Source organism: Anomaloglossus baeobatrachus, chromosome 2 (assembly GCF_048569485.1).
Source record: "Anomaloglossus baeobatrachus isolate aAnoBae1 chromosome 2, aAnoBae1.hap1, whole genome shotgun sequence".
Lineage (NCBI taxonomy): Eukaryota > Metazoa > Chordata > Amphibia > Anura > Aromobatidae > Anomaloglossus > Anomaloglossus baeobatrachus.
In genome coordinates this window covers 480617754-480906111 of record NC_134354.1, presented here as the reverse complement: position 1 = coordinate 480906111, position 288358 = coordinate 480617754, and the positions used below count along the sequence as shown (strand labels likewise).

General features: G+C 44.2%; 1 protein-coding gene and 1 long non-coding RNA gene across 7 annotated transcripts; one reads left to right on the top strand and one right to left on the bottom strand.

The window, feature by feature from the left end:
• Nucleotides 1-74057: 74057 nt before the first annotated feature.
• LOC142291699 (uncharacterized) lies at nucleotides 74058-124701 on the bottom strand. 3 transcript variants are annotated; one of them, XR_012750525.1, is made up of 3 exons: nucleotides 124612-124701; nucleotides 121306-121416; nucleotides 74058-74120 (listed from the first exon to the last, which is right to left on the bottom strand). It is a non-coding gene; the product is annotated as an uncharacterized LOC142291699 (long non-coding RNA). The 3 variants fall into 3 exon arrangements; XR_012750526.1 differs by lacking the exon at nucleotides 74058-74120 and adding an exon at nucleotides 116777-116861; XR_012750527.1 differs by lacking the exon at nucleotides 74058-74120 and adding an exon at nucleotides 116789-116861 and having other exon boundaries at nucleotides 121273-121416.
• GAS6 (growth arrest specific 6) lies at nucleotides 123765-280913 on the top strand. Of its 4 annotated transcripts, none has more exons than XM_075336420.1 (16): nucleotides 123765-123851; nucleotides 124570-124682; nucleotides 129655-129821; nucleotides 155847-155871; nucleotides 158543-158605; nucleotides 184196-184318; nucleotides 190707-190829; nucleotides 221271-221396; nucleotides 224371-224492; nucleotides 224588-224706; nucleotides 228843-229032; nucleotides 250167-250331; nucleotides 250425-250593; nucleotides 254667-254839; nucleotides 280039-280264; nucleotides 280382-280913. In XM_075336420.1, the coding sequence occupies exons 2-16, from the start codon at nucleotides 124613-124615 to the stop codon at nucleotides 280531-280533; spliced, it is 2013 nt and encodes a 670-aa protein (XP_075192535.1). In that variant the 5' UTR covers nucleotides 123765-123851; nucleotides 124570-124612; the 3' UTR covers nucleotides 280534-280913. The 4 variants fall into 4 exon arrangements, with proteins under 4 accessions (XP_075192535.1, XP_075192533.1, XP_075192536.1 ...); XM_075336418.1 differs by having other exon boundaries at nucleotides 123822-123883; XM_075336421.1 differs by lacking the exon at nucleotides 123765-123851 and adding an exon at nucleotides 123940-124057.
• The last annotated feature ends 7445 nt before the right edge of the window (nucleotides 280914-288358 follow it).

The window sequence follows — 288358 nt, the reverse complement described above, 5'->3', positions numbered from 1 at the left end:
TGATGTTGCGGCAGCGTTCATGGTTTCGTGACCCTGGCGGTGTCTTTCAATAATAAAGGGGTGTTGATTGTGATGATGGGAGTTGTAGTTGAGAGTGTGAGTTAGCGACACCTCAAGACGTTCTCAGCTTTAGGCTGTTCTCTCTGCTGCGTCCAAACTGTTCTAAGGTAAAATTTTCTTAAGTGAAACTGTGTGTACCCGCTCACTTACCCAGGCAGACCCCACCTTCCTGATGACTCACCAGTGCTGGGGAAAACCCATTGCTATGGTGCATACCTGCAGTCTGGCGGAAAACCATTTAAGTGTATTGTGTAAGTGAAAACCAATGGTTAAACTCTTCTTACCCGATAAGAGCATTGCACCTTAAGTCAGATGCAATACCCTGTGGCGACTGAGCCTCAGGGGCGCTACATTCCCCCACAGCAAATCGCAGCACTTCCGGGCTGCAACAAAACAAAGTTAGTACACCGCATTTTTTTTGTTATGCATAGAAAAATTTGAACATTTTTCCCTTTATGTGAATTTCACTTTACTGTTTCAAACGTCACAGACTTCACACAACGGAATAGAAAAGAAAGAGAGAAAAGAAAGAGAGTGAGAAGAAAGGAAAAAAAACCCAAACATTCTGCACACTTTATTGTAGCATTATTTAACTATCCACAACACATTTACTTTCACGCTTCTATCTCATCTGCTGCTGGTGGTACCAGAGGACTGGTCCCGGAACCCCTGGTACTGTACACTGTGAGACATCCTCCAGTATAGTCTCCAGTTTTTCCACAGCGACCATAGATCGAGCGTCCAGTCCATTGGTAAAGTCAGTCCGAGTATACCCTCCCCGGTGTTCTGTGACAACCATAATGCTCCCAGAAGGTACGGCATAGCAAACAGCACCACCGGAGCTAGTGATGGTGCTGCAGTGTCAGCTATGGGGGCAGCTTAACGACAAATCCTTGTTTCCAGTAAGTCTCAGGCAGTGGGGCTCTCGTTCGCACTCTTTCTGGGCTCCACCCAAGCTTTCACGCTCTTTTTGGGTTCCGCCCATGATGACACGCCCCTTCTTTTCCTGCGCCGGATGGTTAAGAGCGGGTGTCGGTTCTCAATAAACTTTTGACACAGTCCATGAATGTACAGTCCGTTAGGCGCACAGTACCCGTTGTTAGGGCCATGCGACCCTTCTCGCAGTGCCAAAATTGACATGCCCAGCTCCAGGATCGAGGGGTACTCTTTACCGGGCTGGACTAGTCTAGTGATGTTGCAGCAGCGTGGCCGGTTACGTGACCCTGGCAATGTCTTTCAATAATAAAGGGGTGTTGATTGTGATGATGGGAGTTGTAGTTAAGAGTGTGAGTTTGTGACACCTCAAGACGTTCTCTGCTTCAAGCTGTTCTCTCTCCTGCGTCCAAACAGTTCTGAGGTAAAATTTTCTTAAATGAAACTGTGTATACTCGCTCACTTCCCCAGGCAGACCCCACCTTCCTGATGACTCACCAGTGCTGGAAAAAACCCATTGCTATGGTGCTCACCTGCAGTCCGGCGAGGAACCACCTAAGTGTATTGTGTAAGTGAAAACCAGTGGTTAACCTCTTCTGACCTGAGAAGAGCATTGCACCTTAAGTCAGATGCAATACCCTGTGGTGACTGAGCCTCAGGGGCGCCACATGCCTCCACAGCAAATCGCAGCACTTCCGGGCTGCAATAAAACAAAGTTAGTACACCGCAATTTTTTTGTTATGCATAGAAAAATTTTACCCTTTTTTCCTTTATGGGAATATCACTTTATTGTTTCAAACTTCACAGACTTCACACCACGGAATAGAAAAAAATAGAAAAAAAGAGAGAAAAGAAAGAGAGAGAGAAGAAAGGAAAAAAAAAAAATTCTGCACACTTTACTGTAGCATTATTTAACTATCTACAACACATTTACTTTCACGCTTCTATCTGAGCCGCTGCTGGTGGTACCAGAGGACCGGGCCTGGCTCCCCTGGTTCTGTACAGTATAAGACATCCTCTAGTAAAGTGTCCAGTTTTTCCACAGCGACAATAGATCGAGAGTCCAGTCCATTGGTAAAGTCAGTCCGAGTATACCCTCCCCGGTGTCTTGTGACAACCATAATGCTCCCGGAAGGTACAGCATAGCAATCAGCACCACCGGAGCTAGTGATGGTGCTGCAGTGTCAGCTATGGGGGCAACTTAACGACAAGTCCTTGTTTCCAGTAAGTCTCTGGCACTGGGGCTCTCGTTCGCACTCTTTCTGGGCTCCACACACGCTTTCATGCTTTTTTTGGTTTCCGCTTACGATGACACGCCCCTTCTTTTCCTGCGTCGGATGGTTAATGGCGGGTGTCGGTTCTCAATAAACTTTTGACACAGTCCAGGAATGTACAGTCTGTTAGGTGCACAATACCCGTTGTTAGGGCTACGCGACCCTTCTCGCAGTGCCAAAATTGACACGCCAAGCTCCAGGGTCGAGGGGTACTTGTTACCGGGCTGGACTAGTCTAGTGATGTTGCGGCAGCGTGGACGGTTACGTGACCCTGGCAGTGTCTTTCAATAATAAAGGGGTGTTGATTGTGATGATGGAAGTTGTAGTTAAAAGTGTGAGTTTGTGACACCTCAAGACGTTCTCTGCTTCAAGCTGTTCTCTCTCCTGCGTCCAAACTTTTCTGAGGTAAAATTTTCTTAAGTTAAACTGTGTGTACTCGCTCATTTCCCCAGGCAGACCCCACCTTCCTGATGACTCACCAGTGCTGGGGAAAACCCATTGCTATGGTGCCTACCTGCAGTCTGGCGGGAAACCACCTAAGTGTATTGTGTAAGTGAAAACCAGTGGTTAACCTCTTCTTACCCGAGAAGAGCATTGCACCTTAAGTCAGATGCAATACCCTGTGGGGACTGAGCCTCAGGGGCGCCACATGCCTCCACAGCAAATCGCAGCACTTCCGGGCTGCAACAAAACAAAGTTAGTACACCGCAATTTTTTTGTTATGCATAGAAAAATTTTACCCTTTTTTCCTTTATGGGAATATCACTTTATTGTTTTAAACTTCACAGACTTCACACCACGGAATAGAAAAAAATAGAAAAAAAGAGAGAAAAGAAAGAGAGAGAGAAGAAAGGAAAAAAAACAAACATTCTGCACACTTTACTGTAGCATTATTTAACTATCTAAACACATTTACTTTCACGCTTCTATCTGAGCCGCTGCTGGTGGTACCAGAGGACCAGTCCCGGCCCACCTGGTTCTATACACTATGAGACATCCTCCAGTATAGTGTCCAGTTTTTCCACAGCAACCATAGATCGAGAGTCTAGTCCATTGGTAAAGTCAGTCCGAGTATACCCTCCCCGGTGTTCTGTGACAACCATAATGCTCCCTGAAGGTACGGCATAGCAAACAGCACCACCGGAGCTAGTGATGGTGCTGCAGTGTCAGCTATGGGGGCAACTTAATGATAAGTCCTTGTTTCCAGTAAGTCTCTGGCAGTGGGGCTCTCGTTTGCACTCTTTCCGGATTCCACCCAGGCTTTCACGCTCTTTTTGGGTTACGCCCATGATGACACGCCCCTTCTTTTCCTGCGCCGGATGGTTAATGGTGGGTGTCGGTTCTCAATAAACTTTTGACACAGTCCATGAATGTACAGTCCGTTAGGCACACAGTACCCATTGTTGGGGCCACGCGACCCTTCTCGCTGTGCCAAAATTGACAAGCACAGCTCCAGGGTCGAGGGGTACTTGTTACCGGGCTGGACTAGTCTAGTGATGTTTCTTTCAATAATAAAGGGGTGTTGATTGTGATGATGGGAGTTGTAGTTAAGAGTGTGAGTTTGTGACACCTCAAGACGTTCTCTGCTTCAAGCTGTTCTCTCTCCTGCGTCCAAACTGTTCTGAGGTAAAATTTTCTTGAGTGAAACTGTGTGTACTCGCTCACTTCCCCAGGCAGACCCTACCTTCCTGATGACTCACCAATGCTGGGGAAAACCCATTACTATGGTGCCCACCTGCAGTCTGGCGGGAAACCACCTAAGTGTAATGTTTAAGTGATAACCAGTGGTTAACCTCTTCTTACCCGAGAAGAGCATTGCACCTTAAGTCAGATGCAATACCCTGTGGCGACTGAGCCGCAGGGGCACCACATTCCCCCACTGCAAATCGCAGCACTTCCGGGCTGCAACAAAACAAAGTTAGTACACCGCAATTTTTTTGTTATGCATAGAAAAATTTGAACATTTTTCCCTTTATGGGAATATCACTTTATTGTTTCAAACTTCACAGACTTCACACCATGGAATAGAAAAAAAATAGAGAAAAGAAAGTTAGAGAAAAGAAAGGGAAAAAAAACAAACATGCTGCACACTTTACTGTAGCATTATTTAACTATCTACAACACATTTACTTTCACGCTTCTATCTGAGCCGCTGCTGGTGGTACCAGAGGACCTGTCCCGGCCTCCCTGATTTTCTACACTATGAGACATCCTCCAGTATAGTGTCCAGGTTTTCCACAGCGACCATAGATTGAGAGTCCAGTCCATTGGTAAAGTCAGTCCGAGTATATCCTCCCCGGTGTTCTGTGACAACCATAATGCTCCCGGAAGGTACGGCATAGCAAACAGCACCACCGGAGATAGTGATGGTGCTGCAGTGTCAGCTATGAGGGCAGCTTAACGACAAGTCCTTGTTTCCAGTAGGTCTCTGGCAGTGGGGCTCTCGTTCGCACTCTTTCTGGGCTCCACCCACGCTTTCACGCTTTTTTTGGGTTCCGCCAACAATGACACGCCCCTTCTTTTCCTGCACCGGATGGTAACGGCGGGTGTCGGTTCTCAATAAATTTTTGACACAGTCCATGAATGTACAGTCCGTTAGGCGCACAGTACCCAATGTTAGGGCCACGCGACCCTTCTCGCAGTGCCAAAATTGACACGCCCAGCTCCAGGGTCGAGGGGTACTTGTTACCGGGCTGGACTAGTCTAGTGATGTTGCGGCAGCGTGGACGGTTACATGACCCTAGCAGTGTCTTTCAATAATAAAGGGGTGTTGATTGTGATGATGGGAGTTGTAGTTAAGAGTGTGAGTTTGTGACACCTCAAGACGTTCTCTGCTTCAAGCTGTTCGCTCTCCTGCGTCCAAACTGTTCTGAGGTAAAATTTTCTTAAGTGAAACTGTGTGTACTCGCTCACTTCCCCAGGCTGACCCCGCCTTTCTGATGACTCACCAGTGCTGGGGAAAACCCATTGCTATGGTGCCCACGTGCAGTCTGGCGGGAAACCACCTAAGTGTAATGTGTAATTGAAAACCAGTGGTTAACCTCTTGTTACCTGAGAAGAACATTGCACCTTAAGTCAGATGCAATACCCTGTGGCGACTGAGCCTCAGGGGCGCCACATTCCCCCACAGCAAATCGCAGCACTTCCGGGCTGCAACAAAACAAAAGTTAGTACACCGCAATTTTTTTGTTATGTATAGAAAAATATGAACATTTTTCCCTTTATGGGAATATCACTTTACTGTTTCAAACTTTACAGACTTCACACCACGGAATAGAAAAAAAATGAGAAAAAAGATAAAGAGAAGAAAGGAAAAAAACAAAACCATTCTGCACACTTTACTGTAGCATTATTTAACTATCTACAACACATTTAGTTTCATGCTTCTATCTGAGCCGCTACTGGTGGTACCAGAGGACCGGTGTCTTCCCCCTGGTTCTGTACACTATGAGACATCCTTCAGTATAGTGTCCAGTTTTTCCACAGCGACCACAGATCGAGAGTCCAGTCCAATGGTAATGTCAGTCCGAGTGTACCCTCCACAGTGTTCTGTGACAAACATAATGCTCCCGGAAGGTACGGCATAGCAAACAGCACCACCGGAGCTAGTGATGGTGCTGCAGTGTAAGGTTGCTTCCAGTAAGTCTCTGGCAGTGGCGCTCTCGTTCGCACTCTTTCTGGGCTCCACCCACATTTTCACGCTCTTTTTGGGTTCCGCCCACGATGACACGCCCCTTCTTTTCCTGCTTCGGGTGGTTAATGGCGGGTGTCGGTTCTCAATAAACTTTTGACACAGTCCATGAATGTACAGTCCGTTAGGCGCACAGTACCTGTTGTTAGGGCCACGCGACCCTTCTCGCAGTGCCAAAATTGACATGCCAAGCTCCAGGGTCGAGGGGTACTTGTTACCGGGCTGGACTAGTCTAGTGATGTTGCGGCAGCGTGGAGGCTTACGTGACCCTGGCGGTGTCTTTCAATAATAAAGTAGTGTTGATTGTGATAATGGGAGTTGTAGTTAAGAGTGTGAGTTTGTGACACCTCAAGACGTTCTCTGCTTCAAGCTGTTCTCTCTCCTGCGTCCAAACTGTTCTGAGGTAAAATTTTCTTAAGTGAAACTTTGTGTACTCGCTCACTTCCCCAGGCAGACTCCACCTTCCTGATAACTCACCAGTGCTGGGGAAAACCCTTTGCTATGGTGCCCACCTGCAGTCTGTCAGGAAACCACCTAAGTGTATTGTGTAAGTGATAACCAGTGGTTAACCTCTTCTTACCCGAGAAGAGCATTGCACCTTATGTCAAATGCAATACCCTGTGGCGACTGAGCCTCAGGGGCGCCACATTCCCCCACAGCAAATCGCAGCACTTCCGGGCTGCAACAAAACAAAGTTAGTACACCGCAATTTTTTTGTTATGCATAGAAAAATGTGAACATTTTTCCCTTTATGGGAATATCACTTTATTGTCTCAAACTTCACAGACTTCACACCAAGGAATAGAAAAAAAAGAGAGAAAAGAAAGAGAGAGAGAAGAAAGGAAAAATAAAACAAACATTCTGCACACTTTACTGTAGCATTTTTCAACTATCTACAACACATTTACTTTCATGCGTCTATCTGAGCCGCTGCTGGTGGTACCAGACAACCGGTCCCGGCCCCCCTGGTTCTGTACACTATGAGACATCCTTCAGTGTTGTGTCCAGTTTTTACACAGCGACCATAGATCGAGAGTCCAGTCCATTGGTAAAGTCAGTACGAGTATACCCTTCCCGTTGTTCTGTGACAACCATAATGTTTCCAGAAGGTACGTCATAGCAAACAGCACCACCGGAGCTAGTGATGTTGCTGCAGTGTCAGCTATGGGGGCAGCTTAAAGACAAGTCCTTGTTTCCAGTAAGTCTCTGGCAGTGGGGCTCTCATTTGCACTCTTTCTGGGCTTTACCCACGCTTTCACGCTCTTTTTAGATTCCGCCCACGATGACACGCCCCTTCTTTTCCTGCGCCGGATGGTTAATTGTGACACCTCAAGACGTTCTCTGCTTCAAGCTGTTCTCTCTCCTGCGTCCAAACTGTTCTGAGGTAAAATTTTCTTAAGTGAAACTGTGTGTACTCGCTCACTTCCCCAGGCAGACCCCACCTTCCTGATGACTCACCAATGCTGGGGAAAACCCATTGCTATGGTGCCCACCTTCATTCTGGCGGGAAACCCCTTAAGTGTATTGTGTAAGTGAAAACCAGTGGTTAACTTCTTCTTACCCGGGATGAGCATTGCACCTTAAATCAGATGCAATATCCTGGGGCGACTGAGCCTCAGGGGCGTCACATATACCTAGTAGATTTATATTACTCAAGTGGTATATATAAAAATTTATAATACTGGGGCAATATACAGTAGATATGGCAGATGATATTAAATACAGTTAAATAAAGTGCAAATATATGGTAATATAATAAATTACTGAAAACATTTATGGATTGCATTAATAAATTAATAATATATCCCCACCAAAATATATATCAACATTAATATGTTTATATCTAAATTGTTCCCTATCCTGGTTTTAATATTTTAATTAATTCAATAAAGAATTTTATATATTTGACCTTTCGTCCGTTTTTCTCATTGAATATTTTGAATGGTTGTTCTGATGGTCCCGCCATCATTGTCCAGTTACACCTCTATATATCTACTGTACAGTATAATTGAATAATTTCATGATATTAAATACAGGGTGTTTTTCTCTTATATTTCAAAGTGATGTTACAGAACAGGGGTAATATACACATTTATGTCACAGTACAGGGGTAATACACACAGTCATGTCACATTACAGGGTTAATACACACAGTCATGTCACAGTACAGGGGTAATATACACAGTGATGTCACAGTACAGGGGTAATACACACACAGTGATATCACAGTACAGGGATAATACACAGAGTGATGTCACAGTACAGGGGTAATACACACAGTGATGTCACAGTACAGGGATAATACACACAGTGATGTCTCAGTAAAGGGATAATACACACAGTGATGTCACAGTACAAGGATATATACAAAGGGATGACACAATAGAGGGATATAATACATACAGTGATGTCACAATACAGGGATATAATACACACAGTGATGTCACAGGACAGGGCATATCTTTCTGTAGTGTTACAGACATTTGCACATTATAATACTTACCTGCTCCTGTGCTGTGAGAGATCATGATAGTGGCAGCCTCCGGCCTCCATGCTGCACTTCCTGTGGGTCTGGCTCTGCGCAGATACTGTCCTCTACTTTTTCTTCCTGGTCCTTCTGCTCTCCACTTCTTCTTGTTTTCTTATTTCTGTTTGCTCTGCTTATTCTGCTCCTTCTCCCTCTTTGCACTGTTTTGCTTTCCATATTTTCTTTTTCCCGTGCTGTACTGAACAAGCTCCGTCCCCTCTCCTGATTTTCTGCCATCTCTTACAGGCTCTCCTGACTGGAAGAAGGTGCTGCCCAGCCACTCCCTCCTCTACAGCAGAGTCCGCGCTGTGTGCAGTGTGGGCATGTCTACATCTCTGTGTTGTGGCCGCCTGCAGCTATTCAAACAGTGCGGGCCTCCTCCCCTTAATCAGCTGCTCGGTGACCGTCACGGGGCAGCCCGCCCCACTGGGAATGATGAATGTGAAAACCACACAGCTGGCAGCCATCACAGGCCCCCTCAGGTCACGGGCCCCATAGCAGTGGCGTGACTTGCCACTGAATACATACCATTCAGAAAGGACAGGAAAGCAAAAAATGTGGAGGTGTGTGTATATTTGTTAAATTTAACTTAAGACAGGTGCTCATTGATGATATTGGGAGAGCTGCGACAATGTAAAGTCAGTTAAGGTAAATATACATGGGAATGGCAATAATGGAAAGCTACTAATGTAAGTTTGTTATAAGCCTCCTAACATAGTTGAACTGGTAGAGGAGGCAATGGTGCAACAAATGAAAAGGATGAAAATAATAATTGGGTCCTTATTATGGGGGATTTCAACTATCCAGAAATTCAATGGGACATAGAATCTTTTGGTTGTGCTAAAAGCTGCAAATTCTTATCTATGATTCAAGAAAATTAACTCTCTCAGTTAGTAGATGATTCAACCAAGGGAGATAATTTCCTGGATCTGGTCCTGTGAAATAGAGAGATGGACCAGATACAATTTCAGATCTACAGGTCCGGAAGCACTTGGGCAGCAGAGACCATAATATGGTAAGTTTCAATGTAATATTCCATGGAACATTTCAAAGGGGAAGTGAAAAAACAGGAACTTTAGGAAAGATGATTTCAACAAATTAAGGGAAGAGTTTAATCAAGTAGGCTAGAAATAAGAAAAATCCAGTGCTGTCCTCAAATCATTTAAAAAAATGTTCTTTTTATTTCAATAAACTTGGTAAAAGTCCATCAGCTAAGCAGCAGATAGTATCAAATAATATGATAGAACATCTCATTTCAACGCTATGTCTTATTCATGCTGAGCATGAAGCAGTCACTAGGAAAGAGTTAATAATTTTTCTCATATAGCTCATCTAAACACAGTCAGGAAGTGACTCAGCCAGTTCCTAGCAGACACAGGCACTGGGGGAACTCCAGGTCACCATAACAACGAACTGGATCTTTGCAAAGGTGGGGGGCAGGAGTAGGAGTAAGTTACAAAGCAGACAGTAAAGGGGGCTTTACACGCTGCGATATCGCTAACGATTTATTGTTGGGGTCACGGTGTTTGTGACGCACATCCGGCGTCGTTAGTGACATCGCAGCGTGTGACACGTACGAGCGACCTTAAATGATCGCAAAAGAGACAAAAATCGTTGGTTTTGGAGAGGTTGTCCAAAAACCAAATATCGTTGTCTGCTTAGTAGCGATGTTGTTCCTCGTTCCTGCGGCATCACACATCGCTATGTGTGACACCGCAGGAGCAACGAACATCTCCTTACCTCCGTCCACCGGCAATGCGGAAGGAAGGAGGTGGGCGGCATTTTCCAGCCGCTCATCTCCGCCCCTCCTCTGCTATTGGGCAGCTGCCGTGTGACGTCGCTATGACGCCGCATGAACCGCCCCCTTAAAAAGGAGGCGGATCGCCGGCCAAAGCGACGTTGCTGACCAGGTATGTGCGTGTGACGCTGCTGTAGCTCGGCTCACTACTCCTCTCCCCACTGTGCCTGCCTACGCAACTTAGCAACCAGGCTCTCAACCACACCTCTTGGGTGGAGATGGAGGCTGCGCCCCCTCCTAGATTCCCCATGGGTCCCTTCAAAGGTCATTGTGGGAGACCTGCTTACTATGCGCCTGTGTAACCATACCTCGGTCAGCCTTCTGGATTACCTGTCTTGTACTCACTCAGCATGAGTGCAGTACTCAGTGGTGGCTGACCAGGTCAGGGGTGCCACATTCCCCCTTAGTTATCATTAGCACATCCTCAGGCTGCAAGACAAACATTTTGAAATGCAAAACATTTAAAACATTAAAACATGTAAAAGCATCATAAAACACTGTAAAACATACTAGGCACCATACATCACCACCCTCCACCCACAAGTCTGTTAACCCACCCAAAATCCTCTCAGGAGGCAGGTCATCGGTCCTTTTAGCAACCAGGTCTGGGCCATCAGTTTCCCCAGACCTTTCCTCCAATCTTCCTCTCCTAGGGCTGGTGGTTAGAGGTGAGCCCCTCTCTGCTGCGCCGCGTCTTCGGCCACTTCTGGCAGGATGTAGAGGTGGCTTTCTCTCAGTTGCACCGCGTTTTCGGCCACTTCTGGCAGGCTGTAGAGGTGGTGTTCTTGGTCAGGCTGTTCTTTTGTGGTGGAGAGCCAAGCCCCATCAACAGGCGTGCTCTCTGGTCGCAGACGAGCCAGGCCCCTGAACAGGCTGGCTGTGGTGGTGGTACCATTCAAGGTAACTATCAACACTGCGAGAGTTTGTGGCTATAGCCAGTTCATAGCCTAATGGTCCATATTTAAAATGCACAAAGCCAGGTGCAAAGATAAGATTTTTGTAAACAGGGTTCTCACAACAGTACTTGTGGGCACATCTCTTAAACTTTTCAAACGTTGCAAAACTTCAAACTGGTAACTTCTGACTTTTCTTTTCTTAGCTAACATGGACTCTTCTTCCTCCTTCTTACCAGGGCTTTGGCCTGTAGGGCTGTGGCACCTGCCATTCTCCACATTTCTGTCGTCGTCTGTGTTGTCTGTTTCTGCATTTCCATCTTTATCATCTGTGTCTCTGTCTTGTTCTTGTTCATCTGTTCCTTTCTCTTGTTGCATTCTTTCTTTATCTTCTTGCTCTGTTGTGGACTTTAGGGATTGGGTTGATTGAGTGGAAGCAGCTTGGCTATACTCAGAATTTCTGGGGCATGGTGTTACATCTAAGGAGTACCATCCGCGTTCTCCTTGATGTTTGGTGAACTCCACTAGATCTCTCATATATAGGTTTCTTCCAGGATGTCCTCTGGGCAAATGGCCTCTCACATCTCTTCTGCTCACAAAGATGCCTTCTCTGACACCAGGTGCAACGATGAAGCCATATCCTGATTTTAAATTGAAATCTTCCACTACACCACGACAAAGAGTCCTCTTTCTTGATGGTGAGTCTTTCTTAGGTGCTGTTTGTCTTCAAGATCTTTGGCATTAACATCTTCCTTATACCGTTCTGGAGATTGCTGCATTGCGGCCTGTTTTGCGTGGGCACGGCGCTGTGCTCTGCTTGTGGGACTCTTCTTTGCTACCGCTTCACTGCCTGCAGGCTCCCAAGTATCATACATTCTTGGCATAAAGACGGTCAGCTCCTTGTCTTCAGCTGGGGTTGTCGGTCTCTCTTCCCAGCAAGGTAGCATTTCTGGCTCAGGGCCCCCTTCAATTTCTTATGGCGCTGCGTCCTCCTCCGACAGCTCCGGGGTCGGCTCCTCAGCCTCCAGGCCTCCCCTCCCCCTTAGTTCTTCTGAGCACTCCTCTGGCGGCAGCGCTGGGGTCAGGCGTTCTTCTGCAGGCCAAGGCGGTGGGACCCTTCTCATCTCGGAGGGCGCTGGGGCTACACCGGGTCCAGATGGCCGCTTGGGGACTATGTAGCGGTCCACTATATCTTTTGGAAAGCGGGCACTCAGATCTGCTTTCAGCCGCAGGTATACAGGGTCTTCTCCCGGCGGAGACGCAAGACCTGATTCTCCGGTCGGCGGCTGTGGTGTAGATGGCCTTATGGCCTGGTCGTGGCGAGCCAAGCCTGGCGTGGCTGCGGCCTGGTCTTGGTGGGCCGGGCCTGGCGTGGCGGCGGCCTGGGCTTGACAGGTCGAGCTGGGCGTTGCTGCTGCCGCGTGGTCTTGGCGGGCTGGGCCTGGCATGGCGGCGGCCTGGGCTTGAGGGGCCGAGCAGGGCATCGCTGCTGCGGCCTGGTCTTGGCGGGCCGAGCCTGGCGTGGTTGCGGCTTGGGCTTGAGAGGCTGGACGTCGCTGATTCCGGGGCCTCCGCGGGGACCACGGGCTTCGCAGCAGGGATCAGTGCACTCGTGCGGGCAGGGGCAACATATGACTCACCCATCGGCAGCATCACCGGCGTCTGGGTGGTCACCGCTTGGCGTGTTGCTAGCCTCTTCTTCCACTTCTTGTGGGCCAAGACGACTCCAGCCATCTTTCTGAGCTCTGCGCGTCTTTCCCAGATCTGCTGCATCACCTGAGCCTCCAGCCTTTCACAGCACTGGTCCAGCTCCCAGTCCCACCAGGCAGCAGAGCCCAGCTCTGGATCGCTGCGTGTGAATGCCATTTTCTCTGCGTCGTCGCTGCTCTCCAGGCTCTCTCTGCAGCCTTCCAGCTTCACTTCCTGCAGCTCCGAGTCTTCCCGCCATCTCTCAACAGATCCGCCTCCATCACCTGCGAGGTCAGGACGCTGCAGGGGTTCTCTGGGTAGCCACACCTCGTTGTGGGCGGTAACTTCTTCCAGCGTGGGCTTCTGTTGTTCTTTGGCGTGCTTTTCATGGTGGCAATATGGTGGCGCTTCCAATTTTTCAAACGGACCGCCAAAGCACATGGTCACCTGTCTGAACAGGTCTAGACCTTATCCTGTTCGTGACACCAGAAAAGATGTGTCGCCCCGCATTACCTTCAGGTACAGGTCACCGCGGAGCCTCCACAGTCCTGGGAATCTTCTGGTCACAGGTAGGTTGACTTCAATGGGAATCGTGACGCCACTCTTGGTATTGCGGTCAGTGGGGACCCCCACTGCAGGTTGGGTAGCGCCTGGGGCTGATGGTAGGTGCAGTTAGGTGGTGCAGCCTCCTGAGAGTGAGGCTGGCCCTAGGGTCCAAGTGTGGGTGTGTAGAACCACAGGTCGCAGAATAACTCAGTCTCAGTCCAGAGATGTCTTTCAGGGTTTTTACTCACATCAGGTGGCAGGGTGAGTAACCCGGGCGTAGCTTTGATGCACAAAGTAGGAACCAGGCTCCTTCAGGTTGACTTGTGAGGGTGGCTATTGACTCGCTTCCTAGTCCTCTTGTGTTTGTGGTGACCCAGACTTGAAGTCCTACGGGGTCACCCAGGGAAGTTGCTCTCAGCCTGTTCTCCCCTTTTCTGGCCCGTTTGCTTGTAGCCTGGACCAGGTCACTCCGGCTGCTTGCCTCCTATTAACTATAGGCCCTCTCATTGCTACGTGGCTCCGGACTCTGTGGTGGTTTGGTGAGGGGCATGAAGTGCTCCCCACCAGCAGGTTTAGCAAGGCCTAGTAAATAGGTTTCTGCTCTGGGGACCTGTAACCCCGTGCGGGCAGAGTCTACTAGACAGTCCCCTTACTCCACCACCTCTCAGCCCTCCTGGCCCTAGGTGATGTTTCAGGTGGCCCTATCAGGTAGCCCTTTCTCCTCTGTCAGTAGCCACTGCGCCTGCTGTGTCTGACTAGTGCCTCCTCACGTCTGCACTCTGTGCTCTCCTCTCACTAACTGACTCGGCTCACTACTCCTCTCCCCATTGTGCCTGCCTACGCAACTTAGCAACCAGGCTCTCAACCACACCCCTTGAGTGGAGATGGAGGCCGCGCCCCCTCCTGGATTTCCCAGGGGTCCCTTCAAAGGTCAATGTGGGAGACCTGCTTACTATGCGCCTGTGTAACCACGCCTCAGTCAGCCTTCTGGATTACCTGTCTTGTACTCAGCATGAGTGTAGTACTCAGTGGTGCCTGACCAGGTCAGGGGCGCCACATTAACACTGCACCGACCTCTGCAGTAGTCTGCTGCAGACGGGAGCCAGCCAGACCAGGGCTAGTAACACCTGGAGGGACGGGACCTGGTACAAGTAATCGTGGGCTCAAGGTGTATGGTCGCCAGGCTGAGTATGGTGTGAGTACTCACTGGACTGAGCACAGGCGGGGTGCAGAGCCCTAGTTCAGGAGGACGTTTCAAGCTCACCTGATAAAATCTGCCCGGTGAGTGGACCATCAAGGACCTCACCGACGTTAGTGTCAAGGGCACAGCAGCAGACAGGGAACCCGGGAAACGGGGACAGAGGTCCAGCCCAATAGATGTTTAAGCTGCCTGCCATACGGACCAAGACAGAGAGTGAGAGAGAGAGAGCAGGAGGGGATCCCCAGAACACTTCAGGCCATGGGGAACCACCAAGTACAGAGTTTTGCACGGCGGAGAAAGCCCACCGATTGCCATACCGGACCTCAGACCTGCCCGGGATTGACCGGAGTTTCTGATGGCGAGGACCAGCACCTGGGGAGCGATACCATCTTAACCAGAGAATAAAAGCATCTGGAACCCACACTCAGTGACTCTGTGAGTAAATTCTGTCGCCCTGCGCTCCGGCGCTCCCGTGGACTGCCGCCCCATTCTCGCCAATCTCCCGGGGTCCCACTCCGCCTGTGGGAAGCGATACCATCTTGGCTGCACCAAACACCTGCCCCGGAGAGAGACTCTGCAGTGGCGGGTAATTCCTGGCGCTGCAAAACATCCCCCATTCCCATCCAACACCGCTCCTGGAAGAGGAGAAGTCAGCGGCGGAGAAGGCCGAGACCCAGTCGCCATTGCAACCGGTGACATGCTTCCCAGGGACCCTTCACCCTCATTCCATCCCCCCTCACACTTGTTTGTCTTTTCATGTAGCCGACGGGGCCATGGAACCGGGTCAGGCCACTCACAGCAACCCCAAGAAACTACTGGCCCGGTGACGAGTATCCTAAGGGGTACTTTGCACGCTGCGACATCGCTAGCGATCTCACTAGCGATGTCAAATTCTAGATCGCAAGTGCGATCTAGAATTTCACATCGCTAATGAGATCGCTAGCGATGTCGCAGCGTGCAAAGTAACTCTAAGGCCCCATGGGGCGCTACACCATATCATGGTAGCTGGGGATGCTCAACATTAATTGGCATGTATAAGGATATACAGTTAGGTCCAGAAATATTTGGACAGTGACACAATTTTCGCGAGTTGGGCTCTGCATGCCACCACATTGGATTTGAAATGAAATCTCTACAACAGAATTCAAGTGCAGATTGTAACGTTTAATTTGAAGGTTTGAACAAAAATATCTGATAGAAATTGTAGGAATTGTACACATTTCTTTACAAACACTCCACATTTTAGGTCAAAAGTAATTGGACAAATAAACCAAACCCAAACAAAATATTTTTACTTTCAATATTTTGTTGCGAACCCTTTGGAGGCAATCACTGCCTTAAGTCTGGAACCCATGGACATCACCAAACGCTGGGTTTCCTCCTTCTTAATGCTTTGCCAGGCCTTTACAGCCGCAGCCTTCAGGTCTTGCTTGTTTGTGGGTCTTTCCGTCTTAAGTCTGGATTTGAGCAAGTGAAATGCATGCTCAATTGGGTTAAGATCTGGTGATTGACTTGGCCATTGCAGAATGTTCCACTTTTTTGCACTCATGCACTCCTGGGTAGCTTTGGCTGTATGCTTGGGGTTATTATCCATCTGTACTATGAAGCGCCGTCCGATCAACTTTGCGGCATTTGGCTGAATCTGGGCTGAAAGTATATCCCTGTACACTTCAGAATTCATCCGGCTACTCTTGTCTGCTGTTATGTCATCAATAAACACAAGTGACCCAGTGCCATTGAAAGCCATGCATGCCCATGCCATCACGTTGCCTCCACCATGTTTACAGAGGATGTGGTGTGCCTTGGATCATGTGCCGTTCCCTTTCTTCTCCAAACTTTTTTCTTCCCATCATTCTGGTACAGGTTGATCTTTGTCTCATCTGTCCATAGAATACTTTTCCAGAACTGAGCTGGCTTCATGAGGTGTTTTTCAGCAAATTTAACTCTGGCCTGTCTATTTTTGGAATTGATGAATGGTTTGCATCTAGATGTGAACCCTTTGTATTTACTTTCATGGAGTCTGCTCTTTACTGTTGACTTAGAAACAGATACACCTACTTCACTGAGAGTGTTCTGGACTTCAGTTGATGTTGTGAACGGGTTCTTCTTCACCAAAGAAAGTATGCGGCGATCATCCACCACTGTTGTCATCCGTGGACGCCCAGGCCTTTTTGAGTTCCCAAGCTCACCAGTCAATTCCTTTTTTCTCAGAATGTACCCGACTGTTGATTTTGCTACTCCAAGCATGTCTGCTATCTCTCTGATGGATTTTTTTCTTTTTTTTCAGCCTCAGGATGTTCTGCTTCACCTCAATTGAGAGTTCCTTAGACCGCATGTTGTCTGGTCACAGCAACAGCTTCCAAATGCAAAACCCACACACCTGTAATCAACCCCAGACCTTTTAACTACTTCATTGATTACAGGTTAACGAGGGAGACGCCTTCAGAGTTAATTGCAGCCCTTAGAGTCCCTTGTCCAATTACTTTTGGTCCCTTGAAAAAGAGGAGGCTATGCATTACAGAGCTATGATTCCTAAACCCTTTCTCCGATTTGGATGTGAAAACTCTCATATTGCAGCTGGGAGTGTGCACTTTCAGCCCATATTATATATATAATTGTATTTCTGAACATGTTTTTGTAAACAGCTAAAATAACAAAACTTGTGTCACTGTCCAAATATTTCTGGCCCTGACTGTACTACCAGAGTCCTGTAGAAAACATACACCCTTGGGTAATAAAACTTCCAAGAATAAAAAGAAATAACTATGGATAAATAAGACAGTGCAAAGTATAATAAGACAAAAACAAAGGACATTCGAACTTTTGAAGACTGAGAATACAGAAGTAGCATTTCAGGAGTATAAAGATGTCAATAGGAATTGTAAAAAAGAAATCAAGCAAGCAAAATTAGCTACAGAAACAAAAATTGCCAAAAACATTAAAATAAATCCCTTCAAAAGTGATAAAAATATCAATGACAAAAATAAAGCAAAGGATGGTATCAGTCCCTCAAAATATAATAACTGGATAATTGTAGAGGACAAACAAAAAGCTGATATATTAAACAGGCACTTTGTATTCGTGTTCACCAAGGAACTGACTGTTCCAAGGACCAGATCATTCAACAAGGTAAAAAACAAAGTTTGGCACTTGATATAGCTAATTTAACAGAAGAAGAAGTATGCCTGCGACAGAGCAAATTAAACATTGACAAATCCCCTGGGACCAGATGGCATTCTTCCACCGATATTGAGGGAATTTAGTAATTGACAAACCGCTAAATCTGATCTTAGACTCTCTTGTAACAGGATTGGTGTTTTAGGATTGGAGAATTGCTAATGTGGTACTGATATTTAAGAAAGGTAAGAATGTGGATTCAGGCAACTACCATCCAGTAGGTGTGCAAAGGTTTTGAGGGCATTTTAAGAGATGACATGCAGAAATATATTGCAGAGAATAATATAATAACTGACAACCACCATAGATTCACAAAAGATCAGTCATGTCTAACCAACATGTTGGGTTTCTTTAAGGCGGTAAGTGCAAATTTGTCACATTTGTCACACCGAGAGCGAGGGGACTTCCGGCAAGCGGTGTAACACAATGGGGAAAATCAGGGAAGCCATAGAATGGTATGCTCTGGTTCTAGGGAGAGGCTAGAGGGATCACCTCCTAGCACTCACCTGAGGCTGAACCCTGTACTCCCTAGCATCTCTAGATGGGTGCTTCCCCCGTGCGCCATCACGTGCCAGGCCTTCACTGGCTCTGAACTCACCCTGACTAGTGAAGGGCAGCGAAACACTAGTCTCACCACTGCAAAAGATAACGAGGAAGGTAAAACAAACAGATGGGGAAAGACAAAACAAATAATACTCAATGGCTTTCCCAGCAGAATTTTTTTAGCTGCAACTGAAGAGACACCTCAGCTTCTCCAGAGACAGGCTGCTTCAAAGTGGACAGCATAGATATGAACTATAGCCGGCGTAGGGAGGAATGGGAAGTGGATACTTATAGCAGAAGGGATTACCTGCAGCAGAAATGATCACTACCTATTAGAATGCAGCAGGATAGAAAGGAACCTTAACCCCTTCAGAATTAAATAAGCTCCGTCAGGATTAATGACGAACAGAAACTAAACAGGATCTGTGATCAACTATAAGCTGTGACCTTCTGATCCCCCTCCCCAGATCAAATCAGGCCGTGACACACTTGTGACAGTACCCCCCTTCTATTAGGGGCCTTTGGAGCCTCAGGACTGAGTTTTTCTAGATGAGACATATAAAAGGAATGTACCAATCAATTATCATTAACTTCCGATGGTGGTACCCACATTCTTTCTTCAAGACCATAACTGTTCCAGTGTACCAAATATTGGGGAGTGCGGTGAACAAACCAACAATCCACGATTCTTGCCACCTGAAACTCCAAATTACCTCAACAATAACTAGAGGCAGTTGTAAGGGTTACAGCTCTAAAAATGTGACATATTTCTGGAGCAATGACCTGTGAAAAAGATTATGGATTTTAACTTCTTGATGTAGATCAAGAAAAACCACAGTATTAATAACAGTGATCACCTTATACGGACCATTGAACTTAGGACCTAGTTTTAAACAGGGAATCTTCAACTTAGTATTTCTGGTGGACAGCCATACATAAGCATTCATACATAAGTCCAGACCTTATGAATGTCTTTTATTAGTCATGTGTTTGCATCTGTCCTCCATAACTTTTAGGTTGTTCTGTACCACTAGCTATACAGAAGAGAGTGAAGGAGTGAAGAAGAAAATTGTTCCTCACAAGGAACACTCGAACACTTATTTCTTTTAAAAGCAAAACAACTGAGGGTGAAAGCCCATGTGCACCAAAAAATGGTGACCTACTAGTACACTAAGGGCGGCTTTGCACACTACGACATCGCAGGTGCGATGTCGGTGGGGTCAAATCGAAAGTGACGCACATCCGGCGTCACTTGCGATGTCGTAGTGTGTAAATCCTAGATGATACGATGAACGAGCGCAAAAGCGTCGTTATCGTATCATCGCTGCAGCCTCCGACATTTCTATAATGCCGGTGCAGCGACAGGTGCGATGTTGTTCCTCGCTCCTGCGGCAGCACACATCGGTGTGTGTGAAGCCGCAGGAGCGAGGAACTTCAACTTACCTGCCGCCGGCTGCAATGAGAAGGACGGAGGTGGGCGGGATGTTTATATCCTGCTCATCTCCGCCCCTCCGCTTCAATTGGCCGCCTGCCGTGTGACGTCACTGTGACGCCGCACGACCCGCCCCCTAAGGAAGGAGGCGGGTCGCCGGCCAGAGGGACGTCGCACGGCAGGTATGTGTGTGTAAAGCTGCCGTAGCGATAATAATCGCTACGGCAGCTTTCACTATATATCGAACGTGCGACGGGGGCGGGACTATCGCTGCAGCATCGGTAACACATTGTTACCGATGTTGCAACGTGCAAAGCCCGCCTAATTGCGATGATTGTTTATCTCAAACTCATGCAAACGTAAGTGAGACGCCCAATCTTCCTTATTATCAGACACAAAACACCTAAGGTACATCTCTAGGCTTTGATTCAGACATTCCGTCTGACAATTAGATTGAGGATGGAATGCTGAAGAAAAGGAAAGCTATACTCATAGATGATATCCAAACGCTTTCCAAACTTTAGATACAAACTAAGTCCCCTGATCTGACACCACATCGTAGGGAACACTGTGAAGCTTCACAATCTCAGTAACAAACACTTGAGCTAAAGTTTTAGCATTAGGGAGAGTAGGTAAGGCAATGCAGTGATCAATTTTACTAAACCTATCAACCACTACTAAAATTACAGTTTTTCCAGCAGATGAAGGAAGGTCAGTAATAAAATTCCTGGATATATGTGTCCATGGTCTGTCTTAGCCAACGGTAGGAGATTCCCAGACGAACGAGTATGCGGGGTCTTAGAACGCGCACACAAATTTCAGGAAGAAACAAAAATCAACCACATATTGATGCAACCTTGGCAACCAAGATGACGAGAAAGGAGGTCCAAGGTCACTTAACTACCTGGGTGACCCACAGAAACCAAGTTATGATGCTCCCCTAAAATTTTGAGGTGTAAATGTAGGAGGCACAAATAATTAACCTTAAGGACAAGCAGCAGGACTGTCCCACTGAGCCTTCAACACCTCACCCTCAAGATCAGAGCACACAGTGGAGACGGTAGAGATAAGAGTGTTCAAGCAGTTATTCTTACAGAAATCAATCCACCTAATAATCTCCCTAGACTGCCAATCAACCACTAGATTGTGGCTAACCAGACAGGGAAGGCTCAGTACTATAGGAATAGGAGGGCCTTAAAGAACATGACACAAAAAAGTTAATTGTGAAGGATCCCTATGAAAAGGTTTAAGTTATGCACAATATTCGTTAAACACTACTGTCCTAGAGGCGTTGCATTGATAGCAAATATGGAGATTAAGTTTTGCCAGAATACTTCAAGAGAAACCATGCATCTGGGCAAACCAAGCATCCACCATATGGCCCCCAGCCCACTATCCAAAAGAACAGAAATAATTAAATTTTTTACCTATAACAACCTCTGCAGGTAGGACAAACTGAGATGCACTTGTGGAGGAAATGTTTACTCCAAGGCTGAAATCCTCCACACAGCTTGAGGTCAGAAGTTCTTCAGATGGATTTTTATTTTGTTCAAGTACCAAAGGACAACACCAACAAAATTATCTTTTTGGCCACAAAAGAAACAGACCACCCCCCCACCTTGCGGTGCATCTAAGAGGCCCAGAGCGAGGAGATGCTCCCCCTAACTGCATTGGTTCATCCAGAACCACATGAGAGCTTTCACCTCCTGGGAGATTTATAGAAAATTGTGTCAACACAGGTCTTAAGGGTGCTTTAAACGCTGCAACATCGCTAGTGATCTCGTTAGCGAGCGCCGGTCACATGTGCGATCTCGGCAGATCACATCTGTGATCTGGCGTGTCAATTCGCTAATGAGATCGCTAGCGATGCCGCAGCATATAAAGCACCCTTTAGGCCCTTAGACATCTATCAATCCAGATGGCGAAAGCCATAGCAGCCTGTAAAGATTCAGGTACCTAGTACATGGCCAGGGCATTTTTTAGCCTTTCAGACAGACCCTGACAAAAATGACTATAACATAAAGCACAGACAAACAGCGACTGTGGGTGTATTTAAATATCACCATAATGGATACTAATTATTAATCCCTTAGTATGGAAAGTAATAGAATATGCTTCAACAATTATATAATGTACACTGTGTATATAACACGCAAGGAGACTTAATTCACAAATTTGTACAAACTTTATTGATAAAATTACATATAGACAACCATGCAATGAACACGAAGTCCAATGAATATGTAATACAAATAATGCATAGGTATATGTATAAAAGGAGGGCTCGACCAATCACCCCCACAGTATGGCAGACAGCAAGAACCACAGAAGGTCGCTACATGGCATAATTAATACTAAAATCATCTATCAGATCATTACAAAGCCCCTACTTAGTGTAAGCACACCAAATTGAGTACATATTGGCATGCACTGAGAATGAAATGCACATATTCATAGGTACGACCTACCCATTGTGGAGCAGAGGTGCTTACCGCTGGCTACCAGTGGGAGGATCAGGGTCCCCAGTCCTGAACGCGCGTGTCGCATTAGCTTCTTCAATGGGGCGAGAGAGAGGAGATGTGCCTCTCACCTTCCGCCCCCTTTATATACCTGGATCTCTAATTAGAGATGGGCAACACATTTCCTCCACTGGGTGCGCTCTGAATCAGCGCGCATGCAGCAAGCGGACCACGGATATGACGTCCACACCGGTGGCATTCAAGACAAGTGCTCATGTCAGGGTAAAGAAACTCCGATGACGTCATGGGACACGGGCACCTGCCGAAATTAAGCCGCCGGGTGCAGACACCCAACAGTCAGGCTCACCGCGCATGTGCACCAGCATCCACACACAAAGGGAGCGTGTGTGTAACAAGGAGCAGGTACAGAGCTGAATAACAACAACCGCTGTGAAGACTCAAAGACTAAAAAATGACGTCTAAGGGCGGGATCATTCTAATGACCCATCTGTGAATTCTGAACTATAATTCTCTGCTGACCAAACCCCCTACTGAAACCTATGTAGCTTGTACACAGCAAGGGAGATTCAGTCTAGGTCATCATAAATGAGGCCCAAGACCACAGAAAACTTGTCTAACTACTGAAAGGACTGAGAATCAGTCAGAAGGGAGAAGGCCAAGGACTGGGGATCCCCTTGCAGTTGTGATACAACAATTCCCACTAGCTGTTTCTCACCCCCAGAGAAGCGAGTGTGAAGCTTGAAATAAAGTTTAAAAGCTTCCCTGAAAAACACAAATTTATCCCTCTCCCCAGAAAACATGTCTGGGAGGGCTACCTTGGGTTCTGGTTGAGTCTGTCTGCGAGTTGAGACCAGCAGACTCACAATCTGCTGCAGCTACTTCACAACTTGTGACCGTAGTCCCTTCACTTTCAGAGACAAACTCTGCATCTGTTGTACAAGAGCTGTGACTGGATTCATATTAGAATGCTCCTAGTAAAAATTGGGCCGGTTATAATGTCACGCTGGAAATAAGGGGATACATGTTTTTCTTACTATCTGACATGAAATCAGTCACACTCCTGGAGTGGAAGGGACGTTTGGCGTCACAGCGACGTCACGCGGCAGCCGGCCAATAGAAGCGGAGGGGCGGAGCTGAGCAGGACGTAAACATCCCTCCCACCTTCTTCCTTCCGCATTACCGGCCGGGAGCCGCAGGACGCAGGCAAGATCTGTTCATCGTTCCCGGGGTGTCACACACTGCGATGTGTGCTACCCCGGGTACGATGAACAATCTGACGTTCAATTCATGAGAAATGAACGATGTGTGTGCGATGAACGTTTTACCGTTCAATCGCAATCGCACGTAGCTGTTACACACTGCAATGTAACTTACAATGCCGGATGTGTGTCACTTACGACATGACCCCGCCGACACATTGTAAGATACATTGCAGTGTGTAAAGCGGTCTTAACTGTGCAGTCTGAACAGCGTCAGATGTAGTTGTGACGCGACAGGACTGTGGGGTATTCGGTCCCGGGCTTGTGGGGCGCAGTCGGGTCACAGTCGCAGTCGTGGTCGTGGCCCGGTATCGTGCCACTTGGGGTGCCGTCCCCTCAGGAAACAGAGGGGTTTTTGGTAAAATAAAAGAAAAGGGGAAAATAAAATAATAAAAGAGTTCTCGACTACGCCACTTGCGGTGTGCGGCCAGGTTATTTGGGGCCGCTGCTGCAAGTTTCTTCTGGGGCTGGTGGAGGGATGCAGCCTGGATGTTTGGAGCCCTCCACAAGCAGGGACAGTCCCCAGCAGGGAATGATGGGGATAGTAGTAGGGAATCGTCTGTGTGAGTGCATGGCCGTTAAGGAAACAGTCCACACCAGTATTGCAGTTTCAACTTGCCTTGTTCACTTTGGTACTTGAACCCGCGGGTGCTGATTCCAGGTGTACCCGCTTCCCTTGTTCTCCGTGCCAGCTGTGACCTGGGTTGGCTGTCCTCCCTGCACACTCGTTGTGGTTGGACTCCCATGGCCTGGAGCTACTTGGAAGTCCCTTTTTTTTTTTCTTCGGCCCTAATGCAGGCAACCTGGACTATTTAAGGGGTTCAGTCCCCGGTCCCTCTTTGCTGCTTGTGCTTCGGGCTTGTTTGGTTGGCGATGGACCCTGGAGATCTTCTCGCCTGGCAGAGTTAACAGCTGACCATAAAGGGTCCCACTGTCCTAGGGTTTGCACCCCGCCTTATGCTGAGTCCTGTGAGCCTTGGTTCCAGACTTCCACAGGCCTCCTGTGGTTCCTGGAGTTTTGAACTTCCACAGGTAACCCACGGTGCCTGGAGTCCTAGTTCCGTACTCCACAGTCCCTCACTCCTATTACAGCACTACGGTGGTTCTTCAGGTCAGTTTCTGTACTTTCCACTCTCTCACAACTCCTCTACTTCACTTCTCCCTCCTTCACTTCCTCCCTAGACTGACTACTAACTCTCGACTTCTCTACTCACTACTTCCTGCCAGCTTCCCAACTGACCACTCGCCCCTCCCCCTCGCTGTGTCTCTCCCTATAGGCTTAGTGGCTACCATCCGGTCAGTGCCCTCCCCTTTTACCTGTTACTAGGCAGTAGAGATGAGCGATGTTCAAGGTTTGAGGTTCGCAAATTTCATGTTCGAGTGATTTTGGGGGGGTGTTCGAGTGGTTTGTCGAACTCGAGCTTTTCCTAAAAGTTCGACAGTTCGAGTTACGTTCGAGAACGGTTCGATCACCAAAAGCGTGGATTTTCACAGTAAGGCTATGTGCACACGTTGCTATCTGCATGCATCCTGCGTTCCCAGCACAATCCCTCTCCCTTTCCTACTCACCGATCACAGGCGCCTCGCTGCACGGCTGTCAGAAATCTGCGGCGTCTTTTCCTCTTTTGAAAATGGCTGCCGCTTCATTATTCAATCAGGTATTCTGTGCTTTCCCCACACACCGGCACCCATGATTGGTTGCAGTCAGACACGCCCACATGATGAGTGACAGCTTTCTCACTGCAACAAATCACAGCCGCCGGCGCTCGGGTCTATATCGTGCAGTAAAATAAATAAATAAATAATAAAAAAAATTTAAAAAAAATGCGGTTTCCCTCATAATTGATACTAGCCAGGATAAAGCCACACGGCTGGAGGCTGGTATTGTCAGGATGGAGAGCACCACGTTATTGGGAGCCCACCACCCTAACAATATCACCCAGCAGCCGCCTGAAATTGCCGCATCCATTAGGTGCGGCAGTCCCGGGACTCTACCCAGCTCATCCCGAATTGCCCTGGTGCAGTGGCAATTGAGGTAATGACGGGGCTAATCATGACAGGCGTCTCCCCGAGACACCTTCCATGATTCAACTGAAAGTGAAAGTAAAGAAACATACACAGCGAAAAATCCTTTATTTGGAATAAAAGACAAAAAAACACCCTGTTTCACTATTTTATTAAAATCCCCAAATACCCCTCCAGGTCCGACATAATCCACACGACACTGTCAGCTCTGCTACATGAAGATGCAGCAGCACCTTAGAACACGATTGCGCTGTATCAGCTCCACGTAGCAATGAAGTGAATTGCGCTGTCAGCAGAGACTTCAGCAATGCAGACTTCAAAATTACCAAATCTGCCTATTTTTATCATTAGAGGCAGTAGCTCAATGGATAGAGCGCTCGCCTAAGAAGCTTTAGTTCACGAGTTCTAGTCCCGGCCGTCCCGGTAAAGAATTTATTTTTTTTTTTTTAATTTTTTAATTTTTTATTTTAATTATAATTATTATTTATTTATAATTAGAATTTAATTTAATTATGCACTCTCTCCCTCTCTCTCTCTTTTTCTCTCTCTCTTTCTCTTTCTCTCTCTTTTTCTCTCTCTCTCTCCCTACCCTCTCTCTCTTTTTCTCTCTTTCTCTCTCTATCATTCCCTCCCTCTCTCCTCTCTCTCTCTCTTTTTCCCTCTCTCTCCTCTCTCCTCTCTCTCTTCTCTCTCTCCTCTCTCTTCTCTCTCCTCTCTCTTTTCTCTCTCTTTTCTCTCCTCTTCTCTCTCTTCTCTCTCCACTCTCTCTCTTCTCTCTCTCTCCCTATCTCTTCTCTCCTCTCTCTCTTAGCTCTCCTCTCTCTCTCCTCTCTCTCTCTCCCTCTCTCTTTTCTCTCCTCTCTCTTCTCTCTTCTCTCCTCTTCTTTCCTCTCTTCTCTCCTCTTCTCTCCTCTTCTCTCTCCTCTCTTCTCTCTCTCTCCTCTCTCTTTTTCTCAGTCTCTCTTTTTCCCTCTCTCTCTCCTCTCTCTTCTCTCTCCTCTCTCTCTTCTCTCTCTCTTCTCTCTGCTTCTCTCTCTTCTCTCTCCTCTCTCTCTTCTCTCTCTCCCTCTCTCTTCTCTCTCCTCTCTCTCTTATCTCTCCTCTCTCTTCTCTCTCTCCCTCTCTCTTCTTTCTCCTCTCTCTTCTCTCCTCTTTTTTCCTCTTTTCTCTCTCTTCTCTACTCTTCTCTCCTCTTCTATCTCTCTTCTCTCTCCTCTTTCTCTCTCTCTGTCTCTCTCTCCTCTCTCTTCTCTCTCTTCTTTCCTCTTCTCTCTCTTCTCTCTCCTCTCTCTCTTCTCTCTCTCTCCCTCTCTCTTCTCTCCCATCTCTCTCTTCTCTCTTCTCTCCTCTTCTCTCCTCTTCTTTCTCTCTTCTCTCCTCTTCTCTCTTCTCTCTCTGCCTCTCTCTTCTCTCTCCTCTCTCTCTTCTCTCTTTCTCTCCTCTCTCTTCTCTCTTTTTTCTCTATCTTTTCTCTATCTTCTATCTCTCTCTTCTTTCTCTCTCTCTCTCTCTATCTCTCTCAGACCTGGCGATGATCAGCTGATGCGGTCACCTGAAAGAATCAGCTGACACTATAAGTCGAGCAGTGAGGCCGGCTTTTTACCGCCCGGCTAAACTATCAGCTGATGCTGTCGGACAGGAGTCTGCACTTAAGTGTGTAGTTTGTTTTTTTATTTTTGCACTGATGCATCAGCTGATTGTATAAAAGCCGTTTATACAATCATCTGCTGTGTCATGTGATTCAGGACCTTGAACCTTGACACATCATCTGATCGCTTTGACTTCCAGCAAACCGATCAGATGATATTGGATCCGGATTGGACGGTGCGGGACCCTTGACCCAGGATTACTGCGGAGGGGGGTTGTTTATTTCAATAAAGATGGAGTCACTAATTGTGTTGTGTTTTATTTCTAATAAAAATATTTTTCTATGTGTTGTGTTTTTTTTTATCTGTACTAGAAATTCATGGTGGCCATGTCTAATATTGGTGTGACACCATGAATTTCGGGCTTAGGGCCAGATTATAATATACAGCTAGCCCTAACCCCATTATTACCCAGCGAGCCACCCGTCACCAGGGCAGCTGGAAGAGTTGGATACTGCGCCAGAGGTTGGCGCTTCTATGAAAGCGCCATTTTCTGGGGCGGCTGCGGACTGCAATTTGCAGAAAAGGTGCCCAGAAAGCTTGGGCACCCTGAGCTGCGGATTCCAATCCCCAGCTGCCTAGTTGTACTTGGCTGGACACAAAAATTGGGCGAAGCCCATTTCATTTTTTTTTAATTATTTCATGAAATTCATGAAATAATTTAAAAAAAGGGCTTCCCTACATTTTTGGTTCCCAGCTGGTTACAAATAGGCAGCTGGGGGTTGGGGGCAGCCCGTAGTGTTATGATCCGGAACCATGGAAAACTACCACAAATCATTGGCAAAAAGGTGACAAGAGCATTGGCAACTAATCTGGCCGCCATCCCCTTACTAACCATCACAACTAGAAGTAGCCGAGGGGTGAACTAACATCCTGTGCACCGCGAACCCAGCCGGAGAACTAACTATCCTAAAGGTAGGAAAGATGAATAACTCTCTGCCTCAAAAAATAGACAAGAATAGCAAGCCCCCCACATTCAAAGACTGCGGTGATATAGGAAAAACACAATACACAGGTAGATGACAGGATTTGCAAAAGGTGAGGCCCCCGCTGACTAAAATAGGATAGGAAAGGGACTGATGGTGGCCAGAGAAAAACCCTGCAAAATACCAACTTCCTGATAGTACAAAAAGGCCCTCAGACCGCTCGATCTGAACTCCGTCCTATACCAGGTGCCCTTGTCTCATACCAATGAACAGAAAACAAGAATTATAACAAATTCAACAAGCCACAAACACATGAACCCAAAGGCGCTATACTCCACACAGAACTGCAGGGAGTTCCTCAACAATCCACTGAGGGGGAAAATCCCTTGAAGGAAATAAACTGAAACCAACCACAACAAATGACAAACCCAGATAAGCAAAAGAACCAGACAATAAATAAAGAGCAAGCACTTATCTGGAGTAGATGTGGTGTAGAGCAGGATTAAGCAGACTGGAGATACAAAGAACAACTGACATCCGGCAACAGCCTGCAATCAGACCAGGACTTAAAAAAGCAGAGAGTTAGCAAAGGAAACACCCACTGCACAACACACCTGGTCCAAGTCCAAACCATTCCTGGCCACCAGAGGGAGCCTCCCAGCAGCCAAAACATAACTAACATTCACAACACCGTAGTTGCCTGCTGTACCTGGCTAGCATACAAAAACATGGCGAAGCCCACATAATTTTTTGGGGGGGCAAAAAACTCCTGCATACAGTCCTGGATGGAGTATGCTGAGCCTTGTAGTTCTGCAGCTGCTGTCTATCTGTATGGAGGAGAGCAGACAGCAGCTGCAGAACTACAAGGCTCAGCATGCTCCATTCACTAGTGTATGCAGGAGAGCAGACAGCAGCTGCAGAACTACAAGACTCAGCATACTCCATCCAGGACTGTATGCAGGAGTTTTTTGCCCACCAAAAAAATTACGTGGGCTTCACCATATTTTTGTATGCTAGCCAGGTACAGCAGGCAGGTACGGCTGCCCCCAACCCCCAGCTGCCTATTTGTACCCGTCTGGGAACAAAAAAATTATGGAAGCCCTTTTACTTCATGAATTTCATGAAATAATTAAAAAAAAAAATCGACATGAGCTTTGCCCCATTTTTTGTCCAGCCAGTTACAACTAGGCAGCTGGGGATTGGAATCCGCAGCACAGGTTGGCCCGAGCTTTCTGGGCCCCTCTGCTGCAAATTGCAGTCCGCAGCCGCCCCAGAAAATGGCGCTTTCATAGAAGCGCCATCATCTGGCACTGTATCCAACTCTTCCAGCAGCCCTGAAGCCGGGTGGCTTGCTGGGTAATCATGAATTAATACTAGCTTTGTTTTACTAGTTAGTATTAAGCCATAAATTCTTAATGTCAGGCAAGTTTGAATCTCCAATAAAGGGTTAAAAAAAAGACACCACACAGAGAAAAAATACTTTAAAAGAAATAAATACACAGACACACTTAGAGACTCCATGTTTATTAATCCCTCTCATCCCTCCACCATCCATGGTCTTCTGTATTCTTTCTCCTTCAACCCATGCAGCTCTGCTACATCAGACACGCTGCATGGGAGGAAGGACGCTTCTGTTCCCCGTGCAGTCTATATCACTCAGTGAGTGAGCAGAGGCTGCAGGCTGTAAGCGGTGACGTCACCGCTGACAGGCGGGTTGCTATAGCAATGGGGATCTCCGTTATTGACTGGCTGTGGCAGCCGTGAATAATGGAACGGGGAAGCCGACCATGTGCCAGAGCATTTCGCCGGTACACAGAGATGCTGGAACGATCACCACGTACCGGAGAGATGCAATGACAGAACCTAGCATGACGTCTAGCCATGTGACCAGTCTGTAGCCAATGAGATAATAGACACGTGACTGGTCACATGCTATTTTGACGTCACGATAGGTCCTATCATCAGTGCTAGTTACAGGGAGGATGCAGCGATTATCGGAAGGAAAAGCGTCGAGAGACAGAGTGCAGGACGCATCGCAGGGACCTGTAAGTGTTATGGCAATGTTTATTAACTGTATGTGTACATTTATAATGTGTTTTTATGTGTTTGTGTTTGCCTGCCATTGTTTTCAATGGGGCTCGAGAGGTTCGTCGAACAGTTCGTCGAACGTTCGTCAAACAGAGCCTCCGTTCGACGAACCAAACCGAATTCTAGCCTTCAGAGGTTTGCTCATCTCTACTAGGCAGTCTCCCAGTCTGGTGTTCGGGTTGTGTATGTGGCCTGAAGGTGCTTGTGTACTTGCTAGCACGAGTATTCCGGGGTTTGGGTTTTCCACGGGTTACATTTGTGGCATCTGGTACCGCAGGGGTGCTACATAGTCCTGACACTCGGCGAGTTTTGAGCCAGACACCGTGTGACAGACAGTTAGACTATTAGACACCAAGCCATGGAATTTGATATGCTCAATTGATTGACAGACACAGAAGCCATTTTTAGGCCTCATTTTTGCCATAATAACCATCGATATTTCGCAATCGTGTTGTGTTGGTGCCGATGAACTGATAAAGGATGCAATTTCCCTCTGTCAAACTCCTCACATACTGTTGTCACTGTTAACAGAACCATCTAAAGGGTTAACATTGTGGAATTGGAGCTAGGTCCAGTTCCAGCACACACAGCAGAGGCTTTGCTGCGTGTAACAGTTGCTCCTGCGGTGTATGGCAGGGGCACAAAAACTGAACCCGTACTACCCCTGTGATGTAATTATTAGTGATGAGCGAGTACTAAAAAGCTCGGGTGCTCGAAGCTCGGGCCGAGCCTCCCAAGATACTCGTGTACTCGGCCCGAGCAACGAGCCCAATGTTATCCTATGGGAGACCCGAGTATTTTTGTGAAATGACCACCGGCAGCATGTAGAAACCCTAAAAATGGCACAAAAGTCTCAGAAGAGTGCTCAAATGACATGGCAACAGCATGGGGAAGACCCCTTGAAGCATTTATCACTCAAAAGTCACAGCTGTGAACAATTTTGTCCGCGTTTTACGCCATTTTTACGGACTCACCAGAAAACCTTCCAAAATGACACCAAAATGATTTTTCATGGCGGAAATGTTAAGGGCACATACCCAATAGTGAGATAGAGCTAATGTATGTTACTTTTTGAGATCAATACATGAAAGATTTTATGTAAAACATTGTGTGGCACTCCGATGTCCCTGAGAAGAGACGTACATAAAGGCCTCTGAGTCTAAAGTGCCCATTTTGAGGAACTGAGTCTTTGTAGTATTTTCCTTTGCCAGGGCAGTCCAAAATTGTGAGGTTCACCAATGCCCCTGCATACAGACGTGCATGATGGCCTGTAAACCTGAAGTGCCCATTGTAAGGAAGTGGGTCTATTGTAGTATAGCCCTTAGGCAGGGCAGCCAAAAATTGGGAGGCTCCACGTTGTCCCTGCATAGAGACGTGCATGAGGGCCTCAAAACATTAAGTGTCCATTGTCAGGAAGTGGGTGTATTATAGTATAGCCCTTTGGCAGGGCAGCCAAAAATTGGGAGACTCCATGTTGTCCCTGGATAGAGAGGTGCATGAGGGCCTCAAAACATTAAGTGTCCATTGTCAGGAAGTGGGTGTATTATAGTATAGCCCTTTGGCAGGGCAGCCAAAAATTGGGAGGCTCCACGTTGTCCCTGGATAGAGACGTGCATGAGGGCCTCAAAACATTAAGTGTCCATTGTCAGGAAGTGGGTGTATTATAGTATAGCCCTTAGGCAGGGCAGCCAAAAATTGGGAGGCTCCACGTTGTCCCTGGATAGAGACGTGCATGAGGGCCTCAAAACATTAAGTGTCCATGTCCATTGTCAGGAAGTGGGTGTATTATAGTATAGCCCTTTGGCAGGGCAGCCAAAAATTGGGAGGCTCCACGTTGTCCCTGTATAGAGACGTGCATGAGGGCCTCAAAACATTGTTCCCATTGCAAAGGAGCGGGTCTCCTGTCGTTGTAATGTCCATTCTGCAAAGAATGGGCGAAAAAATTTACCACTGGGGGTATACCTGAAACAAAGGCCTAACTCTTGTAACGGTCATCATGGTGGCGCATGAGGAGAAGGGGGAGCAGTCCAGCGATTATCCAAAGTCCAGAAGTGTGTACCCATGGGTGACTGGAGGTACATGGCAAATTCCCGTTACAAACTTTAAATTCCGCTCTCATTTGCTGGTGGTGTGGTGAAGTCTGGCCCAATCCAACCCTTGTTCATCTTGATCAGAGTCAGCCTATCAGCATTTTCAGTTGACAGGCGGGTGCGTTTATCTGTAATGATTCCACCTGCGGCACTAAAAACACGCTCTGACAAAACGCTAGCGGCAGGGCAGGCCAGGACTTCCAAGGCGTAGAGAGCCAATTCATGCCACGTGTCCACCTTGGATACCCAATAATTGTAAGGCACAGAGGAATGTCGGAGTACAGTTGTTCGATCTGCAAGGTACTCCTTGAGCATCTGGGCAAACTTAGGATTTCTTGTGGCACTACCCCGCACCTCAGGGGCTGTGGTACGTGAGGGGCTGAGAAAACTGTCCCACATCTTAAAGACTGTTCCCCTACCTCTGGCGGATTGGACTTGTGCCTCTCTCGGCTGTACGCCTTGGTTGTCCACTGATTCCTGACCTATGCCGCTAGCGTTTTGTGAGGGGAATGCTTTGCCTACTTCCGTGACTATGGCCTTCCGGAACTGCTGCATTTTGGTTGACCTCTCCGCCTCGGGAATAAGAGACATAAAGTTCTCCTTGTAGCGTGGGTCTAACAGTGTTACCAACCAGTAATGATTGTCGGCCAAGATGTTCTTAACGCGAGGGTCACGAGACAGGCAGCTTACCATAAAGTCAGCCATGTGCGCCAGACTCTTAACAGCCAGGACTTCAGTAGCCTGACCAACACGTTGACTGAACATGCTGTCCTCCTCCTCCTCCTCCTCCTCCTCATCTACCCTGTCCTCTGGCCAGCCACGCTGAACCGAGGATATGACTGGTGTGCATGTCATATCCTCAATTTGGCCGGAGATTTGCTCCATGTCTTCATCCTCCTCCTCGTCATAGTCCTCCACTGCACGTTGTGATGAGACGAGGCTGGGCTGTGTGTTATCACCCACACCCACTACTGTTTCTTGCTGCAACTCATCGCGCTCCGCCTGCAATGCATCATGTTTGGTTTTGAGCAGAGACCGTTTTAGAAGGCAGAGTAGCGGTATGGTGATGCTAATAATGGCGTCATCACCACTCACCATCTTGGTGGAGTCCTCAAAGTTTTGGAGGATGGTACATAGGTCGGACATCCATCTCCACTCCTCAGGTGTTATGTGTGGAGTTTGACCCATTTCCCGACGGCTTAGGTGATGCAGGTACTCAACAACTGCCCTCTTCTGCTCACATATCCTGACCAACATGTGCAGAGTTGAATTCCAACGCGTGGGGACATCACACACCAGTCTGTGAGCCGGAAGATGCAAACTGCGCTGAAAGCCGGCAAGGCCGGCTGAAGCAGTAGGTGACTTTCGAAAATGTGCAGACAGGCGGCGAACTTTTACCAGCAGATCAGACAGCTCTGGGTATGACTTTAGAAACCGCTGAACCACGAGGTTGAGCACATGGGCCACGCATGGAACATGTGTCAGCTGGCCTCGCCTCAAAGCCGCCACCAGGTTCCGGCCATTGTCACACACGACCTTTCCTGGCTTTAGGTTCAGAGGTGTGAGCCAGTGATCTGCCTGCTGTTTCAGAGCTGTCCACAGCTCTTCTGCATTGTGGGGTTTGTCACCTATGCAGATTAGCTTCAGCACAGCCTGTTGCCGCTTCGCCGAGGCAGTGCTGCAGTGCTTCCAGCTTGGGACTGGTGTGGAGGGTACAGTGGATGAGGATGCGCAGGAGGAGGAGGAGGCTGAAGAGCATGACATTCCGGAGCTGTAGAGTGTGGGTGAAACACTAACTGAGGTAGGGCCTGCAAACCTTGGTGTGGGAAGGACGTGTTCCGTCCCTCGCTCAGACTGGGTCCCAGCTTCCACAATATTAACCCAGTGTGCCGTCAACGAGATGTAGCGGCCTTGCCCACAAGCACTTGTCCACGTGTCTGTGGTTAGGTGGACTTTGGGTGAAACAGCGTTGTTCAGGGCACGTGTGATGTTTTGTGACACGTGGTTATGCAACGCGGGGACGGCACACCGGGAGAAATAGTGGCGGCTGGGGACCGAGTAACGTGGGACAGCTGCCGCCATCAGGTCGCGGAATGCTTCTGTCTCCACCAGCCTAAAAGGCAACATTTCCAGCGCAAGCAGTCGCGAAATGTTAGCATTTAGAACTGTGGCATGTGGGGTGTTGGCAGTGTATTTGCGCCTGCGTTCAAAGGTTTGCTGAATGGATAACTGAACGCTGCGCTGGGACAAGGACGTGCTTGATGATGGTGTTATTTCTGCGTAGGCAACTGCAGGTGCAGGACCGGAGGAGGCTTGTTCGCAGGCAGCATGGACAGGGGATTGGCTCGCATGCACAACCAGCGAAGACGTAGCAGTGACATTAGCAAGCACTGCTCCTCGACTCTGTTGTACTTCCCACAAAGTCGGGTGCTTGGCTGACATGTGCCTGATCATGCTGGTGGTGGTCAGGCTGCTAGTTTTGGTACCCCTGCTGATGCTGGCATGGCAGGTGTTGCAAATGGCCTTTTTAGAATCATCTGGAGCCAACTTAAAAAACTGCCAGACTCGGGAAGACCTAACATTTGTACAGGCACCTTGTGTCGTGTTGTTGTTCCGGGGAACGGTTGCCTGACGTCTGCCTGGAGCCACCACCCTGCTTCTTACTGCCTGTTGGGATGCTACGCCTCCCTCCCCCTGTGCACTGCTGTCCTCGCTCTGCATATCCTCCTGCCAGGTTGGGTCAGTTACTGGATCATCCACCACGTCGTCTTCCTCTTCCGCACCCTGCTCCTCCTCCTAACTTCCTGACAATTGTGTCTCACCATCGTCCACCCCTTGTTGAGACACGTTGCCAACTTCGTGAGAACGTGGCTGCTCAAATATTTGGCCATCTGTACATACGATCTCCTCATGACCCACTTCAACATGAGCTGGCGAGAGGCCAGAATGTCCGAATGGAAACGTGAACAGCTCTTCCGAGTGTCCAAGTGTGGGATCATTAATGTCCGAGGACGTGTACTCAGCCTTGTGGTAGGAAGGAGGATCAGGTTCTGAAATGTGCGGTGCAGTATCACGGCTACTGACACTTGACCGTGTGGAAGACAGAGTGTTTGTGGTGGTGCCAATCTGACTGGAAGCATTATCCGCTATCCAACTAACAACCTGTTGACACTGGTCTTGGTTCAAGAGCGGTGTACTGCTGCGGTCCCCAAGAATTTGGGACAGGACGTGCGAGCGACTAGATGTGGCCCTTTGTTGTGGCAAAATTAGAGCTTGCCCACGACCTCGGCCTCTGCCTGCACCACCATCACGTCCACTTCCTTGTTCCTTGCCAACGCCCTTGCGCATTTTGCAATGCTGTGCTGACGTGTATTCACTAGACTTGGGCGTTATATCAAAGTTTGTGCAAATCGTGCACCTGTACGCTGCCACCAACAGGCACACACGTGCGGTTTTTAAATGCAAGCACGGACGCACTAAGAACCTAACAGGTTTTAGGAGCAAAAATTAATGACGAGAACGCTGACACTATCAGCCACTGCTGACTGACGTGTATTATACACTACACTTGTGCGTTATATAATAGTTTGGTAAAAACGCACACAAGTGCACCTGTACGCTGCCACCGACAGGCACACACGTGTGGTTTTTAAATGCAAGCACGGACGCACTAAGAACCTAACAGGTTTTAGGAGCAAAAATTAATGAGAACTCTGACACTATGTGGACTGTTTTAGACTGTGTACACCAGCCCCAGATATGATGAAGGCTGGTATACGGTCACCACTAGGAATGGCTATATACCCTGCCTGCCTGCCTGCCTGCCTGTATACTGCTACAATAGTCCTGACAAGGACTCTTTTGGTCACTAGCCTGTATTCCGACCTGGCTATACCCTGCCTGTATACAGCAACAATAGTCCTGAGAAGGACTCTGCTACTGTACTCCGACCTGGCTATACCCTGCCTGCCTGTATACAACTAGAATAGTCCTGAGAAGGACTTTTGGTCACACTGTTTGCAGCCCTGCTACGGAAATAGCTATAAAGGGCCGCAAACCTTTCCCTGAAGCAGCGACACTCTCCCTGCACTGACTGTCTGGATAGCTGTGAGCAGAGCACAGCGCGCCCGCCGGTATAAAGGCTCGGTCACGCTGTGCAGGCCGGCCAATCACTGCAATTCCACAACTAACAGGGCTGTGGCATTGCAGTGGTCTGCCAGCCAATCCCTGCATGAGGGCTGGCTCTCAAAAGAGCGCCAACATGCAGAAATGAAGACCACGAGTACAGTACGAGTATCGCGAGATTACTCGGTCCCCGCCGAGTAGACCGAGTACAGTGATACTCGTGCGAGTACCGAGTAGTAACAAGCATGCTCGCTCATCACTAGTAATTATACATTGGATTGCAGGAAAGCTCTTGCACACTGGATGTTTAGTTACATCATTTTGCTGGAAGGGATTATATTTTGTATAGAGTGAAGGTCTTTCAAAAATAGTATTGTAATGCTAGGAAATGTCTTGTTGATGTCTTCATTTGATAGTTTACTTGGAGTCTCCGAGAAGTCAGTCTGAATTGCAGGAAAATATGCACAATGCACTGAAAATGTTTCTTCCTGTAAGAGCACATACAGTTCATAAATACCACTTAGTATAAATTCCAGTCTATTCATCACATGGATACTGATAACAGTCTGTACAAATAAGACTGAGAATTAAGCTGTCTGGCTCATACACCGTGTGCAGAATTATTAGGCAACTTAATAAAAACCAAATATATTCCCATCTCACTTGTTTATTTTCACCAGGTAAACCAATATATAGTAACTGCACAAAATTTAGAAATAAACATTTCTGACATGCAAAAACAAAACCCAAAAAAAATAGTGACCAATATAGCCACCTTTCTTTATAATGACACTCAACAGCCTACCATCCATAGATTCTGTCAGTTGCTTGATCTGTTTACAATCAACATTGCATGCAGCAGCCACCACAGCCTCCCAGACACTGTTCTAAGAGGTGTACTGTTTTCCCTCCCTGTAGATCAGGGGTGGGCAATTAATTTTCCAGTGGGGCCGCATGAGAAATTGGGACGGTTTTAGAGGGCCGGACTAATATAATTAACTCAGTTCTACCCAATATACTACATTACTACACCCCCTCCATATACTAAACCTGTAATAAACTACACCACTACGCCCCCTATACAGTGCCTACAAGTAGTATTCAACCCCCTGCAGATTTAGCAGGTTTACACATTCGGAATTAACTTGGCATTGTGACATTTGGACTGTAGATCAGCCTGGAAGTGTGAAATGCACTGCAGCAAAAAAGAATGTTATTTCTTTTTTTTTTTATTTTTTTAAATTGTGAAAAGTTTATTCAGAGGGTCATTTATTATTCAACCCCTCAATCCACCAGAATTCTGTTTGGTTCCCCTAAAGTATTAAGAAGTATTTCAGGCACAAAGAACAATGAGCTTCACATGTTTGGATTAATTATCTCTTTTTCCAGCCTTTTCTGACTAATTAAGACCCTCCCCAAACTTGTGAACAGCATTCATACTTGGTCAACATGGGAAAGACAAAGGAGCATTCCAAGGCCATCAGAGACAAGATCATGGAGGGTCACAAGGCTGGCAAGGGGTACAAAACCCTTTCCAAGGAGTTGGGCCTACCTGTCTCCACTTTTGGGAGCATCATCCGGAAGTGGAAGGCTTATGGAACTACTGTTAGCCTTCCACGGCCTGGACAGCCTTTGAAAGTTTCCACCCGTGCTGAGGCCAGGCTTGTCCGAAGAGTCAAGGCTAACCCAAGGACAACAAGGAAGGAGCTCCGGGAAGATCTCATGGCAGTGGGGACATTGGTTTCAGTCAATACCATAAGTAATGTACTCCATCGCAATGGTCTCCGTTCCAGACGAGCCCGTAAGGTACCTTTACTTTCAAAGCGTCATGTTAAGGCTCGTCTACAGTTTGCTCATGATCACTTGGAGGACTCTGAGACAGACTGGTTCAAGGTTCTCTGGTCTGATGAGACCAAGATCGAGATCTTTGGTGCCAACCACACACGTGACGTTTGGAGACTGGATGGCACTGCATTCGACCTCAAGAATACCATCCCTACAGTCAAGCATGGTGGTGGGAGCATCATGCTGTGGGGCTGTTTCTCAGCCAAGGGGCCTGGCCATCTGGTCCGCATCCATGGGAAGATGGATAGCACGGCCTACCTGGAGATTTTGGCCAAGAACCTCCGCTCCTCCATCAAGGATCTTAAGATGGGTCGTCATTTCATCTTCCAACAAGACAACGACCCAAAGCACACAGCCAAGAAAACCAAGGCCTGGTTCAAGAGGGAAAAAATCAAGGTGTTGCAGTGGCCTAGTCAGTCTCCTGACCTTAACCCAATTGAAAACTTGTGGAAGGAGCTCAAGATTAAAGTCCACATGAGACACCCAAAGAACCTAGATAACTTGGAGAAGATCTGCATGGAGGAGTGGGCCAAGATAACTCCAGAGACCTGTGCCGGCCTGATCAGGTCTTATAAAAGACGATAATTAGCTGTAATTGCAAACAAGGGTTATTCCACAAAATATTAAACCTAGCGGTTGAATAATAATTTACCCACACTTTTATGTTGAAAATTTATTAAAATTTAACTGAGCAACATAACTTGTTGGTTTGTAAGATTTATGCATCTGTTAATAAATCCTGCTCTTGTTTGAAGTTTGCAGGCTCTAACTTATTTGCATCTTATCAAACCTGCTAAATCTGCAGGGGGTTGAATACTACTTGTAGGCACTGTATACTACACCTGTAATATACTACATCACTATACTCCATATACTATACCTGTAAAAAACTACACCACTACACCCCCTCCATATACTACACCTGTAATATACTACATCACTACACCCCATATACTACACCAGTAATATACTACACCCCCATATACTACACCTGTAATATATTACACCTGTAATATACTACATCACTACACCCCCCTATACTACACCTGTAATATACTACACCCCCATATGCTACAGCTGTAATATACTACATCACTACACCCCCATATACTACACCTATAATATACTACATCACTACACCCCCATAAACTACACCTGTAATATACTACAACTGTAATATACTACATCACTACACCCCCATATAATACACCTGTAATATACTACATATACTACACCACTATATACTATACCTGTAATAAAGCTACATCACTACACCCCATGTATTACACCACTATATACTACACCACTATATACACAACACCATATACTACACCTGTAAAACTACACCACTACACCTCCAGTATGAGTCACCAGTCCCCCTCTCCCCCATTGTCCCTCCTCAGCTTATTAGTCACTACTTACCTCTCCCTTCTTATTGTCCCCATCCTCAGGTACCTCCGTACAGGCCCCCCGCTGAGCTGCTCCTTCTCTTGTATGGGCCCTGGCTGTGCCGATGCTCTTCACCGAGGGGCCCACGCCGCTGCTTCTCTCCGTGAAGGCCCCCGCTGTGCTACTTCTTCTCCTGTCAAGAGGGAACTTTTGAAATGACACATGCTGCGCAGTACTGACAACGTCAGAGCGCGCACGTGTGTCACAGAGAAAGTGCCGGCAGGGAACAGAGGAGAGATTCCTGTGTTCCGCTTCCTGCACTGACTAAGCGGAACTGCAGGATCTCTCCCTGCCCGGCACGCACAGCCCGGCTCCACTGCATTGGCTGAAGATGGGCGGGCCGGTCACAGACAGTAGACGGGCCGGATGTGGCCCGCGGGCCGCCCCTTGCCCAGGTCTGCTGTAGATCGTACATTTTATGAAGGACCACAGGTTCTCTATGGGGTTCAGATCAGGTGAACAAGGGGGCCATGTCATTATTTTTTCATCTTTTAGACCTTTACTGGCCAGCCACGCTGTGGAGTAGTTGGATGCATGTGATGGAGCATTGTCCTGCATGAAAATCATGTTTTTATTGAACAATACCAACTTCATCCTGTACCACTGCTTGAAGAAGTTGTCATCCAGAAACTGGCAGTAGGTCTGGGAGTTGAGCTTCACTCTATCCTCAAACTGAAAAGGTCCCACAAGTTCATCTTTGATAATACCAGCCCATACCAGTACCCCACCTCCACCTTGCTGGCGTCTAAGTCGGAGTGGAGCTCTCTGCCCTTTACTGATCCAGCCTCTGGCCCATCCATCTGGCCCATCAAGAGTCACTCTCATTTCATGGCTATTTGCCATGAAACGCTTGATTGTTCGGTACTCACGCTTCAAAAGTTTGGCAATTTCAAGACTGCTGCATCCCTCTGCAAGACATCTCACAATTTTGGACTTTTCAGAGCCCGTCAAATCTCTCTTCTGATCAATTTTGCCAAAGGAAATGAAGTTGCCTAATAGTTAAGCACACCTTATATTGGGTGTTGATGTCATTACACCATACCCCTTCTCATTATAGAGATACACATCACCTGATTTACTTAATTGGTAGTTGGAGCTTGGAGTAGGACAACATGTATAAAAATTATCATGTCATCAAAATACTCATTTGCCTAATAATTCTGCACACAGTGTATGCTATGTATCTTAAGTATACAGAATTCTGAAAGATACAGATGGCTCATTTAAAGACCCTAAAGATAAATACCATTGTTGACAACATGAAATGGGAAGGGGTTTTCTTTAAGTAATGCTCTTTTATAGTCAGCTGTCTGCTGGACACCTTGTTTAATGGATAATTAAATTTACCTGTAGTTGAATTGTTGTTAATTGTAATTCTGTAGTCTAAACTTTAGCCTTGCTCCTAAGACTTTCATTGCATGTACTCATTTTTCAACATAATTTTGAATAATTTGTTAGAAATATAAATTTATGGGGTGTGCAAAATATCAAATTTTGTTTGCAATCAATGGCCCACGTTTGTGTGAGAATTAGGGCCGGTTATCAGTCAGTACTTGCGATCTGATTACAGTTCTCGCTCACAGCTGCAAAGTAGGGTTAATAAGGCCCCTTTCACATTGCGTTTTTACTTACGTTCAGTGGTCCCATGGGGGCATCCGTCCGAACCTCCCTTCTCCCTTGCAAAACGTGTTTCGGACGCATGCGCCAACTGTCCCCATGACTATAATGGAGCAGACTCCGTTAGCGTGTGCTCTATCTTGCACCATTTTTGCACATATACGTTTTCTGCAGGTGGACACCTAAACGTAGCAGACCACGTTTGGGTGTCCGCCTGCAGAAAACGTATATACCTGAAAAAGACAGAGTATACGCTAACGGATTCTGTTTCATTATAGTCAATGACCCCGTCGCCGCATGTGTAGCGCCCCACGGGACCTGCAGAGCTACTTGTCCCCGGGCCAGTGGTATTTAGGGTTGCTGAGAATGGCCTGACCCGGCTTCGTGTCCTGTCGGCTACATAAAAGAGGGTGCAAGGTGACTGGTAGTAGGGGATGGAGGTTTGCTTTGCAGCGCCACCCGTGGTGCACGGCCAAGGATTAGCCGCCGCTGTGAGATGTTGCTTTACTCCGGGGCTGATGTTACCGCAGCTCAGATAGTCCAGCTCCCCACAGGTGGAGTGAGCCCCAGGGAGGACGGTGGTAACAGGGAAAGGACCATTGGCGCCAAAGCACGGGGCAGCACTGGCAATAAGAGGCTGATGCAGCGGTTGCGGTTCCAGGTCTTTTACTCACAGTTCGTGTGCTGCGCCCTCAAAGTATCAGTCATCGCCGTGATGGGTCCCAGCTGATCCCAGATGAATCAGAGGTCACCACCGGTGTTTTGAAGCGTGTGAGACCTTCTTCCATTGCACTCTGTAGTGTGGATCCCCATGCGGTGAAGCTACTTGGGGACCCCAGTGTCCTTGGCGTTAGTTGCCGTCCCGTATGCAGGCAGCACAAAACTTGTTATGGACCCGACCATGGCCGTGGCTCATGTCTCTATATGCTGCTGGTGCCCCGGGACTTTTGGTGGTGGGCAATGGGACGTGAAATCCTCCTTCCCTGCAGATTCTGGTAGTTCAACGTGAAGTACGTTCTACGCTAGGGCCCTGCACCCTGACGGCGCCAGTTCCGAAGGGGCTGATGGGGGCTCACTCTCCAGCTACTGTGTTGCTCCTCTGTCTCACAGCTCCACCTGGTCGTCTTCTGCTTCTCTCTCGGTCTGCCCGGTACCCGGTCGGCCCCTCTGAGGTCAGCCTTTCACCATCCCCTCAGAGGCCTTGCTCTTCTCTGTCTCAAGCTGTTCTCTCTCCTCTGTCCCAAACTATTCTCCAAACTGTTCTGAAGTGAAACTGTGTGTGTTCGCTCACTTCCCCAGGCAGCCACCACCTTTCTGATGACTCACCAGTACTTGGGAAAAACCCGTTGCTATGGAGCCCGCCTGCATCCCAGTCTGGCGGGAAACCACCTAAGTATATTGTGTAACTGCTGACTCATTGTGTTGTGTAAGCTAGAAAACACTAGTGGTTAACCTCTTCTTACCCAGAATAAGTACTGCACCTTAAAGAAGATGCAGTACACTGTGGCAACTGAAGCCTCAGGGGCGCCACACATGCGTCCGAAACACATTTTGCAGGGGGGGAGGGGAGCTTCGGGACCACTGAACGTAAGTAAAAACGCAATGTTAAAGTAGCCTAAGGTTAATTTCCTCCCAGCAATGGGGCTCTCAGTGTGGGCGCCGGACAGTTTCAGAATGCTAGTAACCTGCAGATTAATCTCATTTCTGCAGGTTAACAGCATTTTTTTACATGGTAGGTTCACTTTAATAAAATTGCACAAAGTTTCAGTCTGCAATCTTCCTTCAAATTGCAAATACAATCTTAAGAAAGTAAGCAAACTGGAACTCTAATTCCACCTATTAGAGTAAGCCTCTCACCCAGCCTTATAAGTTTTCCTGCTTTGCACTGATGAGGGCAACCACCCAGTATGTGTCTGGAAATAAAGTTTGGAGTCTCTGGTTTGGTTTTGTATACTATGTTGTGTGGCAAGATCCTTTAAAGGGTCGACATTCACTTTTAGGATTGCTCCTTCCAATAGGTGACACAAGAGTTCCAGTCCTCTTCGTCTTTGAAAATGTCCTTTCATATTTAAATTCCCATGAGAGCATTGCATGGCATAAAAGTTTCACTATGCTGACTTGGACTCTCCACAATGAGAAACCTTACCCCTAGACCTTTATTCATTGTCAGAACCCTATACAGAAAAAAAAATGGTACAAAAGGCACCAGGTTTCAAGATAATAAATACTTGGCATGGACCTTGATTTGTGCAAACATTACAATATTTATTAAATATAAGGTGGCAAAACACTCACATTTAAAATCATTTAAAAACAGACATACACAATAATCACTGTCTCCTGCATAGAACACATTTGTACATGATCCGAGTATATAATCAACAATTTAACAATGATGAAACTCGCCCCCATCAGGGAATTCAATATACTCTTACATATATATCCTATTTTTATTCAAGTTTGCCTGCATTGCACCTAATAGTTATTGGGAGCCATGAGAACTATCACCCATTAGTATATAACAAGGCTGAATAGCCAAAAAAAAGTCTCAATAGCAACTAAAAAGGATTACCAAAGCTGCAATGCAAGATTCAGGAGTCCCAGTGTATGAGCCCGATGCGTTACGCCAGTCAAGCTGGCTTCATCAGGAGAATACCACCCCCCAATACTTGTAGGTCTATATATATCAACCCTATAACATGTTCGCCCTATCAAAACACAGGAAAGATAATTATTTAAGGTTAACCAGGTGTCCTACCAGACAAACGTGAGGCATTTGTTTTATCCATATAAGGATATCTGTTCCACATGGAGTTCCTCCATTATCGATCCACCAGGCCTAAATCCCCTGGTAATAGCCACTCCCCTTTCTTATCATGTGGCCACACGTCATATAGCGATCACGTGTCCAATGCAAAGCGTCACTGTGCTAAGCAACCACACGGTCGCTAGACAGTAGAATGGTGGAATGCAAACAAGCATTTCACCGACCGGAAATGATGTCATTTTGAGCGGAAGTACACCATTACAGTGTGCTCACATGCGGTCCATCATTTTCAAACAGTCCCCCAGGTACACATGCCTCAAACAAAGGTTCCACCTTGCATTCTAATCTCATCATACAGCATTAAATGGTGTACACATACAGTCCATCATTTTTGAATGATCCACCTAATACAAATGTCCTGATTAAAGGTTCCACAATACAAAATTACCCCATTATTTAGATGAACTCATAGTACCACATTCTGTTTGATACCTTTTTATCATCTTTCATGAAAAAAATGTAGCTTTATATAATACTTTAGGCATCATAAGTACAATATTTTAACATATTTACAAATAGATACAAATAATGCTGTTGTGTCCAAAGTACACTAAGCATCATTTATCAGCGCTGATATCACATATTGACTTATTTTTTGTAAAACCCTGTAAATAATAAGTCCTCGTTAATACCACCAGGGTGCACACTGTTCAACTTATAAATCCATCTGGATTCGCTACGCAGGAGAGCCGGTACAGCATCACCACCTCTAATAGACATCTGAATCTGTTCCAAACCCACAACATATGTATTTCTAATTTTACAATTATGATTTTTATGGTAATGCATGGCCACAGTAGAAATTTGTTTGCCTTGCTTGAGATGGGTATTGGCCAGGGATATATTAGATAGGTGCTGCTGTATCCGTTTTCGCAACTCCTGCGTAGTTTGGCCCACATATACCAGTGGACAAGGACACACCAAGGCATACACCACATTCTTAGATTGACAATTGATGTAGTCAGATAATGGATATCTTTTCTGCGTATTTGGGTGTACAAATTCATACAATGCTGGTGTAAAGGGACAGATCGAACAGTTGCCACATGCAAATGATCCTGTTAAAGACAACCCTGTATGTAAACTAGTGGTAGGTCGCACAAAGTGACTATGGCTCAAACAGTCTCTCAGGTTCCGTGCTCTTCTAGCTGTAAGTTTAGGGGTCGCAGAAATAATATCTTTCAATTTGGTCTCTGTATGAAGAATGTTCCAGCTTTTATTGAGTATTTTGTGAAGATCTTGCCACTGATCATTGTACATTGTTACCAAGCGTACCACATTGTCCCTTCTTCTGGATTTTGGAGTCAGCAAACTTGTTTTGTCGGTTTCCATAGAACGTGCAAAAGCCTGACTGATGACCTGTTTAGGATATCCTCTCCTATTCAACCTCTTTCCCAGTATCTCCGCCTGTGAACAAAAATCATGTTCATTACTGCAATTTCTTTTAGTTCTAATAAATTGTCCGTATGGTATGCCTTTTTTAAGGTGCTGAGGGTGAAAGCTGGAGTAATGTAGCAAATTGTTAGTCGCTGTAGGTTTCCAAAACAGCGTAGTTGATATCTTGTTGTCTTCCACAGATATTTTGACATCCAAAAAATCAACAGTCTTGCCCATTGAGTGGGTTAATACTATATTAAACATGTTTATATTTAGTTCTTCCATAAACTGCAACCCCACTTCAATGGGTCCTGACCATATGAACAGGATATCATCTATATATCTGTGCCACCCCCTCACATATTGTGAGAACTTGCTATGGGGATAAACCTGATGTACTTCCCACCACCCCAAACATAGATTGGCATATGATGGGGCACAACGTGCCCCCATCGCGGTGCCTGACACCTGCTTGTAATAGGTGTGGTCAAAAACAAAGAAATTGTGATGGAGAGCAAAATACAGTAAATCCAATAGAAAATTGTTATGTGATACACAAGATCCTTCACTGTCCCCGAGAAAGAATTTAACCGCATTGCAGCCCAAAATGTGTGGGATGCTGGTGTACATCGCTTCCACATCTAATGTAATTAGTGTGGAGTTAGATGGCAGAGTCAGATCTTCAAGTTTTTGTAATAAGTGCATAGTGTCTCTTGTATAGGATTGTAGTCTGTGAACCTTAGGTTGTAAAAAATAATCAATATATTCACATATACGTTCATTCAGACTACCAATACCTGCTACTATCGGCCTTCCTGGAGGGGTGACCAGAGATTTATGCACTTTGGGTATAGATAATAGGTGGGGGTGATGGGTTTAAAGGTAGTTAAAAAATTCCTCTCCCCTTTATCAATGATACCTTGCGTGAACGCTGTTTCAATGATGCGATCAACCTTCTTCTTGAATACATATGTCGGATCTGATGGAAGGGCAACATAAACAAGAGGTTTACATAACTGTCTTTTTGCTTCTGTAAGATACAGACAAACAGGCCAAAGGACGATATTACCTCCTTTATCCACTTCTCTTATAATGAACTCTTTGTTTTCACTGAGTTGTCATATTGCTTCTCTCTGTTCCTTTGAGATGTTGGTGATCTGTCGTGTATTTGAAATCAAATTCTGCACGTCATATATCATCACTCTAAAAAAAGTTTGTATTGCAGGAGATAAGGCAAGGGAAGGTGTAGCTTGTGAAGGCAATAGTCTATCAAAAGGTTTCCTACCTGAAGGGTTCTCATTTTCTTTCAATAAATCAAGAAGATCTCTAAAAACTTGTTCATTATTTGGCAATTGACAGGCCAAGTCAGGTTGATGGTATAACAATTTGAAGGTTAAATTTCTACAAAATAAGTAGACATCTTTAATAAACACAAACTTGTCCAATCTATTCGTAGGTGAAAGTGACACTATGCACTTATTACAAAAACTTGAAGATCTGACTCTGCCATCTAACTCCACACTAATTACATTAGATGTGGAGGCGCTGTACACCAGCATCCCACACATTTTGGGCTGCAATGCAGTTAAATTCTTTTTCGGGGACAGTGAAGGATCTTGCGAATCACATAAGAATTTTCTATTGGATTTACTGTATTTTGCTCTCAATCACAATTTCTTTGTTTTTGACCACACCTATTACAAGCAGGTGTCAGGCACCGCGATGGGGGCATGTTGTGCCCCATCGTATGTCAATCTATTTTTGGGGTGGTGGGAGGTACATCAGGTTTATCCCCATAGCAAGTTCTCACAATATGTGAGGGGGTGGCACAGATATATAGATGATATCCTGTTGATTTGGTCAGGACCCATTGAAGTGGGGTTGCAGTTTATGGAAGAACTAAATATAAACATGTTTAATATAGTATTAACCCACTCAATGGGCAAGACTGTTGATTTTTTGGATGTCAAAATGTCTGTGGAAGACAACAAGATATCAACTACGCTGTTTCGGAAACCTACATCGACTAGCAATTTGCTACATTACTCCATATTTCACCCTCAACACCTTAAAAAAGGCATACCATACGGACAATTTATTAGAACTAAAAGAAATTGCAGTAATGAACATGATTTTTGTTCACAGGCGGAGATACTGGGAAAGAGGTTGAATAGGAGAGGATATATTAAACAGGTCATCAGTCAGGCTTTTGCATGTTCTATGGAAACCGACAAAACAAGTTTGCTGACTCCAAAATCCAGAAGAAGGGACAATGTGGTACGCTTGGTAACAATGTACAATGATCAGTGGCAAGATCTTCACAAAATACTCAATAAAAACTGGAACATTCTTCATACAGAGACCAAATTGAAAGATATTATTTCTGCGACCCCTAAACTTACAGCTAGAAGAGCACGGAACCTGAGAGACTGTTTGAGCCATAGTCACTTTGTGCGACCTACCACTAGTTTACATACAGGGTTGTCTTTAACAGGATCATTTGCATGTGGCAACTGTTCGATCTGTCCCTTTACGCATTGTATGAATTTGTACACCCAAATACGCAGAAAAGGTATCCATTATGTGACTACATCAATTGTCAATCTAAGAATGTGGTGTATGCCTTGGTGTGTCCTTGTCCACTGGTATATGTGGGCCAAACTACGCAGGAGTTGCGAAAACGGATACAGCAGCACCTATCTAATATATCCCTGGCCAATACCCATCTCAAGCAAGGCAAACAAATTTCTACTGTGGCCATGCATTACCATAAAAATCATAATTGTAAAATTAGAAATACATATGTTGTGGGTTTGGAACAGATTCGGATGTCTATTAGAGGTGGTGATGCTGTACGGGCTCTCCTGCGTAGCGAATCCAGATGGATTTATAAGTTGAACAGTGTGCACCCTGGTGGTATTAACGAGGACTTATTATTTACAGGGTTTTACAAAAAATAAGTCAATATGTGATATCAGTGCTGATAAATGATGCTTAGTGTACTTTGGACACAACAGCATTATTTGTATCTATTTGTAAATATGTTAAAATATTTTACTTATAATGCCTAAAGTATTATATAAAGCTACATTTTTTTCATGCAAGATGATAAAAAGGTATCAAACAGAATGTGGTACTATGAGTTCATCTAAATAATGGGGTAATTTTGTATTGTGGAACCTTTAATCAGGACATTTGTATTAGGGGGATCGTTCAAAAATGATGGACTGTATGTGTGCACCATTTAATGCTGTATGATGAGATTAGAATGCAAGGTGGAACCTTTGTTTGAGGCATGTGTACCTGGGGGACTGTTTGAAAATGATGGACCGCATGTGAGCACACTGTAATGGTGTACTTCCGCTCATAATGACGTCATTTCCGGTCAGTGAAACGCTTGTTTGCATTCCACCATTCTACTGTCTAGCGACCGTGTGGTTGCTTAGCACAGTGACGCTTTGCATTGGACACGTGATCGCTATATGACGTGTGGCCACATGATAAGAAAGGGGAGTGGCTATTACCAGGGGATTTAGACCTGGTGGATCGATAATGGAGGAACTCCATGTGGAACAGATATCCTTATATGGATAAAACAAATGCCTCACGTTTGTCTGGTAGGACACCTGGTTAACCTTAAAATAATTATCTTTCCTGTGTTTTGATAGGGCGAACATGTTATAGGGTTGATATATATAGACCCACAAGTATTGGGGGGTGGTATTCTCCTGATGAAGCCAGCTTGACTGGCGTAACGCATCGGGCTCATACACTGGGACTCCTGAATCTTGCATTGCAGCTTTGGTAATCCTTTTTAGTTGCCATTGAGACTTATTTTTGGCTATTCAGCCTTGTTATATACTAATGGGTGATAGTTCTCATGGCTCCCAATAACTATTAGGTGCAATGCAGGCAAACTTGAATATAAATAGGATATATATGTAAGAGTATATTGAATTCCCTGATGGCGGGCGAGTTTCATCATTGTTAAATTGTTGATTATATACTCGGATCATGTACAAATGTGTTCTATTCAGGAGATAGTGATTATTGTGTATGTGTTTTTAAATGATTTTAAATGTGAGTGTTTTGCCACCTTATATTTAATAAATATTGTAATGTTTGCACAAATCAAGGTCCATGCCAAGTATTTATTATCTTGAAACCTGGTGCCTTTTGTACCATTTTTTTGTGTATAGATGTTCTTGTTGGGTACATGGCACATGTGTTTCTAATAACTTATTAGGTGGTGCTGCGGCTTTTTTCCTTTGGTCATTGTCAGACCCCCTCATATGCAATTTGCACCCTGATATGGTGCAAATTGCATATTTCTCTAATATTTGAGTGTTCCTACCTGTAATACATGTTAGATGTAAGCTATTAGTGTATCCATGGCTGCACTTATTTCCTCTTAGTATGATTTGCTCATTTTCTTTGGCCTGCCTTCTTTGCTCTCCATAAAACTTTACATATTCTCCTCTCTCGACTGCAGAGAGATCCATTAGAAACAGGAGTTCTGGTAAATGTATTTAACCCTAGAACGTGCAACCATAGAAATCAACCATAGAAAACAAGTAACCTAGCAGGCCTGCAAGGCCCCAGGTATGCATTCTAGGGTTAATTCTATAGTCTGAAAAACAGTCCTGATCATGTCCCAAATAGCAGTGAACTGACAATTGTCCCTGAATGCAGAACAAATAAAAAAAAAATCTATACTTTCCATCCTTCCAGCGGCACAGAATAGTGAGAGCTGCAACTGATCAATGGCCACTGATTATCAAATATCAACTTGAAAATTATCCTGCTTTGGTTAAACATTTAATTAGCTCACCCCTACTATACTAAATACTATATACTAAAGCATATACTCACATAGGAGATACTGGGACTGCTGTATATACATTACAGGAGATGCTGGGGGCATATATAACAGAAGATGCTGGGGGCATATACATCACAGGAGACGCTGGGGCTGGAAAATATACATCACAGGAGATGCTGAGGCATAAAGGTCCTAAGATAGGCTGGGGCATATGTATCACATGGAGGGCTTGGGGCATATGGAGGGCTGGGGGCATATACATCACTGGGGAGGGTTAGGGGCATTTACAGCAATGAGGAGGGCTAGGGGCATATATAGCACTGGGGAGGGCTGGGGTAACATACAGCACTGGAAAGGGTTGAGGTCATATACAGCACTTGGGAGGGCTTGGGTCATATACAACACTAGGGAGGGTTGGGATCATATACAGCACTTAGGGCATATGCAGCACTGGGGAGGGCTGGGGTCTTATACAATACTGGGACTGGGGATGGCTGGGGTCATATACAGCACTGGGTGGGCTTTGGGTCATATACTGCACTAAGGAAGGCTGGGGTCATATACAGCACTGGGGAGGGCTAGGGTCATATACAGCAATGAGGAGAGATGGAATCATATACAGCACTGGGGTCAGTGAGTTGACACTGCTCAATTTATCTGTGGAACAGGAGCGTGTCGCGCGCTAAGACCGCCCACAAAGTATGTCCTTACACTGGCACTGAGGATGTAATCCTTCAATGCATGCGCATGCAACATTCAGTAGTGAACATTGCGTGCATAAGTTTGCAGTAAAAGTCAGGGTTTAAACAGCCGGCAAAAGGCCCAGGAATCTGCCATTATCCACCTCTGCTGTATACATATGGTAACATAACCATGCTTACTGCATAGATACAGGAGCAGAACCAAGCTTTCTACATACTAGAAAAATTGCCGGCACTTCCTAATCCCATAGTCTGAACTGGTGCATACTGAACATGACATACAATATCTAAAATAACAGTTGCACTTAAGAAAAGAGAAGTTTGTATTATGGAGTCATGTCCTTTGTATGCACACTCCTTCCAGTTATTTCAGGTGTTTTTAATTTTCCTTTTGCAGGTTCTATTCTAGCCCATATAAAAATTCAGTTTGGACAAGAGAGGCATAGCAATTAGAGTAGGACCCATATGAGAGTTACTGTTACGTCACTGCCTGAGTCTGCTCCAGCGACTTCTGCTCCGATCGCCAGGCGACGCCATGTTCCTGCCGTGGATGGTGCTGGTGATGGGAGAGGAGTCGATGCCAGCGGCACCGGAGGGCACAGGCTCCGATCATCCACTCGGCTGGGTTATCTTGGGATCTGCAGTACCGCTGGCTGACTGTGGGTGGCATGTGTCTTCCAGCTGAAGTTGCCAGCGTTCAGCTACAGCCAGTGGGAAGACACCACACCCTTCCTATTCCCCCTCCTGTCACATGACCATTGCCAGAGATAGTACTGTACTCCTGGCTCATGTGCTGTTTGTAGTTTGATTCCTGTGTGCTGACTTCTGCATGTTTTTTGACTACCCTTCTGCCTACTGCTTTTGTACCTCGCTGCCCGACCCGGATCTGACCACTGCTACGTTTTCTGTTTACGTCTTTGCCTGCCGATTCTGTCCCTGTTCTGCTATTCCTGGTTTAACCCTGCCTGACGACTACTCTCATCGGACTGCAGCCTTCCACAGGTAGAAATCTCCAGTGCCCTGTGTAATTCCAAATCCCTGTATAGGGGTTAAAGGGTTTCAGGGTTCTGGGGGTCCTGCTTGGTGAGGGGCTTCCCCCTAGTCTGTCCATTACATCCCACCTGAGTCTGTTGATCCAGGCAGGCGTTACAGTTACACCTTAACGTGGTATCTAGGCACAAGTAAATTTGCCCAGGTTTATTTGCTAAGTAACTCATACATTTCTTGGCAGTAATGCATATTCATATTCCAATGTTCACCATCTACATACTTATTTTTCTCCTTCCCTTTACTTGAGTGCAACTGTTATTTTAGACAAGCTTTCTACATAGTTACAGTACCATAAACCAGCTCACTAAAAGACAGGCTAACAGTGCCAAGTTAACTCCATAGATACGATGCCAGAGCCGAGCTTACTACATAGATACAGGAACAGAAGGCATTGTCAGAATAAAAAGTATGAGGATTGGAAATTGCATGCTGTTCTCATAGCTTAGCTTAATTTATCAAATAGCATGTTGTGTTGACAAAAACTGAACACTACACTGTGTGCAGAATTATTAGGCAAATGAGTATTTTGATCACATAATACTTTTTATACATATTGGTATCAATATTGTGAAAAAATATTTGTCTATAACATTTTTCAAAGAGGAGCACAAACGTCCCAAGTGATAATAAATAATCTTTATTCAATATATTAAAATCTAAACACACAATAAAAGAGATGTATACAGCAAACAACACAAAATAGCAGCATAATAATATTGCACATAAAATCCACAATGGGTTAAAGTGGCATGTACTGTGCAAATATCTGCAAAACCACCTCCTCCCCAATTCAGTATAAATAGGGCTATATAGTCAAAATGTATACTTTACATATAATAAATAGCATAATGCCCATTACAGCGCTAAATAGAAATAAAGGCAGATAATGCTGAAAAATTGCTAGTTATAAAGACTGTTCAGTCACTCATCCTCCTGTGCAAATTACCCCAGCTGTGAGTGAAGGGTGGATCAGTAACTGGGTTATGTCCTGCTATGTCGCTAAACCACGCCTGCATGCGGGACTACGTGTGCAATGTAACTTAAGTATAGATCCACCGGCCACTGCTGACAACTCCCACCGGTGGGAGAAAAAGTATTGCCAACCAGGTGCCGTGTAGATCAAGTACCCAACCCAATCCTCCAACCACTCACAGAATGTTACCTGGGTATATCAAAGTGAAATACTGCTATATGCTTACCCCGATGTACGTTTCGCCAGATCACCTCTATGGGAGGCATGAAGCGATCTGGTGAAACGTACATCGGGGTTAGCATATAGCAGTGCCTCCCATTGAAGCAATCTGGCGAAACGTATGTCGGGGTAAGCGTATAGCAGTATTTCATTTTGATATACCCAGGTAATATTCTGTGAGTGGTTGGAGGATTGGGTTGGGTACTTGATCTACATGGCACCTGGTTGGCAATACTTTTTCTCCCACCGGTGGGAGTTGTCAGCAGTGGCCGGTTAATCTATACTTAAGTTACATTGCACACGTAGTCCCGCATGCAGGCGTGGTTTAGCGCCATAGCAGGACGTAACCCAGTTACTGATCCACCCTTCACTCACAGCTGGGGTAATTTGCACATGAGGATTAGTGACTGAACAGTCTTTATAACTAGCAATTTTTCAGCATTATCTGCCTTCATTTTTTATTTAGCGCTGTAATGGGCATTATGCTATTTATTATATGTAAAGTATAAATTTTGACTATATAGCCCTATTTATACTCAATTGGGGAGGAGGTGGTTTTGCAGATATTTCCACAGTACATGTCACCTTAACCCATTGTGGATTTTATGTGCAATATTATCATGCTGCTATTTTGTGTTGTTTGCTGTATACATCTTTTTTATTGTGTGTTTAGATTTTAATATATTGAATAAAGATTATTTATTATTACTTGGGACGTTTGTGCTCCTCTTTGAAAAAATGTTATAGACAAATATTTTTTCACAATATTGATACTGTTAGGAAATGGGAGTGTCCTCTTATAAAGAGATTGCTTGTGTGTTAATTTTTATACATATTGTCCTACTCCAAGCTGTGTAGGCTTGAGAGCCAACTACCAATTAAGTAAATCAGGTGATGTGCATCTCTGTAATGAGGAGGGGTGTGGTGTAATGACATCAACATTCTATATAAGGTGTGCTTAATTATTAGGCAACTTCCTTTCCTTTGGCAAAATGTGTCAGAAGAGAGATTTGACAGGCTCTGAAAAGTCCAAAATTGTGAGATGTCTTGCAGAGGGATGCAGCAGTCTTGAAATTGCCAAAATTTTGAAGCGTGATCACCAAACAATCAAGCGTTTCTACTAAACTAAATATCTGCCCATGAATTGAGGAAAATCAAGCGTGAAACTGCCAAGATGCCATTTGCCACCAGTTTGGCCACATTTCAGAGCTGCAAAGTTACTGGAGTATCAAAAAGCACACGGTGTGCCATACTCAGGGACATGGCCAAGGTAAGGAAGGCTGACAAACGACCACCTTTGAACAAGAAACATAAGATAAAACATCAAGACTGGGCCAAGAAATATCTTAACACTGATTTTTCAAAGGTTTTATGGACTGATTATTATTATTATTATTATTATTTATTTATAGAGCACCATTGATTCCATGGTGCTGTACATGAGGGGGGGTTACATACAGAATACATATACAAGTTACAATAGACAGACTAGTACAGAGGGAAGAGGGCCCTGTCCTTGCGGGCTTACATTTTAAAGGATTTTGGGGAGGAGACAGTAGGTGGGGTGTAGGTTGGGCAGCAGCTCCGCACGGTGGTGGGGCGGCAGCTCCGCACAGTGGTGGGCGGAAGCTCCGCACAGTGGTGGGCGGAATCTCCGCGCGGTGGTGGTGCAGACTGATGAAATGAGAGTGACTCTTGATGGGCCAGATGGATGGGCCAGAGGCTGGATCAGTAAAGGGCAGAGAGATCCACTCCGACTCAGATGCCAGCAAGGTGGAGGTGGGTACTGGTATGGGCTGGTATCATCAAAGATGTGGGACCTTTTCGGGTTGAGGATAGAGTGAAGCTCAGCTCCCAGACCTGCTGCCAGTTTCTGGAAGACAACTTCTTCAAGCAGTGGTACAGGAAGAAGTCGGTATCGTTCAAGAAATACATGATTTTCATACAGGACAATGCTCCATCACATGCATACAACTACTCCACAGCTACACCGATGATATGATAACGACACTTTTGCGCTCGCTAATCGTATCATAAAGGCTTTACACACTATGATATCGACAGCGACGCCGGATGTGCGTCACTTTCAATTTGACCCCACCGACATCGCACGTGCGATGTCGTAGTGTGCAAAGGGCCCCTTACTAAGACGACCAATGCAAAATCTGAAAATATTTTTGAGGGTGAAAATAAAGTTTACAAAAGGTGTGTGTGCGATAATGTATATGAAAAGGTGGTGTTCAAAAGGACCTCACTAGATAATTTTGTATACACTGTGCAGAATTATTAGGCAAGTTGTATTTTAGCGGATTTTTGTTATAATTAATCAACAACTATGTTCTCAATCAACCCAAAAGACTCATAAATATCAAAGCTTAACATTTTTGGAAGTTGGAGTGTTTTTTTTTTAGATTTGGCTATCTTAGGAGGATATCTGTTTGTGTAGGTAACTATTACTGTGCAGAATTATTAGGCAACTTAATAAAAACCAAATATATTCCCATCTCACTGGTTTATTTTCACCAGGTAAATCAATATAACTGCACAAAATTTAGAAATAAACATTTCTGACATGCAAAAACAAAACCCCCAAAAATTAGTGACCAATATAGCCACCTTTCTTTATGATGACACTCAACAGCCCACCATCCATAGATTCTGTCAGTTGCTTGATCTGTTTACGATCAACACTGCATGCAGCAGCCACCACATCCTCCCAGACACTGTTCAGAGAGGTGTACTGTTTTCCCTCCCTGTAGATCTTACATTTTATGAGGGACCACAGGTTCTCTATGGGGTTCAGATCAGGTGAACAAGGGGAAATGTCATTATTTTTTCATCTTTTAGACCTTTACTGGCCAGCCACGCTGTGGAGTAGTTGGATGCATGTGATGGAGCATTGTCCTGCATGAAAATCATGTTTTTCTTGAACGATATCGACTTTTTCCTGTACCACTGCTTGAAGAAGTTGTCTTCCAGAAACTGGCAGCAGTAGGTCTGGGAGTTGAGCTTCACTCCATCCTCAACCTGAAAAGGTCCCACAAGTTAATCTTTGCTGATACCAGCCCATACCAGTACCCACCTCCACCTTGCTGGCGTATGAGTCGGAGTGGAGCTCTCTGCCCTTTACTGATCCAACCTCTGGCCCATCCATCTGGCCCATCAAGAGTCACTCACATTTCATCAGTCTATAAAACCTTTGAAAATCAGTCTTAAGATATTTCTTGGCCCAGTCTTGATGTTTTGTCTTATGTTTCTTGTTCAAAGGTGGTGGTTTTTAAGCCTTCCTTAACTTGGCCATGTCCCGGAGTATGGCACACCTGTGCTTTTTGTTAGTCCAGTAACGTTGTAGCTCTGAAATATGGCCAAACTGGTGGCAAATGGCATCTTGGCAGCTTCACGCTTGATTTTCCTCAATTTATGGGCAGTTATTTTGCGCCTTTTTTGCCCAACATGCTTCTTGTGACCCTGTTGGCTATTTGCCATGAAACGCTTGATTGTTTGGTGATCACGCTTCAAACGTTTGGTAATTTCAAGACTGCTGCATCCCTCTGCAAGATATCTCACACATTTGGACTTTTCAGAGCCTGTCAAATCACTCTTCTGACCCATTTTGCCAAAGGAAAGGAAGTTGCCTAATAGTTAAGCACACCTTATATTGGGTTTTGATGTCATTACACCACACCCCTCCTCATTATTACAGAGTTGCACATCACCTGATTTACTTAATTGGTAGTTGGCTCTCAAGTCTACACAGCTTGGAGCAGGACATCATGTATAAAATTATCATGTGATCAAAATACTCATTTTTCTAATAGGTCTGCACACAGTGTATTTTTTTACCAGAAAATTTAACCCTGCGCTTTTCAGTTACTCTCCAAAAATCCAGCATCCATGAGAGTCAATGGAGCTGGAAGCCACAGGTTATTTTTAGCAGCTCTTATTGGTTGCTATAGGAACAAAAGGCATTCATAGTATAACAAGCTTATGTGTAAGGTAATATGATTTCAGTGGGGAGACGGATAGAGAGAGACAGAAAAAGACAGACAGACAAGGAAAGAGCCAGGCACAGACAGATATGGAAAGAGAGAGATACAGACAGAGAAACAGACAGAGATAGACAGAGACAGACGGGCAAAGAGACAGACAGGCAAAGAAACAGACCTGGAAAGAGACAGACCTGGAAAGAGACACAGAGATAGAGACAGACAGAGACAGGCAGACAGGCAAAGAGATTGGCAGCAAAAGAGACAGAGAGAGAGGCAGACAAAGACAGATGGGGAAAGAGACAGATGGGGAAAGAGACAGACCTGCAAAGAGACAGACCTGGAAAGAGACAGACGGGGAAAGAGACAGACAGATAGATAGACAGGAAAAGAGATGGGGAAAGAGACAGACCTGGAAAAGAGACAGACCTGGAAAAGAGGCAGACCTGGAAAGAGACAGTTCTGGAAAGAGACAGACAGGGAAAGAGACAGATGGACAAAAAGACAGACAGGGAAAGAGACAGACAGAGAAAAAGACAGATAGTGATAGAGAGACAGACAGACAGAGCTAGAGAGAGACAGCGAGACTGATACAGAGACAAACAGAGAGATAGACACAGAGACATAGACACAGACATACACACAGAGACAGACAGGGAAAGAGACAGAAAGACAGACAGACAGACACTGTTAGAGAGACAGAGACAGTTAATATCCTGGACAACGCCCGGGTAACACAGCTAGTATATGCATAAAATGAAAAAATAAAATAAAAATATAAAGAATGAGCTGCGCACATAAACCTATGATTGAATGACAAAGACAAAATAATAATCAAGGATAGGTTTGTAGCATTAATAAACAGTTCACATGAATCATCCAAAGCAGCATGAAAAAATAGCTGAAATGCTAGATAGGATAGATATATAAGGAGATCGTATAAGTGAATATTGGACGAAATAAATAAGTCAAATAGGTTTATGACATAGTATAGATATATGATATAAACTGGCTAAAATAAAAGAAGTTAAGAAACTAATGGAAGGAAAAGAAATGAAAATACAAGTGCTTCTCAATAAATTAGAATATCATCAAAAAGTTAATTGATTTCAGTAATTCAATACAAAAAGGGAAACACATATATTATATAGGGTCATTACAAACAAACTGATATATTTCAAGTGTTTATTTCTGTCAATGTTGATAATTATGGCTTACAGCCAATGAAAACTCAAAAGTCATTATCTCAGAATATTAGAATATTATATAAGACCAAGTGAAAAAAATATTTTAAACTCAGAAATGTTGGCGCCTACTGAAAAGTCTGTACAGTAAATGCACTCAATACTTGGTCGGGGATCCTTTTGCATGAATTACTGCATCAATGTGGCGTGACATGGAAGCGATCAGCCTGTGGCACTGCTGAGGTGTTATGGAAGCCCAGGTTGCTTTGATAGCAGCCATTAGCTCGTCTGCATTATTGGGTCTGTTGTCTCTCATCTTCCTCTTGACAATACTCCATAGAGGTTTAGGCCAGGCGAGTGTGCTGGCCAATCAAGCACATTGATACTGTGGTTATTAAACCAGGTATTAGCACTTTAGGTAGTGTGGACAGGTGCCAAGTCCTTTAGCCCATTTATATGATATATCTATTCTATGTCATATACCCCTTTGACTCATTTATTTAGTCTAATATACACTTATCAGGGTTTGATCTCCTTATATATCGTATTATGCACTTCAGCCATTTTTTATGAAGCTTTGGATTATTCATGTGAACAGTTTATTAAGAGTATACATCTCTCATTGATTATTATACTGTCTTTGTCTTTCTTTTTCATCATAATCTTATCTGTGCAGTTTATTCTTATTTTAATTTTTTCATTTCACTTTACGCGCTGTATAATTAAGGCTACATTCACACTTCCGTCTTTTTGCATCAGTCACAATCAGTTGTGTGACTGATACAACGGATGCATTGCAGATAGTGGCACAACTGATATGACTGATCGTTCCGGCCGCTGGAACTGAAACTGAATTTACAGTCAATCAATGTTTTTTACTGTGGGCATGCTCTGTAAAAAAACGATCCGCTGCACACAAAAAACGTTGCATTGTGCGTTGCTCCCGCCCGACGGTCAGTCACTCCACATCGGATCCGTCGCGGGATGGATGCAACACAATGCCAAAAGTTGCAATCTGTCAGTAATAAAAGTCTATGGGGGAAAAAACGGATTCCTGCAAAATATATTGCAGGTTATCATATTTCCTCAAGGCAACAGATTGCAACTGATGCAAGGAGACGGAAGTGTAGTCTAACATGTTTTACTTCATTTGCATGTATATATAAATGCATTTATGTAATTTCCATAGGACGTGAACAAGGTGCATTGACTGAAACAGTTTGTTTGCCCAGATCCACTGTTATGAAATAAATATACAATATATCCTGTTACTGGAAGTGCCATGGTATTTTCTTCACATCACATGGAATTCCCTAACACAGATGAGAACGAGCCCAATAGATTTACTAAATGTGCCCTAAACCTACAATGGTGTTTTACACATACATCAAAATACACTATTACATACACAAATCTTACAAAAATCTGTAATTGAAAGCAGTCAGATAAGCTGCCCCTCAGAGTGGTGGTGCGTTTGACTGCAAACAATCACAGACATGGGGAATGCCAGTGGGCGGGGAAAACAGTGAATATGTATGAAGCTAATGAGTGGCACCGGAAATAGAATGAGCAGCCTCGGCCAGTTACAGCTACAGCCGGGCCAGAGACTCGATAAGTATAGCGCGCTTGCTTTATTCTTATTTTCTTTATTTTTCCTTTATGCTTTTTTTCTAATTTCCTCAGTTGCAGGACCCGGATCATTAACCGGAGTTCCTTGAGAACTCCGGACCCAAGTCTGGCTCTCGGGTACATTTGAAACCGTGTGGATCTGGACTTTTATAGCCCGGATCTGCCCATTACTAATGATGTCCCATCATGTGGCAGATGAATGAGGTGCAGTATTTTGGCTAAGAAAATAAGCAATGTTTTTGTAACAGCATCACATCACATCCTAATTTCCCATCTAGCTCTAGACTTGCTCGGAGAACCAAAATAGGTTTAAATAGTTTGTAATGTTTTAAATAAAGCCTATTTAACTGAGCACTACATGTACTCTAGTTTTGTAATATACATTATGTCAGATTTTAAAGTTCAGCACCTTGAGGTTGTGATGTGGCTCTCATATCAAAAAGGTTTGTGTCGATGATGTAAATATATTAAGTATATTTACAGCTTACATTTAGTAATTGGTTAAACAAACAATAAATTTGTAGCATCTGGTTTTCTCTTCAATAATTCAATGGTTTTATTCAGAAATGATATACCAGTATGCCAGTAATGCCACCAGTTGGTCATGATGTCTATTCATTACTGAATCTGCAATTAGTGTAGTTAATGTACAAGCATCTAAGCATTGAGAAAATATTTTTGTGCTGTCTGCAATATTCTAGGCATTTTTCCAGCTCCAGTACGTTTGTGGGTTAATTTAGGACACCTTCTTTAAACTGCACAGTCACCTGCTGGAAACATGAGTACGTAAACTACTATGTTTGAGCAAACATGAAAAACTAATTTTGTTTTCAGTTGTCCTCCTCACCAAGACCCAAAAATAAACTAATAACTTATTTTGTAAGTTGTCAGATTTTCGCTTCTCATTTGATTGTTGTCACGGCAACAGTATTCCTAGATGCAAAAATTATTTGCTATTTTTACCTTCCCAGTATAGTTTAAGCCACAAGCAAAAACAGGTAGAATGTCTGTTTGGAACAGCAGAGGCGAGGTGACATCTAAAACATGCTCACAATGGATTGCAATAGCATAATACAAGTGTATACAAGTAAATAGCAGAATATACAGTATGTAATTGTTTTTTTAATTATTATTATATTCCATCTATTCTAAACTTGACCACAGTCCTCACATCCCAGTTTATTTTCCCATGTCCTCAAGAACGTTTGTAAGCATATGTGACAGTGATGCCAACTCACCTCTGTTATTCCTCACATCATAACACTTTACCCACCAGGTTGTGGGCTGCACAACCCGTCAACTCACGTCACTTGTGGTTTTTTAAGTCAATTGTCCTCTTTTTCTTGTGGTATTCATTGCTATTTATAGCGCCATATTCTACAAAATCGCACACGTTGTTCATGTGTTTTGCAAAAAGTTAAAAATGGAATTTTATTGTCTCATTTTTGTTGTAACTTTTTAGCGCAAAAAGTCACACTTTGCAAAATGATGCTAAATTAGCGCTAATGTATCTAGCATTAAAAAAAAAACCACACATGTAGACATTGGAGTATATTTTACATTTTTAAAAAAAATGTTGCAAATGATGAACTGGGCGAAAACATAAGATAACCCTAAACTTCGCCCACAATGGCGCACATGAAATAACAAATAGACAAACAAATATAAAATAAACTTAGAAAAAAAAGGCACAAATGGAAAGATGAATATGGTGCAAATAAAAAAAAGGCACAAAACACTAAAACTTGACAAAAGGCACAAATGCAATAATGAATCATGAAAGTTGTTTTTATAATTCACCATAAATTAAATTGGCAGACAACAAAGATGCAGAGTAGATGAAGACTGATAGAAAAAAAATCTGCAACAAAAAATATTCTGTGAACCATTTGCCACCTTTAACACCATAAACACCAGGCGATTTGTTTTGTTTTTGTGCTTTTTTGCTTTGCTTCTTTTAAGAGCCATACCACTTTATTTTTTTAATTAACATACAGTCATATGAAAAAGTTTGGGCACCCCTGTAGAGACACGGGGCTCAGTGGGTGCTCTTGTCCGCTGGCCCAGCCGCCTTTAGAAAGACAGCGTGGCTCAGGGCTCATCCCAACTGAACGCACAACCTCCTTAATCGTGGGCGGAACACTACTCAGACAACACAGGGTGAGGGAATCACAATATTAAGACTTTATTGGATCCCCAAAATATTAACGGCACATAACACATAACCAGCAAGACACACAAATGTAACAGGCAACAGAGTCTCACCCTTCCGCTGGCTCACCAGGGATTTAGAATGTCCATGCCTCAGAGGTTCCAGGGCTAAGTACTCCAATCTAGCAGCACCCCGCTTTTGGCGGGCACCCGAGACTGGAATAACACATAACCAGCAAGACACACAAATGTAACAGGCAACAGAGTCTCACCCTTCCGCTGGCTCACCAGGGATTTAGAATGTCCATGCCTCAGAGGTTCCAGGGCTAATTACTCCAATCCAGCAGCACCCCGCTTTTGGTGGGCACCCACCGAGACTGGAATAATGCCAGATTTAGGAAGCTGGCTGAGGTCCGCAAAGTCTGTAGTCAGATGACTGGGTTGTCCCAAGCTGGGTTTCCTCCTTAAGTAGTCTCTGGTATGATGTTATAATCCTGGCAGCCGGAGTCAAAATCCCTAGACTGTGGTTATGATCTCCAATCGGAATCGAAGTCCCTAGATTGAAGCCATGTAGCCAAGTGATCCTCTAGTCGGAGCCAAAGTCCCTAGACCGAGTCCACAAGGCATCCTAGTTATGATCCCCTAGCCAGCTCCTAAGAGCTTAGACTGGATCCATCAGCATCCATCAACTGGTGACTTAAGGAAGTCCCCTTTTTATAGCCATAGCCTTTCCTTTGGCTATACTGTGCCCTTATCGCATTGGTTGTACAAGGTTGCTTCTCTTATTGGATGAATTTCAAGCTGCATGGATAATGTTCATTTAAATGATGTGGATAGAAAGTCACAGACTAGACAATGGCTACTAAGGTAATTTACATTAGATTAGCAATACACAACTACATTACAATGAATGCTCAGAGGGGCTTGGCAGACACAATGGTTTAGCAAACATGAGTTAGCACACAGAAGAACAATATGTCTGGCTGAATTTTAAGAAACTTTAACCCATGCTAGGCATTGGGTGTCCATGTCGTCACAACCCCTATTAATGTTAACCTTTTTTCTTTATAACAATTTGGGTTTTTGCAACAGCTATTTCAGTTTCATATATCTAATAACTGATGGACTGAGTAATATTTCTGGATTGAAATGAGGTTTATTGTACTAACAGAAAATGTTCAATCCGCATTTAAACAAAATTTGACCGGTGCAAAAGTATGGGCACTCTTATCAATTTCTTGATTTGAACACTCCTAACTACTTTCTACTGACTTACTAAAGCACTAAATTGGTTTTTAACCTCATTGAGTTTTGAACTTCATAGGCAGGTGTATCCAATCATGAGAAAAGGTATTTAAGGTGGCCACTTGCAAGTTGTTCTCCTATTTGAATCTCCTATGAAAAGTGGCATCATGGGCTCCTCAAAACAACTCTCAAATGATTTGAAAACAAAGACTATTCAACATAGTTGTTCAGGGGAAGGATACAAAACGTTGTCTCAGAGATTTAAACTGTCAGTTTCCACTGTGAGGAACATAGTAAGGAAATGGAAGAACACAGGTACAGTTCTTGTTAAGCCCAGAAGTGGCAGGCCAAGAAAAATATCAGAAAAGCAGAGAAGAAGAATGGTGAGAATAGTCAAGGACAATCCACAGACCACCTCCAAAGACCTGCAGCTTCATCTTGCTGCAGATGGTGTCAATGTGTATCGGTCAACAATACAGCGCACGTTGCACAAGGAGAAGCTGTATGGGAGCGTGATGCAAAAGAAGCCGTTTCTGCAAGCACGCCACAAACAGAGTCACCTGAGATATGCAAAAGCACATTTGGACAAGCCAGTTACATTTTGGAAGAAGGTCCTGTGGACTGATGAAACAAAGATTGAGTTGTTTGGTCATACAAAAAGGCGTTATGCATGGAGGCAAAAAAACACGGCATTCCAAGAAAAGCACTTGCTACCCACAGTAAAATTTGGTGGAGGTTCCATCATGCTTTGGGGCTGTGTGGCCAATGCCGGCACCGGGAATCTTGTTAAAGTTGAAGGTCACATGGATTCAACTCAGTATCTGCAGATTCTTGACAATAATGTGCAAGAATCAGTGACGAAGTTACGCAGGGGATGGATATTTCAGCAAGACAATTATCCAAAACACCGCTCCAAATCTACTCAGGCATTCATGCAGAGGAACAATTACAATGTTCTAGAATGGCCATCCCAGTCCACATACCTGAATATCATTGAAAATCTGTGGGATGATTTGAAGCGTGCTGTCCATGCTCGGCGACCATCAAACTTAACTGGAATTGTTTTGTAAACAGGAATGGTCAAATATACCTTCATCCAGGATCTAGGAACTCATTAAAAGCTACAGGAAGCGACTAGAGGCTGTTATTTTTGAAAAAGGAGGATATACAAAATATTAATGTCACTTTTATGTTGAGGTGCCCATACTTTTTCACCGGTCAAATTTTGTTTAAATGCGGATTGCACATTTTCTGTTAGTACAATAAACCTCATTTCAACCCAGAAATATTACTCAGTCCCTCAGTTATTAGCTGGATGAAATTGAAATAGCTGTTGCAAAAACCTAAATTGTTATAAAGAAAAAAGGTTACCATTAATAGGGGTGCCCAAACGTTTTCATATGACTGTACATACATCCAGGGGCGGACACTGACAGCTTGAAGCCCCTGTGCAAAAAATTGTAACTGGGCCCCCCCTTCTTCTATGGCAACAAATCTGTGGGGAGGACACTATGAGGGCCAGATAATGAATTGTGGGGGTGGGGAGGATGCTATAAGGGCCATATAATTTGTGGAGTGGAGGATACTATGAGGGTCATTTAATGAATTGTGGGGTGGGGAGGAGGCTATGAGGCCATATAATAAATTGTGGGGAGGAAGCTATGAAGAACTTAGCCCACCATTCATTAATTTTAAAGGGAATCTGTCAGGTCCCCAATGCCCTCCAACCTAGCAGCATTCACATCCCTGCCTAACCTGCCCTGTGTAATGTTAAACTAAAAAATGAATGTTTAAAAAAACATATATAAACTGTGCTGTCACTGTACTAATTACGGCAGTGACTGGTTGATAGGGTGTTAGTTCTCCAGACTAGTTGGCCCTGTGGGTGTGATAACATGATTTCCATGAGCTAACATCACTGCAGCTCCTAGAAACCTTGCGCATGAGTGAGGCTTTGTTTACTCACATTGATTGATTGCTCTTAGTGAAACAAAATTATAATTTTGTAGTTGGGATACCTTTTAATGGCTACCTAAAATAAAATAAAATAAAATAGAATGTTACAAAGCAAGCTTTCGAGACATCTCAGGTCCCTTCATCAGGCATGGTATGACAAAATATCTGAAGAAACACAAATATATACACAAACAGAGCAGAGGGATGGCATAATGAAAGGGCATTTAAATAAACAAGCACTAAGCTTAGAGAGGAAATCCTTAATTAGCTTTCATATGGTTTATGTTGTGTCCTGAAGCACAGAAACAACATAAACCATATGAAAGTTGTCATATTAAAAGCAACTTTAGATCACAGAATCATCGCAGGGTCTGGGAATACAAATTTATTACAATGTTAAACTCTGTTCACACAGGATTCAACCTGTCAGGAGGATTTATGACACACTACAGAATATGAGGGGTCTGCTCCAGAGACTGAGGGCACTAGGCCTCTGATCCTACATGGATATTGGGACAATAAAACTTTCACACCACTAATCAAAGCTATTTAAGGATTCACTCTCTAAGCTTAGTGTTTGTTTATTTAAATGCCCTTTAATTATGCCATACCTCTGCTCTGTTGGTGTATATATTTGTGTTTCTTCAGATATTTTGTCATACCATGCCTGATGAAGGCACCTGAGATGTCCCAAAAGCTTGCTTTGTAACATCCTATTTTATCTTATTTTAGTTAGCCATTAAGAGGTATCACAACTACAAAATTATAATTTTGTTTCTCTCACTGAGAGCAATCAATCATTTTTCAATTGGCTAACACGGTAAAAAAAACTATTTTCTTTTAACACTCATTGAATCTCATCTGAAGTCGGGTGTACACGTCCTAGCTTCAGAGAGGTGCACTGCAAATGATCAGAAATGCAGAACCTGTTTCTACGATCATACGTAGTGCACCTGAGATTCAATGTGCATGAATACAGCCACGCACATGCGCAAGATTTCCAGGAGCTGCAGTGAATCATGTTACCACAGGGGAATGATAGCAAGGAAAGAGGGCCGACTAGTCAAGGCCCTAAGAACAGCACACTTTATAAGTCCTTGCTTTAAACATTCATCCTCAGGCTATTAGTCATCACTCACTTCCCCCTCCTCAGTCTATTAGTTACCACTCACCTCACCCTCCTTATTATGCCTTCCTCAGTCTACATCACCACTTCTTCTGCAGTGAACTTTTCAAATGACACACGCGCACATGCCCTGATGTCGTCAGTACGGCACACGCACGTATGTCACAGAGAAAGTACCGGGCAAGGAGCAGAAGACAGACACATGCGTTATGCTGTCTACACTGTGTGGAGCTGCAGGATTGCTCCCTATGCTGCATGTGATGAGGGCAATCGGGCCAAGGGCCCCCCAGAGCCACAAGCTCCAGACAACAGATCAGATTAGTTTCATTATTAACCGGCCAGCAAGGGACCCCTGAACCTCTTGGCCTGGCTGCACCAGTGGTATGTCCGCCACTGGATATGTCGACAAAATTGTGGGCACCCTTCTGTTAAAGTAAGAAAAGACTACAATGGTCACTGAAATAATTCTAAACTAACAAGACTTTTCAATTTTAATTTACTGAAAAACAACTAATGAAAATCAGACATAACATCTGAATTGTGCTTCAACAGAGGAAAAGCTAGACTGAAAATGTCCTGGACAAAATTATGGTACCCTTAACTCAAAATTTAGTTGCATAACCTTTTTAGTCAATCACTGGAAACAGATGATTTCTGTAACTCTTAATGAGACTTCTGCACCTATTTTGGCCCACTGCTCATGAGCAAATTGCTCTAGCTGTCTCAGGTTTGAAGGGTGCCTTCTCCAGCTTCTTGCCCAGTTCAATTTTAGATCAGGTCTCATAGAAGGCCTCCTCAGAATAGTGCAATGCTTTGAGCTTAGCCATTCTTTGATGATTTTAGCTGTGTGTTTTGGATGATTATCCTGTTGAAGAACTCATGAGTAGTAATGGGTGAACCTGGACTCTAAAGCGGGCTTTACACGCTGCGATCTCGCTAGCGAAATCGCAAGCGATCGTACCCGCCCCCGTCGGTTGTGCGACACGGGCAAATCGCTGCCCGTCGCGCACAACCTCGCTTACCCCCGTCACACGGACTCACCTGTCCTGCGACGTCGCTCTGGCCGGCGATCCGCCTCCTTTCTAAGGGGGCGGGTCGTGCGGTATCACAGCGACATTACACAGCAGGCGTCCAATAGAAGCGGAGGGGCGGAGATGAGCGGGACGTAAATATCCCGCCCACCTCCTTCCTTCCGTATTGGTGGTGAAGGCAGGTAAGGAGATGTTCGTCGCTCCTGCGGTGTCACACATAGCGATGTGTGGTGCCGCAGGAACGACGAACAACATCGCTAATTAGAAGAGAACGTTTTTTTGTTTTAGGACGACCTCTCCGTGGCAAACGATTTTGGATGCTTTTGCGATCGTTTTAGGTCGCACATAAGTGTCAAACGCTGCGATATCGTTAATGATGCTGGATGTGCGTCACAAACAACGTGACCCCGACGATAAATCATTAACGATATCGTAGCGTGTAAAGCCCGCTTATAAGTCCGGATCCACGCGGGATACCAAGTTTCTGTGCATCAATCCCGGGACCAGAGTTCTCAGAGAACTCTGGGTAACTATCCAGATTCTGCTATCCGAATAATTAAAAAAAAATAGGGAAATAGAGAATAAGGAAAATAAATAAAATAGGAAGAAAACAGCACATTATACTTACCAGTCTCCTGTATGGCTGTAGCACTATTTCTGGGGATGCTCATTACCCTCATGCATATGCACTGCTGTCTCCGCCAACCAGCAGTCCCGGTAACTGATTGGTTGCAGTCAGACCGCTCCCCCACCTTGTGTGACATCGTGTCTGACTGCTTTCGTTCACAGACGCTGTGTGCATTTCTATTGTGGTGTAAAAATTAATAAATAAAAAAATTGGAGTAGGGTCCCCCCATATTATGATACTCAGCACAGATACTGCTACAGGCTGCAGCCTCCAGCCATGTGCTTATCTTGGCTGTGTATCAAAAGAAGAGGGACCACATGCAGCTTTTTTAAATAAATAATTTTTAAAAAAGCATGCGGTCCCCTCCAATTTTGATACTAAGCCATGATAAAGCCGACACCTGGGGGCTGGTATTCTCAGGCTGGGGAGGCCCATGGTTATTGGGCCCCCAGCCTAAAAGTAGCAGCCTGCAACCACCTAGAATTGTTGCATCCATTAGATGAGACAACTCAGACACTTTATCCAGCTCATCCTGATTGTCCTGGTGCAGTGGCAATCATGGTAATATCATGGCTTAATGACAACACACAGCTGCCACTAAGCCCCAGATTAGTAATGGGAGGGGTCTATGAGAGGGCTGAAGCCTATAGCCGAATACTTTATGTGTGCTGGGTATCATAATATGAGGGGACCCTACGCAAATTTATTTACTTATTTTTACACCACAATAGAGATGCACACAGCGTCTGTGATTCCAAGCAGTCAGACACACTATGACAAAGGGTGGAGGAGAGGTCTGACTGCAACCAATCACAGATGCTAGGACTGCTGGTGGGCGGGAGGAGCAGTACATATGCATGAAAGGGAATGAACAGCCCTGGAAGTAGTGTTACAGCTGCGCGGAGACTGGTACGTATAATGCGCCTGCTCTAACTCTCATAGCTCTGTCTTCCACCATTTTAAAGAGCATGATTTGGGTCCCCATAGACTTATATGGGGATCACCATCCGGAAAGATATCAGAGATTAAATCCGGCTAGACCCGCCAATCATGGATATCTGAGAGTTTGCCTATCACTACTTATGAGGTTTGACTCAGACCAAGCTTTCTGATACTGAGCAGCACATTTTGCTTTAGAATGCCTTGATAACCTTGACATTTTATTGTACCTTGCACAAATTCAAGACACCCTGTGCCAGATGCAGCAAAGCAGCCTCAAACCTCTACCATGTTTTCAGCAGGTATAATGTTTTTTTCTTTATATACTTCATATTTCTATATTTGAACAAAGAGTTGATGTGACATGCCAAAGAGGCAAAGGGTAAATCTCTCTTTCCTGAAAAATGTAATCTCTTATTGTCCACAAGGTCTCCTCTTTCTCTCTTATAAAGTATAAGGTCTTATGGTCACTGGAACTTCTTCTATAGATTCTAAGCTCTTGTGGTCAGTGGGGACCTATTTTCCCCTGCCTGTAATGTGTAAGCTCTTATAATCGGGGGGGGGGGGGGGGGGTCTTCTCTATCTTGTAGAGTGAATGCTTTTATGGTCACTGAGGACTTCTCTCTCCTATAGTGTAAGCTCTTGTGATAAGCAGGGACCTCTTTCTCCCTTGTTTGTAAAGTGTAAGTTCTCATGGTTAGGGGTGTCTGCTCTCTCTCTTCTCAGCCACGAGATTTGCACAAATTTTTTTGCCACAAATCAAATTTTGGGGGAAAATTTGTCAAATCTGAATCTTAAAACACCTGCTCATCTCTAACCTGTGCAAAAAGTCATAAATTTGTGTTCATTCCACCTTTCTTTTTGCAGCTCCAGCATCAGATAAGTTATTGAATGATATGTTAAATATATCAGCAATGTTTTTCATTAGTAATCCATAGATTTGGCTCCAGTGAGAACAGGTCAGCCAAAATATTTAACTTTTTCCACTTGACCTCAATTCCCACTTGATTTAAAAGCTCAATTTATTTCTCGGAAACACAAAAGAAAGAATGAAAATCATCTGATTTCCTCAGAGAAACAGTTTTCTTTTCAGTAAAAACAAATACATTCCTGTAAGTGGCAGTTTTGTTTTCCATGTGTTTGAGTACAGATTATGGAATTCAGTAGTTTAAATTCCGGTTATGTGGCATGCATTGGGTTTTACAATGGATGGTGTTGATTAATAGACAAATGTCAACATTCCAAATATTACAATAAAACTCGTTGTTTTAGTATTAAAAGTACATTTTATTATTCAAGTTTTTTTTGTTTTTCTGGGGGTTTTTTTGAAACGCATATCAAAAGTAGCACATATTTTTATTAATTGTACTCCATTTTCATATTTCGATGTGGACTGAAAAGTCAAGGATTCAGTATGATACTTTTACCTTCACTGTTACAATCTAGCAGAGAGTTTTTGGCTGATGAAGATGCAAATAACTCACAGAAGATTTTCTGTACACAATTCTAGTAAACTTTTAGTTCAAGGGTTCCTACGTACGGCCATATTATGGATAATAATAGTGTTGCCATAAAGATGCATGGGCCCTATATTACACCTCTGTATGTGCCTAACTTCATTTCATGAAAACTGCTGGCAACTCATGCTACTCCCACTAAGGACAACATCTGCAAGGAGTTTGTATGTTCTCCCCGTGTTTGCGTGGGTTTCCTCCGGGTTCTCCGGTTTCCTCCCACACTCCAAAAACATACTGATAGGGAATATAGATTGTGGGCCCCAATGGGGACAGTGTTGCCAATGTATGTAAAGCGCTGTGCATGCAATGTCAGCAGATGGAGCCCCAGCACCCAAATGGAAACTCAAAGGAGCAAGAAAGGGGCATGACCTGTAGAAAAAATAGCATATCTTATGGGAAAGGGGAAATGTGTAAAATGTTAATTTGTGATTGTAATGTTTAGATAGTTTTGTACTTTGTATATATCTGTAAAAGTGTTTCGGCAATGTATAGCGTTTATGTGTATGCATGTTTGCAATTTAAAAATAGAGCCTATATTTGCACACTGCATGACAATTTTAATTTTGCAGTGTATGGGACTATTATTTTCCCACTTCTGTATTTTTAATTTAGAAGATAAATTTTACAGTGAATATCCAGCAAAATATACAGATTCTGTTGGAAGTCTGGTTCAAATTTGGTGTGAGTTCATGAAGAAATACAAATCTGCCTTGAATAGACTGGCCTTTACAAATTAGCTTACGTGTACTGCCTTTCCATGGTTATACCCCTGCATCTTATGGAGGAAAGCGGTATGCAGACGTCACAAACTTGATGACCAATGGAGCATGGCTGCAGCTATATAGAAAGCGATAGAAACTTAAATAAGGATATTTTAGTAAGTGGTATACAGTATCTTGAAAAAGTTTTCATACCTTGTGAACTTTTCCACATTTTTCCACATTATACTCACAAATGTAAATGTATTTTATTGGGATTTTATGAATATAATGTGCATAGAAAGGTGCAATAGGGTCTTATGTGACTTGCAAGGTATAGTACTAAACTGGATTTGCTCACCTATGAGAGTTGTGTATCACACATCAGTTTGAGCATATATGACGTAGAGCTTCTGCAAATACATGATGTACACTGGGGTACAAAAGGAAAGATGTGCTAACTCTGTGGGGCCTTGAAAGACCACTATCCGAAAAATACAGGACACATCCAAAGAAGGAATCGGTTTATTTCTATGCATTTTAAAGCTTGCTTTTTCTCTGTTGTTAAAATGGCCTGTGATAAGCAGGAAGATCCATCTACTGAAGTGTCCTGAATCCTTTTGATAGGGGTCTTTTACGGCAGTGCAGAGTTAGCTTGTATTTCCTTCAATTGCTGATTGGGATTTTATATGAAATACCAACATAAAGTAGAAAATATTTGTGAAGTGTAAAGGAAATTATACATATTTTTCTAATATTAAAAATATAAATTTTGAAATTGTGACATGCATTTGTATTCAGCCCCCCTGAGTCAATACTTTCTAGGACCACCATTCCCTGCAATTACTGCTAAAAGTCAATTCTTTGCAAAATAACTCCAGTTCAGCAGGATTGGATGGAAAGCATCTATGAACAACAATTTTCAAGACTTGCAACAGATTCTCAATGAGATTTAGGTCTGGACTTTGACTGGGCCATTGAAACGCATGAATATGCCATTCCATTGTAGCTCTGGCAGTATGTTTAGGATTGTTGTCCTGCTGGAAGGTAATCCTATGCCCCAGTCTCAAGTCTTTTGCAGATCCACCAGGTTTTCCCCCAGGATTGCCCTGTCTTTAGCTCCATCCATCTTCTCATCGACTCTTACCAGCTTCCCTGTCCCTGCTGAAGAAAAGCATCTAAACATGTTTCATGGTGGGGATGGTGTTACCAGGATGATATATAGTCGTAATTTTCTGCCACACAGTGTTTTGTGTTAGCTCAAAGAGTTCTAATTTGGTCTCATTTGGCCAGAGCGAGCACCTTCTTCCGCATACTAGCTGTGTCTCCTACAAGACTTTTTGCAAACTGTAAGATTGATTTCTTATAGTTTGCTTTCAAAAATGGCTTTCTTTTTGCCACTTTTCCATAAAGGCCTGATTTCTGGAGTATATGACTAATAATTGCCCTGTAGACAAATTCTCCTACTTGAGCTGTTCAACCAGAAGAAAAATTAGAGGCTTAAGAAGAGGCGCTACAGACCAAATGAATGCAAATTATTTATTCTAAAAAATAAGTGGAAATATAAAACACAACGCGTTTCTGGGACTCACAGTAAAAATGTCCCCTTCCTCAGTTGACACCTGAGGAAATGGACATTTTTTCTGTAGGTCCCAGAAACACGTTGTGTTTTTTATTTCAACTGCCTTTTTAGAATAAATAATATGCATTCATTGGTCTGTAGTGCCTCTTCTTAAGCCTCTAAGTTTTCTTCTAATTGACTTGCTATACCCCTGCGGCTGCAGGTGAGAGGCTCTGAGCGCAGCAACAGTTCGAATTGAATTTTCCCACCGGATCTTGTATCACACGCTACCACAGCAGGTTTCAAACCTGCGTTGTACCTGACCACAACTGTTGGCACCAACGCTGGTCTTCAAGCTCTGTGGAGAGTCCGTTCTTCACTGAGGTTCAGGAGCTTCGGGAGGAATCCTCCGGTCCCCCTTGCATGCTGGATTGTGACATCCCTGCGGTGACATCACCTCTGCTGGACTGGTCTGTAACTATTATCCTCATGTTTATCGGAGTTGTGCAAGGGTGCATAACTACCTAGATGATCTGCTTTCGATTGTTTCTTACAAGTTTGTTTAGCGGATTGACACAGGAGCACTCTTCTTTGTTTGTTTTTACATTGTCTGCAATCCTACCTGAGTTGTGGATCTCTGAAGTTCCTGCAGAGTACTCATGGGTCTCTTGGCTGCTCCTCTAATTACTACTCTCCTTGCTTGGATGTCAGTTTAGGTGAATGGCCCTATCTTGGTAGGCTTGCATGAGATGTTCAAAGCTGGGGTATTTATTTATAACCTAACCTAGGTTTAAACTACACCTCAATTTATCCCTTTGGTTTATCACGTAATTACATAACCCCAATAAAATACATTTAAGTTTGTAAGTGTAATATAAAAAAAAAATCGTGAAAACGTTCATAGGGTCTGAATATTTTTTCAAGCCAGTGTATATTCATCTTAAATGCACATTTGTTAAAAATTACCTATAACATATCAAACCCTTTAAATCTATCTATATAGCTATTAAAAGATGTATTATTGTATTCTACATATCCTCATAAAACCAATAGAATACATTCTAAACAGAAAAACATGTAATTTTGTCATTGTTTTCATTAATGTAATAATAGTAGTAAAATTCCGAAGCCTTTGTCAAATACTTGCCTTTTCTGAGATACTGCCAGTTCTTTCTCAGCCACACATCTGGAAAAAAAAACAAATCCACACCAGATCAGATGTTACCAAAAACTTGCACTACTTGGCTATTAAGTGATACATACTTACAAATTGTAAACAGTACAGTACCCTAACTTCTGGGTGAAAAATTAACAAAATATTAAGTACAGTAAATTAGTACTCTTATAACATTTCTGCCAAGAAGAGATCTTTTCTAAAAGACTGGTTACTGAGCAATAACTGAAGCAATACAAGTAGTGGGGCATATTTATCAAGCTAAATTCACCAAAAAACTGTCTTAAATGACTTGCATCAAATATACAGATGTGGTGGAAAAAAAGACAGAAATGTATTCCAGTCTTTTACAGGAGTATATTTTTGATGCTCATATACAGGCGATGAAATATACAACAAATCCTTTAATAGACTTGTGGCCAGAATTGGCCACATTTCACATACATGAGTCAAATACCATGATGTATAGACTGTCCCTGGGTTTCCTGAGCTGTACTTGACAGCTTCATAAGTGTCTATAAGATCTGCAAACAGTCCATCCATCTTGTTCCCTTCTTGGACTGTAACACACATATGTATTAATGTGGCATTAATGACTTAATGAAAAAGAAATCTGAAAATATAACGGCTACTATTTTACCAACATCATTTTATTCTAAAAATAAATTATGCTAATATAAGAAAAAGGAATGTTTATTTATAAATTTGTGTACTATTAATATGGAAGGAATCTTGAATTGCTAAACTGTAGAAAAGTAAAATTTTCTCACATATAGATAAGTGTTCAGTATGAATTGTTAATATACAGTACAGATCAAAAGTTTGGACACACCTCATTCAAAGAGTTTTCTTTATTTTCATGACTCTGAAAATTGTAGATTCACATTGAAGGCATCAAAACTATGAATTAAAACATGTGGAATGAAATATTTAAAAAAGTGTGAAACAACTGAAAATATGTCTTATATTCTAGGTTCTTCAAAGTAGCCACCTTTTGCTTTCATTACTACTTTGCACACCCTTGCATTCTCTTGATGAGCTTCAAGAGGCAGTCACCGGAAATGGTTTTCCAACAGTCTTGAAGGAGTTCCCAAAGATGTTTAGCACTTGTTAGCTCTTTTGCCTTCACTCTGCGGTCCAGCTCACCCTAAATCATCTCGATTGGGTTCAGGTCTGGTGACTGTGGAGGCCAGGTCATCTGGCGTAGCACCCCATCACTCTCCTTCTTAGTCAAATAGCCCTTATACAGCCTGGAGGTGTGTTGGGGTCATTGTCCTGTTGAAAAATAAATGATGCTCCAACTAGATGCAAACAGGATGGAATAGCACACCGCTGCAAGATGCTGTGGTAGGCATGCTGGTTCTATATGCCTTCAATTTTGAATAAATTCCCAACAGTGTCACCAGCAAAGCACCCCCACACCATCACACCTCCTCCTCCATGCTTCACGGTGGGAACCAGCCATGTAGAGTCCATCCATTCACCTTTTCTACAAAGACACGGTGGTAGGATCCAAAGATCTCAAATCTGGACTCATCAGACCAAAGCACAGATTTCCACTTGTCTTATGTCCATTCCCTGTGTTCTTTAGCCCAAACAAGTCTCTTCTGCTTGTTGCCTGTCCTTAGCAGTAGTTTCCTAGCAGCTATTTTACCATGAAGGTCTGCTGCACAATGTCTCCTCTTAACAGTTGTTCTAGAGATGAGAAGGTGGGTCCAAACATTTGGTCTGGACATACAGATATGTACTCAAAAGGTATCACTATTATATATTTTATGACATATAGATAGTTATTCCAAATGCATCACTTTTTTGTTTTAGGTATATATAGTCATATTAAAAAGTTTTGGCACCCCTATTAATGTTAACCTTTTTTCTTTATAAAAATTTGGGTTTTTGCAACAGCTATTTCAGTTTCATATATCTAATAACTGATGGACTGAGTAATATTTCTGGATTGAAATGAGGTTTATTGTACTAACAGAAAATGTGCAATCCGCATTTAAACAAAATTTGACAGGTGCAAAAGTATGGGCACCCTTATCAATTTCTTGATTTGAACACTTCTAACTACTTTTTACTGACTTACTAAAGCACTAAATTGGTTTTGTAACCTCATTGAGTTTTGAACTTCATAGGCAGGTGTATCCAATCATGATAAAAGGTATTTAAGGTGGCCACTTGCAAGTAGTTCTCCTATTTGTATCTCCTATGAAGAGTGGCATCATGGGCTCCTCAAAACGACTTTCAAATGATCTGAAAACAAAGATTACTCAACATAGTTGTTCAGGGGAAGGATACAAAAAGTTGTCTCAGAGATTTAAACTGTCAGTTTCCACTGTGAGGAACATAGTAAGGAAATGGAAGAACACAGGTACAGTTCTTGTTAAGCCCAGAAGTGGCAGGCCAAGAAAAATATCAGAAAAGCAGAGAAGAAGAATGGTGAGAACAGTCATGGACAATCCACAGACCACCTCCAAAGACCTGCAGCTTCATCTTGCTGCAGATGGTGTCAATGTGCATCGGTCAACAATACAGCACACTTTCCACAAGGAGAAGCTGTATGGGAGAGTGATGCAAAAGAAGCCGTTTCTGCAAGCACGCCACAAACAGAGTCGCCTGAGGTATGCAAAAGCACATTTGGACAAGCCAGTTACATTTTGGAAGAAGGTCCTGTGGACTGATGAAACAAAGATTGAGTTGTTTGGTAATACAAAAAGGCGTTATGCATGGAGGCAAAAAACACGCCATTCCAAGAAAAGCACTTGCTACCCACAGTAAAATTCGGTGGAGGTTCCATCATGCTTTGCCAGCACCAGGAATCTTGTTAAAGTTGAGGGTCGCATGGATTCAACTCAGTATCAGCAGATTCTTGACAATAATGTGCAAGAATCAGTGACGAAGTTGAAGTTACGCAGGGGATGGATATTTCAGCAAGACAATGATCCAAAACACCGCTCCAAATCTACTCAGACATTCATGCAGAGGAACAATTACAATGTTCTGGAATGGCCATCCCAGTCCCCAGACCTGAATATCATTGAACATTTGTGGGATGATTTGAAGCGTGCTGTCCATGCTCGGCGACCATCAAATTTAACTGAACTGGAATTGTTTTGTAAACAGGAAGGATCAGATATACCTTCATCCAGGATCCAGGAACTTATTAAAAGCTACAGGAAGCGACTAGAGGCTGTAATTTTTGCAAAAGGAGGATCTACAAAATATTAATGTCACTTTTATGTTGAGGTGCCCATACTTTTGCACCTGTCAAATTTTGTTTAAATGCGGATTGCATATTTTCTGTTAGTACAATAAACCTCATTTTAATCCAGAAATATTACTCAGTCCATCAGTTATTAGATACCGTATATGAAACTGAAATAGCTGTTGCAAAAACCCAAATTGTTATAAGGAAAAAAGGTTAACATTAATAGGGGTGCCCAAACTTTTTAATATGACTGTAGATAGGTACTCAAAATAAATAAAGTTCCAGCTGGCCTCTTCTGTATAAAAACTTCATATTCTTTATTACGTAATTTTGCACCTTCTAGCTGGCTACTTTGCACTGTTTATAAACTGCAACACGGGGAGGCCAATCTTCAAGACTTGCTTTGATTTTTTAAGTAGATGAGCATACAAAAGTTCTCCTCTTTACTATTTTGCATGTTTTAAATAAAGTTCTCAAAATGAATCACTATATTTTTTGCTTTTGAATCAAGCAAACGACTTTTGTAGCCATTAGAAGCATGTAAGCACATCCCGTGCTTCCTAAGTATCTGACTGCAGTCTGTTGAGTTATTGTGGTTGGATTGGAAACTGTTAAATAAATAACTACAGCGGTCTGTGGGTACTGTGAATTTAAACTATTTCACTAAAATCATGTGAATGCCTGCATCAATGTTATATAATATGTTTCGTTAGAATTTGATGTAAATCTAAAATATGTGCACTAGAGCCACTTTGCAAAAATATACTTTGACTGTTTTTCAAAAAGACCTTCAATATGTTCAGTATATGTACAGTGCCTTGAAAAGTATTTATACCCCATGAACCTTTCCCCCTTTTTTTTCCCACATTACAAGAGTATTTGGAGAGTATTTCTAATATAAAGCAAATTGAAATGTTGCTTGTTTTTTCAAGCACTTTTCAATTTTAACCATTAAAGAACTTGAGAAAAACTCCTTATAAAGATGACTTTAATGTCACTTTAAATCTCTCTAAAATGCAATCATTACATTGTATGCTGTATTAAATGTTAAATGCTGAATATTACTTATAAACTGATTGATACTTCTTTTATATATGAGATATACAGTGCCTTGAAAAAGTATGCAAGCCCAATGAACTGTTCCACATTTTTTCATATTATACCCTCAAACTTAAATGTATGTTATTGGGATTTTATGTAATATACCAACACTGAGTAGCAACTCTTTGTGAAGTGTAACTGAAATGATACATGGTATTCAAAATATTTTAAAAATAGAAATCTGAATATTGTAACATGCAAATTCTCATGCGAAAACAAAACAGCGTTACAAGGAAAAGAGGATGAGACACAGATATAGGCATGGCATGCCCTTCTAAAATCATGTAAAACACCGCAAGGTTACTCCAAGCGGAGTCTCCCTTTTTTCCGAAAATTGGGCCACACACACACACACACCCACCCCTTCAGTGGCAGCACTTGTGCCCCAGTTGTACACTTCACAGGTAGATTTGCATCAAGCACATTCAAAAATATGCCATACTTAACCGTCCCCAGGATGACACCGGGGTAGGTAGCTAAGTCTTTCCTGATCCCAGCTCTGTTCATCTTGGCTCCTTTTTAAAAACAATGTAAGCAAGGGTTACAATGCTGGCAGCTGGACACGACAAAATCTCCAAGGCATAAGTGGAGAGCTCTGGCCATTTTTCAAGATTTGAAGCCCAAAATGAGCAAGGCTCCATTTGCAAAGTAATGGCATCGATGTTCATTTGGAGATACTCCTGTATCATCCTCTCCAGCCGTTGACTATGTGTCAGACTTGTTGTCTCTGGTGGCCTTGCAAAGGATGGTCTAAATAAATTATGAAAAGATTCAATAAAATTGCTGTTACCAGCACCAGATACGGTGCTGCTGGTACGGGTAGACTGTTGAAGATGACGAGACCGTCCCATGTTTGTCAAGTTACAACTGGGAGATTCCCTCCCTGGACCACGGTTGTTTGGTGGAAAAGCCGAGCTAAGATCGAGTAACAGCTTTTGCTGATACTCCTGCATATGTGCGTCCCTTTCTATGGCTGGAATTATGTCACAAAATTTGGACTTGTACTGGGGATCTAATAGTGTGGCAAGCCAGTAGTCATCATCACTTCTAATTTTGACAGTACGAGGGTCATGTTGGAGGTAGTGCAGCAAGAAGGCGCTCATGTGTCTTGCGCAGCCATGCGGACCAAGTCCACGCTGTGTTTGTGGCATAGAGGTGCTAACCGTTCTTTCTTCCTCTGACATCTCCCCCCAACCTCTTTCAACAGAAATTTGACCAAGGTCTCCCTCATCCGCTGAGTCTTCCATGTCCATGGACAGTTCGTCCTCCATTTCTTCATGTTCTCCTGCACCTTCCTCAACATTTCGCCTGCTACCATGCGCCCTTGTTGATACCTGTCCCCCATGGTCCCATGCTTGCCGCGTTGGTGATGATGAACGTCTGGACCTTGGTGATGTTGTTGTCTCTTGCGCATATGAATCGTCCTGTAGTTCCTCCCCTTCCTGTTGTCCCATCCCCTGACTCCGAATAGTGTTTAGCGTGTGCTCCAGCATGGAAATGACTGGAATTGTCATGCTGATAATGGCATTGTTAGCGCTAAACATATTCGTCGCCATGTCGAAACTGTGCAGAAGGGTGCATAGGTCCTTGATCTGAGACCACTCCATCAGGGTGATCTTCCCCATCTCTGTATCTCGTTGGCCCAGGCTATACGTCATGACGTATTGCACCAGGGCTCGGCGGTGCTGCCACAGTCGCTGTAATATGTGGAGAGTCGAATTCTAGCGTGTCGGCACATCGCATTTCAGGCGATGAACTGGCAGGCCGAAAGACTTCTGGAGCGATGCAAGTCGCTCAGCAGCGGTGGTTGAATGGCGGAAGTGAGCAGACAGTTTTCGTGCCCTGTTCAGAGGCCATCTAGGCTGGGATAGTGTGTTAAAAATTGCTGGATAACAAGGTTCAACACGTGAGCTATACAAGGCACGTGTGTCACCTTGCCCAGGCGAAGGGCCACACTTAGGTTTGCAGCATTGTCGCACACGGCCTTACCAGGCTGCAGGTTGAGTGAAGAGAACCATTTATTAAACTCAGTCTCCAGAGCTGCCCACAACTCAGCCGCTGTGTGACTCTTATTTCCAAGACATTTCAAGCTAAAGACCACCTGATGCCGTTGCGCTCTGCTGCCAGCAAAGTAATGAGGGCTGCGTGATTCCTTCTGCGCAGTTAGAACGCTGGTGGCCTGAGCAGGCAGGCTTGGGGCGGAGGTGGAGGACCCAGACGAGGTGGAGGAGGCAGAAGCAGTGGCGGAACTTGGACAGACAGAGGATTGACACACAAGTCATGGGGACGGCAAGACTTGTGCAGCAGACCCTTCACCATCTATCACCATAGTTACCCAGTGCCCAGTCAGCGACATGTAACGTCCCTGTCCATGCTTACTGGTCCAAGTATCGGTGGTGAAAAGCGGTGATGTTGTGTGCGGCATGCTGGTGTAGCGCAGGCACACCTTTCTTAGAGAAGTAGTGGCGACGGGGCATCTGGTACTGGGGCACAGCAACAGACATAAGGTCTCTAAAATCCTGTGTGTCCACCAGGCGGAAAGGCAGCATTTCGGTAGCCAAGAGCTTACAGTGGGACAAAGTCAACCTCTTAGCTTTGTCATGGGTTGCAGGAAATGGCCTTTTATTTGTCCACATCTGAGGGACAGAGATCTGGCTGCTGTGTGTAGACGGTGTTGAGTAGGGTGTCCCTGGAAAAATGCATGTTTGTGAGGAAAGTGCAGGCGTAGACATGATGTTGCCTTCATCCAACGTTGGTGCTATCGATGTCTGAGAGAGCTGTACACACGCACTTGTTTCCCCTTCCAAACTAACTGACGACCTACCAAGCAAACTGCCTGTTGCGGTTACAGTGGTGGAAGTTGTGCGTGGAAAACCAGGTGTGACAGCTGTCCCCACAGTCCTAGAAGATGAAGAGCGCGCGGATGCACTGGAAGGGGCAGACGGTGGATGGTTCGCTCCGCTAGGCCGCATTGCAGCACGGTGAGCTTCCCACTGGGACATATGATATTTATTCATGTGACGATTCATGGAAGAAGTTGTCAAACTCCTGAGGTTTTGCCCTCTACTAACAGAATCACGACAAATTTTACAGATCACATAATTTGGGCAATCTTTTGCTATGTCAAAAAAGGACCAGAATAGGCAAGGCTTAGAGGGCATGCGACCTGCTGAGCCCCCCCGACTAGTGCTCAGAGGCAGAGTGGTGGCTGAGGATGCAGTTGTAGACAAGCTACCAGTACTCCGACTCTGTCCAGGAAGGTGCAAGGTAACTTTGTTGTCAGTAGCATCCTCCTCCACGGCCTCTGTTGACCTCCTCGAGTGCCTGACTGTGGGTTGACAGTAGGTGGGATCTAGAACTTCCTCATCAAGCGTTGTGTTTGCACTTCCCTCACCCTCAGACCGAGCCTCTTCCTGACGTGAACGAATATTTAAGTTGTCATCCCAATCTGGTATCTGCGTCTCATCGTCATCAGTATGTTCCTCATTGTCTATAACAACAGGTGTTACAGTTTGTGAATAAGGGTTAACATTATGCTCAGAAACGTGGTCCTCATGGCCTGAATCAGAGTCACAAAGGTTCTGAGCATCACTGCAGACTATTTCCTGGTCTGTACTCACTGTAGCTTGAGAGCAGACCTTGCAGCGGGGGTCTAGCTTTATTAACAGCAGAATAAACAACAATAACTATCCCTGACAATGCAACTACGGCCCTTAAACTGGCAGCATAGTTTGCTATTAGAATGGCTTAGTAACAATGAGTTTCAGTGTGCAATGCAGAGGTGTCGCAAATATCTTTGCACCAGTGGGACAATAATGAATTCCAACAGCCACTTTTACGTGGATAAAAAACCTGTGGAAAAAGAAGCGCAATAGGGTCTTACCCTGACAAACAGGGAGTGACAGAAAGGGTAATCCTACTCACCAAGGAGGGTTGTGAAATTCACAACACCTGTAACAGCATAAATCCGGATCAACGGCAGCAGTACCCCAGGTGGCTGATAACAGAGAGAGATTGTGGAACAGGGCTTTGTAAACCGCGCCAAAGATCACTGATGAAAACTTGGATTAATGTAAACTTTTTATTCTTGCACAGGTCTACGCGTTTCAGGAGGCTCTGCTCCCTTCCTCAGGACCAACAGGCATAAGCGATTTACGAAGAGATTTGATGTAGCTTATGCCTGTTGGTCCTGAGGAAGGGAGCAGAGCCTCCTGAAACGCATAGACCTGTGCAAGAATAAAAAGTTTACATTAATCCAAGTTTTCATCAGTGATCTTTGGCGCGGTTTACAAAGCCCCGTTCCACAATCTCTCTCTGTTAACAGCCACTTTTAGGATGCCACTAAGTTTCCTCAGTGTTTGCTAGTATAATGGCTTAGTAACAATGAGCTTGAGTGTGCAATGCAGAGGTGCTGCAAATAGATTTGCACTAGTGGGACACTAATGGAAGTCCAACAGCCACTTTTAGGATGCCACTAAGTTTCCTCAGTGTTTGCTAGTATAATAGCTTAGTAAAAAATGAGTTTGAGTGTGCAATGCAGTGGTGCTGCAAATAGCTTTGCACCAGTGAGACAATAATGAAGTCCAATAGCCACTTTTAGGATGCCACTAAGTTTCCTCAGTGTTTGCTAGTATAATGGCTTAGTAACAATGAGTTTGAGTGTGCAATGCAGAGGTGCTGCAAATAGATTTGCACTAGTGGGACAATAATGGAAGTCCAACAGCCACTTTTAGGATGCCACTAAGTTTTCTCAGTGTTTGCTAGTATAATGGCTTAGTAACAATGAGCTTGAGTGTGCAATGCAGAGGTGCTGCAAATAGATTTGCACTAGTGGGACACTAATGGAAGTCCAACAGCCACTTTTAGGATGCCACTAAGTTTCCTCAGTGTTGCTAGTATAATAGCTTAGTAAAAAATGAGTTTGAGTGTGCAATGCAGTGGTGCTGCAAATAGGTTTGCACCAGTGGGACAATAATGAAGTCCAATAGCCACTTTTAGGATGCCACTAAGTTTCCTCAGTGTTTGCTAGTATAATGGCTTAGTAACAATGAGTTTGAGTGTGCAATGCAGAGGTGCTGCAAATAGATTTGCACTAGTGGGACAATAATGGAAGTCCAACAGCCACTTTTAGGATGCCACTAAGTTCTCTCAGTGTTTGCTAGTATAATGGCTTAGTAACAATGAGCTTGAGTGTGCAATGCAGAGGTGCTGCAAATAGATTTGCACTAGTGGGACACTAATGGAAGTCCAACAGCCACTTTTAGGATGCCACTAAGTTTCCTCAGTGTTGCTAGTATAATAGCTTAGTAAAAAATGAGTTTGAGTGTGCAATGCAGTGGTGCTGCAAATAGGTTTGCACCAGTGGGACAATAATGAAGTCCAATAGCCACTTTTAGGATGCCACTAAGTTTCCTCAGTGTTTGCTAGTATAATGGCTTAGTAACAATGAGTTTGAGTGTGCAATGCAGAGGTGCTGCAAATAGATTTGCACTAGTGGGACAATAATGGAAGTCCAACAGCCACTTTTAGGATGCCACTAAGTTCTCTCAGTGTTTGCTAGTATAATGGCTTAGTAACAATGAGCTTGAGTGTGCAATGCAGAGGTGCTGCAAATAGATTTGCACTAGTGGGACACTAATGGAAGTCCAACAGCCGCTTTTAGGATGCCACTAAGTTTCCTCAGTGTTGCTAGTATAATAGCTTAGTAAAAAATGAGTTTGAGTGTGCAATGCAGTGGTGCTGCAAATAGGTTTGCACCAGTGGGACAATAATGAAGTCCAACAGCCACTTTTAGGATGCCACTAAGTTTCCTCAGTGGTTGCTAGTATAATGGCTAGTAACAATGAGCTGGAGTGTGCAAAGGGCAGGAGGGTACAGTGGCAGGGTTGTTTGTCTGTGTAGAGGAAAGGAAGCCTCACTTTATATCCCTTCTAATGGGGACATGCAGCGAGAAAGTCCCTGACCTTAGCTACACAGACGCTGTTATCTTCTGTAGCTGTTAAAATCTGTTTCCACAGACCTGACTGTCACCTATGGCTCTGAGCCTGCCGTTATTAGCCCTTACAAGGGCTAAAAGAAACTTCTATCCCTATTCTGTATAGCGTTGTGTGTAGAGCATACACAGCAGTATCGGAGACAGGAGCTGCACCTGCGGTGACTGACACCCAGACGCAGAAGGCAGATAATGGCGTCCTGACTGGCAGATACGCGTTTTTATAATGCAGGGACATGTGACATGGACATCCTATTACACATGCCGTTGCTTCTCTGGCTAAAAGTCCACTTAATTGTGTGTGTGTCTGGGATTGGCTGACATGCTGGCCCGCCCCACTACACGCGCGCGCTTAGGGAAGGAAGACAAGGAAAAAAAAAAAAATGTCGATCGCCATTATCCCAGCAGCAGTGATCTGAATGCGCTGTTCCCGCACACTATACGCTGAAATTTCATAATAGTGTGAGTCACAGAGTGACTTACACTATTACAGTGGAAAGCCAGCTAGTAATTAGCTTGGCTTTTTGCTGCTAGAACCGCTCTCGAACGTAACTAGAACTATCGAGCTTTAGCAAAAAGCTCGAGTTCTAGTTCGATCTAGAACAGCCCCCAAAATCACTCGAACCGCGAACTGGAGAACCACGAACCATGAACCGCGCTCAACTCTATTAGAGAACATTAGAGATAAGTCAGCCTCAGGATAACCAAGGTACGCATCACACAGGGTTAGGCTATGTGCGCACGCTGCGTTTTTTTGACGCTGCGTTTTTGTGCTAAAAACGCACAAAAACGCACCCGCGTCGAAAAAACGCGTCAATAAACGCATGCGTTTTTGCCGCAATTTGGTGCGTTTTTGGCTGCGTTTTGCTGCGTTTTTGATCTCTGCGTTTTGCTGCGTTTTTCCAATGCATTGCATGGGCGGAAAACGCAGAAAAACGCAGGAAAGAATTGACATGTCCATTTTTTTTTCAAGCTCAAAAACGCAGCTTAAAAAAAAAGTTGTGTGCGGACAGCAAAAATGAAAACTCATAGACTTTGCTGGGGAAGCAAAGTCATGCAGTTTTGAGGCCAAAAACGCACCCGAAAAACGCGCAAAAATGCCGCAAAAAAACGCACTGTGCGCACATAGCCTTAGGTTATAAATAAACAGCCCAAGCTCTGAATATCTAACAGAGCACTGCTTAATCCAACATCCTAAATTGTAAGGAGTATGGCACCACTGAAAACCTACCAACACATGGCCATCCACCTAAACTGACAATCCAAGCAAGGACAGCACTAATTAGAGAAGCAGCGAAGAGGCAAATGATCACTCTGGAAGAGCTGCAGAGATCCATGGCTTAGGCGGGAAACCTGTCCACAGAACAACTATTAGTCTTATATACCACAAATCTGGCCTTTATGGAAGAATAGCAAGAAAGCCATTTTTTTAAAGTAAGCCATAACAAGTCCCATTTGCAGTTTGCAAAATGCCAGAAAGTGTACACAGCTAACATGTTGAAGAACGTGCTCTGGCCAGTTGAGACCAAATTAGTACTTTGTGGGCAAAATGCAAGCACTATTTGTTTTGGAAAACTAACAGTGCACATCACCCTGAAAGCATAATTCCCAGTCTAACATGGTGGTGGATATTATCGAAACTTAAACTCCTACTGGAACCTGATACGGAGACAATAATGATGAGCGAGTTTCGAAATACTCAGATTCGCGATACTCATAACGAGTACTGTCTAATACTCGCGTATGCATTCTGAATAGTGTGTGCAATGCAAGTCAATGGGGAATACTCACAATTTAATGAGTAACCCGAATGCCGCACTATTCGTGCGAGTAACAAATGGTGCGGCATTTGGGGGTTTTGTTACATTGCGAGTATTCCCCATTGACTTGCATTGCACACACTATTCGGAATGCATATGCGAGTATTAGACAGTACTCGTTACGAGTATTGTGAATCCGAGTATTTCAAAACTCGCTCATCATTATGAGACCATTATCACTTGTCACTTATCTACCTATCATTGGGACAATATTTCAATTATGACTGAACCTGAAATTGCAACAGCAATTGGATACTGAGGCAACAACCATTTCACAACTGTCTACCTACCACCGGAATACATTACCAAGTCACTTTGTCTATATATGTGGTATATGGTTTATCTGTCTCCATTCTGGTACAACAATTAGTGAAATTATGTTGTATTTAGTCATCCAATACTGGTTATTTTTGGCCACTATCTGAGCATAGAATTTAGAATTTTTTTGGTTAGTTAATTTAAGGTGGATATTTACTATTCTCTGTAGTAACTATGACTTTGTTATAGTAGCTCCATTTTGTGAAATGTATGTATTTGTTTTTTTTAGCTATCTCAAGTGTATGGCCAGCTTATCTCTATGTGGACTACATAATATGAATTATGAAGCCTTGCAACTGGAATAAACAGGTTACTCCTGAGCCTTAACCACAACGGGCAGATAGGCTTCATGCCAGGTATATCAACTAACTGTAGAGTCCAAAGTTTAATATAACTGAGTACATTTTTATGGTAAAAATTGCTAAGAAGTCTTATGATTTTTACGACATGCCTGCTTATTATGTTTTGTGTTTAGTACAGCGTTTCCTAACTGAATTAATATTCTATAGCACATTCCAATGGAATTGTTGTTAATTCTAGGTTCTCCCTACAGCAGGCTCTGAGGATGGATGCCCATTTTCTTCCACCTCTGTGCTACTTTTTTACTTTTTGTCAATCATTATTGTTGTTTTATATCTTTTTGCACATTTTCTGCACATATCTGAGATAAAAATTATCTAAGCCAAATCTGCCATTTTGCATTTTAATTCTCACACAAATCAGTATATTGCAATGTCTGCTCCCTACATTTTTTGGAGAAATTTTGTTTTTTAATGTAATTTGATCAAGGTTTGACTGTATAAAGACAATGGACCCAATTAATCGTTTGTGATTATTTTGAAGTCACTTTTATATTTATGTCATTAAAATAGAGCATGAAGTTCATGCATGTAGACAAATCCAAAAATTCTCTTTATTTTTAAGCTGTTTTGTGACTTTTTAGTTCAAGCTCTTCTAAAATATTGCACAAATTGCAACAAAATTCCACGCATACATAAAATCACTCCAGGTGGGAGCTGGGATACATTGGCTTAAATTGTATGAAGAGTCTCAAATGATGAAAGAGGAACAAACATCTGGGAACCCTAAACTCAGCTTAGGGTGTAAAGAAAAACAAACAAAAACAGATAAACCACTCCAAAAGTGATTTTTAAAAGAAGGAAATGTAAAAATGAATATGGAGCAAACAAAGAAAAGGTACCAAACACATGGGTGCCATCGGTCCACAGGCTCATTTTCTGCCTGAAGCTCACAGCGGGTGGTCAAGTTCAATGCTTGCGCTCTGTCGATTCAGATGTAGCACAGCTGGAATCGCCGTGGGACCTCGGGTGGATAATCTTGGACCTGGGTGTTATGGGGTTAATAAAGGGGAGAAAGAGGGTGTTTTTTTGTATTTTATTTCAAATAAAGGACTTTCTCGGTGTTTCTGTTTATTTCTTTTCACTTACAGATTAGTAATGGGAGGTGGGGTCTCATAGACGCCCCCTATTGCAAATCTATGGCTTAGAGGCAGCTGTGAGCTGGTATTAACCTCATTATTCCTCGATTGCCACCACACAAGGGCAATTGGGATGAGCTGGGTAAAGTTGCAGGATTATCGTATCTAACAAATTTGACAATCCTGGGCAGCAGCAGGCTGCTATTTTTAGGCTGGGGAGGGGGCCAATAAGAATGTCTTCCCAACCTGAGAATACTAGCCCCTAGCTATTGGGCTTTCTCATGACTGGGTATCAAAACTGGGGGGGACCGCACGCCGGTTTTTAAAATTATTTATTTAAATAATAATAATAATAAATAAAAAATTTGCATGCAGTTTCTCTTATTTTGATACACAGCAAAGATATGTGAACAGCTGGGGTCTGCAGCCTGTAGCCATGTGCTTTACCTGTGATAAGTATCATAATACGGGGGGACCATACGTCAATTTGATTATTTTTTATTTTTTTTACACACCAATTTTATTAAATTTTCTTGACTCAGGGCACAGAAACAAAAAGGGGAAAAGGAGTAAAACATCATCGTTTTAAGAGGGAAGGCCTTTTGTCTTTCATAATTAACCCTTTCTCTCAGTAACAACAAATACCATTACCCTGATACCAACCCTGTAAACTTCCTTATCCCCCCCCAAACCACCTTAAGGGTAAGTTCACACAGTGCGTTTTGCGCGGCTTTTTTGTGCGTTTTTCGGGTGCGTTTTTGCTCAGAAAACTGCATAAATTTGCTTGACCAGCAAAGTCTATGAGTTTTCATTTTTGCTGTCTGCACACAGCGGTTTTTTTATCTGCGTTTTTGTGGGCACCACAAAAACGCAGCATGTCAATTATTTTTGTGTTTTTCACTGCGTTTTCCATCCATTGAGTTCAATGAGATGTTCAAAAACGCAATGAAAACTGCAGATTGCAAATATAGCTGCGTTTTAGTGCGTTTTTATGACTAAAAACGCAGCTATAAACGCAAGGGGTGGGTAGTAAAGTGACATGTACAGGAAAAGGATTCCTTCTGTCAGTAAACACAGAAGCGTGAATCCCCCTGGTACCGCCATCGATGCTTCCATTTCCCATCCGGTGCCATGTCTGCTCCCGTGCAGGTGGTGGAAGCGGCTGCTAAATCAAAAGTGAACAGTAGAAAAATCTCATACTCACCTGTCTGCAGACTTCCGGTGCCATGCTCCCAGCTCCTCTTCCCGATACCGCCACCCTCGCTCTGGCTGTGTGCCGGCTCCCAGGCACGTACGATAGTTGCAGGACCTGGCGGTGATCACCTGATGCGGTCACCTGACGCATCAGCTGATCGTAAGTCTCGCGGTGACGCTGGATTTTATCGCCTGGCCGGCTATCAGCTGATGCCGTCAGGAGACTTCATCACTGATTACCGGCAGCTCCTGCAGCGGTCGGACGGGAGACAGGATGGACGTGTGTAGTTTTTTTTTTTTTTGCACTGATTGTACAGCGAGCGAGCGCCGAGTGACTGATTCCCCGGCGCTTGCAGTCAGTTCATGACAGCTGCAGACAGGCTGGGGTGATCTCCGGAGTTCAGGTGAGAGCACAGGAGATTAACCCGGGATGTCTGCAGCTGTCATGAACTGAACCGCAAGTGCAGGGGAATCAGTCACTCGACGCTCGCTGTACAGTCCAGGCTGCAGTCTGGAGCTCAGGTGAGAGCTCCGGAGTGCAGTGCAGGTACCTGAATCCAGGCCTGGCATTACTGGAGTTTCCTCCGGTAGCCAGTCCGACGCTGCACAGACGTGTGTAATTTGTTTTTTTGTGTTTTTTTTGCACTGATGCATCATCTGATTGTATAAAAGCCATTTAATACAATCAGCTGCTGTGTCATGTGATTCAGGCCTTGAACCTGACACATCATCTCATCGCTTTGCCTTCCAGCAAACCGATCAGATGATATTGGATCCGAATTGGACGGCGCGGGACCCTTGACCCAGGATTACTGCGGAGGGGGGTTGTTTATTTCAATAAAGATGGAGTTACTAATTGTGTTGTGTTTTATTTCTAATAAAAATATTTTTCTGTGTGTTGTGTTTTTTTTTTATCTTTACTAGAAATTCATGGTGGCCATGTCTAATATTGGCATGACACCATGAATTTCGGGCTTAGGACCAGCTGATAATATACAGCTAGCCCTAACCCCATTATTACCCAGTGAGCCACCCGGCATCAGGGCAGCTGGAGGAGTTGGATACAGCGCCAGAAGATGGCGCTTCTATGAAAGCGCCATTTTCTGGGGTGGCTGCGGACTGCAATTCGCAGCGGGGGTGCCCAGAAAGCTTGGGCACTCTGAACTGCGGATTCCAATCCCCAGCTGCCTAGTTGTACCCGGCTGGACTCAAAAATTGGGCGAAGCCCATGTCATTTTTTTTTCATTATTTCATGAAATTCATGAAATAATTAAAAAAAAAAAGGGCTTACCTATATTTTTGGTTCCCAGCCAGGTACAAATAGGCAGCTGGGGGTTGGGGGCAGCCCGTACCTGCCTGCTGTACCTGGCTAGCATACAAAAATATGGCGAAGCCCACGTCATTTTTTTGGGGGGCAAAGAAATCCTGCATACAGTCCTGGAAGGAGGATGCTGAGCCTTGTAGTTCGGCAGCTGCTGTCTGCTCTCCTGCATACACTATTGGATGGGGGATGCTGAGCCTTGTAGTTCTGCAGCTGCTGTCTGCTCTCCTGCATCCACTAGTGGATGGAGTATGCTGAGCCTTGTAGGTCTGCTCCCCCTGACTCTCCCTCCAGCATACAGTCCTGGATGGAGCATGCTGAGCCTTGTAGTTCTGCAGCTGTCTGCTCTCCTACATATACTAGTGGAAAATGAAGAACATATTGAAGAAGGAAATGACATCAGACCTTTTTTCTTTTTTTTTTTCAACAATCTTTAATGGCAATGTTCACTGAAAAAAAGCGCATAAAAACGCAGTAAGCAAAAGCGCAGCAAAACGCAGCAAAAAACGCACCAAACCGCGGTAAAAAGGCATGCGGTTTTTTTTTGCCGCGGGTGCGTTTTTGCGGCAAAAAACGCACAAAAACGCAGCGTCAAAAAACCGCAGTGTGTGAACTTAGCCTAACAGAAGTCTCCCCCATCCCCCCGAACCTTCTTCCATGCTTTTGACAAGAACACTTAAGCTAGCTCCCTCCATCCAGTCTGTATCTTTAGTTTGCCCAGGGAAACTTGTAAATCTTCATTAAGATACCACTCTGTATATCTAAATGGGGAAACACCTGCCTTATCTCTTTATTTATTTTTATACCACAATACAGACCCACAGACAGGGTCTGTGATCACAAGCAGTCAGATGCAGTCAAACAGGCTCAGGGCACATCTGACTGCAACCATCACAGACGCCAGGACTGTCAATGGGCGAGGAAAACAGTGAATATGCATGAAGGTAAATGAGCAGCCCTGGAATAAGAGTGATTGGCCTGGAAGCAGTTACAGCCGAGCAGGAGACTTTGTAAGTATACAGTGCGCTTGCTCTACTCCCCCTATCCATTCTACCATCATTTTTAAGCGCCGGATTCTGGTCCCCATAGACATATTTGGAAACCAGCGTTCGGCCAGACATCCAGGATCAATTCCGGGCGGAATAGGTTTTCTTAAAGTCTGGTTAGTCTCGCCAATCCCAGATATCTGCAAGTTCGCTCATCACTAATAATGAACCCAATGCAATTCAATGGGAAACTCTTATCATTTTCAGGAAGACCCTGGAAGTCAGTCTGTGAGGATGTGGATGTGACAATTCTGGCTCATCTAGATTGCCCTAGTGTGGTGGCAACAGAAGTCATGCAAGGGGTTAATGACAGCAAAACAAGGGAAGAAGAAAGCTCATGCATAATGGACGCGCAATCCAGGGAAATAAACGGTATAGCTGGGGTCCTTAATCATTAACAATTTTTATTAGAAAATCCATAACACACAAAAGTAGTTAAAATCATTTAAAACATGTAATATCAAAACCAACGTCCCCCATAGGTGACAATGGGAGGGAACAACCATGTGCAAAAGTACAAAAGGATGCAAAAAGTGCAATTATTGTCACTCATACAGTTAACAGACTTCTGTGAATATAAACAATTAAATAGATACATATAATGCATATCTGTCAAAACATGAATAGATATCCATATCAGTGAGGTCTATATTATTGAGAAGGGGTCCTGTTACCCATAAGGATGTAAAAACAGAGTAATAGGGGGTTGCCTGATAAACAATGCCACAACAATGCGGGGGTTTCCACAGTCAATGTACTACCTGATTATGGATTACAGGGTACCTGAACAATAAGCAATGTAAACCCAATGTGTGGGAAACCCACACAGCATTCAATAAATCACAGATGATGTGCAACAGGCAAAGCATATAAGGATGTCTCAACAATCCAGCACCCTAATGGCAGGCAGCAATACATCCAACCTGTAAACAGGACAAAGAGCTCATGGTAATACCCATAGGGAAGACGTGGGTGGCCCCACGCGTTTCGCTGAGGACAGCTTCGTCAGGTGAAAGTGTACTCAGGATCCTGCCCTAACAAGTATTTATAGCGAACCACAGCAGCAATTAATAAGGATAAGTGAATAATCAAATAATTAACATACCATTAGTGATGTATGTGAGAGTACAGCATCCGGGTATGGGCATCGCTATGGGCGGAAGTGCAACAGTGAGGAGGGTCCAAGTCCTGAGTGCCCCATATAACAAAGGGTGTTTATTTGTATTTTATTTCAAATAAAGGATTTTTTCAGTGTTTGTGTTTCTTTTCACTTACAGGATTAGTAAAGAAGGGGTCTTAGATGCCTCCCAATACTAATCTAGGGCTTAGTGGCAGTTGTGAACTGTCATTAATCCCTCATATTACCCCAATTGCCACCGTACCTGTAGATCTTACATTTTATGAGGGACAACAAGTTCTCTATGGGGTTCAGATCAGGTGAACAAGGGGGCCATGTTATTATTTTTTCATCTTTTAGACCTTTACTGGCCAGCCATGCTGTTGAGTAGTTGGATGCATGTGATGGAGCATTGTCCTGCATGAAAATCATGTTTTTCTTGAACGAGCCTCACTCCATCCTCAACTCGAAAGGGTCCCACAAGTTCATTTTTGATGATACCAGCCCATACCAGTACCCCACCTCCACCTTGCTGGCATCTGAGTCGGAGTGGAGCTCTCTGCCCTTTACTGATCCAGCCTCTGGCCCATCCATCTGGTCCATCAAGAGTCTCTCTCATTTCATCAGTCCATAAAACCTTTGAAAAATCAGTCTTAAGATATTGCTTGGTCCAGTCTTGACATTTTGTCTTATGTTTCTTGTTCAAAGGTGGTCATTTTTCAGCCTTCCTTACCTTGGCCATGTCCCTGAGTATGGCACACCTTGTGCTTTTTGAAACTCCAGTAACGTTGCATATCTGAAATATGGCCAAACTGGTGGCAAATGGCATCTTGGTAGCTTCACGCTTGGTTCTCCTCAATTCATGGGCAGTTATTTTGCGCCTTTTTTGCCCAATATGCTTCTTGCGACCCTGTTGGCTATTTGCCATGAAACGTTTGATTGTTCGGTGATCACGCTTCAAAAGTTTGGCAATTTCAAGACTGCTGCATCCCTCTGCAACATCTCACAATTTTGGACTTTTCAGAGCCCGTCAAATCTCTCTTCTGACCCATTTTGCCAAAGGAAAGGAAGTTGCCTAATAATTAAGCACACCTTATATAGGGTGTTGATGTCATTTCTCCACACCCCTCCTCATTACAGAGATGCACATCACCTGATTTACTTAATTGGCAGTTGGCTCTCAAGCCTATACAGCTTGGAGTAGGACAATATGTATAAAAAGTATCATGTGATTAAAATACTCATTTGCCTAATAATTCTGCACACAGTGTATATATGTATGTATATATATATATATATATATATATATATATATATATATATATATATATATATATATATTTTAATATTCCTACCTAAGTTATTACTACAAATAATTTTTAGACAATTTCATTTTTGTCACTTTGGTGGTATATGTATATACATATTTTATACAGTAAACATATTTGTAATTTTCTGAGATAATGACTTTTGAGTTTTCATTGGCTGTAAGACATAATCATCAACATTAACAGAAATAAACACTTGAAATAAATCACTCTGGTTGTGATGACTCTATAGTATATGTGTTTCCCTTTTTGTATTGAATTACTGAACTAAATTTTCTTTTTGATTATATTCTAATTTATTGAAATGCACTTGCATTCAGTTCCCCTTCAATGTAAATCTTCAAAAAAAAGACTGGACGGACATCTGTCTGGGATGATATAGTGAATCCTGCTTTGAGCAGGGGGTTGGACTAGGAGACCCTGGAGATCCCTTTCAACTTTACCATTATATGATTCTATAAAAAAAAATCACCTTACCTGCAAGAAATGCTGCAGATAATAAAAATGAACCACAGATGAGTTTACGCTGTGTTAAAAAGAAGTATGTGAGGAGATGGACACAAATTAAAGATTATTGGACTAATGGACATAGAGCGACTTTTTCCAGCACGGAGCGTTGGTTATGTTAATCTTATTGTTGTGCATGATTAGAGATTTGCTTGCTCTCAGTTTAAGATGCTCATGACTGAGTATCTCAGGGACCTCCACTAAGGCTACTTTCACACATCCGGCTGTAGCAGTGCGGCACAATCCGGCGCTCTGCTGAAAAAATGAAACCGTTTTTTTTGCCGCCGGTTTTGTTTTTTCCAGCATTGACTTGCATTGGCGCCGCATTGTGCCGCATGGGCTTGCGTACCGTCCGTTTTTTGCCGCATGCGGCAGATTTAGCCGATGCGGCGGCCGGATGGAACATTCCCTGGCACGTTTTTTGCTCCGGCAAAAAAAACCGCATCGCGACACATCCGGCCGCTGCGGCACATTTTTCAATGCATGCCTACGGACACCGGATGCGGCGCGATGCGGCAAAAAACGCATCCGGCCGCCGCATGTGGTTTCTTCCACTGCGCATGCTCAGTAGCATGCCGCAACCAGAAAAAAACGGACGGGCCGCATGTAAAAACTTATGCAAAGGATGCGGTGTTTTCGCCGCATCCGTTGCATAGGTTTCACAGTCGGATTGAGCCGCAGTGCTCAAACCGGATGTGTGAAAGTAGCCTAAGCCATTGATCTCCCTGTAACAGTGTCAAATCCAGCCTGTCTTCATGGACTCTAACATAATCAGGCCTAGAGTAGGATTCATTGTCCTGCATCTGGTGGAGGCATGTGCTTATTTGTTAATTTCTGAATGGGGCTTCTCCATATACTTTTCAGACTGAGCCTCTGGAACCTTATGCATACTTTGAGCTACATGTAGAAGATGTCTAGGGGGGTGGGTTTGAACACATCTGCAATCCAGGGGGCTGATTCCAGGAGAGGGAGAACAATGAGCCACATGTTTGGTCATTGAGTTGGTGCCATGAAGTGGAGGGGCAAGGATATGCTGTTGCGGCCAGGTCTTGGTGCCCATAGATGGACTATAGAGATTGGCACTGAATACATGTGCTATGATCGTGGCATCTGTCTTCTGGATCTCAGGAACTATCCTAAGGACTGTTGTTGCAGGCTGGAGCTGGATATACGTGCTACGGTCATGGTATGGTACGGTACATCTGGTGGAGTGTAAGGACTTTGGTTGCTGTAAGACCGTGTACGGAAGAAATAAAAATTGTTGCATTGTTAACCTGCCTAGGTGATTAATACAACACACCACCTGAGACCTTCACAAAGCACAATGGACATGAGATTTCTATAGATCCCATCCCTTTGCTTGATTTGTAAAAGGCTACGTTTTTGTCCCAGGTATTTGCAGGTTGTGGCTTTCCTGAAGATGTGAAACTTATAAGGATATGTACACACAGTGTTTTTGAGACGTTTTTTGGAGATTGTTTGCAGTAGAACATACAAGAAACAAAATGTCTAAAAGCCTTTCTCTATTTCTTTCTAAAACCACTTTGCTGTTCATATGTTCCATCTTTGGAAAGTATTTTTCACATGAGGCTTTTAAAAATGCTGATGGAAAAAAAGAAAGTGTATGTCACTTCTTTAAAGTGGCTCCTGAATGAACAGTGTCAAATTTGGAGTGGATTCTATCAGGTGGCAAAAAACACTTCAGGGAATTTTTTTTCTAAGGCTATGTGCATATTGAGTCTTTGTGCTGAGTTTTTAGCGCAGAACCTAAGCTAAGCAGAAAATCAAAGATTTGATGGAGGATTTAGAGAGTTTGTGCTCAATTTCCGTTCTAAAAACACATGGAAAAACTCAGTGTGCACATACCCTTAAACACTTCAAAAACTCTTCAAAACAGCTTCAAGAAATATAAAATTTCCTTTAGAAATTACCCAAAAAGAAACATTTCCTGAAGCAGTTTCCATTGAAAGACTCGTCATGTTTGATCACATCCTAAAAACTTTGCAGGGCTTTGTTTAAACATTTGTGTACAATGTACATAATTTGTCCATGTTTTTCACAGATAACATGAGTACACCTTATAGTCTATGGGGCTCAAAAAACAAGAGACATCTGGTTTTGATCCGAGTCACAGATAAAAATTACAAATATTAGTCATCCTCCTTGTGCCGTCTATGTGCTGTCCATAAGTAATATTGCAATGAAGAGAAGTTTTGTAATTTATTTATACAATAAAATCACTAACGAAACACTGATGAAAATTGGATCCAAAAGACTGATGAAATTCAGACTGTTCATTGCATCGATGAAAAATTACAGATGTCTAAATGAGGCACGAAAAAACACTTTGCAAAACTTTACAAGAAAAAAAGCCACTAAACATGCATTTCAAACACATGATTAAAGGGAATATGTCAGCAGGTTTTTGTTACCTCATCTGAGAATCAGCATGATGTAGGCTAAGCGGCCCTGAATCCAACAATATATCACTTAGATTACTGGGTGCAGTCATTTTGACACCATTCAAGATTTTAGATTTTGCATGTTGCAGAGCCTATACAGCTTTCAGTGTATATTTCTATAGACAGAAGCTGCTTATTTCACAAGGGGGCAGAGTCGGACTAGAGCTCACACGTTCATCAGTCAGACTAATGATAAAGCTAAGAGGCCTTTACTAACATTGCAGGTAAACAAAAATAGACTTTATGATCAGAGATGCAGGGCTGAACTCTCTGTTTTAACTCTTACAGCATGCTGTCTTCAGATTACGTAGCAGAATCCTGCTGACAGAGTCCTTTTAAAAGTGCTTCAAACTCCTACAGTTTTTTTTTTAAATATGCATTTGAAAACAATCTTGTAACACACTTGTATTGAGTGAATATCGTGGGGTATGTTATGATGGAAAAGGGGCTCATAAGCTGATCCTAAGACTGGGGCCCCTGTGCTGTCCCTTATCTCAAAGGTAGGCTCAACGGTAGCCAGGTTCGAGCCCCCAGCGTGACCCTGTCTCCTGTCCAAGTCCTGATACTACTCCTCCCCACCCAGGGAGCGGGCCGGGACCCCACAAATAGGCACAAATTTGGGTAAACTCGTGCACACAAACGAGGGACAGTATGTGAACTGGGGAGTAACACCAAAGGAGTAGGAAATAAAAGCACAACTGGAGAACTCACACACCACGCAGAACCGCAACTTGTAGATCACCATAGAACAGGATAATCACAGGAACCAAGGTAGCAGAAGCTATATCCGGCACTCAGCCCCAGAAACCAGAACCTTTTAAAGGGTGAAGGCGGCTGAGGATGGTAAATCAGCAGACTGAGCTTCCAGAAGATGATCACAAGCCAGCAGGAATGAACTCCTGCAGTTCTGGGGAGCAGTGAAGCCAGAACCAGCCAATGCCCATGAAAGGCGGTGCAGCTCAGGGAACCTAGCCTGTTTGTTGCCAGCTCGGTTTCGCCGTAGGCACTGGAGAGACTTCACAGCATACATTACTCGTGATGTGAGGATTCACAGATCTGCAGTCACATACAGTGACTGAAGACTTTTGTGAAAAGCCTGGAAAACCCCTTTAACGACCGGGTTACTTTTCCTATTTCCACTTTCATTTAAGTCTCAGCTATCCTAGCTCCCTAAAACCGCCACCATATCTTTATTGAATCCCATATCTACTTTATAACAACCCCTTTTCATAACTTATAGATTGTTGAATCACCATAAAATCCTAGACGAAAACCTAAACAAAAATTACCAATATTACTCCCTCATTGAGCAGCACTAAGTGTCCCAGGAAAAAATAGGACTTGCGTTGTCATGCTTCGCAAGCAATGAAGAAGCGAAGCTGCCCAGTGGCCAAATTGGAAACATAGGAGACATGATTCAACACAGATGTTACACTGGCATTATCCATGACTTTAATGAGGTTCACGGAGGCAGTAAACTTCAGGAAAAACACAATGTTGGATCACCATAAAATCCATTTAAAAACAGAGCTTGCAATATTTCATTTAGCAGGTGAATAGCCATGGAGCAGCAATGAAAAGTAAAGTCATGTGTATGGTTCCTGGCTTCATTGGTGCACTGTGCATGCCCAGGAAGTCAGCAGAGTCAAAGGACTCAGCCAGCTCTGGAGGTTCTACTGTGTCCGCATTACATCAGTAGCATGTGGGGATTTGTGGTGCCCTGTGCCTAGTCGCCACAGATAACTACATGCATATAGCCATCTGTATAACATGTATTGTAAGCCTTAACCCCTTCACGACCGGCCTATTTTACGCTTTCCGTTTTTTTTTTTCGCCATTCTTTTTCTGAGAGACGTAACTTTTTTATTTTTCAGTCAATATGGTCATGTGAGGGCTCATTTTTTGCGTAACGAGCTGTACTTTTTTTTAAAATGAAACCATCATTTTTACCATATAGTGTACTGGAAAACGGCAAAAAAATTCCAAATGCAGAAAAATTGCAAAAAAAAGTGCGATAGCACTATGGTTTTTGAGATATTTTATTCACTGTGTTCACTATATGGTAAAACTGATGTGTGGGTGTGATGCCTCAGGTCAGTGCGAGTTCGTAGACACCAAACATGTATAGGTTTACTTTTATATAAGGGGTTAAAAAAAAATCGGAAGTTTGTCCGAAAAAAGTGGCGCACGTTTTACGCCATATTCCGTGACCCGTAGCGTTCTCATTTTTTGGGCTCTATGGCTCAGTGACGGCTTATTTTTTGCGTCTCGAGCTGACGTTTTTAACGGTGCCATTTTTGCGCAGATGCTATGTTTTGATCGCCTCTTATTGCATTTTGCGCAAAAGTTGTGGCGACAAAAAAACTTCGTTTTGGCGTTTGGAATTTTTTTGCCGCTACGCCGTATACTGATCAGATTAATTGATTTTATATTTTGATAGATCGGGCGTTTCTGAACGCTGCGATACCAAATATGTGTATATTTTTTATTTTTTTAACCCTTTAATTTTCAATGGGGCAAATGGGGGGTGATTTGAACTTTTAGGTTTTTTGTTTTTTTTTTAACTTTTTTTTTTAATTTTACTAGTCCCCCTAGGGGGCTATTGCGATCAGCAATCCGATCGCTCTGCAGTATCTGCTGATCACAGCTACAAGGCTGGAAACAGCAGATACGCTCTCTTTCTCTTTTGCTGTGCCGCTGGCACAGCGAAAGTGAAAGCAAGTCAGGTGTAGTACAGGAGTCATCACATGACCCTGTGCTACCATGACAACTATCGGGAGTCACGTGATCGCATCACGTGACTTCCGGTATCGGGCGGTAAGTAAAAGTTTACCGCGATCGCGCTCATAATGGCGCTGTCACATATTGACAGCGCTATATAAGGGGTTAAACGGCACGAGCAGATAACAATTCTGCTCGTGCCTAGCAGGCACACATCTCAGCTGTGAAAATCAGCTGAGATGTGTGCCGATCGCAGCATGATGCTGCCGGCAGACCGCGGGCAGTAACGTTATGACCGCTAGGACGTAATTTTACGGCCCGCGGTCGTTAAGGGGTTAATGAGGATTTGGCTATCTCTGCTGCTCACAATAAAACACATATTTTCATACACTCCCTTAGTGAGGCTGTCACTTGAGAGAAAACCAACTCTTGAGTGATAGCCCTAAAAGGAGAAAGGGGAGGAGCTTGGTTGTGAGGTAAAATTTCAGTCAGAGTTGGTGACTCTGTGAGGTGAAGTGAGGAGTGTACTGAGGAGAGGTCCTGTCCTGAGTAGATTTCTAGAAACCTCTGAAGAGGCCAGCTACACTTGATAGGGTATCAGTTCCTAGGTCATCGGTGCCTTCCAGGTTAGTGACAAACCTGAAAAACTGCAGCCTTTTTTATAAGGGGCAGTGACATTTGCCTGGGAGCACAGTGGCACATGTGAGTCAGGAAGCTTCTAGAAGAAATAGAGAGTTTTCCTACAGGATTCCACTCCCCTGCTCGCCAAAAGGGATCAAAAGTCCAGATTGTTCTTGTCTTGGGAATCCCAGGATACCAAGATACCTATTCCCAGGTAGGAAAATAGTGGCAGGAAAAGTACACTCTCACCACACAGCAGAGAAGCCAAACTCACATTGGGGCAGGGAAAAGCACCATCATTGTAAGGCTGAAAAGAGTGTCCAGGACTGTTATGCAAAGCTCCAGTAAAAGGTAAAAGCTCCCTGTCCTGTCTCTGGCTGATTTATTCTCTGCTGCGCCACCCCTACCTCAACACATCCCCCAGAACCAAGCCCTGGCACTACGCATCACCACCCAACTCCTGGGGGCTTCCAGCAGTGCCTGGCCACACTACAGCCGAACATCCCAACTGACGTCACATCATCGCTCGGAGCCACTGCCGTGACATCAGAGGCCTCCGGGTCGGCACAAGGCCCTTTTTCCTGGCTTCACAAATAGGATCCTGTGAGCCCAAAGTCCTTCAGCAGCTGGAGTGGTGAGTCACACTCCTGCAGGGGTTAATAACTGTGGAAATGTCTAATCCCAATAACCCTCAGGGGCCCCTAGTGGTGGCTTCCTATTGCCCCTAAACATGCCTTATATACCAGGCGCTGCGTGGCTGCCACAATACACAGGTGAATCTTACACATTAGATAATTTCAAGGAGAAACTGCACATCCTGATTGAACTGTACCCTCTGTCACAAGAGCAGAAAGTTGCCATAGTAACCAATCAGCTGAGTGGAGCAGCTCTGAGAGATGTCAGATCTTGGGCAGATGGTGATGAAAAGAATGTCAACCCTGCTCTACCAGGCATCCAGGCTACCCATAGCCATGTAAATGTTTTTTACCTCGCTGGCAATGATCCACCGGAACCGGAGCAGAAGCAGCCTTTTACCCAGTGAGCTGCCTACTAGAGATGAGCCACCCCCCTGGCGTTCGAGTTTGGTTCGTTGAACGGAGGCCCCGTTCGACGAACGTTCGACAAACCATTCGACGGGCCACTCGAACCCCATTGAAAAGAATGGGAGGCAAACACATAAAAATATATAGAAAACACCTTCAAAGGTGTCCAAAAGGTGACAAACAACTCCCAAGACACCACAAACACATGGGAAAATGACAAGGACATATACTCATGCGAAAACAAAAGAACTGGACGAGTAAAAAGAGGAGGAGACACAGATATCGGAGTATCTGCAAGTGAACATCGATGCCATTACTGTGCAACTTGAGCCTTGCTCATTTTGGGCTTCCAATCTGGATAAATTGCCTGAGCTCGCCACTTACGCCTTCGTCGTGTCCAGCAGCCAGCGTTCTCTCGGAACGTGTCTTCAGTGCTGCTGGGTGTGTGCTGACAGATAAGCGCACGCGTCTGTCCAGTGACAATGTGGTCAGACTAACGTTCATCAAGATGAACAAGTCATGGATCACAGAGGACTTTTCTACCCCTGTGTCATCCAGGGGAGGTGAAAGGCTGATGTATTTTTGAGAGTGCTTCATGCAAAGCATCTTTGTAAGATTGCAACTGGGGGACAACTGATGCCAGTGAAGTGGTGTGTGTGTGGCCCAATTTTTGGAAACGAGGGAGACTGTGGTTGGAGTTCCCTTGCTTTTTTCAAAAAGAACCAAGATGAACAAGTCATGGATCACAGAGGACTTTTCTACTCCTGTGTCATCCAGGGGAGGCGAAAGGCACGTGTATTTTTGAGAGTGCTTCATGCAAAACATCTTTGTAAGATTGCAACTGGGGAACAACTGATGCCACTGAAGTGGTGTGTGTGTGGCCCAATTTTTGGAAACGAGGGAGACTGTGGTTGGAGTCCCCTTGCTGTGTTTTACATGATTTTAGAAGGGCATGACATGCCAAAGAGGTTGACTTTCAGCATATACAAGCTGTTGGCTACAGAAATGCTGCCTTTCCACCCTTTTTACACAGAGGATTTTCGAGACCTTATGCCCATCGCAGTGCCCCAAGACCCGATGCCCAGTCGCCACTCCTTCTCCAAGAAAGGCGTGCCCGTGCTACACCAGCATGTTGCACACATCACCGCTTCCTTGAGAAACTCTGTGTGTGACAGGGTGCATTTCACCACAGATACTTGGACCAGTAAGCATGGACAGTGGCATTACATGTCGCTAAGCAAGAAGGCCTGCGGAGACACCATCACATGTTTCTCAACACTGGGAGGAAACTAGCCAGGTCTTTCACCGGGAAGGAACAACCACGGGAAGGGCAGTCTCCAGTCAAGGAGACCACCTATGCCAAACATGGTATCCATCCACAGACAGCCGTTTCGGGGTATTTGCCCCTCATCAGTGTGGAGTAGGAATCTGGCTAGTGGGAGCATTGCCTAGTAAAAGACTATGTGAGCAAGGATGGTTGACCTTAGGGAGACCAAAATCCACCACTGTGGAGACACCATCACGTGTTTCTCAACGCAGTGATTCTAGAGCAATGCCCCCTGGGAAATATTCAAAGCAAGAAGGCCTGTGGAGACACCATCACATGTTTCTCAATGCTGGCAGGAAACTAGCCAGGTCTTTCACCGGGAAGGAACAACCACGGGAAGGGCAGTCTCCAGTCAAGGAGACCACCTATGCCAAACATAGTATCCATCCACAGACAGCCGTTTCGGGGTATTTGCCCCTCATCAGTGTGGAGTAGGAATCTGGTTAGTGGGAGCATTGCCTAGTAAAAGACTATGTGAGCAAGGATGGTTGACCTTAGGGAGATCAACATCCACCACTGTGGAGACACCATCACGTGTTTCTCAACGCAGTGATTCTAGAGCAATGCCCCCTGGGAAATATTCAAAGCAAGAAGGCCTGCGGAGACACCATCACATGTTTCTCAACGCTGGCAGGAACCTTTCCTGGAAAATGGAAGCATTAAGATGTTAAGCGCTGACGATGCCATTATCATAATGACAATTATGGTCATCTACATGCTGGAGCACACTCTAAACATTATTCAGAGTCAGGTGGTGGGACAAGAGGAAGGGGAGGAAGTACAGGAGGAGTCATATGTGGAAGGGATAACAAGATCTACAAGGTCCACACGTTCAGCAGCACCAAGGCAGCAGGCATGGGACAGTGGGGGAGAGGGATTAACAGGGGCGCATAGTATCAGCCAAACTGTTGAGGAAGGTGCAGGAGCACAGGAAGAAATGGAGGACGAACTGGCGATGGGCATGGAAGACTCAGTAGATGAGGGAGAGCTTGATCAGATTTCTGTTGTGCGAGGTTGGGGGGCAGAGGAAGGAAGCATGATTCTCACCTCTCCACCACTAACACAGCAAGGAATTGGTCCTCCTGGATGTGCAAGACACATGAGCGCCTTCTTGCTGCACTACCTACAACATGACCCCCGGATTGTCCGAATTCGAAGTAATGCTGACTACTGGGTGGCCACACTCTTAAGGCCCCGTCACACTAAGCAACATCGCTAGCAACATCGCTGCTAACGAACAACTTTTGTGACGTTGCTAGCGATGTTGCTGTGTGTGACATCCAGCAACAACCTGGCCCCTGCTGTGAGGTCGTTGGTTGTTGCTGAATGTCCTGGGCCATTTTTTAGTTGTTCCTGTCCCGCTGTGCAGCACAGATCGCTGTGTGTGACAGCGAGACAGCAACAGCTAAATGTGCAGGCAGCAGGAGCCGGCTTCTGCGGAGGCTGGTAACCAATGTAAACATCGGGTAACCAAGAAGCCCTGTCCTTGGTTACCCGATATTTACCTTTGTTACCAGCCTCCGCCGCTCTCACTGTCAGTGCCGGCTCCTGCTTCTTGCACATGTAGCTGCAGCACACATCGGGTTAATTAACCCGATGTGTGCTGTAACTAGGAGAACAAGGAGCCAGCGCTAAGCAGTGTGCGCTGCTCCCTGCTCTGTGCACATGTAGCTGCAGCACACATCGGGTTAATTAACCCGATGTGTGCTGTAACTAGGAGAGCAAGGAGCCAGCGCTAAGCAGTGTGCGCTGCTCCCTGCTCTGTGCACATGTAGCTGCAGCACACATCGGGTTAATTAACCCGATGTGTGCTGTAACTAGGAGAGCAAGGAGCCAGCGCTAAGCAGTGTGCGCTGCTCCCTGCTCTGTGCACATGTAGCTGCAGCACACATCGGGATAATTAACCCGATGTGTGCTGTAACTAGGAGAGCAAGGAGCCAGCGCTCAGTGTGCGCTGCTCCCTGCTCTCTGCACGTGTAGCTCCGTGCAGTGGTAACCAAGGTAAATATCGGGTTGGTTACCCGATATTTACCTTAGTTACCAAGCGCAGCATCTTCCACGCGGCGCTGGGGGCTTGTCACTGGTTGCTGGTGAGCTCACCAGCAACTCGTGTAGCCACGCTCCAGCGATCCCTGCCAGGTCAGGTTGCTGGTGGGATCGCTGGAGCGTCGCAGTGTGACATCTCACCAGCAACCTCCTAGCAACTTACCAGCGATCCCTATCGTTGTTGGGATCGCTGGTAAGTTGCTTAGTGTGACTGGACCTTTAGACCCCCGGTACAAGACAACATTTGGCAAAATAAGTCCTGCCATAGAAAGGGACGTACGTATGCAGGAGTATCAGCAGAAGCTGGTACGCAATCTTACATCAGCTTTTCCACTAAACACCACTGCTGCACAAAGTGAATCTCTACGCTTTGTCATGGGCAGCACGGTGGCTCAGTGGTTAGCACTGCAGTCTTGCAGCGCTGGGGTCCTGGGTTCAAATCCCACTAAGGACACCATCTGCAAGGAGTTTGTATGTTCTCCCCGTGTTTGCGTGGGTTTCCTCCCACACTCCAAAGACATACAGATAGGGACTTTAGATTGTGAGCCCCAAACGGGACAGTGTTGCCATTGAATGTAAAGCGCTGTGGAATTAATAGCGCTATATAAATGAATAAAATTATTATTATTAATTATTATGGCTAGGAGGAAATGGTCTTTCACTTGTCAACATCTGAGGGACAGAGGGGTGGATGCTGTGCTGAGACGGCATTGAATAGGGTGTCCCTGCAGAGTTAAAAATTTGGTCATATACAAAATGAGTGAAAAAAGGCCATATGCTGGTGGAAAGGGGAACAGGTGTGTTGGAAAGGGGAAAAAAGTTTGTGTCCGTGGGTTTGGTGCTTAAGGCACAGTAACAACTGCTAAAGAAACATCATCTGTTACCGGGGAACTGGCAGATTTGGATAAGGTAGTATATATCCCAATCGCCAGTCGGGGTCCACCGTGCTCCTAGATGGAAAAGGAGATGCTGGCAACCCGAAGGTTAGGCGGAGGATACTGAGCTGGGTGCCTCTGAAATAAATAGTAGCCTGAACCGAGTTAGACGACAATCGGATCTGGAGACTGGGAACCCAGTAAGGGTCACAGGGTCCACACACCCACCCAGCCCAGGAACTCCCTATTAAAAACACAGGGGCCATTGGGTACACTGTCCGTGTGCGTAGGGGGCACACCTGTGGACAGCAGGCGCAGCAGCAGCAGCTGCCCAGTTAATGCCACAGTGCTGCAGTAGCAGGACTGGTAGGACAGGAGCTGGTCGTAACCGTTCTGCGTTACCAAGTGTGGTGGCATCCTGCACCGACACCCTATCCCTGCCTACCTCTGGCCTAAAGCTGCAATGGGTTCAACACATGGAGGTGTGCTCTGTCTGAGCATAATAGAAGACTGCGCACCTCCTTTTTGTCTCCAGCCCCTTTTCTAACATGGGTCCGCCCCAACCCAGGGTGGACCACAATGCACCTCCATGACCCAAAAGCACACTGCCACGTCATCAGTGACACTTCAATGAGGACCTCATGGCAGCCACGCCCCAAACACCTCACCAGTCATCGTCTGACGAACAATAATGAGGTGCAAAATCATAGGGGCGGGCCTCTGCGAGCCAGTCCGGAGCGGCCACATCATCAAGACACCTGATGCCCTCTGGACTATCATGGAATGACACCTCACGAACTTGGCCATTGAGTTCCTTTATGGACCTAGACTCTGATGGAGTAAGTTCATGAGCATGCTCATTAGCCTGAAAACAGTCTCAGAAAATCAGCTTCTGCATGCTCTGTAGGCCCAACACAAGACTTAGACACGACACGGAGTCCAAGTACCTGTGCAAAGAGGCTTTTCGCACTAAGTGTGGGAGAATGCATAGTAGCACAAACTGAGGACTTAGCCTCAGGAATGGCACAGTCATGCTGAGCATGCTCACTAGGCGAAACACTGTACTTAGGCTGTGTCTTTGGTAAATCGGCACACGCATGCACACTAGCCGTCTCTCCACACTTAGACGTGGATGAGGAAGCAGCCAGCTGGACGACCCGAGGGACGGACAAAAATGGCAGCTGACGCCTGGGCACAACTGGAACCGAGGCTGGCTGCTTGCATCTATGGCGGCACCGATTCATAACACCAACTACCAGCCAAAATAATAGGTCTACTTCTTCTCTTGGATAATCTGATATGATTCCTTTTTTCAGGGACACGACCATCGCTACCAAATGTAGATGAGGCAACAAAAAAGCAGGTGCTTCAATGGATCTCCAGTGCTCCATCAAGTGGCCTCTCCTCCACTTCAATAGCCCAAATACTCCATTCCTCTGTGGCGTCAAACCAATCGCAATTGCTTCCAAACTGCTCACAAGTTTACACCAGCCCTGTTGAGTATGGCGTAACAGAGATGGTTGAGTCGGCAGAGCTGCTCAGTCACACAATAGCCTGGGAATCAGAGGTCTGCTACAAAGCTGCAGTGAATACAGACAAGGAAATTATCTGCACTGATGCCCAGAAACTTTGTAAGTCTGATCCAGGACCCGATGAAGAAGGTGCTGATGATAATGTACACCCTCATTCCCAAACTGTAAATCATCCTGGTGGAGACAATGGGGAACATGCTGAGGAGACTCAGATACCTGATTGGAACGACAACTTTACTATTCGGTCAGGGCAGGAAGAGGTTGGCTTTGAGGAGTCAGGACAAGGGAAGTGAAAACACACAGGGTGATGATGAGGTTGGAGGCCCCACTTACTTTCAAACCAAAGTCAGCCAATTGATGAGGTCAGCAGAGGAGGTGGAGGAGGATGCTACTGACAACGAAGTTACGTTGTGTCTTCATGGACAGAGACAAAGTACTGGAGCACGTCAACAACTGAATCCTAAGCCACAACTCTGCCTCTGAGCAGAAGTCGTGGTGGCTCCGCAGGTTGCATGGGTTGTAAGCCGTGCCTAGCCTGGGGCTTTTTATACATCGCAAAAGATCACCCAAGTCATGTCATCTGTAAGATTTGTCACCAATCTCTAAGTAGAGTCCAACTGTTACATGGATATGAAGTGATAGCGTGAGGGTGTATTGATGAGCTTTATCCACTGTGAATGCAACATGCTTATTTGCCGTTCATTGCATGCATTGTTGCAGACTACCCACAAGGGGCTGCTGTTTTTTTGCATCTGCCTTTGACTGTTTGGTCACTATAGCAATAGCAAAACGGTCTTCGGTTGAGGAATTGTAGAGCAGAGGAGGAGGTGCTGTATGTGAAGTGAAGGAAAAGCTAAAGGTGTGCGTTACAGCAAGGAGCCACCGCGGAAACACTTTGGTGAATTGTGAGGGGACTCATGTTGGAGTTTGGTGAGGAGGACCGTAACGCATGTGAGCAGCATCCTGTGCCGGAGACCGACATTCATCCGGTGCTGTCTATACTGTTTACCGAGAGAGGATCGTAAACTCTGTATTGATGGCAACTGGACACCACAGTACCCAGGTACGGTAGGCTGGGGCCAGACAGTAATGCGTGCATGCAACACTTTTTCTTAGCAAAACACATATCTAAATCATAGAGGGACAGCGACACATGTTTGCATTGACTGTTGCTTTACAAGATTTCCAGGACTGTGTTGCTGAGCTGTGTGGTTTGCCTTCACACTGTTATCATCTGCCTTATCTGTGAGGCTTCAGCTAACAAGGGTATTCAGGGTGGGTTATGGGTTTTGTCTATCTTTAGGTAGTTAAGTTGTAAACTCTTGTGATGCGACACTGGTAAGTCGTGTTCGCACAAACGCACACACAGACACACACACACACACACACAATTACTCCTGCTATGCAGAAGGATTACCAGGTAGTAGGCAACTGTTCAGACAGTCCCTTGCTTAGGCAAAAGTTGGTGAGCAGGGGGTATAAATCGCCATTACGAGTGTCGCAGCATAGGGGTGTAGGCTTTTGGAATTGTGAATAGATTCTTCTATTCTTTCAGTTTTATGCATAGTTCTTATTGTCTGTTTTTGGAAAGTTAAGCAATCATTTATCAACCCAACTGCCAAGAGTCCCTTTCCTATTGTGTGGTTTTGCTGTATACTGGGGAGCCCACCCTGTACACTACTTTAAATTATTCATAAGTCGCAATGGGAAGTTCACTGTGCTACAATGCGGCCTAGCGGGGCTGTGCTGTGCTGTGGTGTACCTTGCTTGGCACCAGTGAGACACTAAGTTAGTATAGCAGACACTTTTTGGATGCCACTAAGTGTCAGCACTGCTTGCTATAAAAAAAAGCGTAGCAAAAATGGTCAGGAGGGTAGAATGCAGAGGTGGTGGACCTTGCTTGGCACCAGTGGGACACTAAGTTAGTACAGCAGACACTTTTTGGATGCCACTAAGTGTCAGCACTGTTTGCTATAAAAAAAAAGCGTAGCAAAAATGGGCAGGAGGGTAAAATGCAGATGTGGTGTACCTTGCTTGGTACCAGTGGGACATTAAGTTAGTATAGGAGACACTTTTTGGATGCCACTAAGTGTCAGCACTGTTTGCTATAAAAATAGCGTAGCAAAAATGTGCAGGAGGGTACAATGCAGAGGTGTTGTACCTTGCTTGGCACCAGTGGGACACTAAGTTAGTATAGCAGACACGTTTTGGATGCCACTAAGTATCAGCACTGTTTGCTATAAAAAAAGCGTAGCAAAAATGGTCAGGAGGGTAGAATGCAGAGGTGGTGGACCTTGCTTGGCACCAGTGGGACACTAAGTTAGTATAGCAGACACTTTTTGGATGCCACTAAGTGTCAGCACTGTTTGCTATAAAAAAAAATCGTAGCAAAAATGGGCAGGGGGGTAGAATGCAGAGGTGGTGTACCTTGCTTGGCCCCAGTGGGACACTAAGTTAGTATAGCAGACTCTTTTTGGATGCCACTAAGTGTCAGCACTGTTTGCTATAAAAATAGCATAGCAAAAATGGGAAGGAGGATAGAATGCAGAGGTGGTGTAACTTGCTTGGCACCAGTGGGACACTAAGTTAGTATAGCAGACACTGTTTGGATGCCACTAAGTGTCAGTGTTGCGGGCGGAGGGGACGCGCTCGCCACACCCACCCGGGGACTCAAGCAGCGCTCCTCACCCGTGAGTGAAAGGGGATGGTTTGTTTGGGGAGAGAGTTCATGACGCCAACCACGGGACGTGGTGATGATGGCACCAACGCTGCTGGTGACGGGGATCCCGGGAGAGATGGTAGGGAGCAGCGAGGATGTTGTCCCCTCCGTGGGTAGGGGGTTGGTGATCACGGGGCCCGGTGGTGTAACGGGAAGGCTGGATGGCTGGGGTGCAGGGTTGCAGGGACAGCGCGGCGCGGTGCCGGACGGCACTGGTGTACTCACTCAGACAATCAATGACAGAGTCTCTGGTAAACCAAACAGCCGGATGGACGGGTCCCGCAGCCAGCTGCAGTGTTGTTGTGCTCTCCCCGGACGGTGTGATGATGGCTGTCTTTCCCTGCACCTTTTAGAATGTTCTGACTCCTGTGGTTGCCCACCGGAAGTCCGCTCCCCGACATATAGGTGCCGTAGGAGCTCGTTTTGCCCGCAGGCGCTGGCCCTTGGATCTCTAGCCTGTGGCGGTGGCTGTATATCCTCACGGTGTGAACTTTTGCCTTCTGTCGGGTCTTGGTTGTTGGAAAACCCCTGGGGTTCCTGTCACACTCGGATTTGACTATTGTCAGCGGCTCCAAGCCTGGTCGGGGTCCGATGGCCCTGCCTGTGTGCTTAGCTTCACTCCGCTCCCCGGTTCAGTACCGATGGGCCACCGCCCAACCCCGGTCCTACGGCTCTGCAGAGTTCCGCTAACTCCTGCAGACGGCCACCACCGTCTGCTAACCTTGCTGTCAGTGCCTGAGCTCCCACCCAGGCACACGCAGACGTTTTACTCCTCTCACTTTCACCTCCAAAACTCATCTGCCTCTTTTTCCCGCCTCCAGGCCTGTGAACTCCTCGGTGGGTGGGGCCAACCGCCTGGCTCCACCCCACCTGGTGTGGACATCAGACCCTGGAGGGAGGCAACAAGGGTTTTTGTCTGACTGTTGTAACTGTCTAGGGTGGTGGGGTGTGTATGGTGTTATGTATGTGACTACCTGGCTAGTCCAGGGCGTCACATCAGCACTGTTTGCTATAAAAATAGCAAAGCAAAAATGGGCAGGACGGTAGAATGCAGAGGTGGTGTACCTTGCTTGGCACCAGTGGGACACTAAGTTAGTATAGCAGACACTTTTTGGATGCCACTAAGTGACAGCACTGTTTGCTATAAAAATAGTGTAGCAAAAATGGGTAGGAGGGTAGAATGCACAGGTGCTGTAGGTAGCAGGACAGCAAAGGAAGCCTCAGTTTCTATCCCTGCCAATGAAAAAATGCAGCAAGGACTTGGCAGAGCTGATGTAGCCAGATGCTGTTATATAAAGCCTTGCACAGCGTGTGCACGGACCTGCCTAGCAACAATGTCTATTTACGGCTGTAATGCAGCCCTGAAAAGGGCTTAATTTACAAGGAGTCCCTAATCCCTAAAGTGCTGTGTAGATTGCGCTGTATGGCTATAGCGCACACAGCAGCAGCGGGAGCGGGAGCAGTGACTGTCACCCACCCACAGCAGAGAGATAATGGCGGTGACGGGGAAAATGGACGGATCTTAGAGAACAAAGACATATGACATGCACAGCCTATGACACAAGCCCTTGCTTGTCTGGCAAAAATCCACTTTGCAGTGTGTGTCTCTGTGATTTACTGACAGCCTGGCCCACCCCACTGTATGCGCGGTTAGGGAACAAAAAAATAAAATGGCGATCGGTATTCTTTCAGCACTCAGCAGCAGCACTTATCTAAACCGCGTCCCCCCCGCACACTATACGCTGAATTTTGATAATAGCGTGATTCACAGTGACTCACACTATTACAGTGAAAAGCCAGCTAGTAACTAGCGAGGCTTTTTGTTGATCGAACCGTTCTCGAACGTAACTCGAGCTACCGAACTTTTACCAAATCATTCGAGTTCGTCGAACGACTCGAACACCCGCCAAAATCACTCGAACATGAAATTGGCGAACCTCGCTCATCTCTACTGCCTACACCTAAGGCCTGTTTCACACATCAGTGAAAAACACAGACTTTTTCACTGACGTGTTAAAAACGCCTATGTCCCTCCATGTGCCGTGATTTATGGCCCACGTATGTTCTCCATGTGCAATCCGTGATACGAGATCCATACTCCGTGAATGTACATGGACGTATACTCACCTGTACCCGCTCCTGCTCTCTGTGATGCAGCATAGCCGGAGAGGCTATGCTGCATCCGGCCGCTGTGTCTCGCCTCTGCAGCTACTTCCGGGTCGGCTGTGCCGTGCATAAATGAATATGCATGTGTGCTGGCTCGGCACCGACCGAGGTGCTCGGATTCGGGTTGGTCGTGGCTCGAGGGGTCCGGACCCGGGCTCGGCACTCGCTCCGATCCTTGAAAGGGGATTATTTACAGGGGAGAAGTTCGTGACGCCACCTGTGGGTTGCTGTAATGGGAGTACCGCCACTGCTGGAAGGAGTACTGGGGCAGATGGTGTGGAGCAGCATGGTGTCCATCCCTCCGCAGGTAGGGAAGGCCCAGCCTCTGGGGTTTTTGATGGATACTTGGGAGCGCAGGGTGCAGGGGAACCAGGGTACTCACTATGGGTTGTTGTGGTGCTGGATGAGGATTATAAAGCAGATACTCACATTGATGATAAACCAAAGACTCTGTGCATCACAGTCACTGCGGGGGAGCCCGTCCAGGTGTCCGCTCCCACCGGTGTCACTTGGTAATCCGGAGCTGCCTCCATACCCAATTTAGTTCTCTGTTGTGGCACCTTTGACTTAAAGCTGTTGGGGCCCTGCTCACTATATTTTTAGTGTAGCTGTGCTCTTGATGGCTGGCACTTGGGATTTTAGTGGGCCGCTTTACTGGAAAGCCCTATCCCCTGTGGTGTGCTGTCGCCTTCAATCTCTGAGCTCTTAGGGAGGTTCATAAAGAGACTCTCCCTCCCAGGTTAATTATCAGGACGTTGAAACGGCTCCTGACCTAGAGTCCTGTATCCCGTCGTGCTCGGTACCGGTCAGTTCTTTTGGGTTTCTGATGCCGACAGTCCTCCTAGACTATGTCCGTCGCACCCTTCCAATGTCACTGCCACCGGTCCCCAACTCCTCTGGTCACAGACCACCGTCTGCGACCCAACCTCTGTCTAGCTCCCCGGGAGCTACTACTCTAGCTCCCCGGGAGCTACTACTCCAGCTCCTCACTCTTTGAGGGCTCTCACTACTCTCCTACTTCCTCCATACCACCAGTCTGCCTGACCCCTAGGTGGGTGAACTTATTCCACTTAACCAACCCACTGGTGTGTCTGACAGGTCATGATGTGAGGTGTGATTGGGATTTGTGCTGATGGTAGTGACACCCATTTCTTAGGAACCTGAAACCATGGGGGGTATGTCCTGCACCCTGGGTGAGGATTGCAGTACCCTGTGGCACCCTGATATACTCAGGGGCGCCACACATGCCATAATGAGCCGGCCAGGAAGAAGCAGAGAGCAGCTGCCGAACATAGCATCGCTGCAGACGGGTGAGTTGAAAATCCTTTTTATTTTCAATGTCCGCTTTTTTCTGGTACGTGTTTAACGGGCAACATCATAGTGTGGTCCGTGGGACATCAGTGATGCCATAAAAAAACAGACATGTCTCCGTGCGGCAATAACGGACACGCGTGCACGCCGCACGGAGACACGGTCAGTGAAAAATCACTGATGTGTGCACAGACCTATTGATTATAATGGGTCTGCATATGTCCGTGATTTTGGTATGTATAAAAACTAGCACATATGTACCAGAATCACTGACGTCTGAAACAGGCGTAAGCAGAATTCACCTTGCTGTGCTGGTTGCACCTTTGTTTAAAAAGGGACAGTTCCCCGTCCCTATCTGTGGAACATTCCCGCTGAAGTTACAAGACTTTTGTTTCTATATCTTTTACCAGTTAGGCTGTGAAGCCATGTTGAATATAATAGAGGGACTGTTGTAAATACCCTTAGGGCCGAAGCTAGGCCCATGCCACTGAAAAGCTGACAAGCTACACTTTTATTTTTCCTTTTTATTTTTATTTGCACCTGTTGTGCCTTTTTTTCTGCTGGATTCAAGGCACTTAAGTGTAGTTGGAGAGCCCTAAACTCGCAACCATGGACTGTTTACTGTTCTTATATGCCTTATTGTCTACAGGTCCAAGAATGTGAAGAACGTTTGCATAATTGTATGCCTTGAATGCACTTTTTGTCTTGCAGGAAGAAGAACCAAAGACAGACCTGCATATGTTTTGTGTCATTTTATATGTATATTTATAAAAGTGATTTGTATTATTGTTGACATAAACATTATGTAACGTTATTGAAAAATGTTAAAAGACTGTGCCCACATGGACTAATGTGAGATGTTAAAAAAAAGTTATGCTTTTCTACTCTACAAGAACTCTTGTGAGGATTTGCAAACTGGAAAGGAACCATCAAAAATAGCCAGTGCAGTGAAATTCTACAATATGGTCTGTGTGCCCCGCAGCTGCACTCGGGGACGGTGAAAAGTGGTTTGGGGATTTAATCCGCAACCAAGTTCATTCAGTTGTTATTTAGTGCTATTTTGGACTGAAGCTCAGTTAAGTAGTCCGAGGACGTACTACTCTTAGCTACGGGGAACGTGGCGCCCTGTGCCCATTTGCCACAGATAACTACATGTATATTGCCATCTGTATAACATGTATTGTAAGCCTTAATGAGGATTTGGCTATCTCTGCTGCTCACAACAAAACACACATTTTCATACACTCCCTTAGTGAGGCTGTCACTTGAGAGAAAACCAACTCTTGATTGATGCCCTAAAAGGAGAAAGGGGAGGAGCTTAGTTGTGAGGTAAATTTTCAGTCAGAGTTGGTGACATGTGAGGTGAAGTGAGGCATGTAATGAGGAGAGGTCCTGTCCTGTGGTGATTTCTAGAAACCTCTGGAGGGGCCAGCTACATTTTTCAGGGTATCAGTCCCTAAGTCATCGGTGCCTTAAAGGTCGGTGACAAAATTGAGAGACTGCAGCCTTTTTATAAGGGGCAGTGACATTTGCCTGGGAGCACAGTAGCACGTGTGAGTCAGGAAACTTCTAGAAGAAGTAGAGAGTTTTCCTACAGGATTCCACTCACCTGCTCGTCAGAAGGGATCAAAAGTCCAGATTGTGCTGGTCTTGGCAATCCCAGAATACCAAGATACCTATTCCCAGGTAGGGAAACAATGGCAGGAGAAGTACACTCTCACCACACAGCAGAGAAGCCAAACTCCCATTGGGGCAGGGAAAACCACCATCATTGTAAGGCTGAAAAGAGTGTCCAGGACTGTTATGCAGAGCTTCGGTAAAAGCTCCCTGTCCTGTCTCTGGCTGATTTATTCTCTGCTGCGCCTTCCCTACCTCAACACATCCCCCAGAACCAAGCCCCAGTTGGGGGGGGCGAGAGGACAACCCTTTGGCACTACGCATCACCACCTAGCTCCTGGAGACCTCTAGCAGTGCCCAGCCCAGAACCAAGCCCTGGCACTACGCATCACCACCCAACTCCTGGGGACCTCCAGCAGTGCCTGGCCATACCACAGCCGAACATTCCAACTGGCATCACGAACTCTTTAAATTTATTTTATTTTTCTTTCTCCCCTTTTTAAATGTTATTATTATTCCCCATTACTAAAAGCCTGTCGCTCATACCCGGTACGGCCACATCACCGCTTGGAGCCACCGCCGTGACATCAGAAGCCTCCAGGGCAGCACAGATTGGAAGATCAGCCTTACATTGTTTTGCTGGCGATGGTAGCTCCTCCGCACCTTGTTGAATCTAGCACCACTTCTGCCTCCTTGGACACACGTAGTGTGATAATGAAGTCAGGGAGCATACACTCAGATTCACTGTGTATTGCCAGGGAGTCAAAACGTCAAACACAGAAGTGATCTACAAAGAGCTGATGGTGACATCGCTTTTGAATATCATGTCACTTGGGTCTTCAACGAGGTAATGATAACATGATTAGTGGAAGAATTTGTTTGGAGAAATCAATGTCCCATGACAAGTCACCCAATAATTACATATTGTGAACTTGAAAAAAGGATTTTATGGTGATTCAATAATCATGAAAAGGGGTTTGTTAGAAAGTAGATCTAGGGTTCAATAAAGATATGGTGGAGGTTAGGGCACAACAGGTTCCCTTTAATGACTGTGTTTTATCTGCATATGAAAATGATAATTATCACCTGCTTGGTATAATTAGTACTTCATACACCTGATTATAATTCTACAAAATCCCTGACTTTCTATGAGGCCAGCTTCACATGTCCTTGTTTCCAGTACATGTGGGATCTGTGTGCAGAAATACTTGAGGCATGTTGATACTCATACTCATTAAAAGAGTGCGCTCACACTGGTGTATCGCCATCGTATAACATGGCTGAGGGCTATCAGATGTTGATCAGCGATTTTCTTCTCATGCCTATTTGGCATAAGCCAAAGAAAAAAAAAAACAATTCACAGCATGATGTGATTGTCAGTGTGTCTTGGCTCACTTGCAACCATACAAGTCTATGGGTGCGAGTGAAACATTTGACTGAACTAGGATGACATCCCAGTACAGTGTAAGATACGCCGAGACAGACAATGGAGAAGATGGAGAGATTAACCAAATAAATAAATAATTAAAATAAATGTACGAAGTGGGGCCCCTCCATTTTTGATAGCCAGCAAAGGTAAAGAAAACATATGCAGGCTGATATTATCAGGGTGGGAAGATCCATGGTTATTGGGCCCTTCCCATCCAAAAAATACCAACCCACAGTCGTCCTAGAAGTGGTGCATCACATTAGATGCACCAATTCAAACGTTTCACCTTGGTGTTAGTAATGGAGACGTGTCTATCAAACACCCCGATTATTAACCCAGTAATTAAAAAAGGCACAAAAACACACACACAAAAAAAAATACTTCAATAAACAGTTTCCAAAACTTTCCCTCATTTACCATTTTATTAAAATTAAACAAACATGCAGCTCCGCTGTAGTCCACTGAGTCCGTCGTAGTCCAAGAATGAATATCTGAAAAAAAGCCACATAGAGAAATAAAGCAAGACACTTACCTTGGTTCGCCACTTTATTCAAAAGAAAAAAAAATTCCTAGTGCCTTGCGAAAGTATTCGGCTCCCTTGAATTTTTCAACCTTTTCCCACATTTCAGGCTTCAAACATAAGATAAAAATTTCAATGTTATAGTGAAAAATCAACAACAAGTGGGAGACAATTGTGAAGTTGAACGAAATGTATTGCTTATTTTAAACTTTAAAATAAATAAATAACTGAAAAGTGAGGCGTGCAATATTATTCGTCCCCTTTACTTTCAGTGCAGCAAACTAACTCCAGAAGTTCATTGAGGATCTCTGAATGATCCAATGTTGTCCTAAATGACTGGTGATGATAAATATAAGCCACCTGTGTGTAATCAAGTCTCCTATAAACGCACCTGCTCTGTGATAGTCTCAGTGTTCTGTTTAAAGCGCAGATAGCATCATGAAGACCAAGGAACACAACAGGCAGGTCCGTGATACTGTTGTGGAGAAGTTTAAAGTTGAATTTGGTTACAAAAAGATTTTCAAAACTTTAAAAATCCCAAGGAGCACTGTGCAAGCGATCATATTGAAATGGAAGGAGTATCATACCACTGCAAATCTACCAAGACCCGGCCGTCCATCCAAACTTTCATCTCAAACAAGGAGAAGACTGATCAGAGATGCAGCCAAGAGGCCCATGATCACTCTGGATGAACTGCAGAGATCTACAGCTAAGGTGGGAGAGTCTATCCATAGGACAACAATGAGTCGTACACTTCACAAATCTGGCCTTTATGGAAGAGTGGCAAGGAGAAAGCCATTTCTCAAAGCTATCCATAAAAAAGTGTTGTTTAAAGTTTGCCACAAGCCACCTGGGAGACACCAAACATGTGGAAGAAGGTGCTCTGGTCAGATGATCCAAAACGAACTATTTGGGCACAATGCCAAACGATATGTTTGGCATAAAAGCAACACAGCTCATCACCCTGAACACACCATCCCCACTATCAAACATGGTGGTGGCAACATCATGGTTTGGGCCTGCTTTTCTTCAACAGGGAAAGGGAAGATGGTTAAAATTGATGGGAAGATACAAATACAAATAATTAATACAAATAATAAATGCTAATACAAAGTATTAACTTAAAGGGGACGAATAATATTGCACGTCCCACTTTTCAGCTATTTATTTTTTAAAAAAAGTTTAAAATAAGCAATAAATTTTGTTCAACTTCACAATTGTGTCCCACTTATTGTTGATTCTTCACCATAACATTAAAATTTGTATCATTATGTTTGAAGCCTGAAATGTGGGAAAATGTTGAAAAATTCAAGGGAGCCGAATACTTTTGCAAGGCACTGTATTTGATCTGATGTAGTCCAGAGCGAATCCAACGGACAAAGTCTATGGAACATTGTTCTGACACTCTCTAGACTTTGCTTACAGGCAATTCCAGGTCATGCTGTGCTGCATGAGATCTGGTGCCCCAGAAGAGCAGTAATGTTACTGATGTCACAACTCATTGTGCAACATGATACAAAGCTGCATGTGTTGTTTGTTTGTTTATAAAATGTTAAAGGAAAGTTTCAGCGAATGTTATTGAAATAGATTATTTTTTGTGTCTTTTTTGGGGGGGATTACTGGGTTAGTAATGGGGGTGTCCCATTACTAATGTACTGACATTAACCCCATAAACCATTACCCCAATTCCCGCCATACCAGAGCAATCTAGAGGAACCGAGGCGAAGAGCAAGAATTGGTGCATCTAATATAATGTGCCACTTCTGGGATGGCTGCAGGCTGGAATTTTTATGTTGGGAAAGGCCCAATAACCATGGACCTTCCCATCCTATCTGCTTTACCTTTACTGATAACAAAAATAGGAGGGACTCCATGTCGTTTTTTTTTCTTTAATTATTTGGTTAATAGTTGTAAAATGTATCTATTATCTATCTTTACACATCTTTCACATAAAAAAAATTCATTTCAGTGTCATGCATTTTTTCTGGTATGTCACACAGACGACACACGGATAGCACAAGGATTACACTTACGTACACATGTATGACCAGACGGATGGTTAAAATGAATTTGCTACAATTGCGGTTTTTTACATGTACGTGTGAAATGGGACTAAGTGAACCTTGAAAAAATGATGCTTTTAAGGATGGAGTCACACTAGCAAATAGCATCGGATGCGAGAGCATTGGATGTGATATGCTAATGACACTTGGCTCAGGCCCTGCTACGAGTGTAAAGCTGGTGTCACACACAGCGACAACGACAACGACGTCGCTGCTACGTCACCATTTTCTGTGACGTTGCAGCGACGTCCCGTCGCTGTCGCTGTGTGTGACATCCAGCAACGACCTGGCCCCTGCTGTGAGGTCGCCGGTCGTTGCTGAATGTCCAGCTTCATTTTTTGGTCGTCACTCTCCCGCTGTGACACACACATCGCTGTGTGTGACAGCGAGAGAGCGACGAAATGAAGCGAGCAGGGAGCAGGAGCCGGCGTCTGGCAGCTGCGGTAAGCTGTAACCAGCGTAAACATCGGGTAACCAAGGGAAGCCCTTTCCCTGGTTACCCGATATTTACCTTCGTTACCAGCCTCCGCTCTTGCTGCCAGCGCCGGCTCCTGCTCTGTGCACATGTGGCTGCAGTACACATCGGGTAATTAACCCGATGTATACTGTAGCAAGGAGAGCAAGGAGCCAGCGCTAAGCAGTGCGCGCGGCTCCCTGCTCTCTGCACTGTGACATGTAGCTGCAGCACACATCGGGTTAATTAACCCGATGTGTACTGTACCTAGGAGAGCAAGGAGCCAGCGCTAAGCGCGGCTCCCTGCTCTCTGCACTTTGACATGTAGCTGCAGCACACATCGGGTTAATTAACCCAATGTGTACTGTACCTAGGAGAGCAAGGAGCCAGCGCTAAGCGCGGCTCCCTGCTCTCTGCACATGTAGCACAGCGACGTTATGATCGCTGCTTCTGCTGTGTTTGACAGCTAAGCAGCGATCATAACAGCGACTTACAAGGTCGCTGTTACGTCACCGAAAATGGTGACGTAACAGCGACGTCGTTGTCGCTGTCGCTTAGTGTGAACCCAGCTTAAGCCGGGTGTCATTATTCTGAGATCTGGTATTCTCACATACGAGAGTCGGATCACACGTGTGGAGAAGATGGAGAGATTAATCTCTCCACCTTCTCCATTGCCTGTCTTGGCGTATATCGGACTGCAGACAGATGTCATCCGAGTGCAGTCTGATGTTTCACACGCATCCATAGACTTGTATGCGTGTGTGTGAGTAGAGATACACTGCCATTCACATCATGCTGCAATTTTTTTCCTCAGTCTGATTAGTGCGGAGGAAAAACTCGCCCATCTGCTCTGCCTCATTGACTAACATTGGTCCGAGTGCAATGCAATATTTTCTCGCATTGCACTCATCTGATTTAAACACTAGTGTGAGTGAGACCTAAGGGCTCGTTCAGATGTCAGTGCAACATTGTCCGGGCACAGACCAGAATGCTCGGACTGGCCACGGGTCTTCCGACTAGAGCATGACACCTTCATATATTTCTATGAGGCTATCACGCTGGGGTTAGGAAACCCCCATCAGTCTGTTACATTGCGGTCTATGCATGGACTGGCTGTGCGTCTCCTATCCCAAGCGTGATAGCTTCATATATTTCTATGAGACTGTCAGGCTCTGGTCAAGAGACCTACGCCAGTCTGTTACATTGCGGTCAATGCATGGACTGGCCGTTGGTCTCCTGTCTCAAGCACGACAGCTTCATATATTTCTACGAGGCTGTCATGCTTGGGTCAAGGCACCCCAGCCAGTCTGGTACATTGTGGTTCGCGCATGGACTGGCCACAGGTCGCCTGTGCCAAGCCAGTCTCATAGAAATATACGACGCTATCACGTTCTGGTCTGGAGACCTGTGGCCAGTCCGAGCACTCTGGTCTGTGCATGGACCATGTTGCACAGATGTCTGAAGGAACCCTAATGTTGAGTATTTTACCTCAGTATTTGTAAGGCTACTTTCACACTTGCGTTGTGCGGCATCCGTCACAATGCGTTGTGTGACGCATGTGACGGATGTGTTGTAAATAGTGTGATAATAAAGGCTACAGATTCCTGTGAAATAACGTGTTGCGTTCTTTTAGTTTTCTTTAGCCGAGAGAGACAGAGCCCCCATCATCACTGCATACACGCAGGCACTACAGCCCCCCATCATCACCGCATACACGTAGTCACTACAGCCCCCTTTATCACCGCACACACCGGCACTACCGCCCCCATCATCGCCGCATACATGCAGGCACTACAGCCCCCATCATCACCGCATACACGCATGCACTACCTCACCCATCATCACCGCACACACGCAGGCACTACCTGAGTGACTTCACCGCTGATCGCGCGACTCACTTCAGTTGCTGCATGGAGCTCACAGCGAGCGGCGGTGTTCTACGGCCCTTCCAGTCAGCTTCATGTAGTAGAGCTGGATGCATCGCGGGACCTCTGTGGATTACGTCAGACCTGGAGGGGTAATTGGGAATTTTAATAAAGTGGTGAAACAGGGTGTTTTTTTTGTCTTTTATTCCAAATAAAGGATTTTTTTTGGGTGTGTGTGTTTATTTACTTTCACTTACAGGTTAATCATTGGGGGTGTCTCATAGACGCCTGCCATGATTAACCTAGGACTTAGTGGCAGCTATGGACTGCCATTAACTCTTTATTACCCCGATTGCCACCACACCAGGGTAATTCGGGATGAGCTGGGTAGAGTCTCGAGACTGTCACATCTAATAGATGCGGCAATTCAGGAGGGCGGCTGCTGGATGATATTTTTAGGCTGGGGGGCTCCCCATACTGTGGGGCTCCCCATCCTGAGAATACCAGCCTCCAGCCATGTGGCTTTATCTTGGCTGGTATCAAAATTGGGGGGACCATTGCACGCCTTTTTTTTAAATTATTTATTTTACTGCACGATATAGATCCGCCCACCGGCAGCTGTGATTGGTTGCAGTGAGACAGCTGTCACTCAGCGTGGGGGCGTGTCTGACTGCAACCAATCATGGGCGTCGGTGGGCGGGGGAAGCAGGGAATACCAGATGGAATAATGAGTGGCCGGCATTTTCAAAACCAGGAGAAGCCACTGAACAGCTGTGCAGCGCCACGCCGGTGATATGAGGGAGGGGGAGGGGGGGGAGAGAGAGGGAAGGAGAGGGAAGGAGAGGGAGGGGGAGAGAGGGAGAGGGAGGGGGAGAGAGGGAGAGGGAGGGGGAGAGAGGGAGAGGGAGGGGGAGAGAGGGAGAGGGAGGGGGAGAGAGGGAGAGGGAGGGGGAGAGAGGGAGAGGGAGGGGGAGAGAGGGAGAGGGAGGGGGAGAGAGGGAGAGGGAGGGGGGGAGAGGGAGGGGGAGAGAGGGAGAGGGAGGGGAGAGAGGGAGAGGGAGGGAGAGGGAGGGGGGAGAGAGGGAGGGAGAGGGAGGGGGGAGAGAGGGAGGGAGGGGGAGGGGGAGAGAGGGGGGAGAGAGGGAGGGGGAGAGAGGGAGGGAGAGGGAGGGGGAGGGGGAGAGAGGGAGGGGGAGAGAGGGAGGGAGAGGGAGGGAGGGAGAGGGAGGGGGAGGGGGAGAGAGGGAGGGAGAGGGAGGGGGAGGGAGAGATAGAGAGGGAGGGAGAGGGGGAGAGAGGGAGGGGGAGAGAGGGAGGGAGAGGGAGGGGGAGAGAGGGAGGGAGAGGGAGGGGGAGGGAGGGAGGGAGAGGGAGGGGGGAGAGAGGGAGGGAGGGGGAGGGGGAGAGAGGGAGGGGGAGAGAGGGAGGGGGAGAGAGGGAGGGAGAGGGAGGGGGAGGGGGAGAGAGGGAGGGGGAGAGAGGGAGGGAGAGGGAGGGTGAGGGGGAGAGAGGGAGGGAGAGGGAGGGGGAGGGAGAGATAGAGAGGGAGGGAGAGGGGGAGAGAGGGAGGGGGAGAGAGGGAGGGAGAGGGAGGGGGAGAGAGGGAGGGAGAGGGAGGGAGAGGGAGGGAGAGGGAGGGGGAGAGAGGGAGGGGGAGGGGGAGAGAGGGAGGGGGAGGGGGAGAGAGGGAGGGAGAGGGAGAGAGACCTGGAGTGCTTTTAAACGATTTAGAATGTTCTGCTGGACATGCTCAGTAGAACGTGATGGAATCCTGCACTGGAATCTGTCGCCAAACGCATAGTGACGGAATCCAGCACCATAGACATTCATTATGCCTCTTAATGGATCCCAACGAAATCCTGTGGAGTGCGTTTTTTTACAGCAACAACAAATGCTACATGCTGTGTTCCATCCGCCCGGCGCTAAGTCAGCGTCGGCTGGCAGATGCAACGCAGACAATGGCGTCGCAGTGCGCCATCAATACAAGTCTATGGGAAACAGCGCAAGCCGTTAACGGCTTGCGCTATTTTCCATAGCGGCGGATTGTCACGAACGCAAGTGGAAAAGTAGCCTTACAAATACTGAGATAAAGAAATGTCCAAACACTGAATGTGTGAATATGACCTAAGGGAAAGGAAGGTCACACCAAGTAATGATTTGATTTTGCTTTCTCCCTTGTGCAATGAATTTTGTTAATTGATAAAATAAACTATTAACACTTTGATTATTTAGAGCAGCCTTTACATCACAGCATTTTTCTCACCTACCTAAAACTTTAGCACAGTAGTATAGCTATTAGTAATAAGCTGTGGTGGTAGCCCAGACCCAGTGGTGTCTCCTCAGGGAGCAGACACTACAACAGCCATTGTTCCCAGCACACATGACTGGATTGTGCATTGTGGCCGCTGCACAGCTGTGAGAATCCAGGTCAGCGCTGTGTGGAGATTGTCAGCAGGTGGTGCCATCTTATCAGGCATTGCTGCACACGCAGGGAGGAGGCCCTGTCATGTCACCCGACACCATTCCTCTCACCACACATAGTGACAATAGAGCACAGCCGGTCACCTCACCTCCACATTGTACGTACTGAAGAGGGGGCTTCTGTAGCCATGTAATTAGCTGTTCCCTTCTGGGTAATGCTAGTGGCAGGAGTGGGCAGTGGGGCACATACTTTATGAGTGACAGCAGTCCCTAGAATTAAGCAGGGCGATATTTCTAGTCATGGCTGACTGATGTGCCCGCCTGGTGTGAGGAGGCTGCCGGGGATCACGTCAGGGACATAGAGGTGTGTCTGGAGATGTGTGCAAACTTTTATCAAATGATTGGGAGGGAGTGAGGCGCTGACTCCAGCCCGTGCCGGCTGTGCCCGCTGCCCGTGCCGGCTGTGCCCGCTGCCCGTGCCGGCTGTGCCCGCTGCCCGTGCCGGCTGTGCCCGTTGCTCGTGCCGGCTGTGCCCGCTGCTCGTGCCGGCTGTGCCCGCTGCCCGTGCCGGCTGTGCCCGCTGCCCGTGCCGGCTGTGCCCATTGCTCGTGCCGGCTGTGCCCGCTGCCCGTGCCGGCTGTGCCCATTGCTCGTGCCGGCTGTGCCCATTGCTCGTGCCGGCTGTGCCCATTGCTCGTGCCGGCTGTGCCCATTGCTCGTGCCGGCTGTGCTCATTGCTCGTGCCGGCTGTGCCCATTGCTCGTGCCGGCTGTGCTCATTGCTCGTGCCGGCTGTGCCCATTGCTCGTGCCGGCTGTGCTCATTGCTAGTGCCGGCTGTGCCCGCTGCCAGCGGTGAATGTGATTCTCTCTCACAGGCTGGCTCCGGATCCCCAGCTCCATTATACCAGGGACCTCACCATGCCCAGCGCCTCCAGCCTGGCAGCCGCGCTGCTCCTCATCCTCCTGGCTGCGGACACCTCGGATGGCAGTGAGTACATGGCTGCTTGGTAACGGGTTATTATTAGAGGGCAGGACCCCCAGGGTATGAATATGTTCCAGTCACCCGTGGTAATTGGCACCACACTGTGCCAGTTGTTTGGTATGGTGATAGAGCTGCATTGTCCCCATGATTGCTTCACCCTGCACATGGGAAGCAGCTGGCATGGATTTGTTTTTATCTCCTCGGCCAGTTGTACAGGATACTAAAGGTCATACACTGATTCTAGTCTCCTCAGCTCCTACAATGGAGACCGTGCAAACTTAGAAAATAATAACAAACCCATCAGACTTGTCATAAAACAAGACTTTTGGCTTTGGTGCCTCTGGTTTTGCCATGTGTCAACCGATTCTTCACAGTTTGTAGTTGTTATGCTTTGTGTCTATCGTCCATATGCTATACCTTGTGTTGAAGTTTTGCTACTAGTCTTGCAAACGTGTGTGTATGTGTAAAATATATATATACACACGTTTGCAAGACTAGTAGCAAAACTCCAAAAAAGTGCAGAATGGAAGTACAAATAGGCATAACATAACATATGTTGCCTATTTGTACTTCCATTCTGTACTTTTTTTGTAGGGGAGTGCAATGGGACAAAATTGTAAAAGTCTCATAGATCCAGGGCAGTTCCTCAAATGTGTCCTGAACCTCTATGCTGCAGAGGATGTTGGTAATATTCATGTAAGAAATAAAATGGTTCAAGTGTCATCCATGCTTGGTCAGTGTTTCAATAGTGTATAGAAAATTCGGAGAGCAACACACCATTCACTTTGAGGTGCTAGTGAAATGGGATTGGATTCTTATCAGTAGATGTATTCCCAAGCATGTACCCATATATACAGAGGTGCTCCTGGAAAGCAACAGAAAATGGGTGACGTTAGGATTCACTAGAATCTTTCTACAACAGATGCTCATAAGAGTACCTGGAGGGAGAGTATCTCATGTGGTACTGTACAGCCCCTAGTGTGTGTGTGTGTATATATATATACACAACACTGTACAGCCCCTAGTGTGTGTGTGTGTGTATACAACACTGTACAGCCCCTAGAGTGTGTGTGTATGTATACAACACTGTACAGCCCCTAGTGTGTGTGTGTGTGTGTGTGGACAACTGTACAACCCCTCGTGTGTGTGTGTGGGGGTGGACAACTGTACAACCCCTCGTGTGTGTGTGTGGGGGTGGACAACTGTACAACCCCTCGTGTGTGTGTGTGGGGGTGGACAACTGTACAACCCCTAGTGTGTGTGTGTGTGGACAACACTGTACAGCCCTTTGTGTGTGTGTGTGTGTGGACAACACTGTACAACTCTACGAGAGACTCTCCCTCCCAGTACTCTTATGCGCTACTGTTGGAGAATCGAAACGTCGCGTATCTTCTGTCAAGTTCCAAGAGCACCTATGTATACAGTGCCATGCGAAAGTTTTCAGCATCCTTGGCATTTTGTGTCTTGCTACCTCACAACCTGGAATTTCACTGTTTTTGTGTTTTTTTTTTTTGTTTTTTTTTTGGTGGGTTTGCATCAGTTCATGTACAGAACATGCCTACAACTGTGAACACTTGGTTTTCTTTTTATTGTGAAGCAAACAACAAATAGAACAAAATAACTGAAAACGTCAGTGTGTGTAACTATTCACCCCCCTTAAGTCAGTACTTTGTAGAGCCTCCTTTTGCAGCAATTACAGCTGCAAGTTGCTTTGGATAAGTCTCTATGAGCTCTTACATCTTGCCACTCTCTAATTTTTGTCCATTCCTCAAGGCAAAACTGCTTCAGCTTTTTATGGTTTCCTCTGGTGAACAGCAATCTTCAAATCTGATTACAGATTCTCTACTGGATTAAGGTCTGGGCTTTGACTAGACCACTCAATACAGTTACATGATTCCCCTTAAACCACTCGAGTGTTTCTTTAGCAGTATGCTTTGGGTCATTGTCTTGTTGGAAGATGATCCTCCGTCCCAATCTCAAATCCCTAGCAGACTAAAACAGGTTTTGCTCAAAAAAATCCCTGTATTCGCACTATCCATCTTGCCCTCGACTCGGAACATTTTCCCTGTCCTTGCTGCCGATAAACATCCCCACAGCATTATCCTGCCACCACCATGTTCACTGTAGGGATGATGTTCTTGGAGTGATGAGCTGTGTTTTTTTTTTTTTGTTTGTTTTTTTTTGACACAAGACATAGCGTTTACTTAAGTGGACAAAAAGTTATATTTTGCTCTCATTTGACCACAACACCTTCCTCCATACATTTGGGGGAGTCCCCCACATGTCTTTTGGCAATCTCCAAACGAGCGTTTCAATTTTTGGCTGTAAGTAAAAGGTTTTTTTTTTTTTCTGGACACTATTCCATAAAGCCCAGCTCTGTGGAGTGTATGGCTAAAGCCCGTTTCACACATCCGGCATTTCGCCAGATCTGGCACGCATGCAGTACAGTACATTCATTTACATTGGAAGGTCGGCTTCATGCGGACAAATGTGGTTGTGCATGAAGCACACAACCGCATGGTGTCGCGCTTCCTTTGTAAATTAATATACTGTACTGCATACATGACGGATCCGGCATCCGGCGAAATGCCAGATGTGTGAAGCGGGCCTTATTGTGATCGTATAGACAGATACTTGAGTCTCTGTTTGGAAACTCTGCAGCTCATTCACGGTTACCATTGGTCTCTGTGCTGCCTCTGATTAATGCCCTCCTTGTCCAGGCTGGGAGTTTTGGTGACGGCCCTCTCTTGGCAGGCTTGTTGGGGGACCATGTTCTTTCTATTTGATGATAATGGATTTGATGGTGCTCCAGGGGATCATCAGAAATTGAGATTCAGAGATTGTCTCTGACTTGTTTGGAGATCTCCTTGGTCTTCATGGTGTTTGGTTAGGGGTGCTTCACACACAGCGAGCTCGCTGCCGAGATCGCTGCTGAGTCACGCTTTTTGTGACGCAGCAGTGACCTCATTAGCGATCTCTCTGTGTGTGACACTGAGCAGCGATCTGGCCCCTGCTGCGAGATCGCTGCTCGTTACACACAGCCCTGGTTCGTTTTCTTCAAAGGCGCTCTCCCACTGTGACACGCAGATCGCTGTGTGTGACAGCGAGAGAGCGACGAAATGAAGTGAGCAGGAGCCGGAATCTGGCAGCTGCGGTAAGCTGTAACCAAGATAAACATCGGGTAACCAAGGTGGTTACCCGATATTTACCTTAGTTACCAGCCTCCGCAGCTCTCACGCTGCCTGTGCTGCCAGCTCCGGCTCTCTGCACATGTAGTTGCTGTACACATCGGGTTAATTAACCCGATGTGTACTGTAGCTAGGAGAGCAAGGAGCCAGCGCTAAGCAGTGTGCGCGGCTCCCTGCTCTCTGCACATGTAGCTGCATTACACATCGGGTTAATTAACCCGATGTGTACTGTAGCTAGGAGAGCAAGGAGCCAGCGCTAAGCTAAGCGGTGTGCGCTGGTAACTAATGTAAACATCGGGTAACCATACCCGATGTTTACCTTGGTTACCAGTGTCCGCAGCTTCCAGACGCCGGCTCCGTGCAAGCGCAGCGTCGCTTGCACGTCGCTGCTGGCTGGGGGCTGGTCACTGGTCGCTGGTGAGATTTGCCTGTTTGACAGCTCACCAGCGACCATGTAGCGAAGCAGCAGCGATCCTGACCAGGTCAGATCGCTGGTCGGATCGCTGCTGCATCGCTAAAGTGTGACGCTACCCTTAGTGGTGCCTCTTGCTTAATGGTGTTGCAGCCTCTGTGGCCTTTCAGAAAAGGTGTGTGTATATACAGATAGACCATGGAACACTTTATATTGCTTGTAGCACTTCAATAAAATTATTTCACATTGCAAGAAACGAGTGTGCAATGAATACTTCTACTGAGTTTTTAATATGTGATTTTCACTAAAAAAATAAATAAATTGCAAAGCTTCTCCTAGTCAATACAATGTTACTCACAAGCAGCATGCAGATTGTTCACTGATGCCATCTGTCCGCCATCTGTGATTTTCACCAACCCGTAGGCTTGTATGGGTGATTTTTATCCATGACTGATCAAAAACAAACAAGTCTGTGATTTTTCATGATTGCTACTGGTTATTATTTGAAAAAACGCGGAGGCAGCAGAACACACAGTAATGGGAATTTCCCTCCATCTGACAAATCATTTCCAATGTTACTGATAACTTGCACTATAGACGCGGTCCCTCTCTATAAGATCCATCTTTCTTTTAGCAGTAACCAGGTACTTTGGGGTTTCTATTTATTTATAAGGTATCTTCAAGAGTACAGTGGTACCTCAGTTTTCGTTGACATCAGTTATCGTTGGTTTCAGTTTTTGTTGATTTTTTTTTTTTTTTTTTTTTTGCACTAAAAATTTGCTTCGGTTTTCGTTGGTTGCCTCGGTTTTCGTTTTTTTTTTTCAGTATGCCCTCGTGACTACATTATATTCATTTCTTATTGTTTTTAGTATTAAACAATATCTTTATTCTCTATAAAAAGCGTGTTTGGTATGTATTTTAGAGTGTCTAATACAAATTAATTGGATTTACATTGATTCCTATGGAAATAATTGCTTCAGTTTTAGTTGATTGTATTCAGACGGATTATCAACGAAACCGAGGTATCACTGTAGCATCATATAGTACTAGTCTTGCCACCAAAAGTACCCAAACGCAATCAGCGGAGTTAAGTGACAACAGACAGGTATAAAAGCAGTGTTAACCAGTAATAAGCAGGAAAAAAAAATAATTTACACTGATTGACTAATTATTCACTCCTTGAAGAAAATGATATATTATAACCATGAGTCTATGTAGAAGTCCCTAATAGCTTTGTAGGCAGTGTTAGCTTTTACCCTTTCGACAGCTGTGACTTAATGTGAGAACTGCTATCCATTCTCCGTGACATGACCTGGAAATGTGTCCACAGATGAAATAATATTTTTGCATGTTTTTTTTTTTTATCTGTTGGCTGCAGGAGTCATGTTGCAGGCCAATGAAGCAGCACAGTTCCTTCGCCCCAGGGTGAAGAGGGCTTACCATATATTTGAAGAAACCAAGCAAGGCCACTTAGAACGAGAGTGTGTAGAAGAGACGTGCAGTAAAGAGGAGGCCAGGGAAGTTTTTGAGAATGACCCTGAAACTGTAAGTATTTATTTTTTTCACTTATATACATGATCATCACTGTCCCCATTGGGGCATTCAGTCTAAATTCCCTATCAGGATGTCTTTTATGTGTGGGAGGAAACCGGAAAACCCGAAGGAAACCCACGCAAAGACTGGGGAACGTACAAACTCTTTGCAGATGTTGTCCTTGGTGGGATTTGAAACCAGGACCCCAGTGCTTAGATGTGACTGTCAATTACTGAGAGCAGCATCTAAAGGGGTAGTGCCACCATAAAAGATACATTTAATTAAGCAGAAAATGTGTAAATAAATATTTTCATAATTTATAGCTATTAAAAATTATGCTCTGTTAAAATAACAACCTTTCTTCTTCTGTAATTGGCCCCCCATGGTTATGTTTGTGTGCTTTATCCATCCATGGCAGTGGCCACCTGTGCACAGTTGCTTTCATCTTAACCCCATTACGACTGCATTACGTTTTAAAACGGCAGCAAAAAAGGGTACTTAATCCTTTCTGCCGTTTTAAAACGGCGGTCAGAAAAATGTAAATGGCGCCCCCCAGAGGTGCAAAATCTCCGGGGCTTCAGCTACCGGGGGTAGCTGAGACCCTGGAGATTATGATTCGGGCCGGTTTTTCCGTTCCCCGGACATGTGATCGCCGTTATACACAGTGTAACAACGATCACCTATAAGAAAATGAAATCGTTGGTGAAAAATGTTTTTTCTCACATCTGACATGATCAAACATGTCAGATGGGAGAAAAATGTTTTCCCCAGATCCCCTCCGGTCCCCCTCCCCGCCCGCCTCCACGTGTTCGGCGTCCAAAATGGCGACCGCAAGCTGTATGCGGCCGCCGAGAAATGTCACTCACAAGAAATCTCACTCACATCTGACGTGATCAAAACACGTCAGATGTAAGATAAAGTCCTCCCCGGTCCTCCCCATTCCTTCCCCGGTCCAGCAGTCCCATCAATGTCCCCACCGGTCCCCTCCAGGTTGTCAAATAGCGGGCGCATACAATACATGCGCCCGCTGAAATCATCTTCTTCTGTCCCATCCGACGTGATCAAACATGTCAGATGGGACAGAAGTGTGCTCCCACGTTCCCCTCCGGTTTTCCCCCGGTACCTCAATAAAATTACAGGTCCCCCGCGGCCCCCCCTCTTCTCTCTGTCTCCAAAATGGCGACCGCAAGCTGTATGCGGCCGCCGAGAAATCTCACTCACATCTGACGTGATCAAAACACGTCAGATGTAAGATAAAGTCCTCCCCAGTCCTCCCCGGTCCTCCCCGTTCCTTCCCCGGTCCAGCAGTCCCATCAATGTCCCCACCGGTCCCCTCCAGGTTGTCAAATAGCGGGCGCATACAATACATGCGCCCGCTGAAATCATCTTCTTCTGTCCCATCCGACGTGATCAAACATGTCAGATGGGACAGAAGTGTGCTCCCACGGTCCCCTCCGGTTTCCCCCGGTACCTCAATAAAATTACAGGTCCCCCGCGGCCCCCCCTCTTCTTCTCTCTGTCTCCAAAATGGCGCGCGCATGTGCAGTGTGCCCACGTCCTAATCTGCCTCCTCTACATAGCAACCATTTCATTTCAATTTCATTGGTTCCTGGCATTTGATCACTGTGGTAGATCCTATCACAGTGATCAAATACCCAAAATATTTACAGAAATGGCAGCATTTGGGTCTGCCTCTCTCTTCTCTCCCTTGTAGTTGATCTGGGAGAGAAGAGAGAGAGAGAGAGACTACAATTGCTGCTGCTTCTTGTCAAACAAAAAAAAAGCATTTTATTATAAAATCATTCAAATATCCTCACCCCTAATATCCTCACCCCAATTATCCTCACCCCACTATCCTCATCACCCCCTTAGGTTAGATTTTTTTTTTCTTTTTTTTCTTTGATCAGGGTTAGGATCAGGGTTAGGGTTAGGATCAGGGTTAGGGTTAGGATCAGGGTTAGGTTCAGAGTAAAAAAAAAAAACTTAAAAAAAATAAAGTAATGGCTCGCAGATCATTCACTGCCGAGCAGGTATACACGCTGCTTGCCGCCAGCAGTTCAGGCACAGATACGGAGTCAGCCTCTGAATTTGAGGGATTTTCAGATAGTGATGACTCGGCTTCCTCCACGGGATCCCACAACCCGATGGTAGCGGAGTCGGTAGTCACTGCTGGAGCTTCAGCGGCAGGCGTCGTCACTGCTGGAGCTTCAGCGACAGGCGTCGTCACTGCTGGAGCTTCAGCGACAGGCGTCGTCACTGCTGGAGCTTCAGCGACAGGCGTCGTCACTCCCGAAGGTTCAGCGGCAGGCCCAAGTACTGCAGTCCCACCTGCACTGTGGAATCCCAACGTGATATTTGCCCCCCAAATTCCCCCTTTCATAGTAACCCCTGGAATTAAAGTAGACGTAAACAATTTTGCCCCCTTTGATTTTTTCCAAATCTTTATAAGCGAAAACGTTCTAGACCTTATTGTCCAACAAACTAATTTGTACGCCCAACAATATAGTTCCCAAAACCCCACATCCTTCCATTCCCGCTCCTGGATCCCCACAACCGTCCCAGAAATAAAAAAATTCTTAGGCCTTACCCTCAACATGGGTTTAGTTAAAAAACCCACTCTGCGCTCGTACTGGGCGACTAAATGTGTTCACGTCACCCCTGTGTTTGCAGCCATAATGTCCCGATCCCGATACGAGACCCTTTTACGTTTCCTCCACTTTAGTAATAATGACCAAGCCCCCCCAAGAACAGACCCAAACTACGACCGCCTTTATAAACTGAGACCCCTAATAAACCTTCTAAAAGATTCCTTCCTAAATTCGTATACCCCTGACAAAAATGTATCTGTAGACGAGTCCCTTATGAGTTACAAGGGCCGTCTGTCATTCCGCCAATTCCTTCCCTCCAAGCGTGCCAGATATGGTATTAAACTTTATAAAATGTGTGAAAGCACAACTGGTTACACCTGTACCTTTTTTATATATGAAGGTAGGGACCGCCAAATAAATCCCCCAAACTGCCCCCAGACAATTGGCATCCCAGGCAAAATTGTCTGGGAGCTAATGACCCCATTTTTACAGCAAGGATACCATGTGTACACAGATAATTATTACACCAGTGTCCCCCTTTATAAAGCCCTCCATGCTGCAAACACAGGGGCCTGTGGCACAATCCGTAAAAATAGAGTTGGTCTACCGTCACAGTTGGTGTCCAGACGTCTGGAGAAGGGTGCGTCCTGCTCACTGGCAAGTGACCATCTTCTTGCCGTGAAATGGAAAGACCGAAAGGATGTTTTCATGCTCACCACCCTGCATGCGGACACCACTGTGACGGTTAGAGACAGGGGCACCACCAGGGACAAACAGAAGCCGCTCTGTGTGACAGATTATAACAAGTATATGGGAGGTGTAGATCTGTCCGACCAGGTGCTTCAACCTTATCTGGTCAAGCGGAAGACAAGGGCCTGGTATAAGAAGGTAGCAATCTACCTAATCCAAATTGCCACATATAAAAGTTTTGTGCTATACAAAAAAGCGCAAGGACCACTTGCCTTCCTCCAATATCAGGAGACAATTGTCTCGCGTCTCCTTTTTGACTCGGAGGCACCGGAGGAAGCCTTCGAGTCGGAGGATGTGCGCAGACTGTCTGAGCGCCATTTTATTAGCCTAATCCCTCCCACTACCACAAACAATCGTCCTCAAAAAAGATGCAGAGTTTGTGGAAAGCAAGGTAGGAGGAGCGATTCTCGCTACTACTGCCCCACGTGCCCCTCTCAACCAGGCCTCTGTGTCACCCCCTGCTTTGAAATCTTCCATACTGCCACCCATTATTGAATTGGCATCACTTTCCCCATAATTGTGTAATAACTTATGTAAAGATTCTTTTTATTTTGTGTCAAGTAAAAATTATTATTACTATTTTCATCAATAAAACACATTTTACCCCATTTCACAAATAATTCCAGGCCACAATCATCCCATATCAAACTATTATTCAGACAAATCCTTGTCTACATGCCCACGTCTGCATACTCCAGAATGTGGACCCCACTAACGTTCTTGAAAAGTCTGACCATTTGACAACTTTCCAGGACTTGATCACTCACAAGCATATTATTTTACCATTTATCTTAGTTTGATGGTTTTTACGACTAAGTCTTGCTACACAAAACTTTTCTTTGAATTTTTATTACTTATTTATCTTGGTGATACGGGCACGATAATTTTATTGGAGGATCTCTAACAATGTGGCTGTTCCATATTCATCCCCTATGAGCTTTACTGCATGGTTCTTGCCGAACCTCCTTTACAGGACATAATTTTGAGAAACCTGCAGGATATTGGTCGTTTTGTGCACATAGCGGCTCCTACCTTGGCGGGTAGGAGCCTGTTATGGTGTACCACGTCACTTGGCACATTCGTCCCTCATATAGGGATTGATGGAGCTAGGAAGACGTTGTACGACTAGTTTGTTTGAAAAATAAAGCTTCTCGCCCTGCTGGTGATCTTTCATCTTTGGAACAGACTCAGATTTGCCACACAGTGGCTACTTAATTCCTCCACATTTTGCCCTTCACTCCAGTAAAGTCTATTCTTTTTGCTACAAAATACCCAATTGCAAGATAACGGTTTTGTTAGCTCGACCAAGTTTTATAATCGACAAATGTGATTTTTGGGGCATGCTGCCCTTTGTGAGTAATAATTCCTGGAAAGATTTTCGTGTTTGTTAGCTCCATGTCTCTGTAGCTTCTAACCAGCTCCTGGAATTTTACCCTGAAGAGTGAAGACCAAATGGTGCACCAACTCTTATAGGCACATGCGTGTGCTGCATCAACTACATACAAAATGGTGGTGGCAAACTGCTCATTACCTCCCTAGATAAATACATTACAGGGTATAATTTTCAAAAAAGAAATTTATGTGGGGTTTCTGTTGTTCTTGTACCATATTGAATATTTTCAGAGCCTATTCCAGATAGAGCCAAATTTGCTTTCCAAAATTCGAATATTGCTCCTTTCGTTCCAAGCTCTCCCATTTGCCTGTACAGAGGTTTCTGACCATATGTGGGGTATCACCGCGCTCATAAGAAAGTGGGTAACAAAGTGTGAGGTCCAATTTTTGGAGCTACCTCTTGAAAAAGGGAGAAAATTGATGCTAAAGCAACATTTTTGCTAAAAAAATGAAAATTTTCAATATGACAACCTAATGTTATCAAATTCTGTGAAGTACCTATTAGTCCAAAATGCTCACTATACCCCTAGATAGAAGCCTTAAGGGGTCTAGTTTCCAAAATGGGGTCACTTGAGGGGGGTTTCTGCTGTTTAGGTACCTTAGGGGACCTGTAAATGCAACATGGTGCCCGCAATCTGTTTCTGCCAAATTTGCTTTCACAAATTCAAATATTGCTCCTTTCGTTCCAAGCTCTCCCATTTGCCCAAACAAAGGTTTCTGACCACATGTAGGGTATCACCGCGCTCATAAGAAAGTGGGTAACAAAGTGTGAGGTCCAATTTTTGGAGCTACTTCTTGAAAAAGTGAGAAAATTGATGCTAAAGCAACATTTTTGCTAAAAAAATGAAAATTTTCAATATGACAACCTAATGTTATCAAATTCTGTGAAGTACCTATTAGTCCAAAATGCTCACTATACCCCTAGATAGAAGCCTTAAGGGGTCTAGTTTCCAAAATGGGGTCACTTGAGGGGGGTTTCTGCTGTTTAGGTACCTTAGGGGACCTGTAAATGCAACATGGTGCCCGCAATCTGTTTCTGCCAAATTTGCTTTCACAAATTCAAATATTGCTCCTTTCGTTCCAAGCTCTCCCATTTGCCCAAACAAAGGTTTCTGACCACATGTAGGGTATCACCGCGCTCATAAGAAAGTGGGTAACAAAGTGTGAGGTCCAATTTTTGGAGCTACCTCTTGAAAAAGTGAGAAAATTGATGCTAAAGCAACATTTTTGCTAAAAAAATGAAAATTTTCAATATGACAACCTAATGTTATCAAATTCTGTGAAGTACCTATTAGTCCAAAATGCTCACTATACCCCTAGATAGAAGCCTTAAGGGGTCTAGTTTCCAAAATGGGGTCACTTGAGGGGGGTTTCTGCTGTTTAGGTACCTTAGGGGACCTGTAAATGCAACATGGTGCCCGCAATCTGTTTCTGCCAAATTTGCTTTCACAATTTCAAATATTGCTCCTTTCGTTCCAAGCTCTCCCATTTGCCCAAACAAAGGTTTCTGACCACATGTGGGGTATCACCGCGCTCATAAGAAAGTGGGTAACAAAGTGTGAGGTCCAATTTTTGGTGTTACCTCTTGAAAAAGTAAGAAAATTAGTGCTAAAGCAACATTTTTAGGTAAAATGTTAATTTTTTTTTTTTTTCATTCCACATTACTTTAGTTCCTGTGAGGCACCTGAAGGGTTAATAAACTTCTTTGATGTGGCTTTGAGTACCTTGAGGGGTGCAGATTTTAGAATGGGGTCACTTTTGGGTATTTTCTGTCACCTAGGCCTCTCAAAGTCACTTCAAATGTGATGTTGTCCCTAAAAAAATGGTTTTGTAAATTTTGTTGAAAAAATGGGAAATTGCTGATGAACTTTGAACCCTTCTAACTTCCTAACCCCAAAAAATTTTGTTTCAAAAATTGCGCTGATGTAAAGTAGACAAGTGGGAAATGTTATTTATTAACTATTTTGTGTGACATAACTCTCTGGTTTATGGGCATAAAAATTAAAAGTTTGAAAATTGCAAAATTTTAAATTTTTTTTTGTCAAATTTCAGATTTTTTCACAAATAAAAAAAAAAAATATCATCCTAAATTTACCTCTAACATGAAGCCCAATATGTCACGAAAAAACAATCTCAGAATCACCAGGATCCATTGAAGCGTTCCAGAGTTATAGCCTTATAAAGGGACACTGGTCAAAATTACAAAAAATGGCCTGGGCATTAAGTACAAAACTGGCTTCGTCCTTAAGGGGTTAAAAAAAAAAAATAAATAATCCCCCTGGCATACAAAGAGGGAGCAAGATTCAGAGTGCTGAGAAGCATGTGCAGTGATTGCAGTCATACTCTCTGCTCTCACACAGCTCTGACAGCGGGTGTTAAGATCCAGAATGATACACACTCAGGCCCTGTGCGCACTAGAAAAAGGATTTTTCTCAAGAAATTTCTTGAGTGAAAGATTAGCGCACCTGCGTTAAAAAAACGCACCAATAACGCATGCATTTTTGATGCGTTTTTGGTGCATTTTTTTCCGCAGGTTGGTCCCTGCGTTTTTTTTACCATTATTTATGCCAAAAAACTCAGCTACCTGCAGAAAAGAAGTGACATGCTCATTCTTTTTCTCAAGAAATACTGCAGAAAGAATTTACTTTGTGCGCACAGCTATTTTTTTTTCCATAGGTTTTGCTGGGGAATGTCTGCAGAAAGGTTACAACCATCTTCTCAAGAAATTTCTGCAGCAAAAATGTAAACAAAACCCGGGTAAAAGCACAGTGTGCGCACAGGGCCTCACACAGATCTGACAGTGCTCGCAGGTGCTATAGAATGATCTCACCCAGCTGTCAGACCTGTGAGAGCGTGGGGAGTGTCTGCAATCACTGCGTACACTTCTCAGCATTCTAGATCCTGGATGAAGTGTCAGAGATATGTGAGCCTGGGGAGGGTCTTTTGCAGTCATGCTCATACAGGTGCAAGGAGTATGTCTGCAATCACTGCGCACACTTCTCAGCATTCCGGATCTCGAGCGCTGGAAAAGTCTCACATACAGTAAATTGTGCATGCTGGAGGTGTAGAGGTGGGTGAACTCCTTTATTTTTTTTCATTTTTATTTATTTTTTTTATTATGAAAGCAGCTGCATTTTGCGCGGCAGCTGATCGGCCACTAGGATGAACTGGTCAGGCTCGCAGACAGAATAACGCCATGGGTTCATTCCACAAGATGGAAGGTCATTTATTTTTTTTTTAATAGGGCATAATTTTTTAATAGCTATAAGTGACAAATACATATTATGTTTTCTGCTTAATTTAAAACAACCAAAAAGGCGAATCCGAGAGCCTGAAATATTATAAGAGGACATAAAGAAGAACTGTACAGAAAACTATACTAAAAACATAAATTATAAGCCCCTTTTATGGTGGCACAACCCCTTTAAGTAGTTATATAGCAGTGATCAGAGCCCTTGTTAGCTTCTGAGCCCGCTTTGTACATGCATATCCAACATCTTTCATACACATATAATGGAAGCTATATATTTAATTAGTTGAGAGTGCTTTGTTAACCCATTATATGTGTATGAAAGGTGGTGGATACGTGTGTACAAAGTGGGCGCAGAAGCTAGCAAGGGCTCTGATCGCTGCTATATAACCACATGAATCGGTTTTGCCACCATGAAGGATACATACATTTAATATGTGTGTGTGTATATATACAGTATCTATATACTGCTCAAAAAAATAAAGGGAACACTAAAATACCATTTTGTTGTGTAAGTGTTCCATTTATTTTTTTGAGCAGTATATAGATACCGTATATATTTTGAGATTAGATCCCGCGATCCCAACGTATTGTTACCCCTCTATAAATAACTTGTAAGGCCACATCTGGAATATGAGATCCAGTTTTGGGCTCCACATTTTAAAAGGACATTCAGAAGTTAGAGTCAGTTCAAAGGTGGGCAACTAGACTACTAGAAGGAATGGAAGGCCTCCCATATGATGACAGGTTTAAAAAGTTAGATATGTTTAGCTTAGAAAAAAGATGTCTCAGAGAAGATCTCATTTATATGTATAAATATATGTGTGGTCAATATAAAGGACTGGCACATGACTTTTTTTCTTCCAAAGATAATAGTAAGGACCTGGGGGCACTCACTGTGAGTGGAAGAAAAGCGATTCCGACAGCTAAATAGGAAAGGGTTCTTTACAGTTAGAGCAGTCAGACTGTGGAATACACTACCACAAGAGGTAGTAATGGCAGATACTATAACAGCTTTTAAAAAAAGGGCTGGATGATTTCCTCAGTACACACACCATTGTTGGTTATAAATGACTTAGTGACCAAATGTAGAACTAGTAGAGAAAGGTTGAACTAGATGGACCTAGGTCTTTTTTCAACCTAAGTAACTATATATGTGTGTGTATATAATACACTAGCTGTAGTACCCGGGCGTTGCCCGGGATAGTAACTGTCTCTCTGTCTCTCTCCCAGTCTCTTTCTGTGTGTTGCGGTCTGTCTGTCTGTCTCTTTCCTTGTCTGTCTGTGTCTATGTCTCTGTCTGACTATTTCTATCTCTGTCTGTATTTGTATCAGTCTATCGGTCTCCATCTCTGTGTCTGTCTGTCTTTCTCTATCTCTGTGTCTGTCTCTGTGTGTGTCTGTCTGTCTTTTCCCCGTCTGTCTCTTTTCTGTCTGTTTCCCCGTCTCTCCACCGACATCATACGGTATAACCTCACGCATAAGCTTCAACTAACAGTTTATTTTGTTCCTATAGCAACCACTGACAGTTGCTATTAATAACCTATAGCACCCACCTCCATTCAGTTTAATGGCGGCAGGATTTTAGAGACTAACTTTAAAGTACGGGGTTACATTTTTCTGTCAAAACATAGTCTACGACGCTCCCTGGGTCACATGAGGCGTCTGTGCAAAATTTCGTGATTGTAAATGCGACGGTGCGGATTCCTTTAGCGGACACACACACACACACACACACACACACACACACACACACACACACACACCTTATTAGATATAATTCAAATGTGAGTATATGTGCATGTAATGTAGTATGAGCGCGATACTATACTCGCCTACCACTGCTCTCTGGAGTCCAACGGTTTTCTGCTCCTCTTCTCCATGATGTGACCCAGAAGTGACTTTAACAATTTAAGCCTATGAATGAGGCTCATTAGGCTTACATTGTAAGAGACTAGAGCTGACTAGTCCCAATTGTGGTGACACTGGACAGCGTGGCGGTAGGTGAGTATATTAATACACACTACATTAAATGGAAACTTACAGACATTTAATTAAAACAATATACAGATAGGAGTGCTTCTTTAATTTCCAGAAATATTTAAGTACTCTAAAAATACTTTAACTTAATTTAAAGGGTTTGTCCACTACCTGAACAACCTAATTTTTTATATGAAATTGTGCCCTATGTAAAATAAAACCAGCATCTAGTCAACTGTGCCGTTCCAGAAGTGTTGGTGCTGTGCCTGTCATCGCTCGTGTGACATTCTTTTGTCTGAGGGAAGTGTGAGCACTGCAGCCCATCTGGGGCCGCTGATGGTCTGCAGTGTTCACGTGACTTAACACAGTCATCACTGGTCCAGGAGCTGAGTTTATGCTATTCATTTTTTCATGCAGCACTTTCATTTAGTAAGGGGATGCCCAAGTGACGGACAATCTCTTTAACCTCACTGTAGAGATTATGGCACAGGAGATGTCATCTATTTGGCACAGAGGCTCAGTGGTTAGCACTGTTCTCTTGCTGCCCTGCAGTCCTGGTTTCCAGTCTGACAAAGGGCAACTTCAGTATGGAGCTTGTATGTTCTTCCTGCATTTGCTTGATTCCATTTTGAGCCCCCCCTGGGGACAGACAGTGATTGATGACCCTCTATGTATGGTCGTCCCAAATATACTGAAGTAATATAAGCAAAAGGGTAAAAATATTAATGAAATTGTAGCAGTGAGATTTTGTTGAGCTACAGCAGCTCTCTGGCATGTGAACACATGATTTATAAACAGTGTGAACTCAACCTGGAATAATATAATCTAAATTCTTGTCTTATGGACACCATATGTATTAAAGTTGGCCAAGTACTGATTTTGGCAGAACCAGCCAACAGGCTAATGAGTTTGTTCCGACTGTCTACTTTTGCTCCTTGGAGATAAGCCACTGCTTGATTTTCCTGGAAAAACTGAACAAGCTATCAGATGTGTATGGCCATCTTAAAGCTGTGTTTAGATCTTGGTTCTACTACTTTGTTTGCCGTTCTGCATCTTTTCTTGCTTACAACTGCCCGTCACTTACGTTATTGATTGGCGGCATGCCCTGAAACAGATGTCTTTTGTTCCTGTATTAAAAAATAGTACCACTAGAGCATATTGCCAGAGGCTGTCTGTACTAGGATTTCTTTTGACCCCTATAATTTACAGCCATACATGTGACCTTTTCCCAGGGTAGGGGTGGAGAGTGGGGTTAGCATCAGTAGCTTCATTTATTGATTTTTGCAACTGTGTGCCATTTTAAGGGAACAGAATTGTCACACAGTAAAGCAAGCCTATAATGCAAACCCTGTGCTTTATAGTGCACAGATTTATACTTTTCATACTAATGTTATTTTAACTTCTTGCTAACGTTGTTCAGTTTAGAAAACCCGGTTTTAGATGACAGGTCACTCAATGTTGATATGATCATGAGATGTCTGCTGACATCAATGCATAATGCAGGGGGGAGGTGAGTCCTGTGTAAGCTAGGGTCAGACGACCGCATTTTTTCCATCGAAGAAAAACTGTCCAATTATGCTAATCGGACTCTGATCTGAGTGGGATCTATTTTTCTCGGATGTGGAGAAGAGTTAAAAAAAAATGAAAGAAAAAATCTTAATTTCTAAATTATGTCAGTGCGTGAAAATCTGACCACCTTTGGAAGCCAACCGATTTCTTTTTTTTATTCTTACGAACCCATAGTCTGGAATTGGCAAGTGCAATACGATTAAAGCGGGCTTTACACGCTACAACAAATCTAATGATTTGTCGGCGGGGTCACGTCGTAAGTGACGCACATCCGGCATCGTTAGTGGTGTTGTAGCGTGTGACAGCTACGTGCAATTGCGATTGAACGTAAAACCGTTCATCGCATACACGTCGTTCATTTCCTTAAAATTGCATGTCGGGTTGTTCAATGTTCCCGAGGTAGCACAGGTGACACCCTGGGAACGATGAACAGCAGCTTACCTGCGTCCCGCGGCTCCCACCGGCTATGCGGAAGGAAGGAGGTGGGCGGGATGTTTACGTCCCGCTCATCTCCGCCCCTCCGCTTCTATTGGCCGGCTGCCGCGTGACGTCGCTGTGACTCCGAACTTCCCTCCCACTCCAGGAAGTGGATGTTCGCCGCCCACATCGAGGTCGTATGGACAGGTAAGTACGTGTGACGGGAAATAATCGTTTGTGCGACACGGTAAAAAAATTGAACGTGCCGCACATACGATAGGGGCGGGTTTGATCGCGTACGATATCGTATGTGATATCGTAAGGTGTAAAGCAGCCTTTACAGAGCCAAATTGGGCATGCGCATTGCCTCATTGAATAACACTGGTCCGAGTGCAATCTGATATTTTATCGTATGCACGAGCCCAAAGGGTGAGCACTTTGCAACTAAATCATGACAGATGGCAGCGGTCATTTTGGCTGATTTCTTTCTAATGTGATGTGTGTAGATCCATTTTCAGTAGTGTCATGTGAGATGTATCATGAGTCCAGATTCCAAGGAAAAGCTTTGAGGAGCTGAACAGCCTTTATGAGTATTTAATGATTTGTTTGTATTTTGTGATAGTGTTCTTACTAACATTTTCATATTTCACTGCCCTTGATTTATCTTTCTGGCTGTGATCTGTACTTCACCACAAATTTATGACCTCTGCGTTAAAATTGTTGCTCATTGTGTCCTTTTGTATATCACTTGGCTATGTTCTGCACAATGGATACATTTTTACTGGGAAAAGGCATTTTGTCATTTTCAAGGACATTAAGAATGACACTTGAATTACATTGCATAAAATAAACATTTAGGACATTTTTGTATTAAAGGGGTTGTCCACTACTCTGACAAGTCCTTCTCAATTGCTATATAAAAGTATTGTGTAATCACCTCCGATGCCGACACCATTTTAGCGATGAAGGGAGTAGGTCTTCCTGGGGATTGCGTGACATTTTATGTCTTTTGAGCCCTGCAGAAAATCAGTGACCACTTCACTCCCGATTCCTTCAGACGTAACTGAGATCTGCATGAAGTGACAGCTGCCGTTGCCCTCTGCCTTCCTACGTTTGTCATCTAATTCCGAAGGCTCCGTAGGAGGCATCGGTGTTAGATGGAAAGTCTGCAGTAACCACCACCAATAAAGCGCTGGCACTGAGGACACTATCAATTAATATAACTATTTATGTCACACCATGTATTACAAGGAACAATGAGGTTTTTTCAAGTTTAGATTGTCTCAATTTCTATGGAGTGCGTGAGTGTATTGTGTAAAGACTCATTCCCCCCCCCTCCCACCCAATTTGGGAGGAAAAGGGGGTTGCGACTTCTAGTCCAAATGTAGCTTTCATGGCTCGCTGTAGGGAGAGGGGGTAGTGGTATGAAGCAAGGGAGGCAGAGTATGTCATTTTTATTGCTCTACCTTCTCTGGTTTTCTTGCTGTATGCGCTGGTAAACTCAGTCACGCGCCAGTTATGCAGATGCTAGTCAAAAATGAATATTCACTGCTCTCCACACCCATAATCATACCCACCTGTAGTCAGTGATAATAAATAATTGTCATGATTTTTACTATCGCTAACGCTGGCGCCAAGAAGTGGGCTGGATTATGGTCATGGAGAGCAGTGAATGTTCATTTTGGATTTACATATGCTTGGCTAGCCGGCACACAACACTGAATTTAACAGAGCTTACAACAAGAATACTGGAGGAGATAGAGCAATAAAAGTTACTGATCCTGAAAAGGCTAGCCAAGCCCTATTTCAGGATGCCATTATAATGATGCTAAAAAAACACCTAACTCCCTTTTAAAGCCTGCTTTACATGTTACAATTTCGCATACGATATCGTAACAGCCCCCATCGTATGTGCGGCACGTTCAATTTTGTTGAATGTGCTGCACAAACGATTAACCCCCGTCACACGTACTTACCCGTCCATACGACCTTGATGTGGGCAGTGAACGTCCACTTCCTGGAGTGGGAGGGACGTTCGGCGTCACATCGACGTCACGCGGCAGCCGGCCAATAGAAGCGGAGGGGCGGAGATGAGCGGGACGTAAACATCCCGCCCAGCTCCTTCCTTCCGCATTGCTGGCTGGGAGCCGCAGGACGCAGGTAAGATCTGTTCATCGTTCCCGGGGTGTCACACACTGTGATGTGTGCTACCCCGGGTACGATGAACAACCTGACATTCAATTCATGAGGAATGTACGACGTGCATGCGATGAACGTTTTACCGTTCAATCGCACGTAGCTGTTACACACTGCAATGTACCTTACGATGCCGGATGTGCGTCACTTACGACGTGACCCCCCCGACACATTTTAAGATACATTGCAGTGTGTAAAGCGGGCTTTACATAGGCAAATTCCACTGAAGGTGTCAATGTGGCCCTGCCGCTGTTGGAAAACTACAACTCCCGTCATCATGCTTAGACGGGTTGGCATTTTGGAGCTGTAGTTTGGCAACAACTGCAGATCCACCACACGGGTTGGGCACAGCAGTTTTGAACAAAGAGTGTTGCACAACCTATACAACATTCTATACAACTTCCTAAAAGTTTATTGACCTTTGATCTGTGGAGGGGATAAATTATTTTAAATGACTTAAGTTTTAGTGGAATCTATAAGGTTTTTGATCCTTTATCTGAGAACAGCATAAGGTTGGTGCCAAGACACTGATTCCAGTGATATGTAATTTACTATGCTGCTTAGTTTTCTCTAAAATTATCATTTTATCAACAGGAGATTCACTAAAGGACTACATGGCGTGATGCCATATATTCCAGTCATGCTCCCACCATTGATTGACAGCTTTCTGCTTTTGCACAATGTACTCATAAAGCTACTGATTAGTGGTGGAGATAGGGTTAGACAGAACTCTGCATTCAGAGAACTGGTAGATCTGCAGGAAATGACAGCCTGTAGTCCAGTAAGTGTGACATTGCTGAAATCAAGGTCTCTACCACTACGATATGATGCGCTCAGATGTGGTAGCAGAAACCTGGTGACGGATTCCCTTTGCATGTAAACTGAGAGCTTCAACTGTAGTTCTGCGGATCAGGGACATTTTTGGAAGCTGATAGTAATGAGCCAATAGTGTACGCTCAAAGTGCTACATCAAGACATATGGTAGTAGCCTGACAGTCTCCTACTAATCATTTTAAAACCTTTTATACTATCCAGCAATTCTAAAGTGTTCAGTATAAAAATTTCATGTATCTCTAAAAATAGCTGTAATTAATTATTAGGTTGTCTAAAAGAATCATGGTGGTGGTTCAGTAATGGAACGTCTGACTCATTTTAGGCACTTGCTTGTTTCAAGCCTCATAGCCGAGAGGGTACAGGTCTCTCTCCTATGAATATCAATTAGTATAACTTACAACTTACAAATCACATAGGTACAAAGCAGGATACACTGACATTTCCATACTGGATAGTATGCTGTGGTGAGTCTTTCTGATGTATGTCAAGGTAAAATTTAGTGTTTTTTTCTTTTCCCTCTAATACAAGTTTTGTTGAGTGGGAATAGTGGAATGAGATCTTCCCTTTTGTAGTCACTCAATATAAACCTTTCAAAGGCTGGACATTCAAGCTTATTCTGTCTCCCAATCTCTTACACTGCCATTTTCAGTATAGGAGCCATGCTCCGATGCAGTGTATTATGGTGCAGATTCTGGAATTTGATAAAGTACAATTTGACTGAATAGAGTTTCTAACCAACACCCTATTTATATGTGGAGGGTGGACATCTGCTTGCATCTCATGGCATGGGCAAATCTCACATTTGTGACGCGCTATTACAAATCAAGTTTTTCTCCACTGAGCCTACAAAGTGAATTTTTTTTTTTTTTTTTTTTTTTGGTTTACAGACAGCCAACTTTTGTTTTTTTTTTTTACAAACTGTAAAGCCATAGCGAATGATAGAAATAGTGGTATACGTTTAAAGCTAGTGCTGAGTGAGCCTGCTCGATACTTGATCCAGCATCGGGGGGCAAGGATATGCTCGTTGCTCTATTGAGTATTTCTGGTGCTCAAGCACCATTTTCAAGTCCCTGCCTCGCATGTTTTATGGCTGTTAGCCAATAAACCTGCAGGGATTCTATTATTATTTATAAATAGGCGCAAGCTTGGCACTATCTATTTAGGAAATTAGAACTGACTCACCACTCATTAAGGCTAAGTTCACACTTCCGTTGTTTTGCATCAGTCACAATCCGTCGCCTAGAGGAATTACGGTATCCTGCAAAATATTTTGCAGGAATCCTGTCTTTCCCCATAGACCTCTATTAGTGACGGATTGCGACTGATGATGCTGCGTTGCATCCGCTGCGTCGCGGTCAGTCATTTTTTAACTGACCGCCGGGCAGGAGCAACGCAGCCTGTAACGTTTTTTGAGCAGCGCGATCCGTAGGATTTTGCTGCGCATGCTCTCTCTGGCTCCCTGCACCCGTAACCAGGATACACATCGGGTAACCAAGCAATGCACTTTGGTTAGTTACCCGATATTTACAGTGGTTACGGGTGCAGGGAGCCAGCGTTGAGCGGTGTACGCTGGTAACCAAGATAAATATCGGGTAACCAAGCAAAAAGTGCTTTGCTTTTAGTTACCCGATATTTACCCTGGATACAGTGTGCAAGTAGGCCGACACTTCCCCGCTCGGCTCCGCCCCCTCCCGCACTCCGCATGTGTACACTCCCACACTCACACTCACTCACACACACACTCACTTGTCCCCAGCCCTGCAGTCCCCACGGCACTGACGTCCTCAGCTCCACGGCCCCGCTCGGCTCCGCCCCCTTGCGCTCCACCCCCTCCCGCACTCCGCATGTACACGCATGTAGACACACACACACACACACACACACACACTCACTCACTCACCTGTCTCCAGCCATGCAGACCGCGGCACTGACGTCCTCAGCTTCGCCCCCCGCACACAACTGAGTCCGACAATGAAATTCTTTTCTTTGTCATCCGTTGTACAACGCATCAGTCACATGCGTCAAGCAACGCATGTGACTGATGCACAACAACGGAAATGTGAACTTAGCCTAAGCCATGGAAGCACACACCTGCGCAAACCGGCTGTTGTTTGAGCTCCTACCCTCGTCACCTTTCCCTCCACCCCCCCCCCCCTCCCCTTTCCTGTGGTCTCCATGAAGAGACGTGTTTTAAGACGTTTCAATAAAGTGGACATTTTACTTTTTGGAGCAAGTGCCGCTGTCTGCCTTCACATTTGAAACATGCATCGATTGCCTGCCATACACGGTATGCCATAGCTATGTTGGCTACTGGCATTACTGTGATTTGTCTGGCCGCAATATGTCATCCGGTCTTATGAGACCCGGGGATGCGATGCTCGGTATAGTGTCATCTAGAAGCCATTCAGGGAGACTTAATGTTGGAGGAAGAGCTTAGGCTATGTCCGCACTTTGCGTCGTTGTAGTTGCAGTTCTAAACGCATCCTCTGGCAGAAATTGCTTTTGCCAAAGTTGCTTTTGACCACAAAATTGCGGTAAATACGTGTGTGTTTTTACCGCGTTTTAGCCGCGTTTTTAGCGCTTTTTACTTGCGTTTCCATTGCTTAAAGTCAGATGCGTTTTGATTACAAAGACACTACTAAATAAAGTTTAGACATACAAACACTATGAAAAAAGGGAAAAAAAATGAAAACAATATAATTATTTAAATCATAATGAAAATAGTTATATTTAATATAATTATAGCGGTTTTAGATTATTTATCGCTATAATTCCAATAAATTAATATTTTTCACTAATTTAATTGTTGGACTGTGTGTGTGTGTGTAAAGAGACATATCATCCCATTATTTTGATGTCAGCAACATATGCGTTTATGTAGTCCAAAACGCATGTTTTCTGCAGCCAAAAAGCATGTAAAACGCTGGAATTTTGATGTTACTTGCTTTTTGCTACTTCTCATTGACTTCAATGTTAGCAAAACGCAGCCCAAATGGCAAAAACAATTGACATGCTGCTTCTTTGAATGCAGAGTTTTTGCCCAAAATTATGCAAATTAAACGCAGCATTTTGAACTGCAAAGTGCGCACAAGAAATCCCCATTTTCCATAAACTTTGGTGGAAAATCAAAACGCATGCCTTTTAGCATGAAAAAGCTGCAGTTCAAAACGCTGCGGAAACGCAGGTAAAAACGCAAAGTGCGGACACAGCCTAAGATTAGAGAAGGATCTTACACTTCCACCCTTTTGTGCCTTTCATGTGGCACTAAAAAGGTGTTTTTAGCCTTGCATAACTTAATGAATTAAATATTTTTTTTTAATTATGTGTGATCCCTCCTAAAATGGTCATTGCAAGTGCTAAGGGGATGCAAAAGGAAGCAAAATAGGGCTGAGAGCAGGACAATTGCCTTGCTAACAAATGTGGATATGAAATAAATAATGTAAAAAAATAGCCCCCCCTTTTCCAAATTTGATAACCAGCCAAGGTAAAGCAGACAGCTGAGGGTTGGTATTATCCGGCCTCTCCATTACTAACAGCTTGATGACATCTGAAATTACACAGCTGACGTGAACCCCCAAAAATGTTACCCCGATTGACACTGCACTAGGGCATTCGGGAAGAAAAGGGCAAAGTTCCAGAATTGGTGCATCTTATGGAATGCACCACTTCTGAGGCGGCTGCGGGATGGTATATTTAGGCTGGGAAGGGGCCAATATCCATGGATTTTCACAGCCAGATAATATCAGCACCCCCTTCCCCCTCGCTGTCTGCTTTTCCTTGGCTGGTTATCAAAAATGGTTGGGACCCAACGTCATTTTTTTTAATTATTTTAGTTCCCAGCAGTGAACTGAGAGTAACAGATGCGTCCAGGTGTCTTCCCCATGCTTTTCCCATTCCATTTGTGCCATGTGTCCATCCATTTCAGCGAGTTTCCTCCTCAGCCCTCCTGGGCGGGGGTCTTCTGGAAAAGTGCTCGAATTCTCCATTGATTTCCATTATATTTGTTATTCGTATCGAGCCGCCTGACCTGCTCAATTCAAGTACCAAGCACTCGAGCATTTTAGTGCTCGCTCATCACTATTTAAAACTAATATTTTTTATATTCCTATAGTATAACAGAAATACTGTAGCATTATCATTTAAATGTGAATCATAGCAACCTGCTCAAGCTTCTCGAGCCTCATAAAAATTATTTTATTTTTTTTAAACTGGGGGAAAAGTCTATTAAAAATGGAAGTGATGTCTCAGATCTAAAATGTTTGACCAATTTTAGTGCTGTGTTTTTCATTAGAACTAGAGGACACCTTCGTAGACTATTGATTTGATAACCTTTTATTTTCCCTCTCTGGCTCATGTGTATAACCTTTTCCTGGTAATTACAGCTTTGTAAGGTGAAGCCACACACCCTGCTCTATAAGCTCTCTTTACATGGGCAAACCTCGATTTACACATCATAAGCCTAATGGCATGTTTCACCTCTATTACTGTCATTACTTTAACATATATTTACATGCAGTTAAGAATCCAATTAGAGAGCTTGTATTTCTAAATGGTGAAAATTGCATGGCATTCTATTAGGGTACTTTCACACTTTAGCGACGCAGCAGCGATCCCACCAGCGATCTGACCTGGTCAGGATCGCTGCTGCGTCGCTACATGGTCGCTGGTGAGCTGTCAAACAGGCAGATCTCACCAGCGACCAGTGACCAGCCCCCAGCCAGCAGCGACGTGCAAGCGACGCTGCGCTTGCACGGAGCCGGCGTCTGGAATCTGAGGACACTGGTAGCTAAGGTAAACATCGGGTATGGTTACCCGATGTTTACCTTAGTTACCAGCGCACACCGCTTAGCTTAGCGTGTGCAGGGAGCAGGAGCCGGCACTGGCAGCGTGAGAGCTGCGGAGGCTGGTAACGAAGGTAAATATCGGGTAACCACCTTGGTTACCCGATGTTTACCTTAGTTACAGCTTACCGCAGGCTGTCAGACGCCGGCTCCTGCTCTCTGCACATTCAGGATTGTTGCTCTCTCGCTGTCACACACAGCGATGTGTGCTTATCAGCGGGAGAGCAACAATAAAAAAACGAACCAGGGCTGTGTGTAACGAGCAGCGATCTCACAGCAGGGGCCAGATCGCTGCTCAGTGTCACAAACAGCGAGATCGCTAATGAGGTCACAAAAAACGTGACTCACAGCGAGATCGCTACTGAGATCGCTGCTGTGTGAAGTACCCCTTAGGCCACGTGCACACATTGAGAAGCCAAAACCAGGAGTGGGTAAAAAATGCAGCAAAATACTTCACCAGGTTTTGGCTTACAAATACTGTTGGTAAAATACTCACCAAATACTCAACGAGTGCACGTAAGGTTACACACGTTTAGGTATTTTCATTACATTTACCAAATTGTTTCCAATATCTGAGGAAAATACTAAAATACTAATGTGATTACTGTATACTTCATAAATGGGAAAGAACTGCAAAAAAATTGCCATGTTGGTTATATTGATACAGGATTTCTGCAAATGGCTTAATAGGCTTGTTTTTTTACGACGATAAGAGTATAAAATACTAAAAAAGCGTGTTATATTATAAATGTTTAGTTAGTTAAAAGGTCATATATATAAGTCTGCAAAAAGTATCACCAATCCACAGGCGGATTCAAAGGGTGCACAGATGGGAAGTGTAGACCTCCTCCATTACATTGGTGGACATAAAGAATTAGCATCTAATGTTTCTTCTTCATTTTATGGTAAGAAATGATGAACCATTCTGTGTCCATATCAGCCAAGATTATACAGTAGGCTCAGTCAGGGGCTACTTTAATATTGGTGAACACTATGATTGCTACTCTCAGTAAGTGTAATCTGTAGCACACTTTAGGGTTAGATAGCTATCATATTTAATTAATGTTATGTTGATGATGTGTAATGCTGTTGTAAGGGATTTTGTCTTTCACTTACCTATCGTTAGGGGTTTTGCTTTACTGTTGTATATTGTGTTCTAATCATTGTGAATGTGGGAGTGAACATAAATAATCTTCACTTGTTCAATAGAAAGGAGTCGCACTAGCATAGGATGAGATGAAGCGAGGCAGGTGCACCATGCACAGAAGTCTATGGGGCAAAATCCCCCCCATCCAATCATCTTACTTTCAAATGAGCGGGAATAGCAAGCAAGCACCGATCCTTCTTAGTCATTCATTGAGTAGAGATGAGTTGTCACGTGCTGCTGCTCTCAACGTTGGCAGTGACCGAGATATGAGGCAGAGCAGCTAATGAGGTGAACTTTTTAATCTCGGTCACTGCCTATGCAGAGTGCAGTAGCTGATGACAAACCCATCTTGATTACTGCGCTCTGCATAAGCAACTATGAAGATGTCTGAAGCTGAGCAGCTATTAAATGAAGGCTGAATTGTGCCCTACATTACTACGATTTGTTTTTCATTTTTCTATCTATAACTGTTATAGCACTGTTGCTTTGCAGCGCTGGGGTCCTGCCAAGGACAACATCTGCAAGGAGTTTGTATGTTCTCCCTGTGTTTGTGTGGGTTTCCTCCGGGTTCTCCGGTTTCCTCCCACTCTCCAAATACATACTGAAAGGAGAATTTAGATTGTGAGCTCAAATGGGGAAAGTGTTTCTGATGTATGGAAAGCGATATTGAATTAATGGCAATATAGAACTGAATAAATATTATTATTACTCCTCAACAAACTGAACTCAACAAACTGAACAAAAAAATTGCTTATTTTTCTTCTTTTGTATCACAAAAATAATTATTTAAGTTACACGGTACTTTTAAATGTACCTCAAAACAGTGGTAGAATTTGTCTTGCCGCATAAAGTATCGTGCAGCCACATCTGTGTAAAAATAAAAAAAAGAGTGCTGAAAAGAAGCAAAAATGAAAAAAAAATAAAAAAATGTCCGGTCGTTAATGGTTGTCTGGTGAAAATCAGTTATCACCTATCCACTGGGATAAATGATAACTGACTGATTAGTTAGGGGTACTTCTCACATAGCGAGATCGCTGCTGAGTCACAGGTTTTGTGATGTACCAGTGATCTCATCAGCGATCTCACGGTGTGTGACACTAAGCAGCGACCTGGCCCCTGCTGTGAAATCGCTGATCGTTACACACTGTTTTGGTTCATTTTTTTGGTCGTCGTGTAGCACTCATCGGTGTGTTTGACTGCGGGAGACCAACGAGCACCGCCTCTGTGTAAGCGGTGTACGCTGGTAACCACGGTAAATATCGGGTAATTAAGCAAAGCGCTTTGCTTGGTTACCCGATATTTACCCTGGTTACCATGCGCAGCATCGTTACACGAGTCGCTGGTTGCTGTGGAGATCTGCCTGATTGACAGCTCACCAGCGACCATGTAGCGACGCACCAACGATCCCTGCCAGGTCCGATCGCTTGTGGGATCGTTGGTGCGTCGATACGTGTGACGGGACCCTTAGTGTCCGACCACTGGGATAAAACTAAGCATTGGGATTTTTCGAATACCTTCAAGAAAATCACTAAAAATCTTTTTTTTTTCTCTGAAAATACATTTTTAGAGAGGATATGAAAATGAAAGTCTATCATTTTCTGTAATCTTACTGCAGGTTGGAATGTCCCTTTAATGCCCTTCATGTTTTGCTTTACCTTTCATAAGCATTTCTGCAAAGTAGTTTTTCATTTTCATTTCTCTAGTAAATACATCTGCTAATGGAACTAATTACTGAAAGGGAAAAGCCTATTGATTTTCTGCTATTAACCAGAAATATTATGCAAGTCCTGTGCGTGCAGAAGTAGAGCAGAGTTCAATGCCCTCCAGTAACAGTAAAAGAGATGCTATGGACGGCCTCAGATGAAGGCTCCTACAGTCTTTTACTCCAGATTTCACAATTACAAACCAGCTGTCACTCTTCATACAGCAGCTTTTATCACTGCTCATGTCCTAAAATTGTGCAAGTGGTGGATTTTTTCTTCAGTAAAGCCCTTGGATGTATTGTGAATTGTTTTGTTCACATTTTCAATGTAGTGATGATACAGTACAGCAGGAAAACTAGTAGGATAATTTAATCTCACTGTTCAATACAATATTTTTTCTTCATATGAGCTAAGGTAAAGAATGCCTAGTATCGTCTGAATTACAGATCTTGTATTATTGATTTGTGCAGTATTTCCAGAGACACTATTGATCTGCTTTAGGGTCTAACACTGCACATGCAGTGGCTTGGAGAGCTCTAGAGCCCATGTTATAAAAAATATATTTTGTGTCTGGGTAGTTGGCCACAGGCTGGAGAAGTTTGTAATATAGGACAGCTCGACTACCGGCAACTTACAGGCTCCAAGCACTAATTCCACCTCTGAGTAATTAAACTTGCAGTTTAGTTTTCTAAGAACAGATGTTTTAACTGCTGTCCAGCAGATTTCTTTAGTATTCTTCAGGAATGGCGAATTAGAAAAGAGGCAAATGGAGATCTGTGCTTTCAATGCAATATGCTGCTTTGCTTGCTTTCTGCTTCCACTTTTTCTTTTGCATCCTTTGAGTAAAAAAAAAATAAACTTGGTGTGTTTGGGGAACAGAAGGCTATTGTCATACACACTTTTTTTTCGCCGCCATCCTTTTGTACAGGTGATGCACTCAAGGCCTTTGTATTGTGTTTATACATGAAATTTAGGAAGATGTTGCCAAGAAAGTTTTTATTTTGGGTTGTAGTGTAAGCCAGTATGTACAGGGTATAAGCTGCACCCCCTAAGAATTAAAGACATGAGAATATTGTACTTGCGGTGTTTGATAATTGTACATCGATTTTATTTTTTTTCTAGTAGAGTATCTACTTGATCCAATTCTAAAAGTAGTAGTGATGAGCGAGTGTGCTCGGCACTGGATTGACCATTGGGGCTCTCTGGCACTCTCGTTACTCGTTGGAGTCCCTGTCCCACATGTTTCATGACTGTTAGACAGCCAATAAACATGCAGGGATTGCCTGTCATACACGGTAATGTCGTAGCCATGTTGGCTACTGACATTACTGGGATTGACTGGCGTTGTCAGATCTTGTATGACACCCGGGGGCGAAATATTCGGCACACTGCTCTCTGGAGCAGTTCAGGGAGAGTTGATCTAGGAGGGAGACCTTCGATTATAGCAGTGTTTGTACACTTGCACCCTTTAGTGCCTATTATGTGTCACTAAAGGATATTTTTAGCCTTTAACTTAATAAATAAAAAAACAATGTGGAGGTCCCCCCTATTTTTGATAATCAACCAAGGTAAAACAGGGAGCTGCAGGATGGTATGACCAGACTGGGAAGGTCCATGGTTATTGGCTCCTGCCAGCCATAAAAGAAAAGCCCATAGCCATCCCAGAATTTTCGCATCCATTAGATGCACCAATTCTAGCTTTTTGCCTGTCTCTTCCCAATTGCCCTAAAGTGGGGGCAATCTGGCTAATATTTTTGGTGGTAGATGTCAGCTATTTAATGTCAGCTAACATCAAGCCTTGGTGTTAGTAATGGAGAGGCATCTATCAGGCACCCCGCCCCCCTTCACTAACCCAGTAATCTTAAACACTCACACATCAAAAAACTATCCCTCGTTCACCAATTTTTTTAATAAAAATATTCCCACGACTGAAAAGCAGTAAAGTACAGCTATTTATAGGCTACGGGTAGTGATGACAAATCTGTTCAGCATTGTCGGGTCTTGCTGGGTGAAGCGTTAAGCCAGCGGCTCTGATGAGTGTGTTCATCAATACCCGTTGCTGGTGAATAGTTGTACTTTACTGCTACTCACAGTCGTCAGAGTAGCATTTGGGAAACATGAACTACAACAGAACTTCATGGAAACATTTTGATAATAAATTGGTGAATGAGTGATAGTGTGAGTGAGTATTCAAATGCAAGTAAACTATTTTTTTTCCTGTCTGTGCTTGTTCTTGGTTTTTGTTTGTTTTCAACGACTGGGTTAGTAATGGGGGAGTCTGATAGATGCCTCTCCATTAGTGATCCATGGGATTGATGCCAGCTGATGCTACACAACTGACATCAACCCCCAAAAATATTACACCGATTTCCACCGCACCAGTGCAATCGGGAAGAGCCAGGCAAAGCTTCAGAATTGATGCATCTAATGTGATGTGCCAATTCTGTGGTGGCTGTGGGCTGATATTTTTAGGCTGGGAAGGGCCAAATAACCATGGGCCTTCTTAGCCTGATGATATCAGCCTGCAGCTGTCTGCTTTACCCTGGTCAGTTATTGAAAATGGGGTGAATGACATGTCCTTTTTTTTTTTCCTTTTTATTATTTTAGTGCCCAGCAGCAACCTGGGAGTCAAAAATGCGCCTTCCCTGTGCTCTTCCTATTCCATTTGAGCACAGTTTCCATCCATTTAAGTGATTTTTCCACAGCCATTCTGCTAAGGTTTTCTGGAAAAATGCTTGAATTTACCATTGACTTCCGAGCCCGTCAAGGGTCCGATTTTGCTTGATTCGAGCATCCGAGCATTTTTGTTCTCACTTATCACTAATACATACACTATACATAATAAATGGAAGTCATTGGACAAAACATACAGAAATAATCTACATCAATAATGTTATTAAAAGTTCTTTCTTTGAATAATGGGACAATTTCACAGGAGGTTACAAAAAACACACATAGAAATAGAGCACATGATTATACAGAAAGGTCTTATAATATTTGCAGTGAATTGGGCTCATCACAATGTTAGGGAAAAGTGCTCTACATAGCTCCTGTTCTGTAGTAAATGTAAGGCATTTAGGTTCATACTGCGGTTGTATGTATTCTGAAAATAGTAGGACAAATTGGTTATGTTGGATTCTTGGCTACAAAATTTGTTTAAGACTTCTAATGAAAAAAAAAATCTATCAAACGTTAGAAGATGGCTAAGCTTGTTTTCATCAAGGGGGAACAGTCATGAGTTAGTGCTATAAAGCTTTGCCATGATTATCATATAACATTATCTGAATGCTGATGTTATTATCAAGGCACTATTTTTTCTGCTGTTTATTTTATACATGATTAAATTCATAAATTCTTTGTTTTTTTGCAGGAATTTTTTTATCCCAAATATCTAGGTAAGTGTCAGTTTTCCATAATTGGATAATTATTGATTATTTTCAGGCTGTGAAATGAGAAATAGATGCATCTTCTTATGTTTCACTGTGATTGGAAACTGCTTCTAGTTTATGACAAGATGGTTAACAGGATGTAAAAAAAGACCTCCTTGGGTATTACGATTCTATGCATGATTATTGCTGTAGAGATGTGGTGGGGTACTGTTGGTATTGAAAGGTAACCATATTAAAATGTTCACCTATACAAAGGTAGTGTAGTCTTTAGGGTCATTGGCATATTTCTAATGTATCAAAGCGTACAATACTACATTTGCATCTTACAAACCTGATACACTAAGGCTCTGTGCGCACTAGGCGGATTTTACTGCGGATTTCCCGTGGATTTGCTGCATGTTTCGCTGCAGAAAATGTTGATAACCTTTCTGCAGTGATTCACCAGCAAAACCTATGGGCAAAAAAAAAATGCTGTGCGCATTAGGCTGATTTTTGACAGCTACAAGTTTTGCTGCGGGACTCCCACAGCAAAATGAATTGCATGTCACTTCTTTTCCGCAGGTACCTGCGGTTTTTGCCATAGATAATGGTCAAAAATCGGAGGGAACAACCTGCGAAAATTTGCAGCAAAACCGCGGTAAGACCACGTCAAACCGCGGTAAAACCGCGTGCGGTTTTCTGCGTTTTTTTCAATGGGTGCGGTAATTTTCAGAGCCTGCAGAATTTTTTTAAGAAAATTCAATTTTCTAGTGCGCACAGGGCCTTAGGCAGCAGTTGGTCATTGCTGTTGCGTGGTTACAGCAGCCGCTCACCATGTACTGTGCGATGACTTTATCCACACCGGCCATGCCTATGTGACTGAAAACTTGAGGCTGCTGGGAGAAATTGGGTTAATTTCCTCCAAGTGGCTGAACTTGCAGTGGAGCAGCCAGGCAGCTTTAGGCTATGTGCACACGTTGCCTTTTTTTGTGACCACAAAGATGCAGCGTTTTTGGCCGCTAAAAAAAGCACAAACACGCACCCGCAGTAAAAAAATGCATAAAAAAAGCATGCATTTTTGCATGTTTTACCGCAGTTTTGCTGCGTTTTTTCCACATCATTGAATGGGTGAAAAATGCTGGCAAAAACGCAGAAAGAATTGACATGTTGCATCTTTGTGGTCACCACAAAAACGCACCCAAAACAAAACTGCACTGTGCAGATAGCAAAAATTAAACTCAGACTTTGCTGGGGAAGCAAAGTCATGCAGTTTTAAGACCAAAAACGCACACCAAAAAACCGCACAAAAACACAGCAAAAAACGCACCGTGCGCACATAGCCTTAGAATACTGTTAACCAGCAGATTAACCCTATATCTGCAGGTTAATATCATTTTGGAACTTAGCTGGCTCCCTTTGACATAAAATTACGTTTTACATACCAATGCAAGTGAAAATGTATGTCTATCTCCACAAAGATTGACCATAGGGGCTCAAAAAAGTTTTCTATACAGTTTTGCCAGCTTTGTATTCTGGCCACTATTTGAGTATTTTGCCTTCGCTGAACTCACACTTAACAGTTTTTGCTTTTTGTCAAATTGACAGTTTTTCCTTCTCTGACACAACTAGTTTTCAAGAAATTGGAATTTTGCACATCTGTGGACAAGTATATGGCATATAAGCTAATCTCAGTCTTGGAGAGTGGCATTTAAGATATGCAGTCAAGGGTTAAGCCAATGGGTTGCCAACTGAAGACCCCCATGGTTGACATCTGGGTACTAATATGAAGCTCAGTCACAAATTGTTGTATTGCACTGTGTAAACCAAGAGATCAGATGATCGCAGGTTTAAATCCAAAGAGAGCTGGGTCGGACAAGCATATATGATTGGATGCTATATACTAATGACACTCAGCTCAAACTGCTGCGAGCGTGAGCCAAGTGTCATTTACTGTATTCCGATTCTCTCACATGCGAGAATCTGTGTACTGGTGAGGAGAAGAGATTAATCTCTCCACCTTCTCTATTGCCTGTCTCTGCGTATATCAGACTGCCCTTGGATTACATCAGTGCAGTCTGATGTTCTACTCGCACCTATAGACTTGTATGGGTGCACATGAGCCAAGATATGGTGCTAATGACGGCATGCAGCGATTTTTCTCTCCTGCTGATTCGGCATGAGAAAAAAAAATTGCAAATCTGCTTTGTCTCATTGGATAACATTGCACTCATTTGATTTATATGCTTATCTGATCCTGGCCTTAAAAAAATAGAAAAGCTTAAAAATGTTAATCATACTCTCCACATTAAAAATAAATGTTAAAAAAAATAAATATATTTGGTATTGCCAAGTCTGTAAATGTCCTATTTCATAAAATGATTTAACCTATAAAGCTGGGACATCACAGTGTAGTAGCTGTTCACGGGTACTGCAGCTGAGCTGCCATTGAAGTAACAGCTAAGCTGCAGTACCGGAGATCGGCCACTACACAACAAATACAGCTATGGTGCTCCCGCTCATACACGCCTTGTTTATTGCTAGCCACCGTGGGACCTGAAAATATCTGGAGGGGACGTCAGACTCCCACAGATTTGATATTAATGACACATCCCATATGTCATCATTATCTAAGTTTTGGACAATCTTGTTAAATTACCAAATAAAATTAACTTCATAATTTGAAACCTCTCTTTTCTAGAATGCATTCGGAAATATTCATTTCTAGACCGGAAAGATCCAGACCTCTCTACATGTATTCACAGTAAGTATTTTTAAACAATATATTCTTTTTTTTTTTAATGTAGTATTGCTAAATTATAGCTTCATAGAAAGCTTCTCCCTTGTTTTGCATAATTTACAATCGGTTTATGAATGACCGTCTTGAATAAAGAACTATTTTTGGGGCAGTTTGCTGTGAATCCAGTACGTTTGTATTTCCGTGCTGTTGTTGCAATTTTGAGGCAGTTCTTCCTGTTGTTAAGCATCTAGGATCTTTGTGGATGTTGAAATACTGGCCAAACGCTGACAAAACAAAGTTAGAAGAAACGTCATTATGAATAAGTGTTTTTATTGGAGCCTCAGGCATATAACTTGCTATGAAACCTGAGTTGATCCAGAAGGCACACTCTGGAATACTAAGATAGCAAATCAAAACTACTTTATGTAATTGTTGGTATTAGCGGACTCTCACTTTTATCAGGTATTCTGTTGATATTGGAATGTGCTCAATATTTCACTTGTAAAAGCTCATTCAGCAAATATCTCACATTCCACACTGATTCACCAGTTCCTTCCTCCTTCCCCGAAACTCGCTTCACAGCTGCAAGATAAGACTTCCAATCGGCACTTGTTGACTGCAGAGAGGCTGCACCTGACGAGATCAACATTCTCGCTAAAAGAGAAACATACTCTTTCTACAAGTTCCTCTTCTAAACGGAATGTAAGGAAAATCACATTCAGCCTGACAAAGTCTTTACAGGGGTTGTGTAGCCATGATAACCTAATGATGTTTGCACTATGCCCTACACACTGGGGGAGATACCCCAATAGAGCAGATGGGGATCCTTCTGGCTGATAGCTCCTTTAAATGGCTTGTTTTATTTATTGATCATGGTAATTTCAACAGTTTTTTATAGATTTCACAAGTTTGGCACCAAAGTTATCTTGTGGTTACACTTGATGGATGAAAGTTAGAGTAACTATTGTTTTAATTTTTATTTTATAAATCAGTAGTAGGTATAGAAAGAAGAAACTTTGTAATACATTCTCGGAGAAATTGGCTTCTTTCTCCTACTGTATTGATCTTGTATTCTCAATATTTTTAAACTACAGCCTAAATCTGTCTTTGCTGAAAATAGATTTTTGCCATTACTGAGATAGTAGATAGGTTAGTGCACATAAGATTCTATGAACTAGAGTGAGACCTAAACATTCTGCTGCAAGTTCACCAGAAATGACAATAAGGCTGTGCTCCTATGAAAGAATCGGATCGGATATGATAATTAAACTCTGCTCAAATTCTGTTCAGTTTCAGCCAAGTGTCAGTTTGTAACGCTTGTGCTGTAACATATACGTCACATTGGTTATGCTGGGGCTGCAGCTTATAAATCATATAGGAGACACTGTGTCTGGAGCATATACATTACAGGAGGCACTGTGGCATATGCATCACAGTAAATGCTGGGGCTGCATCATATATACAATATATCACAAAAGTGAGTACACCTCTTACAGTTTTGTAACTGTTTTAATATATCGTTTCATGGGACAACACTGAAGATATGACACTTTGATGATTCCAGGTAAAGTGGTCACTGCTTATATAACATTGGAAATTTTGTGTGCCCACTAAATAACTCAACACATAGCCATTAATGCCAAAACTGCTGGCAACAAAATTGAGTACACCACTAAGTGAAAATGGCCCAATTAGCCATTTTCCCTCTCCAGTGTCAAGTGACTCATTTACAACAGACCTCAAGTGTGAATTGGCAGCAGGTGTGGTAAATTTGGTGTCTTCGCCCACAGTTTCTATACTGTTTGTAGAGAAATGGACCTCGATCAGCCTCCAACACTCGGTCTCCAACAAGGTGAGAGTATAAGAATGCATCAGTGCACTTCCCTGGGAATGAATCACTACGCTGAGACCAGAGCTTTAGGGTTTTTTTTTCTCCCCTTCTCTACTTTACCCTCCTAGGGGATTTTTACCTCAGCCTCTCATACTGGTCACCGAGAATTCTTTGCCATGAGGTGCCATGTTGAACTTTCAGAGGATCTGGAAAAAAAAAATTGTTGCTCTACATAAAGATGACCTAGGCTATAAGAAGATTGCCAACACCTTGAAACTGAGCTGCAGCACGGTGGTCATACAGCTGTTTTACAAGACAGGTTCCACTCAGAACAGGCCTTGCAATGGTTGACCAAAGAAGATGAGTACACGTGCTCAGCATCCTATCCAGAGGTTGTCTTTTCAAAATAGATGTATGAGTGCTGCCAACATTGCTGGAGAAGTAAAGGGCCGGGGGGTCAGCCTGTCAGTGCTCAGACCATGCTCTCCACACTGGATCAAATTTGTCTGCATGGCTGTTGTCCCATAAAGCCTCTTGTAAAGATGTTGCACAAAAAAGCCCTCAAACATTTTGCTGAAGGCAAGTAGACAAAGCACATGGATTACTGGAACCATGTCCTGTGGTTTGATGAGACCAAGATAAAGTTATTTGTTTCACTTGGTGTCAAATGTGTGGTGGCAACCAGGTGAGGAGCACAGAGACAAGTGTGGTTGCCTACAGTCAAGCATGATGATGGGAGTGTCATGGTTTGGGGCTGCATGAGTCTTGCCGACTGTGGGGAGCTACAGTTCATTGATGTACATGTACTATAACAAACTGAAGCTGAGCATGATTCCCCCCCCCCTTCCCTTCACAAACTGGGCCGCAGGTCAGTATTCTAACAGAACAACCCAAAACACATCTCCAAGATGACCACTGCGTTGCTAAAGAAACTGAGGGTAAGGTAGCTGGACCTGGCCAAGCAGGTCTCCAGATCTAAATATTGTTGAGAACCTTTGGGGGCATCTTGAAACAGAAGGTAGAGGAGCGCAGTTTCTCTAATGTCCACCAGTTCCATCATGTTGTCATGGAGGAGTGGAAGAGGATTCCAGTGGCTCCTGTGAACCTCTCGTGAATGCCATGCACAAGGGAGGTAATGCTACTTTCACACATCCGGTTTGTGCTGAGCGGCACAATCCGGCTCAAAAACATATGCAACGGATGCGGCGAAAAAAACTGAATCATTGCATAAGTTTTTCCATGCGGCCCGTCCGGTTTTTCACGGATGCGGCTTGATAATGAGCATGCGTAGTGCAAAAAACAGCATCCGGTGGCCGGATGCGTTTTTTGCCGCAGGATGCCGCATCCGGTGTCCATAGACTTGCATCGTGAATCGCGCCGCATCCGACGCGATGCGTTTTTTTCGTCGCACCAAAAAACATGCCGGGCAACATGCCATCCGGTCGCTGCATGGGCTAAATATGCCGCATCCGGCAAAAACCCAACGCAAGGCCATGCGGCACAATACGGCGCTGATGCAAGTCTATGCGGGAAAAAACGCAACCGTTGCGTTTTTTCTGCAGAGCGCCGTATTGTGCCGCACAGCAAAAAAAACGGATGTGTGAAAGCAGCCTAAGGCAGTGCTTGAAAATAGTGGTGGTCACATAAAATATTGACACTTTGGAAACAATTTTGCATTTTCACTTAGGGGTGTTCCCCCTTTTGTTGCCAGTGGTTTAGACATGAAGGACTTTGTGTTGAATCATTTAGAGGACACACCAAATTTACACTTGTACAAGCTGTACACTGACTAGTTTACATTGTATCAAAGTGTCATATCTTCAATGTTTTCCCATGAAAATTTATAATGAAAATGATTAAAAAAATGGGAGGGGTGTACTCACTTTTGGGATATACTGTATTACAGGAGATGCTGGGACATGTGCATCATATTGGAAACGCTGGGGCTGCAGACTATACATCATAGGAGACGCTGGTGTTGGTGCATATACATCACAAGAGACATTCAGGCTGACACTGTTGTTGTCGTCTGTAGAGTTGAGCGCGGTTCTCCAGTTCACGGTTCGAGTGATTTTGGGGGCTGTTCTAGATCGAACTAGAACTCGAGCTTTTTGCTAAAAGCTCGATAGTTCTAGATACGTTCGAGAACGGTTCTAGCAGCAAAAAGCAGGGCTTTTTACAGCTACAGTGTGCAGGAGCCATCGCTGGCAGCCTGCCAGAAGCTGGTAACCAAGATAAACATCGGGTATCCAAGCAAAGCGCTTTGGTTAGTAACCCGATGTTTATCCTAGTTACGTGCAGGAAGCCCACACTTCCCCGCTCAGCTCACTCCGCCCCCTCCTGCACGCGGCATGTACGTGTACACACACACACACACACACACACACACACACACACACACACATATATATATATACATACATACATACATACATACATACATACATACATACATACATACATACACGCATACATACACGCATACACACACACACACACACACACACACACACACACACACACACACTGCACTCTCCACACATGGCCCCGCTCGGCTTACCTGCGGTGATGAAGTCCCGCCATCCCGACCTCAGCGCTGTCACTGTCCTCCATGGCCGCCGCTTGTCACATCACCTTCTCTCACTTCCGACCCGAGACTGACTAGCGGTGACGTCACGGGCCTCTCGCGATACTTGGCTGTGAAGGCGGCGGTCATTGAACTCAGTGACAGGTGCTGTCAGCAGTGCAGGAGATCAGCGCAGGTAATGTACCTCGCTGACAGCAGCACTTGTCATGCCCTGCAGTGACCTGGGCTGACCCATTGATGTTAGCTCAGGTCACTGCACTGCTCTCCCAGCCAATGGGGAACATCCTGCTCTTCATTGACTGGGACAGTGTGGGTCGTCATGGCAACCCCTTGGATTACACCAGACCTGGATTTGTTTTTCTTTCTAATAAATTGGTTAAAGAGGCAATGTTTTGGGGAGTGTTTTTTCAAATAAAAATGTGTTTGTCGTCTATTTTTTTTTTTATTACTGACTGGGTTGGTGATGTCGGGTATCTGATAGACGCCTGACCTCACCAACCCCAGGGCTTGATGCCAGGTGACATTACACATCTGGTATTAACCCCATATATTACCCCGTTTGCCACCGCACCAGGGCTCGGGATGAGCTGGGGCGAAGCACCAGGATTGGCGCATCTAATGGATGCGCCACTTCTGTGGCGGCTGCGGCCTGCTATTTTTAGGCTGGGGAGAGTCCAATAACCATGGACCTCCCTAGTCTGAGAATATCAGACCTCAGCTGTCTGCTTTACCTTGGCTGGTGATCCAATTTTGGGGGGACCCCTACATGTTGTTTTTTTTTTTTAATTATTTATTTAATTTAAAATAACAGCGTGGGGTGCCCTCAGTTTTGGATTACCAGCCAAGGTGAGGCTGCCAGCTGTGGTCTGCAGGCTGCAGCCGTCTGCTTTACCCTAGCTGGCTACAAAACTAGGGGGAACCCTACGTCATTTTTTTTTTCAATTTTTTGGCTAAATACAAAGCGAAGCACCCCTTAGTGCCACATGAAAGGCACCAAAGGGTGCAAAATTACAAAATGCAGGAGAGTGGGACATTGTGTCTTTCTGCCATTATAATGACAGAAAAGACTGATATGAAGTGCACAAGCACAAGAAAATCACCAGAGCGCTCTACGCTGTGAAAAGCAGTAGAAAATGGCACTGGAGTGAACATGTGACCGCCTCATGTAGGATGAAGCTATGGATCCTGGGTAAATTTATGCATTTACCCTCCTTCAGTTTTTTTGCAGTAGACAAAAAAAATGGAAGGCACACGGATGACAAACAGATGACATACGGACCGTCTACGGAACGGAAACGGATGCCACACGGATGCACCCGTGAAAAAAAGGACTGTTTTTTGCAGACCGCAAAAATGGATCGGTCGTGTTAATGTAGCCTTATTCTGATCTGCCATTTATAAACAGCAGGCAGAAATAAGTGAATACCGCCCCCCAGCATCAGAAAATCTCCGGGGTTTCAGGGCTAGCTGAGACCCTGGAGATCATGATTCAGGACGGTTTTTCCGGTCCCCGCTCACGTGATCACAGGTATACACCGTACACCGATGATCACGTTACAGTAAATGACAGCGCCGGTAAAAAATTATTTATCTCCCATCTGGCATGAACAAACATGATAAATCTCCTCCCCGGTCCCCTCCGGTCCCCCGGTGTCGCCAAAGTGCCCCCCCTGATGCCCTCCCAGAAATCCAAGATGGCCGCGCACACAGCAGCGCGCCGGCCGCATTCACCCTACTCCTCTGATTTCTGTCGCATGTGCCATGACACAGAAAACTCCTCCCCAGGCCCTGCCAGGTCACCCCCTATAACCCCACCGGTGTTCCCCGGTGTCCCACGGTACCTGTGCAGCGTTGATCCCCCGCGGCCCTCTCCTTCACAATAGACGCTGCCGCATGCACAGAGCGGCTGTCAGCTCAGCTTCCTGAGCTCAGACAGTGAGTGGTGGTTATGCATCTGTAAGCTAAATGGGCGGCACGGTGGCTCAGTGGTTAGCACTGCAGTCTTGCAGCGCTGAGGTCCTGGGTTCAATTCTCACCAAGGACACCATCTGCAAGGAGTTTGTATGTTCTCCCCGTGTTTGCGTGGGATTCCTCCGGGTACTCCGGTTTCCTCCCACACTCCAAAGACCTACAGCGCTATGGAATTAATAACGCTATATAAATGAATAAATTATTATTATTACTGCAATGCCCTGCTCATGAGGTAAGGAACATAATTGATCAGGAGAGCTATACTACATTTCCAAATGGAGGGATTTGCTTTTATAGTTGCCCTGCTGAATGACTACCAAACATGAGAGTCCGTTATACGCCACAAGAAAACACATCTAAATAGCGAGCTCTGTTGTTAAGTATTCATTCAGCTGGATAACTGGACTTAAAGGGGTTTTCCCTCTCCAAGATCCTATCCCCAATATATAGTAGGTGGAATAGCAATAATATCAGCAAATACCAATATTTGGAAATGTAGAATAGTTCTCCTGATTAGGCATGCCCTTACCTCATGAGCAGGGCATTGCAGCTTTGGTAGCAACCATTACGACATGGACTCTGCTACTGTGGACCCGGGGAGAGTGAGTGCAGATTCATTGCACCCACACTCCTCACATGAAGGGTCTGCACTCCTAGAAAATGGGGGATACGTTCCCTGAGTGTCTCCCCCCCATATTCTAGATGGTCCAGAGTCGTCGTGGGACCCCTTTATTTTTTTTCTTACAATAAATTGGTGAAAGAGGAAATGTTTTGGGGACTGTTTTTTCAAATAAATTTCTTTTTGTCGATTTTTTTTTTTTTTTTTTTTTGTTAGTACTGACAGTTTATGATGTTTGGTATCTAATAGACGCCATGACATCACAAACTGCTGGGCTTGATGTCAGGTGACCTTACAGCTAGTATCAACCCGATTTATTACCCCGTTTGCCACTGCACCAGGGCACGGGATGAGCTGGGGTGAAGCGCCAGGATTGGCGCATCTAGTGGATGCGCCACGTCTGGGGTGCCTGCGGCCTGTTATTTTTAGGCTGTGAAGACTCAATAACTATGGACCTTCCCACCCTGTGAATACCAGACCACAGCTGTCCGCTTTACCTTGGCTGGTGATCCAATTTGGGGGGGACCCTACTTTTTTTGTGTAATTATTAATATTTATAAAATAATTATAAAAAAAGAGCCTGGGGGGACCTCCACATTGGATCCCCAACCACGGTAAAGCTGCCAGCTGTGGTTTTCAGGCTACAGCCGTCTGCTTTACCCTAGCTGGCTATCAAAAATGGGGGGACCCAACGTCATTTTTTTTTTTTAACTATTTTTTAAGTAGAAAAAATTAATGGGCTTCCCTGTATTTTGATTGCCAACCAAGGTAACGGCAGGCAGATGGGGCTGGCAACCCATAGCTGTCTGCTTTATCTGCACTGAGAATCAAAAATACCGCGGAGCGCTACGTCATTTTTTTTTTAAAGATTTATTTTTACAGCACTGTGATGTCCAGCAATCAAAATTCAGGGAAGCCCATTTTGTTTTTAGTTATTTAAATAAATAATTAAAAAAAATATATATGGGCTCCCGCTGCATTTTTTGTATTGCTAGCTAAGGGTAATCCAAGCAGCTACTGGCTGCTAACCCCCACTGCTTGGTGTTACCTTCACTGGCAATGTAAAATCCATGGAAGCATTTTTTATTATAGCAGGCAGGTGCTGGAAGAGTTGGATACAGCGCCAGAAGATGGCGCTTCTATGAAAGTGCCATTTTCTGAGGCGGCTGCAGACTGCAATTCGCAGCAGTGGGGCCCAGAAAGCTCAGGCCAACCTGTGCTGCGGATTCCAATCCCCAGCTGCCTAGTTATACCTGGCTGGACACAAAAATGGGGCGAAGCCTACGTCCTTTGTTTTCTAATTATTTAATGAAATTCATGAAATAATAAAAAAAGGGCTTCCCTTTTATTTTTGGTTCCCAGCCGGGTACAAATAGGCAACTGGGGGTAGCCGTACCTGCCTGCTGTACCTGGCTAGCATACAAAAATATGGTGAAGCCCACATAATTTTTTCAGGGGGCAAAAAACTTCTGCATACAGTCCAGGATGGAGTATGCTGAGCCTTGTAGTTCTGCAGCTGCTGTCTGTCTGTATGGAGAAGAGCAGACAGCAGCTGCAGAACTACAAGGCTCAGCATACTCCATCCAGGACTGTATGCAGAATTTTTTTGCCCACCAAAAAAATGACGTGGGCTTCGCCATATTTTTGTATGCTAGCCAGGTACAGCAGGCAGCCACGGGCTGCCTCCAACCCCCAGTTGCCTATTTATACCCGGCTGGGAACCAAAAATATAGGGAAGCCCGTTTTTTTTAATTATTTCACTTATTTCATGAAATAATTAAAAAAAAACGACGTGAGCTTCGCTCCATTTTTGTGTCCAGCCGGGTACAACTAGGCAGCTGGGGATTGGAATCCGCAGCACAGGTTAGCCCGAGGTTTCTGGGCGCCTCTGCTGTGAATTGCTGTCTGCAGCCGCCCCAGAAAATGGCGCTCTCATAGAAGCGCCATCATCTGGCGCTGTATCCAACTCTTCCAACAGCCCTGGAGCCGGGTGGCTTGTTGGGTATTCATGAGTTAATACTGGCTTTGTTTTACTAGCTAGTATTAAGCCAGAGATTCTTAATGTCAGGCACGTTTGACCCGGCCATTAAGAATCTCCAATAAAGGGTTAAAAAAGACACCACACAGAGAAAAAATCCTTTAATAGAAATAAATACACAGACACATTAGAGACTCCATCTTTATTACCCCCTGTCAGCCCTCCACGATCCATGGTCTTCTGTCTTTCTCGTTCAACAAATGCAGCTCTGATCCATCACTGCTGCATGAGGGAAGACGCTGCTTCCCGTGCAGAAATCACTCCGTGAAGGCTGCACGGAAAGCAGCGTGCAGCCTTCACGGAGTGAGAGATCAGTGCTGCTGGCGGTGACAGATGCGTTACCATAGCAACAGGGCTCCGATCATGTGATTCCCGGAGCCGCTGTTAGCGGTGACGTCACCGCTAACTGCGTTGCTATGGCAATGGTGATCTCCGTTAATGACCGGCTGTGTCAGCCGGTCCCTATCGGAACGGGGAGTCGACCGTGTGCTACAGCATGTCGCCGGTACATGGCGATACACAAATGTGCACCGTGTACCGGAGAGATGCACTCGCAGGTCCTACATGACGCGTCATAGTCATGTGACCAGTCTGTAGCCAATGAGATAATAGCCACGTGACTGGTCACATGGCTTTTTTGACGTCACGATAGGTCCTGCATCACTGCTGGCACTGCCGGTCACCGGGAGGATTCAGCGATCATCGGATGGAATAGCGGCAGGAGACAGAGTGCAGGAGGGATCGCGGGGACCGGTAAGTGTTATGGCAATGTTTATTAACTGTATGTGTACATTTTTATAATGCGTTTTTATGTGTTTGTGATTGCCTCCCATTATAGCCCATTGGTTCGAGTTCGGTTCGACGAACCGAACTCGAACGAGACCTCCGTTCGGCGAACAGAGCTCGAGCCGAACCACGGCCAGTTCGCTCATCTCTAGTCGTCTGTGGTACTGTCACTGAAGCACATGGATTCTCCCCACAAATTACGTTCTGATGTTGGCACTAGCCATCATCGGGACGTAATCCTTCATTGCATGTGCCTCGCTTTTCAGTATAGAACCCTGTGTGCGCATGCTTGCAGTGTAAGGAGTATTTAAAGGGACCACGGCTGGCAGAATGGAGGGGCTAGTAGCCTGAGCACTGTGGTCTCCGGGGAACCTGCCCAGGGGTTGGAGAAAAGGTAATTGTTCACAACCCGTGAGCCAGTGATTCCCCACCCATATTCCAAGGGGTTGAATGCCCATGGTCTGCACCAACACTAATCGACGCTGCTGCAGCAGGGTGTCGCATGTTATCTACATCTGACAGCTGCTGCATTTTAACCTGTCGGGGGATGCTATTTTTGTATTGCAGGTGTATTGGTGTAGTTGCTATCTTTGTGTAAAGGCTGTTAAAAATTTAAATACCACTTTGAATGTCAGACAGTGGCATTTAAATTGAGTAGTTACATGGTACCATTGGTTTACCATTCTGGCTAATGACCCCCATGACTTCAATCTTGGTACATCTGTGAAGCTTTGTGTTGCAGTGTATAGTACATGCAATAAAATGAACACAGGCTCAGATTCCCTAAAGGGACTAAATCCCCCTAAGGCTACGCTCCCACGATCAGGAGATACTGCGTTCTATATGAAGTGTAACTCTTCATGCATAGATGCTAGTGTTCTCCTTGGGAGAACGCAGTATCCGTGCCCACGATCAGGATTCTGTACGCAACGGATTTTTGTTGTGTTCTCCTGCTGAGAACACTCGCCTGTCTACAACTATAAATTCACATGCTGCAGCTATGTAAGATGTGGCGCTTGTTAGCTCACGCTGCATAGTATAGAAGCACAGTGGGCATGGCATTTCTATAAATCCCATGCAGTGTACTTGTACTGCACAGTGCAACATTTTGGACACAGCCAAAACGCTGCTAACACTGATCTTGTGAACATACTCTAAGGGCTCCTTCACACGTTCGTGAAAATCACGCACGTTTTCCACGGACGTGTCAAAGGTGCGTATTATCCTCCGTGTGCCGTTTTATGGCACAATGTGTGTTCTCTGTGTTATCCGTGATAAGGCTATGTGCCCACGCTGCGGAAAATGCGCGGATTTTGCCGCGGATTTCTCGCGGAAAAGCCGCGGATTTTCCAGAAATCTGCAGCACAGCTACTCCCCATCCATTTCTATGGCATTTGGTAAATGCTGTGCCCACGCTGCGGATTTTTCCGCAGCGGAAATCGTGCGGATTTTCGTGCGGACAAATCTGCAGCATGTCAATTATTGTTGCGGATTTTCGTGCGGATTTTGCCTATTCAATTGAATTAAAAAAAAAATCGCAAAATCCGCAACAAAATCCGCGTAAAATCCGCACCTATGAAAAGGTGCGGATTCCGGGGTAAAGCTGCGGATTTTGATGCAGAAAAATCCACAGATACAGAGTCCCGTGGGCACATAGCCTAACACGGAGAACGGGAACTTCCTGCTCACCTGTCCCTGGCGTCGCTGTCCGTGGTTCTGATCTTCGGTCTCTGACCCTGCTTCCGCCCGCAGTGGAGTGAATATGCGATGAGCATAATGAGCGAGGGTCGGAAGCAACAAGTGACAGAAGCACTGGGGCAGGTGAGTTTAGAATTTTTTTTTTTTTTTTTTTTTACCAACACGTGTGTTTTCTCCGGTGTGTGTCACACGGATCACATCCGTGCGGTCTGTGTGCAGGCCGTATGACACCCGTGATGCCGGAGAAAAACGGACATGACTACGTGTGGAGTACACGGGCACACGTATGCTTCACATGGTCCATAGCAAAACACGCACGTGTGCGCAGACCCATTGATTTTAATGGGTCTACGTGTTCCCGTGTCTCTGGCACGTGACGAAATGTACCAAACACGTACCGGAGACACGGACGTGTGAAGGGGGCCTAAAGAAGACTAAAATGTAATGTAACATACCTAATGAACATTCAAATCAATCCTGCTTTTTCCCTGTTTAAAAATAAAGACAAAAAAAAATGTAAAAACATATTTGGTATTACTGCGTCTGTAAAGTTCCATCTATCAAAATACAAAATTGGATAACCTGAGCAGTAAGCACCATAAAGGGGAAAAAATATGAAATGCCAAAATTGTGGGTTTAGTTTTAAACACCTCACCAACCTAAACAAAATAAAAAAACAATGAAAACATTTTTTTGTACTACTAATTGGTGTCAATAAAATGTTTTATTCACCACACAATGAACAAGTCCTCACATATCTCCACAAATGTATAAATTTCATGGGCTTCGGAAAATGGTGACACAAAGCAAAAAAGAAAAATATAAATATTTTTTTACAAAGCTTAGAATGTTTTATTTATATTACTTAGAGTATCTATCAGTGTGTCAAGTGGTCAGCTTTTTATTTTTATTCTTAAATGTGTGAAACTTTGTATTCAGTGTTAATTTACATGGTCTTCACCGAGGGGACCTGACCCTCGGGATTATAGTTGCTTTACATTACAACCCTGTGAGCCATGCCCTCTTGGTAAAGACTAGTGATGAGCGAGCGTGCTCGATACTCGAATGAGCAACGGGGTACTCGAGACCTCATTACTCAATCGTGTATCGCGGATGCTCGAGCCCCAAGTTCGAATCCCGCCCCGAATGTTTTGCGGCTCTTAGCCAATAAACATGTATGGATTGCCTGCGATACACAGTAATACTGTAGCTATGTTGACTACTGGCATTACTGTGGTTGGCCAACCGGACTGTGTCATCGAGTCTTATGAGACCCAGGAGCGCAATGCTCTGCACATTGTCCTCTAGAAGTAGTTCAGGGAGAGTTGCTGTATGAGGGAGAACTTAGATTAGTACAAGGTTTGTACACTTTCAACCTATAGTGCCTTTGATGTGGCACTAAAGGATGTTATCAGTCTTGTTTAACCTAATAAATAACTTTTTAAAAAACGGCGTGAGGTCCCCCTTATTTTTAGTAACCAGCAAAGGTAAAGCAGACAGCTGTGGGTTGAAATTGTCAGGTTGGGAAGGTCCATAGTTATTTGGCCCTTACTAGGTGGCATGGTGGCTCAGTGGTTAGCACTGCAGCCTTGCAGCGCTGGGGTCCTGGGTTCGAATCCCACCAAGGACAACATCTGCAAGGAGTTTGTATGTTCTCCTCGTGTTTGTGTGGGTTTCCTCTGGGTTCTCTGATTTCCTCCCACCTCCAAAGACATACAAATAGGGAATTTAGATTGTGAGGCCCAATGGGGACAGTTGATGTATGTAAAGCGCTGCGGAATTAATAGCGCTATAATAAAAATAAAGATTTATTTATTTTTTTATTTAAAAAGAGCAGCCCGCAGCTCACTCAGATTTGGCGTATCACATTAGATGCTGCAATTCTGGCACTTTGCCTTGCTTTCTCCGATTGACATTGCACCAGGGCAATCGGGGCAATATTTTGGGGGGTTTATGACAACTCTGTAATGTGAGCTGGTATCAAACCCAGGGGTTAGTAATGTAGAGGTGTCTAGCAAACACCCCCATTACTAATCTACTAAGTAAAAAGAAAAGAAAAACACATACAGGAAACAATTTATATGAATAATGACTACACAACACTATCCCTAGTTCACCAATTTATTATCAAAAATGTTCCCATAAAATTCCGTCGTAATCTATGTTCCTCGAATGCAGCTCCAGTGACTGAATAGCAGGAAAGTACAGCTATTCACGGGCGCAGGATAGTAAAGCAATTCTTATCATAGCTGCCGACTCAAAGCTGCACTCAACTGGACCCTTTTGATGCTGGTGAACAACATCTCATTACCCATTGCCTGTGAAAATCTGTATTTCACTGCTAGGCTGGACTCACACGAGCGTATTAAAAACAGTCCCATTCTCGTTTGCGAGAGTCGGACGAATTTTTCTCACTTGTCATCAGTGTGCATTCAGTGTGCACTCAGTGTGCTGTCAGTATGCTGTGAGTATGCAATCCGTTTTTTGCACAGCAGCTGTTACTCATTTACAGTCCTGTACAGGAGAATTTACAGTGTTCTCTGCTACATGATAGGATTGTATTTAGAAAAACGGATGTCACTAGGATGGTCCGTGTGCCGTCCGTGTGACATCCGATTTTTCCTCGCATCCATTGACTTGTATTAGCGAGTCTCGGACGTATTCTGGATCAAATTGCAGCATGCTGCCGCTTTTCTCACATCCAGAATATGGATGCAAGAAAAGCTGACAAACTGCTCTCCCTCATTGACTAGTATTGGTCCGAGTGCAATGCGAGAATTTCTCGCATTGCTCTCGTCCGTTTTTGTCGCTCGTGTGAGCGTACCCCTATTCAGAGTCACCAGAGCTGCAGTCGGGGAATGTGGATTACAATGGAACTTCATTGGAACATTTTTTATCACAAATTAGTGAACAATGAAATAGTGCAGTGGAGTCATTATTCATATAAACTATTTTTTTTTTTTTTCTCCGTGTGTTTTTTCTTTACTTACTGGGTTTGCAATGGGGGTGTCTGGTAGACACCTCTCTATTATAAACTCTTTGGCTACATGTCAACTGACAATACGCAGCTGTCATCAACTCCCCAAAAATACTACCCCATTTGCCACTGCACCAGGGCAATAGGGAAAAGCCTGGCAAAATGCCAGAATTAGTGCATCCAATGTGATGCACCAATTCTGGGGGGCTGTTGGCTGCTTTGCTATTTTAGGCTGGGAAGGACCATATCAGCCCCCAGATGCTTTGCCTTAGCTGGTTAGCAAAAACGTGGGGGACACTATTTTTTTTTTTTTTTTTTTAAACTTTTTTATTTATTTCCCAGCAGCGACCTGGGAGTCCCTGCATCTTTCCCATGCTGTTTCCATCAATTTCAGCAATTTCTCTGCCTCCCTAGCGCTCATGTTAGGGTTTTCTGTGAAAACTCTCAAGTTCCCCATTGACTTCCATTATAATCGTTACTTGAGTCGTTGAAGTGCTGCTGTAATTTTTTGGAGTTCGAACCAAAAGTGTTTCCTATAGCAAATAGATTTGATAAATCTATAGTACGATGAATGTTACCTAAATTTTATGGTGTCTATGAAACATTTACTAGAAATTAAATTTTTTTTTTTATTTCTATATTGTATATAATGAATATTGGAAGAGAAAATGTTACTTATAGATCAGGGGTCTCAAACACGCGGCCCGCGCGCCGCATGCGGCCCTTCAGGTGGCTTCTTGCGGCCCGCTGGCCCGTGGACCCGGTAAAGATGGCGACCGGTGCAAGAGGCCGCAGCCTCCAGCTATCTATTTCACTTTACAGTTTTGCCTTTGCCGGGCTCAGTAAAGTTCTCGCTGCAGAACACAATAACAGCCGCCTGCCAATCAGAGGCAATCACCTGCTCCATATGACCTCAGATGCTTACCTGTGATTGGCCAGTGGCTGTTGTGCAGTGAGAACTGCTCTGAGGGCTCTGCACGCGCCGGCAGAAAGTTCAGCAGTGACAGGAAGGAGCTGTGATCATTAGCGGGTTCACATGCCTCCGTGCTGCTGAGCCGACGGAGGATAAGTGAGCAGAATGTTTGTGTGTGTGTGTGTGTGTGTGTGTGTGTGTGTGAGCTGAGGCTGCACTGTGTGTGTGTGTGTGTGTGTGTGTGTGTGCTGAGGCTGCACTGTGTGTGTGTGTGTGTGTGTGTGCTGAGGCTGCACTGTGTGTGTGTGTGAGCTGAGGCTGCACTGTGTGTGTGTGTGTGTGTGTGTGTGTGTGTGTGTGAGCTGAGGCTGCACTGTGTGTGTGTGTGTGAGCTGAGGCTGCACTGTGTGTGTGTGTGTGAGAGCTGAGGCTGCACTGTGTGTGTGTGTGTGTGTGTGTGTGTGTGTGTGTGTGTGTGTGTGTGTGTGTGTGTGTGTGCTGAGGCTGCACTGTGTGTGTGTGTGTGAGCTGAGGCTGCACTGTGTGTGTGTGTTAGCTGAGGCTGCACAGGGTTTGTGTGTGCCTGTTAGCTGAGGCTGCACAGGGTGTGTGTGTGTCTGTTAGCTGAGGCTGCACAGGGTGTGTGTGTGTCAGTTGAGGCTGCACAGGGTGTGTGTGTGTGTGTGTGTGTGTGTGTGTGTGTGATTACTACAAGAAGACATGCATGGGGCACATTAATACAAGAAAGGGACCTGCATGAAGCACATTACTATAGGAAGGGGACCTGCATATGGGGCACATTACCACAAGAAGGGGACCTGCATGGGGGCACATTATTATAAGAAGGGGACCTGCATGGGGCACATTGCTACAAGGGGGGCAAGGATGCGCACATTTTTACAGAATGGGGAACAGGATGGGGCACATTACTACAAGATGTGTGTATATATATATATATATATATATATATATATATATATATATATTTATTTATTTATTAGTACCACTACCAATGTCACTTTGTCCTGAAAAGAATGCGGCCCCTCAAATTATTTTTTTTCTGTGTGCGGCCCATACACCCAGCTGAGTTTGAGACCCCTGTTATGGATGATTATGCAGGCAGTCTTCATCACTATAGCTCTGCTCTCTCATCCTAACTGGCTGCATTGCAAACAGTTAATCACTTCCCAGCACTGAAAACATTTCTGGGCCTGTGCCCAATCAATTGTTCACAGTACAATAAAATACAAAGGTGATCAGCTAGTTTTGTTTTTATATTCATATTTAACAGTGAATTTCACAGCTTGTTCTATTCCAACAAATGACGGTATTTACAAGAATCTCTGGGTGGTCTCTGCTGTTGAAATATACTACAAATATTGCAATGGAGCACGTCTGGATTTACACATTCGTGCTGTAGCTAAATCTTCTTTGTTTATGTAATATGATTAATGGATGTCCACTACAACAGACATCTAGACGTCTTCCGGTAATAGCTATATGCAGCATTTTATGGCTGGGATAATAACTGATGTGTCATATAAGTAGTCTATTGGATACATTGAGTACAATTTTATTGATTTTCATAATCTCCTAAGAGTTGCTTATTGATGGTAATCTGTTGGCCGCTCTGACAACAATTCTTGAATTGAGCAGAAAATGTGACAAATTAGATTGAGTTCTTTGGATGTTATCTCTCAAATTCTGGAATACAAAATTGTGTTCTATAAAAAGGCTTCTTGATGGCCACACATGGTCTTCTTAACCTGTGTTACAGCTGATTAAAATACAGGGCTTTATTGCCAGTAAGCAAAACTTTGTACTCTGAGTCCTTTATTTTTCTACACAGTGACTCCTTTATAAATGGTTCACGTGCACTATATTGCCAGAAGTATTGTACCTCACCTCTTACTCAATTAATCCAGGTTTTTCTTTTAGTATCATTGCTACAAATTTATAAAATCCAGCCCTAGACATGCAGTCTGCTTTTACAAAGAATTGTGAAAGAACTGCTCACTCTAAAGCAGGCTTTACACACAGCTAGCGATGTCGCTGGTGAAAGCACCCGCCCCCGTCAGTTGTGCGTCACGGGAAAATCGCTGCCCGTGGCACACAACATCGCTTACACCCGTCACACATACTTACCTGCCTAGCGACGTCGCTGTAGTCGGCGAACCGCCTCCTTTCTAAGGGGGCGGTTTGTTCGACGTCACTAAACGGCCGCCCAATAGAAGCGGAGGGGCAGAGATGAGCGGCCGTAACATCCCGCCCACCTCCTTCCTTCCTCATTGCGGGTGGCCGCAAGTACGGTGTTGTGACTCGTTCCTGCGGTGTCACACACAGCGATGTGTGCTGCCGCAGGAACGACGAACAACATCGTACTTGCAGCAGCAATGATAATCGGGATAGGAACGACTGGTCAACGATCAACGATTTTGTAAGTAATTTTGATCGTTAATGGTCGTTCTTGCGTTTCACACGCAACAACGTCGCTAACGAGGCCGGATGTGCGTCACGAATTCCGTGACCCCAACGACATCTCGTTAGCGATGTTATTGCGTGTAAGCCCGCTTAAGGAGCTCACTGAATTAGTGTGTGGCATTTTAATATGATGCCACCATTCCAAAATGTCAGTTTATGAAATGTCTTTTATCCGATATATTCCATATTAAACTGGTAGTTGTATTACTGAAAAGTGGAGACCATGCAAAGCTTTGCATGGAGTGCTGTAAAGCGGCCACCACTGAACAATGGAAATGTGTTTTGTTGAGTGATATATCACACTTCTCTGTCAGTCTAAGGCCCTTGTCTATTCCAACATGACTGTGCACTAGTACACAAAACAAAGTCCATAAAGGACTGCACACTATAAGTATTCTCTGGTGCCGGAACTTCTGGCACATGGCTGCAAGTATGTGATTTGTATACGTGCGGTCACATGCAGAATAGTCTGTATCCACTCCTGCTCAATGCAAGTCTATTGAGTGAGGCTGGATACAGTCTAGTTGGAATGTGGCCAGAAGTGTGCAAATCACAAACTTGCGGTCACATGACTGCCCACTGCCAGAATCTGAGAATCCTCATAGTGCATGGAATGTGAGGACTCACAAGTCTGTGGTCACACAATGACTGTGTAGTTTTGGACCAGACTTCCCCTTTAAGGCTAAGTATGTAGATAGCCTCTTCAGTGTGGAGGAGGACTTTAAGTCTAATGCCGACTATTGGGGTAGCAATTCTAAAAGTCAACATTTACCCTCTTAATGAGTTTTGCCACATAACTTGGGATAAGAAACCAAAGGTGACTTAAGGTCCAGTCACACTAAGCAACTTACCAGCGATCCCAACAACGATAGGGATCGCTGGTAAGTTGCTAGGAGGTTGCTGGTGAGCTGTCACACTGCGACGCTCCAGCGATCCCACCAGCAACCTGACCTGGCAGGGATCGCTGGAGCGTGGCTACACGAGTTGCTGGTGAGCTCACCAGCAACCAGTGACCAGCCCCCAGTCTCCTAGTTACAGCACACATCAGGTTAATTAACCCGATGTGTGCTGCAGCTAAATGTGCACAGAGCAAGGAGCAGCGCACACTGCTTAGTGCTGGCTCCTTGCTCTCCTAGTTACAGCACACATCGGGTTAATTACCTGATGTGTGCTGCAGCTACATGTGCACAGAGCAGGAGCCGGCACTGACAGTGAGAGCGGAGGAGGCTGGTATCAAAGGTAAATATCGGGTAACCAAGGACAGAGCTTCTTGGTTACCCGATGTTTACATTAGTTACCAGCCTCAGCAGAAGCTGGCTCCCTGCTCACTGCACATTAGTTGTTGCTGTCTCGCTGTCACACACAGCGATCTGTGCTTCACAGCAGGACAGCAACAACTAAAAAATGGCCCAGGACATTCAGCAACAACCAACGACCTCACAGCAGGGGCCAGGTTGTTGCTGGATGTCACACACAGCAACATCGCTAGCAACGTCACAAAAGTTGTTCGTTACCAGCGATGTTGCTAGCGATGTTGCTTAGTGTGACGGGGCCTTTAGAATAGTGCGTGCTAATGCTTCTACTCGAAGCGCTGTTTTAGAGTTTAATTACTAATTTTAGTCCTCAGGCATATTGAAAAAAAAAAACTAAACTAATCCTTTTATCTACAACATGCTGACATCTGTGAAATTCCTGATGTGATTATAATTCATGGACCAGTTAGTACATGGAAAAAAGAAACACTTAGATTAAAGGGGTTATCCAGGCTTGGGTCACTTTGTCTATGTGACTGCAGACTTGTGAATCCTCACAGTGCACAGTGTGCCTTCTGTCAGGATTCACCAGTGCCAGAAGCAGGCGGTCATGATATTGCAAGTATGCAATTTGCATGCACCCAGCCACATTCAGACTAGAAGTGTTTGGCCTCTCTCAATTCACTTGTATTGAGCGAGGCCGCACACGTCTAGTCTGCACATGACTGCATGTATACAAATCACATACTTCCGGTCACGCACTCACTCCTGACACCAACATCAGAGAATCCTAACAGCAGGATTGACATTATGCAGTCACATAGGGTGATTGCAGACTGGTGCCCCTTGCATGGGTAACTCCTTTAAGTGACAAGACTGATACATAATGGAACAATCTTTTACATCTCTGGCTATGGATTTATCAGAATTCTTTAGCAATTCACTTAAAAATGGAGTACACTGCATGCTCCTGTAAATTTATGCTATAAATTTTAGGCCTACGTTGACTGTGATAAAAGCAAATGGAATTTGTATATTCACAGATTACTAAATACACATTTTCACTGCAAAATTTTACAGTTTTCTATAGTGGAACAGTTGCACATGGCAACTGTAAGGTCTAGGTGGTGATTACTGAAATTGAGAAGTGAAAGCATTATCTTTGTCCTTTATGGGGTGTTCAACTCAGACTTTCTACGAGCCTGAAATTTGGTAATATTAAGGTCCCACTAGTACAATGACCTGGGCAGCACAGTGGCTGATTGCATAGCAGCATCGGAGTCCTTGGTTTAAATCTGACAAATGCAAAATCTACTTGGAGTTTGTATGCTTTACCTGTGTTTATGTAGATTTGATCCAATCACTCCAGTTACCTCCCACACTCCAAATACACAATGTGGAATTTAGATTGTGAGTCCTCCTAGATAAATTGAGTGATGATTGTCTCACAACTAATTAGTTTCCCCTCTACTAAACTTCCCAATCTATTCCGACCACTGCACTTGTTGCCCATCTGCTACAAAATACATTTTAAACTAACCACTCTTTCCCATACAGCTGTCCATGATGCTGACCCTCCCATACTCTTCCTTCATCTTTGTTTACCACACTACCTGTACTCTGCTTATCTAATGATCGAAGACCTACTTCCTTCTCATGCCAAACCTCCCACTCCTTTCTTGGCAAATGAGTGCTGCATTGCCTTGTGCTCAAAGCTTGTACGTCAGTGCATGGAGCCCATATGGCTCCTTCGTTCTCAGCAGTGCTTTTAGGGTAGAATGCCTTAGAACATAGTGTTTGGAAGAATGCAAAGCTTTAATTTCTGTCAGTTTTGTATAGCATTTATGTGTGTGTAAGGGGTGTAACGTTCGACCACTCCAGACCTGCAAATTCACTGTGTATGAAATGCAATGTTTGACGTTCATGTTATGGTGTGGGGTATTTAAACAGTCACTAGGTGGCCACAATGTGTAAACTGCTTCCCTGGTACTCCCGGGCTAGAGGGAGTTAGTGAAGGGGAGGCGCTTAGTCAGAGAAAACCGGTTATGAAGACAGGAAGGTTGAGGAGAGTCACTGAGGAGAGGAACAGACTGCGTCTGTGAGAGGCGTGGTGGAGAAAAACCACAATAACTTAGCGTGACCTTCTCGGTCGAATCCAGGTGGTGTACACACAGTGTGGCCCAAGTGGTGGCCATTCCCTGGTGGATACCTAATGAACACTCTGAATCGGTGGAAGGTCAGAGGGCTCTTAAGAGAAAAGTAAATCCTGACTGCTGACTGGAAAGACTGCCGTGAACAATGAAGCTGAAGGAGAGGATGAGGTGCTTAGGGATCCTAATGGGAGCCCAAGTACAAGGGAATCGGTCGGTCGGCAAAATGTATGAATTATCCATTGCTAATGGTAACCCCTTCATGGAATGAGATTGTGCCTGCCTCAGGTGAGATAAAAAAAATAAAAACAACCTGTTTTTGAAGTCGACAAGTAAAGAAGTTTGGTTGAAAGAACCTGTGGCAGTGTCAGGGCTTGTGACGAATGAAGAAAAAGTATGCTTATTACTGTATTGCTCTAACGTGGCTGTTGGGGAGCAGAGAAAAGAAACCGGGCTGTGTGAAATCTCTGGCTGAGAATGCTGAAAACGCAGGTAAAAAACGCACCAACAATTGACACACTGCTTCTGTTTTCTGCACTCAAAACTAAGGAAAAAAGAAGCAAGATGCGCACAGCTCTTCAGAATTGTCACTGACTTTGTTTGGGAGGTTTGGGAAACAATCTGCACAATAAACGGCACCAAATCTGCATAAAAAAAATACACCGTTCGCACACACCCTTAACTAGGCCATATTACATTAGGTTAAGAATATTGCTTTGTATTTTTATGATTCAGGGAGGAACCTGCTTTCTGAATGTAAAAACAAACCAACACAAATTGCATTGTAGTTTTCAATTAACATGACAAAGACTATTCAAAGTTTGCTTTGTTATCCAGATTAAAGGTAACCTGTCATCACATTTGAGTTCTTAACTAAAAGTAGCACCTTAAGCAGCGCCTGTTCTGCATTCTATAAAGGTGCATGGTATCCCCTGACTCCCCCTGTACACCTCACAAATACCTTTTATAAAATCTCCCTCCCTGTATGTTAAGGCCACGTCTTACTAAGCGACATCGCTGCTGAGTCACGGTTTTCGTGACGCAACAGCGATCTTGCTAGCGATGTCGCTGTGTGTGACATCCAGCAACGACCTGGCCCCTGCTGTGAGGTCGCTGGTCGTTGCTGAATGTCCTGGACCATTTTCTTCAAAGACTATGTCCTACTGGGCAGGACGCATCGCTATGTTTGACACTGTGTGACAGGGTCCCAATGACAGCAGAGATTGTTATACAGGTCGCTACTGCGACCTGTATCATTAATGAGTCGTTGGTAAGGTCTAACTGTGTGACATCTCACCAGCGACCTCCCAGCAACTTGCCAGCAATCCTTATCAGGTCGCATTGTTTTCGGGATCGCTGGTAAGTCGCTAAATGTGACGGGGGATTTAGTCCTTGGGTACGGTCCAATGGGCCTCTTAGGTTGCTTGGAGAGGATGGACAGCAGTCGCAACGTAGGATGCCAATTGGACTGGACTCGAGGATGAACATAAAGGGCGGGAGCTTTTATAAAGGTATTTGTGGGGTGTACTGGAGGAGTGTGGACCACTTGCCCCTTTGTAGAATGCAGCACAGGAGCTGCTTAAGTTGCTAGTTTTAGTTAAGAAATAAAAAATGTGGAGACCGGTTCCCTTTAAAAAAAAAATAAAAAATAAATAAATAATAAATTGATGTCTTGTTTATTGCACTTTGGAATAAAAGAAATTCTGTTCTTTTTGTATTTTTCTTTCAACACTCTCCTCTTTTTCCATTGTGATTAATACGTGATTATTCATTGTTATGTCTCTGTACAACTTAGTTGATCCTCCCATATGTTAAGACTTGTCTTCGCGTGCCCAAGGGTGACCCTGTTTATAAAACAAATCATAAATGTCCTTTTCTTCTTCCTTCTGTGTAACATTACATTGCAGCGAGACTTGAAATTCCAGTCCTTTCAGCAGTGATAATGATTCTTTATATAAAATCAAGGCTGCAATTATATTGTGAAGATGAAACGATGCAATCGGCTGCCTTGCTTGAGAGAAGTGCAGAATATTTTCTGTAAAGCCACTTGATCGAGGACTTTCTAAATATGTGGTTTAAAAATATAATATAGAAAATGTCAAACAATATCGGACACTTTGGCGTTGTCAATAGTTGGGAAATGCCAGCAGCGGATCTTGATAATTTGCATGGCCATTCAGGGTGAAGGACATTCCTTAGACAACCAGTAAAGGGAACCTGTTACCAGGTTTTTCCCTTATAAGTTGCCGCCACCACCAGTAAGCCGTTATATACAGCATTCTAGAATACTGTATATAAGAACCCAGTCCGCTATGAATAACATAAAAAAACACTTAGGGGGTGGTCCAGTCCGATGGGTGTAGCTGTTATCCGGTCCGGCGCCTACTCTCTGCGGAGGACTAAAGTTCATTTTTTCAGTAAGACAGCTAGAAAGTATTGTAATATTTTTAACCTTTTATATTGATCTTATATGTGCAGATTAATAGCATTTGAGAACATAAATTATTGGTAGAATTGCCCTTTTCGATCTTTTTACCTGGATTTGCAGCTTATTGACTAAAAAAAATGCATATTTTGTCTGGTTAGCTCTGTGTACATAGAAGAGCATACAATTTATATTATTTAGAAAGAATGTAAAATATTAAAGGTAACTTTTAAAATAAATAGTTATGGTAACTCTTGTAGATATTTTAATACAACAGCCATAACATTTTTTGTTTTTAATATTTTGAAAATCCCGTTTAAAAATAAGACTGGTTATTTCAATTATGAGCTGTATTTCTACATTGAATTTCCTACATTTTAACACTTCTCATAATAGGCACCTATGTCTGTGATATCTCCAACAGATGTTGCCACTTAAGGTACCGTCACACTAAGCAACGCTCCAGCGATCCCACCAGTGACCTGACCTGGCAGGGATCGCTGGAGCGTCGCTACATGATCGCTGGTGAGCTGTCAATCAGGCAGATCTCACCAGCGAGCAGCCAGCAGCGACGCATGGAAGCGATGCTGCGCTTGGTAACTAAGGTATATATTGGGTAACGAAGCACTTGGTTACCCGATATTTACCTTGGTTAGCAGCGCACACTGCTTAGCACTGGCTCCCAGCACTCCTAGCCAGAGTACACATTGGGTTAATAAGCAAACCGCTTCGCTTATTTACCCAATGTGTACTCTGGCTACGTGTGCAGGGAGCCGACACTGGCAGTCTTAGAGCGGCGGACTCTAGTAACTAAGGTAAATATTGGGTAACCAAGCAAAGGGCTTCTTGGTTACCCGATATTTACCTTGGTTACCAGTGTCCGCAGAAGCCGGCTCCCTGCTTCCTGCACATTCAGTTGTTGCTCTATCGCTGTCACACACAGCGATGTGTGCTTCACAGCGGGAGAGCAACAACTAAAAAATGGTCCAGGACATTCAGCAACAACCGGCGACCTCACAGCAGGGGCCAGGTTGTTGCTGGATGTCACACACTGCAACATCGCTAGCAAGATCACTGTTGCGTCACAAAAACCGTGACTCAGCAGCGATGTTGCTTAGTGAGACGTGGCCTTAATAGTTGGTCACACCGGTCTAAATACTCGCTGTCCTGTTCTTTAGATAAGGCATGTACACAGTATAATCTTTAAAGGCTGCATATTAAAGAAATATATTCTTTTTTTTTTTTAAGTGCAGTGGTGGTGGGTAATGATGGGATAACGTGCTCGCCGCTATTCGATACTTGAACGATACTTTCAAGTAGGTACTCGTGGTGCTCAGATGTATCATTCGTGAAACCATGAACACAAAGCACAGGCTCACTTCACTGAATGATGAAAGCAGGTACCCCACTTAGTGCCACTTGCAGTGTCTGAATGTCTCTCATTGGGGGTAAAAACAACAATTTCGGATGTAGTGTAAAAAAATAAATAAAATACCGCCCTTTCTTCCCCGCATATGCTCTGTTTATGATTTGCTGTATGTGGGTGGAAAACATAACTGCCCAATATTTGACTTCTATTATACTCACATTACTCAAGTAGAGCACGTCCGAGCGTCTGACCAGCTTGACTTGAGTAACGAGCACTCGAGCATTGTACTGCTCACCAATCAGTAGTCGTGAGTCAATTTCTGAGATTGTATCTTTGGCTGAAATACAACTCCAAAACAAAAATCAAATGCAAACAGATGGCAAACAGCATTTTAGAAAACTAATTTCTATAAATGAAGCCTCTAAAATTAACCATTTTTAGTCTCCAATAACGTTGTTATTATTCCTTTTATGTTTTGCTAAATGTGTAAATCTTTTTCACTCTCTCCTCTTTTAGATTTGCGGGATCAGTGTTCTTCAAAACCATGTTATTCAATTGGTTCCGACTTGTGCTTGGATTTACTTGGAGACTTCTACTGTAGCTGCAAGAAAGGATGGACGGGGAAAACCTGTAACACTGGTATTTTAAGAATAGATTTAAGATGTCCATACAAAAATCTAAGTAAAGTGTAACAGTGCTTGAATCAAATGCCAAAATGTGCTTTATACCATGATATGTTGCTTGGGTTTTTCCACAGAACTATAGTAAATATCTGTATTAATGCAGCTCCTGTCACAGAATGCTCCCTGTGTCACTGCCCTCTCACAGAATGATCCTCTTTTCTTAGAATTTTCTCCATGTTCCTCTCCTCTCATAAAATGCTCTCCATTTTCCTCCTCCTGTCACCTAATGCTCCTTATGTCTTACTTCTCTTTACAGAATGATCCCCATGTCCCCTTCTTCACGCAGAATACTTACCATATCCTCCCTCCTTTCACAGAATGATCCCCATGTCTCATTTGTTCTTACAGAATGATCCCCATGCCTCCTTCCTCTCATAGAATGCTTACCATATCCCCTCTCCTTTCACAGAATGATCCCCATGCCCCCTTCCTCTCATAGAATGCTTACCATATCCCCTCTCCTTTCACAGAATGATCCCCATGCCTCCTTCCTCTCATAGAATGCTTACCATATCCCCTCTCCTTTCACAGAATGATCCCCATGCCCCCTTCCTCTCATAGAATGCTTACCATATCCCCTCTCCTTTCACAGAATGATCCCCATGTCTCACTTCTTCTTACGGAATGATCCCCATGTTTCACTTCTTCTTACAGAATGATCCCCATGTCTCACTTCTTCTTACGGAATGATCCCCATGTTTCACTTCTTCTTACAAAATGATCCCCATGTCTCACTTCTCCCAGAATGATCCCTATGTCTCACTTCTTCTTACAGAATGATCCCCATGTCTCACTTCTTCTTACAGAATGATCCCCATGTCTCGCTTCTTCTTACAGAATGATCCCCATGTCTCGCTTCTTCTTACAGAATGATCCCCATGTCTCACTTCTTCTTACAGAATGATCCCCATGTCTCGCTTCTTCTTACAGAATGATCCCCATGTCTCGCTTCTTCTTACAGAATGATTCCCGTGTCTCACTTCTTCTTACAGAATGATCCCCATGTCTCGCTTCTTCTTACAGAATGATCCCCATGTCTCGCTTCTTCTTACAGAATGATCCCCATGTCTCGCTTCTTCTTACAGAATGATCCCCATGTCTCGCTTCTTCTTACAGAATAATTCCCATGTCTCACTTTTTCTTACAGAATGATCCCCATGTCTCGCTTCTTCTTACAGAATGATTCCCGTGTCTCACTTCTTCTTACAGAATGATCCCCATGTCTCACTTCTTCTTACAGAATGATCCCCATGTCTCGCTTCTTCTTACAGAATGATCCCCATGTCTCACTTCTTCTTACAGAATGATCCCCATGTCTCGCTTCTTCTTACAGAATGATCCCCATGTCTCGCTTCTTCTTACAGAATGATCCCCATGTCTCGCTTCTTCTTACAGAATGATCCCCATGTCTCACTTCTTCTTACAGAATGATCCCCATGTCTCGCTTCTTCTTACAGAATGATCCCCATGTCTCGCTTCTTCTTACAGAATGATTCCCGTGTCTCACTTCTTCTTACAGAATGATCCCCATGTCTCGCTTCTTCTTACAGAATGATCCCCATGTCTCGCTTCTTCTTACAGAATGATCCCCATGTCTCGCTTCTTCTTACAGAATGATCCCCATGTCTCGCTTCTTCTTACAGAATAATTCCCATGTCTCACTTTTTCTTACAGAATGATCCCCATGTCTCGCTTCTTCTTACAGAATGATTCCCGTGTCTCACTTCTTCTTACAGAATGATCCCCATGTCTCACTTCTTCTTACAGAATGATCCCCATGTCTCGCTTCTTCTTACAGAATGATCCCCATGTCTCACTTCTTCTTACAGAATGATCCCCATGTCTCGCTTCTTCTTACAGAATGATCCCCATGTCTCGCTTCTTCTTACAGAATGATCCCCATGTCTCACTTCTTCTTACAGAATGATTCCCGTGTCTCACTTCTTACAGAATAATTCCCATGTCTTGCTTCTTCTTACAGAATGATCCCCGTGTCTCACTTCTTGTTACAGAATGATTCCCGTGTCTCACTTCTTACAGAATGATCCCCATGTCTCACTTCTTATTACAGAATGATTCCCGTGTCTCACTTCTTATAGAATGATCCCCATGTCTCACTTCTTCTTACAGAATGATCCCCATGTCTCGCTTCTTCTTACAGAATGATTCCCGTGTCTCACTTCTTCTTACAGAATGATCCCCATGTCTCACTTCTTCTTACAGAATGATCCCCATGTCTCGCTTCTTCTTACAGAATGATCCCCATGTCTCACTTCTTCTTACAGAATGATCCCCATGTCTCACTTCTTCTTACAGAATGATCCCCATGTCTCGCTTCTTCTTACAGAATGATCCCCATGTCTCGCTTCTTCTTACAGAATGATCCCCATGTCTCACTTCTTCTTACAGAATGATTCCCGTGTCTCACTTCTTACAGAATAATTCCCATGTCTTGCTTCTTCTTACAGAATGATCCCCGTGTCTCACTTCTTATTACAGAATGATTCCCGTGTCTCACTTCTTACAGAATGATCCCCATGTCTCACTTCTTATTACAGAATGATTCCCGTGTCTCACTTCTTATAGAATGATCCCCATGTCTCACTTCTTCTTACAGAATGATCCCCATGTCTCGCTTCTTCTTACAGAATGATTCCCGTGTCTCACTTCTTCTTACAGAATGATCCCCATGTCTCACTTCTTCTTACAGAATGATCCCCATGTCTCGCTTCTTCTTACAGAATGATCCCCATGTCTCGCTTCTTCTTACAGAATGATTCCCGTGTCTCACTTCTTACAGAATAATTCCCATGTCTCGCTTCTTCTTACAGAATGATCCCCGTGTCTCACTTCTTATTACAGAATGATTCCCGTGTCTCACTTCTTACAGAATAATTCCCATGTCTCGCTTCTTCTTACAGAATGATCCCCGTGTCTCACTTCTTATTACAGAATGATTCCCGTGTCTCACTTCTTATAGAATGATCCCCATGTCTCACTTCTTCTTACAGAATGATCCCCATGTCTCGCTTCTTCTTACAGAATGATCCCCTTGTCTCGCTTCTTCTTACAGAATGATCCCCATGTCTCACTTCTTATTACAGAATGATTCCCATGTCTCGCTTCTTCTTACAGAATGATCCCCGTGTCTCACTTCTTATTACAGAATGATTCCCGTGTCTCACTTCTTACAGAATAATTCCCATGTCTCGCTTCTTCTTACAGAATGATCCCCATGTCTCGCTTCTTCTTACAGAATGATCCCCATGTCTCACTTCTTCTTACAGCATGATTCCCGTGTCTCACTTCTTATAGAATGATTCCCGTGTCTCACTTCTTCTTACAGAATGATTCCCGTGTCTCACTTCTTCTTACAGAATGATCCCCATGTCTCACTTCTTCTTACAGAATGATCCCCATGTCTCACTTCTTCTTACAGCATGATTCCCGTGTCTCACTTCTTATAGAATGATTCCCGTGTCTCACTTCTTCTTACAGAATGATCCCCATGTCTCACTCCTTCTTACAGAATGATTCCCATGTCTCACTTCTTCTTACAGAATGATCCCCATGCCCCCTTCCTCTCATAGAATTCTTACCATACCCCACCTCCTTTCACAGAATTCTGTGTCCCACCTCCTCTCACAGAATGATCACCATGCCCTGCCTCCTCTACTAGAATGTTCCACATGTCCCCCCTCCTCTAAAGCCCACTTTACACGCAGAGATAAATCTTTGGCAGATCTGTGGTTGCAGTGAAATCATGGACATATTTTTCCATTTGTACACAGCCACAAACCTGGCACTGATTGTCCACAATTTCACTGCATCCACAGATCTGCCGCAGATTTATCTCTGTGTGTAAAGTGGCCTTTAGACTGAACATTGATACCCATGTCCTAATTTTTCTCACAAAATGATCCACATGTCACAACATGGACAAAGGGCAGTTTTAATGAAACTGATAGTTTTCTTTGGTTTTACTATCTGATACCTTCTGGTCTACAGTCATGGCCAAAAGTTTTGAGAATGCTACAAATATTAATTTTTACAAAGTCTACTGCTTAAGTTTTTCTAATGGCAATTTGCATATACTCCAGAATTTCATAAGGAGTGAACAGCTTAACAGCAATTACTTGCAAAGTCAATATTTGCTAAGAAAATGAACTTTAAGCCCCAAAACACATTTCAACATCATTGCATTCCTGCCTTAAAAGGAGCAGCTAACATTGTTTTAGTGATTGTTCCATTAACACAGGTGTGGGTGTTGATGAGGACAGGGCTGGCGAACAATCAGTAATGATTAAGAAAGAATGACACCACTGGACACTTTAAAAGAAGGCTGGTGCTTGGTATCATTGTTTCTCTTCAGTTAACCATGGTTATCTCTAAAGAAACACGTGCAGCCATCATTGCTCTGCACAAAAATGGCCTAACAGGGAAGAGTATCGCAGCTACAAAGATTGCACCTCAGTCAACATTCTATCGCATCATCAAGAACTTCAAGGAGAGAGCTTCCATTGTTCCAAAAAGGCTCCTGGGCCCCCAAGAAGGACCAGCAAACACCAGGACCGTATCTTAAAACTGTTTCAGCTGCGGGATCGGACTACCAGCAGTGCCGAGCTAGCTCAGCAATGGCGGCAGGCTGGTGTGAGTGCTTCTGCACGCCCTGTGAGGCGGAGACTCTTTGAGCAAGGCCTGGTTTCAAGGAGGGCAGCAAAGAAGCCACTTTTCTCCAGAAAAAACATCAGGGACCGACTGATATTCTGCAAAAGGTACAGGGAGTTAACTGCTGAGGACTGGGGTAAAGTCATTTTCTCAGATCAATCCCCTTTTCGATTGTTTGGGACATCTGGAAAACAGCTTATTAGGAGAAGAAGAGGTGAGCGCTACCACCAGTCTTGTCTCATGCCAACTGTTAAGCATCCTGAAACGATTCATGTGTGGGGTTGCTTCTCAGCCAAGGGAATCGGCTCACTCAGTCCTGCCTAAAAACACAGCCATGAATAAAGAATGGTACCAGAATGTCCTCCAAGAGCAACTTCTCCCAACTGTCCAAGAGCAGTTTGGCGCCCAACAATGCCTTTTCCAACATGATGGAGCACCTTGCCATAAAGCAAAGGTGATCAATAAATGGCTCATGGAACAAAACATAGAGATTTTGGGTCCATGGCCTGGAAACTCCCCAGATCTTAATCCCATTGTGGGCAATCATCAAGAGACGGGTGGACAAACAAAAACCAACAAATTCTGGCAAAATGCAAGCATTGCTTATGCAAGAATGGACAGCTATCAGTCAGGATTTTGTCCAGAAGTTGATTGAGAGCATGCCAGGGAGAATTGCAGAGGTCCTGAAGAAGAAGGGTTAACACTGCAAATATTGACTTGCTGCATTAACTCATTCTAACTGTCAATATAACCTTTTGGTACTCATAATATGATTGCAATTATATTTCTGTATGTGATGTAAACATCAGACAAACACAATTAAAAACCAGAGGGCAACAGATCATGTGAAAATATAATTTTGGTGCCATTCTCAAAACTTTTGGCCATGACTGTATTTTTGTTTTTTTAATAATTGAGGAGGCGTTAGTGTCCAGATTTTTTTTTTTGTCGGTCACTACCATGAAGCGATGTTCACGCACACAAGTAAGACTTTAATGGTATGGTATAAACAATTAAAGAAAGATATGGACACACAGATACTAGGGCATTTGTAATACACTTTTTTTTCATACGTTTTATGCACAATACTTGAAAGATGTCAGTAGAAAAAAGTTGTGGTTTTAATCCTGATGACGAAACCAGAGTGTTTTCAAATGTATAGACTCAAGTCGCATGTCACCACTCCTTGCCTGGTGTGGAACTGTTTTGGATCATCAGCAGCAGTGCGGAACATGTCCTTTTTCTCCTGACATCTTTTGACTTCTACTGCAGGACCCGCGGCAGCAGTCTTGATTCTTTTAGAGGAGTTGTGCTTACACAACCTTTCAAGGTGAGCTCATTTGCTCTTTTATTTCCACATATTGACAAAGATTCAAGACCCTACTGCGTTTTTTTTTCTATTTCTAGAATTTTCAACATATCAATGCACAATACTTGCACATCTTTTTAGTGCCCTATAGAAAAAATTTGGAAAAAGATGAAAGCAGTTTAGTGGTCAAGTCAACGTTTATTGGGACTTATGTTCCATTCTGTTTGTCAGTCATGTGGGGCCACTCTTCCTTTGTAAAGTCTTAATTTATGTTAATTATTGTGACGTCTGGGCTGATAAGTAGATACAAACATATGATTACAAATTTGTGTGTACAGGTTAAAATTTCTTCATGTTCTATCTCTAGATATAGATGAATGTGCTGACAAGAATGGAGGATGCTCCCACTATTGCAAGAACAAGAATGGAACATATCACTGTTTTTGCCAGAGTGGCTATCATCTTCTTATAGACAACAGAACTTGTGCAGGTGAGTTTTAATTTTATTGTAGTTTTGTGAAGGAAGTAGAGTTAAAAATAAACGCTCTCCTGGAGCCAAATTAATCCTTCAATTAAAGAAGTGTCCGGCTAGGACTATATGTATAGTCTATGGAGCACTATAAGCAATCACTGTCCTTAGAAATCCCAGCATGTACTTATTAAAATAAAAAATTAATAACCACTCAATACGTTTCTGAGTGATTTAAAACAATAATGACTTTTTCTCCATTGACAACCTATCAAGAAATGTTTAAGTTCCCACTATGAGTTTTTAGTGGAAAAAAAGCAGTGTCTTACAGTTCTTACAGCTTGGCTATCACTTAAAGGGAAGGTATGGTAAAAAAAAAAGAATATTGATAACTGAAAAAATGTAAAGTAATAATATTTAAATGTTTTGTTTACATATTATTATTTGTTTTTAATTGTGCAAAATATAAAAAAAAAAAAAAGTTTGATCTTTTCCACTGTTAAACACTAGGGGGAGCAACTTCTGAAATCCTACAGAAATCCTACTGTAGAAAAAGCTCACATTACAACTGCAGTAAAGTGGGCGGAGTCTGCTCCGCTGTGTGTGATGGCACACCTCCCCCTCCTAATCTGAGTGTTTACAACAGATAACAGAGAATGACATGTAGGGACATAGTGCAGAGCCATTTTGTTGGTGACCAGAAATGTCTAAAGTGTCACCAAGGACAGCAAGAGTATCACACAGGATAGGATTAGATACACGGCTCAGCAGACAGTATCACACAGGATAGGATTAGACACACAGCTGTGCAGACAGTATCACACAGGATAGGATTAGATACATGGCTCAGCAGACAGTATCACAGGATAGGATTAGATACACGGCTCAGCAGACAGTATCACACAGGAGAGGATTAGATACACGGCTCAGCAGACAGTATCACACAGGATAGGATTAGATACACGGCTCAGCAGACAGTATCACACAGGATAGGATTAGATACACGGCTCAGCAGACAGTATCACACAGGATAGGATTAGATACACGGCTCAGCAGACAGTATCACACAGGATAGGATTAGATACATGGCTCAGGAGACAGTATCACAGAGGATAGGATTAGATACATGGCTGAGCAGACAGTATTACACGATAGGATTAGATACACGGCTCAGCAGACAGTATCACAGAGGATAGGATTAGATACATGGCTCAGCAGACAGTATCACACAGGATAGGATTAGATACACGGCTCAGCAGACAGTATCACCGACACACACACACGGCTCTGCAGACAGTAACACACACACACGGCTCTGCAGACAGTATCACCGACACACATGGCTCTGCAGACAGTAACACACTCGGCTCTGCAGACAGTAACACACACTCGGCTCTGCAGACAGTAACACACACTCGGCTCTGCAGACAGTAACACACACACGGCTCTGCAGACAGTAACACACACGGCTCTGCAGACAGTAACACACACACGGCTCTGCAGACAGTAACATACACACGGCTCTGCAGACAGTAACACACACATGGCTCTGCAGACAGTAACACACACATGGCTCTGCAGACAGTAACACACACACGGCTCTGCAGACAGTATGACCGACACACACACACACACACACACACACACGGCTCTGCAGATAGTAACACACAGTAACACACACACGGCTCTGCAGACAGTAACACACACGGCACTGCAGACAGTAACACACGCACACACAATGCTCTGCCAGCACACACACAAAATGCTCTGCCACACGCATGGACACACATTGCTCTGCCAGCACACACGCAAAATGCTCTGCAACACACGCGCATACACACACACACACACACGCGCACACACGCACACACAAGCACGCCCGCTGCGGCCGGGGAGGGAGGGGGGCCATACACTACTCACACACAGGCCGACAGGTGACAGGCCATGGGGGGGAGAGTGTGGGGTTATTATATCAGAGATGATAGCATCAGCGGCGGGGGTGGGGCACCAGTACACTACTCCTGACGGGCCGAACGGGTGACAGGGGGAAAAGTTCAGCACACAGCATGACTGCTGTGAGCTGCAGAAAGATGGCGCTGATCTCCTCCTTCTGCTGTGATCTGGACAGCCCAGGGGGCGCGTCCAGGTCACAGCAGGGAGCTCTCCTGTAATAAGCCTAGGGGTCGGATTCCGACTATCAGAGTCTATGCACAGGGGCTGCCATAAAGCAGTGAGTAACTGTCGTTACACACACAGCAAATCCAGCATGGCAGCCCCCAGTGCCTCCAGTAAAAATAGAATTAAATAAAAACTAAATATGCAGTGATTTTAATTTTGTATTAAAAATACTTTATTTCATAATCACTATTTTTAATACAAAAAAAAAAAACCGCGATACCTTCCCTTTAAGTCGAGCTCCTGACGGTGATTGCATGTGGAATAGAGTTGAGCGTGGTTCGTGGTTCTCCAGTTCGCGGTTCAAGTGATTTTGGGGGCTGTTCTAGATCAAACTAGAACTCGAGCTTTTTGCTAAAGCTCGATAGTTCTAGTTACGTTCGAGAACGGTTCTAGCAGCAAAAAGCCAAGCTAATTACTAGCTGGCTTTCCGCTGTAATAGTGTAAGTCACTCTGTGACTCACACTATTATGAAATTTCAGCGTATTTTGTGTGGGAACAGCGCATTCAGATCACTGCTGCTGGGATAATGGCGATCGCCATTTTTTTTTTGCTTGTCTTCCTTCTCTAAGCGTGTGCGTGTAGTGGGGCGGGCCAGCATGTCAGCCAATCCCAGACACACACACAGCTAAGTGGACTTTTAGCCAGAGAAGCAACGGCATGTGTGATAGGATGTCCATGTCACATGTCCCTGCATTATAAAAACGGGTATCTGCCCGTCAGGACGCCATTATCTGCCTTCTGCGTCTGGGTGTCAGTCACCGCTGGCGTCGCTCCTGTCTCCGATACTGCTGTGTACGCTCTACACACAGCGCTATACAGAATAGGGATAGAAGTTTCTTTTAGCCCTTGTAAGGGCTAATAACAGCAGGCTCAGAGCCATAGGTGACAGTCAGGTCCATGTAAACAGATTTTAACAGCTACAGATAAGAGCGTCTGTGTAGCTAAAGGCCCCGTCACACTAAGCAACATCGCTAGCAACATCGCTGCTAACGAACAACTTTTGTGACGTTGCTAGCGATGTTGCTGTGTGTGACATCCAGCAACAACCTGGCCCCTGCTGTGAGGTCGTTGGTTGTTGCTGAATGTCCTGGGCCATTTTTTAGTTGTTGCTGTCCCGCTGTGAAGCACAGATCGCTGTGTGTGACAGCGAGACAGCAACAACTAAATGTGCAGGCAGCAGGAGCCGGCTTCTGCGGAGGCTGGTATCCAATGTAAACATCGGGTAACCAAGAAGCCCTGTCCCTGGTTACCCGATATTTACCTTTGTTACCAGCCTCCGCCGCTCTCAGTCAGTGCCGGCTCCTGCTCTGTGCACATGTAGCTGCAGCACACATCGGGTTAATTAACCCGATGTGTGCTGTAACTAGGAGAGCAAGGAGCCAGCGCTAAGCAGTGTGCGCTGCTCCCTGCTCTGTGCACATTTAGCTGCAGCACACATCGGGTAATTAACCCGATGTGTGCTGTAACTAGGAGAGCAAGGAGCCAGCGCTCAGTGTGCGCTGCTCCCTGCTCTCTGCAGGGAGAGTAGCTCCGTGCGGTGGTAACCAAGGTAAATATCGGGTTGGTTACCCGATATTTACCTTAGTTACCAAGCGCAGCATCTTCCACGCGGCGCTGAGGGCTTGTCACTGGTTGCTGCCAGGTCAGGTTGCTGGTGGGATCGCTCGAGCGTCGCAGTGTGACATCTCACCAGCAACCTCCTAGCAACTTACCAGCGATCCCTATCGTTGTTGGGATCGCTGGTAAGTTGCTTAGTGTGACTGGACCTTTAGGTCAGGGACTTCCTCGCTGCATTTCACCATTAGGAGGGATATAAAGTGAGGCTTCCTTTCCTCTACACAGACCCACAACCCTGCCACTGTACCCTCCAGCCCTTTGCACACTCAAGCTCATTGTTGCTAAGCCATTATACTAGCAAACACTGAGGAAACTTAGTGGCATCCTAAAAGTGGCTGTTGGACTCCATTATTGTCCCACTGGTGCAAAGCTATTTGCAGCACCACTGCATTGCACACTCCTGCTCTGTTTTTAATAAGCTATAATAATAGCAAAAAATGCTGCCAGTTAGTAGCATACAAAAAGTGGCTGTTGTACTCCATTTGTGCCCCAATGGTGCCAAGCTATTTCTAGCACTTCTGCATTACACCCTCCTGCTCTGTTTTTAATAAGCTATAATAATAGCCAAAAATGCTGCCAGTTAGTGGCATACAAAAAGTGGCTGTTGTACTCCATTTGTGCCCCACTGGTGCCAAGCGATTTCTAGCACCTCTGCATGACACCCTCCTGCTCTGTTTTTAATAAGCTATAATAATAGCAAAAAATGCTGCCAGTTAGTGGCATACAAAAAGTGGCTGTTGTACTCCATTTGTGCCCCAATGGTGCCAAGCTATTTCTAGCACCTCTGCATGACACCCTCATGCACATTTTGCAGCGCTATTTTTATAGCAAACTCAGGGAATTCCTTGCTGCATTTCATCATTAGGAGGGATAGAAAGTGAGGCTTCCTTTACTGTCCTCGTACACACAGAACACGGCCACTGTACCCACCTGCCCACTTTTGCCGCGCTATTTAATTTGCCCAAAGAGCTGACACTTTTTCTGCCATCCTAAAATTGTCTGGAATACTAAGATATTGTTCCTTTCCTGCCAAGCAAGGTACAACACCTGTGCATTCTACACTCCTTTCCATTTGTGGAACGCAATAATTAACTGCAGGTAGTCCAGCCAATCTTTCACGAAGGTGCAGGCGTGGATATAATGTTTCCTTCATCCAATGGTGGTTCTCTCGATGTCTGACAGCTCAACAATACCATCGGTTTGCACTTAAAAAACAAGTGACGATTTGCCAATCACACTCCCCCTTAAGGGTAACTGGGTGGAAGTTCAGTGTGAAAAAGCATGTGTGACTGCTGTCCCCACAGTCAGAGAGGATGAAGAGCACGCAGATGCACGTGATGGGGCAGGTGGTGGTTGCACAGCCCCGCTAGGCCGCATTGTAGCACAGTGAAATTCCCTTTGCGACGTATGCTTCATTTTAAGTCTTGTATTTGGTGGGATCCACAGTATGCAGCAAAACCACGCAACATGAAAAGCACTGTTTGCAGTTGGGTTCATAAATGATTCTTTCACTTTCCCAAAACAAACAATAAGAATCATGCATTAAATTGAAATAATAGAACAATCTATTCAGTTGCCTACTGCTTGCTAAGCCCTCTGCGAGCAGCAGTAATTGTGTGTGTGTGTGTGTGTGTGTGTGTGTGTGAAGACAACTTACTAGTGGCGCATCACAAGAGCTTCCCAGTTATCTACCTAAACATAGACAAAACACATCACCCACCCAGAATACCCTTGTTAGCTACAGCCTCACAGATAAGGCAGATGATAACAGTGTGAATGCAAACCACACAGTTCTGCAACACAGTCATGTAAATATTGAAAAGCAACATTCAATGCAAACATGTGTCGCTGTCCCTCTATGATTTAAACTGTACGTGACAATTTGACAGTGCAGAGGCAGCAAGTGTGATTGTCTATATAGTTGTCCTACCCAGAACAGATATGAGTTTTCATAATAAAACAAAGTGTTGCGTGCATGCATTACTGTCTGGGCACAGCCTACCGTACCCGGGTAATGTGATGTCCAGTTGCCATAAATACAGACTTTACGCTCCTATCATGGTTAACAGTATAGACAGCACCGGAAGAATGTTGGTCTGTGGCACAGGATGCTGCTCACTGGCGTTACGGTACTCCACACCAAACTCCAAAATGACTCCCCTCACAATTGAACGAAGTGTTTCCGCAGTTGCTCCTTCCTGTGTGCCGATTTACCCCAGCAGCAGCCTAACTCCAGTGTTTCGCCAACTGAGTATGCTCTGACTGTGTCATTCCTGAGGCAAAGTCTTAATTTTGGGCTACAGCGCATGCTCGTTTGGACTGTGCCTGAGTCATTCTGCGACCTGCGGCTCAACACACTTACACAGGGCCCTGGTGCTTGACTCACTCTCAGGAGGCCACTAAAACTAACTGCACCCAACATCAGCCCCAGGTGTCCCCTTACACTGCAGTGGCGGTCCCCACTGACCGCAATACCGAGAATGGCGTCACGAAAAGCCTCTTTGCACAGGTACTTGCACTCCGTGCCGGGTCTAAGTCCTGTGTTGTGCCTAGACAGCATGCTGAAGCGGATAGTCTTTTTTTCAGAAACTGTATTTCATGCTACTGGCTAGGTCGGGTAATGAACTCTTTGGCCCTGCCCCTGATGTGGGGGGCCCATAAAGACCACAGGGCATCAGGTGTCCTGACAATTTGGCCAGGCTACTCCCAACAGGCTTGCAGAGGGCCGCCCCTATGACTTGTCACCTCATTGTTGTTGGTCAGACGATGACTGTTGAGGTGTTTTGGTTGTGGCAGCCATGAGGTCATCATTCAAGTGGCGGTTCAAAATAGGACGCTAGTTATGCCACTCATGACGTGTCACTCTGCTTTTGTCTCCAGGAGGTGCATTGTGGTCCACCCTGGTTTGGGGCGGACCCAGGTTATAAAAGGGGCTGGAGCCAACAAGAAGGTTCCCAGTCTTCTATTATGCTCCGAAAGAGCACACCTCCATGTGTTGAACCCATTGCGGCTTTAGGCCAGAGGTAGGCAGGGATAGGTCATTGATGCAGGCCGCCACCACAGTTGGTAACGCAGAACGTTTAAGAACAGCTCCTGTCCTACCAGTCCTGCTAGTGCAGCCCAGTGGCATAAACAGGCCTTCTGCTGCTGATGCGCCTGCTGTCCACAGGTGTGTCCCCTACACACACGGACAGCGTAACCAATGGCCCCTGTGTTGTTAACAGGGAGTTCCGGGGCTGGGTGGTCGTGTGGACCCTGTCACGCTAACAGGGCTCCAAGTCTCCAGATCCAAGTGGCGTCTAACTCGGTTCAGGCCACTATTTGTTTCAGAGTCAACCTGCTCTGTATCCTCCACCTAACCTTCCAGTTGCCAACCTCTCCTTTTCCATCTGTGAGCACGGTGGACACCGAATGGCGATTGGGATATCTACCTTTCTCTTTCTTTTCTTCTTAATATTTTTTATATAGCGGTAACATAGTATATACCACCTTTATCCAAATCTGCCAGTCCCACCATAACAGATGTTGTTTCTTCAGCAAATGTTACTGTTGCTTAACCTCCAAACCATTGGACACAAACTTTTTTACCCTTTCCAACACACCTGTTCCCCTTTCCACCAGCATCTGTCCTTTTTCAACTCAGTTTGTATATGACCAAAAATGCAACTCTGCAGAGACACCGTACTCAACGCCGTCTCAGCACAGCAGCCAGCCCTCGGTCCCTCAGATGTGGACAAGTAAGACCATTTCCTCCTACCGATGAAAAAGCATTGAGATTCACTCTGTGCACCACTGGTGTTTAGTGGAAAAGCAGATGTAAGATTGCGTAACACCTTCTGCTGATACTCCTGCATACGTGCGTCCCTTTCTATGGCAGGAGTTATTTCGCAAAATTTTGTGTTGTACCGGGGATCTAACAGTGTGGCAACCCAGTAGTCAGCATGACTTGGAATTCGTACAATCCGAGGGTCATGTTGTAGGTAGTGCAGCAAGAAGGCGCTCATGTGTCTTGAGCATCCAGGAGGACCAAGTCCTTGGTGTGTTGGTGGCGGAGAGGTGAGAATCGTGCCTCCTTCCTCTGCCCTCTCCCCACAACCTCGTGCAACCGAAATGTGAGCAAGCTCTCACTAATCTGCTGAGTCTTCCATGCCCATCGCCAGTTCGTCCTCCATTTCTTCCTGGGCTCCTGCAGCTTCCTCAACTGTTTTGCTGATACTATGCACCCTTGATAATCCCTCTCCCCCACCGTACCATGACTGCCGCCAAGGTGCCGCTGACCGGCTGGACCTTGTAGATCTCGTTATCCCTTCCGCATATGACTCCTCCAGTACTTCCTCCCTTCCTCTTGGACCAACACCTGACTCCGAATAATGCTTACAGTGTGCTCCATCATGTAGATGACCAAAATTGTCACGCTGAGAATGGCATCGCCAGTGTTAAACATCTTCGTCGACATTTGTAAACTGTGTAGAAGGGTGCATAGGTCCTTGATCTGACACCACTCCAGCAGCGTAATCTGCACCACCTCTGGATCAAGTTAGCCCAGGGTATACATCATAACGTATTTCAGCAGGGCACTGCGGTGCTGCCACAGACGCTGCAACATGTGCAGATTCCAATTCCTGCGTGTCAGAACATGGCATTTCAGGCGTTTAACCTCCAGACCTTAAGACTTCAGGAGCGATGAAAGTTGTTGAGCTACTGGGTGCGAACGATGGAAGTGAGCACATTGCGAGCGTGCCCGCTGTACGAGGCCATGTAGGCCGGGATGTTGATTTAAAAATGGCTGGAGAATCAGATTAAATACGTGAGCCATACAAGTCACGTGTGTCACATTGCCCTAACGAAGGCCCGCAGACATGTTTGCATCATTGCTGCACACGGCTGTTAAGTCACCAACATAGTCCGCTACGTCAATTTGTACTCCTGTCGCAAGGTGACGTGTTCCTTTCGTGCATAGTGCTGATGATGGGAGAGGAGTCGACGCCAGCGGCGCAGGTGGACGCAGGTTATGGTCACCCACTGGGCTGTGTTACCTTGACAGATGCAGAACCAATGGCTGAATGCAGGTGGTGGGTATCTCACAGATTAAGTACCATCATTCAGCTACAACCAATGGGAAGACTCCACACCCTTTTTTAGGCCCCTCCTGTCTGCAGACCACTGCCAGACATAGCTATGAACCTCTGGTTACTGTTACTCCCAGTTCAGTTTTATGATTTTGTGTGCTTGTTACCTGACTACTTTTCCTGCTTGCTGTTTATGTACCTCGTTGGCCGATTTGCATTTCACCTCTGCTTATTTTCTGATTAAGTCCTGTCCCTCCCATTCTGTTCCTCTTCCTCAATTAATGTTTTGACCCTGCATGACTACTATTCTCTGGAACTGCAGCCTTCCACAGGTATTGATCAAATTGGGCCCTGTGTCATTCAAAATCACTGTATAGGGGTTAAAGGGTTTCAGGGTTCTGGGGGTCCAGCTTGGTGAGTGGCTTCCCTCTAGCCTATCCTTTACAGCCCATCTGAGTGTGTCGACCCAGGCAGGCATTACACCGTGCCCTCTGCAGAAGGCCATGTAGGCCGGGATAGTGTTTTAAAAATTGCTGGACAACCAGGTTCAACACGTGAGCCATACAAGGCACGTGTGTCACAATGCCCTGAAGAAGGGCCGCAGACTGGTTTGCATAATTGTCGCACCCAGCATTCCCTGGCTGCTGGTTGAGTGGAGACAACCATTGATGAAACTCGGTCTCACTCTACAGAGCTAACCGTCCACAACTACTCAGCGGTGTCTCACATTTCCCCTACATTTCAAAGTAAACATTTGACCGCCTGATGGCCTTGAGCTCTGCTGCCAGCATAGTAAGGAGGTGTGTGGGATTCCTTTGACGCAGTTACAAGGAAGGGAGGCCTGACCACACAGGGTTTGGGCTGAGGTGCAGGAACAATATGAGGTTGATGAGGCAAAAGCAGTGGAGGAACTTGTACATACAGAGGAAGGATTGACACAGAACTCGTGGGGACGGAAAGACTTGTACAGCAGACCCTTCTCCATCTCTCACCATAGTTACCCATTGCCTAATTAGCAACATGTAACTCCCCTGTCCATGCTTACTGGTCCAAGTATCTGTGGTGAAATGCACCCTGTCACACACAGTTTCTCAAGGAATCGGTGATGTTGTGTGCGACCTGCTGTTGTAGCGCAGGCACCCCTTTCTTGGAGAAGGAGTGGCGAATGGCCATCGGCTCTTGGGGCACTGCAATGGGCATAAGGTCTCGAACATCATCGGTGACAAAAGGGTGTAAAGGCAGCCTTTCTGTAGCCAACAAGTTTGAGATGCTGAAACTAAGCCTCTTAGGCATGTCATGCACTTCGAAAAAACAGCGAGGGGACTCCAACCACAGTCTCCCTCATTTCCACTAATTGGGCCACACACACCCACTTGACTGTCATCAGTTGATCCCCCTTTCCAAATTGAAAAAGATGCTTTGCATGAAGCACTCTCAAAAATACGCCTGCCTTTTGCCTCCCCTGGATGATCCAGGGGAAGAAAAGTCCTCTGAGAGCCATGACTTATTCATCTTGGTTCTTTGAGAAACACAGCAAGGGGACTCCAACCACAGTCTCCCTCGTTGCCACTAATTGGGCCACACACACCCCACTTGACTGTCATCAGTTGACCCCCCTTTTCAAAATGAAAAAGATGCTTTGCATGAAGCACTCTCAAAAATACGCGTGCCTTTCGCCTCCCCTGGATGACCCAGGGGAAGAAAAGTCCTCGGAGAGCCATGTCCACATTGTCAGTGGACAGACGCGTGTGCTTATCTGTCAGCAGACCCCCCAGCAGCACTGAAGACAGGTTCCGAGAGAACGCTGGCTGCAGTACACGACAAGATCCCCAAGGCGTACGTGGCGAGCTCAGGCAATTTATCCAGATTGGAAGCCTAAAATGAGCAAGGCTCAAGTTGCACAGTAATGGCATCGATGTTCCCTTGCATATACTCATATATCTGTGTCTCCTCCTGTTTTTCCTCGTAACGCTGTTTTGTTTTCACATGAGAATTTGTTCTTGTCACTTTCCCATGTGTTTGTGTTGTGTTGTGAGTTGTTTGTCACCTTTTGGACACCTTTTGAGGGTGTTTTCTAGGTGTTTTTATGTGTTTGTGATTGCCTCCCATTGTTTCCTATGCGGTTCGAGTGATTCGCCGAACCGGTTCGCCGAACCGAACTTGAACGAGACCTCCGTTCGGCGAACCGAACTCGAGCCAAACCACGGCCGGTTCGCTCATCTCTAATGTGGAACCCAAGGGGACAGGGGGTTTCTGGTCTGGCACCTGTTACTCGTGACCGGGCCGGTGTGGAGGTCTGGGATGTCGCTGTGGCCTGCCCGGTTTCTTGCCCCGAGGTGTCCACAATAAAAGGGGGATAGGAGGTGATGATGGGGGTTGTTGTCGTGAGGCCACCTGTGGTATGGATTAGCTGCCGCTGCTGTCGCTGTCCTCCGGGGCGGATGGTAGTAGCAGTCAAGATGATCTCGCTCTCCACAGGTGGAGCGGGCTCCCGGGGTGGATGATGAGGGGAGTAGTAATGGCGGGCGCCGAGGCGCGGGGCGTCGTTGCCTGCAATAACAGGCTCACATCGTCTCTGCGGTACCAGGTTGTTTTTACTCAGTTATGCCGGTCGCCCGGGTAGTACCGGTCACCCGCTGTAATGGGCCCCGTCAAACCCGGATCCAGTTGGAGGTCAGTCCGGTGTGGTGGTCAGTGGGCCCTTCCTCCTAGCACCGTGTAAGGTGGATCCCCGTGACTTAAAGCTACTTGGGGACCCCAGTCCGTGTTGAGTGAAAACTCCTGCCCCGTTTGCAGGTGCTTGACTATGATCAAAGCCCCGGATCCTATATGGCGCTGTGCTTCAGGCACTGTGTGGGCCAGGGAGATGTGCAATCTCCCCGTCCTGGCAGATTCTGGAAAACCAACTTGAAGAATGATCTTCCCTAGGGTCCTGCACCCTGTCTGGCACTGGTCGCAGGAAGAATGAACATGCTGCATTTTTTTTTTTTGTCACAAACTTTTGACAAAACGCTGACAAATAAACTGCAATGTGCGCATAGCAAATCTGACTTCTCATAGACTTTGCTAGGAAGTGAAATGTCAGAAAGTTCTGACAACAAAACTGCACCAAAAAAGCAGCAAAAAATGCAGCGTGTGCATGTAGCCTACAGTAGATTATCGTGAGAAAGTATTGATACTACTTTAGTTCCCTCTGTCTTCTTTTCTTTTCCTTTATTGATAATCTCTTCCCTTGCCTTTTATCTATTTTCCCTGCTTTTTTCTACTATTTGGTATGTAGTCTATTTTATCTAAAGTTGTAGTATCTAAGAAGATGTGAGAGCAATTGTGTCTGACACAATATTTGGTGTTGGCCAAGAGTTCTTGCTCTCTACTACAGGCTTGTTGTAGTAATAATGTTTTAGATTTTGTGTCTTCTTGCGCTGATTTTATAATTTCTATATTATTGAAAATCATAAAATAAACAGACAAAAAAGTGATATAGTATCTAAAAACAAATTGTTTTTTGAAAATTTGTTGGGGAAAAAAATAAGAAATTCTTAACAATCTTTTAATCCTTCTAACCTCCTAAAGGGAACTTTACACGCTGCGATATCGCTAGCGAGCGTACCCGCCCCTGTCGGTTGTGTGTCACGGGCAAATCGCCCGTGGCACACAACATCGCTGACACCCGTCACACGGACTTACCTTCTCTGCGACGTCGCTGTTGAGGGCGAACCGCCTCCTTTCTATAAACTTAAGGAGAGGAAACATAGACTCTATGTGAGAAACTTACAGGATTTCAAAGCCATAGGGCATAAGCGATCGCACCTGCCCCCGTCGTTTGTGCGTCACGGGCAATTAGTTGCCCGTGGCGCACAAAGTCGTTAACCCCCTGTCAGACTACTTACCTGCCAGACGATCTCGCTGTGGGCGGCAAACATCCACTTCCTGAAGGGGGAGGGACGTTCGGCATCACAGCGACGTCACACGGCAGCCGTCCAATAGAAGCGGAGGGGCGGAGATGAGCGGGCGGAATATTCCGCCCACCTCCTTCCTTCCTCATTGCCGGTGGACACAGGTAAGGAGATGTTTGTCGTTCCTGTGGTGTCACACACAGCGATGTGTGATGCCGCAGGACCGACGAACAACCAGCGGCATGCACCACCAACAATATTATGAAAAGGAGCGACGTGTTAACGATCAACGTTTTTGACAGTTTTGCAATCGTTGATCGTCGCTCCTAGGTGTCACACGCTGCGATGTTGCTAACGACGCCGGATATGCGTCACTACCGACGTGACCCCGACTATATAACGTTAGTGATGTCGCAGCGTGTAAAGCACACTTTAGGAAAAAAAATTGTTTAAAAAATGATGCTGATGTTAAGTAGACATTCGGGACATTTAACCCCCAGCCACTAAAATACCCTAATGACCGGGCCATTTTTTGCAATTTTGACCAGTGTCACTTTGACAGGTTATAACTCTGGAACGCTTCAACGGATCCTGGCAATTCTAACACTGATTTTTTCGTGACATGTTGTACTTCATGATAGTGGTAAATTTAGGCCGATATTTTTTGCGTATATTTGTGGAAATTTGGTAAATTTTGGAAATTTTGCAATTTTTAAACTTTGAAATTTTATCCCTACAAATCTGAGAGATATGTCACACAAAACAGTTGCTAAATAAAATTTCCCACATGTAAACTTTACACCAGCGCAATTTTCAAAACATTTTTTTTTCGTTAGGAAGTTAGAAGGGGTCAAAGTTCATCAGAAATTTCCATTTTTCCACAACAAAATTTACAAAACCATTTTTTTAGGGACCACATCACATTTGAAGTGACTTTAAGAAGCCTAAGGGACAGAAAATACTCTAAAGTGACCCCATTCAAAAAAAAAAAAAAAACTTCAAAAAACTGTACCCCTCACACTGCTTAAAACCACATCAAAGAAGTTTATTAACCCTTTAGGTGCTTCACAGGAACCAAAGCCATGTGGAAGGAAAAAATGAAAATTTTACTTTTTTACAGAAAAAGTATACTTTAGCCATAAAACTTTACATTTTCACAAGGGAGAAAAGAGAAAGTGCACCATGAAATTTATTGTGCAATTTCTCCTGAGTACGCGGATACCTCATATGTGGTAAAAATCAATTGTTTGGGCGCATGGCAGAGCTCGGAAGGTAAGGAGCACCATTCGAATTTTTGAACGCAAAATTATCTGGACTCATTAGTGGACGCCATGTTGGGTTTGGAGACCCCTTGAGGTGCCTAAACAATGGAACTCCCCCACAAGTGACCCCATTTTGGAAACTAGACCCCCCAAGGAATTTATCTAGATGTTTGGTGAGCATTTTGAGCCCATGGGGGCTTCACAGAAGTTGATAACATTGAGCCGTGAAAATTTATTTGTTTTTTTATTTTTTTTACCACCAAATTTTTGCTTCAACCAGGTAGCTTTTTTTTTTTTTTTTTTTTTTTTTACAAGGGTATCAGGAAAAAATGCACCATAAAATTTATTGTGCAATTTCTCCTGAGTACGCAAATACCCCATATGTGGTGGAAAGTAATTGTTTGGGCGAACGGTGGGGCTCAGAAGGGAAGGAGCGCCATTTGGCTTTTCAAACGCACACGCCGTGCAGTGATGTGCATCACTGATCGGCCGCTGCAGGACGCACGGAGTGATGAGATACAAAAAGCGAGCGGTGATACAGAAAAAAAAGTCACACCGAAAATTGAGCAGAGACGCCGATCCGTTATGTGCATCCCTGATCAGCGCTCGGCCGCTGCAGGACGCACACACGGATGAGGTGCAAAAAACGACGCAGGATACTGACAAAAAAAAAAATCCAGCCGAAAATTGACCACGGATGCAGATACGTTATCTGCATCACAGATTAGCGCTCGGCGGGACGCACGGACGGATGAGGTGTAAAAATGGACAGGGGATAAAATAAAAATTTTTACTCACAGTACTCACAAGATTTGCAGTAGGATCACTGACCAGAGGAACTGCAGGAGGAATAGAAGGCAGCAAATGGACAGCTTATTACAGGAGAGCAGCAGGCAGGAAGTTGGACAGTTCATCAGAAAACCCAGGAAGGACCCAGCCATGGAGGCAGATGTGATCGGGCCAGTGAAGACCTCGGACGACCCGGTGAAGGCAGGTAGGGAACATCGGAGAGGAAAAGCAGATGGGAAGGGGGAGACCGGAGAAGCAGAGGCAGAAGCATGGAAGCAGAATTTAGATCACGGGGGGGCAGATCGGAATGGGGAGGAGCAGATTGAAGCGGACGGGGCACATCGGCACTGGCAGGGGCCATGACGGGAGCACACAGGGGCCATGACGGGAGTGCGCAGGGACCATCACAAGAGCAATACTCACTGGGAGCAGGAGCAGTGGCATCCGCAGCGATGGTGGCAGCGGCGAAGGCGGCAGCAGCGTCGGCGTGGTACTACAAGTACCAGCCGGTGCACGCTGCAGACATGCTGGGGGAGGGCTCCCAGTCCGCAGACCAACACAAGCCTGGGGAGGGCGATCACCTCCAGATCAGACCGCCCCACTGCACGCTGATTGGAGCGATTGAGCGTCATAGCACGATCGCTACAATCAGTGCTACAGGAGCTGGGGGGCGCCATGTTTGATTTCCTGCTATGATCTGCTGCAGCTCCTGCGGCACCTCATAGCAGGATCTCACAGGATCGCACTGGTTCAGGCATTGTTTTAGCCAAAACCAGTGCGATCGATGTGGTTGGCAGTTCAGATTTGAACAGCCAATCACAACGATCGTCGTTGGAGGGTGGCGATGCCACCCCCCCTGGGGTCAAGCAAAGGTCCTCTGCTGTAAGAAACAGCATGGGACATCATTTTAAAGCCGTTGCTATGGCCACGACAATCAAACGAACTTTAGGCAGTAAAGTTACATCCCTGGTCGTTAAGTCACGTTAAAATAGGACGTAACTTTACTGCCCGTGATCGTGAAGGGGTTAATGACCTAAAAGTTAAACATTTAAAAATTGCTAAAATTAACTTTTCACCATGTTTGAGATATTTTCACAAATAAACACACAAATTATTGCCCTAAATTATAAACACTAATATAAATTACAATGTGTCATGGAAAAAACAGTCTCCGAAACACTTAAGCTTTGTGCGCACTGGAAAATGGAATTTTCTCAAGAAAATTCCGCAGGCATTGAAAGATTACCGCACCCGCGGTAAAAAAAAACGCGGCAAACCGCACCCGAAAACGGCATGCGGTTTGCTGCGGTTTTACCGCGGTATTGTTCGCGGTATTGCCGCATGCGGGTTGGTACATGTGCTTTATTGCATTCAATGCAATAAAGCACATTGAAAAAAAAAAAAGTCATTTAATTCTGAGATAGATAGATAGAGAAATAGACAGAAGAATAGATAGAGGGATAGATAGTCCCTGTGAGCACACGCTGCATTTCTCCCGAGCGGTAATGTGAGTTCACATTACCGGCCGTGGGAAATGCCCTGTGGTTACCTCTGCTGTCTCGCTGCAAGGCTGCATTCAGCGCTGTATCTGTGTCAGTCGCGGCTAGATGCAAGCATCGGAGGACGTGGATTATGCCGGAGATGTGGATTACGCCGGAGCGGTGTGTTTCGGGGGGGTTAATAAACAGGTGAACCAGGAGCTTTTTTGTGTTTTATTTAAAATAAAGGATTTTTCGGTGTGTATTTTTTCACTTTACTTACGGGTTGATCATGTCAGCTGTCACATAGACGCTGCCATGATCAAGCCTGGACTTAGTGGCGGCGATGCGCCGCCATTAACTCCTTACATTACCTTGATTGACACTGCATCACGGCAATAAGAAGAGCCGGGGACACTCCGGTTCTGCCGCATAATGCATGCGACAGTCCCGGGGCAGCTGCGGCTGATATTCTCGGCTGCGGGAGGGGGGAGGGAGGCGGGGGACATTAACTCTGCCCCTCGCCCTCCCCAGCCTGAGAATACCGGGCCGCCGCTGTGTGCTTACCTCGGCTGGAAGGTAAAATTACGGCGGAGCCCATGTGTTTTTTTTTCTTTCTATATTTCCGTTTGCTTTCTATGTGTATTCTATATGTCTGTGTCTGTTCTATGTCTGTGTCTGTGTGTGTCTGTGATGTGTGTGTGTGTGTGTTTACTCTGCTCCGCTTCCTCTTCCTGGCATAATGACATCACTTCCCTGCAAACCGTGTCGTGGGCAGAGGAGGGGACGCTGCGCTCTCCCACTGCTCGAGTCCGGCTGCTGCTGCTGCTCGGTGGTGGCTCGAGCGGTGGGCCGGATCCCGGGGACTCGAGCGGCGTTCCTCGCCCATGAGTGAAAAGGGGGTTTTGATTGTGGGGATTTGATATTGTCCGTGACGCCACCCACGGTTGTGGTGAGATTGGTGACACCACCGCTGCTCTGGACGGGGATCCCGGGAGCGATGACAGGGAGCAGCCTGGATGTTAATTCTCCCCTCCGTGGGTAGGGGGTTGGTTGTCCCGGGGCCCGGTGAGGGGGTAGGAATGGATGGCAGGCGGGTTACAGGGCCTGGTGAGGTGCAGGGTCGCGGGGGCAGCGCTGTGCCGCACGGCACGGTGGTACTCACTCAGCCAATGATGTACACAAAGTCTCCGGTAAAACAAACGGCTGGATGGACAGGTCCCACAGACTGCTGCGGTGTTTCTCCTCCCGGCAGGTTGATGGTGACTGCCTTTCCCTGCACCTGTGTAGTGTGAACGGTTCCAATGGGTTCCCACCGGTAACCCGCTCCCCAGCTTGAAGGTTGCCGAAGGAGCCCCTTTTGCCCGCAGGCTCTGGCCCTGGGAACTTTAGCCTTGGTGGTGACTGTGTTTCCCTCTAACGGTTGGACTGTTGCCTTCTGTCGGGACTTGGCTGCTGGGAAACCCAGGAGGTTCCCTTCGCTAACGGATTTGACAAATTGCACGGTGACTCCTAGCCTTGCCGGGGTCCGTAAGCCCCTGCCGGATGGTGCTGGCTTCTCTTTGCGTACCGGTCCGGTACCGCCGGGCCACCGCCCGTCCACAGTCCTTACGGCTAGCTCCATTAGGCCTCTCCTGAAGACGGTCACCACCGTCTGCCAACCTTGCTGTTCCGTCCGGGCCACACACCCAGACCACTTTCTGTCTGCTCCTTTACCACTTCACTCTCAAACTGGAACTGACTCTTTCCCGCCTCCAGGACTGTGAACTCCTCGGTGGGCGGGACCAACCGCTTGGCCCACCCCCTGGTGTGGACATCAGCCCCTGGAGGGAGGCAACAAGGGTTTTTGTCTGAATTAGGTGTGCCTGACCGGGAGTGTGGGGTGTGTTGGTGTAGTGCTTGTGACGTCCTGGCTTGCCCAGGGCGCCACAACCGCAGGCAGCAATGTACATTACCGCAGGTAAACCGCGAAATACCGGAGGGAATAACGCAGGAAAATGCAATGAACCGCACAGAATTTGCTGCCTGCGTTATTCCCTGCGGGATTTCACGATTACATTGCAGTCAATGGAGTGAAATCCCGCAGCGACGTGCGGAAAAGAAGTGACATGCAATTGTTTTTGCTGCGGGAATGCCGCAGCAAAACATGCAGCTGTCAAATTCCGCTTAGTACGCACAGGATTTTTTTTTTCCAATAGGATTTGCTGGTGAATCACTGCACAGATGTTATGAACATTTTCTGCAGCGAAACATGCAGCAAATCCGCAAAAAATCCGCGGCAAAAAACGTCAAGTGCGCACAGGGCCTTACATCTATTGAAGTGTTCCAAAGTTGTTATTATTATTACTATTATTATAGCTCCATTTATTCCATGGCACTTTACATGAGAAAAGGGATATACGTAATACGGACAAGTACAATAATCATAAACAATACAAGGCACAGACTGGTACAGGAGGAGAAGACCCTGCCCGCGAGGGCTCACAGTCTACAAGAGATGGGTGAGGGTACAGTAGGGGAGAGTAGAGCTGATTGTGCAGTGGTGTACTGGACTGACAGTTACTGCAGATTGTAGGCTTGTCAGAAGAGGTGGGTCTTCAGGTTCCTTTTGAAGGTTTCCATGGTAGATGAGAGTCTGATGTGTTGGGGGTAGAGAGTTCCAGCATATGGGGGAGACACGGGAGAAATCTTGTATGTGATTGTGGGAAGAGGAGATACATGGGGAATAGAGAAGGAGATCTTGTGATGATCGGAGGTTACATGCAGGCAAGTACTGGGAGAATAGGTCACAGATGTATGAAGGAGTTTAGCGGATGGCTTTGTATGTCATTGTTTAGTGTTTTGAACTGGAGTCGTTGGGCAATAGGAAGCCAGTGAATAGATTGGCAGAGAGGAGAAGTTGGGGAGTAGCGGGGGGAGAGGTGGATTACTTGAGCAGCATAGTTTAGCATAGATTGTAGGGGTGCGAGAGTGTTAGAAGGGAGGCCACAGAGTAGGGGGTTGCAACAGTCTATTACATTATAAAGTGACACTGCTCAGAATTGTAAAATTTGGCCTGTTTAGGAGGGTGAAAACAAGCTGGGGGGTGGTGAAGGGGTTAAAGTGAACCTGTCATGCACTTAATAGTATCTGATCTGCTGCCAGGATGTTATAGAGCAGGAGGAGCTGATCAGATTGATACAAATTATTTAAATAGAAAACAAAGTTTTTGTAAAACTTGTTTTATTCATTTCAATCCCTCGTTTGTATGCATGAGTCCATTTGGTGGTCCTACTCAGTGATAATGTATGCAGAGGAAACTGTCAATCACTAGTAGGACCGCTCACTGGACTCGTATGCATACAAAGATGAGTAAAATACAAGTTATCCTGAATCTTTTCCAACCAACTTTACTATCATCTTGCTCAGCGTCTCCTCTGTCCCATGCGGTCTACAGATTAGACTGCATGTACAACATGACGAGTTCCTTTAAATGGATGCTTTTTGATGCCAGCACTGGTATTTTTTCCTGTGGCTTTAAACATGACTTGTGATAATAAAATCATCCAGTTGTATTAGCCAGAAAGTATTACATTCATTGGTGGGCTGGCTTGTGCATTGGAGAGACAAATAGCTCTGTGTTTTTAGCACACAGCATTCCTGCACAGAGCTGCAATGTGAAACAAGACTGGACATGTATATGTTCGTAGTCTCTGCCACCGTATGATTCTTCGGAAGTAGGCCAATGTTTTTAAATTCTCCAGCTGCCTATCAACAAAATTAATAACTTTTAGTGGTTTACCAAAGAAGTATTGGCAGGCCTCATATATTGCTGGAATTCTTATCTTACAGCTATATTTAGAAGTGGGGAATGCGTTACTCATTTCTTAACATTTTTTAACAATAACTAAGCTGAAAACATTGTGGTGTGTTTGTAAGAGATTAAAAAAATTCTAATATTACTAAAGCCCAATTGAATTAGGGTATGAATTCATCTTTATAACTATTGCTATAGTCTGTGTAACCAAATTTTACATTATACTTAAAGGCTCTCATACACATTAAAGGGAACCAAACATCAGGATGTTCATGTATAAGGTGCAGCCAGTGCAGTACTGGCACTATCATGCACAGTGTGTACATACCATTAGTGGGCAGCTCGGGTGTTTAGGCAGTGAAATCCAACTTTATAAAGTTTGAAAATTCGTGTACTTTTTGATTGACGTGTGCACCTCTCTCCTAATGTCCAGGCGTGTTATGCACTTGTATCCCCCCCTCCCCCCCCGCCGCCTGTTCCTCCCTCTCTCTGGTTGGTTGCAAATTTCTCTCTTCAGAAACATGGCGCCGGAGCTGGCACCTGCGCATAGCGCTCATCTCCGGCGCCATGTTTCTGAAGCCCGCAGTACTTAGTATTTTGCAGGAGAGGGCGGCGCATGCGCCCTCACTTCTTCAGATCACGTTGTGACCGCGGGAGCGCGTGTGGTCACAACAGGACTGCAGAACAGCTGATGGGAGGACGCGATTACCTCGTCCTCCTCCAAACATACCTACGGGACAGTGAGAAGAATCCTGCTGTCGGCTTTTTCCTATGTCGTCCTGGTGTCCTAGACAGCTGCTGTGCTGGCACAGTGTCGTAGCTGCAGGTAATCGCGTCCTCTCATCAGCTGTTCTGCAGTCCTGTTGTGACCACGCGCGCTCCCGCGGTCACAACGGGATCTGAAGAAGCGAGGGCGCATGCGCCGCCCTCTCCTGCAAAATACTAAGTACCACGGGCTTCAGAAACATGGCGCCGGAGATAAGCGCTATGCGCAGGTGCCAACTCCGGCGCCATGTTTCTGAAGAGAGAAATTTGCAAACAACCAGAGAGAGGGAGGAACAGGCCGTGGGGGGGCGGGGATACAAGTGCATAACACGCTCGGACACTAGAAGAGAGGTGCACACATCAATCAAAAAGTGCACGAATTTTCAAACTTTATAAAGTTGGGTTTCACTGCCTAAACACCCGAGCTGCCCACTAATGGTATGTACAGCCTGTGCCTGATAGTGCCAGTACTGCACTGGCTGCACCTTATACATGAAAATCCTGATGTTTCGTTCCTCTTAAACTTAAAGGGAATGTGCCGCGTTCTCTATTTTTGTATTAATAATAGTGATTATGAAATCAAGTATTTTTAATACAAAATTAAATTCACTGTTTATTTAGTTTTTATTTAATGCTAGTTTTACTGATCCACTGGGGGCTGCCATCTTGGATTTGCTGTGTGTAACGACAGTTACTCACCTCCTTTATGGCAGCCCCGTGCATTCACTCTGATGGTTGGACTCCGGCTCTATACTTAATAAAGGACAGTTACCGGACAGATGCCCTGCTGTAACCTGGACGCGCCCCCTGGGCTGTCCAGATCACAGCATAGCAAGGAGATCGGCGTCATCTTTGTGCAGCTCACAGTGTATGGCGTGTGTTACACTTTCCCTCTGTCACCTGCTCGACCTGTGTGAGTACCGGCTCCCCTCCCCCACTTCTACCGTCTCCAATGACACCCCCCCCGTCCTGTCACCTGTTGGCCTGTGTGACTACCGGCGCCCTCCCCTCCCCCCCCCCCGCCGCTGCTACCACAGTCTCCAGTTTCAACCCCCCCGTGCTCCTTGCTGCAGCCGCTGCAGGTGTGCATGCATGCAGAATATTGCATTCAGGTGTGCGTGCATGCAGAGCAGTGCATGCATTGTGTGCGTACATGCATAGCATTGTGTGCGTGCATGCAGAGCATTGCGGCCGGGCGTCTGTGCATGCGTGTGGCAGAGCATTGCAGGCATGTGCGCGTGTGACAGAGCATTGCAGGCGGCCGTGTGGCATAGCATTGTGTGCGTGTGTGTGCCAGACCATTGCAGGTGGGTGTGCATGTGGCAGAGCATTGTGGGGAGCACTATGCAGCTGTCCTTGGTGACACTTTAGACATTTGTGGTCGCCAACAAAATTGCTCCGCACTGTGCCCCTAAACTTCTTTTTCCCTTTTCCTTTTGGAAGCACCCAGATTGGGAGGGAGAGCTGTAACATCACACACGAGAGCAGATTCTGCCCACTTTTACTACAGCTGTAATGTGCGCTAATTCTACAGTAGGATTTCAGCAGCTGCTCCCCCTAGTGTTTAACAGTGGAAAATATCGAACATTTTTTTTTTTTTTTTTATATTTTGCTCAATTAAAAACAAATAATATTATAAACAAAACATTACAACATTAATTCTTGACATTTTTTCAGTTATTACATTTTTTTTTTTTTGGACAACACCACCAAAAACACCGCCTCGTTTTTTTTCATGCGTTTTTGCTTGCAGAGTTGTCACAAAACTGCAAGCAAATTCTGATGCCAGCAAAATCAATGAGAATCCTGAACTGTAATGTTCAGGATTTTCGCCTTGCAGATTTGGTGCAGAAAATAATTTGCAGCATGTCAGTTCTTTTGGCTGTTGTTTCACCAATTGACTTCAATGAAGCCAGTCCAAAACGCATTGAAAATATGCAGTTTTGCCTCTGCATTTTTCCTGCTAAGAGATACGGAAATGGTGCAGAAATTTCTGCAACCAAATCTGCAACAAGGAGACATAGCCTTATAATCTAAAGTATATGGGGGGCTGCTTAGTCTACCTGACAGCTGATATCCAGGTAGAGAAGGATCGGCACATTGGAATTCCAGTGGTTATTCCCTTTTGTACACTGGAGATAAGCCATTGCAAGCTTTCTTATGTTTAAGGGGACTTTAGTATTTGGGATTGTAAGGCTATGTTCGCATGCGGCATCTTTTTTTGTCAGTGCATCTTGAATGTATCTTAAAATGCACCAAAAACGCACTGTGGAAAAAACGCATCAAAAACGCCATGCATCTTGTTACTAAGCCATTATACTAGCAAACACTGAGTAAACTTAGTGGCATCCTAAAAGTGGTTGTTGGACTTCCATTAGTGTCCCACTAGTGCAAATCTATTTGCAGCACCTCTGCATTGCACACTCAAACTCATTGTTACTAAGCCATTATACTAGCAAACTATATGCTGCCAGTTTAAGGGCCGTAGTTGCATTGTCAGGGATAATTATTGTTGTTTATTCTGCTGTTAATAAAGCTAGAGCACCGCTGCAATCTACACCACCTCTCAATTTTTACTACCACATTTTAAGTGCACAATCTTGTCGCAATCAAAATGAGTGGCAAAATGACAGATGCTGGTGGAAAGGGGAAGAGGCGTGTTGGAAAAGGAAAAAAGGGTTTGTCCGTGGGGAAGGTGGGTGGCAAAGCTCCATTAACATCTGCTGAAGATAGACCATCTTCCAGCAAAAGTAAGATGTCTATTACTTACCGTGGACAATCCGATGTGCTCCCTTTTTTACGGACACTAACAACTGGAACAAAGGTAGATGATGGCCAAAAAAGGAAAATGCTTGAATGGATCTCAAGTGGTCCAACAAGTGCCCTCTCCGCCACCTCAACTACCGCATCCAAAAAACACCAGTCCTCTGAGTTGTCATCCCAATCACACTTGCTTTCTCCCAGCTCTGAAGTCTCCATCCGCCCTGCACAGTATGGTGGACCTGAGATGGCTGAGTCTGCAGAGCTGTTCAGTCACACTATAGCCTGGGAATCAGAGGTCTGCTCCCAAGCTACAGTGAGTACAGACCAGGAAATGGTCTGCAGTGATGCCCAGAACCTTTGTGACTCTGATTCAGGCCGTGAGGACTAAGTTTCTGAGCATAATGTTGACCCTTTTTCACAAACTGTAACACCTGTTGTTATAGACAATGAGGAACATACTGATGACGATGAGACGCAGATACCAGATTGGGATGACAACTTAAATATTCTGTCAGGGCAAGAAGAGGCTCGGTCTGAGGGTGAGGGGAGTGCAAACACAACAATTGATGAGGAAGTTCTAGATCCCACCTACTGTCAACCCACAGTCAGGCATTCGAGGAGGTCAACAGAGGCGGTGGAGGAGGATGCAAGTGATGACGAAGTTACCTTGCGCCTTCCTGGACAGAATCAGAGCACTGGTAGCACGTCTACAACTGCATCCTCAGCCACCACTCTGCCTCTAAGCACTAGTCGGGGTGGATCAGCAGGTCGCATGCCCTCTAAGCCTTGCCTAGCCTGGTCCTTTTTTGACATAGCAAAAGATCGCCCAAATTATGTGATCTGTAAAATTTGTCGTGATTCTGTTAGTAGAGGGCAAAACCTCAGCAGTTTGACAACTTCTTCCATGAATCGTCACATGAATAAATATCATATGTCCCAGTGGGAAGCTCACCGTGCTGCAATTCGGCCTAGCGGAGCGAACCATCCACCGCCTGCCCCTTATAGTGCATCCGCGCGCTCTTCATCTTCTAGGACTGTGGGGACAGCTGTCACACCTGGTTTTCCGCGCACAACTTCCACCACTGTAACCGCAACAGGCAGTTTGCTTCGTAGGTCGTCAGTTGGTTTGGAAGGGGAAACAAGTGCGTGTGTACAGCTATCTCAGACATCGATAGCACCAACGTTGGATGAAGGCAACATCATGTCTACGCCTGCACTTTCCTCACAAACCTGCATTTTTCCAGGGACACCCTACTCAACACCGTCTACACACAGCAGCCAGATCTCTGTCCCTCAGATGTGGACAAATAAAAGGCCATTTCCTGCGACCCATTACAAAGCTAAGAGGTTGACTTTATCCCTCTGTAAGCTCTTGGCTACCGAAATGCTGCCTTTCCGCCTGGTGGACACACAGGATTTTAGAGACCTTATGTCTGTCGCTGTGCCCCAGTACCAGATGCCCAGTCGCCACTACTTCTCTAAGAAAGGTGTGCCCGCGCTACACCAGCATGTCGCACACAACATCACTGCTTTGTTGAGAAACTCTGTGTGTCAACGGGTGCATTTCACCACCGATACTTGGACCAGTAAGCATGGACAGGGACGTTACATGTCGCTGACTGGGCACTGGGTAACTATGGTGATAGATGGTGAAGGGTCTGCTGCACAATTCTTGCCGTCCCCACGACTTGTGTGTCAATCCTCTGTCTGTCCAAGTTCTGCCACTGCTTCTGCCTCCTCCACCTCGTCTGGGTCCTCCACCTCCACCCCAAGCCTGCCTGGTCAGGCCACCAGCGTTCTGACTGCGCAGAAGGAATCACGCACCCCTCATTACTATGCTGGCAGCAGAGCGCAACGGCATCAGGTGGTCTTTAGCTTGAAATGTCTTGGAAATAAGAGTCACACAGCGGCTGAGTTGTGGGCAGCTCTGCAGACTGAGTTTAATAAATGGTTGTCTCCACTCAACCTGCAGCCTGGTAAGGCCGTGTGCGACAATGCTGCAAACCTGGGTGCGGCCCTTCACCTTGGCAAGGTGACACACGTGCCTTGTATGGCTCACGTGTTGAACCTTGTTGTCCAGCAATTTTTAACACACTATCCCGGCCTAGATGGCCTTCTGAACAGGGCACGAAAACTGTCTGCTCACTTCCGCCGTTCAACCACCGCTGCTGAGCGACTTGCATCGCTCCAGAAGTCTTTCTGCCTGCCGGTTCATCGCCTGAAATGCAATTTGCCGACACGCTGGAATTCGACTCTCCACATGTTACAGCGACTGTGGCAGCACTGTCGAGCCCTGGTGCAATACGTCATGACTTATAGCCTGGGCCAACGAGATGCAGAGGTGGGGCAGATCACCCTTATGGAGTGGTCTCAGATCAAGGACCTATGCACCCTTCTGCACAGTTTCGACATGGCGATGAATATGTTTAGCGCTGACAATGCCATTATCAGCATGACAATTCCAGTCATTTACATGCTGGAGCACACACTAAACACTATTCGGAGTCAGGGGGTGGGACAACAGGAAGGGGAGGAACTACAGGAGGATTCATATGCGCAAGACACAACAACATCACCAAGGTCCAGACGTTCATCATCACCAACGCGGCAGGCATGGGACCATGGGGGACAGGAATCAACAAGGGCACATGGTAGCAGGCGAAATGTTGAGCAAGGTGCAGGAGAACATGAAGAAATGGAGGACGAACTGTCCATGGAAATGGAAGACTCAGCGGATGAGGGAGACCTTGGTCAAATTTCAGTTGAAAGAGGTTGGGGGGAGATGTCAGAGGAAGAAAGAACGGGTAGCACCTCTATGCCACAAACACAGCGTGGACTTGGTCCGCATGGCTGCGCAAGACACATGAGTGCCTTCTTGCTGCACTACCTCCAACATGACCCTCGTATTGTCAAAATTAGAAGTGATGATGACTACTGGCTTGCCACACTATTAGATCCCCGGTACAAGTCCAAATTTTGTGACATAATTTCAGCCATAGAAAGGGACGCACGTATGCAGGAGTATCAGCAGAAGCTGTTACTCGATCTCCTACACAGACAGGCTTACTGTGTTGCCCAGATGGAGACCCTCCCCCAACTTCTCAGACTCCTTTTACATCAGTCCTTCACCTCCCATTTAATCCATTAGCAGCCAGGTGATCCTGACCAGTCTAAGGGGTGCTTCACACACAGCGAGCTCGCTGCCGAGATCGCTGCTGAGTCACGCTTTTTGTGACGCAGCAGTGACCTCATTAGCGATCTCGCTGTGTGTCACACTGAGCAGCGATCTGGCCCCTGCTGCGAGATCGCTGCTCATTACACACAGCCCTGGTTCATTTTCTTCAAAGGCGCTCTCCCGCTGTGACACACAGATCGCTGTGTGTGACAGCGAGAGAGCGACAAATGAAGCGAGCAGGGAGCAGGAGCCGGCGTCTGGCAGCTGTGGTAAGCTGTAACCAGGGTAAACATCGGGTAACCAAGGTGGTTACCCGATATTTACCTTAGTTACCAGCCTCCGCAGCTCTCACGCTGCCTGTGCTGCCGGCTCCGGCTCTCTGCACATGTAGCTGCTGTATACATCGGGTTAATTAACCCGATGTGTACTGTAGCTAGGAGAGCAAGGAGCCAGCGCTAAGCAGTGTGCGCAGCTCCCTGCTCTCTGCACATGTAGCTGCATTACATATCGGGTTAATTAACCCGATGTGTACTGTAGCTAGGAGAGCAAGGAGCCAGCGCTCAGTGTGCGCGGCTCCCTGCACACACAGCTAAGCGGTGTGCGCTGGTAACTCATGTAAAACATCGGGTAACCATACCCGATGTTTACCTTAGTTACCAGTGTCCGCAGCTTCCAGACGCTGGCTCCGTGCAAGCGCAGCGTCGCTTGCACGTCGCTGCTGGCTGGGGGCTGTTCATTGGTCGCTGGTGAGATCTGCCTGTTTGACAGCTCACCAGCGACCATGTAGCGATGCAGCAGCGATCCTGACCAGGTCAGATCGCTGGTCGGATCGCTGCTGCATCGCTAAAGTGTGAAGGTACCCTAAGTCACATAGGACCGATACCGGGGTGAGATATACCTGCCCTCATCCACTAATCCCACATGAGTCTCACAATATATATGTATGTATATGTATATGTATAATATATATATATATATATATATATATATATATATATATATATATTGTAACTAGCTGTAGTACTTTGACGCTGCCCGGGATAGTAACTGTCTCTCCCAGTCTCTGTCTGTGTATCGCTTTCTGTCTGTCTCTCTGTATGTGTCTTTTTTTGTCTGTGTCTGTCTCTGTCAGTCTGTTTCTATCTCTCTGTCTGTATTTGTATCAGTCTACCTGTCGCCATCTCTGTCTGTCTCTCTCTATCTCTTTCTGTCTCTGTCTCTTTCCCCGTCTGTCTTTGTCTGTCTCTCTGCCCAGGTCTGTCTCTCTGCCCAGGTCTGTCTCTCTACCCAGGTCTGTCTCTCTACCCAGGTCTGTCTCTCTGCCCAGGTCTGTCTCTCTGCCCAGGTCTGTCTCTCTGCCCGGCTGTCTCTCTCTCTGTCTCACCACTGACATCATATTACCTCACACATAAGCTTCTTATACTAACAGTTCACTTTGTTCCTATACCAACCACTGACAGTTGCTATTAATGGCCTGCACCTTCCACCTATTCAGTTTAATGGAGGCATGATTTTTGAGAGTAACTGTAAAGCGCGGGGTTAATTTTTACCCGTCAAAACATAGTCTATGGCGTTCCCTGGGTCACATGAGGCGTCTGCAAAATTTCATGATTGTAAATGCGACGGTGCAAATTCCTTTAGCACACACACACACGCGTGCGCGCACACACACACACACACACACACACACACACTCACTGGGGTAGAGCCACTCCCTCAGCAGTAGGAGATGGATGCAGGAACACCTCACTTGTCGATTTTCACTTGGTTTATTATCAGCAGTCACAATCCATTGACATGAGGAGAGCACTAGTGCCTCCAGCACAATAAAATACATAGGCAAAACAGAAGAACATGAGTGTGTCCAGAGGCCTGGATTTTACCTCTGGGACCACACCCCGAGGTGGAGATATGGTGAACAGCCATCCCACCCATCTCTTTAGCTGTCCACAACAAGCCCGGCCCAGGTAATAGAAATTAACCCTCCCAGCACCCAATGTGCTGGAGTACTACATCCGGGTTCACATCACTGATTGCAGAAGTCGCAGTGACACATATCTCCCCTCGTGCACATCACCAGTGATCACATCACAATACATACATACATACATACATACATACATACATACATACATACATACACTGAGCTTTATATATTAGATTTCTTTAGGGTTTCTTTAAAGGATCATGCATATCTCAGACATGTTATTGGCTTAGGTTCTATTTTTCGCTTTATAAGACGCACTTTTGTTCCCCCAAATTTTGGGGGAAAGTAGGGGGTGCGTCTTATAAACCGAATATACGGATTATATAATGCAGGGTCCAGGGGAGGTGGGGGCCGCTCTGGAGCAGTGCTTGGGGCTGCTGGGGGGGCTGGTGGAGGCTGGTGAAGCTGCGGGAGGGAGCCTTTGATCTCCTGCTCCTGCTCATATAATATGCACAGCCACTGTCCATCACTGTGGTGCTGAAACCGCACCGCGGCAATGGGCTGGGGGACCTGCGCATATTATATCTGCCTGTGCTCCCTTTGATCGCACATGCACCCCTGTGTTCGATATGGCCCCCATGCTGCTGCCCATAGTAAAATAAAAAACTCTTTACTCACTCCCTCCAGCGTGTCTCCCCGGTCTCCCTCCTGGTGCTGTGATCATGCATGCAGAGATTTCACTCTGCTGTGCCGATCACATGACCGGGACCGTGAACCAGGAAATGCAGGCAGGAGGCCGGAGCTCAATTTCAAGGAGGGGGACACGAGGGAGCACAGTGCTGGAGAAGGTAAAGAAAGAGTTTATTTTACTAAAAGCAGCAGCATGGGGGCGATATCTAACACAGGGTGATGTGTGCCAGCCACAGGGGGCCGTGTGTGCCAGCCACAGGGGGCCGTGTGTGCCAGCCACAGGGGGCCGTGTGTGCCAGCCACAGGGGGCCGTGTGTGCCAGCCACAGGGGGCCGTGTGTGCCAGCCACAGGAGGCCGTGTGTGCCAGCCACAGGAGGCCGTGTGTGCCAGCCACAGGAGGCCGTGTGTGCCAGCCACAGGAGGCCGTGTGTGCCAGCCACAGGGGGCCGTGTGTGCCAGCCACAGGGGGCCGTGTGTGCCAGCCACAGGGGGCCGTGTGTGCCAGCCACAGAGGACGTGTGCCAGCAATAGTTGACATGTTGCATCACTGGGGGACGTGTTCCAGCACAAGGGGGCTATATTCAATATAAGGTGGCCATATCCAGATTAAGGGGGCTAATTTTAGGATGGGGGGCTATGAGGGACATATACTCTATATGATTTGTTAGACAGACACTGGCATTATAAGACGGACCCCATTTATTAAAAAAAATGTCTATTCCTTCACCAAATTTGGGGGTGCATCTTATAATCCGGTGTATCTTTTAAAGCGAAAAATACGGTAATCAGCATCTCCCTGTGCTTTTACTAACATGTAAATCTCTGGTGTTATTCTTGCTAATAATAGCAACAACAATGATAAATTAGATGTAGTGTTTATCCTGTGCTATAACTCATTGCTATGTTATGTGGCACTTGCTCATAGTGAAGACTAATACTACGTATTCTGATCCTAGTTGCCACTCAAATGCCATTTTTATACAGCAAACTGATGCTGCCAAAGTTCCTGCTTTAAAACCTTTGTTATTTTTAATAAGTAATTGCATTTCTTTATAGATATTGATGAATGTAGAATAACACCAGACATCTGTGGAACAGCAATATGCAAGAACAAGCCAAGTACTTACATGTGTCTTTGTGAAGGGGGTTTCATGTATCATGAATCAACTAAAAGTTGCCAAGGTATGCTTACATTAGGTTACCAAGAGTAAAAGTAAAACTGTACGTTTTATAAGCATATTTGTGACAAAGACTGACATATACATGTTTGCAACAGTAAGAGCTGATCTGGAAAAAGCAGCTCATATGCAGTAAATGAGCCCAATGGAAGAAAAAGGATTTAAAGAGAATGTGTCATGTAAAAAAAAGTGATTAATCTGCAGATATGGATTTAATCGCGTTCGTACACCGTGCGGCCTCTGCACTTAGCTCCTCGCTGCAAGGAGGAAATGAACGCTCTGGCAGCACTGGGCTTTCAGTCATAGAGACATAGCATCAGAACATTATTGACCTCTAGAATAACTCCATATCTGCAAGTTAATAGTATCTGTTTACATGACAGGTTCCCTTTAACAGCTCTATCAGAGAAATCTGGATTTTTATTGTCCCCTTTATTATCAATCATGAGTGCATATTTAGTTAGTTAGATTGAAAAAAAGATCAAATTCAACCTTACTCGACCAATTATAATACAAGTAAAATATATCTTTGTACTGTGTTAGCCAGTAGAGATAAAAAATTGTTTAAAAGAACTGAAGTCCTCAGTTGTTGATACCTTTTCATGCCTAACTGAAAAGATGGTAATAATAGCAAGCTTTCGAGACTACTCAGGTCTTTTCTTCAGGCTCAATATTTAGTTCCATAAAGATGCGGTACATTCTGGTATCCTCCATTTTGAGCCTGAAGAAGAGACCAGAGTAGTCTCGAAAGCTTGCTATTATTACCATCTTTTCAGTTAGCCATTAAAAGGTATCAACCACTGAGGACTTCAGTTCTTTTCCACCAATTATACATTTTTTTTGTGACTAAACTATAACCCACAATGTTGTGTGTACTTAGGAAATCATCCAGCCCTTTTTTAAATGCTGTTAGTGTCTGCCATTACTACCTCTTGTGGTAGGGTATTCCACAGTCTGATTGCTCTAACTGTAAAGAACCCTTTCAAATGTAGCTGCTGATGCATTCAAATACTAGTTGCTTCTACCTGCCATTTCCAATGCAGCTCTGGTCTTCCCCTGCACTGTGACTGCAGTTGTGACCAGCAGGCTCACACAGTATCTTCTGTGTGGAACAGAGGTCACTTTTTCAATGTAAGTGTATGAGACTCTGAACGAAGCTCTCCTAAGATCTACATAAAAAATCTATTCTGGAACATTTTGGTGAAGAATATTTGAAAAAGCTGGTTTCAAAAACGCTACATACAGTACATGCAAACCATCAAGGATACTACCGGTACAATTTACAACCATGCCACAAAGAGCAAACATTCTAATGGTTGTGGATTTTGCTGTTATCAGAAGAGTGACAGGGTAAAATGTAAAATGACTAGGTCATCGAAGATTATTTTCTAGTAAATGTTATTAATATTGTTTATTAAGAAAACTGAATATATGACAAAAAAATACATGTATTTTTAACTTTTTTTTTTTTTTTTTTACTTAACATTTGTTTCTTTGTTTTTTATTTATAATTAAAAATGAGGGACTTTGCTGCTCATTAGCTGTAATTATTACTGTTTAATAAAATGTTACCCAAAAAAGTTAGCAATAATGCAGCGTTGGATATGTCATACGAAGTAACCAAATGTTGGTTAATAGGTCTGTGATTTTTAATGGATCCATGAGGTTCTGTGAATGTTTTCGTTATTTTGAAAAAATAATAGTTTTGCATAGTTCTTGTCATCAGATGGGACCCCCTGTTGTGTTGTACTTCAGTTGATTAATTATTATACAGCTTCATAAGTAAAATGTTTTATGTGCACAATTAAATAAAAACTGATCTGTCAATGCCTATAATGAGTTCTTAAAGAGGACCAACCACCAGGATTTTCATAAATAAACTAAAGCCAGTGCTATACTGGCGCTATCATGCTGATTCTAAGCATATCTTTAGTTGTGAGATCGGATGTATACTTTCTGAAATCCAGGTAAGTAAAGTTTATGAAATACACTGTAACTTGATGAGAGGTGCAGCGGAATATCTAATATGTGGTTGGGTTTTGCTAGTTATTCCCGCCCCTGTCTGCCTGCCTCTCCTCCTGCCTTGCTCCTTATTCCCCCTGTAATAACCGAGACGGGGGAAGAAGGACAAGCAGGTAGACAGGGGCAGGAATAACTAGCAAAATTTAACGCAGAAATGTGGTCCTCCTGTCCTTCATACCACCTACTCATTTTGTATACATCCCCAGTCACTCTACCCTTGCCGATGATTACAGACCATACCTCTCATGTCATCATCTTCAGAGCTCATTGTAGAGCTGCTCACTGTTTAAACCACATAAAGGAAATTTCTATACTAGGAGCTGCAGCTCCCCTCATCACAAATGATAGTTCAGAAACAGAGCAGAATTTTCAACAAGAAAATTATTAAAGGGAATCTTTCACCAGGTTTTTGCTACCCCATCAGAGAGCAGCATGATTGTAAGGTCTCAAAGCTTGATTCCAGTGATAGGTCACTTACTAGGCTGTGTTGTTGTTTAGCTAAAGTGTTTTATCTGCAATAGATTATCACTAGAGGACTTGCTGCCTCATGCTATCTAGCCATCCTTCTTTGTTTAACCCAGCCTTCACCACAAATTAGCAGCTTTCTGTCAATATACAGTGAATACAGGAAGCTGCCAATCAGTTGTGTGGGTGGGGTTATTCAAAACTCAGCGTTCAGAACACTGCTATATCTGTAGTAGAGAAAACCATTAACTCTAGGCACCTAGTCAGCGAAGCAATACATCACTGGAAGCAGAGCATCAGCCCCTACACCATGCTGCTCTCAGATGGGATAGCAAAAATATGTTTACAGATTCTCTCTAGGATTCTTTATTTGTGATGGGTTTTATAGTGCTTAATTAATCTGTGTGCCTTGAAAGCTCTTTTACGACCCAGCTATGTACAGTTGCAGATTATACTAACCTAAGCACAATGGCACTGTATCTTTGATATAGATATAAATGAATGTGAAGAGAAGCGTTGTGAACAAACTTGTGTCAACACACCAGGAAGCTACTCATGTCACTGTGATGGGCGAGGAGGAGTAAAGTTATCACACGATTTGAGCACCTGCGAGGTACGCTTTACGATGCACATTTTGTTAAGCATTAGTCATGTTTTTTGCTGCTCTTGTATTTCTCTTTTGCTTTTTTTCTGCTTTGTTGCCTACAGGACATAATGCCATGTGTACCTTTTGCAATGGAAAAGAGCATAAAGTCTTTGTACCTTGGGAGGATGTTCAGTGGGACACCTGTGATCAGGCTGCGGTTTAAAAGAAAGCAGCCCACCAGGTGAGGAGATTACACTGTTTCTATGTTACAATATCTCTAAGATGAGATCAGGATATAGGTTGTCCTTATTTCTATACGTATTATTAATTACTCATTTCTACAACTACTACATTGTGGAAACCATCCTTTTCCTATGGCTTCTGTACTCCTGGCCTTCAGTCTTGTCTGGATTTTCTTTCTGAAAACATTTCTTGACATTTTCAGCTTTCTCCATTAGGAAGAAAGAAACACTTGGCACAACTCTACTCTGACTTAAAACTGACTGAAATTTGGCTGTAGAGTTTTACTTTTTGGCCCTGGTGATGGAAACAGGCCTCATGGCTTTCTCTTTAATATTTCTTAACAGTGATTTTTATAGTTTCTCACTGCTCATTGACATTGAACAGGTTTCTTCTTAATTCCTAATGTGACCTCTTACAGCTCCGAGTGTTCTGTTTTTATGAAGATAGACAATAACATTTAAAAATAACATTTTTAAAGTACAGCTCAATGTTTACGAATGTAACTATATTTTTATAGGGATTTGTTTATACAGCAAGATTGCTTAAAGATGCACTCTTATGTATATATGTTTTTATTAAATGTGTGTAAAACATTATAATATAATATAGTGTGAATGTGTTAGTATACTCGCCTACCGCAGCTCTCTTCAGTGTCCAGCGCCATTCTGCTTCGCTACTGAATGACATCACAATTGAGACTGACCAGCTCACTCTATGGTCTATGCATGAGACAGGAATCTGACACTCCATAGGGTTACATTGTAAAAGCCACAGTCTAGAGGGGTGACATCATTGTGAAATGGAGTAGAAAGGCGCTGAGCACCGGAGAGAGCAGTGGTAGGTGAGTATATTAATACACTCACACTATACTGCATGCACATATTTAATACAAAAATATATACAGTTGGGTCCAGAAATATTTGGATAGTGACACAATTTTCGCGAGTTGGGCTCTGCATGCCACCACATTGGATTTGAAATGAAACCTCTACAACAGAATTCAAGTGCAGATTGTAACGTTTAATTTGAAGGTTTGAACAAAAATATCTGATAGAAATTGTAGGAATTGTACACATTTCTTTACAAACACTCCACATTTTAGGAGGTCAAAAGTAATTGGACAAATAAACCAAACCCAAACAAAATATTTTTATTTTCAATATTTTGTTGCGAATCCTTTGGAGGCAATCACTGCCTTAAGTCTGGAAACCATGGACATCACCAAACGCTGGGTTTCCTCCTTCTTAATGCTTTGCCAGGCCTTTACAGCCGCAGCCTTCAGGTCTTGCTTGTTTGTGGGTCTTTCCGTCTTAAGTCTGGATTTGAGCAAGTGAAATGCATGCTCAATTGGGTTAAGATCTGGTGATTGACTTGGCCATTGCAGAATGTTCCACTTTTTTGCACTCATGAACTCCTGGGTAGCTTTGGCTGTATGCTTGGGGTCATTGTCCATCTGTACTATGAAGCGCCGTCCGATCAACTTTGCGGCATTTGGCTGAAGCTGGGCTGAAAGTATATCCCGGTACACTTCAGAATTCATCCGGCTACTCTTGTCTGCTGTTATGTCATCAATAAACACAAGTGACCCAGTGCCATTGAAAGCCATGCATGCCCATGCCATCACGTTGCCTCCACCATGTTTTACAGAGGATGTGGTGTGCCTTGGATCATGTGCCGTTCCCTTTCTTCTCCAAACTTTTTTCTTCCCATCATTCTGGTACAGGTTGATCTTTGTCTCATCTGTCCATAGAATACTTTTCCAGAACTGAGCTGGCTTCATGAGGTGTTTTTCAGCAAATTTAACTCTGGCCTGTCTATTTTTGGAATTGATGAATGGTTTGCATCTAGATGTGAACCCTTTGTATTTACTTTCATGGAGTCTTCTCTTTACTGTTGACTTAGAGACAGATACACCTACTTCACTGAGAGTGTTCTGGACTTCAGTTGATGTTGTGAACGGGTTCTTCTTCACCAAAGAAAGTATGCGGCGATCATCCACCACTGTTGTCATCCGTGGACGCCCAGGCCTTTTTGAGTTCCCAAGCTCAACAGTCAATTCCTTTTTTCTCAGAATGTACCCGACTGATTTTGCTACTCCAAGCATGTCTGCTATCTCTCTGATGGATTTTTTCTTCTTTTTTCAGCCTCGGGATGTTCTTCTTCACCTCAATTGAGAGTTCCTTACACCGCATGTTGTCTGGTCACAGCAACAGCTTCCAAATGCAAAACCACACACCTGTAATCAACCCCAGACCTTTTAACTACTTCATTGATTACAGGTTAACGAGGGAGACGCCTTCAGAGTTAATTGCAGCCCTTAGAGTCCCTTGTCCAATTACTTTTGGTTCCTTGAAAAAGAGGAGACTATGCATTACAGAGCTATGATTCCTAAACCCAGTCTCCGATTTGGATGTGAAAACTCTCATATTGCAGCTGGGAGTGTGCACTTTCAGCCCATATTATATATATAATTGTATTTCTGAACATGTTTTTGTAAACAGCTAAAATGACAAAACTTGTGTCACTGTCCAAATATTTCTGGACCTAATTGTATCTAGGAGTGCTTTTTTAATGTAACCCCTTCACAACTTTTGACATACAAGTATATCAAAAGTCGTGTTCCTGCCTTTGATGTGAGCTTGTACGCTAAGCCCACATCCTGCCCCACACATGACAGCTGGTTTAATTAGCCATAATGTGCCTCTAACAGCCACGGGTGCATTGGAGATCCGCCCGCTGTTAATAACAGTTTAATCCCGCTGTCATTCTCTGATAGCGGGATTTGACTTGTACTAGACGGGGGATCACGTAATTTCTCCTGACAGTCGACGTGATCGTGGGGTGCCGATGGGTTTTCATGACTGCCAGGAGTCTGCTCATGAGTGCTTGTCATTTTTGTTTCTCCTGTGAACGCCTGCCCATGGCCAGCATCCATAGGAGATTTTGATTTCTGCTGTGCTGATGCACTACAATAAGACAATTGTAACTTCAATTCCCTTAAAAGACTATTAAATACAGTAAAAAAAAATGTGAAAAAAACCCAACAAGTTCATATCATCCCCCTTCGTCCCATTAAAAATAATTAAAAAAAAAAAATACACTTTTGGGATCTACCTCAAAATGGTATCTGTAAAAACCTCAGCTTAAGGCGCAAAAAATAAGCCATCACTTAACCCTAGATCCCGAAAAATAAAAACGTTATGGTCATGGAAAATGGTGACACAAGCAAAAAAAAGATTATTTACAAATTTCAGAATTTTATTTCACCACTTAAATAAAAAAAAATGCATATACATGTGTGGTATCGACATACTCGCACTGACCTGGGGAATCATAATGGCTGGTCAGTTTTGCCAGATAGTGAAAATGGTAAATAAAAAAATAAATATTTTAAATTGTAGAATTGCACTTTAATGCAATTTCAAATGTGTTCCTACTTTCCAGTGCATCACATTATAAAATGAGTGTTATTCAAAAGTACAACTCGTCCTGCAAAAAACAAGCAACAATACAGCTATGTTAACGGAAAAAAATAAAAAGTTGTGACTCTTTGAAGAAGGGGAGGAAACATAAAAGCAAAATGAAAAAATGGAAAATCGCCCAGTGTGAAGGGGTTAAAGGAGTGACCGGAGTCCACTCATGTCCTGTGTATAGTGTCCTTCACAGTGTGATTACTGAATTGACTGGATGAATGAACAAGCCCCACAAAATTCAGTTTTTGCTCTAAAAGGTTTCTACACGAGACCAATGGTCTGTTTCTTTCAGAATCCATAGTTTACTTACTAATTAGTAGTCGTGGTTCATAGAGTTAAGCAGGACTACAAAATCCAGCATACTGGTCTCCTGTTCTTTGCTTCAAAATATAAGATATGGTCCTCTTCCAAATTTTCAAAACTTTCCAGGCCCTTTTGCGCCTATTGGTTCAAGTCTTTTTTTTTTTTTTTTTTTTCCTCATACCCTTGCTGTGCCACGCTTTTTTTTTTTAATATAAATCAAGTGACGCTGCTTGCTCTCTCTGAGCCTTTCACCTTGCACTTTAGTTGAATGGTGTATACATTTTTTTGTACTGTCTTTTTTTATAGAGTTGAAAAATAAGTTCTTAATATGTTTGCTTTATATTTTGGCACATATTAGACTTGTGGCAGAGTTCGACTTTCGTACATTTGATCCTGAAGGTGTCCTTTTCTTTGCTGGTGGCCATCAGGACAGTTCATGGATAGTTCTTGCTCTGCGAAATGGGAAGCTTGAGCTGCAACTGAAATATAATGGAATAGGACGAGTGACAAGCAGTGGACCAAAACTAAGCCATGGTATTTGGCAAACAGTAAGTATATCGCAGATATGAACACTGAGTTTGTGAGTGACGCGTCTATGGGGTCGGGGGTTACTAGTCACTGGGCCGCAGTGCTTCTCCTGTGACGCTGCGGTGGCCTTGCCCGGTTCGGTGACACCGGGTGTCAATAAAAGCTGAGGATGGGGATGATTGGGTTAGTTGTCTCGTGACGCCACCTGTGGTATGCGGCTATGAAGGGAGCCGCCGCTGCAGGATATCACTCTCTTCTGGGGTGGATGGTAACGCAGCTTGGGTGTTTCAGCTCTCCACAGGTAGAGCTCACCCCAGGGAGGATGATGATGGTGGTAGTGACTCACCTAGGGTATGGGGTACTCTGTCCCGGGCCGTATATTTACGGGGACAGTTCACTGGGTGGCCGTTGCCCGGTTCCGTGATCCTGGGGGTTGCTTGAAGGGGATTATATACAGGGGAATATTTATAAAGTTTGTATCGTGACACCACTTGCGGGTTGCAGTTATGGTGATGGAACCGCTGCAGCACATTCTCTTACCGCTGGGGCTGATGGTAATGACAGCCTGGATGTTGGGCCCTCCGAAAGTAGGGCAGGGGCCCCAGGGGGTAGATGATGGAGTTAGGCACGGAAAGAAGGTAGGCCACACAAGGGATTGCAGTATAACTCTGTTCTTTACTCACAGCGGTTTGATGGCTGTTACCCGGAGGAAGGCTGGTCCTCAACACTGGTTCCCTTAGTCCCAGTGCCAGTTTGGTAACCTGGTGGCTTCTTTCCTCTGCACCCTTCTCTAGTTGGTGGGTCCCCGTGGCTTGGAGCATCTGGGGGTCCCCTCCTGGTAGTCTCTGTCTTTAGTCCGTACGGCGGCAGTTTGAACCTTGTAGGGTCGGTGTTCCGTTCCGGTCCCTGGTTCTCCCGTCACAGCTGATGCCCGCAGACTTTACGGTCAGTGAGGTCCTTGATGGTCCCCTAGAGTATGATCTCCAGCACTTCAAAGAAGGTTAAAAATATTTATTGAGGTTCTATTAAAAAAGATCCATCGATCATGAAAACAGTGAGGGGGGACACATTAAGAGAAATCCAACATGTTTCAGCTAGTAGAGCCTTATTCTATCCTTGAATAAGGCTCTACTAGCTGAAACATGTTGGATTTCTCTTAATGTGTCCCCCCTCACTGTTTTCATGATCGATGGATCTTTTTTAATAGAACCTCAATAAATATTTTTAACCTTCTTTGAAGTGCTGGAGATCATACTCTAGTTTCCTTGTCTGTGTTCTGCCTGAGGCCAGGGCAGCTCCGTGCACCAACACCGATCCTGACCTGGACTTTAGGAAGGGTGAGCTGAACTACTTTTTCTATTTTCTGTTCTTGATGGTCCCCTCACTGAGCAGATTTTATCAGGTCTGCTTGGAGCGTTTGCCTGACTCAGGGCTCTGTACCCCGTTGGTGCTATGGTTCCGGGAGTACTCCACCGGCAACCACACACCTGGGCCCTCAGGTCACCGTTACACTCCCCTGTCAGTGTGTTACGTCCGTCTCCTCTCACTTCCACTTATTGACTCCCTGACTGTCTGACCCCACCCACTTGGTTGTCGTCTAGTGGACTGGATCGGCTCCACCCCTAGGTGGCTATCCATTGGGTCCAACTCTAGTCTATCACCAGTCCTAGGGGAAAGGGAAAAACTGGAATTTTAATATGTTTTGCTGTTACCGACACTGGTCTTCCCGGTTCCTGGGGGTAGGCCCTGCATCTTTGACAGGATGCAGTACCTTGTAACTTCTGATAGGTTCAGGGGCGCTACAGTAGTCTATCGTGCCGAAGCGCAGGAACTACGGCAATGATGGGGACGACACAGAGGATGCAGTCTTTACTCGCTTTTATGTCGCCCTTGGAGTGCCGGTCCTCGCTGTGATGGGCTTCAGTTGATCCCGAATAGTTCGGAGGCCACCACTGGTGTTGTGAACTGTGACACTTTTCTTCCTTGCGCTGTATAGTGAATCCCTGTGACATAAAGCTCTACAGGGACTCCTGATCTATGTTTAAGTCTGGTCCCGTATAGCATGCAACGCGAGTCCTTCGTTTGACCGGACAGTGGTCCCGACTCCTGGCTCTCTTTGCTGCTGTGCCCCGGGCACTTGAGGTTTGCGAAGGAAACTTGAAATCTCCTCACCTGGCATATTTGTTAAAAGGCAATAAAGTTCCCTCTAACCTAGGGCTCTGCACCCCATCTGCACCGGTCCCGAGGAAGCTCCCAGCTCACACCTCAGCGACAGTGTACTCCTGCATCTCTCTATGTTCCTCTCTCTGATGAATCTTCTCCTCTTTCTCCCTGTTCTTTAACTCTTTTCCTCTTTCCCGGAGGGTGCTCTGAAGCACTCCCCTCTGCCGGTCCCGAGGGAGCTCTGAAGCACTCCCCTCAGTGACCATGTTCCTCTGTGTCCCAGACTGTTCTGAGTCTGTAACTGTTCTGAGGTAAATGTCTGTGTGTTGTCTTACCTCCTCCTTACCCGAGATGAATACTGCACCTTAAATGAGATGCAGTACCCTGTGGCAACTGAAGCCTTAGGGGCACCACATAAGTATGCTGAAAATGGCATAGCCTCTTTGTGCTAATATGACAAGTAGACCATTACTTAGCAATAAAGTGTTTATGAATAAAAGCAAACATAAATAGGCGCTATATCAGGTTAGTGCATCAGATCAGAGATTAACAATTAGCACTGATGCTTTGCAGAGCTGGGGTTCTGGGTTCAACTCCCACCAAGGAGTTTTTATGTTCTACCAATTTGAGTGGGTTTCCTCTGGGTTCTCGGGTTTCCTCCAACACTCCAAAGATATATTGATATGGAATTTAGATTGTGAGCCGCAGTGGGGATAGTAATCTCTGTAAAGCACTGTGGAATTTGTTGCTGCCATATAAGCAATGCATAATAATGTTCATTAAAGGGAACCTGTCACCAGTTTTTTCAGTATTGACCCAAAAGTATCACCTTCTGCTGCTCCTGATTGACAAGTCAATCATCAAAGGAGGACGGCAAACAGTGGCAGTAGGGGGGGGACAAAAGCTGAAAAAGAGCATGCCCATCCAACCACAAGAGGTCATTTGCATACATGTGGCAGTCATATTTTATAAAGTTATTTTTGGGGTCTGCAAGGGGATTCGGCAACAAGGTGCACCTTCATAGAATGAAGCCTAGGAGCTGCAGAACGTGATAATTTTGGATCAATACTGAAAAAACTGGTGACAGGTTCCCTTTAAGAATGCTCACTATATAGGATTATGATTATTAGGCACAACGCTATTGCGCTGCATATAGGCAAGTATAATTGGTGGTTAATTGCCATCAATATCCAAGCCCCTTATAACTCAAATAACATCTTTACTAGAGGGTCAATCGAATAGTGTGACATTGGTATTCAGAGGAAAACTGTGAAGATGTTGGATACGCTGGACACTGTACTCCATTTGGTTCAAATCAATATAAAGGTTTATTTTTAAAATTAAAAAAAAAATGCAATTCTGGGCCATTAAAAACATTGTAGTTTGCCTTCTATAGCATCTTTGTTGTACTGTGTATTTCTGGCTACAGAATCCATTAATTGGAGCATGTGATCAGCCCAGTCCATCAGTCTAGTCCAATTGAAAAACATCAGACAAGCTGCTTTTCTATTGGAAAGGTTGGTAGTTGCTGAAATAATCTGGTTACATGCTCCTCCACAGCAGCCATTATATGGGTAGAATATCTGTGCAGCCTGCGATGAAATCTGTACTAACTGCAGAAGAAGTTGTCTTACCTACAGTATATCATAAAAGTGCGTACACCTCTCACATTTCTGTAAATATTTTATTAGATCTTTTCAATGGACAACATTGAAGACATGACACTGTGCCCTCTAAATAACTCAATACAAAGCCATTAATTTAAAAACTGCTGTCAACAAAAGTGAGTACACCCCTAAGTGAAAATGGCAAATTAGCCTCAATTATCCATTTTCTCTCCCTGGTGTCATGTGACTCATTAGTGTTACAAGGTCTCAGGTGAGAATGGGGAACAGGTGTGTTAAAGTTAGTGTTTTCGCTCACACTCATACTGGTCACTGGAAATTCAACATAGCACCTCATGGCAAAGAATTCTCTGAGGATCTGAAAAAATAATTGTTGCCCTACAACAATTGATAGCCTAGGCTATAAGAAGATTGCCAACACCCTGAAACTGAGCTGCAGCATGGTGGCTAAGACCATACAGTGGTTTAACAACAGGTTCCACTCAGAACAGGCCTTGCTGTCGTAGGCCAAGGAAGTTGAGTGCACGTGCTCAGTATCTTTTCCAGAGGTTGTCTTTTCAAAATAGATGTAGGAGTGCTGCCAGCATTGCTGCAGAAGTTAAAGGCCTTCCAGTGCTCAGACCAAACACTGCAGATTGCATCAAATTTGTCTGCATGGCTGTAATCCCAAGAGGAAGCTTCTTTAAAAAATGATGCATAAGAACAAACATACTAAGGATATGAATTAAGAAACAAGATGGGACACAGGGGACCCCCTTATACATCATCAGACAACATATGGTCAACCCTCAATAAGCAATATGAAAAGCTGAGAGAACTGAGAGGGGATAAATAACCACTATCATAAGTTTGAAAGAATTGATTCAAACAGGGTCAGCTCAAATACAATAATATAATCTTTATTCAGTACAAAAGATATAAATTTAAAATACATATAGAGCATAATCCAAGATTACAAGTTTAGGTAAAGACAGGTAAATAAAAAATCCAGAGCAAAAGGCAGTTAGGTCTGCACCATCACCATGGTGAAAACAGAGGAGAAGAAAGGTTATTACTGATATTTTTGTATAAATATTACAAGAAAGGGGCAAAAGATAATTTTTCATTTAGGCCAGATGGTGTCATTGTTCCTAATGGTACAATCCAGCTGCATTCAAGTTTAGCCAGCGCTTTTTTATGATTACCACCTCTTATCCCTAATTTGAGCCTATCAATCCCTCTCACTTTCAAGGAAGAGGGGTCGCAGGCATGGTGTAATTTGAAGTGTCGGGGGATGGTTTTGAGGGCCTCGAGATCAGACACCTCCCTTGCAGCAATGATGTCCCGGACATGCTCACGCTCCCGGATACGGAATTGCCTAGATGTTAATCCCACGTATGTCAGTCCACATCCGCATCCGGCTGCGTAGATCACATACTCGGTGCTGCAATTAATGAAGTGCCTGATCTCAAAGCTCCTCTTCCCATCCGCCGACACAAAGGTTTTTGTCCTTTCAATGTTACGACATGATAGGCATGTTCCACAAGGGTAACATCCCCACCTAGGTGGTCCCACATTGAAAGGAAAGGAAGTTTTGGGGGCATAGTGACTATGCACCAGATAGTCTTTTAGATTTCGATTTCTTCCGAGCTGTCAATGCTGGGAAACTGGGGAGCACCGATCTCAATGATGGTTCGGTCTTCAGAATTGACCAATGTTTACACAGTATTCCCCTGATATCCTCCCATTGATTATTGTAGGTCGAAATGAATCGAATGGTGGTATCTTGCTGTTTATTGTTCTTTTTACATGACAGGAGTTGGTCTCTTGGTGTAGTTTTGGCTCTGTTATAGCCTCGTTTGATGTCCCTGATACTATAGCCTCTATCTCTAAAACGATTTTTGAGATCCAGGGCCTGCTGTTCAAAGGATTGATCCGTTGAACAGACTCTCCGTGCACGTAAAAACTGCCCTGTTGGTATTGCCCTTATTGTAGAGGGCAGATGGGCTGATGATGCGTGCAGGAGACTATTTACAGAGGTTTCCTTTCTAAAAATGGTAGTCTGGACTGTACGATCAGGTAAAGTCGTCACCTTGATAGTCAAGAAGTCCACCTCCACTGGATCCCACTTATAGGTGAGTCTGATGTTTAAATCATTGCAATTAAGGGATGTGGATGTGATAAACTCCTGTAGTTCAAGGTCGGTTCCCCTCCAGAAGATAAGGATGTCATCAATATATCTCAGCCAGCACTGCACTGGGGAGGCGGCGCAGGCCCCGTCACAGAGTACCTCCCTCTCCTACGACCCCAGAAAGAGGTTCGCGTATGACGGGGCGCACTCCGCACCCATTGCAGTGCCGCGCTTCTGGAGGAAGACCCGATCCTTGAACAGAAAAAAATTGTGGGTAAGTATAAACTCCAACAATTCCAGGATCAAGTTCTGCATTTCAACATCCCAATTGCTCATCCGCAGGAAGCATGTCGTAGCGGCCATCCCATCGCAGTGCCGAATACACGAGTATAGGGTTTCCACATCAACTGTCACCAGCAACACACCACTATCCAGAGAGATACCATCAATCCTCCTCAGGACGTCCGAGGTGTCTCTGACCAAGGAGGGCAGCGTTTCAACTAATGGATGCAGATAGAATTCAATAAACTTACAAATGCTGTCGCATAGCCCTCCGATGCCAGAGACAATTGGACGCCCCTGGGGATACATGGGGTTTTTATGTATCTTGGGTAATAAATAAAAAGTGGGCGTTACTGGGAATTTGGTGTGGAGACCCTCGTATACTTTTTTCGTGATAACACCACGCAGGAAGGCCGCCTCGAGAATGACCTCCAGTTCAGACTCAAAACCTTTCATAGGGTTGCCAGATAGGGGAGTATAGGTGTCATGATCTCTTAACTGCCTAAAGGCCTCACGTTCATACATGTCCGTAGGCCAGATTACCACATTTCCCCCTTTTGTCCGCAGGTTTGATCACAACTCCTTCCAATGATTTCAACTCATCAATCGCTTTATGTCTCAGGGGGAGATTGTGACCCTGATATGAATTACTAGAACTATCAGTTCTAGTTCAGATGGTGTCAAGAGTATGTGGCAGCAATTTTTACTTATAGGTAGAACTATTCAGTGACCAAAAGAAAACCCTCTAATTTTTAAAATCAAATAAAGAACTATAAAAAAAATTAAAAAAAATGGTGTTTGTGCACTGTGAACACACAAGAGACGCCTTTTATAGTGGTATATCCTGCAGGGGTGTGGGGGTGCTCAAGATATAAACACTCATCTATGTTACACTTAGGCAGAAAAAGGAATAAGCATAGCTAGTTATTGTTCCCTGACGGTGGAGCTTTTTCCCCCTGATTTTTTTGGTGCTCCTGCTCCATGTTGGTTGTCCCTCTTAAGTCCTTGCTAATCACCAATATGGCAGCTAAAACCAACAACCATAAAGTGAATAGTGCCAATAAAAAGTCTCAAGGAAATTAAAATATAGTAAAAAATCCTCCATTTATAAAATCTTTTGCAACGCTCTTACTCACAGTAGTAACTATTGTCATGTAGAGGGCAATACCCCCCTATCACAACCGTACCATACACAGATATAGATAACTGTGCCAAAATCTGTAAGTTTGCAAATAGACAATGTATTATTTATCCAAGATATGCATTAAATAAGGTACTCCACTAAGCACCAGTCCTCATGTTGATCCTGAATCCCAACACGTTTCCCCCTCATAGATTCATGGGGTTCATTAGGGGATATATCACAAGGCTACAATTCAGTCCCCTAGGTGCTTGGCCTTCTATAAAGTGTTGTCACAGAGGGCAGAGAGAACCACCATTTCAGGCCCTTTAAAAATGACATACAGTCCACTGAGTCAATAGTATCAGTGGAGCTCCATGTTCCTGGATAATTGGTGATGATTGCATCAGAACTGATAGACCTTGTGATAAACTGATTTGTTTGCTCTAATATATTGCCTGGATTTTCCACCTCTTGGCTTTTGTATGGCTGGACCGACTTCATTTCGTATTCTTCCAACTGTTATGACACTCACATGATGCAGTTTGGCAATTTTGTTGGTCGAGACACGGCTATTGATGAGCTGGATGATGATATTAATCTTTTCTTGGTAAATCTTCTTGGTTGCTCCTCGACTTGAACCATTGACATTTCACTTGGGAATCAACCTAATAATATACTGCACTATTGGGGAATATGAGTACAGGTTGTAATTTGTAGTATGCAGGAGAAAAAGATTTTTTCCACCACCAGAAGCAATGCAGTGACTTGACAAGAATCTGCATAACTAACCATATGCTAAATAGGTTCAAGTCAAATTTAAGTAAGAGATAGTGAAGATGATTGTATATAAAATGAAGGTAGTCTCACGTTCAAAGCTGTAGTGATGTGAGATATGGAGCCTGAAAGTAAAAAGTTCATAACATTTTTACGATTTTGATTGGTAGTATAGTCAGTGTTGTCCCATGAAAAGATATATAATAAAATACTTACAAAAATGTGAGGGGTGTTCTGCCTTTTGTGATATACTGTATATAATAGTAAGTGGGCACAAAATCAAGTCCTCAACACATTTGTTAAAGTAACGTGGCCCACCCCTTTTAAGATGATGGATACTTCAAAGTAGACTTACCATTTTTAAAATTTCAATAAAGTGATCTCTATTAACTTGAAAAACAGTCCATAAATGTATTGCTTTTATTGAAATTTTAAAAATAATCTTCAAATTGATTTGAACCAACTGGATTAAGTTGTGCTGTCACTCCATTTAGGCATCCAACATCTTAATTGGTTTCCTTTGGCTACCAATGCCACACTATTACTTTTCAAATGGACTAATGCAACATACAGTTCAACTCTTTCTTAAATGCGATTTTCAAGCTAAAAACAGAAAAAAAGAAAAATTGATAAATCTGTTTCTGTGGAATGCTCCTCTTATGAAGTTCACATAGGACAGAATCAGAAACAATAAGCACTTAGTTTCCATTGTCTTTCCCAGCTCAGTGTTATATTTTTGTTTTTGATGCTCCTCAATGGATGAGATTACCATAAACTACAGTTCCTATGTGAGCTCTCCTCTCTTGTAGACAATGCCTCTATTACACGGTGCAATTACTTACTGCATAACACACAAATCAGTTCTGCAGTTAGACATAAAAATAATAATAAAAAAATCTTTATTTCTATAGTGCCAACATATTCCGCAGAGCTTTACAATTCAGGAGGTTCATATACACACAAGTAACAGTTATAGAAAAAATAATAATTAGAGCAAAAAAGACAACCATGCTCGTGAGAGCTTACAATCAACAATGAGGTGGGGTGGGGGGAGACAAGGTACAAGTGGGGTGGGGTGGGGTGGGGGGAGACAAGGTAAAAGTGCTTATTTACAATGACAATCCATCCATCTCGAAGAAATGGGGGAGAGATAAAGCCTACCTTTACCAGTCAGCCAAAACCTTGAGATGCATTTTGGTGCGGTGGAGTGGAGAACATACTGAGAGGTTATAGAGGGACTATGTGGATGTAATTTGGCTAGGGAGTGTGATAGGCCACCCTAAAAAGATGTATTTTTAGGAAACGTCTGAAGCTGAGTAAGTTGTGATTGGGATTCATCCTAGTCTCTTGGGGTAGAGCATTCCAGAGGATTGGTGTAGCTCGGGAGAAGTCTTTGATCCGGGAGTGGGAGGTTCGGATTAGTGTGGATGTTAGTCGAAAGTCATTTGCAGAGCGTAGAGAATGGGTAGAGTGATACAGAGATGAGTGGAGATGTAGGGGAGTACCGCACTGTGAAGAGCTTTGTGGGTCAGAACAAGCAATTTGAATTGGATCCTGTGATATATGGGCAACCAGTGCGTTGACTTGCACAGAGCAGAAGCATCCGAGTGGTGGTTAGCCAGATAGGTGACCCTGGCTTCTGCATTAAGGATGGACTGTAGAGGAGAGTCTAGTTAGGGGGAGACCAATTAATAGAGATTTACAGTAGTCAAGCCGGAATGGATCAGGGCCACGGTGAGGGTTTTTGTAGTTTCCATTGTGAGACGGGTGAATTCTAGAGATATTTTTGAGGTGCAAGCGACAGGCGAGAGCAAGAGATTGTAGATAGGAGGTGAAGGAGAGATCAGTGTCAAGTATAACACCCAGACAGCAAGCCTGCGGCCTAGGAGTTATCATGGTGCCGCACACAGAGAGGGAGATGTCGGGTTTAGGAAGGTTAGAAGATGGATGGAGAAGAAGTTCAGTTTTAGAAAGGGTAAATTTCAGATAGAGAGCAGACATGATGTTGCAAACTGCAGCCAAACAGTCACTGGGGTTCTGTAGTACAGCGGGTGTGAGGTCAGGGGATGAGGTGTATAGTGTGTCATCAGCATAAAGGTGGTAAAGGAAACCAAATCTACTGAGGGTTTGTCCAGTTTGGGGCAGCGTAGAGAGAGAAAAGAGGGCCAAGGACTGAACCTTGAGGGACCCCAACAGTGAGAGGAAGAGGAGAAGATGTGGAGCCACACTGAATGCGCGGCCAGAAAGATAGGAAGAGAACCAGGAGAGAACAGTGTCCTTTAGGCCGAATGAATGGAGCATAGAGCGAAGGAGATGGTGGTCAACAGTGTCGAAGGCTGCAGAGAGGTCAAGAAGAATAAGCACAGAGTAGTCACCATTACGTTTTGCTGTCAGAAGGTCATTGGTCACTTTGACAAGGGCCGTTTTTGTCGAGTGTAAGGTGCGGAAACCAGATTGTAAAGGATCTAGAAGAGAGTCAGAGGAGAGGTAGTGGGTGAGGCGAGAATAGACCAGGCACTCCAGAAGTTTAGAGGTTAAGGGGAGATTGGAGACTGGTCTGTAGTTGCTTGTGCAAGATGGGTTGAGAGAAGAATTCTTTTTTAATAATGGAGTAATGATAGAGTGGTCGAGAGAGGATGGGAAAATACCAGAAGAGAGGGAGAGATTGAAGTTTTTAGTTAGGTCAGTAGTGACGACCGGAGAGAGCCTGGAGTAGGTGTGAGGGGAAGGGATCAGTAGTACAAGTGGTAGCTCAAGAAGAAGAGAGGAGCGTGGAGACTTCTTCCTCTGTGACTGGGTCAAATGTGGAAAGTGAGCTGGATGAGATGTGAGGAGGGATGGGACATTATTTTATTGCTCACTGGATAACCTGCTACCCAGCATGTTAAACCAGATCCCTCCAGGGAGCTGGTGAGATAAGATATGGTATATGTGCTGTACATCAGAGAGGAGAGAGAAACAAGTTTTCAGGTACTGAGCAACAGACAAGCAGGTGATATTATTTCATGTACTGTACATCTGATCTATAGCGACATTTCTGCTACAGTCACTACATTAGTGAAAGTAATCTTTCTGCATGTACATTTTTGTCACATAATTTTCAAGAGTTAAATAACCCCTTTTTAATATCTAATACAAAACTTGAATGATTTTATGCCATTCACACAACTTTTGAATCCCCTTCAATATCAGCAATTGTAGTTGTAAAAACAGTTACCTAGGCTGTGTAAGATTAGAAAATAGAGAGTTTATTTTTTCCTTGAAACAGCACCATTCTTGTCTATGGGATAATTAACTGGTAGAGTACGTGCACCCAATCAATGATCACAGCATTTTTTACACAGCGTATTTTTGCTGCATCCAAAACACTGCCTTTTACAGTTCAAGCACAGTGGATGGTAATTTTAGAAAACCCATTCAACTGTGCTTCTTTTAAACTCTGCGTAAACTGACCTGCGGCACGGGTTTCCAAGCCACAGCATGTCAATTTATTTTTGTGAAGGCACTAGTATTTTGAGCAAACGAAAACAGCGAAAATACTGTGTCAGTAATCCGGATCGTGGACACGTACAGCACATTCTCCCGCACAAGACACCAGCGTCTCCCCTTAGGCTGTGTGTACACGTTGCATTTTTAGCTGTTCTTTTTTTATGCATTTTTGAGTGCAGATTTGTCACAAAACCAGAAGGAAATCCTGATGCCAGCAAAGTCAATGAGAATCCGGATGTGTTTATGCACATGTTGCTTATTTGTCACTTGCAAATTTGGTGCACAAAATAATCTGCAGTGTGTCAATTCTTACAGCCTCTCTGCAGCGTTTTTTCATCTACTGACTTCAATGAAGTCAGTCAAAAACGCTATAAAAACGCTGTAATATAAATGATTGTGCATTGTTGCTTTTTTGCTTGTTTTTTTGTATGCATTTTTTGACAGCAGTGAATGCTATAGAGTTAGATAAAAATCTGTTTGACCTCAGTGTCAGTATGAGTGTCAAATGCGTCCTGGGTGTCCCAGGAACACATTCATATAGTAACGATGCACCTGCATCGGTTACAGGTGTATTAAAAATATTATGATTGTGTGGTTATTTGATTTTGCACCTTGGTCTGCTCATTTATTTGCACTGGCTTAGTTCTTACTTTGTGAGACTCCTATACTTTCACACTTTTGAGCCATTCTTCACACACACCCTGTTTACTTTTTTTTGTCATATATATATATATACTTGTTTACCTATTTACCTTTTTCATAGTACCATCCATTATTTAAATTTTCTTTATATAACCAATGTGATGGTTTGATTCATACAATATTATTTTTACTTTATGCCCTGGGTCTGCTTTTTACATTCTACACAGTCCCATATTTTCTGGTTTTAATATGTATATACCTTTGAATTGAGTCTCTCGATTTCTCTTGGATCTAACAAGATAGGTAATAGAAATAGATAGACATAGAGAGCGACATATAATAAATTGCATCCTGTGGAGGTTATTGGACAGCTTTTTATGATTAAATAACTAAATGAAAAAAAAAACAAGTTGTGTAGTGTCAGCTTGCATCAAGCCCTGGTGCTGGTAATATACACTTCACCATCAGACACTCATATTACTAACCCAGTAAGTGAAAAGAAAAACAACACACATACAAATACTTTATTGAAAAACACCCCCCATACTTTCCCTGGTTCACCATTTAATAAATTGGTGAACGAGTGACAGTGTCTTGTTTCTGTTTCTCTCTTTTTATGTCTTTCAGGTTTCCTTTTGTGGACTATGTCGGAATCTTGGGACTACAACGGACCTGCATGTTTTTTGTTTTTTTTTTTTCAAAAATATTTGTGGGGTTTTTTTTTCTTTTCACTTATTGGGTTTGTTATGGGGGTGTTTAATAGACACCTCTCCATTAAAAACACCTGGGCTTCATACCAGCTGACACTACACAGCAGACTTCAACCCCAACTACCATTACCCTGATTACCATCACACCAGGCAATTGGGAAGAGCCTAGGGGAAGTGCCAGAATTGGTGTATGTAATTTGATGCGCCACTTCTGGGGAGGCTGCGGGCTGTTATTTTAAGGCTGCGAAGGACCCAATAACCATGGACCTTCTCTGCCTGATAACATCAGCTCACAGCTGTCTCCTTTTACCTTTTTTGGTTATCAAAAATAGGGGGACCCCATTTCATTTTTTTCATTCATTTATTTATGCAATCATAAAAAGCTGTCCAATAAGTTCAAAAGGGTGCGATTTTTTTATATGTCGGTGGGTTGTGCAACTGTATGTTGATATGTCTGTGGTGTATGTCTAGATCTGTTTGTCTATATCTAGTTATATCTAGTCTCTATATCTGTTATCTATCTCTATAGCAGTCATTGGAGTAAAAAAAAAAAAAACACAAGTGAAAAACGCACACAAAAACATATTGCAGTCGTGGCAAAAAGAGTGTTTTTGCCGCTACGTTTTGTCTTGCCATGAGGTACAGGTATGGTGCTGAAATTTCTGCATCCAAATACTCAACGTGTGCACATACCTATATATATATATATATATATATATGTATATATATATATATATATATATATATATATATATATATATATATATGTATATGTGTATGTATATATATATATATATATATATATATATGTATATGTGTATGTATATATATGTATATGTATATGTGTATGTATATATATGTATATGTATATGTGTATGTATATATATGTATATGTATATATATATATATATATATATATATATATATATAATATATATATATATATAATATATATATATATGCCTACAAGTAGTATTCAACCCCCTGCAGGTTTACACATTCGGAAATAACTTGGCATTGTGACATTTGGACTGTAGATCAGTCTGGAAGTGTGAAATGCACTGCAGCAAAAAAGAATGTTATTTCTTTTTTTTTTTTAAATTGTGAAAAGTTTATTCAGAGGGTCATTTATTATTCAACCCCTCAAACCACCAGAATTCTGTTTGGTTCCCCTAAAGTATTAAGAAGTATTTCAGGCACAAAGAACAATGAGCTTCACATGTTTGGATTAATTATCTCTTTTTCCAGCCTTTTCTGACTAATTAGGACCCTCCCCAAACTTGTGAACAGCACTCATACTTGGTCAACATGGGAAAGACAAAGGAGCATTCCAAGGCCATCAGAGACAAGATCGTGGAGGGTCACAAGGCTGGCAAGGGGTACAAAACCCTTTCCAAGGAGTTGGGCCTACCTGTCTCCACTGTTGGGAGCATCATCCGGAAGTGGAAGGCTTATGGAACTACTGTTAGCCTTCCACGGCCTGGACAACCTTTGAAAGTTTCCACCCGTGTCGAGGCCAGGCTTGTCTGAAGAGTCAAGGCTAACCCAAGGACAACAAGGAAGGAGGTCCGGGAAGATCTCATGGCAGTGGGGACATTGGTTTCAGTCAATACCATAAGTAACGTACTCCACCGCAATGGTCTCCGTTCCAGACCAGCCCGTAAGGTACCTTTACTTTCAAAGCGTCATGTCAAGGCTCGTCTACAGTTTGCTCATGATCACTTGGAGGACTCTGAGACAGACTGGTTCAAGGTTCTCTGGTCTGATGAGACCAAGATCGAGATCTTTGGTGCCAACCACACACGTGACATTTGGAGACTGGATGGCACTGCATACGACCCCAACAATACCATCCCTACAGTCAAGCATGGTGGTGGCAGAATCATGCTGTGGGGCTGTTTCTCAGCCAAGGGGCCTGGCCATCTGGTCCGCATCCATGGGAAGATGGATAGCACGGCCTACCTGGAGATTTTGGCCAAGAACCTCCGCTCCTCCATCAAGGATCTTAAGATGGGTCGTCATTTCATCTTCCAACAAGACAACGACCCAAAGCACACAGCCAAGAAAACCAAGGCCTGGTTCAAGAGGGAAAAAATCAAGGTGTTGCAGTGGCCTAGTCAGTCTCCTGACCTTAACCCAATTGAAAACTTGTGGAAGGAGCTCAAGATTAAAGTCCACATGAGACACCCAAAGAACCTAGATAACTTGGAGAAGATCTGCATGGAGGAGTGGGCCAAGATAACTCCAGAGACCTGTGCCGGCCTGATCAGGTCTTATAAAAGACGATTATTAGCTGTAATTGCAAACAAGGGTTATTCCACAAAATATTAAACCTAGGGGTTGAATAATAATTGACCCACACTTTTATGTTGAAACTTTATTAAAAATTAACTGAGCAACAGAACTTGTTGGTTTGTAAGATTTATGCATCTGTTAATAAATCCTGCTCTTGTTTGAAGTTTGCAGGCTCTAACTTATTTGCATCTTATCAAACCTGCTAAATCTGCAGGGGGTTGAATACTACTTGTAGGCACTGTGTATATATATGTATATAATATAATATATATATATATATATATATATATATATATATATATCCATATATATATATATATATAGATATATATATATATATATATATATATATAGATATATATATAGTCCTATATATATATATATATATATATATATATATATATATATAGATATATATATATATATATATATATATATATATCTATATATATATATATATATATATATATATATATAGGACTATGTATATCTTTTCTTTACTGGCTTTTTACTTATTGATAAGTGATAAACTATAAATGTGTTCTTTAACAGTTATGTTTTAATGCTTTCAACTAAAATATAGAAAACTGTAAAAGTAAAATGTTATTGCTAAAATTTCCAAAGCATGCAATCATGTCTAGTCTAGTCTATTTGTCTACCGCATAACATACATCTAGTCTCAGTTGCAAAATCAACCACTAAGTTAACGTTTTCCACCTGCCTAGATCGTATAAAGTTTAATGAAGATTTCCATGCCATCATGAAGTAACAGAGCATCGTTTAGTTTGAACAGAGTTAAGGAAAAGGGAGTTTTAGTGGCTATAAATAAATTTATAAATTAGACTACTTTTCTTTTGTGGAATTAATTTTATTGGGATTAAATGGAACCTGTCATATTGAAACTGGTATGTGATCTGCAGACAGGATGTAGCAGAGCAGGAGGAGATGACCAGATACATTTTTCTGGGAAAAGTTTCAGTAAGGTTGGGGTCACAAGGGTGTATGCACTTTCATGCCAGACAATCTGCCCGATTTATGCTAATGACATTCAACTCAAATTTTGATCAAATAACATACTGTAGATCAAAGGTTGATCCAAGTTTCACTGTAGCGTTATATGATTCTCTTGCAAGAGAAAATCTGAGCATAGGTTTAGAGAATAATGAGAATTTAATTTCCCCACCTTCTCCATTGCCTGTGTCAATGGGAATCGGACTGCACTAGGATGACATCTGAGTGCAGTCCGATGTTTCTCACGCACCTACAGACTTGTATGGGTGCACGTGATCTGAATATCAAACCAAACACAGAATGCTGCAGATGTTTTTTTATGCTGAATCGGCACGAGAAAAAAAATTGTAGATCTGCACTGCCCCAAGTGCGATCAGGTAAAACATCGGATAGTACTTAGCCATGTTGTACAATCATGTGAGCAAGCCCTAAAACTTCATTTCATTTATTAATAATTGACAGTTTTCCCTGTATGACTGTGAATTCAGAGATGGTTGTCAATCACTGAGTAGGATCACCCAAGTTATACTGAGTTGTCAGCAAACATGAAGTACCATACAAAAGTGTTGGGCAGTTGTTGAAAAAATGCTGCAAAGTAAGATTGCTTTAAAAAAATAGAAATGTTAGTATTCTATTATTAAATTTATCACAATGTAAAATAAATAAACAAAAGAACAATTTAAATCAATTCAATATTTGGTGTGATCACCCTTTTGCCTTCAAAGCAACATCAGTTCTTCTAGCTGCACTTATACAAAGACATTGTGAAATGGTGAGGTGTATGAATAACCTATTATACTAATCAGGTGATGATAATCTTCATTTTCATAGGTTGAAACACTGTAACTGAACAAAAGATAATTTTACTTTTGATTGCCTATCCTTGGAATGAAAGAGAGAAAAAAACAACCTTAAGGCCATGTGCACACTGCGTTCTGGCTTGACAAATAAACTGCAGCGTTTTGAGAACTGTAAACGCTGTGTTTGTTTGATTAAAAAAAAAATGCATCCAAAACGCAGGACTTCTGCTGTGGCTGCCCGCGGGTCACCTGACTGACTGAAGTGACCCACGCCATCAGCGGTGCCGTCACTCGCATTACCCGCGGCCACAGCTGAAGTCCTCCCCTGAGACAGTTGGAGGATCCAGCTGTGGCCGCTGGTAACCTAAGTGATGTCACTGCTGATAGCGCAACTCACTTCAGTTGCTGCGTGGAGCTCACAGAGAGCAGTCATGCTCTATGGCCGCTCGCTGTCAGCTTCCGATGTAGCAAAGCTGAAAGCATCGTGGGACCTCGTGTGGATTATGTCGGACCTGGAGGGGTGTTTGGGGATTAATAAAGTGGTGAAAGAGGGTGTTTTTTTTTTCTTTTTTATTTTATTTCAAATAAAGGATTTTTTGGGTGTATGTGTTTATTTACTTTCACTTACAGTTTAATGATGGGGGGTGTCTCATTGACGCCTGGCATCACTAAGCTAGGACTTAGTGGCAGCTGTGGGCTGCCATTAACTCCTTATTAACCCGGCTGCCATTGGAAGAGCCGGGTCCTGCGCCAGAATTGGCGCATCTTATGGATGCGCCACTTCTGGGACGGCTGTGGGCTGCTTTTGTTAAGCTGTAAAGGGCCAAATAATGATGGCCCTTCCCACTCTAATAATATCAGCCCCAAGTTGCCTGCTCTACCTTGGTTGGTCTTTGAAAAATGGCAGGAGCCCACGTAATTTTTTAAATTTTGTTTTTTTAATTTAATTCCTTATTACCCCGATTGCTACCGCACCAGGGCAATTCAGGATGAGCCGGGTAGAGTCCGAGGACTGTCGCATCTAATGAATGCAGGCATTTCCGGGCGGCTGCTGGCTGATATTTTTAGGCTAGGGGAGCCTCCCTGTAACGTGGGGCTCCCCATCCTGAGACTACCAGCAGCATCGGCTTGCGATGTCGCAACGTGCAAAGCCCGCCTAAGGATAAGTCATCAATATCTGATTAGTGGAGCTCTTTCTGGTGGCTGGATGTGCTCTGTTGTGAAACTGAACAGCTTCATAATGGTATAGTGGCCACACACAGGTAGTGCACATCCGCCAATGAGCACATCTGGCAGGCCACAGGAACGCATGATTAATGGGGGTGTCGGGTGCCACATCCCCACCGATCCGATATTGATGACCTATCCTAAGAGGTCATCAATGTTAAAGTCCCAGACAACCCCTTTTATACTTCTATTTTTTTTAACTCAATTGTTTTCATATCTGCCTAAAACTTTTGTGGAGTAGTTCTTCTCAGCTGCACCTTCTTTATACCATGCTGTCCATAGATCTGACTATATGTACAACCTGTTCCTTTTACATTCAGTTAAGGGTATATGTATCTGCTCTGGACTCTAAAGGCCACGTCTCGCTAAGCAACATCGCTAGGAACATCGCTGCTGAGGCACGACTTTTGTGACGCAACAGCGATGTTGCTAGCGATGTTGCGGTGTGTGACATCCAGCAACAACCTGGCCCCTGCTGTGAGGTCTCTGGTTGTTGCTGAATGTCCTGGACCATTTTTTAGTTGTTGCTCTCCCGCTGTGAAGCACACATCGCTGTGTGTGACAGCGAGAGAGCAACAACTGAATGTGCAGTGAGCAGGGAGCCGGCGTCTGCGGAGGCTGGTAACCAATGTAAATATCGGGTAACCAAGAAGCCCTTTCCTTGGTTACCCAATATTTACCTTCGTTACCAGCATCCGCCGCTCTCACGCTGTCAGTGCCGGCTCCCTGCTCCCTGCACACATAGCCAGACTACACATCGGGTAAATAACGCTAAGCAGTGTGCGCTGGTAACCAAGGTAAATATCGGGTTGGTTACCCGATATTTACCTAGTTACCAAGCGCAGCATCGCTTCCACGCGTCGCTGCTGGCTGAGGGCTGGTCACTGGTTGCTGGTGAGATCTGCCTGTTTGACAGCTCACCAGCAACCCGTGTAGCGACACTCCAGCGATCCCTGCCAAGTCAGGTTGCTGGTGGGATCGCTGGAGCGTCGCTTAGTGTGACGGTACCTTAAGCCTAATTTTGAGTGACATTGAACTTGGTTCTTGGTTATATATATATAATATATATATATTATATAATATATATATATTTATATAATATATATATATAATATTAATATATATATTATATATATATATATATATATATATATATATATATATATATACACCGTATATATTGTATATCAGCTGTAAATTTGCTAGAATTAAGGAGACATGTAGAATATTACAATAAATATGTACTGTACTGTACTAAATAGTTACAGCTCTGAAGAAGAAAAGTAAAAAGTTATAGCCATCTTTGCTTCCCCAGCCAGCCCATCATCATGGTTACTGGGGAATTGGTTGTTTCTTAGTGATTTATTGACAGTTCAGGCTTTTATTCTTGTGCTGCTGGCCAGATAAGCTTGTGATGACCCGGTAGAAAGTACAGTAAAATGGCTCCTGGCTAATTTGCACTTCCAGGAGTCCTTTTCTAGAAATGAAGGAGGCTAAGAGAGGTAGCTCAGAACTGTAGCCAGCGCGCATGCAAATGTCTGTAGTTAGCTCTGTTGCCTTCTGGCACTGGGTTCCTTTGTTTGATTCAATAGATCTGCATGAAATTTGTATGTTTTTCCCATGTTTGCATAGGTTTTCTGCTGGTACTCAATTTTCCTGGCACACTCCACATGCTGATAGGTTTATTGGCGTCCTGTAAAATTCTCCTTAAGGTCCAGTCACACTAAGCAACTTACCAGCGATCCCAACAACGATAGGGATTGCTGGTAAGTTACTAGGAGGTTGCTGGTGAGATGTCACACTGCGACGCTCCAGCGATCCCACCAGCAACCTGACCTGGCAGGGATCGCTGGAGCGTCGCTACTCGAGTTGCTGGTGAGCTCACCAGCAACCAGTGACCAGCCCCCAGCGCCGCGTGGAAGATGCTGCGCTTGGTAACTAAGGTAAATATCGGGTAACCAACCCGATATTTACCTTGGTTACCAGCGCACGGAGCTACACGTGCAGGGAGCAGCGCACACTGCTTAGCGCTGGCTCCCTGCTCTCCTAGTACAGCACACATCGGGTTAATTACCCGATGTGTGCTGCAGCTACATGTGCACAGAGCAGGGAGCAGCGCACACCGCTTAGCGCTGGCTCCCTGCTCTCCTAGTACAGCACACATCGGGTTAATTACCCGATGTGTGCTGCAGCTACATGTGCACAGAGCAGGGAGCAGCGCACAATGCTTAGCGCTGGCTCCCTGCTCTCCTAGCTACAGCACACATCGGGTTAATTAACCCGATGTGTCCTGCAGCTACATGTGCACAGAGCAGGAGCCGGCACTGACAGTGAGAGCGGCGGAGGCTGGTAACAAAGGTAAATATCGGGTAACCAAGGACAGGGCTTCTTGGTTACCCGATGTTTACTGTGGTTACCAGCCTCCGCAGAAGCCGGCTCCTGCTGCCTGCACATTTAGTTGTTGCTGTCTCGCTGTCACACACAGCGATCTGTGCCTCACAGCGGGACAGCAACAACTAAAAAATGGCCCAGGACATTCAGCAACGACCAACGACCTCACAGCAGGGGCCAGGTTGTTGCTGGATGTCACACACAGCGACATCACTAGCAACATCGCTGCTACGTCACAAAAGTTGTTCGTTAGCAGCGATGTTGCTAGCGATGTTGCTTAGTGTGACGGGGCCTTTAGTTTGCTTGAGTTGGGGAATTTAGATTGTAATGCAAATGGTGGCGCTTTCTATAGTGTATTGCAGAATGTGTTGGCGCAACATGAGCTAAAGAAAGAAGTATTAATTACCTGGAGTTTATGGTACACTCTGGTGAATTTATGACGAGAGAATATCAGATCCTGGAAAATCAATTGACTTTTTGCATTAAATTTATTTTTCTTTTTTGTTCCACAGATTTCTGTTGAAGAACTTGATCGGAATTTGATAATAAAAGTCAATAAAGACGCTGTCATGAAAATAGCAGTAGCTGGTGACCTTTTTACATTTGACAAAGGGTTGTACCAGCTAAATTTAACAGTAGGAGGAATTCCCTTTAAAAGTAGTGACCTGATTCAGCCAGTAAGTGCTCCTCAAAGGAGAAAGAAGAATGAGGGCTGTGGTTTTAATGCTCACACTGACATGTGTTAACCTCTAACCTGTTTTTCCTCTCAGATAAACACCCGTCTGGACGGCTGTATGCGGAGCTGGAACTGGCTGAATGGTGAAGACACATCTATACAGGAGACTGTGCAAAGGACAGAGAAAATGCAGTGTTTTCTGGTTGCTGGAAGAGGATCTTTTTATCCAGGAAGAGGATATGCTCTTTTCTTCATTGATTATAGTAAGTAAGGAAAAATTAATAATAATTTTATTTATATAGCACCAACATATTCACAACATCTAAACTGTAATTGAGGATATTTATGTAAATGTGCACCTAAAAACCTTGAGGTACTGTACTTTACGCCAAAAATTAAAGAGGTGGTTCACTACTACTGCAATAGTCAGCACATCTCTGTAAAACTGACAGGAAGGCTTTTTCTAAATACCTTGCTTGTTCATCCAACTCTGCCTCTGAGCGGCGCTATTGTGGTCCGCTCATCGCCATGAAGTGATCTCACTCAAGAAGACTGGGGCTGGCCTTGGTGATGTCAGATCAACTGGAAGTTGATCTGACATCACCTGATCTCAGAGGTCACAAAGCCGGGGTGGGGGGGGGGGTCACTTCATGGGGATGAGTGGACCGCAATAGAGCCGCTCAGAGGCAGAATTGTCTGATCAAGGTATTTAAAAAAAGCCTTCCCTATCAGTTTTATATGTTTAGATGTAGCCACTATTGCAGAGTAGTGAACCACCCCTTTAACTATTTGCCGGTACATTGGTGAGCGCTTAAAAAATACTAATGCACATACAGTAATTAAAAAAAAAAAAACAAACAAACAAAAACGTAGCAACTAATAGGTAACCCATTGCTCCCTGCATGGATCTAAGAATGTGAATACTCACCAAATAAAGATAACTATAATAACAGGATACCCAGTTCCATGTTTCCTTCCTCAGTTGGTGAACGAGTTGATTTGCCGCCTAAGGCCCTGTGCACACGCTGCGGATTTTGCCGCAGAAAATGTGTCTAACATTTCTGAAGTCATTCCCCAGCAAATCCTATGGGTTTTAGAAAATGCTGTGCGCACACTGCGGTTTTTTTTATACCCACGGATTTACCTGAGGATTTTCCTCTGTTGAATTAATGTGCATGTCACTTCTTTTCTGCAGGTACCTGCGTTTTTTGCCATAGATAATGGTAAAAATCCGCAGGGACCAACCTGCAGAAAATCCGCGGTAAATCCGTGGCAAACCATGGTAAAACCGCATGCGGATTTCGCAGCGTTTTTAGTGCATTTTTTTTTTTACCACGGGTGTGGGATTCTTTAAAAGGGTCCGGATTTTCCTTAAGAAAAAGGCACTTTCTCGTGTGCACATAGCCTTAGGAAGGAAAGACTAAACACTTTTTGTGGTGCAGAGTTGGTAGGTTTATATTCTTAGGTCCATCCAGGGAGAAAGCTGTTACCTGTTAGTTACTTTTTTTTTTTTAGCACTCTCCTATGTATGTTTGTGTTCTTGATAATTTCATGATCCTACACTGACCTCCGACATAAGTGCTGTACTCTATATGATTCCCGAACTCTATCTGGCTATGGTCTTGTGAGTAAACAAACATAAGGGAAATAATTCACCTTGTGCTGGTACTAAGGCTATGTGCACACACTGCATCTTTTCTTACCCACAAAGATGCAGCATTTTTGGCTCCAAAAATGCATCCGCAGCAAAAACGCATAAAAAAAACCCCCCGCATGCATTTTTTACACCTTTTTACCGGATTTTGCCCACTGCGTTTTTTCAATCAAATCTATTGACTGGAAGGACTTAAAAACGCAAAAAGAATCAGCATGCTGCATCTTGGCTGCATCTTTAAAAATGCAGCCAAGATGCAGACAAAAAAGATGCACTATGTAGACAGCAAAATAGAAATATCATAGACTTTGCTGGGAGAAGGAAATGCATGCATTTAGGTGCATCTTTGTGACCTAAAAAATGCAGTAAAAGATGCCCTGTGTGAACATAGCTTAAAAATTATCCCTTATACCGTGGAAATCCAAGCCCACTGACATCTAATTGCTATTTTAGCTTTAGTTTCAGCTGTAAACAAGGCAAAAATCTACCAGGATTGTGTTCAACATAGTCGTTCAATCAGTATGTTATTGGTATCTCATTAAATTGAACATTTTATATGTATGTGTGTGTATATATATATATATATATATATATATATATATATATATATATATATATATTATAGAGAGAGAGAGCGCCTTGCGAAAGTAAGTATTCGGCCCCCTTGAATTTTTCAACCCTTTCCCACATTTCAAGTTATGGTGAAGAATCAACAAACAGTGGGACACAATTGTGAAGGTGAACGATATTTATTGCTTATTTTAAACTTTTTAAAAAAATAAATAACTGAAAAGTGGGGCGCGCAATATTATTCGGCCCCTTTACTTTCAGTGCAGCAAACTCACTCCAGACGTTCGTTGAGGATCTCTGAATGATCCAATGTTGTCCTAAATGACTAATGATGATAAATATAAGCCACCTGTGTGTAATCAAGTCTCTGTATAAATGCACCTGCTCTGTGATAGTCTCAGTGTTCTGTTTAAAGCACAGAGAGCATCATGAAGATCCAAGAACACAACAGGCAGGTCCGTGATACTGTTGTGGAGAAGTTTAAAGCTGGATTTGGTTGCAAAAAGATTACCAAAACTTTAAACATCCCAAGAAGTACTGTGCAAGCGATCATATTGAAATGGAAGGAGTATCATACCACTGCAAATCTACCAAGACCCAGCCGGCCGTCCAAACTTGCATCTCAAACAAGGAGAAGACTGATCAGAGATGCAGCCAAGAGGCCCATGATCAGAGTTCTACAGCTGAGGTGGGAGAGTCTGTCCATAGGACAACAATCAGTCGTACACAATGCACAATTCTGGCCTTTATGGAGAAGAAGAAGTGGCAAGGAGAAAGCCATTTCTCAAAGATATCCATAAAAAGTGTGGTTTAAAGTTTGCCACAAGCCACCTGGGAGACACACCAAACATGTGGAAGGAAGGTGCTCTGGTAAGAAAGCCAAAAATCAAACTTTTTGGGCACAATGCCAAACGATATGTTTGGTGTAAAAGCCACACAGCTTATCACCCTAAACACACCATCCCCACTGTCAAACATGGTGGTGGCAGTATCATGGTTTGGGCCTGCTTTGCTTCAGTAGGGATAAGGAAGATTGCTAAAATTGATGGGAAGATGGATGGAGCCAAAATACAGGACCATTCTTGAAGAATACCTGTTGGGAGTCTGCAAAAGACCTGAGACTGACTGGGATGGAGATTTGTCTTCCAACAAGACAATGATCCCAAACGTAAAACAAAATCTACAATGGAATGGTTCACAAATAAACATATCCAGGTATTAGAATACCAAAGTCAAAGTCCAGACCTGAATCCAATCGAGAATTGTGGAAAGAGCTGAAAACTGCTGTTCAGAAACGCTCTCCAACCAACCTCACTTAGCTCCAGTTATTTGCAAAGGAAGAATGGGCAAGAATTTCAGTCTCTCGATGTGCAAAACTGATAGACACATAACCCAAGCGACTAGCAGCTATATTCGCAGCAAAAGGTGGCACTACAAAGTATTAACTTAAAGGGGCCGAATATTATTGCATGCCCCACTTTTCAGTTATTTATTTTTTACAAAAGTTTTAAATCAGCAATAAATATCGTTCAACTTCACAATTGTGTCCCACTTGTTGATTCTTCACCATAAAATTTTAAAATTTTTATCTTTATGTTTAAAACCTGAAAGGTTGAAAAATTCAAGCGGGCCGAATACTTTCGCAAGGCACTGTGTGTGTATGTATGTGTGTGTGTGTGTGTGTGTGTGTGTGTGTATATGTATATATAATGTTTGTGTGTATGTATGTATATGTATGTATGTGTATGTGTATATACATGCATTCATACATACATACATACATACATACATACATACATACATAATATGTGTGTGTGTGTGTGTGTGTGCGTGTGTGTGTAAGATAGGGACAATGGATGTTAGCATTATTAACCAAAATGGGTATATTTGTCAATAATCTCCAATTCTTTGTCAATGCAGAGGGAACAGCTTCAAAATGAGCTAGACTTATCATAGTGGTTCATGTTGTTTGATAAATCAGGTCAAGTCTAAGGTTACGGCACCTGTATGTTGGCTTACTTTGTGCTAGAAATGTGCACCACAATTTTTATGCACAGAGTTGTATGATTTGTGCATTTCAATCTTTTGTGATATTCCTTTAATTTCTTGTAGTGCATTTATCCAATGAACCGCAATATGAGTCGAACTGGAGTATAGAAGTCAGTGCTGAGATAAATCCTGCAACAGATACTGGAGTGCTCTTTGCTCTTGTGTCGGAAGATAAGGAAGTCCCTCTGTCGCTAGCACTTGTTGATTATCATTCCACGGTAAAAGTAAAACGCCAGGTAAGAACTGCCTCTCAACCTTACAGATAATGTCATGTGCTTACTGAAAACATAAATTTCATCTTTTAAGAGTTTAATTTCTTAGCTTAGTTAATTTATAAGCATAGTTTCTAATTTGCTCATTGACAAAATACCCTTTGCAAAGTGATATTATCTCTTGCTAATGAATCTAGTGCAAGAGTATCATTGGGTATTAGGGCTAAGATAACCGTCCTAGAGTAGTAGGGTTAAGAGTGCTGTCACTGCAGGGTAGGGATAAGTGCTATCACTGCTTGGTAGGACTAAAGGCTCTGTCCCTGCTTAGTAGGGCTAAGGGCGCTGTCCCTGCTAGGTAGAGCTAAGGGCTCTGTCCTGGACCGCAAAGTATAAGGCTGCTCTCACATCAGCGTTATTTTGCCAGAAAGCCGGATCTGGCACAAATGCAGTACAGTTAGATACAGTTCAATGGAATTGTGGCAAGGTCACATGCGGCCGCATCCCTATGCTAAATATTGGCTGCATATTAGTGTGATGACTATTTTAAAAATTTTGCAAAACGAAAATGAAACCCTTTACATTCGAGGAACAATTGCATTCAAATGACATTAGTATCATCAAATTTGTAAAATATTCAAAAAAGTTCCCCCTCTTTTTCATTTCAAAATTTTCAAAAAAACGATTTTTTTTAATCCAAGTATTCCATATGTTGAAAATCTCTCCAATCTCACGCGGATTCCTACGAACTGAAAAATTCTTGGAAACTTCAGTTTTCTGTTCAACAGCGAGAAACGGCGTCTGGATCGAATAAAAAATATGATAATGGATATAGAATTGCTCTGGAGGGAAACTCTAGACTTCCCACTTTTATCCAGTGCACTCATCAGAAAGAAACTCAATCGTCTGATTGATCTAAATGACAAAAACAAAAAGAAACCTTCTGATAAATTCACTACAACACTTTCTCAGTTATTTGATGTTGCCAACGTTAATGGAGAATGGAAAAACTCTGAGGATAAAGAGCTCTACCTGAGGCAAGTTGAGAGTGGAGGCAAAGTTGGTTATTCGATGCTCAAACAAGCTCCTTTGGAATCAATTCATCCAAGAAAACGAATCCGACTATCAATATTTCAAGATCAAGCCAGCACTTCGCAATCGCAACCCACACATGATACTGTCTCTGAATCTTTACCCGAGACTCCAAAGCCAACCTCTTCTTTCGCGTCATCTTCTACTGAACGCACACCGAAATACAAAAGAGCAAGCACTACAACAGCAAGTTTACTGGTACTGAAAAACAACATTTCTACACATAAAGCAAATAAAGTGCTTGCAACCATTGCTGAACAAGGTCATGATGTACCGGTTCCAAGTCAGTTGGGTGCCTGGAGACGAATAATTTCAGAAGGACAGAAAATGAAAACCAAAATTTTTGAAAAACTTCAAAGCAAAGATCCCTATTGTCTCCACTTCGATGGTAAAAGAATCCAAGGGGAAGAGTATCAAGTAGTTCTGCTGAAAAATACCACAACCGAAATCAAACTCGGTATTCTGAAATGTTAGAATGGTTCTGCCACGGCTATTCACAAGGAACTACATCAGCTAATTGATGAATACGACGCTTGGGAAAGTATTAGCATGATAATCTGCGACACGGCAGCAGTAAATACTGGTCGTTTGAATGGGATTGTAACGCTGATACAGGATGATGTCTCGAGAAAGGGCTTTCAGAAGCCACAATACATTGGCTGTCAACACCATGTACTCGACCTCCTACTGAAGCACGTCATGAATTTCCTTATTCCAGAGACGAAGAAACCAGAACTTCATTATTTCTTCATTGACAAATTAACAGAAAACTATGCCTCACTTCAGATTGATTACCACCAAGTTGCAACAGATCATGTCAACACAGGCGAGAATCCTGGATGGCGAGATGATTTCAAGTTCTTATATGAACTATGTCAGGCATATCGTCATTACAAAACAACATCGCGTTGGCCTCAAATCAGTTGGAAGAAACTCCCAAACCTGCACATGGCAAGATGGAACTCGTGAGCTGTATATGCTGTTATAGCATTTTTTGTGATACCAGAGTGGCGCCGCGTCCTCAGTATTGCATGCGACTTCATCTGCTATGAATGGGCAAATGCCTGGTTCCAGTCGCAACACTACAACGAAGCGTCCTTCAATGAACTGTTAACCTCACTCACCAAGACAAAGTGCAAGAAGGCAATTAAGTGTTTGAAGGCGCACTGGTTGGTCGTGGGGTCATTAATTGACATTCCCAGATCTAACCAAAATGCTGAACGTGCTGTAAAACTGATGGAGGAACTACATGCGAAATCGAAAAAAATTGAATTTTTGAATCTAAAATTCATAGGAAAAAATAATTTTTAAACACTTCTTTTGTACATATTGTACTTATAATTAAATGTTTTATACCGTATTTGTTAAAAAACGAATAATAAAAGTTGCTTAGTTATTACTATTATCGTTTCAATAACGCAAAATTGCATGTCCTTTTTTGGGGGGAAAAAATAATTTTTGCCTTATTTCATTTTAATGAAAGGGGGAACGTTTTTTTAAAAACAAAAAAAAGCAATACTTATTCTTAAATTACCCATAAAAGTTCCTCAATTGCACATGGTTTCATAAAAAAAAAATTTTTGTCATTACACTACTGCATATGCTCTAAATCAAAGATGGAACCAACACCCTTTTGCTTTTGCTGAACCCTATGCTAAGAACTGTCTATCTCCGTCCTGATTTAAAGGTTCAAAGCTGGAACCTGCTCCCTGTGCTTAAGACACCCCCTTAAAGTGACTACTGACTACGTTCCCTCGAATTCAAATATGGCACCTACTTCTTGTGTTGGTACTGCCATTACACAGTACATAACAGTATATAAGATTATGATCCCCTGATGTAATGTCTGTATACGCTCTTTTGCATGCTTTCCTGCCCAGGAGATATGTTATGGTCTAACCATGTTCTTGTACAGTCAGACACTGCAATTACACATATACTGTTTTACCCTGAAAATAAACCCTACCCCCTCAAAAACCAGGGATTGGAGCAACAGGAAGCCTCACCTGCATATCTCCAGTGGAAATAGGAAGAGTCTCCTTAAGCTGAACGATTGCTGAGATCAGACGGTTCTCAACGCTTTGAGGACATCGGAAATTCACGCTCCGCTAGATGCCCAAATTTGTCTGCTTTGTACACTGGGACATCAAGCACACAGGTAAAGTAAAAAAAAACAAAAACAAAACAAGCAAACAAAAACATACACACAGGAATATTCACTTGAATTTAGCAGACATATGGAAGAGGTGAAAACCCACATGGTAAGCTGCAACACATGCTACATGTTCATGGATCTGTTGGACAAAAAGGACAACTTCATCTGCCACAAATGCAAACTAGTGGATCTTGTAGAAGAAAAGGTGGAAGGGTTGGAAGGAAGAATAGCGACACTGAAGCTCATTATGAAGGTGAAGACTTCTTGGATGATGCAGAAGGAACCCTTCAGGACACGGAAAGAGAAAAACGCTTCAAAGCACCTGCGGAGGCTGTTAAATGGATACATGTGACCAAAAGGAGCAAGCAGATCACAAAGCTGTCACCACTCAAACATCTTAGCAATCGTTATCAAATCCTCATGCAGAATGACGAAAATGGCACAATTCAAGAAGAGACCATTACAATAAAAGAAGACTTAATTGTCACGCGGAAACACTCAGGAGCAGTAAAAAATTGTATGCTTAGGAAGAAAAGAGTTGTAGTTGTGGGCATCTCACTACTAAGAGGCACACAGGCAGCTGTCTGCAGGCCGGACTTATCCACACGAGAAGTATGCTGCCTCCAAGGATCAAAAATCAATGATGTGACCAACAGGATACCAAACCTCCTAAGTTCTAAGGATAATTGACTAACCATACCTACTGATACTTGTAGTCACAAATGACACCACAAAAAAATGACCTACAACTATCTGCAAAGACTTTGAAAATCTGGTGAAGAAAGTGAAGGAACTGGATGTGCAGGTAGTTTTCTCATCAATCCATCCAGTTGATTGTCATGACATAAGGAGATGGCATAGGATCCTAGAAGTAAACAACTGGCTAAGAAGGTGGCGCAGACAGCAAGGATTTGGATTATTGGACCATGGTGTGAATTACCTCTACGATGGACTCCTTGCTAGAGACGGGATACACCTCACAAAAGCTGGAAAATACACATTTGCCAGAAGACTTGCCACACTTATCAGGAGGGCTTTAAACTAGAAGAAGAAGGGATGTCAAGAAAAATGCTAGAGAAGAACATGCAGCTAAAGGACATACTAAACAAGGATACTAGATGTGGTAAAGAGGACAGGATACTCAGAAAATTCTAAGAAAAGGGGAGCAACAGAGCACAAACTAAAATGTTTTTATACAAATGCACAAAGCATGGGAAATGAACAAGGAGAATTAGAGCTAGTAATACAGAAGGAAAATTATGACATCAGCATCACAGAAACCTGGTGGAGTGAAACACGATTGGAACATACAGATGGAAGGATATAACTTATTAAAAAAGAATAGAACTAACAAAAGAGGAGGAGGAGTTGCAATGTATATGAAAAAATAAAACCTCTCCACAGAAACTAAACTTTCATAGAATGAGAATCTATTAAAAAATATGTGGTTAAGAATTCATGGAGTAAACAATGGGAAGAACCTCCTAACAGGTGTTTATGTTAGACCACTGGGTCAAGCAAAGGATATGGATTCTTTTTTTTTTCACATCAAATGGCCACATTCTCAAAAAAACCCCCCATGAAATAGTGAACATGGGAGATTTCAACTACCCAGACATTCATTGGGAAACCTCGCAGGTAAGAGTAAAGGCTCCATTCAATGTTTCTACTCCCTTACAGACAACTTTAGCTCCCAGCTGGTAAAAGAAAATACAAGGGGAACAGCCATCTTGGACCTAGTACTAACAAACGACGAGGATATGGTTAGGAGACTAAGGGTAGCAGGAACACTGGGACTCAGCAATCATGCTATCCTTGAATTTGGGGTTGCAAGACCGGGAACACCTGAGAAGAAACACACTTCAAGGGCGTAAAGGTAAAGATTGGTAGAATTCCATGGCACATAATTCTTAAGCTCAAAACTACACACGAAGGATGGGAAATCTTCCATAAGGCAATCCTTAATGCACAAGAACTAACCATACCTAAAAGGAAGAAAAATGGGAAATCCCTAAAGAAACCAGGTTGGATGACCAACAAATTACATCACCTGCTTAAAAAGAAAATGGAAACATACAACACGTGGAAGATGGTGATTATACCTAGGGAAGAATACATGTCAGTTTGCAGACTCTCTGCAAGACCAGCATCAAAGCAGCTAAGGCCGAACACGAATTGAGGCTTGCAAGAGACCAAGAGTAACATAAAAGGATTTTGGGGGATATGTTAACGGTAAAAGAAAAATGAAAGAGACCATCGGAGTCTTGCAGAATCAAAAAGGTGAAACAGTCAACAAAATAGAACAGCAGGTGAAGAGACTAAATTCTTATTTCGTATCGGTTTTCTCCCGAAAAACTAATGCATGCATCAACAATAATCATGAGAGAAATGATGGTCAGGAGCAGTCCAAGCTGACCATTAGCAAAGGATTGATATTAGAACACTTAAACAAATTAAAGGAAACCAAGTCCCCAGGGCCAGATGATTTACACCCTAGAGTCTTGAAAGAGATAGCTGAGGAGATAATAGTACCGCTTACCAAAATCTTCAGTAAGCCATGGGAAACAGGAGTGGACCCTCTACAACCCCTGGAAAAAATTATGGAATCACCTGGATCTGAGGATGTTCAATCAGTTGTTTACTTTTGTTTAAAAAAAAAAAGCAGATCACAGACATGGCACAAAACTAAAGTCATTTCAAATAGCAACTTTCTGGCTTTAAGAAACACTAAAAAAAAAATCATGAAAAATAATATGCTAGCCAGTAACGGTTACTTTTCAAGACCAAACAGGGGGAAAAATTATGGAGTCACTGACATCAAATAAGATCTGCTCGTTAGTCTGCATCTAAAAAGGAGTGATCACACCTTGGAGAGCTGTTGCACCAAGTGCACTGATATTGGCTCCAACACGAGAAATGTCAATTGAAACAAAGGAGAGGTTTATCAAACTCTTAGAAGAGGGTAGATCATCACGCAATGTTGCAAAAGATGTTGGTTGTTCAGTCAGCAGTCCAAAATTTAGACCAAATACAAACAACATGGGAAGGTTGTTAAGGGCAAATATACTGATAACCAAGGAAGACCTCAAAGTCAAAGCATCAAGACAGGAAACTTAAAGCAATATGTCTCCAAAACAGGAAATGCATAACAAAACAAATGTGGAACGAATGGAAGGAAACTGGAGTCAATGTCTGTGACCAAACTGTAAGAAACCGCATAAAGGAAATGGAATTTACATACAGAAAAGCTAAACAATAAAAAGATGACTACATGAAAAGAACATGTAAATTTTTACAGTCATTGATGATATGGGTCTGCATGTCAGGTAAAGGCACTGAGGAGATGGTTGTTATTACATCTTCAATAAATGCCCAAATTTACATTGAAATTTTGGACACTTTTCTTATTTCATCAATTGAAAGGATGTTTGGGGATGATTAAATCATTTATCAAGATGATACTGCATCCTGCCATAGAGCAAAAACTGAAAACATTCCTTTAAAAAAGACACACAAGGTCAATGGGCCTGCAAATAGTCCGGATCTCAATCCAATTGAAAATCTTTGGTGGAAGTTGAAGAAAATGGTCCATGACAAGGCTCCAACCTGCAAAGCTGATCTGGCAACAGCAATCAGGGAAAGTTGGAGCCAGATTGATGATGAGTAATGTTTGTCACTCATTAAGTCCATGCCTAAGAGACTGGAAGCTGTTATTGAAGCCAGAGGTGGTGCAACAAAATACTAGTGATGTATTGGAGTGTTCTTTTGTTTGTTTGTTTTTCATGATTCCATAATTTTTTCCTCATAATTCAGTGATTCCATAATTTTTCCCCCTGTTTGGTCTTGAAAAGTAACAGTTACTGGCTAGCACATTATGTTTTCATGATTTTTTTTAGTGTTTCTAAGAGCCAGAAAGTTGCCATTTGAAATGACTTTAGTTTTGTGCCATGTCTCTGATCTGCTTTTTTTTTTTTTTTTTAAACAAAAGTGAACAACTGAATGAACATCCTCAGAGCCAGGTGATTCCATAATTTTTGCCAGGGGTTGTAGATTGAAAAAGGGCAAATGTGGTTCCTATTTACAAAAAGGGGAAAAAGGAGGATCCAGGGAATTACAGGCCAGTAAGCCTGACCTCCATTGCTGGAAAAATCTTCGAGCAAATTGTCAAAGAACATTTACTTTGGCACCTGGATGGGAATGCATTAATTAATCAAAGCCAGCACAACTTTATGACCGATAAATCTTGTTAGAGCAACCTGTTTCCTTTTTATAACAAAGTCACTGAATGGTTGGACCAGGGAATGCTGTGGATATTACATACCTTGACTTCAGTAAGGTATTCGATAAAGTATCACATCCCCATTAAAAAAATGATCAAGTATGGAATAGACAAAAAAATCAGTTAGATGGATTCACAAATGGCTTAATGATTTTGCACAAAAAGTATTACTAAATTCCTACACATCAAACTGGAGGAAAGTTAAAAGCGGGGTGCTGCAAGGCTCTGTCCTGGGTCCAGTGCTGTTTAATATCTTTATAAATGACCTGGACAATGGAATTACTGGGGAACTCATAAAATGATGATACTAACATGGGAGTAGCCGCCAACACAAGAGAGGAAAGAGATCGTATTCAGAAGGATCTAGACACTCCAACAATGGGCCGAGGCAAACAGATTGGTGTTTAACAGGGACAAATAGAAGGTCCTACATCTGGGTAAAAGAAATGTAAAAAGCATATATAGTATGGGAGGAATAGAACTAGTTGATAACACCGGGGGAAAAGGACTTGGGCATAAGAGATCCTAGATTTGAACATGAGCTAACAGTGTGGTATTGTAGCTAAAAAAGCCAACACAATTCTGGGATGTATCAAGACAAGCATTGAATCTAGATCAAGAGAGATAATTATTCCTCTATTCTCTGCCCTGGTCAGACCCCCACCTGGAATACTGTGTACAGTTCTGGGCGCCCCAATTCAAGAAAGACATTGATATATTGGAGCAAGTCCCGAGAAGAGCAACCAAGATGGTAGAAGGTCTGCAAACCATGTCATATGAAGACCGGCTAAAAGAACTAGGAATGTTTAGTTTGCAAAAGAGAAGGCTGGGAGGAGACTTAATAGGGGTCTACAAATATCTGAAAGGAAGTCAACATTGCAGAGGAAGTACAAGAAGCAATGGGATGAAACTAAAAAAGGAAGGAGATTCAGATTAGACATTAGGAAAAACTTTCTGACAGTGACGGCAATCAGAGAGTGGAACAGGCCACCACGGGAGGTAGTGAGCTTTGCATCAATGGAAATCTTCAAGTGGAAACTGGTAAAACATATGGCTGGGATGATTTAGGAAAACTTGCACTTGCAGGGGTTGGATTCGATGGCCCTTGAGGTCCATTCCAATTCTAACATTCTACAATTCTATGATTAAATAAGCTCTAGCAGGATTTTTCAGCCTTTTTGGAGTTTTCTTGAAATATAAGCCCTACTCCAAAAATAAGCCCCAGTTGCGTACTCAAACTAACAATATCCTGAAATAGGGCTTGTGCGGCCCTATTTCAGGATAAATATCTTTTATTGTCGCCTTATGTTGCTCTAACCCCGTGCTAATTTATTGAATGAATACTCATACTTTTCCCCCTACCCAGAACCCCGCCCACCGCCTGTATAAGAATCTCATTAAAATCCTCAGAGGCTCTCCTGAGCTATGAGTGATGGCTGCATAGACCTACACACTGTCACTCTCAAATCAAGAGTGCCGCCAATGATTGCAGTGAGGACGCGCTGGTTAACTAAGAGAATGAATAGTCACTCTTCTCTCCCATAATCCTGCCCACTGCTATGAGTCCTACACTGCACCCGTACTCTGCCTGCTGTATTACCGGTACTACCAGCCCGAGGATCGCATCGCAATCATCGGCTACTCTCCTCACCTAAGAGTAACAGCGTGTATGTCTATGCAGCTGTTACACTTAGCTGGGGAGAGTCGGCAATGATTGAGATAGGATCCACGGGCTGGCAGTACTGGTAATACAGCAGGAAGAGTGCGGGTGCAGTGCAGGGCTCAGACTGGTGGGTGCGATTACCAGAGAGGGGGGTGAATAGTCATTCTATTAATTAGCCATGCGCTTGGTCTCTGCAATCATCGGGGGCACTCCTGATCTGAGAGTTGCGGCGTGTATGTCTATGCAGCTGTCACTCTCTGCTCAGGAGAGCCACCGAAGAATGTGTAGCGACCCTATACAGCAGGTATAGTGTCAGTGCCATGCTCGACTGAAGAGTGGTGGGCGGGATTCTGGGTGGGGAAGAGGTGTAATATGCATTAATTTAATTAGCCGGCACTCCTGATCTGAGAGTGACCACGTGTATGTCTATGCAGCTGTCCCTCAGCTCAGGAGAGATACCGAGGATTGTGGTGCAATCCTCTGGCACTAATTTAGCAGACAAATATAAGACACACAACACCTCACCTCGGAAAATAAGACCTAGCACATTTTGTAAAGCAGAAAATAATATAAGCCCCTGTCTTATTTTTGGGGAAACACGGCAACAGGGGCACATTTATAAGATTATCTTAGCACAGGAACATTATTTTTTTTATTTAAGCATATGCAATTGTGAAAATGTTTATTGTTCCAAGATTTGTTAATTTTAATCAACTTTGTTTGTGGGAAAGCCCCTTTAAAGAGAACCTTTCTGTATCATTTTTCTACGTAAAGTACAGATAGGGCCATATTGCAGCTGTCGTACTGATTAAAATTTTACCAGATGTCATGATCCAGGACTGGTACTCCCCGCTCCAGAGTTTCCAAGACCCGGCCTGGTCATGTCAGGGTTAACTCCCATCAGCCTTGTTCTGGTTTCATGAGATGCTATATCTGGTCTCTGCACTTGCATTCCTGTGCTGGTTATAGTTTTGCTGTGCAGCCTGTGACTGGCTCTGGTGAGATTTCCTGTTTAATCTGACTCCTTGTTATTGTGCCCTGACCTGTACCCTCCCCCTGTTCATCTGTCTGTCCCAGTCCCTGACTTTCCATTCCTGTCAGTTGTTTGTGTTTCCCTCTGCATACCTGATCTGGCTTTCGACTCTGTTCTGTTTTCTGACTTGATTTTGATCCTCCCTTTGCAGTGACTTGACTTTCCTGGCTTGACCCTGACTGCTTGGCTACTCTATTGCCCCTGGTAGTTCGCCTGTGAACTGCTTGCTGAAGTTACTCTGCTGTACTTCAGCTGCATTTCTGTTACAGTGTTGCTGTGACTCTCTTTCACTACTCTGCTGCCACCTAGTGGGGAATATGCTGTACTGCGTCTTACTAGCCCTTTGTACAGCGTGACACCGGTGTTGAAGATTCTCTTTAATCTGTGTTTTAAGTTTTCATATCTTCGTGCATTGGGGTGGGTTTATGGGGCGGAACTGGTGTAAGGTTCTTCAGCTCTGTTCATGCTCCTCCGCGTCCCTGTGTCTTTTCTTCATCCTTATTTAAATTTCGCTCAGACTCCATCTTCACTGTGGGTGGTGCTTGCGCAGATTGATCTCTTGCCAGTCTTCAGGAAAATAGTGTCCACAGCTGCGAATGCACAGTTTGTTCAGTGCCACTGGTGCTATTTTACTGTCCACCATGAGATCAATTTGTGCAAGCGCTGCTCACGACTAGGATGATGCCAGTCCAAAATTTAAAATTGAAATCGTTCTGTCTTGATTTCTTGATCTTGGCTCATTCTACCAGAAGAAAAGAAGCTACCTAAGAATTTTTTTACACCATGATAAAGTGTTGATATTCTTAGGCCAAACCCGCCTTCATTACACAAATATATATCACCTGATATGCTTCAAACCAATGCATATTCAGGTTTATACAGCTTGGAGTTCTATAATACAGTGGAACCTTGGTTTATGAGAACAATCCGCTCTGGGAGTGTGCTTGTAAACCAAGTTACTCGTCTAGCAAAGCAAAATTTCCCATAGGACATAATGCAAGCTCAGACAATTTATTCCACAACTTGTTCAATGTCCCATCCTGGTCCCCTATTGTGCCATTCTACACACGCACAAACACGCACACACACATATTATGCTCACTTTACCTTCCGTTCCATCGCCGGCCTCCCGGTTCTTGTAGTTCGCCGGTACAGGATGTGTATCGGGTAACCATCGCGACGATAGAGGAACTTCCGCTGCCAGGGCGCTGACGTCAAAGTCAGGATCCGCTTGCCTCTGATTGGCTAGCACGCTTGCCTTTGAGTAGCGACTGACAGCGGAAGTTCCCCCATCATCGCGATGGTTACCCGATACATATCCTGTACCGGCGAACTACAAGAACCATGAGGACGGCGATGGAACGGAAGGTAAGATGAGCATAATTTGTGCGTGTTTGTGCAGACTGCAAGAGTGGGTCAGAGCACGGTTAAGGTACGGAACTAGAAATGTGTGCGGTGAATATTTGCTCATACGGCAAAGCTTGTTCGTAAACTGAGTTACAAATTTACAGCAAGCTTTGCTCGTATAACGAAATACTTGCAAACCGGGTTACTCGTAAACCGAGGTTCCACTGTACGTGTAAAAGTGATGATCTGGTAAAAAAAATACTCACTTGCCAAATAATTCAGCTCACACTGTAGGCGGATGTTGCCGAAAATTATATTCAAAAGAGCATAATACTCCATATGCAACAATAACCACTTAACAACGAATGACGTACATAGCATGTTATGAGCAGGTATCCGTTCCCATATCATGACGTGTGATGTTCGTTGTGGTTTTAAACTGTCACTGTGTCAAAACATACAGTCACAGCTCCGTGCTGGCAGTAATCACCGACAGCTAAATGGCATGGGAAGAGATGTGACTATTAATTACAGCAGTTCCTGCTCACAGATTGCTGGAATGGGCCAGTCAGTCTGACTGGTCCGATCACTGCATGTGATTGGTGGGAGGTGCTGAAATAGCAGCACTTCCATGCAGAGCTTGTGAATGCCACCCCTGCCTGATTAACCCTCTAGATGCCACATTTAGAAAGTAGAGGACTCCCCACATCTTTCTCCCAAATTAGCACCCTGCGATGATATCGCGAGGAACCAATAGTTGTCATGGGACTCGGAGGCTAAACAATGACTTCCTGGTGTCCCAGGTTTGGTGGTTTGTTAGACCCAGACATAAGCAGGGTCTAACAGGCATTCTGTCAGTGTAATCTGACCGGTCTGATTCAGTGAAAATACATGTCTATTACATGTCTATATGCAACGCACAAAAATATTGCCATTTGTGTGTGGTTTTCTGCCTGGAAATGTGAATTTGGTGCTGAAATGTCTGCAACAGATTATGCACTAAATTTGCATCTCCTGGCAGAAAACCACACCAAAACAGCGTCAATGTTTTTAGGTTAGGGGTTTTTTTTGTTTGTGTTTTTTTTTTTCTTTACTAAGAGATGCAGATTTGGTGTTGAAATTTATACACCATATTTCTGCATCAAATCTGCACCTCCAGGCAAAAAAAAAAAAAAATCACATCGAAACCCCATTGTGTTTTGATGTTTTTTTCCCCAGAAGATGCAGATTTAGTGCAGGAATATGGTGTATAAATTTCAGCACCAAATCTGCATCTCTTAGTAAAAAAAAAAAAACAAACCTCAAAACATTGACACTGTTTTGGTGTGGTTTTGAACTCTGTTCACCTGAGGTGAGGTCACTAAGTTTAATGGGTTCACCTGAGGTCAGTTTACCAGCAGTCACAGGTGGGATACTGTGGGCACGTCCAGCTATGACCACCGATAAGCTGAGTAACTTCACCGCTCACAGTTGTGGCTAAGTCAGTCTCTGCCCTGAAGCCCACAGCTTGCAGACATGTTCTGTGCCCGCACACGCTGTGACTTCAGTATGTTTGTAGCAGAGCCAGAATCATTGTGGGACCTTATGTGGATTAAGTTGGAACTGGGTGTTTGGTGTTAATAAAAGGGTGAAATAAGGTGAGGTTTTTTTGTTTATTTCAAATAAAGGATTTTTTGTGTGTGTTTTTCTTTTCACTCACAGATTAGTAATCTCTCATAGATGCTTCCCATTACTAAGCTAGGACTTAGTGGCAGCTGTGGGCTGTCATTAACTCCTTATATTACACTAATTTCCACTAGATGAGCCAGGTAAAGTGTCAGGTTGTCGCATCTAATGGATGCAACAATTCTGGGCGGCTGCAGGCTGCCATTTTTAGACTGGGGTGGCCCAATAACTTTGGGTCTCCTCAGCCTGAGAATACCAGCCCCCAGCTGTCACCTTTATCATGACTGGGTATCAAAATTGGGGGACTACAGGCAGTTTTTTTAAATTATTTAAATAATTTAAAATTTTTAAAAAAGCCTATCGGGTGCCTCTTATTTTGATACACAGCCAAGATAAATACATGGCTGGGGACTGCAGCCTGTAGCTCTATGCTTTATCTGTGCTAGGTATCATAATATGAAGGGACCCTACACCAATTTATTTATTTTTTCTCCACTATAGAAGATGTGCAGACAGTGTGTGTGATTCAAAGCTGTCACACAGGGTGGGGGCGCAGTCTGACTGAAGAGAGAGCGGGACTGCTGGTGGGCAGGGGAAGCCGTGAATATGTATGAGGGTATTGAATGGCCCCAGTTGTAGTGTTACAGCAGCGCAGAAGAATCGGTAAGTATAATGTTGCATGCTCTAATCCCCCTAGCCCTTTCTACCACCATTTTAAAGCGCATGATTCGGCTGCTGATAGACTTCTATATATGGGTATCAGCGTACAGGCAGCTATCCGGAATTAATTCTGGTGCCGAACTACAGAACAGACCAAACGTTTGGACGCACCTTCTCATTCAAAGAGTTTTCTTTATTTTCATGACTCTGAAAATTGTAGATTCACATTGAAGGCATTAAAACTATGAATTAACACATGTGGAATGAAATACTTAACAAAAAAGTGTGAAACAACTGAAAATATGTCTTATATTCTAGGTTCTTCAAAGTAGCCACCTTTTGCCTTGATTACTGCTTCACATACTCTTGGCATTCTCTTGATGAGCTTCAAGAAGTAGTCACCGGAAATTGTTTTCACTTCACAGGTGTGCCCTGTTAGGTTTAATAAGTGGTATTTCTTGCCTTATAAATGGGGTTGGGACCATCAGTTGTGTTGTGCAGAAGTCTGGTGGATACACAGCTGATAGTCCTACTGAATAGACTGTTAGCTGCTTTTTTCTTGCCATAATACAAATTCTAAGTAAAGAAAAATAAGTGGCCATCATTACTTTAAGACCTGAAGGTCAGTCTGTCCGAAAAATTGGGAAAACTTTGAAAGTGTCCGCAAGTGCAGTGGCAAAAACCATCAAACACTGCAAAGAAACTGGCTCACATGAGGACAGCCCCAGGAAAGGAAGACCAAGAGTCACCTCTGCTGCGGAGGATAAGTTTATCCGAGTCACCAGCCTCAGAAATCACAGGTTAACAGCAGCTCAGATTAGAGACCAGGTCAATGCCACACAGAGTTCTAGCAGCAGACACATCTTTGGAAGTTAAGAGGAGACTTTGTGCAGCAGGCCTTCAGGATAAAATAGCTGCTAGGAAACCACTACTAAGGACAGGCAACAAGCAGTAGAGACTTGTTTGGGCTAAAGAACACAAGGAATGGACATTAGACTAGTGGAAATCTGTGCTTTGGTCTGACGAGTCCAAATTTGAGATCTTTGGATCCAACCACTGTGTCTTTGTGTGACGCCAAAGAGGTGAACGTATGGACTGAAGCATGGAGGAGGAGGTGTGATGGTGTGGGGATGCTTTGCTGGTGACACTGTTGGGGATTTATTCAAAATTGAAGGCATACAGAACTAGCATGGCTACCACAGCATCTTGCAGCGGGCATGCTATTCCATCTGGTTTGCGTTTAGTTGGACCATCATTTATTTTTCAACAGGTCAATGACCCCAAACACACCTCCAGGCTATGTAAGGGCTATTTGGCTAAGAAGGAGAGTGATGGGGTGCTACGCCAGATGACCTGGCCTCCACAGTCACCAGACCTGAACCCAATCGAGATGGTTTGAAGTGAGCGGGACCGCAGAGTGAAGAGAAAAGGGCCAATATCTCTGGGAACTCCTTCAAGACTGTTGGAAGACCATTTCCGGTGACTACCACTTGAAGCTCATGAAGAGAATGCCAAGAGTGCAAAGCAGTAATCAAAGCAAAAGGTGGCTACTTTGAAGAACCTAGAATATAAGACATATTTTCAGTTGTTTCACACTTTTTTGTTAAGTATTTCATTCCACATGTGTTAATTCATAGTTTTGATGACTTCATTGAAGAAATGAGAAATGGGTTTTCTCATTTCTTAGCTCAACATGCCTCTGACAACACAGCCTCCCTATCCCCTGATGAATCGCTTTTGAGGAAACGCGTCGGGAAGGAGGACGTTGAGTTTGTTACCTTAGGGGTACTGTGTGGTGCGTTAGTGAGTCACCCCCCCCGTATATTGTAAGGTAACATATGGTTTCATTTGTGAATAGTGGGATAGACGGTGAGCATAAGTCCCACTACCACCAATGATTGCACTATTTTGCACTTTTTGAGCACCAGTTTTACAAAAAACATTGTTTTTCCTCCCTGATTATACCCCAGTGTTTTCTGTGATCTGTGGATAATCTTAGCATTTGCATGTAGCCACTTTAAAAAGAGTGTTAATCTAAGGGCAAGAGTGCAATTTTGGGAGGATCACGGTTTTTTGCACAATGTCACTTTAATCATTTGGATGTATATATCTGAACCGGGAGGACCGTGAGGGAATTGGATATAACTCCTGTTGATATACTGTATGCATCCAATCTGTACTTTGTGTTTTTTTGTTTACCTTGTGGTATCACCTGATTGGTCCTATAATTTTAATAGAGAAATTAATAAAGGTTAAATTTTAAATACCAGTGCTATACACAACTTCTCATATTGGTATTACCCCCTCATATAATGCTCAGCTCACATTAAGAGTAGAATACAGCATAAATGTGAACTGATGCATAAATGTTCTATACTTTAAAATGCCACCAATAAAAGCTTATACTGAACCCACAAAAAAAACAATTCCCCACTCAGGTTCATCATCTTTTAACAGAAATATAAGGGATTTCCATATTATTGGTAGCACAAAAGCTCTGGAAAAGCGCTATGGCTTTTCGCCTCCCCCAAAAAGTCCAGCTAAATCAGCACTCCCAAATCAAAATGCCCTCCTCCCTTTTGATCCCCAGAGTGTGCCTAAACAGCAGTTGGCATCCACATGTTTGGCATTTCTGTATCTAGGAGAGCCCACTTAATTCACATGGTGTATGTTTCCAGAAGCTCAAGCTGGGCATAATGTATGGGCACTACATTGTACTGGGCACTATAATGGCACATTTCCATTTTCACTCAGCAACAACCATTTCTGCTGGTTTCTGGAAAACACCCATGTAGTTAAAATTATCACTACACTCGTAGATTGATTCACAAAGGGGTGTAATTTCCAAATTTGGATCACTTGAGGGAGGTTTCTGCTCTTCTGGTTCCTGGGGACTATGTATATCCACAAACTATTCTAGAAAACGCTGCTCCAAAAGTCAAATAGCGCTGTACAGTCCCATATTGGGTATTTTCACATTCATGAGAAATAGTGTAACAATTATGCAGTCATTTTTATCTTCCCCTGTGAATATGTAATATCTGGGGCTAAAACAAGTTTTGTGGTAAAAATGTAATTATTTTTTCTTCACCGCCTACTGGTATAACATAACATTTTGTGAAACACATGTGGTGTCAATAATCTCTCTGCACCTCTAGATGATTTCATTGACAGGTGTATTTGTAAAATGGGATCACTTATAGGGGGTTCTGTTCTCCTGGCACCTCTGGGGCTCTGCCAATGTGACTTGACACTGGCAAACCATTCCTGCCATATCTGCACTCAAATATGACACTCCTTATCTTCTGAAGCTTGAATTGCACATGTCAAGTAGTTTGCTAACTCATATGGGTTATTGCAATACTCAGAAGAAATTGCATAACAAATTTTGTGGTTCATTTTCTCCCTTGTGAAATTTAAAAATTTGGGCCTGTAGCATGTTCTTTGAAAAAAATTAATAATATTTTATTTTCAAAACCCCATATTATAGGATTCTGTGAAGCACCAATGGGTTCAAGATGCTCCCCGCACCACTAGATAAATCCCTTGAGGGGTATAGTTTCCAAAATGCTGTCAGATTTGGGGGGTTTCTGCTATTTAGAACCTCGGCAATTCTCCAAATGCGATATTGCGTCCTCAATTTCTTATAGACAATTTTGCATTCCAAAATTTAAATAGTACTCCTTCCTTTCCGAGCCCTGCCGTGCACCCTAACAAGAGTTTCTGACCACATATGGAGTATCCCTGTACTCTGGAGAAATTGCACAACACATTATGCTGTCCTTTTTCATGTTACCGTTGTGAAAATGAAAACTTTGGCGCTAAAGCAACATTTTTGAGGAGAAACTTTAATTCTTCATTTTAACAGTGCAATGTTTTAAAATTCCATGACACACTTATGGGTTCAAAATGCTTACCATACCTCTAGATAAATTCCTAAAGTGGTGTGGTTTCCAAAATGCTGTAATTTGTTGGGATTTCCATTGTTTAGGCACATCAGGCTCTGCAAACACGACATGGCGTCCGCTATCTATTCCAGCCAATTTGGCTTTCCAAAATTCAAATGGTGGTCCTTACCTTCCAAGCCTTGCCATGCACCCAAATAGTAGTTTTCCACCACATATAGGATATCTGTGTACTCAGAAGAGGTTGCTTAACATAATGTATGGTCCCTTTTCTCCTGTTTTAATGAGAATTTGTCACCAGGTTTTGCCACCTAATTTGAGAGCAGCATAACGTAGGGTCAGAGCTCCTGATTTCAGCAGTGATGTCACTTACTGGACTGCTTAGTGTAGTTGTGATAAAATCACTGTTTAATCAGCAGTAGATTATCATTAGAGGACTACTTGTCCTGCTGCCAGGTAGTCTAGCATATTCATGAGCTCTGTATAACTGCTAGATCTGTAGCAGAGAACATTGATTTCATCAAAATGACAACAAACAGTAAGTGACACATCGCTGGAATCAGGGTCTCTGTCTCTACGTTATGCTGCTCTCAAATAAGGTAGTGTTTCGCGAGACAAGTCCTTTTACTATACTGATGGATCCACTCTAAAGCTTTGCTAAGAAGCTGAAAGCGTAATCTTTTGACACAATACTGGTCAATTGCTGGACAATCATTTAATGGTTTACATTTTTACTGCATTTTTCTTTTATTTTAGCTAACAATTAAATCATTGTCTGTTAGTAAATAGGTTATTGATGCATAGTGCACCTGTAGAAAATAAAACTACTAACAGAAACTGCATAAGCTATACTGTTAGGAACCATGTGCTGAAGTGTAATGTAAGGTGTCATTTATTAGACATCAGTATCTTTTATAAGTATTTCATCAGTATTTGTGTGCCACAACCAGGAGTGTCTCTACACATTCAATAGGTGTCAATATTTCAATGATAGTTTTTCTCTGTAAGTTTCCTGACTTTGGCATACAAAAACTGATTCGAAAATACTGACACATGAATGAGGCCTTAGAGTACTGTAGTACCAAAGGGCTGACTGAGGAAACAAACGATTGGGACAAAACACCCTAACAAGCGCTATTGTACTGCCTGGCACCATCTTCTGCAGCAGTCTTACTCAAGAGGATTTGTTTCCAACAATTATAAGTGAGTGGTATTAGCTTTTCATTTCCTAACAATTAACTACTTTTGTATTTTTGGTTCTCATATATTCTTTTCCGCTGGTCATAGGTTTCCAATAATTATTAAACATTTACATTTAACAATATAGAACTAGTATGTTACAGATAAAAATATATTTTTTTACTTTTCACTAGTAAGAATGACATGTATTTAGGATTGGTCCTTATTTACTCTATGGTTGGAATGAAAAGTAATCCCTTACCTCTGAAGCCTGTTTTCACCTTCCTGACCAGGCCAAAGTTTACTATTCTGACCAGTGTCATTTTATGATTCAATAACTCTGAAACGCTTCAACAGATGCCAGTGATTCTGAGATTTTTTTCATGACACATTTTACTTCATCTTGGTTGTAAATTAGGTTACAATTTTTTTATTTATTTGTCAACTCCTTTCCGACCAAGGTACGTCCTGTTTTCAGGTGAGTTAATGGGCAAGGACGTACCAGGCTGTGCACCTCGCGGCTGCGGACTCTACCTACCCCACAGCTATGCCCGGGTCCTCATGGACAGTGATGGTGCCTGCACCGTCCTGGCTGTTTAACTCCTTAAATGCACTTGGGGGATTGGGATAGAGATTGCGCTCTATCTCCCTTCCAATCAGGACTCCCGCAACGTAATCGCGAGGGCCCGAGTGTTGTCATTGTGACCTGAGTTCGTCCGACCACAGAAAGACAGTGTGATCATGCATGCAACATGATCACACAGGCTTTCACTGTACAGCTCTGGCAGCTGCAATGTTCTGCAGTGATCGAGCACTGCAGAACATTGCAGCTAAGATCAGAGTTACAAAAAAAAGTTAAAGTCTAAAAAAAATTAGAAAATAAAGAAAAAAAATACAACAAATATTCCAATAAATAGTTATATTTGTATAGAAATATAAAATTAAAAAGTACAGATATTTGGTATTGTCATGTCCGTAACAACCAGAGCTATAAAATGTTCAACTAGTTAATCCCTTCAGTGTACACCGTAAAAACTCAAAAACGTAACAAAAACTATTTCCTTTCATCATACAGCTGACAAAAAAAGGGGAATAAAACATGATCAAAAAGTCATATATAAATAAAGATGGTACAGCTGAAAACATCATCTTGTCCCACAAAACACAAGCAACCATCCAGCTCCATCAGTCAAAAAAAAAAGTTATAGCTATCGGAATGCAGCAATGCAAAAACGGTTTTCTTTCCCTGTAAAATAGCGTTTATGGTGTAAAAGCGGCAAAACAAAAAAAAAAACTACATAAATATGGTATCGCTGCAATGGTACCGCTCCAAAGAATAAAACTGTCTTAAAACCTCTACGGGCATGGTGAATGGCATAAAACAAAAAAAAAACTTTTCCTGAGTTGCTGTTTCTTCTTGATTCTGCTTCACAAAAAGTGAATTAGAAAGCGATCAAAAATTATGTGGCTAAAAATGGTACCAATAAAAGCTTCAACTCATCCTGCAAAAAACAAGTCCCCACATAATGCTGTCAGCAGAAAGATAAAAAAAACCTATAGTCTTCAAAATGCGTTGATGCAAAAACCTTTAGTTTGTAAAAAGGGATTTTAGTGTGGTAGTCAAGAAGTGAAAATGGGCCCGGGGATAAAGGGGTTAAAATATTATGTCTACTTTACATCAGCAACATTTTTGAAACCTCTTTTTTTTTGTTAGGAAGTTAGAAGGATTAAAAGATTATCAGCAATTTCTCATTTTTCCAACAAAATTTACAAAGCCTGAAGGGAAGGAGCACCATTTTAATTTTTGAAAGCAAAGTTAGCTGGAATCATTAGCAGACACCATATCATGTTTGGAGACCCCCTGAGGTACCTAAACAGTGGAGCTCCCCCTACAAGTGACCCAATTTTCAAAACTAAACCCATCAAAGAATTTATCTAGATGTGTGGCGAGCACCTTGAACACCCACACAGTTTCATAATGAGCTTCACAGAGCTTCTGCTTCACAGAGTTTCATAATGAGCCGTGAAAATTAAAATTCACTTTCCCACCAAAATTTTGTTTTAGCCCCAAATTTTTAATTTTCACAAGGATAACAGGAGAAAAGGAACCATATAATTTGTTGTGCAATTTCTCCTGAGTATGCAGATACCCCATATGTGATCAAAAACTACTATTTGGGTGCACGGCAGGGTTCCAAAGTGAAGGAGCACCATTCAACTTTTGGAATGCAAAATTAGCTGAAATAAATAGACGCCATGTCAAGTTGAAACCCCCCACAAGTGACCCAATTTTTAAACTACATCCCTCGAGGAATTTATTCAGAGGTGTGGAGAGCACCTTGAACCCAAAAGTCCTTCACAGAATTTTTTAATGTTGTACCGTGACAATGAAAAAATACATTTTTCTCACTTGCTTTTGCCCCAATTTTTTTTATTTTTGTAAGGCTTACAGGATAAATTTGACCATACAATTTATTGTACAATTTATCCTGTGTACACACATACCCCTAGTTGGACGCAAAAAATGGGGTTCAAAAGGGAAAGAATGCTATTTGAATTTTGGAGTGTAATTTTCGCTGGAGTAGATTGCAGACGCCATGTCACATTTGAAGAGCCCCTGACATGGTAGAAGAGCAGAAACCCCTAAAGTGACCCAATTATGGAATCTGAAGGAATTTATCTAGGGGTATAGCAAGCATTGTTCACCCTCAGGCAATTCACAGAATTGTATAAGGGCTGAGTAAATGAAAATTTCACATTTTTTCCAATACAGTGCTGCTTTAGCTCCAAGTTTTTTTTAATTTTCAAAAGGGTAATAGGGGAAAACGAATGGTACAATTTGTTACACAACATCTGACCAACCAATACCCTCTGGTCGAAAACTACTTTTGAGGCATAGTGGAAAGCTGAGAAGAGGAGCGCCATATTGCAGTGCAGATTTTGCTGGAATAGTTTGAGGGTGGCATGTCACATTACCAGAGTAGATCCCCCTCCCCCCCATAAGTGACCCCATTTTACAAACTAGACCTCTCAATTAATTCATCTAAGGATGCAGTGAGCATAGTGACAGCACATGTGGCTCACATAATTTTATACCATTGGATGATGAAAAAGAATAATTAATTACATTTTTACCACAAAAATATTTTTAGCCTCAAATTTTTAATTTTTATTATGACTATTAGGAAAAAAAGTTGACCACACAGTTTGTTGTGTAATATGTCCTGAGTGCGCTAATACTCTACATTTAATTGGGAACTACCTCTCAGGCACAGTGAAAAGCTCAAAAGAGAAGGCGTGCCAAATTATGGTGCAGATTTTGCTGTTATGGTTAGCAGGTGCCATGTCTCATTGGCAGAGCCCTTGAGGTGCCAGAGCAGCAGAACCCCCCAAGTGAACACATTTTACAAAATACATATCTCAATGAATTCATCAAGGGGTGCAGTAATTATATTGACATCATAGAATTTTATACCATTGGTTGGTAAAGAAAAAATAATTACATTTTTACGGCAAAAATTTAGGTTTTTTTGCCCCAGATTTTACATTTTCACACGGGAAATGGGTAAGAATATCACAAATGTGTACAATTTCTGCTGAGTGTGACAATACCCCATATGAGGCTGTACAGTACTGCTTAGCTACATGGTGAGCCTTGCAAAGGAGTAAAGGAGCGCTATTTGACATTTGGAGCACAGATTTTCCTAGAATAGTTTACGGACTCCATATAAAAAGCCAATAAGTGGCAGAGGAGCAGAATCCCCCCTTCCCCCACAGTGTCCCCATTTTGGAAATAACACCCGCCTGTGAATTTATCCACAGGTGTAGTGACTATTTTGACTCCGTGGGTATGTTTCAAGAAGCAGTTATGGAGGTTACCAAGTGAAAATTGCAAATCTGCCATTGTGAAGCCCATATATTGTGTGCCCATAGACTGCGCCAAGCTCGTGCTTCTGGATACACATATCTTGTAAATTAAGCAGGCTCTCTTCACTACAGAAATGTTAAACATGTGGACTCTAGATGTGGTTTAGGCACAGTGTAGGGCTCAAAAGGGAGCGGGGCATTTAGATTTGGGTGTGCAGATTTTGCTGGATTTGTCTTTGGGGTAAGCAATGGCGCATTTCCAGAACTTTTCTGTTACCAGTAACGTGGTGGCCCCTTATATTTGCATCGACAGATGACGGACTTGAATGGAGGTTTGTTTTTTTGTGTGGAATGAGTTGAACCTTTTATTGGGAACATTTTATATGACATTTTGCATCACATTTATCCTGTGCACTACACTGAGCACATACATGTGGTTTATATTTAAGTTTCAGAATGGTGTGTTTTCAAATGACACCCCCGAGGGATCAATTCACTATATTGAGGCAGCAGAGTTACCCTGACCTCTGTTCAGTAGAGTCTTTCTTTCTTTCAGAAGGGCACAAAAATGTGGCTTCGCTTTTATGAATGCTTAAAAAGCCATACACCGCTGGATTATAGGCGAGAGTAGAGTCCACAGATTCTCCATCTGCCTCACGATAGTAAATGTTCTGTTTGGGGGGTCCATCTGAATCATGTATTTCAGAGATTTACATGTAAACCTCGGTCTAAGCGTTAAGCATAGAGCGCAGGATAAGTTATTTTATTTATTTTTATGCCATTCACTATGCTGTATAAGTGATAATAAAACGTTTTGGGTTTTTTTTATTCTTTGGATCGGTGCAATTACAGTAATACCAGGTTTATGTTTGGTTATTATCACACACTAAAACACTGCAGTTTTGAGAGCTATAATTTTTTTTCATTTTCTGCCAACTGAATCATGTGAGAGCTTGTTTTTTTACAGGATGAGTTATTTTTATTTGTACCATTTTAGGGTACAAAACCTTTTTTTATCGCTTTTAATTCTGATTTTTAGGAGGCAGTAGGAACAAAAACAATATTCTAGGAAAAAAATGATTTTGCATCACTATATTCTGATAGCTATAGCTTTTTTATTTTCCTCTGACTGAGTCGTATGGCAGCTTGTTTTTTGCAGAACGAGATTGACCTTTTCAGGAATACCACCTTTATGTATGGTTAACTTTTTGATTGCTGTTAATTAAATTTTTCTCCTGCGATTTGATGAAAAAAAACCTAAGCTTTACCATGTTTTTATTTTATTTAGCTCGATAATAAAAATATATATATATATATATATATACTGTATAATATATGTATATATTTGAGGATTTTTTAAAAATATTTTTACATTTTTTTTTTTTTTTTACTTATTTTTAGATTTACGTTTTTACTTGGTCCCCCTATGGGTTATTAACTTTTATTAATCTGATCGCTGGTGTAATGCATTGCCATGTCAATGTGACACTGACAGAATGCCTCTTAAATCATGTTCTTTTCATGATCTAACAAGCCACCGGAGCCAGGTAACCTGGAGGTCATCTTTTGACTTCAGGTTGCCATGGCACCGATCGGGACACCCGTGATAACGTTGAGGGGTTCCCGATCGAGTGGGAGAGGGAGCGCACTCCCACTTCTAGCCTACAAAATGCTGTGATCATAATTGATTGTAGCATTTATGGGGTTAAACAGCCAGGGGCGGCCCAGGCACTGCCCCTAGCTGTGACAGCCAGAGTTTGGCTATCACTTCAGCCAACCTCTCAGCAGCAATCATGTGGGCACATCCATTTGCAAGAACACACTGCAAAATAGGACATACCGGTGCATCCAATGTCGGGAAGAGGTTAAAGGGTTAAAGAGATGGTTATTTTTCATAGAGATTTCTAACTTTGGACCAGCACTAAAATAAGCTGCCTCATATAAGATGTACCTTCTTTTTGGGGTGGGGGTGGGTCGAATTTGTCAACCTACATGATGCGCACTCCTCTTATCTGTCCTGTTTATAGGGGCTAACCAGCGCCTTTCACTTTCATATTGGTGATTGGGACTGGACAAGTCATGTGCACATTCGTCAATTACTGTGCAGGCATTCTATATACTATTTTAATTAATAGGACAAGTGCATAATACTGGCACCTAATAAAAGTCACCCAGCAGGAATCTTTACACATGATCACAAGCCTCCCCAAATATTCCTGGTATAAAAATCATGATCTAGTTGGATCATTGGACAGGCATTTTATAGAATTCTGTTTTAAGAATAATGTGAATAGAGGCCTTATAGTGCATGTTTGTTATGGACATATTTTCTGACACTATTGATAGCTGTTTTGTCATTTCATTTCTCTCGTTACATGTAGTTTATCATCCTGTCTGTAAAAAACACAGTGGTTTGTCGGCTTGAAGTAAATGTCTGCAATAAAGAGCACTTGGTGGAGATATCGGCCAGCAAAGACCACGTGCATCTTTCGTTTGATGGGATTTTTGGAGAAATGGAATTGTTTGAAACTGAACTACAGATTTTTCTTTCCACCTTAAATGATCACATACAACAAGGAGTGAAAACTTATATAGGAGGATTACCAGGTAAGTGTGAATCTGATAGTTCTCTGGGAAAGAAATGATACTGTTCTCTGTATTTCTAACTAATGAGTCACTTTAAGATTTTGATGCTGTCACACCTTTCTTTTACCGAATTTGTAGATGTGGAAATCACTCGTACCCCGGTCACTGCATTCTACCAAGGCTGCATGACTATAATTGTTCAAGAAAAGACCCTGGACTTGGACGAGGCCGTGCACAAACATAATGATATTACCTCTCATTCGTGCCCACCGATTAAGTCTCTCAAATAGTAACAGCACACTTTTTTTTTTTTTTTTTTAAGCCAAGTATCTTCTTTTTTTTATACATGTATAAATTATTCTGCAGTATTGTGTGTGTATAGTTTCGTAAAACACTGAAATTATGTAGAACCTACTGATTTTTACATGGTGTCAAAGATTGAGAAGCTCCTTTTGTTGGATAAAGACTGTAATATATTGTAAATATTTCAGAAAACTAATGTTAATTACCAAAAATCTGTGTGGAAACTTTCTCATGGAGGCTTATCATCAATGGAGAACTGAGATAATGTGGAACAGAGATGCAAAACTGGAAATGTATTATATTTTTAATAGCAATCATTGCTTTTTAATTACCAATTTACAAGTTAAAATAAAAAAAATTAAAATAATTTAGAATCCTTTTAATCTGTCTGTATCCTATTCCTTTAAAATGTAGGAATGAGCCCAACTGGGAAAATTAAATTTACTTGGCACTCTTGTGCTTTGTGTGCTAGTAAGGAAAATTAAAATTCCTTAACAGCATTAAGCACAGCGTCGATAAAAATAATGTGTTATATTTAGCGTCTTTAATATATGCCACTGATGTCACAATTCCCTAATACATTAAGCTAGAAAGGGCTGCATGCCCAGGTTGAAATCTAGTATATTACCAGTTTTCACATGTGCTCATTTCTTTACTGTAAATGGATTAAGTCTATGAAATATAACTTTTCTGGTTGACGTTTTCTGATGATCTTATATATAATTTATATAGTAATTTTATCTATCTAAGGCTACTTTCACACATCCTGTTTGAGCACTGCGGCTCAATCCGGCTGTGAAACCTATGCAACGGATGCGGCGAAAACACCGCATCCTTTGCATAAGTTTTTACATGCGGCCCGTCCGTTTTTTTCCGGTTGCGGCACGCTGCTGAGCATGCGCAGTGGAAGAAACCGCATGCGGCGTCCGGATGCGTTTTTTGCCGCATCCGGCGTCCATAGGCATGCATTGAAAAATGTGCCGCAGCGGCCGGATGTGGCGCGATGCAGTTTTTTTGCCGGAGCAAAAAACGTGCCAGGGAACGTTCCATCCGGCCGCCGCATTGGCTAAATCTGCCGCATGTGGCAAAAACCGGACGGAACGCAAGCCCATGCGGCACAATGCGGCGCCAATGCAAGTTAATGCTGGGAAAAACGAAACTGGCGGCAAAAAAAAATGGTTTCGTTTTTTCAGCAGAGCGCCGGATTGTGCCACACTGCTACAGCCGGATGTCTGAAAGTAGCCTTAATCAGTGCAGGGTATTAAAAGGGAGAAGTTGGTATCCTGGAATAAGACTGGAATAAGGTTTTCTAATAATGAATGGGAAAAAACCCAAACTTCTCTTGCAAAATATAAGCTTGAGGTGAGATGAAATTATTTGTATTTCAAAAAGATTTAAAGTATTCATTTCATTTATAAAGTTGGACCATTGAGCTGCACAGAGATCTGTTAGTGAAAATCTTACAAATGGTTTTAGATAAAGGGTTGTTTAACTCAATAGCTTTTGCAAAAAAAAAATACAGACACTGATACATAATGACTGGTGTGACCAACGTAGGTCTTATTGAGGAGCAATATTGGAGCCAAATGCTCCTTATTCAGTGAGACGCTCGTGCATCTTAATGAATCTGGTGCATCAGAAAAGTGGCTTGTGTCTTCGTTAAACTCACCACTAATGTTACTCCAGTTGGCGACTGCAGTAACATTTCTAATGTAAGGCACACCACATCTCATTGTGAATTGGACAAGCTGTGGCATCACAGTCTGTCATGCTAAGTAAGGGGGAGTATCAAGCGAACAGCGAAAGTGAAGGTAAACCCTTTGTCTAGGGAAGGGGAAGATAGCGACACCTGAGCAAGCTTACCGCTGAGTCCTCGGTTCCCTCACCACCCAGATAGGTTCCTGTTGGCGCTAGGTAGGGGGCAAATGGGATGAATGCTTAGTCAACCCCAAGAAGACACAGGGATAACAGCGAGAAAGAGAACAAACAAGTTATCTCCAGATAACTCAGGGAGAGAAACTGCATCAACCACAAAGATTCTCCAGATGTATGCAAGCCGACTGCTTGCACTGAAGACTTGTAAAGGGTATAAGAGATGTCACCAGCACCGAGTAATAGGAAGTGAAGGTATATAAAGACACCAAGGAAAGTGTTGATGAAAAGCAGCTGAAAGACAGTGGAACTCTGCAGGGTCCTAAAGGAAAAGGGATGAAAACCAAGCAGAAACAATGGAAGGTCAGGGAGCAGTTTGTGCAGCCTTCTGTGCCTTGTGCAGATCTTCACAAACACCACACCATAGGACTGTCTGTCACCTGTGACACATCCACTTTCCACCTTAGTCTCGCCCCAGCTCTGCCCATTTTGATGAAACTGGGTGAAAAAATTAAGTCTCAAAATTTTAGCACAACTTCAAGCTATGCATCAATTTTGATAGTTCTGAAAGTACAGTATTTTACTCAAGATTTCTGGCAAAGTGTAATGCAAGTTTATACTTACGGGTAGTACAGATGGAAGAGTAGTCATGAAAGCTGGGGACTGGTAACAGGAGGACATGTATGGATACAGAGAGTACACAGAGGCATAATCAGGTCACAATCCGAGGGTCAGAATTTCAGGAAGGCACATAATAGATTTAGGGAGTAAACTGAGACGTGGTCAGGTAACGGTCTGAGGTAAAAGCCAAGAGATCACGACAGGAACAGGAAGTGGGCAGAGAGAAGTCAAATAACAGTCCGGGCTCAGAAAACAAAGATCAGAATACTAGCAGGAAGACAGGCCAACAGCACAACAACTGAACCAGAATGTACAACTGGCAATGTTCTGAGAGCATGCTCAGTAAAGAAGCAGAGCAAGTACCAGGATGAAAACACCTGAGCAATGGGTACCTCCCCGAACAAGAATAGATTCATGCACAGTCAATCAACCTGCCAGCTCAATAGCCCAGGAACACATAAGCATCTCCAAGTGCAAGATGCTCTGCACAGAGGAATAGTGACACTGCCAGCTAGTAGTCCAGAAAAACACAGCAGAGCATCTCCTAGTGTGCAAGATGCTCTGCACAGAGGAATCGTGACACAAAGACACTGAAGAATTGGGGCCACAGTCTTAGTAAAGTTAATTTCCTGCTCCTTTTGTTTTGACAGATCATTCTTGTATCACTTTTAACCCCTTAACAACCCTTGACGTACTGGGTACGTCATGGTGACATGGTGCTAAACGACCCATGACGTACCTAGTATGTCATGGCGAAATCGCAGCCCCGGAGCACCGGTGAGTGCAATCGGTTCACACAAACCTTAGATTCAGGGAGGAGGGGACTTCTGCCTGACCTCAGGAGGGGTGGTGCCTCCTCCCCGGACCTACGGAGGCTGTGATTGGCTGAGCGGTGTTCGTCAGCCAATCACAGCCACTGTAATGTTTAAGCCATTGAAAATGGCTTAAACATTGAAATCCAGCCCTAATAAATGCAGCTGTAGCACTGATTATTGGCTGGAGCTGGGTGATCAGTGCTTCACCCGCCCCCAGCTCTGATTGGAGAGATCGGCCTTGTGACCGATCTCTCCAATCACCGTGGATCTGGGGCCGGTGACCACTCCCCTCTGCTTTACTCCGTCTGTGGAAGCCGAGGGGAGCGATCCCTGCAAGTGCCCTAGTAACCCCCTGCCCCCGATCCGCTGCAACCGCCCCCTATCCACTGCCACCACCGCCGATCTCCTCTATCTGCTGCAGACGCCTCCATCTGCCACCGCTCTCTCCCATCAGCCGCTGCCCCCCTCCATGAGCTCCTGCCCGCTCTCTCCCATCCTCATCTGCTGCCCCCTCCACCATCTCCCACCCTGTGCGATCTGCTGCCTGCTGTCCACCATCTCACCTTCCCGATCTGCTGCCCCGCTGTCCGCCATCTCACCTTCTCGATCTGCTGCCCGCTGTCCGCCATCTCACCTTCCCGATCTGCTGTCCACCATCTCACCTTCCCGATCTGCTCCCCGCTGTCCGCCATCTCACCTTCCCGATCTGCTGCCCGCTGTCCGCCATCTCACCTTCTTGATCTGCTGCCCGCTATCCGCCATCTCACCTGCCCGATCTACTGCCCGCTATCCGCCATCTCACCTGCCTGATCTGCTGCCCGCCTCCGCCATCTCACCTTCCCGATCTGCTGCCCGCCTCCGCGATCTCCCACCCTCCCCATCTGCTGCCTGCCTCCGCCATCTCACCTTCCCGATCTGCTGCCCGCCTCCGCCATCTCACCTTTCCGATCTGCTGCCTGCTGTCCGCCATCTCACCTTCTCGATCTGCTGCCCGCTGTCTGCCATCTCACCTTCCCGATCTGCTGTCCGCCATCTCACCTTCCCGATCTGCTGCCCGCTGTCCGCCATCTCACCTTCCCGATTTGCTGCCCACTGTCCGCCATCTCACCTTCTTGATCTGCTGCCCGCTATCTGCCATCTCACCTGCCTGATCTGCTGCCCGCCTCCGCCATCTCCCACCCTCCCCATCTGCTGCCCCCTCCACCATCTCCCACCCTGTGCGATCTGCTGCCTGCTGTCCACCATCTCTCCTTCCCGATCTGCTGCCCCGCTGTCCGCCATCTCACCTTCTCGATCTGCTGCCCGCTGTCCGCCATCTCACCTTCCCGATCTGCTGCCCGCCTCCGCCATCTCACGTTCCCAATCTGCTGCCCGCCTCTGCCATCTCCCACCCTCCCCATCTGCTGCCAACCTCCGCCATCTCACCTTCCCGATCTGCTCCCCGCTGTCCGCCATCTCACCTTCCCGATCTGCTGCCCGATGTCCGCCATCTCACCTTCTTGATCTACTGCCCGCTATCCGCCATCTCACCTGCCCGATCTACTGCCCGCTATCCGCCATCTCACCTGCCTGATCTGCTGCCCGCCTCCGCCATCTCACCTTCCCGATCTGCTGCCCGCCTCCGCCATCTCCCACCCTCCCCATCTGCTGCCTGCCTCCGCCATCTCACCTTCCCGGTCTGCTGCCCGCCTCCGCCATCTCACCTTTCCGATCTGCCTGCTGTCCGCCATCTCACCTTCTCGATCTGCTGCCCGTTGTCCGCTATCTCACCTTCCCGATCTGCTGTCCGCCATCTCACCTTCCCGATCTGCTGCCCGCTGTCCGCCATCTCACCTTCCCGATTTGCTGCCCACTGTCCGCCATCTCACCTTCTTGATCTGCTGCCCGCTATCCACCATCTCACCTGTCCGATCTGCTGCCCGCTATCTGCCATCTCACCTGCCTGATCTGCTGCCCGCCTCCGCCATCTCCCACCCTCTCCATCTGCTGCCCGCCTCCGCCATCTCACCTTCCCGATCTGCTGCCCGCCTCCACCATCTCACCTTCCCGATCTGCTGCCCCGCTGTGCGCCATCTCACCTTCTCGATCTGCTGCCCGCTGTCCGCCATCTCACCTTCCCAATCTGCTGCCCGCCTCCACCATCTCACCTTCCCGATCTGCTGCCCGCTGTCCGCCATCTCACCTTCCCGATTTGCTGCCCGCTGTCCGCCATCTCACCTGCCCGATCTGCCCGCTATCTGCCATCTCACCTGCCTGATCTGCTGCCCGCCTCCGCCATCTCACCTTCCCGATCTGCTGCCCGCCTCCGCCATCTCACGTTCCCAATCTGCTGCCCGCCTCTGCCATCTCCCACCCTTCCCATCTGCTGCCCACCTCCTCCATCTCACCTTCCCGATCTGCTGCCTGCTCTCCCTCATCAGCTGCTGCCCCCCTCCCTGATCTGCTGCCCCCTTTCTCACCCTCCCTGATCTGCCTGCTCTCTCCCATCCTCTTCATCTGAAGCCCCCTCCCCCACCTCTCACCCTCCCCAATCTGCTGCCCCCTCCACCACCTCTCACCCTGATCTGCTGCTCTCCCTCTCCCATCCTCCACCGCTCTTCCATCTGCCGCGCCCTCTCCCATCCTCCGCCGCGCCCTCTCCCATCCTCCATCCATCTTTTTTTTTTCATTCCACCTAGTCCCCCCCTTTTTGCAGCACATCCGTGCGTGCATCCTGATTTTTTTTTCTGTAAACTAAGAAAGTAATACAAATAAACTTAGTTTAGGGCCAGTAAAATTATACTGTAGTAATCTGCAACTACAGTATTTTTTACTGAATATTGTAAGGGTCAGCCCAGTGCCACACGTGAGAGCGATGCACAAGTCTCACATTGCATCATCCGGCACGGTCGCTCTCTTCAAGATAGGAGTGTGCGACTGTGCCGGATGATGCGATGCGAGATTCGTGCATCGCTCTCACGTGTGGCACTTGCCATAGTGTGAGTTGCAGGCGCTCATTATTTAATTTTTTTTTTTTTAGTAATGTCCGTATTTTTTTATTTCGCCAAACAAATTTTTTTGTATGGGGGGGTCTAGTTTCCAAAATGGGGTCAATTGTGGGTGAGCTCCATTGTTTAGGCACCTCAGGGGAGTCTCCAAACGCAACATGGCGTCCGCTAATAATTCCAACCAATTTTGCTGTGAAATGGTGCTCTTTCTCTTCTGAGCCCTGCCGTGCGCCCAAACAATTGATTTCCACCACATATGAGGTATCTGTGTACTCAGGAGAAATTGCACAATACATTTTATGGTGCATTTGTTCCTGATACACTTGTGGGGAAAAAAAGCTACCTGTTTGAAAAAACAATTTTGTGGTGAAAAAAAATATATATATTTTCACGGCTTAACATTACAAATGTTTGTGAAGCCTCCAGGGGTTCAAAGTGCTCACTAAACAGCTAGATAAATTCCATGAGGGGTCTAGTTTCCAAAATGGGGTCAATTGTGGGGGAGCTCCATTGTTTATGCACCTCAGGGGAGTCTCCAAACGCAACATGGCGTCCGCTAATAATTCCAACCAATTTTGCTGTGAAATGGTGCTCTTTCTCTTCTGAGACCCGCCGTGCGCCCAAACAGTTGATTTCCACCACATATGAGGTATCTGTGTACTCAGGAGAAATTGCACAATACGTTTTATGGTGCATTTTTTCCTGATACCCTTGTGAAAAAAAAGCTACCTGTTTGAAAAAACAATTTCGTGGTAAAAAATAAAATTATTTTCACGGCTTAACATTACAAACTGTTGTGAAGCCTCCAGGGGTTCAAAGTGCTCACTAAACAGCTAGATAAATTCCATGAGGGCTCTAGTTTCCAAAATGGGGTCACTTATGGGGGAGCTCCATCGTTTAGGCACTTCAGGGGGTTCAAACCTGACATGGCGTCCGCTAATGAGTGCAGCTAATTTTGCACTCAAAAAGTCAAATGGCGCTCCTTGCCTTCCGAGTCCTGCTGTGTGCCCAAACATTTGATTTCCACCACATATGAGGTATCTGCGCACTCAGGAGAAAATGGGCAATACATTTTATGGTGCATTTTTTCCTGATACCCTTGTGGAAAAAAAAAGCTACATAGTTGAAGCAACAGTTTTGTGGTAAAAAAAAATTTTCTTTTCACGGCTCAACGTTATAAACTTCTGTGAAGCCCCCAGGGGTTCAAAGTGCACATCACACATCTAGAAAAAATATTTGAGGGCTCTAGTTTCCAAAATGGGGTCACTTATGGGGGAGCTCCATTGTTTAGGCACCTCAGGGGGTCTTCAAACCCGACATGGCGTCCGCTAATGAGTGCAGCCTATTTTGCACTCAAAAATTTAAATGGCGCACCTTGCCTTCCGAGCCCTGCCATGTGCCCAAACATTTGATTTCCACAACATATGAGGCATCTGCGTACTGAGGAGAAAATGCACGATACATTTTATGGTGCATTTTTCCTGATACCCTTGTGAAAATGCTAAATTTTATGGCTA

Coding starts and splice junctions, on each gene's coding strand:
- GAS6 (XM_075336418.1), top strand. Junction 129,822..155,846: donor TTGAGAATGACCCTGAAACT/GTAAGTATTTAT, acceptor GTTTTTTTGCAG/GAATTTTTTTATCCCAAATA. Junction 221,397..224,370: donor ATCAACTAAAAGTTGCCAAG/GTATGCTTACAT, acceptor TCTTTGATATAG/ATATAAATGAATGTGAAGAG.